This window comes from Hemicordylus capensis, chromosome 5 (genome assembly GCF_027244095.1).
Source record: "Hemicordylus capensis ecotype Gifberg chromosome 5, rHemCap1.1.pri, whole genome shotgun sequence".
Lineage (NCBI taxonomy): Eukaryota > Metazoa > Chordata > Lepidosauria > Squamata > Cordylidae > Hemicordylus > Hemicordylus capensis.
The window spans coordinates 13,120,271-13,363,497 of NC_069661.1; the positions used below are offsets into that span (position 1 = coordinate 13,120,271).

The window sequence follows — 243,227 nt, forward strand, 5'->3', positions numbered from 1 at the left end:
GTTAAATATTTGGGATAAGTACAAGAAAAGGATTAGTCCAGACACGTCACCTTTGGCATCTATCTCAAATAACTTCTTTCATGAAGAAGAAAAATCTAACAAGTATGATCTCTGGAGAGAGAAAGCATATAGTTTGCAAAACTTGACCATTGGGAAAGTAAAACCCAAATCAATTCAAACTCTCATGCGAGAATGGTCTGAGGAACCCCCATGGTTTCAATACTTACAAATCAGCTCGATAGTGCAGAAAGAAATACAAAAACAAGGTGGAAAGCTCAGAGATTTAATGGAATTTGAAGCATTAATAGCCAAAAATGTTGATCATTTATTGGGATTAATATACAAATTGCTGTTAAAATATGACACAGAAACAGAACAAATTAAAGACCTTATGATCAAGCGGATGCAAAACCTTAACAGAACAACAGATTCAAAACTGGGAGCATCGGTGGAAGGTGAATATTAAATATATAGCAAACAATCTTCTAAGAGAAAATTGGTATAAAATATATTTTCACTGGTATATCACCCCTATTACTATTAGTAAGATGGACAGCAGCTATCCAGGAAATTGTTGGAAATGCAAGCACCATTCGGTGACATTTTAGCACATGTGGTGGACTTGCAGTAAAGCACAACAATTCTGGAAAAAATCCACCTTAAGATGCAGCGGGGGGGGGGGGATCTTATTCACCTGAGCTTTTTTCTCTTTTTTTGCACTAAATATGACTAAACCTAGTATACCCATTAAATACACAGAATTATCTTTATACATGATCACCGCTGCTAGGATTCTCTACACCACCAACTGGTGGTCACAGACAGTTCCAACCTTGGATGAATGGCTATTAAAATTATGGGAATATGCTTCAATGGCTAAGGTGACTGCCTATTTGTGGAATATGTCAGTAGAACCATTTGTGTTAATTTGGGGACATTTTATAAGCTTTAATATAGCACAAGGTTTGCACCCACATCCAAGGTTCGGCTTTTCTTAACATTGAGGGTCGACTTGTGTATTATTTATATTCGTCTGCAATTCTTGTTTGTTATGGGGTAAAGGTTGATGGAGGGTGGAAATGGACTGTTTTTGTAATATGCCTTATATAATTATTGGAATCTAGAAGCTCAAGAGATGATGATGTAAGTTTCTTATCTTTCCTTTTCTTATTCTTTCAATAAAAATAAAAAGTATAAGGCAGCTTGCATAAGGCAGCTTCCTATGTTCCTAAATAATCCAGCCAGTCCTTTTAAGCAGACAAACTTACTGCCTGTAAGTCAGCTTTAAACTGCTGCAGAAAATGCAAAGAACGTTTATGGGGTTGGAGAATACGATAGGCAGTTGTCATTGGATGCTACACTTATTTATGCACACAGCAGGTGCAATACGCGCAGGAGGAGAGTGACAGACAGCAGAGAAAACTGCTGAATGAGTTCAAACCCCTTATCCCACACACCCCCGTGCAGGCAGAGTGCATGGAGAGTGTAGGGATAGGGAATCCCCGGCTTGTGCATTTTTGAAAGAATTAAAATCTGCAACCTCGGCACTCAAGCTACAAGGAGCAAAGTAACATTAAACCTAGTAACTGGAAATCCATGAAGACTTTTGACACATGACTGAAGTGGTGCAGAATTGGGACAGTTCCATATTTATTTCAGCCAACAAAAATCTCCAACACACAGGCATTAAGAGTTAGCACAAACATCACAGAACCTTAAAGAAGACAACTACATCTAGACACATACTGTTATTATATACAGACACCTATTTAAAAGACAGGTACGCAGCATCCTGATTAAGTGAATCATGACTAGTCCCACTGAAATTAACAAGACTTGCTTTTTAACAAGACTTAAGTTAGTAACTAACTTTAGATACTTAACTAACTAAAGTTAGATATTCCCCGTGGACTGACATCCTGACTAACAAAGTACCAGTGCAAGAGGAGAAGTACTGGTGTAGCACCAATGTTTCTGAAGAGCTCCAGACCAACGCTTCATTGGTGCTACTGTGTGGGGGGATTTCAGCAACCTCCCATTACATATGAAACTGCCTTATACAGAGTCAGACCATTGGTCCACCTAGCTCAGTACTGGCTACTTGGACTGACAGCGGCTCCTCCAGGGTTGCAGACACGAGTCTTTCTTGGCCCTATCTTGGAGAGGCCAGGGAGGGAACTTGGAACTTCCTGCACGCAAATGCCAGAGCGGCCCCATCCTCTAGTGGGAGTATCTTCCACTAGACATCTAGCCTTCTTCCAGTGCTGACTTCCAGTGCTGACATCTAGCCTCTCATGAAAATGTAAACCAGGGCAGACCCTGCTTAGCAAAGGGGACAATTCATGCTTGCTACCGTAAGACCAATTCTCCACAAAAGCCCTCTGTATGTGAATATATGTTCAAGGACTGCACAACTCTCACTGACATAGGTGTTTCAGAGCACTTCCTGGGGAAGGAGAGGTCACTGAAACTTTCCCCCACTGAGCCAGCAATGGAGCTGAGCTTTTCAGAAGCACTGGTGCTTCTCCCATTGCAATGAGGCTTCGTTAGTCAAGATGCTGGCCACTGATTTCAATGGTGCGTAGTCATGATTAACTAGACTGGATGCTGCCCAATGCTTTGTAATGTTGGGGGGGGGGAACAATTGCAAAAAAAAATAAAAAATTAAAAAATCATTTAAACCATGCTTCCTCCAGAAGATCCCTTCCTTCTTCCTGCTCCAAGTGGCTAGAGAATGAAAGGATATCCCGCCAGAAGTAGGTGAGATAGATACAAAAATATGCTTGCCCATTCTCCCCTCCCATTAAACAGTCCCAACAGGAAAAGTTACATGTTTTTGTTGCTTTTTAAACCAAAACCAAAACCAAACGCGGATCAATTCTGGATCAAGAGGACTATTCTGCAACATGAAAAAAAAAATCAGCAAATGTGAAGCAAGGTAGCAATCAGATGGCAGGAGAGGTTATTTGCTACTTACATGACTTAGCTAGCTTGGTGAACAACCCAACTGGTGATCATGACCCAATTACTGCTGTCCAAGCAGTTTTGCACATAAGATTCAAGCCCAGCAGGCTCAACATCTGACCAATTTAAGGCAGATTTCTTGACAAATGGAAGTAGAGAATGTATAAGCAAATTATGGTTCAGGACAATTCAGGAGCTTCCAAAAACAGTGGTGAATCACTACATGATGCCCATTAACAATATTTCACTTTAAAAAAATCTGGGGGGTGGGTGTGTAGAAAATCTTATCTGGCAGGTACCTGCCCATTTGGTTTTCTGCATGTAGCCCTGTCTTTAATAAAAGAGGGGGGAAAGACTGCAGGATTAAGTGTTCTCCTCAGTGATAAATCATCATAATCTATAGCTAATTTAAAAACTTCTTCATATTGCAGAGAGATGATAAAGCAAGTGCTTACAAACACTTTTTCACTTTACAAAAGCAGGCAATAGCAAGACCTAGAAACCTTTGTCTGGGGGAAAATGCCTTTAAAAAAACCTTATTAAAAGATGGAATATTTGTTTTGCTAATTTGCATATGATTCTCTTAAAATGTATCACAAATGACTTATATAAGCAGCTTGCTCAGGAATAATCTGTAGACCCCCACAGATCCAGTGGGATTGGAGAACTGCCTCCCAATGGTGTGTTTCCACAGCCCTGGGGAGTATGTGAATATTCCAACCAGATTCTGGGTATGCATGGAGTGGGGGCCAAGATTTCATCCTGCTTGACAAGATCAGTTCCAGAAAAGTCAATGATTTTGCTAAATTATTTCAATGATGCTACCAACAAGCAGAACGTAATGTAATTTGCAGGCACCTCTGAATTCTGCTTTGAAATACTGCTTTGAAATACTGGACCTGCCATTCTTGACAAGTGTGTCATCCCAGAAATCTGAAAACAAGATAAATATTATAAAACAATTTCATAACAATATTTGATAATGCAATGATGATAAATCTTGTCTTTGGAAACTTCAAGTAAAACAGAATCAGCAACACAAGCTAACTGATGTAGATGTACGAGGTGTTCAAATTCAGTGCGCTTCCTGGGATGGCTATAAAGTGCTCAAAAATTCTTTGACCTGCAAAGACAGAAGCACAAGAATACTAGTTGTACACTTAGCGGACAAGATAAAAACCTACTACATGATGTTCTAGGAAGGTTTTCAATCGAATTCACATATCTTATGTTAGGGATGAACCAGAGGACACCACTGCATTTAGGGGTCTAGAGGTCCATAAATGCATCCACCATAGTTGACTAGAAATTTAATTTTGCTTTTCAGCAGGGAAACCTCTCAGTATAGCTCTCTACAAGAGTAACACAGTTTTGGAAAGCTCCTAGATAAAGAATTTTCAGTGGATTTTGATTTTCTCAATAAAACTTTGATTAAAGATATATTGTGTTTGTAAAACTTTACGTGCTGTTCTTATATAGCTTCCCATCTAATGAACTGATCAGATTCACACTTGCCTAGCCTCGGCAATGCTCAGGAGTCAAGAAGTGTTGGCTCATATCAGCAGCCAGACATAATATTTTACTTATCATATGGTTCCTCAAGCTATGTTGGTACATTATCAGGATTTTTTTTCACTCACCAGGCATCATTTTTCACTCAACTCAACTAACTGGGCCCAGTTCTGATCACTAGCTGACATCCTGACTAAGGCAGTATCAGCACACTAGGAAGATGCTCCCTCAGTGTGGAGGGCTTTCTTAGCTTCATGGCACAGAGCATGCAGGGGTACATGTGGATTTTTGCCTATCTCCACTTCTGCTGGAAGTGCACTGCAAACGCCAAAAATATGGTTGTGTAACCTTCAGGGACATATTTTTGGAGGGTGCAGGGCATTTCCAGGGAAAGCAGAAATTGGCAAAAATTGCCCCTTCCACCCCATCCCATGCACTCTGTACTTCAGCTCTGGGAACCTTTTGCAAAGTGGGGACATCTTCCTGGCACCCCTTTGTCAGGATGTCAGCAGCTACTTCCTCAGAAAAATCTACATGAGTCTCCAAAAACAAACAAGAGAAAAATGGGCATAGGAACTGAACTGCACTATAGTCTGGTCTATAGAGACCTATAGACATTTCTTTGGAATAAACGACTGAAGATCAGTATTCGCTTTTACAAGGTGCAATGTGATCCTTCTTCTCCTGCTCTTCTAATGAAGTTTTCTATGAAATGTTTAAGATAGACAGGACTGGGGAATAAGGGAGCTGCATGCACACAGCTGCTATGTATTTAGCTCACGAAGCAAAATGCTCCCCCCTAACAAGAAACCATTTCTCTTTATTTCCCGAATGTGCTTAGAAGAAAGAAGCACGGAGGGTCATGTAAGGTCACATTCGATAAAGCAATGCAGAACTATCTAGCACTGCTTGGGAGCATGTGACTGCAGGGAAGTGTGGGCTGTGGCAAGAAAACAGCCGCCTCTCTTCTGGTCAGCTATGCTAAATGTATTTTGCACCAAGTGAAGAGGACAGAGGTTTTATTTATTTATTGTTAAATTTATATACCACCTTTCATTAAAACAATCCCAAGGCGGTTTACAGCAAAATTTAAAAACAAGTTTGTAAAAAAGACAATTAAAATATTAAACTAAAAATATAAAACAAATCTGATTAAAAATTTAAAACACAAGCATAAAAGCAATACGGAGAACAAAGAGCAGCAGCAGAGACAATCATATAAAAACCTGGGTAAAAAATCACGATTTAACATGCTTTCTAAAAACTGTGATGGAGACACAAAAAAGCAGGTTTTCAAACCTGGGTCCCTAGATGTTGTTGGACTTCAGCAACATCTGGGGGCCCAAGTCTGGGAACCCCTGGGATAGGACAATGAGAACTGGATCTTTCGAGTACCTGAATAGCTTAGGAACATATATGCACAAAGAACAGAGAACAAAGAACAATGCCCTATATAGCATATCTTAAAAAACTTTATTAGAAGAGCAGGAGAAGAAGGATCACTTTGCACATTGTAAAAGCGAATACTGATCTTCAGTCGTTCATTCCAAAGAAGTGTGTACTGATTGGGCTGCTAGAGTTAACTGTGTGATGAACTTTCAGATAAATTAAGAGTGTGTCTGTGCATGGGTGCATGCATGCAGCTGATAAAAATTGGAGCGAGTGAAGAGAGATACTCTCAGCAGGCCCCTGCTTCCTCTCTGTGCAGTGCCACGCTCACAGCTGGGACACAATAATACTGATGGGAAAACGACAAATGCCTCTTAATATTCTGACTCCCAACCTAATGGAGTCACAGAATGGACTTTGCAGAAACACAGGGATGCCTATGGTCCCGCAAGCTGTGCATTTCCACAATTCAACAAAAGAGTTGTGAAATGCCAGACAGCATGCCAAAATAAGACAACTAGGCACTGCTTATAGCATAAAGAAAAACCTGTACAGTCGCCCCTCACCAACCGCGCCGGGGTTCCGTTCCGACAAAACCTCGCCGTTGGCAAATTCCAGTTGGCAAGGCATTAAAGTCTATGGGAAACAGGGGGTTAGGGGAACTACAACCACAAAAAGACCTAAAAATAAAAGAAAAACAAAAGATTTTTCTAAAAATAAAAAAAAATCTTGTATTATTGCTAAGAGTCACCAAGAAGAATGAGCAGATAGAACCTCTGGAAATTTTTTGACCCGACCCTCCCTGCAATCTCTCAAAGGCATTTTAAATTGGCAAGGGTCACCAAGAGGAATGAGCAGATCGAACCGCTGAACTCACCCACCCCAATCACTAAGAAAGCTCACCAACCGCAGATACTCAGGTTGCAGTTGGCAAGACCTGTCACACGCCTATTCGCATTTTCTCAAAACCATGGTTGGTAAAAATGTGGTTGGCAAGGAATTACTGTAATATATTGACAACCTATTAGTTTGCCATGGGCTAGGGAAGAAGACTGAATCAGTCCAGAGAACTCCCGAACTTTCAAGGGCTTTTCCATTTATTTTGATGGGTGGGGGCCACTCCACATACACTATCTCTGCATGTGCCGAGTTTCCCCCCTTAACTGAAGTGAATAAAGAAGAATGTTCACATAAGACACATTTAAGTGCACACAGGGTTTTTAATGGTCAACCATGGTCACCCCAGAATGTAAAATTTAGTACCGTCTCATAGGTTTTACCTTTTCAATCATATTTTCATGCTTGTCCTTGTTGCCTTTAAAGTCCTCATTTACATCAAGTGTTAGGACAGGTACCTCTTGCAGGTATTCAAAATCTGTTCTGTAAAGAAAACTGAACGTCTGAATTGGGAAACTAGAGACACGGAGAGGGTGAAGGGTATTTTATTACAAAAATGTAATGCTCTATTGAGACCAAACTGCTAGATAGCTAACAATCTGCTCAGGTTAGGTATCTTTTTTAGCCATATAAATTAGGGTCTCAGATAATTGCAAAAATTGTTTTAAACTCAAATACAAACCAATGACATGGAACCTGACAATATCGACACCTAATCTACATATTAAAAGGGTTATAATCCAACATAGTGCCAAGAACGGTACACTTCAAGAATCAGAGCTATAGAAACATAGGAAGCTGTTTTATACCGAGTCAGATTCTTGGTCCATCTAGCTCAGTACTGTCTACATGGACTGGCAATAGCTTTCCAATAGGGATGTGCATGAAATCTGGCCAAATTAGATTTGGATTTGAATCAAATCGATTCAAATAGGAACCACTGAAGAGAGTGTAGATTCGTTCAAATCTACTCAAATTTGCCCGAACTCGCTTTGAATTTAGGTGATTTTGAATTGATTCAAACGAACCTCCACTCTTTTCCATGGTTCCAAATGGAATTGATTTGAATTTTCTTTGAATTCAAATCCAATTTGGCTGAATTTTGTGCACATTTCTACTTCCCAAGGTTTCAGGCAGGAGTCTTCCCTACCTGGGGATGCCAAAAATTGAACCCAAGATCTTCTGCTTGCAAGCAGATGCTCTGCTACTGAGCAACAGCCCCATCACCAGGGCAATGACTGAAAGTCACTCAACAAGTAGAGCTACTAGGTGAAACACTCTTTATGCAGTTGAGCTAGAGAGAAATGTACTGTTTCCATCCAGAATTTGAAGTCTACAAGATTTGTGCCTTATCAGAAGTTTTATCAGAACACTTGCAGGCACCGTTTCTGGAATCTGACTGCAAAGACAAAATTACCGTAATGTCCTGTGCTGGAGCCAGCTTTCGTGTTTGTAGTGAAGCTTTTCCAGATATTCTATAGGAATGCCTTGTTCTTCATCCCTTCCACGCACATAAATCCTATTCAAACATTTCTACAAGTGAGTGGAGGGGAACAAAAAAAGCGAAACTGAAGTAGAGTTTTGAAATGAAATTGAAACAAAGTACAGTTTCAATTACAACTAAAGGAAAAAAACATGTTGGCTTGCTGCAGAAAAATGTCAACAAAGGGTCCTGTGACACCTTAAAATACTTACAAGAACAAAAGCAAATACGGGGGGGGGGGGGAGAGGACCCAGCATGACATGCAAAACAAAACAAAAAAACCTAACCATACATCACATCTACAAAAATAGGCCTATGAAATCTGGTCCTACAAAAGGTTACTCTTTAATGTACTTCTGGACCCTGTGTCATCAATAACCCCCTAAAACAGGTGTTCTCAAATTGAAGACCTCAGATCTTATTGGACTACAGCTCCCATCATCCCCAGCCACAATGGCCTTCCCAGGTTTTCTTGCCAGAATCAGACACTCTACCGACAAGACCAGAGTGCCTCTTCATCACTCAGTGTATACAAACCAATCCTTAGTGACTTAGGCACCTTCTAAATTTACACTGGCGAGTTCAACATTCCATGATAGCCCCTGCACAAAAAACAAGGTTGGCAAACCTGCTAACAGTTTTATAAGAGTCAGTTCCAGATCCTGAGAGAGCCCATCAAACAATGGATTTGGAGTATAGGTGGACCTCCCTATATACGGACCCAATATCTACAGTTTCACATATCCACGGTTGGGTAATGGACACCCGATCATGGCATACGTCCGGTGGGAGCGGGGGAGGAGGTGGCGGCAGCAAAGGGGGTTCATTCCATGTATCTGCAGGTCGGGAATGGCCAAAAATGACCTCAGAGGTAATTTCCGGCCACCATTTTGTGGAGGAGAGCCATTTTATGGCTCATTTGAAGAAGAAAAACAAAACATGATTTTTCCGCCAGATTTGGGGGACTTTTGGGCTTGTAAGGAGCATTGAAAACTCCTGAAGGCCCATGGAGCACGCTTAGTCATTTTATTTGGCCTGTTTTTGTGTTTGGGGAGCAATTGGGGGGGGGGGGGCTTGAGTCTGGGAACCTAACCCCTGCAGTCCTAGAGACTCAACTTCTAAATTCATTGCTAGGAAATGAGATAAAAATCTAATGAACAAATGAACAGAAGACACAGTGATGGAGTCTGACTTGGGTTCAAAGCCTCACTTGCCCAAGGCCACTCAGCAAGCTTGATAGTCATGGTGCTACCTGTCAGCCTAAACTACCTCAGAGGACTGTTGGGTGGATAAGATGGGACCTGACATAAATCACCTTGAACTCCCCAGAGGAAGGGAGAGAAATAAAGATGTGATAAACAAATAGAAGAGAAGTTCAGTAGATTTGAAACAAATGATCAAAGCAAAGGGCTGAATTCATGTTATCTACACCCTCTTTAGCCACCCAATGGCGCAGCAGGGAAATGCTTGACTAACAAGCAGAAGGTTGCCGGTTCGAATCCCCACCGGTACTATATCGGGCAGCAGTGATATAGGAAGATGCTGAAAGGCATCATCTCATACTGCGTGAGAGGAGGCAATGGTAAACCCCTCCTGTATTCTACCAAAAGAAAACCACAATGCTCTGTGGGTGCCAGGAGTGAAATCAATTTGACAGCAAACGTTACTTTACACCCTCTTTACAAGCCACCTAATGGTGCAGCGAGGAAATGACTTGACTAGCAAGGCAGAGGTTGCTGGATCAAATCCTTGCTGGTATGTTTCCCAGACTATGGGAAACACCTATATCAGGCAGCAGCGATATAGGAAGATGCTGAAAGGCATCATTTCATACTGCGCGGAAGATGGCCATGGTAAACCCCTCCTGTATTCTACCAAAGTCAACCACAGGGCTCTGTGGGCACCAGGAGTCGACATTGACTTGAGGGCACAACTTTACACTTTCTTTTATAACACTTTATGACTGAAGGGGAAGAAGGGGTACAAAGGGTTTCACAAGGCTTAGGAGCTCGGTTGGGGTTGCTTCTTTAGTGTGCACCCAGAGCATCTCCTTTGGAATGCTGTCTCCAGGGAGCATAGGATTGCATATATTTGAAGTTGCTTTCCCAAGAAAGTTATGTGCCCCCTAAGTTAGGGGCTTTAATGACAACCTCCAAAGCAAACCACTTACTCTAGAGCAGTGCTCTTCATTGCAAGGCCTGGTGGCAGCCCCCTGTCAACCCCAAGTCCAGTTCCTTGACCAATTGTTTATTGGGCCTGTGCAAAGCTTTGGCTGGATGCTCTAGGGATTCTCAATGTTGGGTCCCCAGATGTTATTGGACTTGAGCTCCCATAATCCCTAGCCCCAGTGGCCTTTGGTTGGGGATTACAGTAACTGATGTCCAATAACATGCTCGAGTCTACACAGTCCCCCTGACGCCATGTGGAGGTGGCCATTCTCACTGTGCAGTGCTGCACTTTGCCCAGTGTTGTAGGCGGTGCTCCTTTAAGGAAACAGAGCCCTCTGGAGCCCCTGCACCATCTTCCCAGGCACAGAGTGCTGGGAAGCATAACCCTTCCAAGCACTTTCCTCCATTATAACTCTTAAGAGATGGCTCCTTCCAACATGAGAAAAGCACCGTACTGTACAGCACAGAGGAAAATGGCTGTCGTTTTGAAGGGTTTTGTTTCTGTTTCAAGTGGCCTCCACTTGAAAAATCAAAGGAAGGAAGGAAAAGAGAGTGAAGATCGCTGCTCCAGAGCAATCTGGCTAACTTCAATCGATCAGTTCCAGTGTGATCCCTTCCGTATTTCAGGCATATTTTGATGCCTCAGTGCTGGGTAAAAGGATGGGACGCTAGTGCTGAACCTAAAGGAATGAGCTTCTCTTTCCTTATCCAGCTACCTGGACTGGTATAAAGTAAATGGTAGGAGAGAATTCACAGATGTTTAAAATTCAGAACACAGCAAGTTGTACAAATTCAGAAGCTATATGCATACACACTATATGGAGACACAGCTGAGAAGGTGAGCAAGCCTTTCTAAGCATCTAGCCTTTTCTCCCTCAAACAAACTAACAAGAAGAGGAGAGTTTTGCAGGGGCTGTTTCTCTTTAAGGGGTAGGTCTTAGTCTCTCTATCTTTGTGAGTGTTACTTGTTAGGGTTCCTTGCTAGGGTTCCTTGTTAGGGTTAAGATATCAGAGGGCTAGGAGTTCTTAGGGTTCCCTAAAGGCACTGTTTGCTGATTGGTGGGGGTGGAGTCAGCTAGGGCTGGGCGGGGCCCCACATTTCCTTTCCTTTGGCTCTCATCCTGTGTGACAGTTGGAAGGCTACTCTACATATGAGGTGAAGGCCCGAGAGCATAGCGAACAGGTATAGCAAACAGGACGTAGGAGTTTAGCGGGAAGTGTGCGGGGGAGCCTGGAAGGAGCCCCTGAAATCGCGATCGCAATCGCGATCACAAGGAGCCTGGTGGAGAAGAGAACGTAAGTACATATCCCTTCCTCATATCCCTCATATTCTTGGGAAAGGCTGTTTGGACAGTTAAATAGCTGACCATTACAGCTGAGACCTATCCTAACAAAATATCTAATAAACGGACAATAAGCTCCCTAAATACTGTAAAGAGCTAACTAAAACAGTATGAAGATAGAAGGTCAGCAGGGGAAGGGGCACTTCCCAGTATATTGCACAGAGTGCCACATGTACGACTATTTGCCCCATGGGCAGAAGTCGTGGGTGTGTGCTCGGTGCAAGGAGCTCCTGGCTCTCAGGGAACAAATCCGTTCCCTCGAGACCAAGGTGGCGGACCTGGAGAAGCTCAGAGAGACAGAGGGGCATGTGGACGAGACCTTCAGGGATGTGATAGAGGCATCCCACTCCAGGGCTGGTAGCTCCTCTGCTGTCAGGGAGAATGAAGGTCTTGGGCAAGGAGGACATCAGTCTGAGGAAGAGGGAGATGCTCCTTTAGAAGGGACCCCTTCCGTGGATGATGAGCCCATATCCTCTCGCACAGGGGATACTCCTCTGGGGGGTGGGGGCCTCCTTGTAGTTGGTGATTCGATCATTAGGGGGACAGAGAGATGGGTTTGTGACTCGTGTGTTGACCGCACGGTGACTTGCCTGCCTGGTGCGAAGGTTGCGGACATTACACAGCGTCTAGACAGGCTCCTAGACAGTGCTGGGGAGGAGACAACTGTCGTGGCGCACGTCGGCACCAACGATGTGGGGAAATGCAGTCGGGAGGTCCTGGAAGCCAAATTTAGGCTGATAGGTAGCATTTTGAAGTCCAGGACCCCCAAGGTAGCATTCTCAGAAATGCTACCTGTTCCACGCGCAAATACAGAGAGACAGGCAGAGCTGAGGGGTTTCAATGCGTGGATGAGACGTTGGTGCCGGGAGGAGGGGTTTAGATTTGTTAGGCACTGGGACACATTTTGGGGCAAGCAAGGCCTGTACAAAAGGGATGGGCTGCACTTGAACCAAGATGGAACCAGACTGCTGGCGCTTAAAATCAAAAAGGTTGCAGAGCAGCTTTTAAAATGACACTTGGGGAACAGCCGATGGGAGCTGGGCAGTATCCCGTTTGGCAAAAGCCATCCTTTAAAGTGTGAGGCTGCAAAGAATGCAAATAAAACAGAAGGGGATGGAGCAAAACTGCATAAAGAGCAGATGGGAGCCTGTGCCAGCAGGTCAAAGAGTCAAAAGAGTAGCATACATCAGGGGAAAGATTCAGTGTATAGGGGCTTGTATACCAATGCCAGAAGCCTCCGAACCAAGATGGGTGAGCTGGAGTGCTTGGTTGCTAAGGCAGAAATAGACATAGTGGGCATAACAGAAACATGGTGGAACAGTGAGAACCAGTGGGACACCGTTATCCCTGGGTATAAACTCTACAGAAAGGACAGGGAGGGGTGCCTTGGAGGAGGGGTAGCACTGTATGTTAAAGAAGGGATAGAATCTAATAAGCTAGAAAACCTAAGTGGACTGGAGTCCTCCACAGAAACCCTGTGGGTGACTATACAAGGTCGGAAAGGAAACGTGCTACTGGGGACGTGCTATCGCCCTCCAGATCAAAATGATGACAGTGACTGGGAGTTGCAGGAGGAAATCAGGGAGGCGTCAAGGAGAGGCAGGGCTGTAATAATGGGTGATTTCAACTACCCACACATAGACTGGGTAAATTCACATTCAAGTCAGGACAAAGAGGTCAAATTTCTAGATACGCTAAATGACTGTGCCCTAGAACAGTTGGTCATGGAACCAACCAGAGAGAAGGCGACCTTAGATCTAATTCTGAGTGACACCCAGGACCTGGTGCGTGATGTCAGTGTCATCAACCCTTTAGGGAACAGTGACCACAGTGCCATCAAATTCAGCATACATGCGGGGAGAGAATCACCAAGGATGTCTAACACGGACATTTTGAATTTCAGAAGAGGAAACTTCTCCAAAATGAGGAGTATGGTGAAAAAAAAAGCTGAGGGGGAAAATCAGGAGAGTCACTTCGCTCCAGAGTGCATGGAGTTTACTCAAAACCACAATACTAGAAGCCCAGTTAGATTGTATACCCAAAAGGAGGAAAGGTACCACTAAGTCCAGGAGGATGCCAGCATGGCTAACGGGTACCGTCAAGGAAGCCATAAAAGGGAAGAAGACTTTCTTCCGAAATTGGAAGGCCTGTCCAAACGAAGAGAACAGAAAGGAACACAAACTCTGGCAGAAGAAATACAAGGTGACAATAAGGGAGGCAAAAAGAGAGTTTGAGGAACATTTAGCCAAAAGTATCAAGGGGAATAACAAAAACTTCTTTAAGTACATCAGAAGCAGGAAACCTGCCAGGGAGGCGGTTGGGCCATTAGACAATGAGGGAGTGAAAGGGATTATTAAGGAGGATATGGAGGTTGCAGAGAAACTGAATGAGTTCTTTGCATCTGTCTTCACGGCAGAGGATACTGAGCATATACCTGTTCCTGAACCAGGCTTTTTAGGGATGGAGGCTAGAGAGCTGAGTCAGATAAAAGTGACAAGGGATGATGTTCTAAACTGTCTGGAAAAACTGAAAGCTAACAAATCACCAGGGCCGGATGGCATCCATCCAAGAGTCCTCAAAGAACTCAAATGTGAAATTGCCGACCTTCTTGCTAAAATATTTAACTTATCCCTGAAATCGGGCTCTGTACCAGAGAGTGGCAAATGTAACACCGATTTTCAAAAAGGGATCCAGGGGAGATCCGGGAAATTACAGGCCAGTTAGCCTAACATCCGTTCCAGGCAAATTGATGGAAAGCATCCTCAAGGATAAAATTGTAAAGCACCTAGAAGAACAGGCCCTGCTGGGAGTGAGCCAGCATGGCTTCCGCAAAGGTAAATCTTGCCTCACCAACCTTTTGGACTTCTTTGAGAGTGTCAACAAGTGTGTGGATCAAGGTGAACCAGTTGACATAGTCTACCTGGACTTCCAAAAAGCTTTTGACAAAGTTCCTCATCAAAGGCTCCTGAGGAAACTTAGCTGTCATGGGATAAAGGGACAAGTACATGTGTGGATTGCTAACTGGTTGAAAGACAGGAAACAGAGGGTAGGTATAAATGGAGAGTTTTCACAATGGAGGGAAGTAAGAAGTGGGGTCCCCCAGGGATCTGTACTGGGACCGGTGCTTTTTAATGTATTCATAAATGATCTAGAAGCAGGGGTAAGCAGTGACGTGGCCAAATTTGCAGATGATACCAAACTCTTCCGGGTAGTGAAATCTCAAATGGATTGTGAGGAGCTCCAAGAGGATCTCTCCAACCTGGGGGAGTGGGCGACAAAATGGCAAATGCAGTTCAATGTTAGCAATTGTAAAGTGATGCACATTGGGACGAAAAACCCCAACTTCAAGTATATGCTGATGGGATCCGAGCTGTCGGTGACGGACCAGGAGAGGGATCTTGGGGTTGTGGTTGACAGCTCGTTGAAAGTGTCGACTCAATGTGCGGCAGCTGTGAAAAAGGCAAATTCCATGCTAGGGATCATTAGGAAGGGGATTGAAAATAAAACGGCTAACATTATAATGCCCTTATACAAAACTATGGTGCGACCACACTTGGAGTACTGCATACAGTTCTAGACACCACATCTTAAAAAGGACATTGTTGAACTGGAGAAGATACAGAAAAGGGCAACCAAGATGATCAGGGGACTAGAGCACCTTTCCTATGAGGCAAGACTACAACACCTGGGGCTTTTTAGTTTAGAAAAAAGACGACTGCGGGGAGACTTGATAGAGGTCTATAAAATCATGCATGGTGTGGAGAAAGTGGAGAGAGAGAGATTCTTTTCCCTCTCACACAACACTAGAACCAGGGGTCACTCCATGAAATTGATTGCCAGAAGGTCTAGGACCAACAAACGGAAGTACTTTTTCACACAACGCTTGATCCACTTGTGGAACGCTCTGCCTCAGGTTGTGGTGACAGCCAACAACCTGGATGGCTTTAAGAGCGGTTTGGATGACTTCATGGAGCAGAGGTCTATCAATGGCTACTAGTCGGAGGGCTGTAGGCCACCTCCTGCCTCAAGGGCAGGGTGCCTCTGAGTACCAGTTGCAGGGGAGTAATGGCAGGTGAGAGGGCATGCCCTCAACTCCTAACTGTAGGCTCCAATGGCATCTGGTGGGCCACTGTGCGAAACAGGATCCTGGACTAGATGGGCCTTGGGCCTGATCCAGCAGGGCTGTTCTTATGTTCACACCGGTGTTCTGTTGTCATGGATACTAAAATAAAACCACCATGTCTTTATTTGATTCAATTCAGCTAGCCCTAGAGATGACCGCCTACCTACAACCTTTTTATCTATAACCACTTCATTTGTGTTTCAGGATGTTTGCAGATTTTGTAAAGTTAATCCAGTTTAGTGAATCGAAGTTTGCTCTTGCTTCTCAAACATAAGGATTAGTCAAAGAGGTTAATTACAAATTTGAGTTAAAGTAACAATAGATCAAAGCAGCAGCAGCAAACAAGTTTGTACATGTCAATAAGTTTGGCGTTACAAGAGGACTGGAATGCTGACGCGTTTCTCTTAGCTATGGTTTTGTACAGTCATGGGAAATTTCAGGATAAAAGGAGAGATCCAAATCCAGATTCAGGTTGCCTTTGGGCTTCCTCACTTGACTCTTTCCTCACTTTACCGTTTCTAAGTAATGCTCCTTGAAACTAATGCCCTGTGTAATCAATGCTATATTGATTTCTTAAGCACTATGCTATAGTGCCTGTATATATGTTACACCAGAAGCTATATAAGTCAACTACTATTTTCATAGAAGCTTTTTCTCTTGAGTATCTATATCTATATTATTAATTCTCCAAGACAGGCCATGCGTGGGGACGTGGCAGAAAGGAGGCAACTGGCTGGCAGAGGGGGAGGATATGATTGGCTGACAGATGGGAGAGAATTCCGGAGCAGCAGGGAGTTTTGCGGGGCAGCTGGAAAGCAGTTTGACAGTTGGCTGGGGGGCGCTGTGAAGCAGCAGGGAGCTCAGAGGCTGGGGGCAGCTTCTGGAGCTGGACAGTTGGCTCTGGGGGCTGCGGGTGGCAGATGGTTGGCTAAGCTGTGCCGTGAAGCGACAGGGAGCTCATAGGCTGTCAGGCAAGCAGGCGACAGTCCATGGCAGTGGAGGGGGGAAGCAAGGACTGCGAGACAGATAGAAAGACGGACGGGGGGGCTGTGGGGAGGGCGAGTGAGAGGCTTGCGGGGGGCAGAGCATTGTAGGGGGTGGCAAGAGTTGTGGATGTGGCGAGAGCAAGCAAGAGTTGGGGGGCAGCGAGAGCGAGCGAGTGGGGGGGGATGCCACAGGCTCAGTGCACGACTACACAGATGTTCTGTGCAAGGTCAGCTAGTTATCTTTAATTGTGATCATTACAATATCCTCGTGAACATGAACCCACAATGCGGTATAATTTCTAGATTGGAGCCCTGCAAGTAATCGTTCCCCATATAGCTTATAGCTAGTCTAAATAATGGAGTGCAACAGGTTACCTACCAGAGGCATCTGTGACACACTGGTCTCTGGGCAGAGGCAAGGGCCAACATTTCACCAAGCCTAACTTATGCTTTTGTTTCTGATGCAGCCATAAGGTTTCATTTCTTACCTCAGGAGTTGCTCGGAGATAAATAATGCCATCCAGTTTAAGACTTGCGCCAAACTGCTGATTCATCCAGTTGTGCCAGTCTTGGTAAATAGTCCACTCAGTTTCATTCAAGCAGTCAGATTCATATAAATTAGATGCAAAAATGTACCTACCAGGAAAGAGGAAATTCAAGCTCAATGTTTCGTAACCTTCCTGAAATGTATGCATGTTAGCCAGTAGTAGAAGGGGGAGAGAGAACCGATTATCAGAGTTGGTCATAGAATTTAATAGATTAATGCCTGCTGAATTTGTAAGCTGCGTTGAGTATTGTTGTAACAGAAGGGTGGATTAGAAAACAAAATACACACCGCACCCCCATGCACATGTTTAGAACATTAAAGTGTGTACTGATATAGGGGCAGTGAAAACTTTGGGAGTGCAGGGCAGCACTCTGGGAGGAGCACTCACTGGCTCCGCTGCACAAAGATGTGCATGTAATGGAACACAGGGAGCTGTGAAGGTGCAAAGTGACTGTTTATGGGTATGCTTTTTAAACCAGGATGTCAGCTAATATTTTGAAGAGAGTGGAATTCTCTTGTGGAATTCTCTGCCATCAGATGTGGTGACAGCCAACAACCTGGATGGCTTTAAGAGGGGGCTGGATAACTTCATGGAGGAGAGGTCTATCAATGGCTACTAGTCGGAGGCCTAAAGGCCACCGCCAGCCTCAAAGGCAGGATGCCTCTGAGTACCAGCTGCAGGGGAGTAATAGCAGGAGAGAGGGCATGCCCTCAACTCCTGCCTGTGGCTTCCAGCAGCATCTGGTGGGCCACTGTGTGAAACAGGATGCTGGACTAGATGGGCCTTGGGCCTGATCCAGCAGGGCTGTTCTTATGTTCTTATTTATTGTTAGATTTTAGATTTTTATACCGCCTTTCATTAACGTTCTTAGATTGTGTGTGTGGACTTTGACTAAGCTGCTAACAACAACAAGCACCAACTTTGTTAGCCGCCCCGTAACAAATTGTTCTCTGGGCAGCTCACAACAAAGAAGGAGAAGTGATGGGAGGAGAGTTGATGATGTCATCATGAAGTGGCAGGCACACAGGGAAAATTGGGGGTGGGGACAAATGTCCCTAGGCCACGAGAGGTGAGGTGGGCATCCCCTTCGCCCCACTCGATTACCTCCCCTCCGCCATGCACCCTCCCGTCCAGGCCAGCTGCAATGCCTCTCACTGGCCACCCCCTCCCCCAATATCATCATGAAGATGTAGGGGATGTAGCTGGCCATATGCAGAGGGCATGACTGGTGCTGAGGAGAAACAGATGGTGGCCCCCTCACTCTCTCCAGCCCACAAAGCTCTTGCTCCCCAGCACCATTCTTCTCCAGAGCCAGCCATGCCCCTTGTCTCTTTATGATGACATAGGGGAATGAGGGGAGGAGTGTGGCCAGCACAGCGATGGCGCAGAGGAGAGCACCATGGCGGCCTGTCTCTGGGCCACCTCGCAGCTTGCTATGCCCCTGTGAATGGGTGAGGTGATTTTGACCAGAGAGAACCCAGCCTGCCAGGATCCAAAAGATGGCCACCACTGGTGGAAGACCTCTTTGTTGGAACAAGCAAGTGGCTGGGATTAAGCGGGTATTACATCCTAAGTGATGCATTATACAGGTTTTTTTTCTTTTATTCCCCTGCTAACTGGATAAAGAGGCACCTTTTTAACGTGGTGATTCTCTTTATTTAGCAGGGAGAGAGGAATTGGCCCTATCCACCCCCAGCACAGTACCTCCAATGACTGCTTTCTGGTGTCTAATGTTTATTTTTAGATTGTAAGCCCTTTGGGGACAGGGAGCCATCTTGTTTATTTCTCTATGTAAACCACTTTGGAAAATTTTGTTGAAAAGCAGTATATACATATTTGGTGGTGTTATGAGCACTGCAGACAACAAAACTAGAATACTGCTTGTTCTCTAGGGATCAACATTTTAATTTGTAAACTGCCCAGAGATTGTATAATGGGTGGTTATTAGGGATGTGCACGAATAGGTTCACAGGCCACATTAGAAGCCTGAGAACCGGTTCGCTGGTCTGGCAGTCTGACACCGGGGGGGGGTTGTAACCCTTCCCGCTGCTTTCCCCCCTCCAGTGCTCCATTTTTAAGCAAATTATTTGGGGCGGCAGTGGTCCTCCCTGCCCCCCCGTTGCCTGATAAAAGCGGAAGTAACTTCTGCGCACGTCACAGTGACATGTGTGAGGTGTAGCGGGCGCATGCACGTAAGTTACTTCCGCTTTTAGCAGGCAACAAGGGGGCAGGGGCGGCAAGGAGGACCACTGCTGCCCTGAAGAATTTGCTTTAAAATGGAGCGCTGGGGGGGGGAAGCAGCGGGAGGGTAAGTACAACCCCCCCTTAAAACAACACCCCCCCCCGGCGTCGGAACGTGCCTCCATGGTCCGTGCACATCCCTAGTTGTTATATCTTGCCTGTGGGCTCCCCAGAGGCATTTGGTGGACCACTGTGTGAAACAGGATGCTGGACTAGAAAGGCCTTGGGCCTGATCCAGCAGGGCTGTTCTTATGTTCTTAAAAGTTCATACAGCAGTTCACGCAGAATTTTTTTTAAAAAAAAGATATCAGCATATACTGCAAAGCAGCATAGTAGTGCAGAAACTGAGACTACAAACCTCAGCATGGTAGGCCAGGACACATCTGCTTTTGTCTCTCCAAGCCAACTTTTCTAAAAAGGATATAAGATTTTTTTTCCTAGTCCATTCCACTGTCAAGAACTCAGTTCTAATAACCTGAAAGTATTTGACCAGCAAAACGGAGAGGGTCATAAAGAACAGAAGGAAGTGCAGCAAGAAGAATCAGTAAGAAACTCATTCAAAGAATTAGCAAAGAGTTGTAGAGAGAAGATCTAGCAAGAAAGATATCCATACCTATCACTATAAACCGATCTCTCAAAGAAGACGACAGGGTTCTCAGCCTCTTTGAGCTTCCCATCGAGAGATTTGAGTTGGGCCCGGATTCTGCTCAGACAGGCATAGGTCTGGAAAGTGAAAGACCATCTCTCGGGTTTCTCATACATCATCTGGAGCAAGTTGCCACCACTCTTTTGTGAGGCTGTCAGCTCCTGTTTTAAAAGAGAGAAGAACAAGCAAGATACCCTTAATTTAGAGTTAAATTAAAGTGGCGCAGTGGGAAAATGCTTGACTAAGCAGAAGGTTGCCGGTTCGAATCCCTGCTGGTACTATATCAGGCAGCAGTGATATAGGAAGATGCTGAAAGGCATAATCTCATACAGAGTGGGAGGAGGCAATGGTAAGCCCCTCCTGTATTAAGGACAACCACAGGGCGTCATGGGTGCCAGGAGTCAAAAATCAACTTGACGGCACACTTTACTTAGATTAAGCTAAGAACCGCATGCAAAATAGAAAGGACAGATCACAAAAACTGTATAACTTCTACTTGTTCATTCATTGTTTAGTTGCATTCTAGTCTTGATAGCTATAGGCTACCTCCAGATTCAGAGGCAGGATGCCTCTGCATACCAGTTGCAGGGGAGCAATGGCAGGAGAGAGGACATGCCTTCTTCTCCTGGTATGTGGCTTCCCAGAGGTATCTGGTGAGCCACTGTTGGCAACATGATGCTGGACTAAGTAGGCCTTAGTCCTGAATGATCTTTTTGCATCTTCACAGACACACTGAGGGGGTCTGAGCTGTTGGTGACTGACCAGGAGAGAGATCTTGGGGCCGTGGTGGACAGATCATGGAAAGGCAAATTCCATGCTAGGGATCATTAGGAAGGAGAATGAAAATAAAATAATTGTGCGGCCACATTTGTAGTATGTAGTACTGTGTACAGTTCTGGTCAACGTAGTTTAAGGAGGACACTGTAGAACTGGAAAAGGTACAGAAGAGGGTAGCCAAGAAAATCTAGAGTATCTTCCTTATGAGGCAGGGCTACAGCACCTGGAAAAGAGGAGACTACTGGGAGACATGATTGAGGTGTATCAAATTATGCATGGAGTAAAGAGAGTGAACAGAGAGAAATTTTTCTCCCTCTCTCAAAACACTAAAACCAGAAGTCATCATCCCGTGAAACTGAAGGCCAGGAAATTTAGGACCAACAAAAAGAAGTGCTTTTTCACACAGCGCATAATTACTCTATAGAATTCTCTGCCACAGTATGTGGTGATGGCCACTAGCTTGGATGGTTTTAGGAGGGGCTTAGACACATTCATGGAGGACGGGTCTAGCAATGGCTGCTAGTCTGGTGGCTACAGGCCACCTCCAGCCTCAGAGGCAAGATGCCTCTATATACCAGTTGCAGGGGAGCAACAGCAAGAGAGAGGGGATGCCCTCTCAAGAGGGCATCAGAAGCATCTGGTGGGCCACTGTGTGAAACAGAATGCTGGATTTGATAGGCCTTGGGCCCAACCCAACAGTTCTTATGTTCTTATTCAGCAAGGCTCTTCTTATTCGACAGTTCCCCAAATGCCCCAAGAGTCTGAGGATAAGGAAAGCATGAAGGCTACACATATACTGTGTTCAAGCTGTGAGTGAACCTTTCAGCATTACCAGTGAGTACTAGAGATGCAATGCTTCCAGAAATTTTGAAGCCATGGAAAAATAGTAGTCCCCTACCCCGCAGTTACCCCCCACTCCAGAAAAAAATGAAATCTATACAATACTTGTTTTTGTATTATGTTTAAACTTACTTTGCTCTTTGAAAGACATAACCTGAACTACATGTGCTAAGATTTTCTTTTTTGAAAATAAAACTAAAGCATTTATAATTTTAAAAGTATACACTAAACAATAATTACACACATATATATGTAGCAGAAGATCTGACCTGCAAAATGCAGTTTATATATTTCCTCCTATAGGTTTTGGTGTCAAGGTGCAAATAGGCCCAAGGGGAAGTAGATTCCAAGCTGCTCAATTCAAATGTTCAGGTTTCTCCCTTGCTACCACAAGCCTCTTGCAGCACCCCTTGATTTTCTTTCAACTGTCTCCATACAGGTTCCTTGTTTCCCTGTAGGAGGGTGAAACAACTGGGCAGGTTCACATGACCCACCACAAGTTAACAAGCTGGGGAAATGTCAGGGAAAGGTAGGTAACCAGCAGTGCACTCTCTTGGCAGACATGACGTCTGAACCCGCCTAAGTCCAATTCCCACGTTCTGCTTCCAATATTTGCCCCAACTTCAAATCTTGGTGACAGATGTTGGGTGAATGACAGCAACACAGCACAGGTACCGCACTTGGGAAGGTGCAGACACCTCACCCACCAGGAGCATGCACTGCCAGTTACCTACATTCCCTCATTTCCCCAACTTACTGATTGGCAGCTGGTTGTGTGATCCTGCCCACTGTGTCACAGTTCTTTGAGGTGAAAGACTATTTCCAAGATGAACAGGGATGAAATCAGGAGGATAATATATCCCCCACTCCCCTCATCAGAGAGGAAGGCAGGCAACAATTCACAGGACAATCACAGGCCCTTCCTAGGAAGGGCCTAGGTCTGCATTCCTCTTGTAAAGATGTTTCTGTGCAAGGCAAAGGCCAAAATACACCTAGGATTTGAGAGTTACACAGCACTATATTACATAGGATTAGAGTTGTAATTATCTAATATTTGTCATTTTCTTACATAACATCTCCATATCACATTATTTTATTTATTTATTTAAACTATGTACATCCTGCCCTTTCAGTGCACTACAGCTAGGGGGAGCATACAACATGAATAACAGAGATACAATTAAACATAGTTGCCAGACAGCATTTTGAAAGAGCAACAGGCAGGAAGTAATAACAGTAATTTAAAACCACACCTTGTAAATCAGTTTGAGCATCATCCTAAGAGAGAAATTTTTTCAAAATAGGTCCCCCCGCCCCCCCATTTCCAATTTTTCTGCCTCTGGCCTTGGAGAACGCCCCTACCCCTTTCATAGTTCTTTCTCCTAGGTCTTCACATCTCTAGTGAGGATCTCCTCATACATGAAAGAATGCCGAAAGATTCAGCAGCAAGGCAGAGTAATGGCTGACAAAACCATATTAATAGGAAGCTCTGTGTCTGAAAAACTGGTACTGTAGTCACATGAACAGAAGCAAGCAGTATTATATAGAGCTGCTGAAGAGGTTTGGGCAGAAGTTGGCTATTTCTAGATTCTCCGTTCACTCTGGGATGGTGTACACACAGGTGCTAAACCATAGTTTGGCATTACATGAGTGGGTCTTGGGCTCAGGCATTCCCCATGACTGCAGCAAACCACGCTTTCCCATTACACCCAACACAGCAAACTATGGTTTGTGCTTGCCTTCCAAGCCACAATGGGAAGCCATGCTCAAACTCCAGTTTGGCATGACACATGTGCCGAGTCATGATGCTCAGGAATTATTTATGTATTTATTATTTTATTACATTTATATCCCGCTCTTCCTCTGAGGACGAGCTCAGAGCGGTGTACATGCGTATTCTTATCCTCACAACAACCCTGTGAGGTAGGTTAGAATGCGTGTCACAGCCCACAATGTCTTAAGAATCTATTTCAAGAACTTCTCTTTGCATCTCAACATATTTTTAATAATCGTTATTTATAGGTTAGTGGAAGCTCGGCTAAACATCATAATTTTAGCCACTAGGGAGCAGACCTACTTACAGTTTTCAAAAATGGGAACTCCTGCTTAAAGCAGATCTACAAGTTGGTTTTATCTAGAAACAAAAGTTACAGATTTGAAATTGGGCATGATGAGAGGGATATTTTAAGAAAAGTTAAGCACTGCTGAATGCAAATGTTTGTTCCAACACTGGCAGATGTATGTTTTTTAGTGAAGAAATCTAGTCTACAATCAGTAAGCAGGAATACTAATTGGAACTGTTATGCAAATAAAGCAACCCTATTTCCATATTTATCTTTGTAGTTTTACCTCTTGTTTTATTTTATTTGCATTTGTCATAAAGCAGAGCTGGGTCCAGGAGCCCACCAACTGAAGCTTGGTTTAGTAGCCAGCCATTCTGTGTGGCAACCACCAACCCCTTAGCAAGAGCAGGAGAAGGGACTTTTCTCTTATACCAGGCGTTGTGATGGTGGTGAGGGAATAGTGCAAGTTCCTCTCACTGCTTCCTCCCTCTCCAATGCTTGTGGAAAGTGAGATAAAAGGCTGCTACCTACAAGTCAGAGGACTTGTAGGGAGGGGATGGATTTCACTTTGGACTTTTGCAGAAGATAGCAAAAAGTCATGGAAAATGAGCTTGGCCCCTTCCATGGAGGACTAGCATGGTATTTACTGGAGCAGTTTTTAATCACCTGGGGAAAACAAATTAGCCCCAGTTTAAAATGTTATCACTACTTATTTTAATACTGTTCTGCCAAATCCATTGCTATGGATTACGTTTACTGCATATGCAAGGCAAACTGTGATTTTTTAATCAAACAATGCACTCAGATCAAATTCAGTGTCGCGCACATCAAAAAAGCTGACAGTCATTCATACAGGTAGCTAATATACTGAATTGTGTGCCAGAATACATTTTATTGCCGGTAGGGGTGGGAGTGAAGAAAGAGAAAGAAGGTGTTTCTTAAAAAAAAAAAAAATCTCATGACATGCTACATACTATTATTTTTGCTGTCACTTGCAGAAAGCAGAAGTGCATTTATCAAAGCTGACAAGAATTCAGCAGTTCTGGTCTCTCTTTACTCTTTCCACTGCATTTTGCAAAACCTTTCCTTATACGGCCTGCTTATTCACTCACTATTTCCTTTCCACCTAAGAGCTGCTTGTAGTTAGTACTTGGGTGCTGACTATACAAACCCGTATCATTGGACACAGTGTCAAGTATAAAATACACACATATTGCCAACCAAACACAAAACTTTGCCCTAACACATAGCTCTACATGGAATCTGTCAGAACAACCGTGAATTAGGTCAAATGGGCATCAATCTTTGCCCATGCCAAACATTTTTTTTTTTGGCGGGGGGGGGGGATTCATTGTACTTGCTCAATACAATTGCTGGAGTCGCTTCCAGCAAGCCTTAGGGACATTGTGTCTCAAAGCAATCTTGTTTAGTTTATTATGGAACTTAATGTCTGAATCAGTGCAATTCCTTTCTTTGCTCAACAAACTTGCAAACAGCACACTAACTCACACAAGAATTTTCTTTTTGAGGTACCCAAGTGAACAGCAACTTGGGCAGCAACTCCAAGAAGTTTTGCTAGAGACTCATTTTGACAAGGGGAAAAGGAGCAGAGGACCAAATCCCATTGCCTCAGATGCTGATCCTCCAAATCTCTATTTTCCCTCTGCGATTAGCAACTGAAAGGCCACATGGCAATGCAACACAAGGAGGACCAGATATGGCCAGAGACTGTCATTTGGATGTGTTTACAATGCTGTTGGTTTAGGTTTGTATTATTAAAATAAGCACACCATATTATCAGAAACCTATTACTAAACTGCAGAAATTAGACTCTATACATTCAAAATCACACACACACACACACACACACACACACACACACACACACACACACACAGACAAAACCCAGGAAGCAGGGGGAGTATCAAAACACCAGAATTTTGAGTTTAATTCAGGGGAAAGACAAAAGCTTTGCAATAGTTCTAATGGAAATAATCCAGAAATTGAATTTCCTTCCATTGCTAACATTAGACCCATCAAGTATGTTTTTAACCCTAAAATTATTGGTATTTTAACTAGAAATTTTTCCAAGATCTTGGGATAAGATGCATTACAAATCTAGAATATAGGTCACTGGAACAACTGAAACCTTTTACACTACTTCGCCCTTTATGGGCCTTCCCACACACACCCATCAAATGATAATGTAAAATCTTATTTCCACATACCTCACAGTCATCTTGGCAACTCTGAATATTACACCACCTTGCTACAGGCTCTGGAACAACTTCCCACTCTTCTCTGGCTTGTTTGAGAATATTCACAAAGGTAGATTTCCCTGCAGCTGTGAAAGGAATATGATCATCATACAATAAGATTCTGGCAGTATTATTTGCTAGGGGCCAGTTTTAAAGGAGGAGCTATTGATGAGAAAGCAGCTGTAATAAAAAGTGGGGGTGGGGGTGGTTTAATATAAAGAAATAAGAAGATTGTTTTAAGTTCCTAAACGTACATACATTTACTTATATTTGCAGGCCCCTTTTCATTTAAAACAAAGCTTCCATAACAGAAGATAGAGGCAATAATGAGCCCTTATCTCTTTTCTGCAAACTTCTTCCCCAAGAACTATCATAATTGTGCAAAATAAATCTATACAATTTTGCATAAAGCACACAATATCTTCCATATGGTACTTGAAATAAGCATTTTGGGATATGTAAAAGTCTTAAAGCAACAACTGCAGAAGCGTTCCTTGACAAGCTAGAAAATCAGGTCTTTAATTTGGCATCTGTGACAGCATAACAATTATCTAACCATTTATTTTTAAACCAAAAAGCTGATCCTATGCATGTTTAGTCAAATGTAAGTCTTACTGAGTTCAGTTGGACTTGCTTATCTGTCTGAGGGTATAACTGCATAGTAATGCAGCCCAGTCCTATGCACCATTACTCAACGTCAGACCCACTGGAGTGCAAGTCCAATGGAAGGAATGGACTTTTACAGATGAATCTTTGCAGACAGATGGTTTGCTCTCTCAGCTTGAAACTCACTCTTCAGTTCTCATTGCTGCAATCCATTTCAGTTTCTCTACAACCCATTTTGCTTATATACCTAATTTGCTATATTCCCTACACTGGTTCTTGTACCTGTTATCAGACCATGGTTATTTCTTTTTATGTTAAACATCTTCATCCTTTAGCTTCTCATCAATGCACTGATACACTGATGAGAACAATGCACTGTTAATAATACTCTACCACCCTCTCATATGACACCCTCTCCCTCTCTTTCTCTCTCATGCACTGCTGCCCCCATCAACACCACTCCCTTCAAAATGTTTGAACAGCACCAGAAGATGTACTTCTTCTTCTGTTCCTTTAATCTCCATCTCTACTTCCCCTTCTTTTCTTGCAAGCCCTTCCCTTTTCCTCAGGGATTTGCATTTTTTGAGGGTTTTTTAAAGTTGTAAGTCTACTTCGTTATTGTACAGCACTTGGTACTGATATGCTTTAAAACTAATTATTACCCAGTTATTACCAACTATAATATAGCCATCCTCTCCCAACTCTCTACTCCACCCTCTGTCTGTAGAATGTGTCAGTGCAAGAACAAACATGTCCAACTATAATTCACTTATACACAACAGAAAGTGCTCTATAGGTGATGAGGTAACAGTCACCAAAGATGATCTCTGTTTTGAAGATGCAAAGAAGGCCCAAAAGAATAAGAAAAGCGAAGAGCATCCATCTATGAATGAGACCAGGGAGAGGAAGCAAGGTTCAATGAACTTCAGCAAGGCCTTGCAGAGCTGAATCAGTTAGACTGGGGGGATATTAAGATTATGTTAATAAAATTAGTTATTTAAAAATTATTAATACAATTAAAAGTAATGCAACATATTTTTTTCTTTCTATAGGCTGTTTAGCTTCAGAGTCTAACATAGGAGAGCTACATTTAAACATGTACCTACATGTGAAATGTATGCCCTAAACTATTGCATCAACCTCCCATACTCTTCTGCCACCTGTGAGAGTCCCATCCCTAATTCCTACTAGGGTTCCTTGGCCTTTTAACAACTGAATATCAGACAGAACAGAGATAGCTTCTGCACCACCAATACAATGACAGGAAAAAAGATTCACCTGTTGTATTTCTCCCTGTCAGACAGCAATTAACAGCCACAGGGAGTTAAACCAGAGGTGGGGTGGGGTGACAGGATGCAAAAGACAAAAATCACAGCCCCCATCTCGACCCTTAAGCTTCCTCATGCCAGCCTCTCCCCAACCTTTAAGCCAATGTCTACAGAGAAGAGATCTGAACCCACAGAAACTAGCAGACAAGGCGAAAACTTCCCTGTCAATCACACACCTATATAAGATCTATATTGTATATACAGCTATGATTAAGAACATCTTTATACCTTTGAGGTATAAAGGTATAAAGGCAGTTTTTCAACAAACTGCCCTCAAAGCAGTTTACATAAAAATAATCTCACACACACAAAAATGCATGCACAGAAAATGTTGTTTTTATATATTTATTTATTTATTACACACACTGGCTTACATTCCACACAGCCAGGTGCACACCCAAGGAGGATGCGATCTTGCTAGCTGCATGGGAGGCTCCGTGCATCCTAACCGCTGCATTCCAGCAGCTCCGACAGAGTCAAATTCCCATCATCCCCATAACACAGCCTCTATGCACTGTGAATCCCAGGCATTCGAGACAGAATCTCTCTTGGGTGCACAGCTAGCTACCTGATATGCAAACCAGTTTGGATCACATGTACCAGGGGTTCCTAAACGGTGGGCCTCCAGATGTTGCTGGACTACAACTCCCATCATCCCCAGACACAGTAAGCTGTAGCTGGGAGTGATGGGAGTTGTAGTCCAGCAACATCTGGAGGACCACCGGTCGGGAATCCCTGGTACATATATATAATACACGTGTTTATTAATATATACACACACTCTCACCTATGTTGCCTTCTATGGCGATCTTTTTGATTTTGTTCTCTGGCCGACTCCGCTTGGGTGGGGTTGCCATGGAAACCTCAGGGCCCGGTAAGGAAGACGACCGTGTGGGGGCGAAGCACCAAAAGACACGGAGAGCTAAAAGGGCAAAAAAAAAAAAAAGCGCTTCTTAAGCTTCGCGCTCAGCTGCTCCTGGGGTTCCCACTTACGGCCAACTCCCGCGCTCTCTTGCTCTCTGATTAGCTCTTTTGTTCTCTGGCGCGCGCGCCCGCCAATCTCTCTCTCTTCTCAGCCGGTGTTCGAATGTGGCGCGCCGCGCGCGGGTTTACAATTGGCTGCGGCGCGATGTGACGTTAGGGCGAGAGTCCCTCCCCCACGCAGCTGCCTCCCCCTTTCTGCCTCAGGGTGCCCCCCCTTCAGGTCTATTGTGATCCCATCCTTCCCCTCCCCTCCTCATTTTCCCTTCCTTGACCCTACAGGTGCCCAAGAGGGTCATAAACATTAGGTGAGGCACGTTCCGTCAAAGCTTGCCTTGTCTTTGTAAGGCAGAGAATAGAATGAAACCGGCCTCACTTACCTCAAAGGCGCCGATGCCGGCCTGAGTGAAAAAGGGAACGCTAATCACATACCGAGCAACAGATTGCAGTAGGCGGGGATAAAGGGTTGAGCTGCGAATGTATCCATCTGCGCGCGTTCGGCAGGCCGTAAAAAGAGTAGGGTTGCCACGGCAACCGACTGCTTCTAGGCCAAAACTGCATTTTCCCAGTCAGTTGCCAGAAAAAGATATTGTGATTTGTGAAGCCGCCGGGGGCGGATGGAGAGAGAGGTCTGCTATCTTTGGTATTAGTTATTCCTTTAAAATGCCTAGCCTAGGAGTCTTTACAGCCACTGTGAATGGTGGGAAAAGAAGCTGCATAGAGTGGAGAAGGACGTAGGAACAGCCCTGCTGGATCTGGCTTATCCAGTCCAGCATCCTGTTTCACATAGTGGCCCATTAGATGATGCCTCTGAGAAGTCCACAGGCAAGAGGTGAGGGCATGCCCTCTCTTATTGATGGAGGTGGTCTATAGCCACCAGACTAGTAGCCATTGATAGACCTGTCCTCCATGCATTTGTCCAAGCCCCTTTTAAGCAAGACGGAGGTGCTCATTGTGGGGGATCAGAATTTAAGGGATGTGTTAGATCTTCCTGTGCTGGATGAGGTTAAACTCCCCCAGAAGGAGCAGGTACGCAGCTTGGGAGTGCTCTTGGATCCAGACCTCTCCATGGTATCTCCGGTGGAGGCTGTGGCCAGGAGCGCTTTCTATCAGCTACAGTTGATTTGACAGCTGCGTCCATTCCTTGAAGAGAAAGATCTCAAAACAGTGGTGCATCAGCTGGTAACCTCCAGACTCTACTATTGCAATGCGCTCTACGTGGGGCTGCCTTTGTACATAGTTCAGAAACGAGTTAGTTCAAAATGCCTGTCTTAAAACAGCTGCACTGGCTGGCTGCAGATATGTTTCCGGGCGAAAAACAAAATGCTGGTTATTACCTTTAAAGCTCATGGCTTGGGTTCTGGTTACCTTAGAGAGCGCCTTCTCTAACCTTAGTTACCTTAAAGAGATCCCCATCTCTCATTGAGATCATCTGGAGAGGTCCGCCTCCAGTTACCACCAGTACATCTGGTGGCAACTCGGAACCGGGCCTTTTCTGTAGCTGCTTTTCTGTAGCTTCTGTGTATGGAATGCACTCCCGGCAGATATCCACAGTTTAGGCTCGCTGTCGGACTTTAAGAGAGCCCTAAAAACTTATTTGTTTGGCCTGGCCTTCCAAGGCTTGTAAAGTGTTGTTGGTGTTTTTTAAAAAAAGTATTTAAAATGGTTTTAATTGTTTTTGAATTGTTTTTATATTGTTTTTAGTACTGTGTTTTGAATTGTGTGTTTTTATGTCTTTTTAAAAGTTGTTGCACACCACCCAGAGCCTCTGGATGGGGCAGTTTATAAATGTAAGTAAGTAATAAATAAATAAATAAAATGCCATCCATGCTAGTGGCCATCACCATCCCATGGCAAAGAATCTTCTATATATTTAATTCTCTTAGGCTCACCCATCGCTCTGGGGGAGCGCGGGGGGTGGAGAGAGAAGCGGTGGCCCGGCAAATGGCCGGCCATGGGGGGTGGGGCGGGGAGAAGACAGCTGATGGGTGGCCACGAATGGCAGCCACTAATGGCAGGTGGGCCTGGCAGGCAGGCAGCCACGGCCAAGGCGAGGCTGTAACCTCCCACCAGAGCGACTGCAACCGGGGAGCGGCTGGAGTGGCTGCAGAGGCCGTGACCGGGCCCAGTAGATGGGCGGCCACTTCGACCAGAGCAGCAAATGGTGGGCGGCCAAAGCCGGGGGAGCGGGCAGGGAGAAGCAGTGGCCCAGTGAATGACTGGCCGCTGCGGGGGGGCAGGGAGAAGACAGCTGATGGGTAGCTGCGAATGGCAGGTGGGCCTGGCAGGTGTGCAGTCACCACCAATGGGTGGCCAGCCGGAGCGGCACGACTGGGCCCAGCAGGTGGTCGCCATGACCAGAGCAACAAATGGGCGGCCGAAGCAGCTGCAAATGGTTGGTGGGCCCAGCAGGTGGGCAGACGCAGCGGCTGTGGGTGGGGAGAGAAGAGGGGCGTCTGGGAAGGATCAGGGGGGCAAACAAAACAGTGGTCGGGTGCGGCAACTCGGGGTGCATATGCTGTGTGCCGGATCACCTAGTACCATATATTAATTCTAAGAACATAAGAAGATTCTCCCTTTGATGCAACTTATGTTAGGCAAGTATCCATGCGATTTTGAGCTGCATTATCAAGATAAATTTTCTGTCAGAGAAAGGCCCTCTGCCTTTGTTTTTTGCATTTCACTTTTGCCTGCTGTAATTAAGCTAAATAATGGGTAATGAAAATAAACAGTAATAATGTGAAAGGTACACTACACTGCACATAGGCAGAGACACTCAGTTTGAGGTGCCATAATTTTTGAAAACAAAATTGGAAAGGCAGTGGATATTGATCCTGTTGGGCTCGAGCCCAACACCCCCCTTTATTAATATTATTATTATCTATATATTTATTTCTTGTAGACGGGCCATGCGCGGCGATGTGGTAGGAAGGAAGCGATTGGCTGAGTTTGCAAGCAGAAGCATCTGATTGGGCAGCGGGGATTCCATATGCAGATAGGGAGAAGAAGCCTGTGAGAGCAGAAGCACCATGGTGATTGGGCAGTGGGGATTCCCTATGCAGATAAGGAGAAGGGGCCTGTGATGGTTAAGGACAGTTGGAATGCAGCTGTTACTGGTCAGAAGCAGGCGCGTAACAATGATAGGGCAAGGGGAGACAGTTTTCTGGGGGCCCCACTGCCTGGAGGGGCCCCCCAGAGGCACCTCATGTGACTCCCCATTGCCCCCTGCCCAGCCCCATAGCCTCTCAGCCACTTGCCCTCTTCGCCGTCTCTCCTGCTTGTTCTGCTGGCCCGCAATCGAAGCAGCAGGCAAGCTGCAAAGAGCTCCTTTTCTCCCGCCTCTCAGCTGATCGGCGGGTGGGCGGGGCTTCCACAGAGGCCTCCGTGTAGGCCTCCGTGAAGCCTGAACTCGAGTAGGGCCCAAGCCAGCCAGGAAGGAGGAGGCAGCCAGAGTGTTCTCTGCAGCAGAAGACCCCTTGCTGCCCTGCTCAACCCAGACCAGCATTTGCCAGGTAGAGTGTGAACTCCTTTTTGTGGTTACCTTTCCCGCCCCCGCCCCCCATATATAGGGATCTGCTTGCCATAGGGCTTGGATATGGGGGGGGAGGGACCGAGAAGTCTCTGAATATTTATTTTGAAACAGCTTGGAAAATTTGCTGACTTAAAAAAAACTATCTAAAAAGTCCTATAAGTGGCTTGTTTCATGGCAGAAAATTGCAAAAACTTCTGGAACAGTATTTTATTAATTTTATTTATTCATTTATTCATTTATAAATGCACTTATGTTCAAGTTGTTTTGCAACCCAGAAGGTCTGAGTGAGAACTGTGAAGCATGTGTGGTGCTTTTATTTTATTTTTCTTGCGTGTGAACTGCTCCCCAATAACTTGCAGGGACTTCAGGGTAAATCTGGCCAATATGTGAATGCAGCACCTCCATTCCAGAGGAGAGGTGTGTTAAAGGGCTTTAAAAGCCTCCTATGAAAAACCTCCTGCAATCAAACTTGACTGAATTTGTTCAGAATTCTGGGAAAACAAACATAGGTTCACCCTGCATGGTTGAAAGTCTCCTTTGCTAATCTGCAGCGAGGGGGCCATTTTAATCATTCGTCTTTCTAGTGTGTTCTAGGCATTAAAAGTAATACAAATGTATAGTACTCAATGTATATCACTATATATGTGACGTGTGCATGTGTGTATTCAGTGAAATGTATTTCCAGGCAGCATACTTATTTTGAAATATCAGACTTAAATCCTTGGGGGCCTGGGGTGTGCGGAGGCCCTGGACTTTGAGTGGTGGGGGCCCATTTTAAAATCTCGTCTCTGGGCCCACTCCAACCTTGCTACGCCCCTGGTCAGAAGATGTTCTGGATATAAAAGGATAGCAGGCAGCGGTCTGCAAAAAGACCGGTCGTGAGGGAGGAAAGAGCCCCTTCAGGAGAAGGAGGATGCTGTTGTGTGAATGAACAACATCTGTTAACTCAGGGAGGGAGGGAGAAAAAACATGAAGGGAGGGGGAAGGAAGAGTGGAGAAGAGCGAGTGGAGGAGAGAGAGAAAGAAAAAGAAGGGAGGAGGAAGAGAGACGGGCCTGAGCCTGTCAGCAGCCTGAGGGGAATGAGCGGCCATGGCAGCACTAGCAGCAAGGAAGGGTCCAGGCAACCACTACTGCTGTTTGGGGCTACTGAGACCATTGTCAGAGGGAGGCAGGCAGGCAAGGGATGGGCTTGGGCCTGTCAGCGGCCTGAGGGGAACGAGTGGCCATGGTGGTGGTAGCAGCGAGGAACGGCCCTGTCAAGCACTGCTGCTGCTCCTGGGGGGAGGACCTGGAGCGGGGCTCGGGTAGGGAGGTCTCTGGGGACAGGGGGCTGCAGTTTGGCCAATAGGCAGCAGCAATGCTGCAGCCATGACCAAGAAGGGTGAGGGAGATGGAAGCAACTAGATGGAGAAAAATCAGGAGTGCAGCTCAGGTGAGGGTGGGGAGATCTCTGAGGTGAGGGGAGCAATCAAGTACTAACGCGCAGGTGCTCCAGAGCGTGCAAGAGTTCCAGCATTGAAGCAGAGAGAAATAATGGAAGCGGTCAGGATGCAGAGGTGGAGGGCTGGCAGGCAAAGCCCCTCCGGTAGGGGTGTGCAAGGCTCCAAACCAGTCCGGACGGGCATGGGGGGGTTTTTTGTAGCTTTAAGGGCGGGGTGGTTGTACTCCCCCCCCCCGCCGCTCTTCTCCTTCCGGTGCTGTGGTTTTAGACAAAGATTCTGGGGCAGCAGCATTCCTCCCTGCCGCCCCTGGCCCCATCGTTAGCCTGCAAGTGCCGAAGTAAAGATCATGCATGCGCCCGTTCTGCCGCGCACGGCGGTGGCAGGTGCGCACACGCGGCAGAACGGGCGCATGCGTGATCTTTACTTCGGCACTTGCAGGCTAACGATGGGGCCAGGGGCAGCAGAGAGGAATGCTGCCGCCCAAGAATCTTTGTCTAAAACCACAGCGCCGGAGGGGAAAGAGAGGCGGTGGGGGGAAGTACCACCCCCCCACCCTTAAAGCTACAAACCCCCTCCATGCCGATCCGCCAGACCAGCCTGGAACCGGACCGGTTTGGAGGCCTCCGGCATGGCCTCCAAACCGGTTCGGGCACATCCCTATCCTCCGGCCAGAAGAGGTGGGTGGACAGTGGGCGAAGCCCCGCCGGCCAGGAAGAGGAGGCAGTGGCGGGGAGAAATGATGGCAGTGGTGAGGAGGTGGGCAGATGGTGGGCAAAGCCCTACCAGCCGGGAGGAGAAGGTGGGAGACAGTGGTGGGATGGCCTGGCCCTGGCCCGCCCACTGGGGAGAGTTGCGGGGGGGGGAGCGAGCGATCTGCCGGGGGGAGAGCGAGAGAGCAAGCGAGCTGCAGAGGGGGAGAGCGAGCTGCGGGGGATGTCACAGGCTCAGTACACAACTGCACAGATGCTCTGTGAGGGGTCAGCTAGTTATTATTTTACATTTTATATCCCGCTCTTCCTTCAAGGTTCCCAGAGCGATGTACTACTTAGGTTTCTCCTCACAACAACCCTGTGAAGTAGGTTAGCCTGAGAGAGAAGTGACTGGCCCAGAGTCACCCAGCTAGTATCATGGCTGAACGTGGATTTGAACTCGGGTCTCCCCGGTCCTAGTCCAGCACTCTAGCCACTACACCACGCTGGCTCCCCGCTGGCTCTTTATAGAGGTTAAGTACTGCACAGGATTTGAAAAAGCAAATGCTAATGAATGTTTGGTTCCAGAAGGATCTCCTTTAGACAAAGAGCATAGCAAACACCAAATACAATTGGAAGAAAGACTAGTGAAACAAAATGTGTGTAACTAAGCTTGGACAATAGGTTACTATGGCTATGTACCAGGCAACCAGACTGAGAATTAGTGGTGGTATCCAGGAAAACCCCTCCACAGGAGTGTATTTTATTTTAGAAACAAATTGTACAAAAGCTGTCTCACACACCAGTGGAAGTTGGAACAATGAAAGGACAAATTTTGCTACTGTCTATTGTGGGATCAAAAGTGCTTGAGCTATTGAATACACGGATGATGTGTATTCTTTATTACATTTATATTTCATTTTTCTTCCATGGAGTATAAGGTGGATAGTGTGGAGCTCCCAGGCAGTCACACTGCCCAGACCAAACTTGCTTAACTTTTGCAGTATGATGTGCATTTAATTACTTATTTAATTAATGTGCATTTATAAAATTTATTTAAACGATATCTATACTACCCAAAACGTGCATCTCTGGGCATTTAACAATTAAAATAATTTAAGATATCAAATCAATTAACAATAAAAATCATTTAAAACCCAATATTAAAACCATAAATCTACTTAAAAGCCAGGGTGAATAGATGTGTCTTCAGTGCCTCTTTAAAAGTTGCCAGAGATGGGGAGTCTCTTATTTCAACAAGGAGCGCATTTCAAAGTCCAGGGGCTGTAACGGAGAAGGCCCCTTCCCAAGTAGCCACCAAATGAGTTGACAGCAGCCGCAGATGAACCTGTCCAGATGATCTTAACAGATAATTTAATATTTGTACTTTTGTATTATAATTGTGCAGGTTTAATTATATTGTAAACCACTTTGAGATTATTTTAATGAAAAGTGGTATAGAAATTGAATAAATAATAATTAGGGGTTCTTATTCTGGGATCCAAGGAGTAGATGTGGAAAATTCAATATATAATTAAAGGTAGCCCCCAAAGGTGTAATTTATAACCAAATGCAACACATCCTTTACTTTTCTTGAATTATAAATGGGATAATACCCAAGAGTCTGTGGGGTCTGCAACCCCAACACAACAGTCCTTCAATGGGCTGTTGCTGATGTGTACCCTATATATTTTTGAGTGTTGAGAAAGGGTACCATCTTATTTTTCTGTGAAAACCACTTTGAGAACTTACGTTGTAAAGTACCATATAAATATGCCTAGTAGTCGTTGATGCAAAAAATGGTTAAGAACCTGTTTTAGATCATGTCCTCTTATCCTAGAACTCCAAATATACCAACCTTTGAACATGTCAAGCTAATAAATTAGATTTTGTCTACCTTTGGCAGTAACAAGCTCACCTAATACAAGTGATTATGTGATTGTTTAAGAACAGCTTTGCTGGATCAGGCCCAAGGCCTATCTAGTCCAGCATCCTGCTTCTTGCAGTGGCCCACTAGGTGCCAGTTTGTATGAGTCAGTTTCACAGGAAAGGCTGGTCTCCCCAGACAGGAACAGATGTGCCAGGGAAAGCTGGCATCACTATTCCACTCATCCAGAACACATTTTAAGGGATTAGCAACATAACTCTTTGAGTCGATTAATCCTGACAGTATGGCAACCGTATTTCTCTCCCAGGTTTGTTGGTTTTGTTTGTTTTGCTTTTGTAGCTTAAACACAAACGCTTTTGACTGACTTCCCATAAACCTGACTTTTTAGTGTCCTCCAAGAGAAGTCTGTCAAAATCAACTTTTTTTCAAAGATATTGCAAGCCCATTTTGTATGGGGGCTTTTTGTCAACTGCAAGATGCAAATAGATCTTGAGTTTTACTTAGTATTACTTTTATTTTTACTTAAACTTTATATTATGCTGGTGTCTTAGGCCAGAATTAGATGTGACAGTAACAGAGACATGTCCCCAACAGATGTAAAGCAGGGAGAACTTTGAACAAAGGAGTAGGGATGTGCCTGGTATGGAGCAGTCCGGACCGGCACCGAAGGGGGGCCTTTCTTTTAGGGCGGGGAGGGCTTGCTTACCCCTCCCGCCTCTTTGCTCCCTCCAGCGCCCGTATTTCACTGTGTAATTGGGGCGCTGGAAACCAGCCGCCCCTGCCCCCCCCCCGCGAGCAGATTAGGGCCAAAAGTAAGCTACTGCCACCGTCGGCCACCCTCCCTCCCTCCCAGCTGCCTGCCCAAGTCCTCACCGGATGGTGTTCCAAAAAAGAGAGGAGCTCGCAAACAGAGCTCCTCTCTCTGCAAAGTCTCGGCCCCAACTGGGGCCTTGGGCGCGCGCGCGCGCGCGCCACATAGGACACCTGGGAACTTCCGCCGGAGGCCCGGTCTACCCGCCGGCAGGGGACGAGGCCGGGTAGACCGGGCCTCCGGCGATCGGCGGGTAGACCGGGCCTCCGGCGATCGGCGGGTAGACCGGGCCTCCGGCGATCGGCGGGTAGACCGGGCCTCCGGCGATCGGCGGGTAGACCGGGCCTCCGGCGGAAGTTCCCAGGTGTCCTATGCGCCCCAGTTGGGGCTGAGACTTTGCCGAGAGAGGAGCTCTGTTCGCGAGCTCCTCTCTTTTTTGGAACACCATGCCGTGAGGACTTGGGCGGGTGGCTGGGTGGGAGGGAGGGAGGGCGACGGTGGCAGTAGCTTACTTTTGGCCCTAATCCGCTCATGGGGGGGGCGGCGGGGGCGGCTGGCTTCCAGCGCCCCAATTACATAGTGAAATACGGGTGCTGGAGGGAGCAAAGAGGCGGGAGGGGTAAGTAAGCCCTCCCGCCCTTAAAGGAAGACCCCCCCACCCGGACCCACCAGGTCCGAACCGGTCCGGACAGTTCGGAGGCCTTTCAAATGGCCTCCAGACCGGTTCGGACACACCCCTACAAATGAGCAGGGGGTAGAAAGGTACCAATAACTTCTTTGCTCATCCCACCTCTAACCACCCCTCCGCCAGGGCATTTATCTCCAGTTGAGCTTGTTTTCAGTCCAAGGGATCAACCAGAAGTAAAGCGGGGAGGGGTTGCAGAGGTGAAGCAGTAACTAAGAATTCACAGCGCCACCACCACTCTACTTCTGCCTTGCCCATCCCCATGTTTCAGCTGTTTGGTAAAACTCATATATGAAGAAATGGTTCTGCTGTTGAAACATCTTGTTCCACCCTTAATGTAGTATTCATGCATTGATGCAAAACTGGGACCTGTTTAGAATGTGTACATGTAATATTCATGCTTCATCTGGATGTGTTCTTCACATTTCCAGAGTTTTCATATCTCAGTTAACTTGCTTTGTTAAAACTATACTTCAATCCAACCAATGTGCTATTTTCTCCATCCATGTAATGCATAGTTATTTATAAATTGTATAAACAATTCTAATTTCTAAACCACTTTTTAGGAAGACCCTTAAGACACACCTATTTTCTTAGGCTTTTAACCATAATTAGTTTTAAACTGTTTTAATTGTTTTAATCCTATGAAATTGTTTTAAGTTTTTATTCTGTGAGACTGTTTTTGTTTTATATGTTTTAAATTGTGTAGACCGCCTAGAGACACAGATCAGTTGATATATACCTATGATAAATTAATAAATAATGCAATTATGTGATCTTGTGCATGAAGGTTTAAAAGGCCAAGTACATAGTTGAAAGCAAGTTAAATTTCTACAGAATGCTTGGGATTTTGTGCTCCAGCAGACTAGCATACCTACTCTTCCAGAATTTATTCCCAATAATCAAGTTAAATGTTTTTCAGTGAGCCTACTATGGACACATTCAGAGACAAATTTGTCCAAGCCTTCCTAAGTGCATTAGCACTGCTTTCCCTGATGCAACAATATCTAGCTAGTCATATGAATATCTGCTATTATTCTTCCCCAGCAGCAAGAAAAAAGTGAAATGTTTCATCACTTGCAGCCACAGACTGCTGTCTAACTCTGTAGTGGGAGCAGCAGCATGCAGTGGGCACTAGAGAGGACAGAGCCATATCGGAGCTGAATGAGACCAAAGAGGGGCTTTGTGCCTCGCTTGGCAGAACTGACTACAACCTTCTTGTGTAGTCTTGTCTCCTGCATTTTGAGCAGTTATGTCAACATTTCAGGGTCATGAGTTAATGAAATGGAAGGACAGCAGGTTCATTTTATTGCCATCAGATTTGCTTGCAATACAAATAATTCACAAATTCAAGTGAGGTAACTACACAAAGTAATTTGTATGTGGAATGCTCAGATGTGTACAATGTACAGATAGTGAAGTCCATCCAGGAATTAAAAACTGAATTAGGATGAGAAGGAAAAAAAGGCAATCATGGTCAAACATAGCTATTTATTTTTCTTCTTATAAACAGCATTCAGTTCCTTACTTAAAAAGCCTAGAATTTATATATTTTTTCATCCCATCACTTACAACAATCTGTATACATTATTTACATCTCTCCAATACACTGTGTTGCAGAATTTCAGACATTCAACTTTTTTTAAATCAAAAAGCTGTTTTCATTTAAAACAAGTATTGATCAATAATGAGTACAAACTGAAGTAATATTGGCACAGTCCGCTTACAGTACAGGTCTCTGTGTTGCATTTTATATTTTAAGCCTTTTTTTTCCTCCAGCTGCTTTGAAATATTTAAAGAAGCAGATGTGACTATTACAGTGTTGCATCTACAATACCTTTGCTCTGGTAAGCACACCCAGTGCCAAATTTTGGGGGTCTCTGGTAAGCTTATGCAAGAAGGCACATCCCAGACACAGCATAAAAATCAAGCAGGGAGCAAAGAGTTCAGTAAAGCACAAGATAAATTATACAATCAGCAGAATACAGGGGTAAAGCTGATCTTGGGCTGTACCACATCAAACTGCAAGTGGAGAGAGGTTGCATATCTGGATATATGCAAACAGATCAACAAATAAAAGTTAACTTGTCAAGGACATGAATGCAATCTGCTTTTGCAGGAGTTTCCCCAGCCCAGATTCAAACATGCTATACCTCAGAAAATTTAGTTTCAAGCGGTACAATCCAGGAAAATCTTTACTAGCTGATTCTGCTGGCTGTATAAAACTGGTCCTCACTCACACTGGAGACCAGCGGCCATGGCAGATGCACTCTGCATACCGCCCGTTCCTGTGTGCAAACTATGTCAGAAGTCAAGTACAAGCAACAGATCCTAGTGCTTTTCTAGGCTCTCTTCCCCTAAACTGCATTTAAGACCAAGCCAATCCATGGGAATTATGTGGGTCTGTCTGCAGTCCCCAGTGCCAGGACTACCATTAAGGAATACTTAAGCTTTCCCTCCACCGAGCTTCACATCAGTCAAAGGTATTTTATTCTTATGGCAATATTTAGCAACACAACATCTGCGAATAAATGTATCCAAAACATCATGGAACCAAATGACATTTCAAAAGACTTGTGTTCCCAAATGACTTAGTTATACATGTACAAAAATAATGAGTACAGTTTAGTGGCTATAAAAATTAATTTTTCCTAAAAATACAGTAATCTATGAAAAACTATTGAAAGGACAGTGGGGGGCGGGGAGAAGCCAAGCAAACAGAAAAAGAATTTTAAAATCTGAGTGACACTGCAATTTTAGAAGGGAGCTTATTTATTTATTTATTTTTAAAGGAGGAAACTATGTGTACAAATGACAGAAATAAAATAGTAACTAAACTTTTATATAAATGTTTAATATTTCTTCTAAAGTGGCTAGTGGTTCTAGCAATGCAGTCTAGAAAACCCAAATAGAGGTTACCCATTAAAAGAAATGCAATACAAAAAGAAAATTAACGCATTAAGCAATGTGGAAATTTTGCAGTTGAAAAATTGGCAGATCTACCTTCATGTTATGATTCAACAATATTAATATGAAAGCTGGCATTTTACCTATAATATAGTATTCCAGGAAGTAAAATGTTGATTGGTTGAAGAGCTTTCCAAAACAAAACATTTTTATTAAAAACGTCGTATGGCAATCAAAGGCAAGGGCTTAAAGAAGAGAAAGGAAACAATCTGAAAGATAGGAAAAGTCAATAGCAGCAAATAGGCCTTTTGCCTGTGAAGAAGGTTCCAGAGAGATTTCAGTTTCAAAATATTGACAGAGCCTCCATTTCTATCTTAAGGTAACTGCAAATATTCAGAGTTCTACATTGCATAGTAAGCAGTAAAAGAAAATTTAACTATTTGTCCTTTTGAAAGTTGTTCTCTCTAAAGCCATTATATTAACAGCAGAATGTGGGGCTTTTAAATATTTGCACAATTATCATGGATCCCTGACATGAATATGCGAAGTAGACATACATTTTCTGAGGCCAGAAGTTAAAAAAAATTTCCCCAACTATGTAAACCCTCTGTATCAAATTAATCACTAGCCTAAGAAAGCACAACACGACTGGTTTCAATGGATTTGCACCTGTTCTTATGACTGCCATCAGTTTTGCTCAGGCTTATCTAATGGAGGTAGCTTACCTCTTGAAGTTAGCAAAATCAACCAGTATGAGACAGCACACTGGTAGCTGGAATAATGGCAAAACTGTTCAGACTCTTTTGAAGTTCTAAGGCTCTTCCTTCACAGTAGAAGGAAATAGTGTTAATAAATGGCTGGCTGCGACTAGAAAGGTAGCCTGTTCCCAATATTTATACCAGGTTCTGAATATCCAATGTTTAATATCAAAAAGCAATCCAGAATCTAGAAGAATATCCCTTTTAAGATTACAATCCAGATCTATACTGCAACTTTTTTTTTGTTCTCTTGCAGTGTTCAATTTTCAATACCCTTATTCAGCTGAAAAATTCAAGGACTTTTTGGATTAGCATTTTAATACACCCTTCTTAAAACAATAAATTTTGGAGCCTCAAGGCCACTGAAGAAAATACACACTAGGAGTCCCTAATGTAATATTAAAAAAGGGATACCCATTTCTAAACACTGTGCTAATATCTTCAATGTTTTTGACTTCAAGTTTAATGCAATCAACAGGAGGTTAACCAACAGCACTCTCAGGCAGTGATCTCCAAACTTATTATCTGACTTTGGTCAGCAATGAACACAAATCAAAGTTCTTGCTAACTGTTTTTCCCCAATTAACATTTGATGCATAATACATTCTGTTCATATCCATATAAGAGATTTGTCATAGTCCCTAGAAGAATGTGCTCTCAAGACCCAAAATTATTTAATGCAAATATTATGGCCAAAGTACTATCTACAACCCTAACACAAAAGAGTTTATTCAAGAATGTTTCTATGGGTGACTTGGGGGTGGATGGGTGGGGAGTCATGCCCTAGAAGATAATGAAAGAGGGAGGGGAAGTTTTAAGCAGGAACTGTTCTTACAGACTGCTGTCTGTATATCTTGACTTGAGAAATATTGATCCTCAAACATGTATTAGAATTTCCAATTTCAGGATTGTAAACCTGACCTCTAAAAATCAAGTTTGGACAAAACCAGCATATGAAAACAGTGTCACATGCACATTTGAAATATGAGGACTGTACAAGTCAGTAAAGGGTGATTTCCACATTTGGAAATTCCAGCCCATATCACCAGAAGGCATCAGAACATGGGGCAAGTGCCCTGAGCAATGCAGTAGTGGTGGCCCTTTAACTGCCCACCCAGCACTAGTGCGGGGGCAGATGGGTGGCACCGTGAATTTTGGGAACTTCCAGGAGGACAGGCAGGCTGTTGGGAGGACGCATGGGCTTCTGGGTCTGCTAGGTCTGCTCTGAGGCATCAGAACTCAGAAGCCTGTGCATCCTCCCAGCAGCCACGTGGGCTTGCCAGCTCCTAAAACACTATGCACTGCCTAGCTGCCCACGCACCAGTGCTGGGTGGGCAGTTAAAGGAGCCCCACTACTACTGCATTACCCATGGCATTTGCCCCGCATTCTGATGCCTTCTGGTGGTGGGGGCTGGGATTTTTGACATCAGAAATTCCCTTTTACCAACTGCATGGTCCTATTAAATAGCACCCAAATTACTGATGATTAATTTTGCTGTGTCTGCATGCAGAACTGCAATTCTGCATGCACCAGCTTACAGTCATCAAGGGGCTACCAAATTATCAAGGTCAAGAGCATAAATTAAGCAGAGCTAGGTAATGCGATCATGGCATTTATTGCAATTCCTGCCACTTTTTTGACTTATGAGTTACAAATAGCTCAAGACCGCTTCACAAGCTGCAGACTATGATGTACACCTGCTAAAGATGTAATACTTAAAGCATTACCTGTATGTAATCTTATGTGCACTGCAAAAAAACATACTATGAGAAGCTATGGTTTACACCAGATTTTTAAAAAGGTAATGCATGCACCTGAAACATTATGGTATTAATCCCCCGGTCCATCACAGGGGTGTACAATATATGTCTAACATGTAGTCATTAAGACACTGATGTGTGAAATGGTCTTCGGATCAACTTCATCCAAGGATGGACCTTTCCAGCCTACATAGTCCAACTCATGTTTTTCAATCATGTGAAATTCAAGCTGTACAAACTATGATCCAAGAACAGCTGAAAGGTAGGAGATTTCAACAAGAAAAATAGACAACAACATTTTGGGCTCAACACCTAAATACTCAGGAAAGCAGCAAGATTCAGATGTCCAGGAATGATCTGTTTGTATATTGAACTGTGAAAAAAACCTGACACAGATACTTGTATATGGGAATTATGGAGAAGGTTCATAATCTGAATTTCTCAGGATGAAAAGTCCCAAGGTTCTCAACATTCAACCCTGAATGTCTCTGAACAAAGGTTTATAAATTGCTTGGTAATGGTGGCTTAGATGCCTAGTTATACAATACTGGTTCTTTTCCTAATTTAAAAGAGAAGGGAGGGGAGCGTGGAAGCAAGAGGAAGATGACAAAGTTACATAAAAATTAGTGTAACTAAAATTAAACCTACATTTAAATGCACACACAAAAAGTTCCCACTGTACTCTGTTCCATGCAAACAACACTGCTGCATTTAGTCACTGTAGCATGGTACATCTGCGATTGCAAAGGGACTGTGTACTCGCGAGGCATCGAATGGCAAGAAGACCACAGAACAACAGACCTCTGAGGCCGTTTATCCTGTTGAACTGCCAAGGAACCCATGCTCTAAGTGGGCCTCCTACACCTTACATTAAAAAGAAGGATTTTAAGCAAATGGTTCCCTGTTAATAACACTGCTGTTCCCCGTGGCTGACTGTCCCATTTGTTTTCACTTGATCTCCTGCAAGACGGCTGCTTTACTGGGTGGGAAATCTTACAGGATAGCTTGAGCTGCACAGACCATCAAAATAATTATACTACTCGATCTAAATGAAAGCTAACATTTGGAGCACAAATATAAACTGCAAAGAAGAAAGTGGTCAACCCTATCCTTGGTCCTCCCCGATGCAAGACTTACGAGTTGGGCTTGCTGAGCAGGACAAAAGGCAGATCTAAAATGACAGCCTCTCTATTCTCCCCACCCCTGCTCCATAGCCCACATTCATCTCTAAAGGCATTGCTTTGTATTAAAAGCTGGAGATCACCGACAGAAGTTATGGCTTTGCTTTTTTCTTTTCTTTTTTTTTGCGTTTTACATATATTTATATATAACAAGTGTTAATAAATGTCCTGGGTAGCAGTTTGTGTTTTCAGCAATATTCTTTGTATGTGCTTTGTACCTCAGAAGCGAGTCTGCCAAGGCACTTAGAGAATTGTTAAGTCTCTTAAGGACTTTCTGAGAATGGGCTACAACTGGAAATGCAGAACCCATGCAACCAGCAGTGTCACATTTCCCAACAAGCATGTTTTTTTTCCTTTATAAACACTCGACATCAGCTAAAAAAATTACACAATTAACAATAACAAAAAGCCATTTACTGTGTGTGCCTCACTAAAAGACAAAAGTTCCTCTAATTAAAGCACAGAGAATGGATCTAGATTGCCCAAACAAAAAACAGAACAAGTTTTCTTTTGTTTCTAAAAACAGAACAAAGAAATTAAAAGTCTACAGTCCTCCAAACAATTGCTCAGGAGTCAGTCTCATTGATCTCAATGAGTGTGTAGAGGACTGTAGCCCAAATCCTGAACACACCACATGCCTGCTTAAAGAAACAAGTGATTTGCACAAATCCACTTCCGTTTATCTGTCCTTCGAAGTGAGTTTCTCAATCAGTTCTTGAAGTGGAGCAAGTTCTCTTCTGTCTATAAGATTAAATTCCTGTGGGAGGCAGAAATACAACCAAGTCAGTTGCATATTTTGCAGCACATTATTTAAATAAATAACGTTAAAATAATAAAGTTTATTATAATTGAAATTAACTGAAAGCAGAATTGTCCTATAGGCATTCAGAAATGATGGATTAAGGCAGGGATAAAACCAACCAACCTAGCATTTTAGAACGTAAACAAGGGCAATGCCTACCTAACCCAAGACTTAGCTATCCCTCTCTGAGATCAAGTGCACATAAACTCACTGTGGAGAAGATTTCAAACACACCAATGTTCCCTGAGCTGCTGCTGTTGCAGAGGTCAGAAGAGAACTAAGCAAGAAGGCACCCACATTTTGAGAGATGCACAGATGGCTAAGTCTCCTTGTTGGAAGGCAAGGCGATCAGCAGTCTAGAGCTCTAGAATGTTCCTGAAGCTGCACTATATAGTAGGGATGCGCATGAACTTGTTCGGCGTTCTATTCTTAGAACACCGAACTGGTTCGGAACCCCCGCGTTCAAACTGGTTTGAATGTGGGGGTGGGGACTTTAAGGATGGGGGAGGGTGACCTCCTCACCATGTGTCCCCCTCTGGCACTCTGTGGATCTGGCGGGGCAGCAGCATACCTCCTTGCTGCCCCATTGTTTTACTGACCAGAAGTGACTGAACCAGCACATCCCTACTATATAGGTGCAGAACACAAATGCACGACTCCACAGAGACTACAAAGAGTATAACTAATCTTTAATTCTAGATTGGTGGTCCAATGTTAGCAAGCACTACTAACAATGGAAAACTGCCAAGATTTATTACACTCTACATACTGTATATTATGAGACTCATTCCATCTCTTGTAGCACTCAGCATTGTAGAACAGCATTCTAGCATTACCAGAGAGAGAGAGAGGGAGAGAGAAATAGATTACTTGCAAAGAACCTGATTTTGCCTTACTTCCTTATTCTGATAATCATTTTTGCAAGTTCTCCACAATTTCAAGGCAATGTGCACAATGGCTGGTGTTTACACACATTCTCCCTTCAAATATATTAAGCAGAATACATACACAAGGCAAGATAAAGAAGTGCCACAGGAAGTAAAGTCCTAAGAATTTAAGCTTTCATTTCAAAAAAGCAAACCCATGGTTATGGAAAGTTACATGGCAGTGACTAGTTTCATCTATCCCTGCCTCCCTCTCTCCTCATAATGCCACCACTTCTTTGTGGGTGTTTATTTTGGATACATGCACACTTATTATATATTTACCTGATCTATATACCGCCCTTGCAAAAAAGGCTCACTTTCCTTTTTAAAGTGCAATTCTTTGGCATAGAATTTAACTGGAGATCGGGCACAGAATAAATGCCATACTAGCTACATTAAGATCCCAGTGAAAGAGAATTTCAAAGGTTTTGAACTGTTTTAAATTTATAGTTCTATTTATATTACTATATTTAAACTTTCTGAATTTTAATGTGTTTTTATCCATTATGCTTTTTAAGCTTTTTATGAATTTTAAATGTTTTATATTTTATATTATGTTTTGATTCTGTGCATAGCCTAGAGATTTCGATATTGGGCAGTATATATATTCAATAAACAAACAAACCACCTCTTTCATAAAAGCATGTCCCAAATAGATACCCATTTCATTGCTACACGTAGAAGAGTCTTTATTCCATCTTGCAAGGAAATATTAAATCAAAGCATCCCTGTGCTAATTTACCTGAACAAAAAAAATAAAGTGCTTGAAGGATGTGTTGAGATGTGCCTCTTCTTGCAACTGGATAACTGGATCAAAGTGCTGGTGGTAGATGTGAGCATAAACTCTGAAAAGACGCTTTAGGATGGTCTTAGCTACCGACATGAAGTTCTTTGGGAAAGGAACACCTAGAAATAAACAGGCCAAGCCTTCAAGTTGTAATACAGGTAAGCACAGCTATTATGATGTTCAAGGCTCATTCAGAAGGTGGCTTCCCAAGCTCTTGTTTCAGTGCTGCAGTGTGTAAGCAGGAAGGCAAGACACAACCTGCCGAAAGTAGGTGATTTCTGTTGAGGCACCACTACAGTGAGACACAGGAAGCCAGCCACAAGGTCTACAAAGTTTCTGTCTCTGGCAGGGACCAGCACATGGCCCATGGAAGAGCATCTTCTAAGAAGATTTTTTTCTTTACAAACCAAAAAGACAGTCAAAACCACCCAGTAAATTCTATAAGTGCTGGACATAAATTACACATCTCTGAATATCCAGTTCACATTGTCAGTGAGGCTCTGGCAAATTCACTTTTGAATTGGACACCACAATCTAGAAAGGGCACCACAATCTGGAATGAGCCAAACACATAAATGCAAGACAGTGGCAGCCATCTGTGTCATCTTCAACATGGACACTGCCATTGCAAGTAAAAATTTGTTCGTACTGAATGTTATTAAACATGCTCAATAAAAACTATGATAGCAGAAACAGTCTACAGATCTATCAGCCAAACCTTGAGAGTGCTCAAGGCCTCAAGATTAGAGTCTCAAATCTTATAGGAATCCAATCCTGTGCCTAGCAAAATTACAGATTTCTTAATAAAAAAAACATAGAAAAGAAAATCTGTTCATTATTGTCAGAAGGGATATGATACAGTCAGCCAAAGATACCAAGGCTGTCAAGTTATCAAGAAATTGATAAAGCCAAAGCAGACAAGCTTAATTTAACAACCATTTATTTAAACATTACCGAATAGGCAATGTTTTCAAGATTCAAGCTGTTTCTTGGAACAAAAGACTATCTTGCATTTATTTAAAATACGACATGTCAAAAACCATTATTTGAACAAAACAATGACAACAGTGTGTGTACATGAGCAATGATGCAATGCAAAGCCAGTACAGCAATCTCCCCCTAAGGAATACAATGGTTTCTTAACACTTTTTAGCTACTTGACAAGAGAACAGCAGTGATCAGATAAGATGGTATTTGCACTTTCCCTTATTACTACTTTTAAATGATAAATGTTCTGGTCTACACACCGAGTCTTTCTGATGCACAATTAAAATCAGACCTGTAAAAACCACCTGAGTTTAAATAACAGCTGCTTATGGTGGTTCTTTTTCAGAACCTTCTCTGGGTTTGCCTTGAGGTTAAAGCCGTATTTGTTTTTTCCATACCTGTAGAAGCAACACAGAATCATCCAGCCTTAAATACCAAGTCTATATTTTAAAATTACCTATTTTGGATGGAAATAGTGTTTCATCGTCCAGCTGATCCTGAACCCAGGTCATAAGGTAATCAATGTACTTTGGTGCTGAGCACTTGATTGGCTTCTTTATGTTTGTCCCATCTGCCCAGTGGTACTCGTATCTGAAATGAAAGACATCTCTTTAAATAAGCCCGGGTCTGTGTGCTCTAGACAAATGAAATTTTGTTTTCATTATTGTAGTGATAAGTCAGGCTTGAGGGAGGACTAGACCTCAATTAGAGTAACTGCTTTGAATATGGGCTTCTCCAAATAAGGAAGAAAGTCCAGGAGAATCAAATCCCTGTGGCCCAATCTAGAGTGAGGGGCAGGGTTTACTGGACAACAGCCTATAGAGAAGTAGGGGAGGGTGTGTGAAAGTTCAGTTCTTCTCTGAACGCCTATGACGGAGGTCTGATCAGCAACTACTGTAGGACAAAGGGAGTCTAACAACCTTAAGCTGGAAATCAACTGGGAGTTCTTACCTGGAAGTAAGGAGGAAGGATAGGGACAAGTTTAGCTAGACACATCAGGGAATTTATTCTTGTTTAAGTGTTTGGATCTGACTGTATGGTTCTTGCAGTTTCTGGGGAAGGGTTTTTACTTGCATGGTAGCAACAATTGTTGATGCCTCTATAGTCTTCCTTATCCAATTATTATCCTTGTTGTTGTTATTGTTGTTGTTAAAGAGTGTCACTTTTTATTGGGTCCTGCTCTAGTCACACACTCCTGAAGGCCTAAGACTGCTCAAGCCTTTCTTGTAAGGAGAGGTTTTCCACTTTACTCTCCCAGGATATTCCCTTGGAAGGGTGAATCTGCTCAAATTAAAAAAGCGGATGGTGGCAGCATACCCAGGACTCCTCAGAGCTAGGGATTTTATATTCCCACCCCCACTCTTTTGATAGTCACAATTATTCGTCTTTCCAAATCTTTTTATTGCATAGAATTAAAAGAAAACTAAATGACTTGACTTTCTTTATGTATGTATCCACGGTGGCCAGAATGTTTCCTATTATTGATCTTACAGCAGGATTTGATTTGAAATGCAGGTTGAGTAGATTAATGGTTTTTTTCCCCTTTCCTTTTAACTTTAAAGGTTTAAATTTGTGTTTTTTATTATTACTATAATTAGGGTAAACTTTATAGTTGTATTTTCATGAAGAGAGGTGCGCGGGAAGTCAATTTGTGTTTACTATGATTGTTATGGTTATTATTGTTAAAAATTAATAAAAATTGAATTTGCAAAAAAAAAAAAGAATTAAAAGAAAACGAAAAACTACAAATAAAGAGCAGACGTTTCGAAGTACAGACATCAACTTCAGTGTTCCATGTCTCACTGTTTAAAATCCACACTCTTATATCCCAGATACTCTCCCTAAATCTACTCTACCTGTTGGCTATCAGTTACATGCATAATATGGAAAGTAAATGTATCACTCAGGATGTGATCTTATATAAGAGATACATTGATGATATAATTATCATAACCAAACAAACAAGCAGATAAGGTATTTGATAGCATGAACAGGGGAGAGAGTATAAATTTGACGAAAGAAGCACCAGATAGTCAAGGGTGGTTACCCTTTCTGGAAACAGAAATTTGTCTAGGGAAGGATAACCTACATACTAAATGATACAGAAAACCAGCTAAAAACCCAGCTTTGATTATAAATACCAAATCAGCACACCCTTTAACAATCAAAGTCCAAATGGTGAAAAATATAGTTAAAAGAGCTGAAGTTTCATCTCAGTAACATAAGGGACAGACTATAGAAAAAGCTAGGAATCTTGCAGGAAAAAAATGGGTATAAATTCCCCTTAAGAAGAACAGGGGGATCCAAATGTGTGGCAGGTTTACCTGTGCTTAAGATCCCCTTTATTTCTAACAACTTTATTAGGCAGTGTCAGAAAAGTTTAAGAACACATGGATCAAGGCTAATGTAGTATGCACAACCACCAAGACTTTGAAACAGCAGTTAGTAAGATCCAGACTATACGATAAAAAGTGTGAAATTAAAGCCTGCCTAGTCCGCAAAAATGTGGGATGGATTTGCAAGCAAAAAAGAGTCATTTACAAAATCTCCTGTACAGAATGTGGTGAAAATTATATAGGGGAAACAGGATGACATTTGGTTACTAGATTCAAAGGACACCTAGCAGATGCCAAATATATAAATAGGGAAAGACCATAATCAGTTCATATGAAAAACAAACATAATGGAAAAACAATGCCTCTTAAAGTAAGCATCTTGGAGACTGAACAGTGTACTCTCAAAGGAAAAATAAGAGAAGCACTGTATTTAGACAAGTTATCTGGGGATCAATGGTAAGGAAGAATTGAAAGAAATCTTACAAGTATACAGGCTATTAAAGGGTAAGCAGTAATTTAGTTTACAACCCCCCCGCCACCCCCGCCATTTTTCTGTCAGAGTTAGTGTTAAATAGGCACTGTGAGTAATCAATTTCCACTTTCCCCTCCTCCCCCCACCGCCCTTTTTCCATGTGCTAAACAGGTGCCTGATTAGATTTAGGGAGAGTATCTGTGATAGAAGAGTGTGGATTTTAAATAGTGAGACATGGAACACTGAAGTTGATGTCTGTACGTCGAGACGTCTGTTCTTTATTTGTAGTTTTTAGCTTGCTTTTATTCTACGCAATAAAAAGGTCTAGAGAGAAGACTTTGGTGTCGATCCATTATGCATACTGTGTCACCAGTACATCAACTAGTTACAATTGTGTTTTTTTTTAAAATGGCCAGGATACTTTAGATGTACCCCAAGGGCTTGGGTTGCCCAGTGCGACTTCTGGCTTTTTTCCTTTTGAACCACAGACACACCCTTGCCCCACAAACTGCCATATCACAAACAGGTACCTCTAGTGCCTTTAGTTGCTGTCCCCTGAAAACTATTTGCAGCCCAGATCCCCTTCATCTAAGCCTCCCCTCTCAAATGCTACTGCTTACATTCTCATATGCCAGAACAGCTGCCTCTACATCCTGCCAGCCTCAACACCCTTGTTATCTAAACTCTCTTTTCCAGTGACCAAAGGCTACTAATTCTCTGTTCCACACCCTTCCTCCCTTACGTACAAATGCTGGCAAATAGAAAATGCCATACTCCATGATCCCTCTGCTGGCTAATTTAAACTTAACTGGAGAAAGGCTCATCTTGAGACATACAGTAGAAACTCCTGGTAACCATCCTCTTATCTGTTAAGGAGAGCAATTCCTTGCCCTGAAGAGGGTCCATTAATTTGTGTGAAATGTGCTATTGTAGCAGATTACCAGCCTTTGTCTTAGCGCAAGCCCACATGAGGGGAAGAAAAATGCTGAATCATCCCCTCTATTTTTTCCGAACAAAGGCTTCTCCCAAAACTTTCCTGTAATCTTGGTAGAATCTAGGCTGCCACCACCACCCAGTTATTGACAAGAGTTTAAATCTCCCCTGGGCATGGATGGAAATCCCAGGGATTTGCTACTAGAAAAGTAGCACCCACCAGGGATTTTCTAGTAGCAAAATCCCACCAGGGATTTGCTACTAGAAAAGTATACAAAAACCTTTCATGTTCAAACCTACACGTGGTGAGAAGACTGGTAGTTGCTGAATGTATGAGGTGTGTTGCACCAGAGAAAAATCCCCCTTTCCCTGGGTTAAAAATTCACTCAGAAAGGCTTCAAAAATGCAAAGAACAAAAAGAAAAAACTTTATTCAAAATACTACAGACAACTTCTGTCTGAGGCTCTCTCAGTTTTTAGTTACAAGTAAAAGCAATACTCAGCAGGTTACAAGAATGCTTCAAAAAGCACCCCAGATGATGTTGGGGCAGCACACTTTTAAAATAGTGGTTACCCAGTTGCAAAGACATGGATGTAAGAAAATACAAAAGCCCCTTAAAAGCTTACAAGCATCATAGAACAGTATCAGGGATATACAAAGTATGCAAAAGCAATATAAGTCCCTAATGCAATATCTAACTAACCAACTGTTCCCTAGGCTGAATCCCCCTTTCCTTGAGAACTCACCCACCATCTGATGAGAATCAAGCTTCCTGCAATCCTGTCTCTCAAGGATCTGCAGAGGTCCTTCCATGAGAGAAATCTCCAGGCTAGCTTTTGACCATGAGGGAGCAAAACTCCATTGATCCTCACTAAGCCTTTCCACCCATGCTTCCCTCACCTCCAGCCTAGCTTCTTCTAGCAAAGGAACCTTCTCTTCCCTCCTCATGGCTCTCTAGGTCCTACCCACCTGGTGTGCTGGTTGGCTGATCCCTGGAGTTCACCAGCCTGTCAGGACAGGGTTCACTTCCAGTTTACTCTTTAGGGGAGAGGAGGGTCTGGTCAGTGACTGATCACTACAGCTATAGATACTGTGGGTTGCATTGGGGACCCCAAATAGTCTATTCCCCAGCCCTATACCTGACAGCACAATTTCCTTTGTCCCACCATTGCCTCTGGTGAAACAGGTTTTTGAAGCAGCGTATCATGCTAAAAGCCAAATCATACTGAAGTAGACCCATGATTCAATTGTCAGTGTAGCCAGAAATCCAGCATCCAAACTGAAATCACTCTCTGTGGTTCAAAAGCCAAACTCTGTAGTACTTATTGAAATGTATTACATGTCACACAATCGTAGACATTCAAAGCTCCACATCTCTGTGCCTATGTCCTATTTTATGCCTATTTTCAGCATAATGTTTGACTCTTTTTCCTCATTGCAGACATAATGCTTTACCATGGTTAATGCTAACCTGGTTAGGAGTCCAAACATACACTGAAACCATGGTTTAGCTTACAATGCTAAGATCTGCCCCTAAGGTGTGTACAGAGAGACACCGACAAAACATGTTTGTCACTTAGCAAGCAGAAAGGGTTGAGAGACAGGGGAACTTCCTTGAGGTCAGATTCTATACATTTTGGAAATAAATTCCAAATAAAATTTGAGTTCAATGTGGCTTAAGTGTTATAGGGCTGCACCTGAACTATAGTTTACAAACCCATTTCAAACCAGTTTCATATCTTGGTTTGTAGCTTATTAACCACAGTTTATAACAAAATACTTATCCATGGTTCAGAAAGACAACCTATGATCAAGGGTTAGGTCTGCAGTGCACTGGGTCTCTGAATATCTGGCCAAATATAGACAGCTCCTTAATGACAGGTGCAAAATTCTACTGATGCAAAGAGAGGCAGCCACTGACTTGTGGTCTCAGTACCAGAACGGTGAGGTGACATTATTATTCTGCTTTGTAACAACATCTGTGAGGAGGAGTTGTTTTTTTAAAAAAATCCATATAGCTGTAGCCTCCTTAAATTATAATGACAGCATTTTTGTTCTTCAGGGACCTAGAAAAGCCAGTGTTTTGCATCAAGCAAAACGCATCTAAATATTTTGGATTAAACCAATAATCAAGCTATAATTGATAAATCTAACTAGAAAATGGAGATGACAGTAAGCCTGTAGCATGCTTTTGGAAAAACTTCATCAGAATAAAGAGGAAGTGGTAACAGAAAATAAAACCTTGCATCGACATACAGATCTTTTTGTTTAATGTTCCTCTCTTATTGGAATGACCATGCTAAACGAAAGTTCAGTAATTGGAGGGCCCTGGGCCAAATCTAGCCCTCTGGGTGCTATTGCTCTATTTCAACTGCCAGCCCAAAAGAAAAAGGGGGAACAAAAAGGCATTGGCATTTGTAAAAAGACTAATGAGCAAGCTACTTCGGGTGGGTGGAAGTTGGAGGAAAGGGAATTCTTAGGTTTCATTTACTGAAAACATATTTTTTAAAATTTCTAGTTCTCATAGTTGTGGAGATGAGAACCATGTAAGAAATATTTGCAAGAGTCTGGATTCAGGGCCCAGTAAACAGATACCTTTTGCTTCCAATCCTGAAAGCCCAATCCTCATCCATACATTCCCTGTCAAAAATGTCAAATTTCTGCAAAAGCTCAAACTATCAGGTTCAAAACAAAAGCATGCAAGAGAGAGAACTTAATTTTTTTTAGAAGAGCAGAGGATTTCAGGCTTTTCAACTGTATAAGCCAGTAATGAGCATGCTTCCCAAGTGAGATTATTTGTTAAGTTAAAGAAAAAAGAAACTATGCCATGTTTTCTGTCTCAATGAAGCATGTCAAGCATTCTTACTTTGGACCGGCAGACATCACTGGGCAGCTCTCCTCTGTGCAGAAGTCTGTTATAGTCCCATAAAGCATGTTGATCTGGTTGAAGAAGTCCACAGCTGTTAAAAAAAAACGGGGGCGGGGGGGGGGGGAGAACAGTTTATTAACTAACTGCCAAACTGCCAGTGAACTGGAAATGGTGAAATCTATTAAACTGAATATTTAACCTGGATCTAGAAAATCCATCAGCAAAATCATAAGATTTGCATTGTCTTTGGACAAGCCATTCTTTCTTAACCTTGTTTATCTGTCCAGTGATACGATGGATACAAAATAAAGTGTTCTTGCATTCCCACACACCCTCCTCTCTTAACCTGTGCTGAACTGCTAGGTAAAAGAGAGATACAGAAGCCACCTGGCATGTTCCAAATATACCTGGCATGTGGCTGAATCCCTGTAGAAACAGGTGCAAGAAATCCTTCCTGCCTCTGCTGCCCTCACATATACTCCAAGTATTTTTATTTTCTTCTGCTTTCTCACTCTTAAAAGTACAGACCTATTGCAACAGCATTTCACCCTTGTGGATTTTCCATTTATTTTGATGCTTACAAAACCACTCAATGTGCTGCTTCAAAGCCAACTCTCATGGTGCCAATGGTTTACTTGAATATCAAGCCCAACTTGTCCTGAGCATGAGCACTCTTCTCTAGGAGCACTCATAAAGCAAAGCAACCTTTCATATGATCTCAAAGTAATTCTTTCACAGATAATACAGGTGATATTAAACAGATAATACCTCGTTATCTGTGGTCCCGGCACGCACAGTTTCGTGTATCCGTGGTTGAGCCATGTACACTCAGCCTCGTTCTCCACAGTTCCAAAAATAGTGAAAATTTGTCTATCCGTGGTTCCTAGAGGGCTGGAAATGACTTCTGATGTAATTTCCAGCCACCATTTAGCTGAACAGAGCCATTTTGTGGCTCTTCCTTAAAAAACAAAAAACACCCATTGATTTTTGCGGAAAATCAGCGGAATTGAGGAGGATTGCTGGACACTGGGAGAGCTTGGCAGAGTACATTATTGCTCTTATTTCTGCCTCCTCCCCCTTTTTAAAAAAAAACCTCCAGGAACCTAACCCCACAATTCCCATCCATTCGAGGTCTTGTTATCTGTGGTTTCATCATCTGCGGTTTTAGGCGGGAATGGAACCCTCCACGGATAACAAGGTCCACCTGTATGGAAGGCTGCTTTGTTTTACCAGTGCTTCTGAAGAATATCCACTCAAATGCTTTGAGCCTAACAATAAAAGATAATGTACTTTAGAAGTTTCCTGTGCTCTTACTACATCAGTGCCCTCCCTTCTTTCCTTAGTTAGCTTTATACGAACAATAAAGAAGCTACTCCAAAATATGACACAATCAAAGGGAGGATAGTGTTGGAGAAGGGAAAGTAGATCATCATATATTTAGTGTTGTTCCAGACTGTTTAACATTTAACTGTTTTGTTTCCAACTATATTTTAAATTTTATTATTTTTTAATTTTGTATTTCATGAAAGCTTCTATTTCATAAATAACTGTAAGATACTAACAATTTAAACACAATAATAAATGAATTAAATGGCAAGGATGTTCTTTCCTGGAGTTAACAGGTCTATTCTGATGCAGTGTCTGGTATCTCTATGTTAGTTATTTCAAAGTGTCATTTCTAGACTTGAACTTGAATAATGGCCTTTAAAACATGAACGGCTGTACAATAAGTCTTGTTTCTGTTCATCTGCAAACACAAAAGCACCACCACCAAGAGACTTGTGATCTTCCACACACAAGTTATGTTGGTGATATTTGGGAAGCCAAAGTAGACAATTTCAGTGCCACTGTTAAACTACTATTCAAAGGATCTCATTTCAATAAAACTATCATGGTTCTTCCATGTCCTTTAATTCTAGTTAAGAAACATATGAATTAGACATTTCCAAGTTCAGGTTTGTTTATTTCCACCCTGCTGTACTCCCCAAGTTTTCAAAAATAAACTAAATGTTCTGTTCTTCAAAGGATTAACACTTGCAGTGCTGGGATTAACACCCAAATGACATTTTTAAGCACTATAATATTATTCATTCATTCATTCATTCATTCATAGATTTGATATACCACCCAATCCACATGTTTCAGGGTGGTATACAAACAAGAACAGCATCTGAGATTTTAAAAACAAACAAAAAACACCAAAAAACAAATTAAAAGGGCAAATGCCTGGCAGAAAAAAAATTTATTTATTTATTTATTTATTTAATTCGATTTCTATACCGCCCTTCCAAAAATGGCTCAGGGCAGTTTACATAGAGAAATAACAAATAAATAAGATGGAACGCTGTCCCCAAAGGGCTCACAATCTAAAAAGAAACATAAGATAGACACCAGCAACAGTCACTGGAGGTACTGTGCTGGGGGTGGATAGGGCCAGTTACTCTCCCCCTGCTAAATAAAGAGAATCACCACGTTAAAAGGTGCCTCTTTGCCAAGTTAACAGGGGTTACATTGAATGTCTTCAATAAGGTTTTAAATGCTGAAAGGGAGGAAGCAGAATGAAGTGGTGGGGGGCGGGGGGAGAGAGAAGAGAATTCCAAAGTGAAGGGGCAACAACAGAGAAAGCCCTTCCTCAGGCTCTAGTACTATGGACCTCTCTGAGACCAGGGACCAAAAGAAGGGCAACCTGAAAAGATCTCACAGGACGGGACAGGACTGGCCGGGAAAGGCAGTCCTTCAGGTAAGCAGGAGCTAAGCCCTGAAGGGTTTTAAAGTTGAGAACCAGCAGTTTGAATTGGACCCGGAAGCAAATAGGTAACCAGTGCAGCGACCGCAAGAGAGGCATCACGCTATCATATCGCCTAGCATCCATAAGCAGGGAGGCCGCCGCATTCTGGACCAACTGAAATTTCCGGGTCATCTTCAAAAGGCAACCCCAGGCAAAGTGCATTACAGTAATCCAGATGAGAGATGACGAGGGCATGAGTTACCGTTGCCAGGGCCTGCTGGTTGAGACAGGGCCGCAACTGGAGGACCAGCCGAAGGCAGGCAAAGGCACCTCTGGCCACAGCCTTCACCTGCTGCATGAGCAGCAGCTGCGAGTCCATGAGGACCCCCAAGTCGCGGGCCACCTCCTTCAGGGGCAGCACAGACTCAGACTAGGCAACTGGCCAGATCGAGGAGTAAGCAAAAGCAACTCAGTCTTGGAGGGATTAAATCTGAGCTTGTTTTGCCCTATCCAGACCTGACAGCCTCCAGACACTGGGCAAGTACAGAAAATGACTGTGATACCGTAAGTACATGCCCGCATAACTCAAGGGAAATGATTTGTAAGGCTATACAGGAGTAGTCTCCTCTCTGCGGCCATGTTTACATGTCCCCACATTCACACAAACCAAGTTTAACAACAACAAATATTTATACACCGCTTTTCAACAAACATTTCCAAAGTGGTTTACATAGAGAAATAAACAAGATGGATCCCTGTCCCCAAAGGGCTCATAATCTAAAAGGAAACACAAGACAGACACCAGAAAGAGACACTGAAGGCACTGTGCTGGGGATTGATAGAGCCAGTTACTCTCCCCCTGCTAAACAAAGAGAATCACCACATTAAAAAGATGCCTCTTTGCCCAGTTAGCAGGGTTTTTTGTTTTTTTTAACAGATCTTGTAAACCCTTAACAAGATCTAAAAACTATAGATATTCAGTGACAAAGAAAGGAATTACGTGAGGAAGGGTAAGGTTTCTGTGAAAGGGGGAGAGTAACTGGCCCTATCCACACCCAGCACAGTACTTCCAGTGACTGTTGCTGGTGTGTGTCTTATGTTTCTTTTTAGAATGTGAGCCCTTTGGGGACAGGGAGCCATCTTATTTGTTATTTCTCTTTGTAAACCGCCCTGAGCCATTTTTGGAAGGGCGGTATAGAAATTGAATTAATAATAATAATAATAATAATAATAATAATAATAATAATAATAGGCATGTGGATAAAGGTGATCCGGTTGACATAGTATACTTGGAGTTCCGCAATGTTTTTGACCATGTTCCCCACCAAACTTAGCAGTCATGGAATAAGAAGACAGGTTTAATTGTGGATTGGTAACTGGTTGAAGGACAGGAAACAGTGGGTAGGAACAAACAGCAATTTCACATTTGAGTTCCTTCAAAACTCTTGGGTAAATGCCATCTGGCCCTGGTGATTTGTTGATTTTTAGTTTTTCAAGACAGATTAGAAATTCCTCTCGTCACCTCAAATTGGCCCAGTTCTTTAACCTCCAAGCCCGAGATGCTCAGTTCCAGAGCAGATATATGATCAGTATCCTCTGCCATGAAGACAGAGGCAAAGAATTCAGATGCACAGCAACATACAAGAGCAGTGTTCTCTCTATTTTTTTTTTCCAATCTGTATGAGGAATGAATTTTGTTCTGGGTAGCAGTATCAAGACAGTGTGTGCGCATGTGCATTCAGAATGGGGCCTTCCTGATTCAACCTGGGCGGAATCTAAAATTAACTGAGCGGACATCAAAAACGTGAGTGTGCACACATGTGCACGCCTTAGAGGGAACACTGTACAAGAGCAGGGAATAGAAGCAGAGTCTTAAAGCTGCACACCCATATCTTGTAGCATGGACAAAGAACTCACAGGAGGGAGAGGCTGATCAGAAAGTGTAAGGAATCAATGCTGATTTTATTCATTCAAAACATTTTAACTCCGCTTTGGGATTATAAACATTCCCAAGATATCTACATATGAGAAAGGATGGAGGGGAAATCCTGGCAAAGATAACAAGACCCAGGAGATTCAATGAATCTAGAACATAAGCTCCAGGGCTGGTTTCTAGCTCCTGGAAGGTCCATGGTTCATATCCACCTTCAACCACCAGTTCCAATACTTAAAAGACTGGTCCTATAATCTGTACTATATAGCCTGCCACAAACAGAAGAAGGGTGATCTTGGATCTGAAAAACTGCATTGAAATCTCTGTCAGTCAAAGCCATTTGGATGCTCTTGGGTGGCATTATTCCTAAGTTTTAATCCCCCACTTGCAAAACAGGGATATTGCTGGGAGGCTGAAAGTACTAAAAGACTGAAAAGCATTTTTGTGCACTGGAGCGCTATAGAAGGGCTGGTTTTAATAAAATAATCTTGCTGTCTTGACGTTTGCTTTAACTGCCTCATGACAGTCACTGAGATTAAAGGCAACATGTCAGATACTGTAGCAGCTTAATTTGGCAATTTATCCATCATAGAAAACATCATTTGATGGCTAGAGAGCTGAAAGATTATAGTGCCTTCAGAAAACTGAAGGTTATATGAAAGAGGTATTGTTGCCCATCGTCCGTACACTAATGCCACACTTCTAGAAAACAAGTTTTGCAGTTTTTTGTAGTGTCACCATCACCAAAAAAGCTCCCCACTACCTCTGCAGAAATCTGTTTGATCAGAGGCAACAGTAGGAAAAAATAAATGAGTGTGTATACCATGGATAATGAGGCTTCTGCCTTATCACTGTCTTCTCATTTTGAGAACTAGTGTCCAGGCTGAGAGGCAAGACTGCCAGTATTTGGCCCAAGATAATCAGAGCTGATTATATTAAGCTTGCAAATCAAGATAAAAGGGGTGGGAAGGAAGCAACAATATTCATACCAGGAATTTACCAAACCATAAAATGACATTTCTGCACAAAACGAAAGAGGTGCATTTTGAAAAAGCCATTAAAGAAAGAAATCTCAACATTTAATGTCTGAGGGGGAAGGAAACTTTTCACTTATGTGGCAACCGAGTATCTAAAGTGCTCCACATGCATTACCTCATCTTTACAACCTTCCCATATAGTAGCTCAGTATTATAATCCCCATATGGGGATCTGGATTGGGCTGAGAAAGATGGCTTATCTAAGTTCATCTAGCATGTTCATGACTATCCTAAGATGCACAATTTTTAGCAGGGTTGCCACCCAATTAAGACTTAAGTAAATTATTTATATGAATTGACTATTGATTAAATTGTATATGAGTTAAAAAAAAAAAGTCCTGAAGCAAACCTACTTTGCTTTTTTAAAATGGGCACATGGTGGTGCACATAGCAGGCGCTATCTTAGAAGAGGCATTCCCTTCTGCATGGAAGAGAACATAGGAAGCTGCCTTCTACCAAGTCAGACCATTGGTCCATCTAGCTCAGTACTGTCTACACAGACTGGCAGTGGCTTCTCCAAGGCTGCAGGCAGGAATCTCTCTCAGCTCTATCTTGGAGATGCCAAGGAGAGAACTTGGAACCTTCTGCATGGAAGTATACAGATACTCTTCCCACAGTGCCCCCATCCCCTAACAGGAATATCTTACTCACACATGTAGTCTCTCATTCAAATGCAAACCAGGGCAGATCCTGCTTAGCAAAGGGGACAAATAATGTTTGCTACCACAAGACCAGCTCTCCTCCCATAAAGAGGTATTCCCTTCAACGGAAGAAAAGGGGAATTGCCTCTTAAGATGTTGCTTGCCACCTGCAGCTTTTAATAAGCAATATTTTTAAACATTGCTGACTGAGTAATCAGGGTCACCTTTTTAGTAAGGAAATGTTAAAACAAACAAAAAAAGATTAATCTGATTAATGAATTAAATGCAGCAGCCCTAATTTTTAGGTCTCTTTATTCTAAGTATCCCCTCCAGTTTCTTGACAGAATGTTTTTCCATGGAAACAAGAGACTGCTTATTAACAACTGATGTCTTAATTCAGTTGGGGAAGGGCATGTCTGTACAGCCAAACAGCTGTAGCTGAAATCTGAGGGAGTCAAATTTTTCAGCTGTTATCAGCTTTCAATGTTTGGTAAAAGCAGGGATGACATTTTGTTCAAGAAGAACAGCTGAAATTTAAAGAAATTTAAAGAAAAAATCCCCAGAGAAGACAAGTCAGCCTCAAGACACTTTCACTGCTGTGTCTAATAAACGGTGCTGCCAAAACAGCAGTTCTACTTAAAAAATATCGAGAGTTGGTGCTGTATCAGACCTGGTAGCAACTTGTGACTCACCAAGCTGAATGCAGCCCACAACCCACATATTGCGACCCACTAGGTACTTGACATCCCCATTTTTCCAGTCCCAGGCAAGCAGCAAAACCAGAAAGTGTATCAAGCCCCTAGTAGACTACTTTCAGTCCAAGCTGTGTAGGTCTGTGTAGTATTAAGCAGCGGCTGACATCCAGAACAAGGAGCCGCATGCGGATTGAGTACTGTTACACTAACGGAAGAGGACAGCTTAGCTGTCTTTAAAGTGAGGATTGAGCAAGAGCACCATTGTGCAAAAGTTACCATTGAAGTAAGTGAGGTTTGCAGCAACTGCACAATTGTTTCATAACCGCAACATATTTGCACTAGCATAAAACTAATTTGGACCTCCAGCTCCAGACTTAGAACTACTAAATAGCACAAAAGTTTTGAGCTAGTGTAAAATCCTTCTAAGACACTTAATGTTGGAGCACGGAAGTAACTTGCCTAGTGAGCAAGAGGTTGCCGGTTCGAATCCCAGCTAGTATGTTTCCTAGACCGTGGGAAACACCTATATCGAGCAGCAGCAATATACGGAGATGCTGAGAAGCATCCTCTCATACTGCGTGGGAGATGGCAATGGTAAAAGAAGGGGAATCTTAACTCATTTACGTTGGGGTATGGAGAAAGGAGAGGGGAAGCTTTTTGGTTTCGGGTCAAAAGCAACTTCTGGTTTGCCTCGCCAAATTCCAAAGTGAACCTTAGATTATCACTAAGGTTCACCGCCAAGACCTGAGGTTCAGCCACTGAAGCATTACATTTGACTCCAGAAGCAGCCATAACTGCGGCTTCATGCTGATTTTCAAACCACAATCACAGAGGCGGCAGTGCAGACACACCCAAGGATGTGGCTACTCCACGCCTTAGGCACTTCTCGCTGGCAGCCAGTCAGAAAACCAGCCCTCCTGTCAGCTATGTGGCTATGCAGTTACCAGGTAACAGGGACGCCGCAACGGCCCATCCCGGACTTGTCAGCCTGTCAAGCTGCACAGTCGCTCAGGGGCATTCCCTCTTCCCACTCTGTCCCTTGCTTCCCACACTTGGCAAGCGGCAGGGAAAGGGCACAAGATGACAGGACAGGCACTAAGTGCTTTGCTCTGGAGAAGAAGGTGAGGATGTCTGTTCACAAAGACTGCAGGGCACCCCATCAGAGTGCCGGGAGAGGAGCAAATGGCTAGGGGTGGGAGGTACCCGGGGTAGAGTATAAAAAGGCAGACCCAAGCAGGGATTCTTGAGTAGCCAGGTTCCATTTTTTCACAGAAAGCTTGTGGAATGGGGGCCTAGCCCCTTCCACAGGTGGGGATATCTGCTCCCTAGTCTTGCTCATGAGAAGAACAGTCTGTGGGCACTAAATCCCAATGTATGAGGTGGTATTCTCTGTGTTTGAGAATGGCACTCTCCATGCTGGAGTCTTAGCCCATTATCCCATGGATCACTCTCTCATGAGAGCAGCAGACTAGATACCGAGCCAGGATGTTCTATGAAGGAAAGCCACGGGGATGGGTTCTTGGGCGAGTGCTGTCACAGTCTTGGTGACGGCTGCCAGACTGCTGTATAACCCTACACTCTGCCAGCCCACGTGGAGATGTGCACCTTTGCCTGTGGCCACAAAGGGCGGGCCCACTTTCCCGGAACTGCTGGAAACCGTGCCTCTCCTCTCCTAGGAATCCCTGTGCTGGGATATATGCATACGGCGCCATGCTGGCCTGGACCCAGGAATTTTGAATGAGTTTAAAGGTCCATGCCCAACCCCTGTGTCTCCACCGTCCACACAAACTGGTATGCCCTGAAAAATGGCCCCCTTGTGGGTGGGATAGCCAGCATGAGCAGGGCATCCCCTCTCCGGGTGGGGAGCAAATATTGTGGGGGGGGGGGGGCGGCTCCTGTCCAGGTTTAAGAGGCTGCCACAAGAAAGGATTCTGGAGCAGCCAAGCACACAGAGGTTGGGGAAGGGAGCACCAGCCCCTTCTTCCTTTGTAATGCCAATGGGTACAGACCCAGGGCAGGCAGCACCCGCTCAGGAGAGTGTCAGACCACTGGGGCTCTACATAGAGCCAGGTTGCTATGTAGAGGGAAGCCATGGGGAGGGGTACATTGGAGATGGCTTGCCTTGCCTTGGTGACTGCAGCCAAACTGCTGCAAAAACATCCCCCCCCCACCACCCACCCATGTGGAGATGTGTACCCTTGCCTGTGGCCCCGTGAGAGATGCATATGGTGCCACGCCAGGCCTGGGAAATTTGAACAGGTTTAAAGATCAGTTCCTAGAACTCGGTGTCTTCCCCGTCTACGCAAATGGCTTTGTGTGGAGGGGTGTTCTGGGAAGGGTTCAAAAGGCAGTCCCCAGCAGGGATTCCCAAGCAGCCAAATTCTATTCTTTTCACAGAAAGGTTAGGGAAGGGGGGCCCATGGAGGTGGTTCTTGTTCCCCAGGCTTACTCATGTTCAAGGCCAATCACCAGGGTCGGCAGTGGTAAGCTGAACTCTTTCTCCAAAGATATGGCCACCTGACTCAGGGCACACAGCTCAATCATGGGAGTGAAAGGCCATGGGGACGTCCCCACACAATTCATGAGAAGGACTATCAGAGGAAGAGGGGAGAGAATTCCTGGGACCAGTCAGAACAGATGCCAGATGACAAAACATCCCCATTTCTTGCTGTTCACCGCTAAAGGTAGATTTGCAGCTACCTAGATTTAAATGCAACAGTTATTTCAAATGACATATGCCGACAAGCTCTGGAAACAATTCACAGCGCTAAAGATGAAAAACACACACACACACACACACTCTTATCAGCTCATATCAATGTTCAAGAGTATGCAGGAATAAAAGGTCAGCTTACTTACTGTTCACTGCGACCCATTCATTTAGGTCTTCGCCATCCGGCAGCATAACAGCCATCCGCAGGTTGCCGCTTCCAAGAGTGGCCTCTGCATGTTTCAGCAGCTCATACTGGTGGGAGCCTTCAGGAATATTCTTCTTTGGTTTAAATGTTTTAGAAGAGCGGCTACCACTGCAAAAAGGGAGAAAAATATTTTTTCCCCAGAAAATCTTGTGCCTCATAAAATGGCTCCTCTCTCCTGAACTCATCTATATATTTATTTCTCATAGGCGTACCAGTCACTAATCCCATGTGTGGCAGCTCTTGCGAGAGTTCACTAGCAGCTGCTGGACTAGCGATGGGGATGAGGAGAAAACAGCCACCAGGATGAGGAGCCAGAGGCGGGCTGGCCGCCGGGAGCAGGCAGGAGGAGGAGACAGGCCAGCTTGAAAGCCGGCCAGAAACTGCAGCCGGGTCGGGGGGCGAAGCAGGCGGGGTGGGCCAGCAGAGGCGCAGATGCTCTGATCCCAGCCCAGCCCAGCTAGTTTAAATTATTTTCCCTCCACCATCAACATTAGTAATACAAATAAATAAATTTGCTGGTGGGAAGACATTAGTACTTAAAAAATGGGATGGGAAAGAAAGGTTAGAAGAGGCAGAAGATAATGTCCCCTTCACACACAGCCACAGCAGCATGGAAGTCACAGTCCCAGCCAGGATGCTGATTAAGCGGGAAAGATTCACACTGTCAGCCCAAGTCACTTACCTGTGACATTCACATGCAACCCACAGATATGTGGGTTTTTGTCTTGGGGAAGAGACTCCCATGCTGCTAAGGCTACATGTAAAGGAAGCCAAAATTCCAAAATAGAGAAGAGACAATGTTTCCAGGACAGAAAAGTGTGGGAATGCATGCAAAAAATTAGAGAGGGAAGTGGACAAATGGGAAAAGGAGAGAGGACTCCACTACAACACAGCAAACTCAACTAAAGAAAAAGGTAACTAATCTCAGAAGTTCAAAAAATGTCATGTGTAAGCTTCTATGTCTCATGTTTCAAAGATTTCCCTGAAGATATGACTTGAACTGTATTGCCTGTCTGTTTGTCTCTGCCTGTGCTTTTCATTCTGCATACTGAATTCTGGACACCCTACCATCTGAGTGTTCCTGAATAGGACTCTGAATTTTCACTCAGCTATGTGCATTTTTTAAAAATACTGGGAAGAATTTGTTGGACTATCAGGTCAACAACCTGGGGGTAAAAATGCAATTTTGGTTTGCAACTCACCCATCGTTCATGAAACACACACAGTTATATCAAAACAAGAAATGCCATGGTACTTTTAGAAACTAACTGGTTTATGGTTATATGGATTTTAAACCAGTCTGCATCATGCATCTGATAAAACAGGCTGCTTTATTTATTTCACCGATATTCCGTTGGGCAGCTTACGAGTGGCTCCTACTGAGGCAAATTCCCAGACAGGCACTGAAAAAGGATGAGACCAGCTTAGCTTTAATTAGGTAATAACATCATGTGCTTTCAGACCAGATCATCACATGTCTTCATGCTGTTGTTACAAAAGCTTACGTCAGTATTTCTTAAACTTTTTGAATTTGGGTACTCCTTCCAAACTTATTTAGCCATTGGTCCTACGCAGCCAAGTAGCAATAATCTGCTCCACAGGTGAGTGTCCAGAAGTCATGTGTACACAGTCTACTGCTGCAAGCAAGGATATGTGGACTGGGGTAATAATACTACACTGATGTTGGAAGAGGAATAAAACAGGATATCACTAGGTTCCTCCTAAAACTAAGCGAGAGGAAACATCTTGACAGAGCAGAAGCCCTTTCTGAGCCAAGCTTCCTTCTTCCTAAATCACACTGAGATAATGGGCAGTGGAGCTGCCTACAAATCCAATGTGGATCAGTGAGGGTCCTCTGCCAGGTACATTCAACACAACCAGGTTTTGGCTGGTGGGAAGAAGTGGGATACCTGCAAACAACTGCACACATCCATAGAGGGAAGCCCATCCAGAGCTTGAAAACCACTCGCTGAATCCACAATAAACCAATTAACCTAAAGCAGGCCACAACGCATTCTGCTGGCTGGTGTCAATCAAGAGCGCTACTATTCTGGTACAAGGCTTCATGGCACACTAAGAATGTGAGCTTATACTCTGGGTGCTGTCTGCAAGTATCAAAATGGGATCTCATGTCCAAAAGGACTGGGAATCAATTCTTTTTGCCACAAGGAAGGCAGGCTTGCATGCAACACTGCTGCTTTCACATAGATAAAATTACACTGGTTTTGACTTGACCAATACTTTGGTAGAAAACCTTCCAAATTAAGACAAAGCTATTGGTAATTCACAATAGGAAACATTCCCAAAGTCAATCTCCACTACCCTGCTTTTGGCACAAATTCTGGGTATGTGACTGCTTTGGGCAAATGCCCAATTTGTGGGCAGAGGCTAAACTGAGGCGCACTAACTATTCCTTACCATGCCCTGATTACTGGGTAATTGCTTATCAGCTCTAGAGCGTTGAAAGTCACATTTCCACTAGGCATACTAAGCTCTAGAGTTTTTGAGATTTATTCCTTCAGGTACAAGTGTACAGTATTAGAACCAGAGGAGATGGAATATGTCCATCTTAAGATGGAAGATATCCATAACTGTGGTGATTCTCTTTATTTAGCAGGGGGAGAGTCCCTCTCCACCCCCAGCACAGTACTTCCAGTGACTGTTGCTGGTGTCTATCTTATGTTTCTTTTTAGAATGTGAGCCCTTTGGGGATAGGGTTCCATCTTATTTGTTTGTTATTTCTCTGTGTAAACCACTCTGAGCCATTTTTGGAAGGGTGGTATAGAAATCAAACTAACAACAACAGCAACAACAACAGAAGGAATAGAACTGCCCAATGGAAGCAACATCAAGAACCTGGAAGAGAAAGAACATTACAAATACCTGGGCATTCTCCAGGCTGATAACATCGCACACACTGAAGTTAAAAAAAATTGGAAGTGAATACATCAGGAGAGTTAGAAAAATCCTCAAGTCCAAACTCAATGGCGAGAACACCATACAAGCCATAAACACCTGGGCTATACCAGTTATCAGTTACACTGCAGGAATAATAGACTGGACCCAGGCAGAGCTAGAGACGCTAGATCGTAAGACCAGGAAAATAATGGCCATCAATCATGCTCTGCACTCCCGCAGTGATGTAGATAAGCTATATCTCCCTCGTAGCTCAGGTGGAAGAGGAATGCTGCAAGTCCATCAAACAGTAGAGGAGGAGAAAAGAGGCCTTGAAGAATATATCAAGGACAGTGAAGAAGATACACTTCAAATGGTCAATAACGAGAAACTATTCAACACCAATGAAACAAAGCAGGCCTACAAGAAAGAACAAGTCAAGAACCGAGCAGAACAATGGAAAAAGAAGCCCCTGCATGGTCAATATTTGCACAATATAACTGGAAAATCAAACATCACCAAGACCTGACAATGGCTTAAGAATGGCAACTTGAAGAAAGAAACAGAGAGTTTAATATTGGCTGCACAAGAACAGGCATTAAGAACAAATACAATAAGAGCAAAAGTAGAAAAATCAAACACAAACAGCAAGTGCCGCCTTTGTAAAGAAGCAGATGAAACCGTGGACCACCTAATCAGCTGTTGTAAAAAGATCGCACAGACTGATTACAAACAAAGGCATGACAAGGTAGCAGGGATAATACACTGGAACATCTGCAAAAAATACAAGCTACCTGTAGCCAAAAATTTGGTGGGACCATAAAATTGAAAAAGTGATCGAAAATGAAGATGTAAAAATATTATGGGACTTCCAACTACAAACAGACAAACATCTGCCACATAATACACCAGATATAACTGTAGTCGAGAAGAAAGAAAAACAAATTAACATAATCGACATAGCAATACCAGGGGATAGCAGAATAGAAGAAAAAGAAATAGAAAAAACTACAAACTACAAAGATCTACAAATTGAAATGGAAAGGCTATGGCAGAAGAAGACCAAAATAATCCCAGTGGTAATTGGCGCCCTAGGGGCAATTCCAAAACAACTTGAAGAGCACCTCAACACCATAAGGGCCACAGAAATCACCATCAGCCAATTACAAAAAGCAACTTTACTGGGAACAGCTTATATTCTGCGACGATATCTATAATAATAACAGCAACAACAGTGGTAATAAAATTCAGCCATCCCAGGTCCTTGGGAAGGACTCGATGTCTGGATAAAACTAACCAGTCAATAACACCTATTTGACTGTGTAAAAAATAATAATAATAATAATCCAGACACTGGTGGACAGTCACTTGGGATAGTCTGAGATCAAAAGGAAGTAGCCTGGGCCTGTTGCAAAGTTGATTCAATTCTATTTCCATTTTGTTCTGTCCAGCAAAATAGCTTGAAATATACTTTGCATCTTTTGTCCAATAAATATAATTGCATCTACATAGTCCCTCTCATTTTGCGGCATCAAATACAGCTACCATCAGTTTACCTATTTTAAGTTGCAAACTCTCAAGTTAAAATAGGGTGTATCTTATGTTAATTAGGCACCATAAGATACACCCCTGTCCTCCTATAAATTACTTAACTACATTTAGATTGTGCAAGCTTTAGCATTCATTACTTATTACTAGGATACAAAGTAATTAAAAGATTGGGCTATCAACTTGCCAATGAATATATTAATTTCCTGTAGATTTGTACATTTCATTTCCTTTAGAAAGTATACTTCTAGTCACCTCTTTTCTTGGCAACTTGGCAGTAAAGCAGTATGCTAATTGCATCTTCTAACTTCTCTTTATTCGGAGGTGGCAAAAAGCAGGCACAAAATAGCATATATATTTTTTGGCTAGACATGTGAATAGTAATATTTTTCTGCTCTGGTTACATCTCCCCAGACTGTGCATGTAAAAATGGAATTTTGTTTAGTTTTAGTGGCTTCTGAAATAGGAAATTAACTGTTAAAACTAGGCCTTGACAAATTTTCTTTGAATCTAGGAACCAGTCCAAAAAAATTTAGGAGCCAGACAACTGACAAGACAAAATTACCAGACTTCATGACAGAGAGTGTAAGTGGGCTTCTCTTTTCCACCTTTACAAGTAACATTCTTGAACAGAAACAGAGCTGCTTGGGACAAATAAAGATTTGATTAAATAACTATGGTATACCTCTAAATATCCTAATGGAAGCCACGGTTAAATTTCTAGGCACTATCAAATTCTATTTTAAAGAAGTTAATTCTGTCATTTAAAATGGGGGGGGGGAGAAGTATTCCTTTTTCTTGGTAAAGTAGTACAACTAACACAAAGTTATTTAGCAAGTAGAATAGTAACACAATTATGTTGTCAGATCCAGAGCAAGTTTAAAATCTGCCTGATACCTAGAAATGGGTCCCTATAGAACAGGGGTTCCCAACTTGAGGTACTCCAGATGTTGATTAACTCCCGACATCCCCAGCCACAATAAATTGTAGCTGGGGAATGGGGATGATAGGAGTTCAGCAATATCTGGAGTACCACAGGTTGGGAATCCCTGCATAGAATATGACAAACTATAATGATATTTTCATTTGTCGTTAGCAAAGAACATAGCTATTTTTGCCTTCCTTCTACTTGACAAAGTCTTCTGCAACCCAAATGCTTGTATGCACCTTCATTAACAGATGCTGATCCAATTCAAAATAACCCGTCTTTTCCTTTATTCTGTGCCCCTCACTTGCAAAGGCATCCTTCCCAAGGAGTGAAATAAAAACTGCTTCATTCGGCCCAATCAGTGGTTTTCCATCATTTTCTTCGTGATCATTCTGAACAGTGCTATCAATGAAAGGCAAGTTATGCAAACTACTGTGGGAAAGTACTAATCTTTTATTTGTGTCCCTAAAAATACAGAGACAAACTTTAACAAGTCCGCTGGTGGGACTTCAAGATAGGTTATTGTAGGAGCGCAATTTGATACAACTAATCCCCTTAAAACAGCAAACACAACGTATTAAGCAAACTTAGGAGGGGCAGAATGGAAACCAGTCAACCACTGCACCTGAAACATAGGTTGTCTGGCTCAAAAACTATTAGTCAGGATGCATGCTTTTCATCTTCAAAGAGTCTTTTCAACCATATTAACCATATACAAAATATCTTTGGACAGTGCGCTATTATGCCTCATTTCTGTTTATATTAGGAACACGACTGGCAATTTTTGTTGGCATGATTTAATTACTTGAAATCTTCAAGTTATTATTATTTTTTATTATTATTTCTACATTTATATCCCACTCTTCCTCCAAGGAGCCCAGAACAGTGTACTACATACTTGAGTTTCTCTTTCACAACAACCCTGTGAAGTAGGTTAGGCTGAGGGAGAAGTGACTGGCCCAGAGTCACCCAGCTAGTTTCATGGCTGAATGGGGATTTGAACTTAGGTCTCCCCGGTTCTAGTCCAGCACTCTAACACCATGCACACCATGCTGGCTCTCATGTTAACAGTTCTATACCAAGGGGCAAACTATGTTAACCTGCACCTTATGAACAGAGTTATAACTGAAAGAGGATTGCCAGAAGACACTAAATAAATAACCTACTTTAGAGCTGGGCAAGCTCCACAATGATGTTGCGAGTCCCACCACTAACTATCTTGATCTTACCTGCAGTCACCACCAGCCATATCCTGCATCCAGTAGTCTGGGTAGCTACAAATGTCCAAATTTTGCCCCCCATCCCTTTAATTACATGTGCATGTACTCAATATCAATAACTGGTTATTACAGGAATGTTGTAGGGATTACCAAGATACTGTATGCATGTGAAATGCTTTGAACACCTAGGAAAGCCATTATACAAATGCTATGTACTATTACTAGTCAAGTACTAACAACGCATCTTTTAAAATATACTATTTTGAAACCAACAAGACACTTTAACGAAAGAAAACTTTATTTCTTTCTGCTGTTTGAGCAATGGAGAGCACTATCAAGCTCTCCAACCACACGATTATATCATCCAATCCTAATTCTACCGACTCTGGGTCCAGTGCTTTCAAAATCTAGCTACCACCCTACTGCTGCTACTGTATTGTCTCTGTATTCATTTCCCAAGGAATCTGTCAGTAGCTGAAAGGTGAAGGGAAGAGATGCTTTTGTAGCTTTTAAAAGAAGCACAATTTAACACTAGATCAGTTCAAACAGGCTATGTTTAGCTAGAACCAACATGGGCTATATCAATTTACTGCCATTGTCTCCAAACTACTTTCTTTAAAAGTCTAAACTCTCAAACTATACCACCAATATTTATGTTGGTTTTAGAATTTAGATTCTGTACTTCATGATACCACATACAAGGCAGCTCTGCTCCTACAATTATATCATCTCTCTCAGAATCTCTCAACAAAAAGATCTTTTCTTGTATAAAGAAAAATTAAAAATGGGTAAACGTAAAAACATAAGACATTTTGGTATGACACACCATCCTCAGCTAAGTAAAACAAATAAGTACAGATGTAAACCTTGATTCCCTAGCTGTTAAACTCCTTAGATGTGATAACACACAGTTCTATGACTGGCAGAGAGATAATGAAGGGGTGGGGAGAGAGAAGGGGGAAAACCTGAGAAGAATCAGGTGTTCCAAAATGTTTTATGTTTTTATGTTTACCAACTTCTAGGGGTTTTTTTTGTTTGCACAATAAAAGGTCTTTTTGTTGAGAGTTTGGAGTTAATATGTGCATTGCATTGCCACCATATCGACTTATTCATCACAAACTGTTAAAAGTTAGAAGGACCTTGGAAGTCTTCTACATTCAGTGTATGAAACGACAGAATCCCTGACAGATGGCCATCCAGCTTCTGTTTGAAAATATCTAGAGAAGGAAAGGCCACACTGCATGAGGTTGACTGTTCCGCTATTAATCTAAGGCTAAACAGTTCTGAAATCCAACTGAGGTGTTTAGAAAGTGTCTTGGGGAAAACAAGGTATCAACTCCAGTTACTTTCTGGGCATTTAGAGCCCAACACACCTCAGAGACCATCCCACTCTTTTAGATCAGTCAAGAACTTCATTGCATGTAGTCTGAACAGCAGAAAAGACTCCTCTGAATTTGAAATCTTTGTTGAGCTCTGTATGGGACTAGCTGCCAAAAACTGAATGTTTTTCCCTCTTCCACTGCTGAGCACAATGTTTATTATATCTTTGTAAAGAGGCATGAACATCTCACAGTTCCTATATTACAAGCAACCCACAATGACACATTTCCTTCCTTCCTGAAGGCTTCTCTTCCCCTGCTTAGTTAAAATCACCAGATCAAAAGTGGGTTAAAACAAGTATTTAAGGTACCAGAAGCCATCTTCACAAGACCCAGCATCTCTTGGGAGATTGAAAAGCAAGCAAGCAAGCACGGCTTTTGCATCTTGGTCTTTTTACTCCAAAGAATCTGAACTGTGGTAGAGGTAAACACTACCCTCTCCTACGGGATGATGATAACCTACTAGAGGTTAAGTATGATGAAATCTCAGGACCAACTCCAAATGTTTAGAAAAAATCTCTTGCATCTAAATGATCAGTTGCTTAGCTTAAACACTTTTTAAAAATAAACCTTCACCATAACACATAGGAACATAGAAAGCTGCCATACACCATATACAAAGTCAGACCATTGGTCTATCTAGCTCAATATTGTTTTCACAGACAGGCAGCAGCTTCTCCAAGGTTGCAGGCAGGAATCTCTCTCAGCCCTATCTTGGAGATGCTGCCAGGGAGGGAACTTGGAACCTTCTGCTCTTCTCAGAGTGGCTCCATCCCCTGAGGGGAGTATCTTACAGTGCTCACACTTCTAGTCTCCCATTCATATGCAACCAGGGTTTTTAGTTTAGAAAAAAAGACGACTGCGGGGAGACATGATAGAGGTCTATAAAATCATGCATGGCGTGGAGAAAGTGGAGAGAGAGAGATTCTTTTCCCTCTCACACAACACTAGAACCAGGGGTCACTCCATGAAATTGATTGCCAGGAGGTCTAGGACCAACAAACAGAAGTACTTTTTCACACAACACGTGATCCACTTGTGGAACTCTCTGCCACAGGATGTGGTAACGGCCAACAACCTGGATGGCTTTAAGAGGGGTTTGGATGACTTCATGGAGGAGAGGTCTATCAATGGCTACTAGTCGGAGGGCTGTGGGCCACCTCCAGCTTCAAGGGTGTGCCTCTGAGTACCAGTTGCAGGGGAACAATGGCAGGAGAGAGGGCACGCCCTCAACTCCTGCCTGTGGCTTCCAGTGGCATCTGGTGGGCCACTGTGCGAAACAGTATGCTGGACTAGATGGGCCTTGAGCCTGATCCAGCAGGGCTGTTCTTATGTTCTTATGTTACCCTGCTTAGCTAAGGGGACAAGACATGCTTGCTACCACAAGACCAGCTCTCCTCTCAACACATAACACAGCTCTCCTCTCTTAACACATAACACACTTGTATTAAAATACACCAAGGCTTTGCAATTCCCAGGTGCCAGCTCGTTATGGCACCTTCAAATTTAAGTGTGACACCTGAGCCAGGGGATGGACAGACGGATGCAACCAGGACAACAACTGAGAAAGGAACATTGGACTTACTGTGAAGGGTTCTTTTCCCCTATGACTGGAGTTCCTCAGCATGGGTTGTGGACTGAGCATGCTCAAGACAGGGCCGGATTATGCGTTACTAGCTTCCTGGGCCAGGAGGCACCATAGCCCCAGTTTCAGGGCTGTAGTATAGAGTGTGGCATATGTAGAAAGAGAGAGACAGCCTAGGAAGGCAACATGTTAACAAGAGAACATAGAAGTATATACTAACACTGTAATACCCTGAAACCTGTTGCCACCCAAAAACCGGTAGACTTCCCAAACCAGAAAAGCCATATATACATCTGCGGGTGGGCCTGATGAGTCCCAGTCATGGGAAAAAGATGCCTTCACAGTAAGTCCAATGTCCCTTTTAGCCCTGTTCTGGAGCTCATCAGAATGGGACATGGCAAAGCAGTCTGAGGAAGGGGATGGGAAGGATGTATACTCTAGACTACCTGTTGTAAGAGTCAACAGCCAAAGGCTGTTTGGGGTGAGAGAAGGAGGCTATTTTGTAATGCCAAATGAAGCAAGTAACAGGAGACCATGTAGCTGCTTTACAGATATCTATCAGAGGGGTGTGTGCTGAAGAGGCCGCCGAGGTAGCTGAGCTGAGTGGAATACTGTTCCCTTTGAAGCGTGCGCATACTCACAAGTGTTTGGATGTCCGCTCAGTTCATTTTAGATCCCGCTCAGGTTGAATTGGGAAGACCCCATTCTGAATGCACATGCACACACACTCCTTTGATACTGCCGCCCAGAACAAAACTCATTCCACACAGAGATGGAAAAAATTAGAGGGATCACTGGAGTAAATGTGCCATAATTCTGGTAGGGACTGGTAAATGAAGGGTTTCACATGTCAGGAGGATGCACGGCATGATCCATCTAGAGTACCCTTGGAGACCTTGGAGCCTAGTGAAGAGGACTGGAATGAAACAGAGAGTCAGATATGCAGAATTCTCTGGTGAAACGGATAGATTGGCAGAGCCCTGTGGACATTAAGAGTGTGCCATGCCATTTCCCTAGAATGGGATGGTGATAGACAGAAGGAGGGTAGTACTACGTCCTGAGAGAGGTGAAAGAAAGAGCTAAGCTTAGGAATGAAGGTGGGATCAAGCTTAAAGACTATGGAGTCTGGTTGGAAGATGCAGAGCTCTTTCCTAACCAAGAGGGCACCCGGTTCAGATACTCTACAAGCGGACGTGATGGCTACCAGGAACAGGATCTTGTAGGATAGATCCTGAGGCAGAGGACAAGGGTTCACTGGGCGGTTGGGTGAGTGCGTTCAGGACCTTGTTCAGTTTCCTCGATGGGAACCTGTGAACAGGAGGGGGGACAGATTGGATGTCCCCTTGAGGAATCTTGCAACGTGTGGGTGAAATGTGGACAACTCAGGAGACGACAAGTCCAGAACTTACACCAGGGTGGAGGTCTGGTGTTTCTGGGTGCTAAGGCAGAGCTGCAACTCAAGCCCAGACTGGAAGAAAACCAGGACCTTGGGAACTCCCACTAAGATAGGGTCAGTGTGTTTTCTAAGTGTCCATTGAGAGAAGGCTGCCCATGTGGCCTAGTCAATGTGATTGGTGGCCAGGCGACTGGAAGCCAGAATAGTATCTTAGACTTGCGGGGAATAGCCCTGAGTGTTTAGCTTTGCACGCTCAACCTCCAGGCGCAGAGTTGGAGCTCTGGGTCCAGGTAAAGGAAGGAACCTTGTGAGAGGAGGTACCTTCAGAGGTGGGTGGACTGACAAAGACACTAGTTCAGAAAACCAGGCTCTCTGGAGCCAGTGAGGAGATGCAAGGATCAGCTCTGCTTGTTCTATTATGAGATTTCTGAGAAACCTTGGGAGGATGGCTGTTGGAGGAAAGGCATAGAGTAGGTTCTGTGGCCAGGGAGCTGTGAGGGCCTCAGTCGCTTCTGCCAGGAGAGACTGGAACCTGGTTTGTTTGGGATGTGAAGAGGTCCACTTCTGGCTGGCCCAAGTGTGACATCAGTGGGCAGAAGATGTCCAGGTGAAGGCTCCACTCCCCTGGGTCCACTGTGCGCCAGCTGAGCCAGTCAACTTGAAGGATGTCAGCCCCACTGAGGTGTTCTGCTGTGCCTGATGCTAGATGGTTTTCCGCTCACTGGAAGAGATCAGATTCCAGGGGTATCACAGGAGGGATAAGGACTATTGGTTGCATATGTAGGTGCTTGGGTGGAGGTGGTTGGTCCTCAGAGGAGGATGTGTGGCACACCCTCATTTTGCGTCTCGTTTCCCTTCTTGCGAATGGTACAAAAAAGCCCCATTTTGAAGTGGAATGGCCTCCCTCCTGGGGCTGGAGTCAGGAGAGGAGGAAGACATTCGCCCAGCAGTATGTCTGTGTCTGATAGGTGGCCCTGTCGGGAGAGCAGGGGCAATCAGCTGTGGTACCACAGGGCCAGGGAGGGAGGAGTAGCATATCACCTTGCATTCCTTCACAATAAAATCCCTTAACCAGTCAGCAACGTCTGGGGTAAACGGAATCATCGGTCCCCAAGGAAGAACATTGGTACTTACATCAACAACTGCTGTGCTGGCAGATCTCGGGACACTGGAAGGGCGCCCTCTGGCTTCTCCACTGCTTCCTCACAAGATGGGGCACCGCCAGCAGAATCCATAGGAAACGTGGTGCAAATTGTCCCGGGTGGGATAGGGTGCATTTGGTACAGGGAGAATGCCTGGGCCAGCCGGTTCCCCCTCCGCCACAAGAATCACTGAGCTAGCCATTGGCATGGGGGGGGGGGAAATGCACAGGCCAGCCGGTTACCCCTCCGCCACAAGAATCACCAGACTAGCCAGGTTTGAGCCTCCAGATGCGCCCAATGTGTGGTGGTTGGGATCCTGCATTGTTTTGCGGCTGGCAGGAATAGCAGGGAGGAGGAGCGGTTTTTTCTGTTGACAAACTGCCTGAATCAAAACGCACTCGCTGTGCCAAAATGGATGAGGTTGGTTTCTTGCGCCCCTTGGTGGGGGGTGCTTTGCCTGGCTCAGTACAATGTTTGTTTTCTTCTCTGCCTTTTTGTACCATTCAGAATAATAAATTTAGTATTTCTCTATGTAAACCACTTTGGAAACTTTTCTTGAAAAGCAGTATATAAATATTTGTTGTTGGGGGGGGCACGGAGAAGGCTTCCACTGCTCTGGAAGGGGTCACAGCGGGGAGGCCGATCTAGTCTGTGGTTTTTTGTGGGGGGGGGCTTTCCACGCCAGGCTTCTGCCCCTATTGGTTTCGTGGCTTCTGAGAGGTTTCATGCCTTCCGAGAGGGAGCCAAGCAGCAAATTGCCAGCCTGAGATTGCTCCATGTGGAGCAAAGTGGAGCAAATCAAAAGTGAAACTAAACACCAATTAGCTGAATGAGAAATAAAAAATGCAATTTGGGAATGTAACAGATAACTATAAACAGCTCCCTTCCGACCTTTGCACAATCTGGGGAGTAGGAAGAGATAGAAGGAAAATGCAAAGTCAAGAAATAAAAACTAGGCTGCAAAAATCTCAAACGCTCAAGAGCTCTTTCCAAGATCTGTGAACACAAGCAAGACAGGACCAGAACTGGGGCTATGGCATCTCCCGGCGACAGGATCACATGATCCAGGCCTGTCTCGAGCATGCTCAGTCCACAACCCATTCTGATGGGCTCCAGCACAGGCAGGAAAGGTAGGTGTGTGTGTGTGTGTGTGTGTGTGAGCACGCATGAGTTTGTGTCTGCACACGCGCTTCCTCTTCTTTTTGGTTACATCTGTCTGACTCAGGGAGGCAATGGACTGACACAACCAGGAGGAGAAGAGAGCAAACTACTCCCACTTCACTTGCTCCCTCCTCCTTTTGGTCATGTCAGTCCATTGCCTGCCTGAGCCAGCCAGACAACCAGGAGAAGGAAGCAAGTAAGGCAGGGGCAAGAAATGCTGCCCCTCCCATAGAGCATTGTTGGGAACAACTGGTGAATTCCCACCCACCCACTCCCCATGGAGCAGAAGGCAGTCTGGCTCCTAGAGCCAAAGGAAACATTTTGAGGCCTGAGATACACAATAGGGCATGAGAGAGAAACCACATCCCTGTTCTGCAAGGTAAAAGGTTCTTTCCAAGGTCATGTATTGCACCATGTTCTAAAGCTAGTATTGCCCTTCCTGGGCTGTGCCACTCCAAAATGCAAATGAGAGTTCATGTATTTCAATACTTCCCCATGTGGAAAACTCTTCACATTAGAAGATGATAAGTTTAACTCTCCTCTTCGATATATCAGTTTTCGTCATTAATGGCAGGGTTGTCTTTTTATATGTGAGAGAGCATTCAAATGTGATTCTCTACCAGCACTCTGAAGTGGTACAGCCCAGAGAGGACTGAGCCATATGCTATTTTTATGTGCTTGATTCAGTCCTCTCATATTCAAAGATCATTCCAGCTCAGTTTGATGTCTTTGGATTTTAATTTTAAAGCTTCCAATTAAATGCCTTTTGCTAATAAACTACTCTGAGAATATTTTGTTGGAAGTGGTACAGAAATATGTTTTTAAAATAAAATAATTATTGCTATAGCACCTATTCTGACATATTTGAAAGACATAATATCCTTTGAGGCTCTGAGCAACTATATTAAAATGTTAGTCTTGTTTAAAGGAGCAATTAAATAAATTACAGGGCATCCTAGCTGTAAATGTGGTTAAGTTCTACTAGCCATACAGACTGTATTTCCACATCATTAACCTATTCAGAGAGTCAGATCTATAGTCTGGAATACTAATATACAAGGAAGATCTGTTTGTAAAATGTATTTCTTCTGTAATTAATGGCCCCTCCTAGCAGATAACCTTCTCTTATTTGAAGAAGGTGGTTTTGTGAGGTCACAGGTTCTAGCCAATCAGCACTATTTGTTTTTAATAGGCTTAAAGTAAAGGTAAAGTGTGCCATGGAGTCAATTTTGACTCCTGGCGCCCACAGAGCTCTCTGGTTTTCTTTGGTAGAATACAGGAGGGGTTTACCATTGCCTCCTCTCACACAGTCTGAGATGATGCCTTTCAGCATCTTCCTATATCGATGCCTATATAGTACCAGCAGGGATTTGAACCGGCAACCTTCTGCTTGTTAGTCAAGCATTTCCCCGCTGCGCCACTTAAGGGCACTATATTGTGCCCCTAATATGATTATAACAGATATTCTTACCAAACAAGCGTTATCACAGACAGCAGGAACTAAAGCTATCAGTGGCTAGTGACTGATAGGTGTTACTCCAAGTAAATATCAAGTAAATATACATATAAAATATAAAGTAATCCAGGTGCAACTTTATATGTTTGCTATAGTAAACACCAGTGAATGATGGACGTATATATTCTGGGGAATATGTACCAAAGAGGTACAATTGGTCATGGGTCTCAAATGTGGGTCCCTTGGAGAGTATAATTCCCGTTCACATGTTTACATATAACTCTAGAATATAACGTGGCTGCCACAGATAAAGTGTAATGTCTGCCTACGGCTTATGCAAAATGAGCTTACTTCAATGTGGTTAACACAAAATTGCCGTTTCATATTCCTTTTGATCACAAACCTAGCAGAATCACAGAATGCAAGCAAGCCTTGGCTGCAAGGCATGGATTGCCACAATTTTAAATTTCAACTCACTCCTTCCATTATCTGCTACTCTCTTGAAGAGGCCCAAGAGAGTCTGAAAGACACACTTTCAGAACTGTTTGTGTGTCTGCTGGGACTGTCTGCTAAATATACAAAGTCTATTTTGTAAAGTAATTAAGGAACACACAGCATCAATATGCTGTTTTCTCTACAGCTATAAAAGCTTTTTCTTTTTTAAAAGCAGCCTGGATTTTCAACTCTGCTTTACAGAAGCACCTGCAGAACAGCCACGATTGTAGGAAACTTCCTACCCACGAGAGGAGGGAATTCCTGACATGCAAAGGATCCATCTGTGGTTCCCTGCTCAGACATTAACATTAATAAATAATAAATAAATAAAAACAAATGTCTATCAAGTCAGCACACTTCCACATGAGTAAAACACAGCTTATAATTTATATATCAAGGATTGGACTATTAGCAAGTTAAATTACTGCTACACTGGTATCATTTTAGAGCAAGTTATGAACAACTAAAACTGCTTATATTGAGTCAAACCATTGGTCCATTATTGGTTCAGTCTTCTTTGACAGAACTCACCCAGAAGTCTTTTCCAATATCTACTACCCAAGATCCTTTAATTGGAGGATACCTGGGAATTAATGTGGGGCGTTTTACACACAAAGCATGCTAGGGCTCCTCTTCAAATATAAGCCTTTAGCAACCCTGCTAATAACACACAGCAAATCAAACAATGTGAAACCTAAGCGAAAAAATCACATCTCACTGTCAGAGCCCTGTGTTTAGTCAACAACTGCACTTACCACAGGAAACTGCAAGCTTAGGTTTCTTACAGGCATATAACTTTACAGTCTCCAATTAAGCAAGTCTGTTGAATCACACTGTATAATTTGGCCAAGGATGAATTAACTGTACCTAATTCACCAAAAATCTCCAAAAAAAACCCCTACAAGTGAATGTTCAACAAAGCAACCGTTTTATGTTGCTTCTAGACTCAGCACCCCTTCTGTTTCACTTCCTTCTATTTTACATCAAATACTGCTTGAAGGCAGTTCAGAATGCTATTGCCAGACCATAGGAGCATAACAGGCCTCCTAAAATTGCACACTGAGCTAGAGTTTCTATGCAAATAAAATGCCTTGTGATTTGTCTAAACTTTAGTTCACCACATCTCTCACAACATGTACTACCACTTGAAAGCTGTCGCTTTTCCCTGCTTTCTGCGGCTTGTTGCTAGGTAAACACAGTTTTAAAACTTTGTCCTTTCCTCCTCTCAACTCCATTGGCAGAAGTTTTGTTAGTATGTACCCTTCAGTTATCATCATTAAAAAAAAAAATTAAACCTGTGTTAATATAATTGGGAAACACAATGACACGTATAATTGTGCAGAACCACCCCTCACCCCAATTAAAGAGAATAAAACCATTTGAAGAGCAAGCCTGCTTGTTACACGGTCATAGTCTGCCAGGCAGAATGGACAATGGCAACAGGGAAAAGGCAAATAAGGGCACACACCACACATACCAAATCACATTCTGAGTCTGCTTGGCACTTTAACACTAAGACGTCAATATCCTTCAGAAGTAGTAGAAGGGAAATTTAAGTCAACTAGAAATGGGAGGAGAAGGCTCAATCCCAAGGAACTGAGGTTCCTACTAAGCAAAGAACATATATAGTACTTCAAAGGACACAGGATCTTTTGTAGCACTCTTTGCCTGCATTCCAACAGTACCAACCCCAACCACCACTACCCTTCATCTCCTGCTTGTAGGCTGGCCAGAGGCATCTGGTGGGTCACTATGAGAAACAGGGTGCTGGGCTTTCGGCCTGACCCAGCAAGGCTCTTAAGTTCTTATGAGTTAACCCTTTCTTGCTGCACTGTAGTATGGACAGAAATCATGTTCCCGAAGCAGATATTAAGCCCAAGGGGGAAGCTTCTATTGGCACCAATGGAAACTTCCTTTGCAGGGCTAATAGCAGCTACAGTGGTGCAATTCTAATCACGACCACAGCACAAGAACGTTAAATTCCCCTACCATGTGTCACATTCCTAATACTGATCCCCACTCCACCCTGGTGCAGCTGCTATTTAACTAAAATATAAAGGGCCAACTTACATTTAATGTACAATGCAGAATGGCCTCCAAATTAGATTTCAGTTACTCCACTCACAAATTACATGACCACAGGAACACCAGATGAAAGCATTCAGCTGCTTCACATTCATCATGTAATTTCAATGCTTGATGGTCAGGTGGGAGAGGGAGAAACACACACCACAATTCAAGTTTCCTCGAAGCCACCATTTGAAAAGAACTATGTAGCTACTTCCTGGGCTGCAGTCACTTCTAACCTTCAAATGACATACAGTATGTTTTAACAGTGAAAGATTAACTATTTATCTCCACAACTTTGATAAGATATTTCTTCTATAGTTTAAAAAAAAAAAAAAGTGGTCAGTTGCCCACCTAGAACCACAGCCAACATATACCTTCTGCGCTGCAATGATGATGCAAGCTGGACAATTGTACTGCTAAGAAGCACTGCCAATGCTCACTACAGAATAGCGCAGTCGCCAATATAATTGTGGTGTGGTGTCTGCATCGTAGGGCATGGCCCAGCTTTGCACTTGCTCTGAGGGGGTGGAGTGGGAGTGAAGATTTCTTTGCAGCTGTGCCATCTTGTTTTATTATTAGTTATTAGAAACCATCTTTAAACTTAGGGAAAAAAGCCAATTTGGTTTCCATTCACATTGAAATGCTGCTGTGCCGAACACAGAGGTCTTGCCAAGATTTATCTTGAAGCGCTACCTGCAGATGTTACTTGGTGCTTCTCCACATGAATATTAGCAGGAACTGCATCTGCCTGCTACCCACTCTCCCTTCCAAAATTACGCTATCAGAACCATATTTTCCCTTTTGGCTGGCTGCCCAAAACAAAGGTTGAGGAGGGAGCATGTTTAAGCAGTCTACTCTGAACCCTTGGGGTAGATGTATATATTTGGCAACTCTGCATTCCAGTTCCAATCTATTCAGCTTCCAGATACAAAAAGGTTATTCTTTGAATTAACTTAAGCACCAATTATGGAAATGCAAAAACCAAAACAACACACACACTCCCTGTAGTTATATATTTCATATCACACACCCCTTCCTTGTCAATTTTCTTTGTTGACAACCCAGCTTTGCTATATTAGTTCTGTCTCAGATACTGGTGACATTCTTCTGAAAAATATAACTTTTCATAAAGGCCATTTAAACATAACCCAATACTAGGCATAAAGCAGAATACACAATACACTTTCATGCTCTCAAAGAGCAAAAAAAAAGGCAATTATCTCTGATGGTTAAATGTATAAGACTTTTACTCTATATGGACAAAGCTCTCACTAATTACTGAAAATGTTAAACATATTGTTTTATTAAACACTCTTATTCAGATAGTCAGCAAATGCCTGGGGTGCCTTAAAATGTATTTCACCTGTTGTATCAATTATTACACATCATGTTAACTTCAAACAAAAATAAATCAGGAAACATAAGAGAAAATATGAAATGAAATGTTCAAGTGAAAGGAAGACAATCTTAAAGCTATTCTCATTTAGATTACTTAAAACTTCTGAGAGGTTTAATACAATCAAAATATAAGAACACAGAAAAATACACTTCTGGTTGAATCTTTCACAATCTATATATGCAAGAACACACCTGTTTTCTTTATATATCCTGTGCTCATACAGTCCAACCTTCTGACTTCACATGCTCCATTCAATTAGCTAATTCCTGGTTTACTTTTGGCAAACCATAGTTTGGCGCTACATCCAAAATAGCAAACTATAGTTCGAGCTTGCCCTCCAAATAAAGATTGCAAATCCTCTTCAAATTGTGGTATGCAATCCTGGTTTGGAGGGCAAGCTCAAGCCATCCATAGCTTGCTGGTTTTAACAATGTCAAATCAGGAACTAACTAAGCAAAGCACACTGGGGAAGGAAGCAATGCATGAGCACAGGGCACATTCCAATAGCATCAAATCACAGATTGAAGTTACATGTGAAACAACCCAATGTATCTGGATAATATCTGCTTCCAAACCAGAAAGCAAAGAGCAACAGTGAAAAATGGATTATCAGCCTATGTTCATAAAATATATATTAAGTGTATTTCTGCCTGCTTTTCTACAAGTTAGAAGACATCAGAAAAGGCGGAACTGGAATTTCTGAGCAATTATCAAAATGCATTTGTTCAGATTTTATCTCAACCTTGTTCACTAACACCCTAGTCCAGCTGTAGGTAAAGGTAAAGTGTGCCGTCAAGTCAATTTCGGCTCCTGGCACCCACAGAGCCCTGTGGTTGTCTTTGATAGAATACAGGAGGGGGTTACCACTGCCATTTCCCACACAGTATGAGATGATGCCTTTCAGCATCTTCCTATATCACTGCTGCCTGATATAGGTGAAAACATACCAGCGGAGATTCGAACCGGCAACCTTCTGCTTGCTAGTCAAGCATTTCCCCGCTGCACCATTTAAGGTGATGTCTGTAGACTCACTCTTTAAAAGATATTTACATATGACCAACTTTTCCAGAATGTGGATACTCATTGGAAGCCACACACTGGATAAGCATCAGAATATGCCTCAGTTTACAACCATGACACACAGGCTGAAGCCACCTTACACACTTCCGTCTCAGCTATTTGAAGTGCTTGATTTTTAATAACCAGAGGAAAATTTTGAAATGATAGCCTGTTGTAAGCAAATCTTGAATCTATTAACTTTTTGTTCTAAACTAAAAAGCACAAATGCTTTAAATCTTTCTTCACAGAGTAACCAATTCAACTCCTGTATCATTTTGGTTGCCCTGTGCTGTAACTTACCAAATTATATTTAGACACCAGGAAGCCTCCTTTAATAAAGTGGATGCTTTAATCTGCTCATGTTTTCCTAAGTTTCCTTTTAAAATATCCGCAAACTTCCTTCTCTATCCTATCCTCTTTACTAGTTCATCCAAACTCCAAAATCTGCTTTCAAGTAGAGCATCTATGTTCCTATCTCAGTTATATTTTTTATTCACATTCTCACTCAATTTTTTATGAACTTGCCTGGTACCCACTTCTTGATTTGCTATTCAGATCCTAACCTCCAGTGCTGCTAGCGTTAATTTGGTTTCAAACATTTTCTTTTATGCCAGAGAGTAAAATAAGTAATGAGTTGCCACTCTGACAACATGGAGATATTAATTTATTCACAACAAGGTCTCTGCTTATTCTACTGAACAGCTTCCACACATCAGAAGACTTAACTCAGAAAATCAGCAGAACATGCAAATGTTGCAGCAGTTGCTGGGAACCATTCAGCAATGTTTGAATATGCTAAACAAACGACTCAAAGGAAGGTTAAGCTCTAAATCTTTCTGCCTTTTGTGAAGGGTCTCCTTTGGCAAGCACAATCTGGTTTTAGGAATCCAACTGATTACTGCCTTTTTTGTGTATGCGCACTATTCGCTATTACAGGAGCACATTCCAATACAGTTATAACTATCAGACCAAACACGGACCAGATGTATGTGACCCTGTTCACCTAATTAAAACACACACACACACACCCCGCCCCCACAAAAGTATATATGTAGGTGCTGACAAAAACTGAAGTGCTTCAGGAACACACACATTATTCAGCACCTTAAGGGACACAAGGTATCTTCCCTATTCAATGGAACATGCTACTTTGAATAGTCTGATTTTACCATTCAGTTAAGCATAAACAAGAAAACATAAATACTGAAGGAAGGAGCTTGGAAGAAATTTCAATACAAGGATACAATCCTACAGGAAAGGACTGTAAAGAGGAAGGAGACAAGACAGTCAGGAAGAAATAAATAATTGCAAAACTAACGAATGGGAAGAGTTACCGATGAAGATTTCTAAATGCACATTCAAATACAAGACAAGAGGATGTTATCTCAAAGCTGCAGCAACATAGAAATTAAGGAAATACAACAGACAGTCCATTACACCTTACAACATTGATGGGTTTTTTTAAAGATACATGAAGTATGAGATCATGAAATCCAATCCTGACTTTAAAAACAAAGCCCTCAACTTTCTACTAAAGGATGTTGCTTTAGCAGTTTGAGTAGTTCCTTGTTTAAATTCATTTGATCTCATGGTTGTAAATGGAACAGTTAAGAGTTATAATAAGGGTAGGATATGTAGACAATCTTGAATGTTTTCACCTGTAGTTCAGACAATTTTTTCACTGTTGTTAAATTCCAGAATTCACAGAGAGCACGGTGTCTCTAGAACAGAGACAGTAGTCTTTTGATAACGTCAAGTTCAAAAAGATGCACCAAAGAGCAATAAAATAATTAAGAGGAGCAAGCTACAACACAGGATCTTTTGAGACAGCACCACTTTTCCCCCTTAGTGCTATATTTGAGCTAGCCCTGGTCCACGGTTAATCCTCTCTAATAAAACGCTTGGTGTCCGTCCGTGGACGGACACCAAGCGTGTATTCGTGCCTGCCTGTTCTGGGCATGTGCGCAACGCATGCCCAGAACAGAGCAAGGGAGGCACAAACAGCAGGACCCGGCGACCATCTTGGGCGGCCAGAAACGGCCGCCCCGAAGAAGCCGGGAATGCGGGGGAGGGGGAGACTGGCCGAGGCGGCGGCGGAGTCATGGCCGAAGCCTGGCAATTTATTTTTATTTTTTTAGGTGGGGGAATGATACAAGAAGATCAATAGCTGACGTAACACCCCACTGCTGCAGACTTCTAAGGGTGTCACTTTTTGCACTGAAAGATCTTTACCTTTGTCATGTCCACAAATTGAGGTACTACCTAATAAAGATATTTGGACCAGCCAAAATATCACACAATAGTAAGCAGCTTTCGGGTTCTACAAAACTCTTATTTGGCTAGATATTAAATAAAATACAGGAGGGGGTAGAGACAAAGGTGGGAATGATAGAAACACCCCACAAATATGCAGTTTTAAACAGTCTAGAGCACAGGAGATTTTGTGCCGATATCTCTATTATGCCAACTTAATCTCTCCCCTCCCAGTTCTGCTTAATACCCAAGCCTGGAAAATTCTGAAGCTTTCTCACTATTTTGTGACATTTTATTAAAGCTTTACTGTGGCTTTTGATTCTTCCCCCAATAGATCAACAAAACTAACTACTTTTGTGTAATTTTAACTGGTTAATAATGTTCTAGGCCTTCGCTGTTAAAGATTCTCCATTGTTCCCTTAAAGGTCTAAGCTTCTAGTACTGGCATGTTGTATACATTTCCCCATCCTTTTTTATACCAGTCAAAACTTTTATGAAGGTGAAGGCATTATAGTACTGTATGTTTAAACACACACACTCCTCCCAACCCAGGATATCTAAGAGATGTTGGCAACCGAGTTACACTGTGAATATATTACAGCATGTGGAGTGTATCTGGGAGGCTAAGTGTGAAAGAATACTATGTCACCCAGTCCCATTCAAGTAGTACTACAATAAATATAGAACTATATCCAAGGGTGGCCCAAGGAGCTCCATGCTCCTGGTGGGGACTAATCCCATTCAGAACCAATGCTTGCAAACTCTGAAAGTACGAGGGGGGGGGGAGGCTGCCAGCAGCCTCCTCTTCTCTTCTTGTGTTTCTTGCATGATTAGGATGATACGAAGATGAAATGCACATTTTCCACAATTCACCAGCTTTTTTCGAGACCTCGTTAATGCACAAATATGTTATTGTTTTTTTCACTTTAAATTTTTATTGATTTTAACAGTATCTTAACATTCACATCACATTACACAAAATGTTGACTTCCCGCTCACACCTCCTCACGAATCCCCAACTATAGAATTAACCCTTGCTATAAGAATAATTCAAAACATATATCTTAAACCTTACAAACTCGATTTTAATCCACTCAACCTGCTAATATTACTAAATTTCAAACCCTGCTGAAAAATCAATATTAGGAAAATAGTTCTTTAAGTATAATAAGAATGGTTTCCAATCGTCTTTAAAGCATTCCAAATTTTGGTCTCTTATCAGTACTGTAAGTTTTGCCATCTCCACATATTCCAAAATTTTTATCAGTCAATCTTCTTTTGAGGGGAGTTCATTGCTCTTCCATTTCTGCGCATATATTATTCTGGCCGCGGTGGTAGCGTACATAAAGAATGTTAAATTTGTTGTAGAAAACACTCCTTGTGTAATTCCCAGCAGGAAAGATTCTGGCTTCTTGGGAAATGTCATTTTAAAAATTTTCTTTAATAGCAATAGCAATAGCACTTACATTTATATACCGCTCTATAGCCGAAGCTCTCTAAGCGGTTTACAATGATTTAGCATATTGCCCCCAACATTCTGGGTACTCATTTTACCGACCTCGGAAGGATGGAAGGCTGAGTCAACCTTGAGCCCCTGGTCAGGATCGAACTTGTAACCTTCTGGTTACAGGGCGGCAGTTTTTTTACCACTGCGCCACCAGGGGCTCATTAAATCATTATATATCATGTCCCAAAAGGCCTTAGCTTTCCTACAAGACCACCACATATGAAAAAAAGTTCCTTCAGAGTGTCCACATTTCCAACATTTGTTTGGGACATTTTTATACATTAATGCCAGTTTTTTAGGTGTCAAATACCACCTATACATCATTTTATAATAATTTTCTTTTAAAACATAACATGCAGTGAACTCTAAATCAGTTTTCCATAATTTTTCCCAGGCTGCCATTTCTATATTATGCCCCACATCTTGAGCCCATTTTACCATAGTCATTTTAACCACTTCATCTCTTGTCTCCTCCAAAAACAAGAGCTTATACATTTTGGAAACTAATTTTTCATCATTTTCACACAGCTCCTTCTCAAATCTCAACATCTGATCCTCAAATCCAACTTTAAGATCCTTCTTATAAACTTCATTTAACTGATGGTACTGAAATCAATTACTAACCAAATTTTGTACTTCAATTAAACTTTTTAACTTACAGCCCTTTTCTTGAAAACATAACAAATCCCTATAGGTACCCCATTGCGATTGCATATTTATCTCTTTACGTACTAGAGCTTCAATCTGAGATAACCATAACGGAGTTTTAGGTTCCAACCATTTTTTATATGCACAAATATAAGTTAAAAACAAGTGTTCAAGTTAGCAGATGTTACGATGTAAAACGTCAGCTTCAGTGCTATACAAAATTGGCTGAGTTGTGGTCTTAAATACAACTCAATGTCATGATTCAGCAAAAACATATTTAACATATATATTTAACATATTTGTCCATTAAAGAGGTCTCGAAAAAACACTCTTGCAAGATTTGCAAAGAATGTGAGGAGAGATGCTTCTTGCAAAGTTTGCAAGGGTCAGATTGGTCCCATAGCGCTGCTCCAATGGCAATGGTGGGGGGGGCATCTTACTCCTCTGCCAACTCCCCAATAAGAGAGCAGAGCTGGTCTTGTGGGTAGCAAGCATGAACTGTCCCCTTTGCTAAGCAGGGTCTGCCCTCTCTGAAACCAACAGCTCTAAATAGAAAGTAATTTGATTTTGAGTACGAGAGAGAGGAGGGTGTGTGCAAGCCCATGACTCACTCATGTAATAATGCCAAGCCACGATTATGTAATTAACACCAAGCCAGTGTTATATCTGAGCTGCTTCAATGTCACACAGTTCCGCACTAGAGCTACAGAACTTTCTTCATCTCTTAAAGGCAAGTTCAATTAATGAGCATATGGTCATTACAAGCTAATCACAAACTGCTCCCACAAATATTTTTAAGGGAATGTGCCACTTTTTTCCAGTAACCACCAGCTAAGAACTGTCTCTTTACTCACACATTTATCCTCTCCACAGAGGACAATTCTCTGAACAGCTGCAAATATGTTCTTTTATAGAAGTCCTTCTTCCATTATCCCAGCTGCACCATGAAACATATGCTAACGAAACACTAGCCAGTTTCACTCTGGTGCTGCAAAAGGCGCAGATGCAGAGAAAGCTGTGTTGGTTTGGTGTGTGCACACTTTACATCCTAACAAGAATTCCTGGCTCTTAGACCTTAATAGCTGGGATATTTGACATGCATCAAAAATTTTGATCCAAGTCGAATATCCCAGCTAACTTGGCAAAGAGGCACCTTTTAACATGGTGATTCTCTTTATTTAGCAGGGGGAGAGTAACTGGCCCTATCCACCCCCAGCACAGTACCGTGACTGTTGCTGTGTCTATCTTATGTCTCTTTTTAGATTGTGAGCCCTTTGGGGACAGTGATCCATCTTATTTATTATTTCTCTGTGTAAACCGCTCTGAGCCATTTTTAGAAGGGCGGTATAGAAATTGAATAAATGAATGTATAGAAATTGAATGAATGAATGAATTAATTAATTAATGAACAAGCAAGCACAAAATAAATAAAATAGATGACAAAGTGTTAGTGATTACCTTTAAAACCCTAATGGCTTAGGTCCGGGTTACCTGAGAGAGCACCTTTCTCTACAAGATCTCCACCGCTCATTAAGATCATCAGGAGGAGTCCATCTTTGGGTGTCACCAGTTCATCAGGCCTTCTCAATTGTTACCCCTAGATTGTGGAACGCGCTCACTGTAGATATAAGAGGATTATCTTCCTCAGAGGCCTTCAAGAGAGCCTTAAATACCTATCTTTTTAGCCTGGCTTTTAATGATATCAATTGAATTTTAATGAGTTTTAATCTGGTTTAAATGTTTTCTGATTTTAATTGTTTTAATATGTGTGTGTTTTTTAATGTAAACCACCCTGAGCCACTTCAGGAAGGGTGGTATATAATTTGAATCAATCAATCAATCAATCAATCAATCAAATGTGTTTCTTCCTAGCTGAAAAATCAATCAGGGCATATGATGGAGCAGAGAAGAAAACACGCAGTAAGACAAAGTGACAGATTATTTTAATTTTGTATTTTAACTACATATAATTATCAATTTACTTGAGAACCTTTTATTAGGAAAGTACTGTTTAAACAACAGCACACTGGTTCATTTGTAAAACTCATAGCACGTTGGTACTTCCTGCTTTGTATTGCTGCAGAGTAAAGATGGCAAATGTTGAGAGTCTAGAAATTTTCTGACTTTCTAGGAGCCATACATCCACAGCCTACACTAAGGAGCAAGTCTATTCTCCAGCATATGCAAATTTCATAAGAAAATGAGGACAGCCTTAGTAGATCCGAAGATAAATCCATTAAGCGCAGCACTGTCTCCAGCAGTGACTAGCCAGTGGCCACATGCTTAACTTGCAAGCTGCTGAGATGCATGATGGTAACCAAAGCCTTGTCTGTCACCAGTATTTTGTATAGACACACACACAATGTCTGAAGTCAGAGCTCCTTTCTTGGCTATCACAGATAACAGCCGCCACTAAAAAGAACCATTTTTAAAGTTACCTAATCTAATTGCTATCAACACATGCTATAGCAATGAATACCGTAACAGTTTGAATGAAAAGCTTTAAACTGGATGCTGCCAAGTTTACCAATCGGCCATCTAATTCAGTACTGGCAGTCACAATGGTGGTGGTTGGCCTCAAACTCAGCCCTTCAGCACCATCCTCAACTCTGAATGCTAAACAAGAATCCCCTTTAACCCAGACCTAAAACCACAGTTTAGTGTTCTATCCAGATTCTAGTTAACTGGGACCTCTAGTTAGTGTTAACTATGGTTAAAGGAGAGGAGGAATTTGATCCCAAGAAGAGAGGAAGTGGGAGGAGGAAGCATGCATTCCTGATCTCTTAACCCACAGTTAAGAAGGAGCCAACATCATATCTGCACAAACTCTATATGTGACTCACCAACAGTACAACAGGATGAAAATAATTTGAAAGGACATCAGTACTGCATGAACTGCAATAATATTAACCATACTGAAGTTAAAGAATGGAGGGTGGGGAATGGAGGATTTCTATTTCAGTTGTAGTGCTTTATTAGTCTCTATGGTTTCTGACAGCTTTCAAGAAGAGGAACACACAAAAAGTGACTTTGTCAGCCTAGGGCAAATCCTTAAACTTCTAAAGCAGTAGTTAAGCACAGGAGCAGAATGTTAAGAATAGATGTTGAAACAAGCTTCAAATCAGATTAAGCCTGTGAGCAGTGATCTCTAATTATAACATACTTAGTTCTTAAAGCTACTGTGCAGGAATGATGCTGAAACTTAATTATTCTGAAGCACAGTAACAAAATTAATTTATCAAAAGTGTCTAAACACAGTTCTTAGAGGACCCAGACAGCTTTTTGATGGACTGGGAAAGTTCTACCATCCCAAGCTGTTTAGAAAGCTCTTTTAAGCTAGAAGCGACTGAGAAGAAAAAGTTTATCTCAATCCACAAACCATGAATTTAAAGTTTGCAGTAGATGTGTGTATTCTGTGTCTGTCTTTTTCATCATTTGTGTAACTCTTTTGATTATATATTATTAGTGCTTTACTGTCTGTTGGGCCACTTTAATGCTTTCTTAGTGCTTTACTGTCTGTTGGGATGTTTCGGTAAGACAGAAACAACCCAATACCATTTAATCAGCCTGGAGGATCTGTTAGGAAGTATATTTTGGAGTCACCGCTATTATTTAATTGTAGATTATACAGCTTTATAGCTTGTATCCTTATCACTGCTGTTAGATTATTTTGTTCAGTACTGGTAAATAAGATGAACAATTTCTATTATTGATATACATTTGAACAGATGTATATATTTATTAAAATGGGGTGTTTTTCCCTATGTATTAAACTCTTAATGAATGGTTTGATATACAGATGTTAATATTTTTGCTGTGTATTATTGTAATTTGTTGTGAGCTGCCTTGGGCACAATTTTGTGGAATACAGCATAAAAATAAATGTGACCTTACTGCCAAATACCAGGTAAGCAGATCATTACTGTATTTACCTGAATAGAAGAACAACCCAATTTAAGATCCCTTAAAAATAGAGATTAAATACAAATTTCACCTGTCTTTTCTCAAAATGAATAGGGTACTGTATTTAAAATGACTGCCCCCCAGTTCTGTCTCGAGCATGCTCAGTTCATCACCCTTCCTGAGGATCTCCTACTCAGGGGAAAAAACAGTCTTGGATTCAAGTAAATATATGTCATTATTCTGTTTTAAAAGCTGTGGCTGAGTGTTTCTAAAAGGTATCTGGAGGCATGATTTCAAGGTGTATCAAATTGATACACAGAGGTTCAAACACATTCAGGCAGATAGTTCAGGCAGAAATCACAAACCTCTACTTTTCCGATTAGCTTGAGAGAGAAACTTTTGGTACTATTTTTGGTCAAGGATTTCAGTAAGAAAAAGATGAGATGTAGGATTCCTCATGATTACCATCTATTAGAAAAATTAATGCAATGCTTGATCTGTAACCAGTTGTCATAACACAGTTGGTTAGAGATAAGCCAACATCTGAGTTTGCAAGAATCTCTCCACCAACACAGAAAAAACTTCAACACGTTCCATTGGAAAGTCAAGAAAGCAAGAAAATGAACAGGATCTACCACTCTCCAAATTAATCAAACAGAAGTATTTGCTAGGGTCCAGGTGCTGGAGCGTTAGGACAACTCTGGAAGCTGGGAAGCCTATTGATCAAGGTGGTATGGACACATGGTAAATTTCACATACTGACTCAAAATAGTTGGTAGCAACTCCAGTGAGAAATATTTCCTCAAAGAAAAAAATTAAGCAGCAGTGATTTGGAACTCTACTCATTCAGAATTAACAATTTTTTTTAATCCAAGGCTATCTGTATCAGTTCTCAATGACAAGCTAGAAGGGTTTTTTGTCTGATATTCAAGTATAGAAGCAGTACAGCGGGGGAAATAATTGTATTCAAAACAGAACTGGAGAGGGGCTAGCTGAATGATAAGAGCAAATACATTGCATGCAGAAGGTCCCAGGTTCAATCCCTGGCATCTGCAGATAGGGCTGGAAAGATTTCTCTGAAACCCTAGACAGCTGTTGCTGGTCCGTATAGACAATACTGATACCGATAAATCAATGGTCTGATAGCATAATGCAGCTTCATATGTAATTTATGTAACTATATTAGTGTCTAATATGTATCTGTCTTCTCTTCTTAAGGACGCATGATATGGGATAACGTTTGTAGACGGTTGTGAAAAAACGTGCCCCATTAGTTATGAAATGCAGCATAACTACACAGGCAACCATTGAAGAGCATCTCCATACAAGAAAAATATCACGTACAAAACAGTTCTTATTTTGAGCAGTCAGCAAACACATGAGTTCAACTTGATAAACAGACAACCCAAAGGTCAGGACTGGCCTACAAATTACTTTTAGCACATTACAATTTAAGTCAATTCTTATTTTAGATTGTTGATGCTGATATTTGTATGTTTCATTTTTGTGACCAATAAAATAAAGCCACAGAGGAGGATAAGAACAGCCTCCATACTATGGCTTCTCTGCGCCACCACTGTTGCATGACACATCATATTCTTCCACATCCTGTAGAGGCTTTATGGAATGATGATGCAATATCCAGTGCTACATGTTGTGGCAGTAAGTGCAAGATATCACATGGAGACTATTTCCAGTTTCCTCTACATGGCAGAACTAAGTTTTAGACAAGGATGTCAGTGTAGGAGTGTCTGAAAGTTGAAATTGCTGTGATAAATTGTGAAATTGCTTGATAAAATTGCTGATAAAACTGCTTGATACAAATAGTTAGCTATGTATCTTTTAAAAATTAAACACACATACCATAGTGAATTCAAAGAGCTTGTTGTGATTTTCACAACATTGCAAGGACTAGGAGCCAATGGCAGCTATGTGTAGCTCCCTGACTAATTGTTTTATTAGGCCTGTACAAAACTTCAGCTGAAGCCAAATACTCCACACAGCAGCCTTGGCACCATGTAGAGCCAACCACTCCCACCAAGCAGTGCTGTGCTGTTTCCAGTGCTGGTGGGGCTCCTTTAAAGGAAATGGAGCCCAGGCAAGCCCCAGTGCCATCTTGGTAGGAGTGCGCAGAGCACTGGGAAGTGTAGTCTTTTCCAGTGCTTTCCCCGTGGAACCCTACAATGAAAGCACTGGGGATTACTACACTTCCCAGCACTCCAAGCATGCCTTGCAAGATGGCACTTGGACTTTAGGCTCCTTTTTCATTTTTTAAAGGAGTCCCACCAGCCTTGGAAAAAGTACAGCATTGGATGGAGGTCAGAGTAGAAGAAAATGGCTCTTACGCTGAAGTTTTTTGTTTTGCCAAATTGGCCCTGCTTGAAAAACAGTGAAAATCACTTGGTTACACCATTCAAAAGGATTGGACAGGTAACAACAGATTTGAAACCAACTATAAAATACACACTGGCTTGCAAAATGGTGTATACGTGACACAGAGAAAGTCAGAGAAAGCACTCCCAAGGAGCACTAAAGGTAGTTTGAAAAGAGTCAGGTGTATTGATATACACAAACAAAGCAAATTAAGAGCAGACTCAAACAAGAAGTTTTTTTCCAGAACACGGCACTTTTGCAATCACACACACAAACTTGAATTGTTTGAAGGGTGTATAAAACACACTGACCTCTGTTCAGCAAACTGCAAAAAACTGGCAGCTGAACAAAAAACAATACATATCACACACTTTTCAGACAAACCAAGAGTGTCTATAGACCTCCTTTAAACAACCTTAAAGAAAGACATTACAAACAGCAAAAAAAATGAATGCATCTTAACTTTATTATTACAAGTGTTTCTTAAGGCTACTGCAGCTTTGTTTGAGACCTGAAAGAAGCTGTAGAGCCAAAGAAGATTTTAAAAATGTTATTCAGCATTTTAGTTTCCTTATATAAACCTGAATTCACAAACTTTCTGAATAAATGACACAGAAGCAAATGATGTTAATGTAACAATTACAGACAAATTTTACTTCAGTTGAAAAAGCCTTTTAAAATGTTTTAATTAAATGTAATGTAAGCAAATAAGCTTGGTTTTATAGGATTGTGAGCCATCATGCTCTTGCACAGGGACTTGTGTACTTGAAAGGCTATCTTCCCATTCGATAACAAAAGAGTAGGTTATAGAAAAGAGAGCTTAAGCAAAGTGGGTGGTGAAATTTCCCCCCATGAAGTTCTCTTTTGCAGGCAGTTTCAGTAATTCTACAAAGCAATGGTATATTGCCATATGGTACGCCTACCAGATCTGCCTTTAACATCTTCATGGGAATTGCAGACTATGCTTTCTGCAACTCTGCAGTACTCTGTCCTTAAAGAAACACTGCCAAACTGATGAATCTAAAGTCTGCATTTCCAGCTTCCAATGGAAGAGTCTCTACTGTCCAATTCTATGAGCATCAGCACAGCAGCTGAACTCCTGCCAGACACACTATTCTATCCCACCATCCAGAAGCAAAACATACATGCCATGGGCACCCGTTATCTGGGTGGAGCATTTTGCATGCCTGCTAAACAAACACCTCCCTTCTTAGAATTGTGAAGGCCTGAGAACAGGGGAGGGGGTTCCCCTTCTTTTCCCCATGTTTACTATCCAAGGTGGGCATGAACATAAACGCCCAAATCAACCACAAGATAAAAGTGCCTTGACATCTTCTCAGCTTGCAAAATAAAAAAACAATGTGAAAAATGAGTAGGTGACCTCAGCTCCCAAATCTATATTTGGTATGCAGTTTAAAATATCTCTATATATAATTCTCCTGGGTGTGCCTTAGAATGTGCATCCCAGCGCCCAGCTGATTGGCTGGGTGGCAGACGTGCCTGATTGGCTGAGGCGCACCTAGGAGGATTGGTCGACTTGGCGGCAGCGGGCCCAATGAGGAGGCAAGGCCCAGGAGGGGAGAAAGAAAGGAGGGGCAGAAGTGGCTGTGGGGAGGAAAGGCAGATGGGCCCGGAAGCAGATACTGGGGCAGAAGGTGGGGAAGAAGAGGTAACCGCTGGCCCCAAAGAGCGCACAGATGCTCTGTGCGGGGTCGGCTAATTAAGGAGAATTTTCCCCAGAGTGAAGCTGTCAGTTTAGAATGACTTTGGCAAGCAAAATGAACAGTTTATAGGAGTCAGAGAAGTTACTGTGAACTGTAATTAAGTAGAAAGTGGCATCAATTCACAACAGATCATTATTCCAGAATACCAGGATGAGAGAGCATCTTCTCTGTCTGTAGAAAATATATTTTGGTGGTGTTAAGCAAACCATCTACTTGGATATTTGAGGGTGTATTCCAGATACATTAAAACAGAGGAGGGGTCCCAGCAGGTTATAGAACTATGGAAGGGCACTAATAATGATGGGGGCACAGTTTGTGGCATACCAGTGATTCTTGGAAGCATAAGCACTGGCAGCTGCTCCATGCATTTGACAGTTCACACAAAGGTATGTCACTTTGGCAGAAAAATGGGTTTGCTCCTGTGCCTTTGCATTACATTATATGAGCTTTCTGGACCTGAGGAAGCAGGCACCAATCCATGTCAGATATTTTTACTAGTAAGAATATGAGTAGAGCCTTGTGAGGCATAGAATTTAGCAACTACTATGACTAAAAAGGCTGTTAGTTCAAATCCCCACCACTGTGCTTCCCAGACTGTGCCTAGTAAATACATTTGTAGTCACCTATATTGGGCAGCAGAGATATAGAGAGGTGCTGAAAGGCATCATCTCATACTGTGTGGGAGGAGGCACTGGTAAACCACTCCTGTATTCTACCAAGAAAATCACATGGAATGTGATCGCTAGGAGTCGACACCAACTCGACGGCACAATCTTTCCTTTAGGACTAAAGGAGATGAAGATTTGGTTTATCTCAACATCAAGAAGACATTCGTACAGGTCCTTGTGCATGCATGTACAAGCATGTTTTATAGGATCAGGACTAAAGTAGGGCTTCTATAATGAAGTGATGTGCCTTTATTGTTAAAGTCCCCCACACCCCCTTTCCCAGGAACACACTTTGTTTTACTTTGCAAGTCACTTAACCGGTTTATGTCAATTGTCATAATTACCTTTGCTCCACTCCTAGCAGGAGAGAGTTAAGATTATTTGGTTGTGCTTTTGGACTAGGAATCCAAACAACAGAACCAAGGGCCCTAAACATTATTGATGTGTCACTTAGAACTGTTTCTGCTTTTACAGCATACAACTGTTTCCACAGTATAAATATCTGTAGCAGTCTTAAACCTTTCCCGTATCTGGGAATACTATAAAAACATCAAACAGAAGTCAGTCAGTGCTAAAGCAATTAATGTTTAGTATTGTAGATGACAGAACAGGCATCAATCCCACAAGTTAAAATACTTTGCACTAATACAGGCCATAGTCTGTACTTTGTAAAGCCAAATACAGGCCATAAACATCAAAAAGTGTTTATCTTTGTATGGTTTTAATACAAGCTGATTCCAAGCATGCTTAATCAGAAGTTAAGTCTGCCTGAGTTCATTAAGACTTGTAGAGTAAGCATATACTGTATAGGATTGCAGCCTGTATTAAATTTCCATAAACATCTTATATTGTTTTCCAAAGTTTAACATTGGGGGGGGGGGGGCGGGGGAAAGAGAATATCTCCTTTCCCAGTTATACAGAAGGCTCCCCTTCCTTCCAGACTTGGACTTTCTTCCCCTCAGCATAAGGCTCTCCATAAACAGCCACCTACACATCTGTAAGCCACCAAATGGCACAGCGGTGAAATTACTTGACTAGCAAGCCAGAGGTTGCTGGTCTGAATCCCTGTTGGTATGTTTCCCAGACTATGGGAACACCTATATCAGGCAGCAACAATACAGAAGCTGAAAGGCATCATCTCATACTGTGCGGGAGGAGGCAATGGTAAACCCCTCCCGTAGTCTACCAAAGCCAACCACAGGGCTCTGTGGTCACCAGGAGTCAACACCGACTCAATGGCACACTTTAACCGTCTGTAAGCTGCAGGACCAAAATGCAAGCTTATTTTCTACTACAAAACAATGTGTGTCCTCTACATGCCCTAGGGCCTAGAGGGACTTATAAGGCTGTCAAGTACTATGCAATCAACTTCTAAATTTAGATACATAGCATTTTAAAGTCTTGTTTTTAAAATCAAATCACAAGTTTGCTCCCACCACAGCATTTTTTTTAAAGTATCAAGAAAAACAAGAATAATGCAACTTCACGGCTGGGGTCAATGGCAAGATTACAAAAGGAGGAAAGGAATTTCTCAGAGATATTATCCAAGATGTCTAGTCCCCTACATAACACAGCCAGCTGCATCCACAGATAGCCTGCATGGGGGGGGGGAGAGTTGGATACTTTTGTGGCTGAAAAAACCCCATGTTATTTAATCACAAGCACCACTTGAGAGAGAGATCTGATGTCTTTTGAAAGGAACGGGTTTTTAAGAGATGGAAGAGCCTACTATGGAGAAGGGGTGATTGATGGCAGGACTCCTGTATTGCTGGGGAAGGAGCAAGCCCAGGGATGCAATTTCATTCCAAGGCTACAAAAAGAAGCCACTAGGGAGTCTCCAAGCGGCTGTCTAAGCAAAACAAAAACAGGGTCGCATATAGGTCCCCAGCAAAATCACAACGCCCCTTCATTTTTATTAAATGGATCGCCTCAGGGGGCTTAAACAATGCAACCCTCGTCGGTTTCAGTTTAGAGGCAATTCAGATAATGCTGCCCAGCAACAACAACACCCCCCCCCCCATGCTCCTCTTTGGTCCTGGAATAGAACACAAGATTTAAAGCGAAGACGGTCCTGGAGCACAACACTTTAAGCTAAGAGGTAGTTTATAGGCAGGCAACCCACCCTTTTCTCATTTCAGCAGGAGGGAAAAACACATCAGATGAATCCTGCAAAAAACAACACCACCCAAAAACTATGCTTTCCCCACTGAGACCCAGAAAGGGGTCTCGAGGCTCCCCACCCTGTCACCACCACCATTTTACCACGGAGATCCCTCAAGGGGAAACAGCAGTGTAAGAGGACGGTGCATTTAGGCGAAGCCAGCAAGCTAAGACACAAAAACATCAAAACCGCTTCCTCTATTTTAGCTGGGGGGGAGGGGGGAGTGGAAGAAGAAGACACCCCATAAGGAAGTGATCTGAGGAGGAAGAGGGGGGGAAATGTACGTGCAAGAGGGAAAGCGAAGGAGAGAGAGAGAAACGGGAGAGAGGTCAAGGGTAAGGAAGGCGAGAAGGGAAAGGGAGGCGAGGGGGGAAGAAGGCAGGCAGGCAGGCAGGCAGGGGGAAGGTGCCGGGCGGAAGGTCGGCCATGAAAGGAGACGGCGGAGGAGGAGGATGGCGGGGAGGAGGCACAAAGGAGGATGCCAGGCGGGGAGAGACTGGAGCCGCCGGGCTTGCTCCGAAGGCAATAAGCCCGGTCGCAGATCCCTCCGCGGGGGCAGCGTCTTTCCTCCGGGCCTCGGCCAGGGGAGCACCTGAGGCGGAGGGCGAGGGGGCCCGCCCGGCAGGGGCTTCCGGTGCTCGCCAGCCAGGGCCCGGCACGGCCGGCTGCCGGAGGAGACTGGCTGGGTGTCAGCCAGCCACTGCTGGGCAACCCGAGCCGCCAGGCGGGAACTGGGCCGCGGCGGCGGCAGGAGCCGCCACGCGGAGGAGCCCACCCCCGCGCAGCCCGCACTTACAACAAGAAGCTCATGGCGGCGACGTCGGAGCGGGACCAGCAGCGGCTGCCTCAGCACGGCTCGCTCCCAATGGCAGGCAGGCGGCCCCGGCAGCAGCAGAGCAGCAGGAGGAAGGAGGGAGAGCAGCAGACGGGGCGCCGCGGGGCGGGGACTGAGGGAGCCAGCAGCAGCAGCGGCCGCCAGTCTCCTCCTCGGCGGCGCGTTTCCCGCCTCCCCGCGCGCTGGGGTTCCGCGGCTCCTCCTCGGGCCTCCTCAAGCCTGTCCCGACGACGCCCGCCCCCGAAACCGACCGGCAGGATTGTTCTTCTTCAATAACGCTTAAAAATGGGAGGAAATGGGGCGGGCGAGGTGATCGTGGGAGGCAGTCTCAGTGCGGGCTGGGGGGTGGGACGTGCCGCGCGTTTTGTATGGGGGGCAGGAGGAAGGCCGGCCCCAGAAAACAAAGGTGTCAGGGAAACGAAACGGGCCAAGCACAAACAAGGGAGCCCGCCAATATCTCCAAAGCAAGGTAAAGAAACAACAACATGTCGCTGACCTGAAGAGAGAATTTCTATTTGGGATAAGATTCTCATTCACATCAATGGGATTGTTTCCGGCCCAAGGGGACAGGCCTTGCCCGGTTGAGTCTGTCAGCGACACAACACGTTAAAATAGAAGCAGCAAAAAATACGACTTGGATGTATTTTTCCATGATTTTTTTTTAAATTCAGACCGTAGCGTGTCGTTGACAAATCTTTTGTCTTTTTTCCATACTCATCTACTACTCCCCTTTGCGCAGTTCTTGAAGATTGTCTCATCATCTCCTTTTCATTTTGAAGTTGGCCTAAGTAAATGCTAAATGCAAAGAAGATTAAACTAATGACAATGGGTACAGCAACCAGCCTCATATTTATTTATTTATTTGACACATTTTTATACTGCCCAAGTTCTCTGGGCGGTTTACAGCAAAACAATAAAAAGATTATAACATTTCAACAATTAAAATTTAAAATGTTAAAACTATTAAAACAATTAAAACAATATCTAATTAAAAGCATGAATAACGAAGACATTGAAGTGGTGGATAGCTTCTGCCTTTTAGGATCAACCCATCAACAGTAAAGGATCCAGCAGTCAAGAAATATGCCGCAGACTAGCACTTGATAGGGTTGCAATGAGGGCTTTGGAAAGGATGTTTAAATGTGTGTCTACACAAATATTAGAATCGTTCGGACAATGGTTTTTCCCATGACACACTATGGATGTGAAAGCTAGACTTTGAAGAAGCAAGATAGAACAAGTATTGACACTTTTGAACTTTGGTGCTGGAGAAGAATTTTGAAGATACCATGGACAGCCAGGAAAACAAACAAATTGATCCTAGAACAAATCAGTCCAGAACTTTCACTCAAGGCACAAATCACCAGCCTCAAACTATCATACTTTGGACACATTATGCAAAGATCCAGCTCCCTTGAGAAGTCCACAATGCTGGGAAGAGTTGAAGGAAAGAGAAGAGATCGACCAGCAGCGAGGTGGATGGACTCGATCACGACAGCAATGAATGCATCACTGAGAGATCTGAAAGGCCAAATTGAAGACAAATCATCCTAGAGAGAATCTATGTGGTCGCTAAGAGTCAACACCTACTTGATGGCACTTAATCAATCAATCAATCAATCAAGAGCTTTTGGCTGATATGGAGCACAATAATTGACACATGAGAGGAAAACATCAAGGAGAGAAGTAACACAAACAAAAGGGTCCATATTGGCGGTAGAAGGGCATTTCATAAGGTGTAAGAATCAAGAAGCAATGTTTAGAGAGCAGCAGCCACCCCATATTAGTGTAAAGGATGAGATGAAAGAAGCTATGAGATATATTGGTCACTGAAAAGGTTAATAGGTTTGCCTGTTTTCTTCCCTCTCTTTTCATTTGTTTCTACTTGCAGTTTGGCTGCTGTATTTAAGGCTTGAAGTTTTACCAGCTGGTATGCCGAAAGGAGCCCTGGTGATGGTGTTTTACACCAAAACGTTTGCTTTGCTTACATATCTATAAGTTTATTTTAAAATCCTGGTTTTGTGCATTAAATAGGTTTTGTAACATAAGGTATTGCCCTCAGCATCAACCACCTGCCCAAAAGCCCCGTCTTTATTCGGTATTTCATCTTGTCTAGCAGAAAGTAAAGGTCACCCCCTTCGATAAATATTTTATCCTATATATAATAAAAGGCTACGGCGTGATCCCGTGCGCCCGTGTCTTTTTGGCCTGTTCTGGGCATGCGCAGAGCGCATGCCCAGATCGGGACAAAAAGATACGGCCGCCCAGACACGGGCGGCCATGTTGGGGCCCAGAAGCGGCGGCCTCAGAAAAGCGTCCGCCGCCAACGGGAATAGAGTGCTGGCAAGGCGGCGGCGGCCGCGGCGGGGCAACTGGCCTCGATGGCGGCGGCTGCCACCCTACGGGAAGTGCGGGTGAGGCAGCGGCGGGCTGAGTGGCCCTGATGGCCGCGGCCGCGGAAGTACGGGTGAGGCGGCGGCGCTCTGGCCCCGTCAGGCCCCTTTTTTGGCTCGCTGCGGCCGGGGGTGAGTGAATGGGCCAATTTGGCCCTTAAACGTGGGGGATGGGTGGAAAAAAGCAGCTGGGAGGGAGGGCGGCCGGACGGGCGGCGAAGAGGGGAATGGCGGCGGGGGGGGGGGCAGGAGCGCCATAACTAGAGCCCATATTTAAAACGGGCTTTAACATACTAGTAATAAAATAATAAAATTAATTATTTTCAGTCAGAGTTTCTATTCTTCCTGGGCCTTCATCTTATGCATAGCAGAAACCCAGCATGTACTGCTTCTCACCCACGCCCCCCCCCCACGCACTTCGGTGCATCTCCATGTCAAAAAAATCTGCAGCTTTTGAATTTCTGTCATTGCATCCTGCTGGCAGGGCTCCTGAAAGAGGGGGAAGGATTATTTTGTTTGCCAACGCCTCCTTCATCCATCAAGATTTGTGTCCACACCTACTCATTTGAATGGACCCAGTTCCCATCTGTGTTTCCTGTCTTTTTGTAATCATCTTCCAGTTTGTTTCCTGTCCCAATTAATCCCAATAGGATGAATCCTATTTCTCCAGACATATTTCCACTTCATTTTACACTTACATGTAGCACTGCTGTAAAGCCCATTTGATAGACACCAAATATGTCATAGGCTATCCCCTTTTATTGTTGTTATTTTATTGTTATTTTATTATAGTTATTAGCACCGAAGGGGGTGCTAATGGTGCTTAACAAATACCTGCAGTTAAGACATCAGCAACCACAGCTGTTGTGAGGGCTGCAGTATTTTGACTCTGCCATTTACAAATTTTGGTTATTTCCTTGTTTGTTCAGGACTTGGCATGAATTGAAATTCCTCTGACTTCAAAGTTAGATGCTTAAGACTGCTCACACTTTTTCCCCCTTGTATTTGCTATCTGTGTTCACATTCACTGCCAGATTTAGGCATAAACTAAGTAAGCTACAGCTTGGGACCTCACATTATGAAGGGCCTCTGAATACTAAAACTTTTTGAGTTTTACATAATTGGTTGAAAAATAAAAAGGAGGGGAGGGAGGCTCTGAAACAGACATCATCATTCTGAAAGGGCAAAAATATAATCATATGGCTACACAATTATTTATCATATTGAGTTTATAAATCTGAGCAGAAATAACTAAGTTATATCGACATTTTATTAGGGCAGGGCCTGGTTTAGACTAATGTCCACCATCATGGTTACAGGCAGTGTTTGCCTCTTCAGATGAACACTGCTGTAACCGTGAGCAGTATGGGGAGCGGGAGCAGAGCTACCGGTGTTCAAGGGTGTCCCCCTTGAACACTTCAACAGTGTCCCTTGAACATGGACCCCTCCACCCTCTGGGCACCTGGCTGCTCCTGCTGACACCTCTGCTGCCTGCCTGTCTCTGCTTCCATCCACTTGCTTGCTGCCACCTCTCGTTCCCATGTCAGCCTCATCCTTTTCTCTCTCCTCTTCTGCCCCATGTGCCTCCTTTCCCCCTCTTCTCCTTTTCCTCTGTGCCACGTGCACTGTTTGCAAATGCTTCCTGCTCCCACTGTTTGCAAACAGTGCGCATCGGGCAGAGGAGAAGATAGAAAGGGAAAGAGGCAGCAGAGGTGTGTGGGCGCAGGGCTCAGGAAATCCACTAGTCTGTGATGAGTGAAAAATGCCTGATGAGCGGAAAAAATCCTGCCGAGTAATGTACCAACATAGTTCGATAAATAAATTTGTTTCATCTGGCTGGTGAACAGAACCAACATTTCTTGACCCTTGGGGCCTATGAACTAGGGTGCAAACACAAGCCTCCCATGCTCCAGCTACGCCAGTGATGGCGAGGGGTGGTGATGTAATGTACTGGGATGGGACTGCCAACCCATTTTGTCATGCTATGGGGCCCGCCTTTTAAGCCTGACAATAGCTTAGGGCCTCAGCATGTCATAATCTGGCCCTGTTCACATTTCCTTGATATGACCAATTAACCTTGCCCCACCCCTCCCAATAGATGCCTAAGCTTGGGAGTTTGAGAACTGAAAGGAAATTTCATTCGGGGAATCAGAATTTTCATTTGGGGAGACAATGCCCCTATTTGCCTCCTTGTCACTATACTCTTGCCACCCAAGTTCAGTTCCTGTATTGGCTTTCCAACATCCTGGCAACAGTGACTCATGCCTTTGTTACCTCTCGCCTCGATTACTGTAACACGCTCTACCTAGGGTTGCTTTTGAAAACTATTCAGAAGCTTCAACTAGTCCAGAATGCAGCGGCCCACCTCCTCATGGGCGGCCGTAGATTAGATAGTGTTACACCTTTTGTATGGTCGCTGCACTGGTTGTTTGTTGACGTCCAGGTCCAATTTAAAGTGCTGGTTCTCACCAAAACCCTTGTGGGCTTAGCACCAATATATCTCAGGGATTGCCTCTCTCTCAGCCACTTGTATCCTGTCCTGTGAAGTCTTCTCAGTTGGCCCTCCTTAGTGTCCCTGGCAATGGTGTAGTGTATGGTGCCTAAGCCCCTAGGAAGGCCTTCTCTGTGGTCACCCCTCCTCTTTGGAACACACTTCCCCCCTGGATTCATTCAGCCCCCTCCTTAGTGGCTTTTAAGGCCCTCCTTAAGACACAGGAACGCAGGAAGCTGCCATATACTGAGTCAGACCATTGGTCTATCTAGCTCAGTATTGTCTTCACAGACCGGCAGCAGCTTCTCCAAGGTTGCAGGCAGGAATCTCTCTCAGCCCTATCTTGGAGATGATGCCAGGGAGGGAATTTGGAGCCTAGATGCTCTTCCCAGAGCAGCTCCATCCCAAGGGGAATACCTTACAGTGCTCACACTTCTAGTCTCCCTTCAATATGCAACCAGGGCAGACCCTGCTTAGCTAAGGGGACAAATCATGCTTGCTGCCACAAGACCAGCTCTCCTCTCCTACCTTTTCCACCAGGCTTTTGCGTGCTCTCTCTCTCTCTCTAGTTATTGTTCACCACCTAGAGTCTTTGGAGGACGTGGTATACAATAAATTTTAATAAATAGATGAATTCTCCCAAAAATCCAAGTGCTCTCTTCTATTTTGTAGGGATAGCAAGTCCCCCTCTTCATCTCAGCATAGCATCTCTGATACTCACCTGCTGGTGTCTCCCTTGTGCTTCTTTTTAGATTGCGAGCCCCTTTGGGACAAGGAACCATCTTCTCATTTCTCCTGCTATGTAGACTGCTCTGAGAACATTTTTGTTGGAAAGCAGTATATAAATATTCTTAATGGGCAACATCCAAATGTTTGCACAGCATCATGTCATCAGCAAAAACTCCTTACATGAATGGAAGGACAGATGTACTTCCACAAGGAAGGAATCCTTGCACAAGTGGAATTCTCCTTCCATTTACCATGCACCACTGTGCCAAAAATTTGGATACCACCCAGTAATAATATTATTATTATCAGAAGAATGGAGATAGCCAGCTAAGCACAGAGTAGTTCTTCCAGAGTTAAACTTGCTGTTCTGCATTTGCCCGGAATTGATTGGCTCTCTTCATGCTCCTGGATTAGGCACTTGCTCAAAAGAGCTTCAGTCCTGACAATAAGGATATGGAGAAACGAACGAGGTAAGAAAACCAAATCTCTACACACTGGGAAGACTCTCTTTTGTGCTCATCATTTTATATATGGATCTGGTGCTTGGGTCAAAAGCAGTCCCTTGTACATGTTGCTGTTGGATAACAGCCCTAACTATTCCCCAATAAATAACAATTCCCCAATAAAAAGACACCCACAACTAAAAAGACACAAAGGAAACCCATACATGTACTCTGTATATAGTCAAGGAGGCATCTTAACTCTCCCCGTTAAGAAAAAAATGTTTTGGGGGAAAACAAAAACTGACATAGTACAAGTAATGTACAAATATGGCAAGAAACCAATGACAGAAAAAAGGTCTATTTGGGGGGGGGGGGAATACAGTTAATACAATCCTGATGGTAAAAGAATTGATACAATCCTTTTCTCCTTAAGGTCTCACCAAGAACAATAGGGGAAAAAATCGTTCAAGACAAAGAATGAAGATGCTGGCCCATACTAGGTTATAAGGTTTTTCTTTCACGTTGTTTTCGGAGTGAGGGAGTGGGCAAGTTTTAGATTTTTTAATTTTTATTTTGGGTTTATAGGCTGTAACTGACCCATATAATGACAGATCATTCTACTGTTGTTTTGTAGATGAATAATCCGCATGTTACCCATAACATCTATAAACAGAAATAATGTGTATCAGTGCAGAGATATGAAGAATGAAAAATCCCTGATTTGGCAACCTGTCTCATAAGGACATTACAATTTTTGGCCTTATGCTACACTCCTAAACATACTGGCTGACATCCTGACAAAATTACTTGATGGATGTTCCACTGAAATTAATAGAACAATGTAATTAGGCCTATTAATTTCAATGTGACATCCATCAAGTCATTTAGTCAGGATGTCAGACCCTTTCTTGAAATTATTTCCCAGTTAAAGAATCTCCAAATAAGTGTGCTTAGGGATGGAATGTACACTTAAGAGGGGAAAGTACATAAAATGAGTCAACAGGAATCACAGGGGAAATGTGGGTGCTTGGGGCAGTTCCTCTTCATTCCATTCACCTGCTTAGAATATTTTGCATTTCAGTTATGAGCTATATCTAATTTGTATACTGCCTCAAACTAGCGGGAGGCAGAAAGGGTGGCGCAGCCTCCTTCTCTGGCCCGCCTGCCAGCCAAAAGGCAGGAACTCCGGCGGGGGCGAGAAGCTATGGGGGGCGGTGGAGAGGGCAGCACAGCCTCCCTCTCTGGCCCACCTGCTGGCCACAAGGCAGGAGCACCGGTTGGGCGAGGGGAACGACAGGGGCAGGGGGATGGGGGAGAACTAGAGGCACAGATGCTCTGCGCCCAGCCCAGCTAGTATAACTTTAATTATATTCATTATATTTTGTTCCTATTGCTGTAATATTGTGTTATTTAAAAGGACTATAGGTCACTTAAGGTGCTTACTCTAGGCTTGCCATGCATTATGTTATATAACTCCAAACTGTTAAGACATGTAAATTAGATCTGTCAGTTGTGGTTATTAACTCTACTAATAAAGGCACTTTGGAATGGTCATGAAGCTGAAAGTTTACAAAACTTGGGGTATCATCTTAATTTTCTTTTCAGGCTTTGTGGAGCAATTAAGTTTAAATTGTTTAAGCAAACTCATATGAGGTGGGGGGAGGTCAACATGTAATAACGGATTTGGGACATACTCTCCCACTCTGAAAAGAAGGAAATAATATCTGGTTAAAGGAAAACCGCATATGCAACCAATATAGATGCTACAGAAATGCACCACATGCTTGGAAACTTTTTTCCAAGACTTGGGATGAAAGTTATTGTAATACTGTATGTAGTTTTCCTTTTTAGCAGCCATAGCAGTGAACTTTGTTTAAAAATTTGTATCTGTGACACCTAGATCAGGGATGTTCTCAAACATTTCCTAGAATGACTCACAAAGCAATGTTGCCTTGATTTGAGATAGTTTTGACATGGGACATTAAAAAACACCTTGGACCATCTTTTTGCCATGAGTGAACGGTAGTAATGTGGAGGATAATATGGAAATGTATGTACTAATCCAACAATGATCAGACAGAGTCCATTGACCTATGTATACCACCACCACCCATTCACACACACACAGCAGCTAACCAGGAAGCCACTTGGCCAGAGGAGAAATATTCAAGTAATTTTAGTCAGGGAACAATGCTGGCTGCCAGGCAAAATTTCCAACCTGGATAGCTGCCCCAGAGGCTTCTGTGAGAAAGCATGCATAGGGTACTCATGCTATGATCAAAGAATGCTGGGAAATGGAGAAGCTGCTGTCAAAGGAATAGAAAAGGTCCTAGACTTACACCCACAGCATTTCCAAAATCCACTAAGTTAGTAACCTGATCACAAAAAAAGAAAAGATTAATCTGGCAGGACTGTAGTAAGTATGCCACCCGGCAATAAAATAATAGATAGATATGAGGTCATGCATATTAATATTAAAGCATGTTAATGACATGTAATATTAAAGACTGTTCATGAAAGCCATTTTTTCCTCAGGGAAATGTCTGATAATGCACGATGAAGTTTTGTTACTGAAGGCCTGACCTTATGAGCACTGAGCACTGTAAGAAAGCTGCTCCAATAATGGAATCCTATACATATCTACCACAAGTAAGTCTTATTGAGTTCAATAGGTGTGTATAGGATTGCAGCCTAAGAGTGTAATAAATAAAAGAGAGATTGCAGACAGACAACAGTGTTATTGGCGCAGACATTCATGTCTATACAACCACCATCTCTGGTCAAACAGGCCCTGCATTTTGTAAATCTCTGCAAACACCTGCAAAATACAGAGATGAAAGCTGAACGGATTTTATTGGGCATTATGTTGTTTTGCAATTATTGACCTTATTGAGTGTTAAAAATCTGTTGAGAACAACAGTTACAATAACACTATTCAGGATTTCTGCTTTAAAAAAAACCCACCCAAAATTAATCGAACATTTCCCCAGCAATTTCAGGGCAAAAAGAGGTGCCTTCGGCTCATGCAAAAGTTGGTATAGGTAGGTAATCGGGAAGTATGACATTCACAATTGATTAAAAAAAACGACCCCCCCCCCAATCATTTCAGTAAATTCCATTGCCAAATTTCAGGAGGCAGGAGGCTTGTGTATGCAGAACTTAGAAGGCCATCGCGAAGTATGACTTTTTCCCCACACACAAACATTCATATACATATATAATTATTATTTATTCGATCTCTACACCGCCTTTCTAAAAATGGCTCGGGGCGGTTTACACAGAGAAATAACGAATAAATAAGATGGCTCCCTGTCCCCAAAGGGCTCACAATCTAAAAAGAAACACAAGCTGGACACCAGCAACAGCCACTGGAGGGTTGCTGTGCTGGGGCTGGATAGGGCCAGTTGCTCTCCCCCTGCTCAATAAAGAGAGAATCACTGGGCGCTTCTTTGCCCAGTTAGCAGGGGCAACAGAGTCTCGTTGTTGTTGTTGGGCAGCTGCTTCCCGCCGCAGCGGCCTCTCCAGCAGGCGGCCAGAGCGGGGCCTCCTTCCGCCCCGCAGCCCTCGGCCTCACGTGAGGGGCGGGTCGGACTCGGAAGAACGCGAGAGCCCGAGGAGGAGCGCGTCTCTGGGAGGCCTCCTCCTCTTCCTCCTGACGCAGCAGCAGCTCCTCCTCCCTGCCCGCCGTGGCTCCGCAGCAGGCCGCCGCCGCGCATGTGCCTGAGGCCCTCCTCGCTCGGTCGTCGGTAGCGGCTGAAGTGACGACGGCGACGACCACGACGGCGACGGGGCCTCCTCCGTCTCCCATGGCCGGGACGCGCTGGGTGCTGGGCGCGCTGCTCCGGGGCTGCGGCTGTAGCTGTAGCAGCTGCCGCCAGACAGGCGCGGCCTGCCTCCCGCCGCTGCGCCCCGCCATCTCCGCCGCCTCCGCCGCGCGCTCCAACGCCTTCGGCCTCTCCGGCCGCCGCCGCCTCTTGCTGCTACTCGGGGCAGCCACGCAGAGCCGGGGGTTCGCCAGCTCCGCCGGGCCGGTGCCTGGCTTCGGCTCCTTGCGGGGCTCGCTGCTGTCGCCGGCCCTCGCGGGGAGATGCTACAGCCAGGTGGGACTCGGGCCGGGGGGGGGGCGAGGAGCCTCCCCCCCACGCCCCATATATCAGAAGTCTCTGGGGTGCCTTTCTTGACCCCTTTCTAGAGCTGCACCTAACTGCACCCCATCCCTAACCCTTTCCCCACAAATGAACCGGGGGGGGGGAGTATTCTCTCTTTACTTGTTCAATCTCTGAGGTGTCCTGCATTTGTTGTTGGTTTTTCTAAGGAGGGAGGGATATATTTGTATGTGGCTCACTAATTTATGTTACATTTGTATTCTTCTGGGACAGCATATAAGGCATGGTGCACTTTCATTTGCATCACAACCCAGTGAGGTAGGCTACCTGGGAGGGTGAGTGGCTAACCCACCGAGCTTGGTGGTGGAGAGGGGATTCGAATCCAGATCTCTCCCATTCTTATATGCCGCTAACTCTTCTTTTCCCTTTCCAGCTTAAATTGATGAAGAAGGCTCCCTTCATTGAAGGGGCTTAGAGTGGGAATGCCTTGTACAGTTCTTCAGGAGAGAGTGTTGTGATTCTTCCAGAGTTTTCCTCTTCCACCAGCTCTTACATGGATATTTATTTTTTCCAGCTACTCTTGCTTCTCCTAGAATCTCTGCAGAAGCTCATCTTATCCATGACTGACCAAGCTGTATTTCAGAAGAAACTTCTTGCTTCAATACAGTGTTCCCTCTAACAGGGATTCCCAGATGTTGTTAACTACAACTCCTATAATCCCCAAGCAAAAGCCATTGCAGCTGGGGATTCTGGGGATTATAGTCAACAACATCTGGGAATCCCTGTTAGAGGGAACACTGGATGACCAACTTCTTCAGTCAGGGGAGAGGGCTGATATCCTGCTAGATAAACCGCTCAGTGGCCCGGTGCTCCTGGCTGTGCTGTTACTTCTTTCTTTAACCCAACTCACCTTGACTGAAGTGTGCTAATTTAATAATGCTGTGACTTTGGGGCAACTTCTTGGCACTGGGAGGGAGCCTGAGTGCTGTGTAGCCTTCTGCCTGGTTGGCACTGGTCTTGGGCTTCTGTCTCGGTTCCCCGTTCTGCCCCTGCTACTTCCCCTTATTGGGTTCAACAAAGAGTTGCACCTGTGGCACAACAAGAAGACATGCCAGAAGCAGTGTTACTTGTAATGGGGATTCCCTGATGTTGTTGACTACAGCTCCTGCAATCCCCAACCAAAGGGCATTGCAGCTGGGGATGCTGGGAGTTATAGTCGGCAACATCTGGAAATTACTGTACAGGAAACACCTCTCAGAAACATCTGCAATATCATGGAAGACTTTCAGGCATTCCCTTATCTGTGTGCAACAATCTGCTGGATGAAAAGTGGTGATTTGCTTGATGCATAGGATGATATTTTTTGCCTAACAGGCACCCTGTGCAAAATGAAGGTGCTTGGAGGAAAACCTCAGAAATGTAGTGATCTGATACGGGGGTATCAGGTTATTAAGTCTAAGGGTAGTACTGGTGAGTGCATTGCTGCCCTTTTGCCTGAAGTGTCCATCCCAGCTCTTCCCACCTCCCTAGGTTGGATGCACTCTACAGATTGTTTGCTGTTCCTCCTTTAATATAGCCCAACACTTTGTCCACATATTCAGTACTTCAAAGAAACCTCCTCTTATACTCCTCTTTCCCTCAGTTCTTTTGGTGTGAAATCTTTAGCACTAATCAACCTATTCCAGGAATGGGTTGCAATACTCTTTCTCTAATACCCAGGGCATCTCTTGTGCTTTTTCTTGACTAACCTTAGGCCTTGGTTGCAAACATTCGGGTACCCACTTAATGTGGTACTGATAGTCAAATTTGTTCTTCCCCTTCAGTGTATGCTTATGGGTGAAGCATGAATTCTGATCCACTTTGGTGATTGTGAATATGGAACATAGAAATGCTAGTTATGCCAGATTAAAGCACAAGACTGTTATACTCGATGTGAGTGTGAAGGAGCCTTCGGTCTCTTCCTGCCATGATCATTCTGATAATAATAACTTGACCAGGGGAGGCGGGAGACTTCTGGTCCTATTGCCCTTAGATGTGTAGGAGGCCCTGAGATCTAAGTGAAGGCGATCGATTGTTTCCTTTTCCCCCTTGACATTTAGAGGACTGGAAGATCTCTCCAGACTCAGTGAATGCATGTCGAAGTCTTTAGGAAAAAACAATGTATTGGTCATACTGCTTTTGCCAGCTGACCTTGTCCTCTCCAGGAGAACCTTTAAACTAAACTCTCTTGAGGTCTTCAACCAAGCTATTCCTTCCTTCTAAAAATCTATTTGCTCTCAACTCTAAGGATTTGAACTGTTTTCTGCCTGCTGTGTCTCGTCTCTTCTTGCTGTGGGTCACCTTGTAAAAGAAATGGCAACAAGGTCGATAAGGACAGATGTTCTCTTTCCTGTATCTGAAGTTGAATCTTGTTAATAATATTGGGATGTGATTATGATGTGGAATCCCAGTATGCTTACAATCCTTCATTCTGTTCAAAAACCTGCTTTAAAAAACAACTACTGTGTGGTTCTGAGATAAGGTTGACAATGTTACCTATTTGTGTTACTGGGTCAGACAAAGCAAGAGAGAAGAAGCTTCTGAATGTGGCTGAATGGAATCCAAGTTCCATTATATGAGGCAGGTTTAATGTGAAGATTATTGCCGAATAGATACTCCATGTGTTGACCACATGCAAAGTATGTAGCTAAAACAGACTCCTTTTGTTTTCCCAGTTAGGTTAGGTTTACAGCCTGATCTGATAGGTTTTCACCTTTTGTGCTAAAATAGGTTTTCACCTTTTGTGCTAAAAAAACCCAAGGTAAAAACTAGTGACACTTAGGACTACCTTAGTCTCTAAGGGCTACCTTAGAGAGCACCTTCTTCTGCATGATCCCCATTGCACGTTGCGGTCATCTGGAGAAGTCCATCTCCAGTTACCACCGGTACATCTGGTGGCAGCTAGCAGCTGGGTCTTCTCTGTTGCTGCTCCTGGCCTATGGAATGTCTTCCCAGCAGATAGCTGTAATTTAGGCTCGTTGTTGGCCTTTAAGTGCCCTAAAAGCTTACTTGTTTGGCTTGGCCTTTCAAGGGTTTTTAATTTAAGTATTTTAATTGGTTTTAAATGGCTCTGAATTTTTTAAAAATTGTTTTTATATTATTTTAGGCAGTGTGTTTTTAAATGGTTTTTATTTTTTATTTTAAAAAAAAAATTGTTGTGCACTGCCCAGAGCCTTTGGATGGGGCAGTCTAGAAATGCAATTAAATAAATAAAGTTCCTCAGGGCCTTATCAGAGGATCAGGTGTGCACTCTGATTCCTGAAGGGTACATACACAGGGCACCTCGGCCCATTCTGGTGCCTGTCTTGTCCACATTGCTAATAGGGACTGTTGTGAGATCAGCAAGGATTGTGATTACTGGCTTTCTGTATTGCATGTAGGTTTCCCAGAGAAATGCCTTTTCCAGGTATACTTTCTATGGTCCTAGCTGTGCACTCCAATGGGGCATTTTTTCATGTGTCAAGCAGTTACAGACAGGTGTGTTTGGTTACAGTTATAACAGTGAAGCTTTTTTTTTTTCTTTGAAGGAACCCAGTACTCCATTTCCAGATGAGTATCCTCCTCTCTCAGAATATGAGCCATCTCCAGCCAAGTCAACCGAGGAAGATGATGTATATCTTATTCGTGCCCAAGGTCTGCCTTACTCCTGTACTGAGGAAGATGTTCTCAACTTCTTTGCAGGTAACTATTTCTGGGATTTGCCTGCTTGGATGTTTCTAAAGCTGCAACCCTAAGCATGTTTATCTAGAAGCAAGTCTCATTGAAATCAGAAGGACTTGCTTCTAAGTAAAGATAGGTCAGATCAGGCTGTAAAATTCTGGGCATAGGTATTCATTTAGATGAACGGAAGTGATGTTTCTCTAGGGCTGATTATACTGACTTGGAGCACTTATGCTGAATTGGATTGTTCAGAAGTTTTGGCTAACGAAAGCATAGCTCAGCTCTGAATTTCCATCCTGAGATAATGACAGGGTGTATGCATGTACATAAGTGAACCTGTTTGGGATGGTATTGATTACTGCATTTTTGTGGAACTATTTATTTTCTTGTTTACAGCCTATAAAAGTCTATTTAACATTGGGTCATACTTTGCCTATAGACATTCACTAGCTAAAACAATTAATCATGGTTGAATAATGCTTTATAAATATAGTGCATATATTAAATAATTCAGTGTACCTTGGAAGAGCATCTTTAAAAGCAATAGTTGTAAACAGGTTTGCCAACGAGTTGAATTCCTAATTCTGCAGCTGGATGGATTTGTTGAATTCTTGAAGTTCTAACATTGGAGGTTGTTGGCTGATCAACCAGATGGCCTCATTCTGGACTTGACCCTTTGGAGCAGCGGGACTTTGAAGCATCTCGGTAGTGCCCAGGTTGAAAAGAGGAGCTGTGAAAATAATCTTTCACCTGAGAAGAAGCAAGGATGTTAAATATAGGAAAGCAAAGCTGGTATAAACACCATGAAGAATATTTTAGCTATATATAAGGGCAGTTCAGACCTGCAAAAGTGCTTAGGGAACATAGGAAGTTGCCATATACTGAGTCAGACCATTGGTCCATCTAGCTCAGTATTGTCCTCTACACAGACTGGCAGTAGCTTCTCCAAGATTGCAGGCAGGAGTCTCTCAGCCCTGCCTTGAAGATGTCAGGGGGGGAACGTGGAATCTTCTGCATCCAAGCAGAAGCCGGACACAAAAGTTGTAGGCAGCCATGTCGATCCATTGTGTGTTGTTAAAAAAATCTATATGCCAAACTAAGGCCATACCTTTGTTGTGACCAACATAAAAGTAGTGAGCACTAAGCTTTTGGGTTCTCCAGGACCCTTCTTTAGGCTGGATGTTCAGCAGAACAATAGGGTTGCAGCAACGTGGGCATGCTGGATTCTGGTTTATAATCTTAAAATGGGATAAAGGAAGTTAAAAGCAGACTTCGGGGAAGCTGTAGAATCCTGTGTCTTGGAGGCTTTCAGCAAAAGGTACAATAGGAATCTGTTGGGGATCCTCTTTGTAAATTTGGAACCCAGCCACTGCCTGTTTGCTGTCAGGAAACACCCTGCAGGAACAAGGCTAACTGGAAATCAGGATCCCATTAGGATGAGGCACGGAGCATGCAGTGCTCAGCTCAGGATCAGGTCGTTATGTTCAGCCTTATGGTACAGCAAGAAGCTTCAGATTTCTGGGAGAACAACAGAAGTACAGGCTTGCAAAAAGTCATATTGATATAGTTGCTGACAATAAAACAGACACTGCACAATGACATTCTGAACTGGATCATCCTGATTTATTCAAGTGGCTGCTGTAGAGCAGTTTGTCAAAGGTTTAGATCTTGGTGGAACAGATGACCTTGCTTAGGGAGGTGTTAGAAGGCTTTGATGGTTTCCTCCCAGGAAGGGCTATGCTTAGAAGCATCCTCAGTTCTAAACACTTAAGGCCAATTGAGGATGAGTTATAGCAGCAGCCTCAAGGAAACAGCTGCTTATGCACTGCCAGAGAGATTTGGAGGCTCAAATCAAAATGGAACCACGAGGCCCATTTTCCTAAACTACAGACCATATTCCTCAACTACAGATGTGCACGAACTGATTGGGGAGGCCCTTTTATGGGCCTCTGAATTGGTTTGAACCCTGGCCGGCTTGAAGATTCAACAGCGGGGGGGGGTGGCTTTAAGGGAGGGGGAGGATGCACTCCCCCCCCCGCCACATTTCCCCCGCTGGTGTATGATTCCCTAAAAGCCCGTCAGGGCAGCGGCGTACCTCCCTGCTGCCCCGTTCCGACGTTTACTGGATGTAACTGAAAGTAGTAGCTCCGACTGTGCGCTACACGCACAGTCACAGCTACTGCTGCTGGTTGCATCCGGTAAATGTTGGAACAGGGTAGCAGGGAGGTACGCTGCTGCCCCGACAGGCTTTTAAAGAATCGTGCACCAGTGTGCATCCTCCCCCACCTTTAAAGCCATCTCCCTCCCACTCCGCCGGTTCCATGGACATCCCTAGCACACAGGCCAGCACTACTGAATGCTGTCTTGGTCACAACACTTCCCTTTATGACTCAGTGGGCCCTTTCCAACTCATCCTGTGAGCCTTCCTTTTGTCTGTGTGCTTCTGTTTGATTTTATAAGAGGGCTTGCTTTTCCTTTGCAGAAACTTCTTTCATTTAGGAAATTGCCTGATCTCAATTTTCAGAGCTCAGGCAGAGCTATACAATCACATATACTGTATATATTTTACTGCACGTTGCTGCATTGGGGATTGACCTCTCGGCATATGAGCACACGGTAAAATACATGTGTTTAACTGCCACATATAATGAACTATGTATGAGTTTCACCAAAGTGCCTTCCACATATTTGATGTCTGGGCCAGCATGGCTGCATCCAGTAGCCTTTAGCTCTCAGTAAGTTTGCTCGATCTAGTACTGAAAATAATAAAGACACCCACACAGATGTGGGGCAAAAACCCTAATTCTGTTTTTGGCATCCCTGTATTAGTTATTAATCTGAGGTGTTCAAAGCAGGGGTCCACAAGTCTTGGTAGCCAACAAAAATGTGTGGTTGCCATGACCTTGTCCTTCCTCCCTTGAGGTGGGGTGGTGTCTTGTCTCTGAAGTTATACTGAACTGCAGTGTTGGATAAGGCTTGAGAGGATTGTCCCCACAGCTGTGCTAGGTTCCCAAGACAAGCTTGATTACAGTAAAGTAGGGGTACCAAGGAGGACTGGGGTCTGCAGCTTTACAGATAAGGTACATTTAGAGGAGGGATTTGAAGGAAGTCAGAGAGCATCACACAGGTGTCAGGTGCTTCCTATAAAATGGCAGCTGAAAGAGTGAACTAGTTGATACCTTGCCGCACTCATGAGTTCCTGAGTGCCCTTAGGTAAGCCTCTCTTGCTCAGCCTCTGCTCTCCCATCTACAATATGGAGATGATGGTACTGAGCTCCCTTACTGAGTTGTGGGAATTAATGAGGTAATTTGTGGAAAGTGCTTTGAATACACTAAAAGTGCTACGTAAATGCTAATTATAAAGATTGTTATTACTGCCATCTTTTATCACAGAAGTAACTCACTTGTAGGAACTAATATTAAGCTTCTGGTAAGTCTTCATTGTATGACGATCCAACATGTTGATTTTTCACTGCATGTCATGCATATGTATATATGGTGGTTACACATTACAAACTGTAATTTTATTTATTTTATTAGTTAGAAAATGCCTAATATAAAATCTCTCTAGACAGTTTGACATAAAATTAAATTTAAAAAAAACTAAAGTAGTTAATATATAGAAAAATTTCTAACTAAAAGCCTGAAGAAACAAGTGTATCTTGAGAGCTTTCTTAAATTTATGTATTTAGATACCGCCTAGAGCCTTTGGATGGGGCGGTTTATAAATGTAATAAATAAATAAAGGCAGCCAGAGATGGGGAAGTTCTTATTCTGACCGGGATCGCGTTCCAAGGTCCTGGGCCAACCGTAGAGAAGGCCCAGTTCTGTGTTACCACTAAGCGAGCCAGTGGCAACTGTAAACGGACCTCTCCTGATTATCTCAGTAGGGCTCATGACAAAAGAGGTGCTTTTTTAAATACCATGGGCCCAGGCTGTTAAGGACTTTATAGGTAATAACCAGCACTTTCTATTTCACCCAGAAACATATCTGTAGTCAGTGAAGTTCTTTTAGAATAGGAGTAATATGGTCTCTTTGGGTTTCCCCAGAGACCAACCTGGCTACTGTATTCTGCACCAGTTATAGTTTCCAGACCGCATTCAAAGGCAGCCCAACATAGAGCGCATTACAGTAGTCAAGCCTGGAGGTTAGCAACACCATTACTTTAAGGTTGCTTATCTCAAATGGACCTAGCTGGTGTATCAGTTGAAGCTGATAAAAAGCACTTCTGGCCACAGCCTCAACCTGACACACCAGGGAGAGGTTTGGATCCAGAAATACTCCCAAACTACATTTTCACATTAATTCCTGCACTGAACCAATTGGTCTTGGTAATGGAATTATTGGGGGCACTGCCAGAATATTGGCTTTGGGAGGTCCTCTCACAAGCAAGTTTACATTGCTTTACTAAAATATTATGAAATGTCAACATGTCCTTTTGCAGCTGATCTACAATGGCATAATTGGAAAGGCAGGTGTATGATGTTCCTCATCTCTGTTTTGTGCTTGATAACTATCTAGGCAGCAAGATTCGAAATGGAGTGAACGGCATACACTTCCTCTTAAACCGAGATGGCAAACGAAGAGGAGACGCTTTGGTCGAATTGGAGTCTGAACAGGATGTGCAGAATGCCTTGGAGAAGCACCGGAGATATTTGGGCCAGCGGTATGTGGAAGGTATGTTCAGATTTCACCTGATTTTTAGAACCTGCCCTTCTTCATAGTGCCACAAGCAAAGAAGCTTCTAAAAATACAGAAAGCATACAAATGACAGGGAGTGGAACAAAAGAAGGTGAAATTTCAGGATGAGATAATTTTACTTGCACTAGGAAAAAGTCCTCTCTCCATTTGATCGTCTCTGCTAGCCATGGTGTGTCTTGCATTTCCAATGCCATTAGTTCTTAGGTTAATTGGTTAGTGTAGCAGGGAATACTGCACTGTAGTTACAACATTTATGTCAATGAAATGTGAACTGCTCTTGCTTATTGCGCTTATTATTTCTTTCAGTTTTTGAAATTCATAATGAGGATGTTGATGCCATCATGAAGAGCCTGCAGTCCAGCTCAACTTCTGTCACAAATGACGGAGTGGTACGGCTGAGAGGCCTTCCCTACAGTTGCACTGAAATGGATATTTCTGAGTTCTTCTCAGGTGACTGTGTGTGGAGTGGTGATGCTGTGAGCTAGTGATTGTGAGCACAGGATGAAGGTGTAGGGGTGTGTGTGAGGGAGAGAGAGATGGAACCAAGTAGCCTAATTTGGGGGTATATGCATGTCAGCTGGGGATTCTTAGTTGGGCAGGAAGAATTTGCTTCAACGAGACAGCACTGAAACACATTTAGGTAGGATTGGTGAAAAATAGTGGAGGTGTTACAATGTGATATATAATCAATAACAACATATTTAAACAGAAAGGTTGTAGTGTTTCAAAGAATAGTAGTAATAATATCCACAGAAGAAAATGCGGAAACTCTCCATCTCACTCGCCGGGTAGGTAACCCTGTTCTCTGCTTCTGGTTGAGGACATCTTGTATGGGTTATCTTTACCACATGCTCCAGAGGCAGGACTTATGAAAATAAGCTGAAAGCTATAAGAGGCTGGGAAGGATGGCCTGACCCAGTTCTTTCTAGTCCTGCATCTCGCTCCAGAGACAGCCCCTCTCTTCCAATTCGAGCCTTTTCTCTATAGCTGTTGATTGCCTTTTCCCCTCCCACCTCCCTCTCTGTGTATTTACACTTTTTTCTTTTATGTTTTACCTTACTTATTTACTTAACACATTTTTTCATCTTCTTTTTAAAAAAGCTTTTGATCTCTATCCAGTGTTCAGTCTAAGATGGATTCCCAGATGTTGTTGACTACAACTCCCAGAATCCCCAGCTGCGATGAATTTCGCTTAGGGATTGTGGGAGTTGTAGTCAACAACATCTGGGAATCCCTCTTAGAGGGAGCACTGTCTCAATCCCGTCTTCCCTCCTTTGCAGCCTCTATCCCCCCATTTCTCTTTTCGGGGCTGAGATGCAATCCTCTGGGAAGCAGATCAGGCATATCCTTGTCCCTAAAGGAAAAACAGCATTTCACAGCGTGCCTTACAAGCCGCTTGGGGGAAACGGTGAACAGCCGGGTCCATCTCGGAGCACACCGAATGCCACTAGGCCCTTACCACTGTCCCCCACCCCACCCCCTCAGCCAACAAAACTTTCCAGGGGGACTTCTAGCAGCAGGCCCCAGTCGCCAGCTTACAACCTCAGCCTGTGAAAGAGCCCTGCAGTGCCTCGCTAGGCATTTATGGCCCAGCCCACTATCTTGGCGCTCCAGACGCCATGTCTTCTTCCTGGACCTCAAGTGCAGGCAGTTCTCAGTGGGTCTAGCCACCCCTGCCAAAATCAGCCACTCCACTCGTTGTCTCACTCTCCTATCAAACGCTCGGGCCTTCTGGCAGCCATCCAACATCTCTTGATTGATTGCAGAATCTCTTCACTACATGGACCTCATGGCATCCATAGATCTCATGGTGGCCTACCTTCATGTGCCAATCCAAACCACTAGCTGCTCCAGACTATGCTTTAAATGTTCAGACAAACATTATCAGAACAGAGCCCTTCCATTCAGCCTCTCCTTGGTACCAAGGATCTTCATGAAGGTCCTAGCACCCCTAATAGCCCGCCTATGCGGAATATACATCTTCATTTACTTGAATGATCTCCTGGTGAAGTAATCGAATCTCCAGGCAGCACACGAGGACTTGGAGTTCACATTGCAGACCCTGGACAATCACAGCTTCCTAGTAAAGGCAAAGAGTCATCTTTGTCCAACCTTGCAGCTTCTCCACCTCGGGGTCATCATCAGATACCTCTCTGGACTGCCTCTTCCTACCTCAGAAATGCGAAATGTGATTCATTCACTCCAACATCGAAAATTTAATCTCCTTGTATCCCTAGCGCATTTACTGGATCTGATGGTAGCATCATTGGACTCCATTCTTTGGGCCAGACTACATCTAAGGTCCCTGGAATTAGGGATGTGCCGGAATTGTTTTGGTGCCTCATTACACTGAAATGATTCAAGCTGCCACAGCCAAATCATTTTGGTGGGGGGCGAGCGGTGGCTTTAAAGGGCACGCAGGTCTTACCTGCTCATCTGCCACCGACCCACTGTGGTGCTGTCCATTCTAAAAAGCTGCACGGCTGCAGTGTGCACAGCATTAACACCCACATGACCACCAGGAACACCATGCTGAGTGACCACACCAATGGTGTGGCGGCCATGTGCTTGCTGACATGGTCAGCCGTGTGGCACAGCTTTTTAGAACCGACAGCGCTGTGGTGGGGTGGTGAAGGAGCAGGTAAGACCTGCTTCCTTTTAAAGCTACTTCTCTCCCCAACCCTGCAGCTGAACAAAGCGCTTTGTGCATGTCCCAACCGGCAATGGTTTCTCCTCCTTTACCATTTGGAGAGAGTTTGGAGGAGTTCCATGAAGGTCCAGCTAATGGCCCAAGTTCTTCAGTCCCTTTTATGGTGAACTCACCTCTCCAAGGGAAAGCCATTTCTGACAACAGATCATTCTGACATCCTGACAACGGATGCCAGCCTTACTGGCTGGGGGCCCCATTGTCACCATCTCACAATGCAAGGCAGGTGGTTCTCCTGAAAATAACAGCACAGTATCAACTGGTTGGAGTTCAGAGCCATCTGCTTAGCACTGCTGACCTTTCGAAACATTCTCCTACACCAACATATTATCCTCGTGTGTACCAACAATACCAGGGTGAAGGGGCACATGAATTGCCAGGGCGTGACCCAATCCAAGTCACTTCACTGAGAAGCAGTGATTCTCCTACAGTGGGCAGAGAACAACCTGGCATCACTGACAGCACACCATGTCAGCAGAGCACTGAGTGCCTCAGCGAACTGTTTGAGCCTCAGAGAGCTGCACCTGGGCAAATGGGGCTTAAAGGTACAAGTCTTCAACCTGCTTACACAGAGAGTGGGTTGCCCTCAAGTCAATCTATTCAAGGCACCCCACAATGCCAAACTTTCCACTTTCTTTACCAAATTGCTGTGCCCTGGTATAGAAGCAGTAGACACCCTTTCCTCGTTCTGGACTCCTGTATGCCTTCCTGCTGGTACCACTAGTCACTCGCTTACTCCGCAAAGTCCTACTATACAAGGCAGTATACTCATACAGGTAGTGCACTATTGGCCGAGGAGACACTGGTTCGTAGAAATTCTCAATCTAGCAGCATCAAAACCATGGTTCCTCCCTCTGTCCCCAGACCTTCTCCACCAAAGTCCTGTCTACCACAGCAACCCAGCCTGGTTAAAGCTAGCTGCCTGGAGACTGAGTGGAACCTCTTGAGTCAGCTCTCCTCTTGGGAGAGGAGTGCTGGTCTGAGAGAGGAGAGCTAGTCTTGTAGTAGCAAGCATGACTTGTCCCCTTAGCTAAGCAGGGACTGCCCTGGTTGCCTATGAATGGGAGACTTGATGTGTGAGCACTGTAAGAGATTCCCCTCGGGATGGAGCCACTCTGGGAAGAGCATCTAGGTTCCAGGTTCCGAGATAGGGCTGAGGAGACCTCTGCCTACAACCTTGGAGAAGCCACTGCCAGTCTGTGTAGACAATACTGAGCTAGATGGACCTATGTTCTGACTCAGTATAGGGCAGCTTCCTGTGTTCCTAACTGGGTTACGCTACCAAGGTCCTTAACACTGTGCAGATACATGTGCATCCAGATACTTGCCCACCAACTCGATATACCAGTGTACCTGGAGATAGTTTCTACATTGGTGCCATCTCCATTACATCTCTAAGGGCTCAACTGAAATTAAGGACTTGCTATTATTCTTTCAAGACAGCCTTGACAAAGGATTGAAGGCCAGAATTCTTAAATGTCAAACAGAATCTCTAGTGGGTCTCACTCGGGTATTTCCGAAAAAACATCTTGCCCACCATTCACATCTTAAACACTTTTTCTCGGAGCCACTCTACAATAGCCGCCGACGGTGCACTGCTTTCTCTCTTAGAAACGTCACACAGTCTTGCATGTACTTCACACTGCTCCATTTGATCCTATCTGGGCCTCTTCACTTTGACGACTTTGCTTCATAATTGCTTTTCTCATAGCCATAGCCTCGGAAAGATGCATTTCTGAACTTCAAGCACTGTCAGTGAATAAAAACCTCTATATCTTCTCACAGGACTTTGCCTGCCTCATTCCTGACGCCACATTTCGGCCTAAGGTTTGCTCAGTTTTCTATCAGTCACAGGATGTTGTCCTTCCATCCTTCTGTCCACATCCTGTCCACCTGGCCAAAAACGTATGGCACAAATTAGACCTCCATAGATGCCTCAAGGTTTATATTCAACGTACTGTGCCCCACCATCTGTCAGAGGTGTTGTGTCCTACTTCTAAGAGACAAAAAGTTTCTGCTCCAGCCATAGCTAGATGAATTAAGGTGTGCATTTCCCTAGCCTATGAGAGACAAAATCTTGGACCTCTTACTCGTATTATGGCTCATTCCACTAGATCTGCAGCCATGTCTGCTGCGTTTTCCACCAACGTTCCTCTCTATGAAATCTGCAGAGCGGCCACTTGGAAATGCCCCTCTGCGTTCACCAAACATTACCAGCTAGACTCCTGCTTGTTGGCACAGGCAGCATTTGGCATACAAGTAGTTCCACGGGTACTTCCCCTTCAGTAGGCACAGGCTTCCCACCTGGGATAGTTGGCTTTGGCATATCCCACACAAGATGTCCTCATCCAGCAGCAGAGAAAGGAACATTGGTTCCTTACTGTGAAGGCTGTTCCTTGCTGCTGGGTTTGAGGACATGGGACCATTTTTAACTGGCTTCTCTGTCTCTACCCAGAACTGGGTGGGCTCATCCTTCCCAGCGTCTTATAGCTTTCAACTAATTTACATAAGTCCTGCCTCTGGAGCACATGGGAAGGATAACCCACACAAGATGTCCTCAAATCAAGCAGCAAGAAGAAGCCTTCATGGTAAGAAACCAATGCTCCTTTCGGTTTCTGAAGGGGAAACAGTATGACACAGTTAATCTCTTGGTGTTATGAAGTATTGCCCTCCCAGGTGCCAGTGGGTGGTTTTTAGGGAATTTCCTCACAACTCCCCAGCTTTGTGGGAGCACTCTAAAGGTTCAGATGATGATGATGACTATTATTATTATTATCATCATCATCATTATTGTTCAATTTCTATACTGCCCTTCCAAAAATGGCTCAGGGCGGTTTACACAGAGCAATAACAAACAAATAAGATGGAACCCTGTCCCCGAAGGGCTCACAATCTAAAAAGAAACATAAGATAGACACCAGCAACAGGTACTGTGCTGGGGCTGGATAGGGCCAATTACTCTCCCCTTGCTAAATAAAGGGAATCACCACATTCAAAGGTGCCTCTTTGCCAAGTTGGCAGGGGTCACTGAGGCATAACAGAGGAAATGTGCCTTCGCACATTCTGTAGCAGTTACACAAAATTGCAGGTCCCTGCTTCTTTACCTTAGCTCTTGAAGCTTTAGGGCTGGGTGAAAAGGAGGTGGAACTGAGCACCAGCGCTTCCCCCACAAAACACACGTGCACACGCGCGCACGCGCGCACACACACACACACACACACACACACAGAGCACATGTTAGAGGCACTAGTGCTGCCCCCCAAGTTAAATGAGGGACTCTTGTCCTCGTTGCTAACTTTTGTTTTGTCCCCCTAGTCAGCCTCATGCGCCCCAGGGATATAGTGCTACATTTTATTTTGGGTCCATACTTGTGTCTTATCTACTCGTGCTCTGTATGCACAGTGGAGGATTACAGGGCAGCTCAAAAGAGAAGAATGTTGAATAAGAGTAGGTTAGATGGAGGGCAGGTGTGTAGGAGAGACTTTCATTTCATCCATGTTTTACCCTGGACAACTAACTTCAGACTCTGCTATAAACATGACTTTTCTGCATTAATTTGTACATGTAATAGGAGGTAAAAGCTGAAGTGTTTGAACTGCTTTTTGAAGGCAACTTGGTGTTCCATTGGATTAGGAAAGATATATTCATCTTTTTTTACAATAAAGGGAAAAGTATACCTTGCTGCTACTAAGAAAAGTGTATCTTTGTGCTATTAAAATAATTTCTCTGACAGGTTTGAGTATAGTTGATGTAACATTTGTCATGGATCAGAGAGGAAGAAGGAAAACGGGAGAAGCATTTGTGCAGTTTTCTACACCTGAAATGGCTAATCAAGCCTTGTTGAAGCATAAGGAGGAAATCGGGAATCGGTATGTGGCTGTAAGGAAATGGCTAGTCAGGGCTGATGGCTGTATTCATTGTTGTCACTCTTGAAGCCCCCCAAAAGGCTGCCATTTTTAAAACACATGGCTGTTAGATGAATGTATGCTTCCCCTTGCTGTGCTACCTCCTGCTACCCAAATATGATGCTAGATCCTGTGTAGGAGGGGAGCAAATACTTGACTTTGAAGAGGGATGCAGCAGGGCTATTCAGCCTTACTTTGTGGTCACATAGGTATCTGTGTACGTCTTTTCATGTTAATGACTGTATACAACAGTCATACACTGCACACAATTTACATGTTAAACATGAATAAGGCCTTTACTGCATACATTCTGTAATTTTTGTATTCAAGTAGACCTTCAACACAGACTTGAGAAGTCTGTGTTCAGCTGACTCTGATTTAGTCATAGATTCCTTAGATGAATTTGAGCCATTTGCTCCGTTTCAGTTCTCTGTTTTGTTAATGGGGGAAAATATTTACCTACCTCATAGGTTTGTTGAGAAAATGAATACAGGGAAGGTGCTCTGGCTGAATTAATACAGCATGCCAAACCATGGTTTGAGATGCCAAATGTACAATTATCACAAGCCATGGTGTACAAATCTGCTTGAGATTATGACTTCCATTTCACCAGCCAAGTGGACATCACACCTATTCATAATTAGCCACAGTTCCTTATCAGTGGTTTGGTTTCATATCCTCATAAATACTAATTATGATCTAACTCCCTCTTTACTCCTCAAACTATAGATACATAGAAATATTCCCAAGCCAGAGAAGTGAAATTCGAACACACAATGGCTTTTTCCGAGGGAAGAAGATGACTGGTTATCCCACTATGAAACAAGAAGCTGAATCCGTTTTTGAGGAAAGTGAGTTGTGTGATGCCTTAAGACCTGCTGCAGTTTATGAGAGCGATAAAGAAAATGGTAGGTCCATGCAGTATTTATCCTCTTAGGATGCTGTGCGTGCTGGAGAGAAACAGGCATACAAATGTTAGTTTTGCCCTCGTTTGTTCTGCAGATGTTTTTAAGCAAGCATTCGAAAAGCCTCGGGAGGTGTTGGAATCTGGGAGTTTCTCCTCGCTTCACTTTGTTCACTTGAGGGGTCTGCCTTTCCAGGCAACTGCCCAAGATATTATAAATGTAAGTATGTAGGGGTAAGATCACCCTCAACAAGTTGACTAGGAAACGTTTCCCAACCTTCAGCAGGAGAATTTGAGCCTGTGCTGTCAGGCATTGTAACTTCTAAGAGGAGGAATCTGAACAGTTTGCTAAAAGCTCCCCCACTGCCCAGCCCATTTCTCTCCTTCTGTCTATCTTGACTACACTTCTCTCCCAAGGGCTGCCACCTGTTTCTTCCCTCCTGGCAAGTGACTGCCACAGGCAGAGACAGAGTGCTTGTGGGCGCCAATGCAGTTGTCCATCTGCTAAGGTTTGGAGAGGTCTGGGACAGTGAGCTAACACTGCAACACTTACATTAAATGTCCCAAGGTCTGGGTTTCTGGAGTCTTGACTTGGCCTGTAATTCACGCTCTGTACTCTTTTGATTTCTTCTTTCAGTTGCAACCTGGCATTAAAGTAAGAGATAGGATTTGCTGAATTAGATATCAAGTTGCACATGCCCAAGTGGCCTTTGGGCTTGTTTCTCTCAACAGCAGGCCCCTAGCCCAAATGGCAACCCACTTCTAAGTTGAGGGGACTTGCAAAGCAGTTTCTGATACAGCATAGTGGTCTGCTCTTTAAAGCAGATGATGTCAAAACTCTCACTAGGGATCTCCAAGTCATTGCTGGGCATGCCTAAGTTGCTTTTTGAATCACAGACTCCGTCTGTAAACCAGGTTTGTTTATGTATTTATTTATTACATTTATATCCCGCTCTTCCTCTAGGTAGCCCAGAGCGGTGTACATAGTTATAGTTTCCCTCGCAACAACCCCGTGAGGCAGGTTAGGCTGAGAGATACATGACTGGCCCAGAGTCACCCAGTGAGTTTCAAGGCTGAACGGGGATTTGAACTCGGGTCTCCCCAGTCCATGTTCAACACTAACCACTACACCACATTGGCTAAGGTTAGGATTTTGAACTACAAATAATGTGGTTTATGGTATCCTAGACAGCAAGTGAAACACTTAAAACTTTTGAACACATCATTGGTGCTTACAAACGTATGATAGACAAGTAATTTCTCAGATCCTGCTATTGAGAGACAATAGTCAATGAACTACAAACCTCACTGCTCACCCCTTGCTGAGTTTGTGTGTTCATTCTCTCTCTAGTTTTTTGCTCCCCTGAAACCAGTGAGGATCACCATGGAATATAATTCAAGCGGGAAAGCAACCGGAGAAGCAGATGTGCACTTTGAGACACACGAGGATGCAATTGCAGCCATGGCCAAGAACAGGTCCAACGTGCGTAAGTACTGCTTGTACGTGTTCTCTGCGGGGCAGTGGTGTCCTGGCGAATGTGGAAATGCAGGAGTTTGGCAGGACCGTTCTCCTAGCTCCCACGAAGACTACGGGACACAACATGATGCACCCATCTTTCCCCAACTCTTTAGCCTTGAAGCAGCTCTCTGAGGTAGGTTTTGCTGAGAAGTGGTCACCCAGTAAGCTTTGTGGCTGGACAGGGGTTTAATCTGGGTCTCTCTGGTCTTAGACTGACCCTGATCACCAGACTGCACACCCCACTTTTTAATAAAGTAAAATAAAGTTGTGCCATCGAGTCAGTGTCCTGGCAACCACAGAGCCCCATGGTTGTCTTTGTTAGAATAAGGAGGGGGTTACCATTGTCTCCTCCCGCGTAGTATGAAATGATGCCTTTCAGCATCTTCCTATATTGCTGCTGCCTGATATAGGCGTTTCCCATAGTCTGGGGGACATAGCAGTGGGTATTTGAACCAGCAACCTCTTGCTCCCTAGGCAAGTTACTTCCCCGCTGCACCATTAAGAGGCTAGAGCCCCTTTTTAATAGAGGAGCTTAATTATCCAGAATTCTATTGCTTGACTTAACGGCCTGACACAGCTTACACACAGATAACATACAGCATGGTTAATGTAACCCGTTGCAATAATCTCAGCATTCCCTTTTCTGTAAGCTTTAAAGAAGGCAGCTGCTGCATTGTGTGAGCCATACACTGGATCGACCTGCCTGTATTGGTACAACTTTGCATCTGTGTTACTGTGATGTTAGAGTCTAACATCAGACCTTAAAAGGCTGCTCAATGACCTGGTCACAGTGATTAGATTTCTTGCATTGTTTGTGTTTCATGCAAAGAGTTGGACTTGTGATTAAATTTAGAGCCAAAACAAAAGTCTTACATATCAGGCCAAAGCATTACCTGCTTATAATGTAGTGTTTGCAACAATGAGATACATAGAATATTTTGAAAATTAGGATCCAGGATTGCTGCTCTTACAATTCAGATGTTCTCCTGGGATGAATAGCTGTAGAAAAAGAGGAGTTGCAATGGCAGAAGCCTCCATCATAGAACCCGGTTCTGAAATCAGAGATGTGAATGCTTGCTCTGTTAATCATATCTGCAAAACCTGTGTTTTGAAGTACTAAAACAGGAATGGGTAGTTTGTGCACCTACAGCCATTATCTTAACCATGGCCATTAAGGTACATCCAGCAGTTCCACAGTGCTAAGGTTGTAGTCGGGTCTAGTTAAGGTAGTAGTAGTTGTGATGTCACACTTGTAGCCTGTCCACTGTAGGTAGTGATGTGTACCAAAAAGAGAACCTGTTGACAAACTTAAGGACATCAAGGATTTCAGGGGCAAATGCTGGCATACGATGGGCAAACAGCACAGGGTGTGTGCGCATGTGTGCTCACAATGTATATTGCCTATTGCTAAACTTTAGAGCATTAATTTTCCACAAGCTGTTCTCTTTTTCTTTCTTTCTACAGAGCATAGATACATTGAATTATTCCTGAATTCATCACCAAGCAGGAAAAATGGCTGCCAGTGACAATGGCATAATTCCCAAAGTTTAGGTGAGTGCTATGACTAACTTTGCCATGAGGAAGCTGGGCTTTCTTTGTACTATGGCTTTTTTGATCATGAGCCCTCAAATTTTGACTGGCTGACTCTGTCCCCTTCTGCACCATGTGATACATGTTGGTTTAGAAGTAAATCTGATGATGTTCAGTGTGCTTGCTCCTAGGTAAGTGTGCATACATGCTTATCTGTATTAAGCATGTTTGCACACCACCTGGTTAAAGTTGAACTGACAAACACAACCCATCTCGGCAGGGGTGAAGGACCTATTAGGATGGTCTGCCTGAGAAGGTTATTGGATCCAATAGGATTCCAAGAAACCTTGGATGGTTTTAAGGTTGGTTCTGCCAGTGATCCTGTCCACACCCTGGTTCAGATTTGGAATAATGAACTAACTCCAGTAGTAGACATGATTGCTCCCAAGTGCTCCTCCCGACCCACTTCTAAATTAGCCACTTGGTGAAAGAACAACTACAGGGCCTGAGGTAGAAAGGCAGGCGGTGAAAGACGGGACTTGAATCCGACAGATTACAGCACAGAGCCCATATGAGGATCTGTGTTCAGGCAATGCATGCAACAAAGCATTCCTTTTTGTGTGCATTACATCTGCAAGCTCAAGTACAGCTGAGTTGCCCAGGATTGTGAGGGGACCAGTATGTGCCACTTCTCTCTCGAATCAGAATTTAGAACCATTGGTGACTCACTGTGACACCTTTTAATGAGTTTTTAAATCTCTCTGATTTGAGCTGAACTGGATTCCATGGTTGGTCCTCTTAGATCTCTCGGTGGCTTTCAATACCATCAACCATGGTATCCTTCTGGACCACCTGAGGGGGTTGGGGATGGGAGGCACTGGTTTGCAGTGGTTCCACTCCTACCTCTCAGGTAGATTCCAGATGGTGTCACTTGGAGATTGTTGCCCTTCAAAGTGAGAGCTACTGTATGGAGTCGCACAGGGCTCCATTCTGTATCCAGTGTTTTTATACATCTACATGAAACCACTAGGAGAGATAATTAGATTTGGTGCTGGGTGCTATCAATATACTGATGACACCCAGATCTATTTCTCCATATCAGCTTCATCAAGAGATGGCTTAACCTCTCTAAATGCTTGCTTGGAATTGGTAATGGGTTGGATGAGGGAGAACAAACTAAAGTTGAATCCAAACAAGAGAGAGGTCAGAATGTAGGAAGTAGTTTAGATCTGCCTGCCCTAGATGAGGTTACACTCCCCCTGAAAGATCAGGTACATAGCTTGGGAGTACTTCCAGACCCAAACCTCTCCCTGATATCTCAGGTTGAGGCAGTGGCCAGGAGTGCTTTTTATCAGCTTCGGCTGATAGGCCAGCTACGTCCCTTTCTCATAACAAATGACCTGTGGTCATCCAGGCCTGACTACTGCAGCGTACTCAACATTGGACTGCTTTTGAACATAGTTGCAGCTTCTGAACTGGTGCAGGATGTGGCAACCAGCTTGGTCTCCAAGGTCACCATAGAGACTACATTACTCCATTTAAAAAGTGCTGGTTATTACCTAATAAAGCCCTCAACAGCTTGGACCCAGGGTATTTAAGAGAGCACAGCCTTCTTCATGAACCATGCTGTCTATTAAGAGCATCAGGGGAGGTCCAGTTGCATTTGCCACTGGCTCACTTGGTGGTGACCCAAAACCAGGCCTTCTCTAGTGTTGCCCCGAGGCTCTGGAACACACTCCCAAATGAAATCAGAATCTCTCTTATCTCTGGTTGTTTTTGAACAACTTTTGAAAACACACCTGTTTTTATCAGGCTTTTAGTTTTATGATGATTTGACATTTTATTTATGGTAATTTTATTATTATGGTAATTTTAATCTGTTTATATGATTTTTAGGTTTTGGTGGTTGTTTGATTGGAATGTAAACTACCCTGAGATTTTATATAGGGGTGGCATACTAATGCAGTCCAATCAGTCAGTACTTGAGAGTAAATCCCATTCAACTCAATGGGACTTGCTTCACAGTATATATGCCTATGCATATGAGCTTGTGTTGTGCCTTCACATGAAGTCAGAGACAATCCTCTGGATTGCAGGATTCCCCCTGCAGTTAGGCTGGGTTTCAGAGAGCCTCTGGAGCCCCAGGCAATTGCAGGAGTGATCTTCCTATCCCCCAGCTGTGAGACAGGGCCTTTGGTGCTGGACTGGAAATGACTCTGCAGCCCAGTGACAAACTGGCCAGCCCTAGCCTTCCTCACTGGAGAGGAGGACTGGAGCCTTCGGGCTAGATTGGTGAGTCACTTGGAGCACTTTCAGTGCCCAGCACCCAAACAGCAAGACCTAGCATCTGTCTCCATCTTCGAGCCGGGGGTGAGGATCCTCCCCATAATTGCACTGTCTTCTCCTCACTCCAAGAGGCTGGCACTTTCCTTGCCAGAGGACAGGAGAACACTGGCCATGGCAAGCAGAAATGTGGAACCCTGCTGGCATACTTTAGCTGTAGGGAGTGAAGACCTCCCCTGCCTTCAAACAAGGGCCAACACATTCAGCCAAGGGCATCTGCAATTTGGAAGCCAATCTCTCTTGCCAAAATGTGATGCATAGTGGCCAGTTGCAGGAAGTCAGCTAAATGCTTGGAACATCTTTGCGCAAGGTACAAATTCTACTTCCATGAAAATGTATTTATTTAATTAAAGGGAATTGTTCAGGGCCTTTAAGTGCACGCTGTTAAGAGGTGGTCCAGTGGTGAGTGGGGAATTGTCCATAGAGGATTTCTTTGAGGTAAGCATGTGTGTACAGGGCTTAAGAGCCAGCGTGTGTTCATCTGACTTCATTCTCAAACTGCCACTTCACTCAGCTTTGTGCAGAAGCGGAGGTGGAAGGATAGGGAAGCTCTTTTCTGGGGCAGTCAGCCATTCTATTTGTGTCAAGAGGCTCAATTTTACAACCCATGTACACTTCAAGGAAACTTGCATATGCCTTCTATAATTCTAATAATTGTGGAGAGGAGCAAGGAGATTTGGATCATGATCCGTTGGTTTCCCTAAGGATGGGGCCTGTGCAGGATCCTCGTGGGTAGAATGCCGCAGCTCCTACAGGCATCCACCCCCACAGCTACCACACAGTTGATATTTAAGGCCAGCCGGATTCCCCTCCTACCACAGTAGAAATGTTCCTGAGCCCTTCTTCAAGCACCGAGATGTCATCAGACATGGCTCACCATCTTTCAAACCTAAAAAGCTTGAAAAAATGACAAGAAAGTGTCTTCAAGACAGCCAAGATTTCCAGGAAGCGGAACTGCTGCACCTACTAGTGCCACTTCCTGCATGATGCTGTGCTCTTACAGAATATCCACATCATGCTGATAGAGTTAGACCTGAAAACTAAAGAAAAACGAGGGCTTTAGACCTCCATCATTTGTATTCCTATTTAATCCAGTGTGTGTGTTTCTTCCTCAACAGGATAAATCAAGATGCATTTCATTTGCACACTTTCCTCGAGCTGGACTACAGGAGTTCCTGTAACTAGCAAGGATGACTTCTAAAGGACACTTTTTTCCTAAATTGCCTTTCAAAGAAAACCCAGCATCTGTACCTGAAACCCCACAAATTGTTTGTGCAGGATCTGTCTTATGTAAAACCAAAATTAAAAGTTGAGCTGTCCATAAGCATACTTCTTCCTACAGTACGTGTCCTGGTAGAGTGGCGGCCAAGCGGTGCCATACGGGTGTAGCCCAGGCCGTCACCTTGTTTCTAAATGTGAAGGATGCTGTTGTAATGCTGCCAGTTGCATAGTCATGGTTACGTAGTTGGAAATAGGCTGCAGTTGGGGAGTTCTGGTTAACATTAGTGCTGACTCAGCAGTTAAGTGGGGTTAGGCCAAGCTGGAGAGGTGAGGACTTGCATTGTACAAGGGAGCATCTGCATCATCCTGCAACCAGCCTCTGATTGCTTTAATCATGGTAAAGCAGTTGGCAGAGTTGCCTCTGCCCTAGGCCATTGCAAGGAACTTCATACCAGAAAGACTGACCCAGGAATGGGTGTTGTTGTCGTCCATCATGATGGTGAAATGGGGAAGGCCTTGGGGAGGTAGTGGGAGCAGCTTCTCCTAGGCAAAGCAATGTGTGTGCAGCTGTCCCTTACACTGAATGGGAGAGCGGAAGCTGACTCCTCCTGTGTCTCTAGTGGAATACCTGGGGTGGTTGCTTGGGTTTCAAGACTGGGATGTGTGAGAACCATTAGGCTGTTGTGTACTGGCTGAAAATAAAGTCCTTTAGAAAAGCTGTCGAAGGAAATTCTTAACACACATTAAGACTTGAGCGGTGTGGACATGTAATTCAGCCTGTCTGAGGTGAAAACATGTTGACAACTGGTTTCATGCTAGGGAGACTTCTAAGCAAGCAATTTCCCATAAGGAAGCTGTACCAAATTGGGTAGTCTTTACCACCTGACTGTTTTAAATCAACTGTCACCTTAGTGCATAGATGCTGCAAGCATTGCACATGTGCCGCCAACTCCCAGCTGGATTTGAATGTGTATTTGGCATAGGCAGGAATACTAGCTTAGCACTAACTGGCCAGGAAAGGGGAGACTATTCAGACTAGTGAAACTTGCTGGGCAGTCTTGGCCCTTCACAACTTCCCTACCATACCTATTTTACAACCCTGAATAAGCAACCCGGTTTAATGTGGCTTGCTGTTTGTGTGACAAGTGGCCAGTTCTGTATTCTCATAGTTAGTAGGGGCTAATGTATTCCATAGGTGAAGCTGTGACCAACACCTCAGGCTCCAGCTGCTGCCACTGCCAGGTACTACAAGAAGTAAGTGTAAAGCATTGCTCTTTAGTTTTGCCTGTCTGTCCATCAAGTCCATGTATTCCTCTTAATAAAGTGAGTTTTTTCTTAATGCAGCCAGTATGCTTCAGGGTCCTTTATCCTGTTTTGTAGCAGAGCGAAGCCCATTACTCCAGATCATCTTCAAATATACAAACTACTTTTAATACAAGTAAGTAGAGGTGTTGGTCAGTCTTTTAGAACAGTAACGGTTCTGTAACTAGTGTTGTTCCCGCCCTTTAAGGCAGGGCTCCTGTATCTTTAACAGCCAAATGAGAAGTAGGAAGTTCCACTGGCATAGCTTTCTCCATCATCCTGCTATGCAAGTTACTCCCGTGGAATTTAATAGCAATCATGCAGTTAAGTGCAGGAATCCTGTGTTAGCTTAAGCTATCTACTTTCCAAGGTGTCCACTAGTCATGGAAAAGGTTCACATACAGAAATATTCAAGAAGGGCATGTTTAAATGAAACTTGTTTTAAACTATCTCTACTCTAAAGGCAGAATAGTCAACTGCATTGCAAATTAAACAGGTCTTCATTATACAGTTCGTCCCTTCAGCTGTTTGTGCCAAGCCTCTTGTACTTGGTGGCTGGTGCTTCCTGCCTTCTGAGATCTGATCAGTAGTTCTTGCATAGGCTAGGCCCTCGCAGCTGTAGAACTTACTTAATGGAAGATATGCACTGTAACAGATCTCTTCCGTGTGTACATTCTTGCATTTTGGTGGTATTTTATATTGTGTTCTACTTAATTAATACACCCAGGAAGAGTCTGCTGCAGCTGGGCTAGCATATCATGAGCCAGGAGCTGGTGCTCTTGCTTGCAACATCTATTTTTGTGTAGGACAAGGTTTTCTGAAAGAGAGCTTGCCCTACCACTACTCGTGTTCCTGTGTGGGGCACAGCTACAGAAACATTCAGTATATTTGATGGCACACTCTTCATGCAGTCAGGCCCAAAGGAATGGATGGTGTTCTGTTCTGCCATGCCAGCTGCACTAGAAAGCATTTCCCTCAAGGTGGAAAGCCATTTTTTATTCAGGCTTTTGGCCAATGAGCTGTCCCTTGCTTCTAAGATTGACTTCCTTGGTTTCTACTCACACCATTGTTCAGAATCCCCACTTTTGTACATAAGCACAAGTTGAAAGTGAAAATAGAACCGATACCTTACCCAATCTATTTAATCACAACAGAATGCTTAAGTGCCAGTTAACTGGACTGAATGAACTTGAACATATACTCCAGAACACTAAACAGCAGGAAGTTATTTCCAGTTCCCATGCTGTACTGGTCTGTTCTTTAAATGATTCCAGCTTTTAGTGGAAGATGAGTTAAAATAAGCCATATTTTACTTCCTTAAATAGATTGTCTGCACAACACAAATACATCAGTTTGCTAGCAATCCAAACACATTCTGCAGTCTTATTTAGTTTCCAGTATAAACAGCTTTCTTCCCACAAACCACATTATTGGAAATGATATGTATTGTCCAAGAGAGAGCAAAGGACTTTTGAACTGCATGAGTAGTCTGTTCATTACATTTCAGAGTATATTATCTAACACATTGTCCAGCTTCTTAATCTTACTACCGTTGCATAAATATTACCTGCACAATTGTATTGTGCCACTCATGTCTAAAACTTACAGAACTATATATTCAGGTTGTAAGCAATCACTTAAGTTGAGAACTCAAGATCCTCACTCAAGGCATTTACAAGCAGTTGCTTTCCTTCGGGACAGTCTACAAAAACAAATGTCAGAACTCCAGAAGGAAGTTGAGATATGCCAAAGACCACCTTCTCTGAACTTTCAGTAGTGCAAATTTTCAGCCAACTACACAGAGTGCATGAAAGAACATGTGTATATATGTATATAGGCAAAAATGAACCTGTTCTTGACATTCTTCTCTTTGACCAGACAGTAGTTACTTGTATTCTTTCACTCATCACCTCATTCACTCCCAGAGCCTCTTGAGGGGTCCATTCATATGCTGTATTTTGCAGACACAAAGTATAAACTTGGACAGGTCTGTTGCTCATTGGTGACACTAATGGGGGGAACCACGAGCTCTTCAGTGCAGGGTAGTGATAGAAGTAAGGTAGGAATAACACTTCCAAATGAGGGGAACATTGCACAACTACCATGTATAGTAGTTTTAGTCCCTCCTGTTCTTCTACATGAGAAACAGAACAGGGGCAGAAATGTTTTCCCCAAGTTAAAGCAATGAGCAATCTGTCACCACTGTGTCAGACTATAAAGAATGATCATCTCCAGCTACATTGGGACTGCTAGTGATTCCCCCTCCCCTCATTAAATTCCTACACCCAGAAAGCTTCTATTTTTATTCTTTGCATTTTGTTTGATTAGGGGTTTTGTTTTGTTTTTTGCTTTAGTTGGTAACAGACACCTCCAAGTTGCACAATTCAGAGCTAGTTCTAGAATTCCGAATTGCACAGGTCTACAGGCAAGGCAGGGTTCATACACATCGCTCACTCGTGGCAGCTTGGGTACATGGTGGGTCCAGTGTCAATGCTACATATGGCTAGGTCATATGGCTGACAGAGACCAGTGTGCACCAAGACCTCTGCACAGCTGGCTTCTTTGGAGCAGGGAAGGAATATCCTGGAGGGAAAAATCCCTGTTCTCTCTCAGGAACACCCCTGCTCTTAGGGTGTGCTACTCCCAGACTGGGAGCACTGTTAGCTGACGGCTAGATACATCTCCAGATTAATATACAATCAATGTACACTCACTCACTCATATTTCACTCTTAGAGTACTGCATTTGCTTCTAAGGTAACAGCAAGGAACTCCACAGCTCAACACCAGGGGAAATTCCAAGCAACAGTTCACTCAGGACCCTCAAGTGTTTACAGTTAAGACTGACTGTCACTGCAATTATAAATGTGGCCCTGACACTGATCCTGCAGGATGTCAGCTTGAAGGTTCTCCATGCAGCTCCAGAGATGTCCAGAGGCCACAGTGTTTCAAAGATGGACTCAGCTGGTGCAAATAGTTTGGCAGAAATGTTGTCCGTTATCACCAAGTCCTATGAAGGACTTGCAGAATATTGCTGCATCAAGTGCTTGTGACATAGGTTGCAGACACACTCCGGGTTGATGCTGGAGGGAAGGGGCAGTTCATTTGCTGAACAGTCCTCACAAAAGACTCCTCCACAGTTCTTGCAAATGTTCTGAACAGGGAAGAAAGAAAAATGAAAGTTACTCTGAATCTGTGTAATTCAGTGTGTGTGTGAACACTGTGGCTGTGTGTTCAGCCACAAAAGCTTATTCCACTGCACTGGAATGGTGGAGATGAGGAAACACAAGACCATTAACTGGTTAATGTTTCAACTACATGTAAACTTTAGGGAAACTTTTTTGTTTGGCCCTCTTCTGCTTCTACAACCTAAGAGCCAGCATACGCTACATTTTCAGCAGATCGACACTTACTGTTGCCTGAACAGAATTTGCACAACAAGTAAATACTCTTCTCTGTAATTGTTTTGCTCCTGGAAATTAAACCAGAATGACACATCTTTACCACATTGACAAAGCAGAGGAAAACATCTCAGAATGCAGATACAAACCCAAAGCCTTGAGCAAGTTTACAGCCTGCATAGTGTCTAAGGCTCAGGTTGGATAGTTACCATCTCACATCCTCTTTCCAATCCCCACATGAGTCAGATCATGCAAATTTGCTCAAGCAACAGTTCAAAAGTGAATCTGCTATTCCTGCTGAAAATGCAATGTACAAATGGCTCTTGGCCAATTAGCCTGCAGACCAGGAGCAAAAAATGTTTTCCCCAAGTTAAACAAAATGCAACATTTATAGTTCTAGTGTGACACCAGGACCAGAAAGATTGGGCTCCCCACTCTGCCATGAAGCTCACTGGATGACGGACCAGTCACTCTCCCTCAGCCTAGCCTATCTCACAGGATAAAATGTGGATGGCAGGGGAGCAAGAAAGAGTTCTCTATATGCTGCACTGTACTCCTTGGAGAAGGGTTTGATAAACACACACGAAAGACGCACTCTGTGGTTCAAGTTTACCTTTGTTTTGCTTCGAGTGCTTTCTTCTTGGCACAACTGGCACAGCTGTGATGTTCCCGGGGCAGGAGGCTTCTCCTTAATTGTAAGAAAAAGTACTAATTTATGGCCAACCTTTGGATGTCGTGTATGAATGACTAGGCTTAAAGCCCCTCCCACTTTCTCCATAAGAACTTGGGGATATACTATTTCAAAAGTGCAAAACAAAGGGCAAAAGAGCCAAATGCTCTCCCTCCTCACTATCCTGATTCTTGATTATTAACATTCATACAGGCAAGTTAGACCTAAGGGACATCTCATGTTGTGTCACCAATTCCAACCAAGGCCTACATCTTAACATACAAGCAGCTCTGGAATCCATGGAAATAGATGAAACCCATTCATTTCATCAGCCTCCCAATATTACAAAAATCAAGGTATTTTTATGAAATTAAACTATTTCATGAAGAACCTCAGCATCAGGAATGCTTACAGCCCATGCTACTCAAACTCCTTAGCAGTTCATTGTTTTAACCGAAAAAGGTTTCTACATATTAAATTGCCGACCTCCTTGCTAAAATATTTAACTTATCCCTGAAATCGGGCTCTGTACCAGAGGACTGGAGAGTAGCAAATGTAACACCGATTTTCAAAAAGGGATCCACGGGCGATCTGGGAAATTACAGGCTAGTTAGCCTAACATCCGTTCCAGGCAAATTGATGGAAAGCATCCTCAAGGATAAAATTGTAAAGCACCTAGAAGAACAGGCCCTGCTGGGAGTGAGCCAGCATGGCTTCCGCAAAGGTAAATCTTGCCTCACCAACCTTTTGGACTTCTTTGAGAGTGTCAACGAGTGTGTGGATCAAGGTGATCCAGTTGACATAGTCTACCTGGACTTCCAAAAAGCTTTTGACAAAGTTCCTCATCAAAGACTCCTGAGGAAACTTAGCGGTCATGGGATAAGGGGACAAGTACATGTGTGGATTGCTAACTTGTTGAAAGACAGGAAACGGAGGGTAGGGATAAAGTGAGAGTTTTCACAATGGAGGGAAGTAAGAAGTGGGGTCCCCCAGGGATCTGTACTGGGACCGGTGCTTTTTAATTTATTCATAAATGATCTAGAAGCAGGGGTAAGCAGCGATATGGCCAAATTTGCAGATGACACCAAACTCTTCCGGGTAGTGAAATCCAAAACGGATTGTGAGGAGCTCCAAAAGGATCTCTCTAAACTGGGGGAGTGGGCGACAAAATGGCAAATGCGGTTCAGTGTTAGCAAGTGTAAAGTGATGCACATTGGGACAAAAAACCCCAACTTCAAGTATATGCTGATGGGATCCGAGCTGTCGGTGACGGACCAGGAGAGGGATCTTGGGGTTGTGGTGGACAGCTCATTGAAAGTGTCAACTCAATGTGCGGCAGCTGTGAAAAGGCCAATTCCATGCTAGGGATCATTAGAAAGGGGATTGAAAATAAAACGGCCAACATGATAATGCCCTTATACAAAACTATGGTGCGACCATACTTGGAGTACTGCGTACAATTCTGGTCACCACATCTTAAAAAGGACATTGTTGAACTGGAGAAGGTACAGAAGAGGGCAACCAAGATGATCAGGGGCCTAGAGCACCTTTCTTATGAGGCAAGACTACAACACCTGGGGCTTTTTAGTTTAGAAAAAAGACGATGATTGCGGGGAGACATGATAGAGGTTTATAAGGTCATGCATGGTGTGGAGAAAGTGGAGAGAGAGAGATTCTTTTCCCTCTCACACAACACTAGAACCAGGGGTCACTCCATGAAATTGATTGCCAGGAGGTCTAGGACCAACAAACGGAAGTACTTTTTCACACAACACGTGATCCACTTGTGGAACTCTCTGCCACAGGATGTGGTGACAGCCAACAACCTGGATGGCTTTAAGAGGGGTTTGGATGACTTCATGGAGGAGAGGTCTATCAATGGCTACTAGTCAGAGGGCTGTGGGCCACCTCCAACCTCAAGGGCAGGTTGCCTCTGAGTACCAGTTGCATGGGAGTAATGGCAGGAGAGAGGGCACGCCCTCAACTCCTGTCTGTGGCTTCCAGCAGCATCTGGTGGGCCACTGTGCGAAACAGGATGGGCCTTGGGCCTGATCCAGCAGGGCTGTTCTTATGTTCTTAAAGATCCCAGCTCTATTAAACACACAAACTAAATTACTTACATGCTCTTCTTGTATGCCAGAAGGTACCCTGCAACAGAAACAAGATATTAACTTAGGCCTCTCCCTGCCGCCATCCACATCCACAGAGCTGAAGTTCATAAAACAATAGATTTGTGACAGTGGAGCATGTAGGCCAATATCCTTGCAAAATATGTTTAAGAGGGGTGATTTTCAGATGCTTGTTGCCCTAAGGTAACCACCAGTAATACCTGTGAAACATCTTGAAAGACAGAAGAAGAAGATTCAACAATTTCCCCATTGGTCAACTGCTCTTCTGGTTACAAAGTACTTCCTATGCCTACCTTCTGCAGTTTAAATTCACTGCTTGCTGCCTAAACCCAAATGGCATAATCATAGCTATTCTGTTCTTCGCATACTCCAGCACACACAGGCAATAAACCCAGCAGTAGGCAAGAAAGTATTAACAAAGAGCCCAGACTCTGGAATTGTATGTGATGAATATGCTCTATTAGAATCCTGGGACTTAATCAAAGCTAATGGTAGAGGACAAATTTATTTATTTTAGTAATCTAGAAACAGTCTTAGGGTTGGCTGACCCTACTCTACACCAATCTTTCATCAAAGCCAAATTGCAACACAGTTCTCACCTGCTTGCCACCCTACAAGCTCTCTCAAAACCCCCAGGCAAAACCTAGCGCAGCGCCTACTTCAGGAATAGGCAATCTTGGGTCTCCAGCTGTTCCTGAACAAGGCCCGTCACCCCCAGCTGCAATTTACTGTGGCTGAGAGAATGACGAGAGTTCAGTAACGGCTGGAGACCCACTGCAGCTTGCCTACCCCCAGCCTCAGTGGGGCTCTTTGGACCCGACTTACAGTCCAAAGTCCGGTCCCCCACCGGAGGGGGCTCCAAATGGCCCCCCAAGATGTCCCTCCCTGGTGGCACGCAGCACTGCTGCAAACAGTGGGCAGCCATGTGCTGGCCCCCGGCAGCAAGGCAAGAGCTGCAGGGGCCGCTCCAAATGTCCCCTGGCCAGAGACCAGCCCTGATCTCTCTTCACGCAGGGCACACGGTGCAGTCAGGGGGCAGCTGCATGGTCCCAAACACGGCAGGCAGCGACCAGGCACCTCAGCTGCTCCCAGCTGGGGCATGTTGTGCGCAGAATCACTCCAGTCTCACATGATCAGAGGAAAGAGTGAGAGCGAGTGACGTCGCCACGCAACAAACAGTGCTGAAAAACACACAGGAGGCAAGCAGCAGCAGCGAGCGAGGGGGAGTGGTTAGCTGCCTGGCTCTGGCTGGAGTGGAGGCTGCTGGCTGCATGCTGACTACGGAGGAGGAATGGGGAAGGAGGGCAGGCAGGCAGACCCCCAAAGTAAGCAATAGTGCAATCGGGGGGAGCTAGGTATGAAACAGTGAATGGAGGAGAGGGAAGGATGGAGAAGGAATTAGCAAGTAGAGAGAGATCCAGCCAGGCACAACAAGAAGCGGGCGGGTGGGGGGGGGGGAGGATGACATGACCAAGGCAGGCAGCAGTTCAGTGGGGTGGGGTGGGGATGTTAAACACTGGGATCTTGCAGGCTGAGTAATCCATTCAGTGAGGCACTAAAGCTGCTGAATAAATGATTTTAAAAAAAGATTTGCATCAAAATAAGACTGTGAAAATCAGTTGAGGGGATTTTTTTTTTAAAGCTATCTTTCTCTCCTGCAGTGTTCCCTTGAGGTTTTTGCATCTCTGTGCGGAGATGAGTTTTCACTCTGGGTGGCAGTATCAAGGCAGTGTGCGTGCACGTGCATTCAGAGTGGGGCCTTCCCGATTCAACCGGGGCGGGATAGCTGAGTGGAAACTTGTGTGCATGCGCACATGCTAAAGCCTTAGAGGGAACACTGCTCTGCTGCCCTTTAAATGCTTACCTACTATTCAATTCTAAGAAACTGGGATGACTCTGTGTATGCCGTTCTGTTGTCTGGTTTGAAATCAAACTAGTGGGTATATATTATCTAAACATATTCATTCTCTCATATATATATATATATATATATATATATATATATATACACACACACACATACACACACGTTTCCATAAACATACTTGTTTTATTACATTCTTGTGAGTGTAGTTGCTGTTTGTGCCCTCAAGAATTCACAGTTAAAAATATGGTGTGTGTCATGGTGAGTGAGAGAAAGAGAGAGAGTGAGAGTGTATATAGGGGGATGATGCTTCACGTTGGGGGCGGGGGCTGGGGCTCCAGCTGTGGAAGGGCTTCAAAGGCCTTTAGGTCCAGGCTCCAAAATTACCCAGGTGCACCCCTGCCTAGCCTACTTGGTAAGTACTAGCTTACCAAGGATATTCATTCCAGTTATCCATCTCTTCATGTGACCCAGAAAGATTTGCTTTCCTACAAATGTCTGAACTAAGACAATAAACTCTGCTGATGAACATTACATGGAAAGCTTGTTTTGGGAGTTTCAGCTCTAAACCAGGATTTGAGGAGCTATTGTACTGCATCTGTGCCATCTGATCAGACTCCACAATTTCCCCTGCCTTTGTTTGGGCAGGTGGAGATCATCGCAACAGCCATGCATCTTTGTGGAAATGTGACACCCTGAGCCAGAGCATCCAAAACTTGTAAATTCCCTGGGCAAATATTGCCCTGGATGCATCACTTTCAACATAATGGAGAATGGGAAGATATCTAGAGCAACTCCCTAGCTGGGATATATATTTTTAAGGGGCATGCAAATAGGCCATCAACAGAACTTATTTGGGGGCAATCCCTAGAACCATAACTCTCTCTCAGTCCAATCATGGCTGGTGAGAATGCTCCACATGAAACCTTTACCCATGTCTGCTACGAATGCAGCCATAGGAATAATTGCAGGTGCCATCTAAAGGCTGCGAAACTGACCCCTAAATTATAGCTTCTAATATTTGTTAGATTTATTATAAGAGCACAAGAGAAATGCAAGAGAGAGAGGTTAGATCATACTTGCTAGGAAGAACGGAGTTCTCCTCCTTTGATATTCTCCGTCGAGGATCTCCTTCCAGAAGTTTGCTTCCTGCATCCTGTCCAAATGCAAAAAGATACTGAGAAAACAAAGCAGGACACCAAAATCCTGGTTCTGTACTCTGTGCCTGCTTCTATACATTTGTAGTGCCCCTCCCCCCCACACCAATTCCTTTTCTCCCAACAGCAGTACTGCAAGGCATCCTGCTAACAGTTATGACCCAGGGTGCTCTTCTGCACTTTTATTTCTGTGAAGCCTACCATGACAACAAGAAGGACCAGGGAGCTGTTAACAGAACATCATGAGTTGGGATTACTGCGATTGTCACGTGCATGTATGACATTGCATGAGGGCACTTGAAAAAGGCTAATCCAATGGTTTTAATAGCAATGACAGAGAATGCACAAATTAATTAAAAAACAAAAATAAAATATGGTTCCGTTTGCCACTGAAGTGAAGTATGAACTCTCTGGCATGGCCACCTCACAAAGCTCTGCCAGGAAGAGGAATGCAACATAACTGCTTCACAGAATAAATCTCTAAACTTCAATCTCTTTGATAAAAGGCTCCTCCACACGTTTTGCCTATGTAGCTACCAACCAAACAGAAACAACCACCACCTATGTGAGGTCTGATGAAACCAACCAAGCTACTCCATCAGTGCAGTTCTCCCACTGAGGGGCATGTCGTATGTGGCACATTTCTATTATTACATATACTGATTTTCAACAAAAAGGTTCTCAAAGTGGGTTTACATACCACCTCACAATCTAAAAGACAGAAAGGCAGACACCAGCAGCAGTCATTGGAGGAATGCTGTAGTGGGGTTGAATGAGTTTACTCTTCCCCTGAGAGTAACTCTGGGGCTAGTTACTTTCCCCTCACAGTTACTCTTCTATGAGAGAAGAGGCACACAAGTCACATGTATGCCACCACATGGGACAAGTGTGCACGTGTATGCGCATGCATGCAGGTGCACAAGAAAACTGCAGTCACTCACATACATGCAGTAAAACAGACATATGCAGTTGTCATACAATAATCTACATGTGGTTTGCATCCTGCTTTTTCTTATTTGGAACACCTAGCCATATAGGTAATTCATCATGTCTGAATCGGCCCTGAAGCTGCTACAGTTCAGTTCAGCTGCACCCAGCCTTCCATACGATTGACAGAAGCTTCTGCAATAAGTAAAATCCCCAACAATCTGGGTTAAAAAGACAGCTAAAGGTAAATCACATTTCATCACAAGGAAGAAGTAAAAGACAATTACCATTTTGGAGCCAGTCTTCAGAAACCCCTTGCTCTGGTTGTGAAAGCTTTTATTTTCTTGGATTCCATGATGGAAATATAACCATCGGTCTCGTTCCCGTTTCAATTCCAGTTCAAGTTGGCCTCTGAAGTAACAGTATGGAGAGAAAATGTGTGAATGGAAGCTCATTTGACCGATTAACCTCCGTTTTTAACACAGCCAACCAACCAGCAAGAAGAGGATTAACAATTGTATCTACTTTAAAAGAATCTCCAGAACGAGTACAGTATTTCAGAAATGACAGCTCTGAACAACAAGAGACTCACTGAATTCTCTTCCCTGCAGTAAGACCATATTCTAAAACAGCCTTTACTGGATATAGTTTTACTCAAGTGGGATCGGTTCCATAGGATACAAACACACAGATTAGAAGTAATAGATCAGACCTAATGGGCCATCTAGTACCACTCATTTTCTGCAACTGGGACATTTGAATGCTTTCCAATGCTTTAAAAGCACATACAGAAATAAGCTAGACTACTCCATTCTCTACCATTCATTCCTGTATCTGGATTAAATAAATCAGAAAACAGGACACCCTGTTCATTGAGAAGGTTTACCATTAGCATCCCACCCTATAGCTAGTTGTAACTGTAGACATAATGAGTTGGTCTACTTTTTAAAAAAATGGCTGTTAGGTTGTTGATAAATAGTGGCTGACATACAGAGCAAGGATGCACTGGTACAAATATGCAAATTTTACAGATGTAAAAAAATTGCATCTTCCCTGCTACACTGGTGCAGTTAGTTGGACATTTCTGTTAGGCTGCTCTCTCACTGCACGCGAGCATCCTTGCTCTGTATGACAGTCACTAGTCCTAGTGAGACAACCCAGGAGTTCTGTATGCAAAGAAAAATATTTAATATTATGCCTGTATGTTCATTTCATAGGTTGCCCCTTAGGTGCAGTAGTGTGTGAAAGGGTAGGCAACTGCTTCCTCTTCTCTTTCTCTCACATTTACTTTTGAAGGATGCAGAATCCCCTTCTGGGATCGGGAAAGTCAGCCCTGACAGAATGTGTGTGGGCATGTTTGCCTCCAGTTGCCAAACCTCACTTATGACCTCCCCCATGTACATCTTCAAACAGCTCTGAGGATGCAATGGAAAGAGCTTCTGTTGAAGAGAAGTCTTTACTGCCCATCAAAGAATCCACACAGAGAAACCCTAATGATGCTCAGTGTGTGGAAAGGGCTTCAGTTCCAGATCAAACCTAACTTAACATCACATGTGGCAGAAGAACTAAAAGGAATAAAAATCAGACAAAAAGAATATAAAGTTTGACTTTATGCAGATGGTGTCTATCACTTTAAGGCCCAATTAATTAATCTGTAAATGTCTTAAAGATATTAGACAAAAGCGTCATGTAGCCTAGCCTGAAGTAAATAAAACAGTTACTTGGATTACTCATTTCAGAAAAAGTTACAAAAGATATTAAACAAAAATATAAGTTGAAATTTATTAACTCCAGTCCAATATTTAGAAATATATCTCTGCAAATGTTGGAAGAGCTTTTAAAGAATAATTTTAATTTAATGTGGACTCATAGTTCTCAGATTTTAGCTTTTTATTAATAACTTTCAATTTGAAACTTTTAAAAAATCTAATTTAAATGTGGTTTTGATCTTTTAACTTGATCAACTTTATTAATATTTTACATTGTATCTATTTTATTAATGTTGTGAGCCGCCCCAAGACGTATGTATACTGGGGGGCGGAGTAGAAATATTTTAAATCAACAAACAGGCATACAAGTGGGATAATCCTCCCGACCCTCTCAATCCTGTTTTTGGCTACTTCACACATTACAGCCTCATCCTATACATGCAAGCATACAGGTAGTCTACTGCATGTACCACACAGGTGTGTGAGCCAGGACTGGTCAGAGCTTTCTACCGCACAATCAACAGCACTCTCCCCCTGTAGATTCACAGGCTGTGAGCCCAGCCTACAATTTCCCATGTCTTCTGCCTGTTTACAGGGTAAACAGACAGAACATTCACATCAGCCATGCATGGACCAAGGGCGCTGGCCAACATTCAGACTGATGCTGCACCAATGCACCAGGTTTTTCAGTTGCATGAGGGAGAAGAGGGATGATTTTTGTTGATTATGTACTCCTCTTCTCTGCAGTTGTTTGTCGCTCAGGGCTGGAGGATCCTCAAGAACACAGGTTCAGGAGGCACAAAGGGAGAATGCCAAAAGGCATAATGCTTCTCTCTCCTCACGTGACAGAAATCCCTGGTACAGCATTAATCTGGCTGTTGGCCATTAGATGTGCTGAATGGACATTAATACTTCTATCTACAGTTCTACTAAAGCAATCCTCAGACTCACATCAGTCAGGCAAGGTGGGAGAGGAATCCTCAGACTCACACATCCTACTAAAGGTGGGAGAAGACAACTTTTGCAGACACTACTTTCTAGAGCGTTTTCCATTTACTGATCTGCCCACTTGCCTCCAATATGTCCAAGTGAACATGGAAGAAGAACTGACACTTCGGAAAGCTCAAAACTGCTCCCCCTCTACTTGGAAAGGCTCACTATGACAGCTTTTGGAGGAACCCTGCCTTAGTACACACCACAGGCAAAATGCTACATCAATCACAGAAAACCCCACCCAAAGACACCTCTCTCCACAAATTAAAATGTATTTTCACCGCTGCTTGGTGAGCTGTTCCACCTCCACCTGAAGGCTGTTAATCTTGTCCCCAAACTCCTGCTTGAAGAGTCGATTGTCCTCCTCCAGAGACTGACTCTCTCTCTCTGCCTGTTGCAATCTGGATTTGAGCCACATGAACTTGTGATAAAAACAAAAGTCATGGTGGGGAGGAAGACTGAGTTTAAACAATAAATTAAAAACAAAACAAAACCAAGCCCAATGAAAGATGGGGGTGGGTGGGAGCTGTATAGGAACAGAAAGTGAGAAGGGACAAAAAGGTATTCTAAAGAAAAAACCCAAATGTAGGTGAACCAGGCAGAAGAAACGTTGGTTTTCATTTTTTTTTTATTCTATTACTACAGTTTACAGTCATTAGATGATAAACATAAATCACCACTTTTATCCATAGTCAAAGCAAACCTCAAGTACACAGTATTGTCTTTTTAAAAAAAATTACGTTACATTGCAGCTGTATACATGTAACTGGAACTTGCATCATGGAATACCTACTATATTAAGAAATTAGTGCATTTGTCTGGTCTCTTTCACAACTGTTACATCAGGTTAAGCACACAGGGCTTCAAATCAAACAGAAGTGTCATGGGTAAGTAGCTAGGCCTCCAGCCTACTGAGGCATGGCTATGATGGGGGAAAGAGTGGACTTTCACAATATGGGGGTTGACTTCAGGCTGCATATATCTACCAGCCATGCAGCAAATGCAGAATGGCTTAACTGGAGGGCAGATGAGCAATTGCTCAACAAAAAGATGTAGCTATCATCTGTGGATGAAAATGCCATCTTGAAGGAGATTCCATAAGCATGCAAGTGGCATAGTTCTCCACATACAATTTCAAAATGCACATGTGAAAATCCCTTGTTTGAAAGCACCTCCATGTCAAAGTCTTTCAACATGTGAAAAGCATGGAGGACAGCACCATGTGCCCATATGAACATTCAAACCAGCCCATCCTTCGTGTGTGGTTGGCAGGAGTTTAATAGTTTAAGTCGAGGATTGGGAAGGAGAGGGACAGGGTGCTGACCAGCTGCTAAAGCCCCAATCCAGGCCCATTACATTTCTAAAGTGGCTTCCTTTCCCCCAGCCAGAACCAAGCCCACTCTCAGAGAGTGACCACTTGACAATAGTGATCCTGAGATTTTCTGTTCTCCACTCAAACTGGGGTCCTACTTCTCAGAGCTGGTAACAATGTACTCCCTAGGTCAAAACTTAAAGGAAGGTGTTTGGTTTTTGAAGCAGCCCATTTGGAAAGGACCAATTCTACGACCACAGGAGATCAAGAACAGCTGCAGAAAAGCTCCCAAATGAAAGACAGCTGCAGAATGAGAGTGTTCCAAACACATTTCAGAAGTGCATGTTTCTTGGGGGAAATTTCCAAGTAGTTGGAGAGTACTACAGAGTATAAATACATTTTCACCCTTGATCAAGAAAATGCTGTCAAAATGCTTTGGGAACACTACCAAACTAAGCAACTGCGTTGTTTTTTGAGAAGACAATTCTCCTCATAATTCTAACAGTGAAGTTCCCCCCCAACCACTCTTTTATTTCACTCTGATGGTCAATCAGGCATGATGTCAGCCAGGTGGGCCAGTCCTTCACTGAGCAAGCCAAGTGGATTTGGGTCTTGTAAAAGCTCAAATTCTAATCTGAGAAGGAATTAAGTGAAAGAGTTCTCATACTCCACAGAGGATTTATAATTAGGTACCCATTTAGATGTTTTGATGAAAACATGTTTACTTTGTGATAGAATTCAAAATGGCATCTCAACGGACTTCCCTCCAAATTCACTGGGTACCTTTTTAAACATACTACACCAAAGTGCAATTTTTCAAGAGTTCTTAGTTCTTAAAGAACAAATCTGCTGCTCTGCCAAAGGTGCTCTCTCTTTCTCTGCATGAGAGAGCAGGATGCAGCTTTATAGATTTTAAAAATCAGTCAACAATCTTCTTTTCAACTTTATTACAGATCCCCCATTCTGCTTGAAAATGAGAAGATTTACATAAGAGGGAATTAAAAACAAAACCCAAACAGACCATTTAAACTCAGAAAAGCCAAATTTGGCTATCTCAAGAAGTATTGATAGAGACTATCTACACACTAAAACCAACCTGCTTAGAGATCAGTACGGTGAACTCTTGCAACCACAGGAAAGAGACCCCTAATTTCATTCTAAATACAAAAACTTAAGATTTTATTTTGAGCTGCAGCAAGATGTCATCTTATGCTACTTTTAGCTGGTCTTTCATTAGTTTGCCAGAACTCTCAGTAAATCCCCTATTTGAATCAAATACTTAGAAACATTAACAAGAGTCAAAGGCAACTTTAAACAAAATTATTGTAAGCTGTAGCTACTCTGAGTTAATGACTGACCAGCAGTAATTCACTACCAGTTTCATTCATCCCTCTTAAACAAGATAAAAACTAGAATTATTACAATATGTCTTTCCTAAAAGAGGGAGAGAGAGTCACACACACCTATCATGAGAGTTGGAATGCTTGTTTGTTTAGGAAAATGAGGGCAGAGGTAGAAGGCAATGCAGAGTTAAGGAGGATGTAGCATTTTGAAACACAGCTAGTCACTAGTTTTGCATCCATGTTGCTTAAAAATGAAAACAGAGAATAAATGATTTCTGCCTTACACAAAAGGGCTAGAAACTGCCTTGGCTTGTCCCTGCACTGCAAAATCTCAGTTACGGCTTGGTGCAATTTGATTTGCATAATCTGCTTTATATTCACTTTGTATCATCTCTGCCTTCCTCTGCATATTTCCTTATGTCCATGCTCAGTGGGTTATATCAAAATCATGTGGTGTCCATCAGATGAATAGGTAAGTGGGGGCGGGGGCAGGGGCTGGGGTGGAGACTCCTGAAAGATACACTCCTCCATGCTCATGGAGATAGTGGAATAATGCAATTTAACCCCAATACAAGAGAGAGCAGGGGAAAAGGCAGGAGCCGAGCAAGGCTGGGCAGAAAACTAAAGGTGGCTCTGCTATAAAGTGAAGGGTCTGATCCTTCTTTAGTTGGGATGTTTTTAAGTGTGGCATCCAAGAATCAGTGCATTCTTTGAATGGTATGCTGTGCAGAAACACTTTCTATGCACATAAAATTAGTGATAAATGCACAGGGGGAAACACGTGCAGTGCAGACAAGCCTTTGGTTAACAAGGACTAGAACTTCATAATGACAAAGTATTAATTTGGAATGCACACGTGTCCTGGTCCGGAGATCAAATGGAACATCAAAAGCTAGGGGACCATGACTTGCAGCAGAACACTCAACTACTTCTCAACTTCCACTGATGTATTTTCTTCATCTACTTCACAACAGAGAGAAAACCATCTCTGCTTCCCTTAAATCTGATGTTGCTGGGGAAAAGCTTCACAACTTCCATTAACAGTAAAATGCTTGGGCTGTACACTTTTTGTACCAACAATATGTATAGAGCCACAGATCCCATTTCACTGACGACTTTCTGGAGTATGTACCAGTCAAATTGTTTAAAGTTTAGTAAAAAGTTTTAAGCAACAAATAATTGAGGGCAGAAAGATTATATGCTAACTTTTCTACTTCCAAAAGATAACCAGTTTTTTTAAAAAATCCACCAAATTCCAAGTCAACTTTAGGTAATAACATTTAAGTCTGACTTCTAAATTCTTGATCTCCTTTTGCTTTCCCCCCATAACCAAGTTGAGATGTCAGAGTTGTGAGGTGACCAGCTGCAAAAAGAAAATAATGCCTAGTGGGGCTTCGGAATCAGTTTGTTTGCTACACTATTTAAGGTTTTTGCCTGTTTCACCAAATCCTTTTCACTATATGAAAAAAGGTCATAAAGATGATATGGAGGGAGTTGGTGTGGGGAGAGGAGAGAAGAAGAAATAAACAGCAAAAGAGAACACCAGTTAATTCAACAAACTGTTGATTACAATGTTTTTTACAGCAACAATCATATATAAAATATTAATTTATATATCTATAATACACACACACTACTTGATCTTCATTTAAGAAGAAAACTGGTAGAAAATATTTTAAATAGCTGCATCTATTTTATTTACAAGGTTCATTATCTATAAGAACTGGTACTTTTCATAGGATGCTCCACATCTTTTGAGGTTTCCCACAAGTGCTGAAATCTCCTCTTAGCCAAATTCTGACTTAGACAAATTTGACTTTGATCAAATGCCAGAAAATGATTCCTTATCATCTAAACTCTCACTGAACACAAAAGGAGATATAGAAAAATACTGGTACTCATTTCTTCAGGATAACTATACGCGTATCTCTGGGTAATTCTGCCATGTTTCCTCAGGAATGACCACTGCCCTGTCTTTAAATGAGGAACATTTGCCTTTAGCTATCACTATTAGATTAGAATAGGTCTAGAGTAGTTTAGTTGGGCTGACTGTGTGAGGTATGAAAGTGATCACTGGTGTCTGGGTACTAATTGGAGTATGACTGATTTAGGTTAGAACTGCTCAATTTTAGGTGGGAACACAAAAGGCAATGGATATTAACAGATTAGGATCAGGCCCAGGGGTTCCCCATCTGTGCTGAACTAATGGGAGTTGCTGAACTACAACTCCCATTATCCCCAGCCACAATAAAACTGTAGCTCGGTATGATGGGAGTTGCAGTTCAGTAATGTCTGGAGTACCCCAGGTTGGGAACCCCTGCTCTATAAAACTGCTGTTTCGGAATTCCACGTGAAACATTGGTAGAGTGGCTCTAGGCAAACTGCTATCTTTCAGACCTAGTTCCTCATCTATAAAAGGGGAATAAGAGGGAAAGAGTTTTGTAAGCAAGCATACAAGAAGATTGTAAAGTGCCTCTAAGCAGAACAACTGCATTGACCAAAATGTAGTATTTAATACTTGCAACTACTAAACCTTAATTGTGAGTATTACATTCTACATTTTGATCACTGCTGCTTCTCTGTACAGTAAAGTTTCTAGACAGACTTAAACCACAAGAAGCCATGTGATGGAGGAATGCAACAAAGAATCCGAACTGTTAACATGACATAAGCTTGCAACATAGATTCACTCCTCTCTAAGAGGGTCTGTGACAGAATTTCTTTTTTCACATATAGGTATAATATTGGACATGCATATGATAACTGATAGATGTGGGTAACTACCATTAATTCCTGAGTGGTTTGCATGTTATAGAATGGTGAGGGGCTCAACACTCCCTGGTCTCAATGTGGTGGGCTAATTCTAAGAAAGTGGACCTTGTACCATTTCAAATGCTTGACCTCTGTTGCTGAATATACTAAAAATATTTTCATGAGGAGCAGCTGGAAAAAAACCCCAAACAAGTCAACAGATGGTCACAAGTGTACTTAGCATAACAAATAATTTTCAATTTTACCTTTGTTCAAGCTGTTTAATGGTAGCAGCCATCTGATTGGTCTTCTCCTCCAAGCGGCTGTTTAGTTCACTCTTCTGTTTCACTCCCAGGTCTGAACTCTAGAAAAGAAGAGAATTGCATCACTATCTTGAGGGGTCACTGGTAATTAGAGAGGATGGTTGGTGGGGGACGGGGGAGATCAGATAGTGAGACTAGTAGAACTGGTAGTAGGAAAATATTTTTAAAGTGCAGTTGCTAAGTTTAACAAGGAAAAGTCAGGCTTTTGCCATGTTTGGGCGAGTACATTTTACCATGTGGGATCAACATGCATGTATTTCAGGAAGTTAGAATTTCATTGATAGTGTTTGTTTATGCTGGTATCATTACCAGTCAATAATAAATTCAAAAGGTGCCAGACTGATAGGAACGGGCACTGGCACAGGACACTGGCTATGATTTTAAAGTGAAGACCTGGAATGGCCTAGAGACAGAGATAATGCCAAACCAGAGGTAAATGTGCCAGAGGGCTGGAGTTTCTGGAGTGATTGTCCGAATAGGTGAAGTTGAAGTTCCGTCACCCAACCACGGCTGTTTTCTCTTCCAAATCTGAATTTGAACCCTCGGTTTGTAGTGAGTTTCACTGCTGAGAGCTGAAGTTAGAAGGCACCATTGTGTCATCTGAATTCTGCTGCTGTTGTAACCTGGAGTTTGTGCGCAACCTCCTTCCACAACCAGAGATATTGGCTCAGAGCAGGCCAGAAAAGCGTCAATGCTAGGGTGGCCGCATTCCTCGCTAGCCACCTCTCAGAGGCCCTCTTGCTAGTGCTTGGTAACAGGGAATGCTGTGTCCCTAGAGTTCATGCATTTAAAGGGACAGAACCACATTGGAACAAGCCTGCTTTTCCTCAAGTTTTGGTCCTCATGTAAACTACATGCATAAATCCCCCTTCTCTTTAAGTTTGGATGCTTAGGTCATACGTCCTGACCAAAAGGTGGTGGTCACATGGCTTCACCAGGCACTGCCTTCCAGGCAGGTAATAGCTCCCAGGAACACCAGCCACAATGCATTTGCATGAGATCCACTTTAGGCTCTGAGAGCAGCCGTGCGGATACGACACAGTGTCATCTTTTCTGGTGCACCATCCCTTCTCCCACTCAACAGCCTACCGTCCCAATTTCTCAGTTGTTGTTCTGCATCTCTCCCTCAAGATTGTTACAAAGAGAGCCTGTTTGGGGGCTCCACCTAGGAGCATCCCTTCATGTTGAATTTGGAACTACAAGCCTGTAGTTACCTCTGTTTGCACTCTGAATCTCACGGAACCATGAGATCTCCATGCTGGTTAGCATAAGCTAACTCATAGAGCATGTCACTTTGGCACACAGCCTGGGATGATAGCTCTCAGGTCAAGTTTAATTTCTGGACTACAGGTGTGTCTCCCTGAGCTCACCTCCTTGATTGCTTGCAGGAGAGGAATGCCAGAGTAGACATGATTGAATCAGCGTGATTCTTTTCAAGAATCAGCCAAGTATTCTCCCTATGCTGGCACAGCAGATCAGGTCAAGATAGCACCTCCTCAGGAAGGAGCGATAAAAAAGCAATAGGTTGTCTCCTTTGCTAACAAGTATGCTAATAGTTGGCTCAAGGCGCCGGAAGCCAGCTTGTTTACATTTTAGTTACTCCCAGATATTCTAGAAGATATGAGAGATAAACTTTGACATATCCATTTCGTTTCTCTCTACATGGGTCTTTTAGACCTTTCTCAGCCTTTGTGCAAGAAGAGGTCCATTCATCACAACTGGAAAATGCCTTGTCCTGTCTTTTGTCCCTATTGTCCACCATTTCAAGGTGCAATCAGCATAATGCCTTCAGGAAAGAATTTTCCTATAAGAGATCAAGATACAATCAATCGGTGTTTCTCCTGGATAACTAGTGTCTCTTGGGTCATTTGCAGCTCTATCCCAGATTCACCTGGTGTTTCTTCTTTGGATCCACCAGCCTTTTCCCACAACTTGGCACAGGCACCCAGCTTGCCATACCTTGACTCTTCCTCCTGCTTCACCTTTCACCTCTAGACCAGCCTCTCTCCTAACCCAGTCTGCATAGCACTCCTGGCTGCGAGATTCTGGTTCATTTTGGGATTTTGCCTGGCTCCTGGACCACTGCTGGGTGCCTGGGTTCCCGCTCCCGCCTTTCTGCCTTCCTGCCTGACTTGAGGAAAGAAGCCTCTCGGTAACAACTGAGCTGCAAGGGTTCACAGCACTCCTCTCGGAAGGATCAAGGTAGTATATAACCCCTGCTCTCAAACCTCTTATTCCTTTTCCTCCTACTCCTTCTAAAATCCAAAACTGTCCGTTTCTCTTTTGTCAGCCTTGAGTGAACTTAATTCGGAAAATTGCCTCCTTGTGAGCTGGTAACATAGTCTTTTACTCTCTTAGCCTTGTTAGTTCAATATTGTTGCTCATCAATCATTATTTTCTCTTCCTGTACCCCAAAAACACTCTTCAATAAACCTCATTTTATTTTTGAAATGTAACCTTTTTGTTCAGTTCTTTCATTGAGCAAAGCTTTGAACAAATTTATTCTGAAGGTGGGACTGCTCCATTTCAAGCTAGCTAATCCCCCACCACAAACCTAAAACATAGCTCGGTCCCCCCGCCAATTCCCCAGGAGCTGTTCCATTAACAAGTCCCCATTGCCATCTGGAAGTGTCCCTTGCCATCCTGTGGTATTAATCATTTTGCTTGTGCATGACCGTGTAGCTTGGGAGTTCTTGCAAAGGCAGTGAAGCAAGTGGTGTGGGGGAAAGTTTAAAATGTCTTTGCCCTGCCAAAGCCAAGTGATCAATTCCGAAAAAGGCGCAATCACAGTGAACACACCTCCTCTAACATCATAGCCAATAGCTGCTGCTTTACTGACGTGCTGATGCCTTGCCCACAGTCTGGTGACACAAGTGGAATGGAGCTTGCTGAGATGCAGCCTGAGCAGACCAGGAAGAGGGAGGGGTTCCTCTGCCCAGCAGCCAGAGGTTGCCAAACCACAGCTGATTCAGTATGATTCTCAGATTCACATATTAATAACCACTTCGTCTACCCATGGTTTCATGCTATGTCCAAAAGGAGCCAGAAAACTGTCCTTGTTTCTAGTGGAGCAGATAAATAGCAAAAATAAGCCGAATCATGCACTCTGATCTAGGGCTGTGCATGGGACCGGCTGGTTCGAGATTGAACCGGACCTGTACCAGACCAGGTCAGTTCGGTCCGGCACCCCCTTGACCCCGCCAGTTTGGTTCAGTGGGGGTTGCAAACTTTAAAAAAAAATTGTAATTTTTTTTTAAACTTATCCCCCTCTGGGAGTGTTCTCTGAGGCAGTGGGGGCAGGGGTGTCCATGGAGGTTCCCCCTCCCCCTGCCAGCCTCCTTTCTGTTCAAAACTGGCCCTCCCCCCGACAGTGCAGTGGCCATTTTAGAGGCTGCTGTACCTGTGCAATGGGCCTCTGAGTGGGCTCCCCACCACCACCTTGGAGAATACCCCTGGAGGCGTTAAGTTTTTTAAAATTTTAATTTAAAACAAAACACAAAACAAAACAAAACACCTCGTGAAGCCCCTGAACAGGCAAGCAGGGTTCAGTCCGGGGTCAGTCCAAACGGGGTGGTTTAGTTTGACCACAAACTGTCGTTCAATATTGAACCTGTTTGCACATCCCTACTTTGGTCTACAAAGCATATTGATTTGGCAGAAATGTCAGGTGTGTGCGATTTTAGAAAGTATAGGTGGGCACCTCCACCCCCAAATCCAATATGGCAGCTAAAAATCAAAAATTCAATATGGTGTCACAATATTATATGTTTAAGCACACTGTAATAATTTAAATAGTGATAAAGGCCTAAGAGTTGGCAGACAAATTGTCAGATGTGTGGTTTTAGAAAATAAAGGTGGCAACCCCATAAATGCAATATGGCAGCTAAAATTCAATATTGTGTCACAGGATTAAATGTTTAAGCTCACCAGAATCAATCCCATTATAAAGGTCTGAGACTTGGTAGTCATCAGTGTTCCCTCTAAAGTGCGTACATGCTCACACATTTTTTTGATGTCAACTCAGTTAATTTTAGATCCCGCTCAGGTTTAATCAAGAAGGTGAATGTATGTGTGCATACACTGCCTTGATTCTGCCGCCCAGAACTAAACTTGTTCTGCACACAGTTGAAAAAAAATTAGAGAGAACACTGGAAGACATGTCAGATATGTGTGGTTTTAGAAAGCAATGTTTAGCACCCCAAAATGCAACATTGCAGTTGAAAATAAATATGGCATTGCCATATTAACAAGGCCACATTAAGAACACACACATTTTCCTTCTGCTTTGCACATTTGAATGCACTAGGACTAGACAGAGGAGCTGGTCTTGTGGTAGCAAGCATGACTTGTCCCCTTAGCTAAGCAGGGTCCACCCCTGGTTGCATATGAATGGGAGATTAGAACTGTGAGCACTGTAAGACACTCCCCTCAGGGGATGGAGCCGCTCTGGGAAGAGCAGAAGGTTCCAAGTTCCCTCCCTGGCTTCTCCAAGATAGGGCTGAGAGAGATTCATGCCTGCAACCTTGGAGAAGCCGCTGCCAGTCTGTGTAAACAATGCTGAGCTAGATGGACCAATGGTCTGACTCAGTATATGGCAGCTTCCTATGTTCTTATGACAACTGTATTCAAAGTATTTCAATCAGCCCTCATGTAACAAATGTTTAAATTCTTTTTTCTAACTTTTGTCCTATGCTCTGGAACTACTTTCCCCCCAATGGTACACTTCAAATTTAGCAATAGTGTGCTAGACAAACCAATGGTTTTGACACATACAAGGCAGTTCCAGATGTTCCTAACATCAAAAAGTACTATATAGGATTAACAAAGAAGTAACAATGGTAAACTTTAGAAAATAAAAAAGCTTAGTTTTGGACCTTTGATCTCACATGCATTCATGCAGAACCAACAGTGGCCATCTCATAACTACAGCTAGACTAAGTAGAGGCTATAAGACCTATTTCATATGCTGGATTCAGGAACATCTGAAGATTCGCCTCAGTAAAGGCATAACATGGAAACATGGTTAAAGGTGGGGGAGCAGTAATTCACACGCAGGGAGTACACAATTCCACAATCCATTCCCAATCTCTTATCTATGCCTAAGGCTCAGCTACTATTGCCTGTATAGCAGCAGGAAGGTTAAAGTGGGGAAACTGTGGAAGGGCAAGACAGGTGCATACAGAAGAAGTGTTTTGCTCCTCTCTTTAGAAAGCAGGGCCCAAGCTGGCTGGGATCCTGCTTTATAGCACTCTTATCTATGTATCTTTCTTTCTTGTTATGTTCCAAGAATTCAAAGCAGGTATTAAATCTTTAGTCATGTCAGGCAGATGAGGGTGAGATAAAGTGGCACTCCTAGACTCTTCATGGCTGAACTAGCATTTGTATATTGGTCTCTCATACCCAGTACTCCCCACAAGAAGAAACTGACTTCCCCTCGTAGCCTCAGTTATCCCGGCCCTGCATGCTTACCTGCAGCTTGAAGGAAAGCTCATGTTTTAGGGCCCTGAGATCATCAAGTTGCTGCCTGAGTGCCACCAGTGCATCTTGCTTCTCACAAACATCTTTTTCCAGCATTTTCATGGCCAGTTCCATCTCTTGTCTCATTCCAATCTGCACCTCAAGTTCTTTTTCCACATCCTAAACCACACACATGAAATCAGAAAGTTATGAAAAACTCAACTGAACCACTGAACAGGGGGAAGTATTCTGCCATTCATTACTCCAGCACACAGTGCTGGACCTTCTATACAAATTCAAAAAAGCAGCAGCATTTGCTTATCACAGGGCTGCACAACTCCGGCCTTCCTGCAGATGCTGGACTACAACTCCCATCATCCCCAAACACAGTGGCCAATGATCAGGGGTGATGTGAGTTGTAGTCCAACATCTGCATGAGGGCCAAAGGTGCCAAGAAACAGAGTCCTTTGACACATTAAACACTGCAAAATCTATTGTGTCATGAACTTATGTAGGTTATATTGGGGATGAGCAAAAGGTATCTCAGGATTGACTTGCAGATCTCTGGGTAATTTGTGCTAGAGCAGCTAGAATTTGACTCCCAACTGTTTAGTAATAGCAACAAAGAGGCCACAGTCTTATGCATATAAATTGCCCGTAGCCCACCCCAGGCTACAACCTACTTCATCAGATGGATGCTACTTGCATCTGATAACACAGGATCTAGTCTAGAAAAAGCACATGCCACAGTACATTTGGTACTCTTAAGGCATCACAGGGCTTCCATTGTTTCCTCCAATAAAAAGATAATCTGATATTACATCAAAAGAGGAGTCCAAGAAGTCCCAGTTTACTTAGGGATAAGATTAAGGCTTGTTTAGCACAATTACTACTCTTTCTATGCCTCATAGAATACAATGGGTATTCCATATTTAAGACCACTACACAGAGTTCCACAGAATAGGCATCCAACTCCATTATGCCTTATTTTAACTGAACTGGTAGTTTTAGATAAGATAAATATCCCATCAGCCAATAATGGGGTCTAGAAAGATTATGAAACATACTTTGTATTAACTGACTCCTTTGATGTCCCTAAAATATCCCTTTCCTAGACATGCTACTTGAAGGTCTATCTAATACAGCAGCACTTTATGTTAAGAAAAGGCCTAGAATAGAAGATTAGAGTCTGAAAAATGTGACAGAAAAACAGTTGCTTACCTGCAACTCTTGATCTGGAAGTGTTCCGTTGTAGTCATAAGAAATGGGTTCTGCCCCTGCGCAGGGAACTTGCAGGCTGACTAAGTAGCTCCTCATGACGCCCCACCCCGCCTGCATGTGCTGTGCTGAGTTCGTTAACTGTGGCAGTTGGGGCGTCTTCTCCTCAGTTTCTTGCAGACCGCCAGTGTAGATGATCTGTGTAGGATCCGCCGCATTTTAATGCTGTTCTTCCAGCTTTCTACTGCAGTGGGGATGGTACGGGCAGATCTTATGACTACAATGGATCACTTCCAGATCAAGAGTTACAGGTAAGCAACCTGTTTATCTGGATCGTGATCCATTGTAATCAGTCATAAGAAATTGGTGATTAGCCAGCTTTTCCTCTTGGAGGTGGGTGCAGTAGACCCTGAGCTTATCACAACACCCTCTTCAGGACTTTTCTTCCAAAATTTGCTTCCCGTGCTATTCGCAAGTCTATGGCATAATGTTTAATTAACGGCTGTTGAGAAGACCATGTGGCCACCATGCAGATATCTGCCATTATGATGCCTGAGAGATGGGCTGCCGACGTTGCGTATGCCCTGGTAGAATGTGTGCGCACTGTTTTGGGGGTTGCGACGCCTTGATGTTTGTATGCCATTAAAACCAATTCCACGAGCCAATGCACCAGGCGTTGACGGGATATAGGGTGACCTTTGCTCTTTCCTCTGTATCCTACGAAAAGCTTCCTGGATTTTCTGAACCCCCCGAGTCTTCTGCAGGTAAAACAAGAGGACTTCGCACACATCCGAAGAATGAAGTGCCATTTCTAAGGCCGTTTGCGGCTCTTGGAAAAAGGTAGGCAAGATTATTTCTTGGTTTAAATGAAATTCTGATATTATCTTAGGCCGGAAGTGCAGGTCCAGTCGCAAGACCAGCTTATGTAGGTAGAACTGGGTATAAGGCTTGTCCACGAGGAGAGCTGTTAACTCACTCGCTTTGCTGAAGTGATTTCAACCAGGAACGCAGCCTTGAGAGTGAGTAGACGGATGGGCACTGTGGCCAACAGCTCAAAGGGATGCTCAGTCAGAGCCAATAGCACCAAATACAAGCTCCATTGCTTGATTGGTTTTCTTACGGGCAGATACAAATTATTTAGTCCCTTCATATATCTTTTACACTCAGGATGAGAAAACACCATAGTCCCATCCCATCCTCTGTGCCCCGAGGAAATGGCAGCTAAATGCACCTTGATAGAAACATTCGCCAAGCCCGCCAATTTCAAGGCAGTCAAATATAGCAGTACTTGCTTTACTGTGGCACACAGGGGCCAGAACCCCTTGTCGCAAGCATAGGCAGTAAAATGCTTCCACTTGCTGTTGTAATTCTGCCTTGTGGAAAGGTGCCTATTGTTCAGCAGAACGCTCTTCAGAACCCGATTCTCCACAACGTCATTTGGAGCATCCATACATCGGGATGCAGAACCTTTCCCCCTTCCCTTTGGAGCAGATCCGGTGCGAGAGGAAATCTGTGGAAACGGCCCTTCGACAGCTGTAGAAGTGGAGCAAACCATGGCTGGCGTGGCCACCATGGAGTCAGAATACAGGTTGCCCTGTCACTTACTCGCTTTGAGTAACGCAAATCGACTCACTTACTCGCTTTGCTGAAGTGATTTCAATTTGCACTAGCACTCGTCCTATTATCAGCAACGGTGGGGTGGGGGGAGAGATAGAGGAAGCCCGCACTTCAGTTGTTCTGGAATGCGTCGTCTATTGATCCGCTTCCTATGCCTGCACAAGAGCAGTATTTGACTCACGTCTTGTTGACATCTGTGGCAAACAAGTCCACTGATGGGACACCCCAGTTATTGAAGAGGCTCCTGAGGCAAGAGTCCTTGATCCCCCACTTGTGCCTTTGATCGTAATAGGAGACTCGTCTGAGACTGTCGGCCAGGTGATTGTCCACACCCCGGATGTGTATTACCATTGGGAAAATGGCATGCACAATACACCATCCCCAAATCCTTTGGGACAGAGTACACAGCGACAAAGAGACCGTGCCTCTATCTGTTGAGGTAGGCAGTTGCTGATGTATTGTCCAGCTTTACTTGCACCACCATCCCCCTGAGCATTGGCTTGAATGCTCTGAGTGCCAGAAACACAGACATCAACTCCAAGTATGTTGTTGGGCCTGGGGTTTCGTCCAATTCCCCAGGATGCAGTGGGCTCCACAATGAGCCCCCCAGCCCATCAGAGAAGCATCCGTTGTCACCCACTGTGTCGGGGTTAATGCTGCAAATGGCACTCCTTGGGATAGATTGTGCTCTGCCAACCACCAATGGAAGCTCTTCAAAACAGGTTGTGGGATTCTCATGTGCAACCTCTGGCTATCCACATTGGGCTGGAAGTTGCGCAGGGACCAATGTTGCTAAGTTCGCATGCGAAGCCGCGTGTACCTGACTGTCGTAGTACAGGAGTCTATCAGACCTAGCAGTCTTTGTATTCATTCCGCTGGCTGAATTGAATTGCACATAAACTCTCGAATAAGTTGGTGGATCTGCTGGATGCGGTCTAGAGGTAAATACGCTCTTTTCTGTTCCTGCTTATGCGCCTTCTTAGACACCTCCTTAGGTTTCTTGAAGATAATGTCTCCCGATCTAGGTTTAGACTGCTGTTGCGCAGACCCGTGATCGCCCGATCCGGTTTTAGATGCTGGTGTGCAGTTCCATGATTGCTCGGCTTCATGGTAGATGTCAACTGGGCACTCGATGTCAATGGCGAACCCGGCATAGGCATAGGCGGGTGGAGCGCCTCATTGTATAATGCCGCCCTCAGACGTAGCGCCCTATTAATTCTAGTTTGTTTTGAAAAGGAGCAGCAAACCTTACACGCTGCTGTATTGTGCTCTTCCCCAAGACACATCAAACAAGTGTCATGGTAATCTGTCAACGGGAGCTCAGCCCGACATTTTACACAGTGCTGAAAGGTCTTTTTCACCTCCATTTTTGGCAGTAAACAGGTCCGGTTTTGTTCTTTAGCCAAATCGTCCAGCAAAATCAAGTCTGGTTTTTTCCGTTCTGAAGGTCCAATATGATTTGTATTAGTCCATTAAGCCAGTAAACCAGTCCAAATAGTAATCCAAGCTCAAAGTCCATTTTTCCTACTAAAGTGTCTAACAAAAATTTCTGTTTATCCGAGGAGCTATTACTATGAGGTATGAACGCTTAGGTGGTCAAACAGAAACTGAGGAGGAGACGCCCCAACCGCCATGATTAACTAACTCACCACAGCATGTGCAGGCGGGGTGGGGTGTCATGAGGAACTACTAAGTCAGCCCGCAAGGTCCCTGCGCAGGCACAGAACCCATTTATTATTATTACAACGGATCACGATCCAGATCAATCTGGATTCAGGTTTCTCCATTTTATTAAATGCCTGCTGAAGAACATCAAATGCTCATCTAAGAAGGGGCCTGTGCGTTAGAGGCCTTCTACACAAAAGATATTTAAAACCTGAGAGTTAGGCTGTCCGGCTTACCAGTCGTAGCTGTGTCTCCTCCTTCAACTGTTTCCGTGCTTCAGTGAGGGCGTGTCCGTCTGCTGTTCTGTCTTGCTTAGTTGCCTGCGGTTAAGTAATAGACCAGAGAAGCGAGTCAAGTAGAGTTCTTTGGTACTCAACACATATTGCAATGATTAAGTAATTCTATTAGTGTCTGTGCTCAATGCTACACCAATGCAGAGTATAATTGTATCTGTGTGTGCTTACTAGGAAACTTGAGACCACACAAGTTATTAACCATCAGTGTATGTGTCTTCATAATGAATAATGCATGTCTCTTCATAATGAATAATAAGCCAGGTTTGAAAGTATTTACATTAAAGAAAGAAGATAGGCTATAAGTGAAAGTTTCTAAGTAGAGTTCAAGAGTTCAGATGAACAAACCATTAATAGATTTTTGTTTTCTCATGTGCACACACTAAAAAGCCACTTTCTAGACAGGTCTCATTTCAAAGACAAAGGGATTCTCATTGTTTTAATTAGACACATTGCTGCAAATACTTGACATGTCATTAGAGAAAGATTTTTAGATAAAGAATAAACTGACAGGTCCATGATTTAGAGGCAATAATATATGAACTAAGGGAACAGCAGGCTCACAGGCTCCCCACCCCATTAATGTGAGGAAGAGAATGAAAGAACTCACTTTCACTTTAGAACAAACTACAAGTAGTAGTTTCTTTTTGGTCACTGACCAGCAAAACACAGAGAAACAGATACATAAGATTCATAAAAACATTTTTTTTTAAATCAACCAAGTTTATAATAATTGTCTTCAGTAGATAGTAATACTTGACTATTCAACTACATAACATGGTCTTACGAAATCTATTAGCAATTGGGCAGAACTTGACAACTACATAAGAAATGTTATCATGATCTGATAAAAGATAATATATATAAAAATCATCAGAAAAGCTTGAAAGATATAATATAGGGTAATATACACAGTGCAAATGTCCCTGTAAAAGCTTCAATATAACAACACATACGCTGTTGTTTCAATGGTTCCCAATTTTCAGGGGGAGAATTGCTCAGCGAATTGGACTTCGTTAAATCTACCTTCGAGCACTGCAGTATACAGAACGTTTATTTATTACTTATTTATTCGATTTCTATACCGCCCTTCCAAAAATGGCTCAGTGCAGTTTACACAGAGAAATAATAAATAAAAAAGATGGATCCCTGTCCCCAAAGGGCTCATAAACTAAAAAGAAACATAAGATAGACACCAGCAACAGTCACTGGAAGTACTGTGCTGTGGGTGAATAGGGCCAGTTACTCTCTCCCTGCTAAATAAAAGAGAATCACCACGTTTACCCAGGCATGGTTCAACACTGAACCATTCCTGGGTAAACAGCCTGCAATACTTGACTATCATGATCTGGTTAAGGTATCTGACAAGGCAACTAGTGTTCAAGATTTGATTTCAAGATTTGTGTTTTGTGTTCAAGATTTGTTTTCCCAACACTGCTCCCCTTGGGATAAGGCTTTGATCAGTCTGCCATTTTACATCTGAGACGCTTTGGCAGAGCACCAACTTGGCCTGATCAAAGGTAATAATTAGAGCTTGTGGTGATAGGCCATAAGTATGTAACTTCTGCTTACGTAAACATTCCCATTTAGAAGTTGTGGTGACCGAGCCCCACCAGACCCAAGAGAGTTAACAGGAAGTAAACCCCTGTCTTGACTGACAGGCTGGGGATCCCCAGGTCTTGACCAATCAGTCCACCAGGTGGGTGGGACATGAGGGCTGCTGCTGGGGCTTCTGGGATGAAGAAGGAGGAAGTTGAGGAGTATGCAGAGAGGCAGGGAATCCAGCATGGAGTTTGCTCTCGTAGCATAACTTTGCAGATCCTTGAAAGACAGGATTGCACGAGGCTTGGTTCTCCATCAGGAGTTTTGGTGATTTTTCAAGGAAAAGGAAGCCGGGGCTTTTTGGCTTTGGGAATCTAGCATAAGGAAAAGTTTGTTTAGTCAGACTTTGCGTTAGGCATTTATTTTGCTTTCTGTGTGTGCTTTGCATAGTCCTAAATATCTGTTCTTTATAACTGAGCAACTTTTATTCATTACGTAATGCCTAAGAAAGATCTGGGGGCTTTGAAGCATTCTTGTAAGCAGCCTAAGTGATTTTTAAGTGCATCTAAAAAGCTAGAGACTCAGACGAACCAGTCTGTAGTCCTGGATAAATTGTTTTTGTTCTTTTCTTTTTACAAGCCTCTCAGAGTTGGTTACTAACTCAGAAGAAGGCTGAGGGGAGCCTACTAGTGCACAGAGTCTCAGCGCTCAGCTCAGCTCCCTTGTTTTCCACCACGTGTAGGCATACATGTGGAAGGTTTTTATATTTGCCCAATAGCAAGATAAAGAGAAAAGTCTAGGCTGTGGTACTCCAGCCCAGGCTGTCCAGTCTCTGATAGCAGCATTTCAATCTACCCAAGGTCTAAAGTAAAATTTTTAAAAGGGAAGCCCACTCAAGCAGCTCAGCAGGGGTGACAACACTTTTTCTCCTCATGTGAACTGGCTCTGAGTCAAAGACATAATTCCTTACAGAAGTGAATTTGTCCATCAGCATCAACGATGTCAGCCCCAGGGGATAAAGATTTAAATTAAGCCAGAATGTAAATATAGGAAGCCAAATCTTGGGAATCTTAATATAGAATAGAATAGAATAGAATAGAATAGAATAGAATAGAATAGAATAGAATAGAATAGAATATATAGGAAGCCAAATCTTCCCTTAGGAGTCCAGCCTCTAGCCAAAAGACTGCACTGGGGACACCATGAGCTGTTGCAAATAGCTTCCTAAGGAATTTAGATTGTACCACTTTTAATACTGAAAGAAACTGGAATATGGACCAAGTTGGGCACCATATAGCAGTTGAGTCAGGGCTTTGGATTCAAATAGCCATATTGCAACAGGAATGAAACAGGCCCCTCTAGAGTAGAAAAAAGCCAAAATGGCTGGTGTGGACTTCTGTGCATTTTGTAACACATACTCAAAGTGGGCTTTAAGGCTGCCAGAAGATTGAGAGACTATACCTAAATACTTGAAGTAACTGACTTGCTCAATCCTGCATCCATCCAAACTACCATGTTATGCTTGAACTCAGGAAAGTGTATTTCGTGAGGTAACTATAGATAGAATTCTCCCCACTCTTATACACAGTAGGGGAGCCCATAGATCCCTCATGCTCATTCAAAGTGAGCCAAAACAGGCTTAAACATTATGTCTTAACTGCATCAACGTCTGTACCAGTATCTCAGCCAAATGTTAAGCTAATATCATTGACTGGTTCAAAGTGAACAGAACAGCTCAGAACTCTGAGACTAGAGGATTTTTTTGGGGGGGAGGGGGTGGGAAATAGGTGTGTGTGTCAAGAAAACTGCTTGCTTAGAGACATGGCTGTAAAAATGTCTCTGTAATTGCCTAATTGCCTCTGAGCTATCAGGCCAGCTTCTCCAATATAATAATAATAATAATAATGATAATAATAATAATAATGATAATAATAATAATAATAATAATACAATTTCTATACCACCCTTCCAAAAATGGCTCAGGGCGGTTTACAAAGAAATAATAAATAAATAAGATGGATCCCTGTCCCCAAAAGGCTCACAATCTAAAAGAAACATAAGATAGACACCAGCAACAGTCACTGGAGGTACTGTGCTGGGGGTGGATAGGGCCAGTTACTCTCCCCCTGCTAAATAAAGAGAATCACCACGGTAAAAGGTGCCTCTTTTGCCCAGTTAGCAGGGGTTTATTGTTTATTGCTCTTAAAATGTGTATCAGAATAGCCTGGGCCAAGCTCCATCCTTCACTTAGAATTCACACCCTCCCTTTTTCTTCTTGCCTGCCTCCCCCTGCCCTCGTTCTGATTAACTACAAAAGACCACACTGAGGAGATAGCTTTTGCTGCTCAAGGACAGTGGTTTTTGAGGGGGGGCGGTATGCTGGAGCTAACAGAGGGAAGGCCTCTGTGGGATGATGGACTTTGATATACAACATAGAAGAGGGGTACAAAAAACAGGAGAGGGCTGGAAAGTAGAGGACCAGAGAGACTAAACCCCCAGGAATGAAGCAAAGGGTAAGCTGAGCCTCCTCACTTTTCCAAGCTGCAGGCTCCAGAGGACCCTCCCCCTTCCCACCACTCATTTTTGAAAGCTGCGTACCCAAAGCACCAACAACCATGCAGTTGCCCTGGCAGGATATGTGAAATGGACTCTGTTTTAATCTATCCTCACCCTTCTCTCACCACCACTTTTTAATTCTTCCCATCCTGGTTCTGGGTAGTTGGACTGTGAGCTGGCTAATTATAATCATCATCATAATTGCTTTTTATTATACACTTTTCTCTATTTCTCCTAAATAAATGCATAAAGGAATTTGGTGTGCATTTCTCTCCACAATAGCCAACACAAATATGGAATCCCAAGAGAGACAGCGCCAGACTCCTAGTGCTTATGCAGAGAATGTGCAGACTGCTCTAGGAGTGCCTGGAGCACAACACTAACTCTAGAATCAAGATAGAGGACCAATGACATCAGGGATAGCATCATTAGGAATTCATTCCACAGAGCTGCTGCCTTTGAGGTTGGTTTTGACAACCATAGAATCAGTCAGTAGGTTGGGAGAGAACAAATGGCCATTGGCAAGAGGTAATATTTATTTCCTGCTTTTCTGTGTTTTAAAAATGTCCAAAGCAGCTTACAACAATGCAAATGAAATAATAATAATAATAATAATAATAATAATAATAATAATAATAATAGTAATACTGACTACAAACAAAGGCATGACAAGGTAGCAGGGATGATACACTGGAACATGTGCAAAAAATACAAGCTACCTGTAGCCAAAAATTGGTGGGACCATAAAATTGAAAAAGTGGTAGAAAATGAAGATGCAAAAATATATTATGGGACTTCCGACTACAAACAGACAAACATCTGTCACACCAGATATAACTGTAGTCGAGAAGAAAGAAAAACAAGTCAAAATAATTGACATAGCAATGCCAGGTGATAACAGAATAGAAGAAAAAGAAATAGAAAAAACAAAATACAAAGAGCTACAAATTGAAATTGAAAGGCTGTGGCAGAAGAAGACCAAAATAATCCCAGTAGTAATTGGCGCCCTAGGCGCAATTCCAAAACACTTTGAAGAGCACCTCAAAACCACAGGGGCCACAGAAATCACCATCAGCCAATTACAAAAAGCAACTTTACTGGGAACAGCCTATATTTTGCGACGATATCTATAACAACAACAACAATAGTGATAATAAAATTCAGCCATCCCAGGTCCTTGGGAAGGACTCGATGTCTGAATAAAACAAATGAGTCAATAACACCTGTCTGACTGTGTAAACAATAAATAAATAAACAATCATAATGCAATTAACAATAGATAAACATGCAAACTGCTTAGATAACATTTAAGTTTGAAAGTTATAAATAATCAACGTTGGTGTTTTATGAACCTGCCTGGGAAGAAAGTGTGACAAAAACAGGTCTTCGCTACTGAAAAGGCCCTCCTTCCCAGTTGTCACCCACCTAACCTTGATGGTGGGGGGGGGGGGGTGGGCACCTGCAGGAGGGTCTCAAAATAAAGATTGGGAAGGTTTCTATGAAAGAAGGCAATTCTACAGGTATAAGACAGCCACTCTGACCTTTCTGTTGGATTCCAAAATGTATGAACTTTCTTCTTTGACTCGTTCCATCTCTTCTTGAAGTGTTATAATTCTGTTGTTTGCAACAGCAAGCTGCATGCACCAACAAACACAATGGAAGAGGTTAAAAAAAACAACCCACCATCTAGATCAGGGATTCTCAACGTTGGGTCCTCAGATGTTATTGGACTTCAATTCCCATAATCCTCAACCAAAGGCCACTGGGGCTGGGGATTATGGGAGTTGAAGTCCAACAACATCTGGGGACCCAACGTTGAGAATCCCTGATCTAGATAGTGGGATAAAACATTAAGAGCCAATATAATGTTATTGATAGAAAGCTGGACTTGGACCAGAGACTCAACAGCTCACACTACATTCTAACTATATGTTAATCTTTCATGAATTTACAACTACAGAAATTTCACCAACAGAGAACATCTACAATAGGCTCCTCAGTTTTGCAACCTGAAACTCCAAGACCCTTTTTGTCAGCTGCCCCAGCCTTATATAGGGATGCACAAGATATGCATACTGCACATGTTCACCCATCTTGCATTATCACAATCAAACCAGATCACTTGCAACTTGATAATATTGGATTGATGCAGTCTACAGTCATTTACTCTGCAGAGACCCTACCTATGTATGTCTTCATTTGTGTGAGCTTCAGGATTTCATAACAGTTGAGGCATAATGAGCCTGTGCTTGGTGAGTGGAGCATGCACTCAAAGACATTAGGTGGTCTTCCAGTAGACTGCAGTCTACCTTCTATACACACACTGCCCCCACCCCGGGACTAGTCTTACCAATGAATCTCTCAAATATATTATTGTTTCAACACTGCCCAATATAAAAATGCCAGTCAGTTGTATCAGGCACAGTGAAGCTAGGCCTAACAAATATCAATTCGATCAAAATACATTTGTTGAACCCACACCACTTTATTTACACCTTCAATTAAAACTCTTGTAACCCAGCAAGATTACAAGATCATGAGTCAAACAATTTCTTTAAATTGTAACAGCTGTTCTGTGAATCACTTAATTCTAGTTTCAGGGGCTAAATTACTGAATACTGTAGTAATTCTAGTTATTCTAAAAGTCTGCTAAATTTCAATAAGATTCCTCTAATAAATTAGGCAAAGTATCAGCTAATGACAATATTACAAAAACCTTGAAATCACATTAGATGACCTGTTTTTAACAGTAATTAAAACTCCATTTCCCTATAATTAAATTCAGGCTTTTCCAAACAGAAGCATAAATAATCTCTCTTTAAATTCTACTTACCTCCTCAGTAAGTTTAGTGTTGGATTTTTCTAAAGCATCAACCTTTGCCTGAAGATTGTTGACTGTGGCACTGTCAAATTAAGAGACTCACACTGATTATACCGAAATAAAGCATTCAGCATTAGCCAACCAAAAATTTTACAGATTACAATCAAATAGGAAAGCACTCTTTACCTTAAATGTCTATTGAGCTCTTCTACATAATTTTTCTGGTCCAGAATTGCAGTAATTTGACCATCTCTGGAAGTGGACACAATGAATACAAAGCAATCATGGCTAAGCAAAAATTTAATATCCCATCCCATCTGACAAAAGAGATGCTGACTTAATTCAGACATCACACAAAACCAAAACTAAGCATCTTGCTATTTATGCAACTGTTTGGTCCAAGCCATGACTCAGAAGTAAAAAACCCCAAGACAGCAGCTATGCTAACATTACTACTAGCATTTGAAGTCTCCAAGTCCTCCTTTCTTCATGAAGAGTTTCCATTTTAAGTGCTGGTTTATAGTCCGCCAGAAACCTAAATAAGGTTGTATTCAGCCTGTCACAGGAGGATTATAATTAGAGGAATGTACAAATTGCTAAATTTCAAATAGTTCTGTGAATATGTATTAAAATACATCCTCACAGAACTATCTGAGCCACTAATCCAAGTATTTTTTCAAAAGCACTTACCCCTCACTGCCCTTACTGCTGCTCCCATCCTTTAAGTACATTGAAAAATCAATAACTCCAACCTACAACAGAAGATAGTAATACTTGATGTCAAAAGCACATTTCTTTCCCTTTTTTTACAATGTCAATATCCAATGTGATAGTTTATAAGGCTTGTTGAAAAGGCAAATAATTTTTAAAATTCAAAATGTTCCATGTTATAACAGTCATTATAACAAAAAGGTGGAGGTTTGAGACAAAAACAGAAGCGGGGGGGGGGGAGTGGGGGGAAGCAGGGGTGAAGGGGTTAAGACAATTATTGATTTGAAATTATGCAACTAACTAAACATAGTCCTTCCAAATCTTGGTATGGGAGTCTTCTTTCAGCATGACAGTAAATTGTCAGTTTAAAAATAGCCGATTAGAGAGGTCTTCAGTCCACTGATAAATAGAGAGGCTGAAATGGTCTTTCCAACACTGTAAAATTATTATTGGCTTGGTGACAAGTAGTACACAGGAAAGTCATGATCTGCTACCCCAGGAGAAGTTCCAGACATGGTAAATAACCAAGAGGACTTGTTCTGTCACAAAATTTAAAATGGGAATTAAGTGCTGTATTTAAAATATGGGCAAAGAATCAAGCAGATGAGCCATTTCTTTGTGTTTGGGTCTTTCTAGTCATTTCTTCTTCAGCAGCTATCTCACCCCAACAAATGGCTTTTTAAATGCAAAACATTTTGCTATTTGGCAGAGAAAGCTGTTGGAAAAGAGAACATATGGGGAAACCTTGGTGTGCACACACTATTCCTTGCAAGTAAGCTATTCATCTTGCTGGATCATGGGCAAAATATTTTAAAGACATCAACACATTACTAAAAATAAAATCCCATTACCTATGACAAGACAGAAACTAAGTTCGTATTCAACAGATAAGCATACTTTCCTTTAGTGAGCATCTGAGACATAGGGAAGGACACCAGATCCTGTCCTACAAATTTCTCCTAAACGACAACCAAGCATATAGGAATAGAAAATGGAAAGTAATACTTCCACTTTGGTTCCATTGTATACAGTTTCATTCATCCTCTACAATTCTGTGTCCATAATCTGGAAGCTAGCAAAGCATCTAAATTGCTAGGAGTATCCATTTACTTTGTTAAACATGCAAGTTTTTTAGATCCCCATTATGGCAGAAGTTTACAAGAAGCTGGGGAGACAACTTCACAGTAACTGATCATATGATCTACCTATACATTCTTACCGTCCTTCTGTGTTATGTGCCAGCTGGTGCAGCCTGAATCAGTATCTGAAACTAGCAGGCCAAAATAGCAAGTTGGCTACCTGTAAGTGAACTTTAGGAGGATCCATGGTCACTCAAAACTGGGTTGTGTGCATGCACAGAAGCCTTTGTGGAAGAACTGCAAGCTCCTCAAGGCTTGAGCAAGCACAAGGCTCACTGTATTGTGCTCGTGGTATAACATTATTTTAAGCAGGAGAGCACCTATTCCTCTCAGTTCCTGAGTGGCCAATGGATAGAGCGGAGATGGATCGCGAGTGTAGTTCAGGTGAACTATCAATGAGTCCTATGATGTGAAAAGCCAGTCATCCAAATAAGGATAGTCTGATACCCCCCAGGTTCTCAGGTAAGCTATGATGGTGCTCATGCATTTGGTAAAAAAACCCGGGGGGGGGGAGGGCAGTCGAGAGGCCTAAGGTAAGTAACTTGAATGGAAAGTCTTGAGAGTCCAGAGTAAAAATGAAGGTACTTTCTGTGAGCAGGACAAATTCTGATATGAAAGTATGCATCCTTTAAGTCCAGGGTCGCAAACCACTTGTCTTGTGTGATGGGAGAAAGGACATGTTGTAAAGAAAGCATCCAGAACTACTTAGGTTTTATAAGTTTGTTCAGGAATCTCAAGTCCATGACAGGCTGGAGGCCTCTGTCCTCATTGGGAACCTTGAAATACCTTGAATAACCACCCCTCCGTTGGTCTTCCAGTGACACAGATTCTATAGGCTGTGGAACGTGTGCCCTGCTGAAATAAGAGCCTCCCCATCTCTTACAACTTTTTAAGAGGTAGTCAAGACACATTTGTTCACCCAGGCTTTTAATTAGATACTGTTTTAATAGTTTGATGGTTTTTAATAGTTTTGTTGTTTTAAATTTCAAATTGTTGTAATGTTTTAACCTTTTAACTTGTTTTTATTGTTTTGTTGTAAACCACCCAGACACTTGCATTTTGGGCAGTATACAAATATGTTAAAACCAACAAGTTATTCTAGTAAGAACTAATCAACCTACTTTCCTTTCACTGTCTCTACAACTGGACTAAATTTGTTTCAAATCGAGGTTCACAAGTTAGATCTCTTGCACCTCAAATGTTCATGCATCCACCATCTTGGATCGGGGTGGATGACATTATTACAAAAACTATACCACTGAGGTGCCCGCATGTGTCACTCACAACTGTACCAAATTTGGTTCAAATTGTTATACAGTCCTCAAGTTAATGCACTTGTGCCTCAAATGTTTACACGTCCACCATCTTGGATCGGGGGGGATGACATCATCACCAACTACACCATTGGGACATCTCTATGTGTCCATACAGTTGAAGCAAATTTGGTTCATATCAGTTATACAGTCCAAGTTAGTGCACTTGCGCCTCAAATGTTTATGGGTCCACCATCTTGAATTGGGTTGGAGGACATTGTCACAATCTACGCCGTTGAAGTGTCCCTACAGATGTAGCAAATTCAGCTCAAATCAGTTAAGCGGTTCACAAATTAGCCCACTTGTCCCTCAAACGTTTATGCGTCCACCATCCTGAATCAGTATGGATGAAATCATCACAAAACTACACCGTTGAGGTGTTCCTGTGTGTCACTCACTGCGACTGTACCTAATTTGGTTTAAATCAGATAGCAGTCCACAAATTAGCCCACTTGTGCCTCAGATGTTCACGCGGCCACCATCCTGAATTGGAGTGGATGACATCATCACACGAATTGGAACGGTTGCCTATGGTGCGGCCTGAAATGCTGAGAGTAAGGCTGTTGGATGCATGCAGATGTAAATGTTTTCACCGAGTAATAAGATTCTCATTTTCTCCATAGTCCCATCTGTGAGCTTACTGAAGAGGCTTTCACCCTCAAAAGGTAAGTTTTCAATTTTTTCCTTCATTTCTGGATAGAGGGGTGTTGAGCGCAGCTAAGATGGCACAAGAGCTTAGTCAAGGACCTGTAACCTATGAGACTTAGTTTCCCGGGCAGGAGAGCTGGAAGGAGTATTGGCAACACTTTCATCTGGAGTTGTCCCAGATGGTTGATCTGTTGGTACAGAGTCCCCCTGAGAGGGGGAGGGGGAGGAAACTCCATCAGAACTATCATCATGGTGCAAAGATGATTATCTGGGCTAAGTTGGATGCGAAGTTGCCTGGTCAGGTGGACAAGGAGGCAGCAGATGTTCCACAGGAGCTTGTGGTGTGGCAGGTGCTTCAGGCGTTTTAAATGGAGCAGAAAGTCTAGCAGGTATGATGCCTGGATCTCTGGGGGCAAGAGCTGCCAAGTCCCTTCTGAACTTCTTTGCCTTCCATAGGTGATATTCTTTGAAATCATAGGGGGAAACTGGAGAAAGCAGTTAAGGTGGCAGAAACCCCTAATGTAACTAGGATCCAAAGCACCAGGAGGACACCAGTAATCTAAAGGTCAATCAGTGGATGCAGAGTGGTGATCTCTCTCACGCCAAGGTGCATATGGAGTATGCCTTGCCATGGTCTGTCTAGAAGAGCCAGATGGGGTTTTTGGAACTGGCAGAGGATTGAGGTCCTCATCCATATACAGGCCCATCAGAGGGAATCCCTTGAAAGTAGATCCTAAAGGGGTAGTGGTAGAAGACTCCAACAGAGATTCTAAAGAATTAGAAAGGCGGTCCTGGGTGACGGGGGAACCAGCTTTTGGAAGAGTGTCCACCCTTGCTGGATTCTGAGTGGATGGTGTGCACTGGCGAAGCTGCAGGTGACAAGTCCAGTCAAACAGGTGATGCTTTCAGTTTCCCCAATATCGGTGGAGGGCACAGAAGCTGTCAAGTAGTTGGGATTGACAATGTCGAAGCTGGAGCTGTTGAGACCGGTGAATGGCAAGGTGTAGTTGGAGCCTTCAGAGTAGACACTGGAGCCATCAACATCAAAGCTGAGGTCATCGGCATCGGAGAAGTAGTGGAAGGCTTCAGTAACATTGACAAGGTTGATGGTGAAAGGGAAATGCTGTGTAATGTGTAATAGTCCCGTTGTGCCACCGAAGGAGATGGCGTATACAGTAAAGTCTTTGATGTCGATCCTGACGAAGCGGTCAGCGGTGACACTTTGCAAAGTTTAGCCAAGGTTAAAGGGCTAGGCGGATGATGTTTGCGCTTCTTGTGCCAATGATGGGAATCGGCTTTAGAAGGTGCTGCAGGAGTCTTCAAGGTAGCATCAGAGTGGTCCCCATCCCAAGATGAAGCAAGGGGTGCAGTTGCAAATTTCAAAGCAGATGTCGAGCCTGAGCTCGAGTGGTAGCAGTCCATCAACACAGACAACCTTCAACAGAGTTGGCAATCTCGGCATTGGTGTAGACAGGCACAGCATGTTTCATATAGGGCTGCCCACAACTGGAGTTCCCTGCTCTTCGAGTCTTCATAGAGAAAGCTAGACAAATTTTGCAGGAGCGGATGTTATGGCTTTCACCCAAACAAATTAACCACTAGTCATGCTGGTCCAAAGAGGGTGAAGTCCTCCTACAGGAGGTACACCTCTTAAAAGTTCTTTTTAGGTCCATAAAGGCCAAGAAGCGGTGGGCAAAGAGAAGTAAAGGTAAAACAGACTGTGGTCGAAGCTGGAAAATCACAGGAGAGACAAAGCCAAAAAAACCCCAAATGCTAAACACCAAAACACACAGCCAAACACAGTCTAGAGAACAAAAAAAAAAAATCTCTTTCTCCACAGGAACGAGGAGCGAAACAAGCAAACCGAATGAACTGAGAGGAATAGGTGCTCTCCTGCCTAAAACAACACGCCACAAATGAGACAGGACTAAGAGCACCTCAAGGAGCTTGTCATTCTTCCACAGAGGCTTCTGTGCATGCACACAACCTAGTTGTGAGAGACCATGGTTCCCCTTAAAGATCCTAAAATGGCCACGATACCTCCTCATGCAGCAAGAAATTCTTTGGTCAAGGGAATACTGAACTCTGTATAAAGTTTCTAAATTCTGGGTACTAACAATCAAATGGAATTTGTTTGTAGTCACTCTGTAATAGTGTTTTATTACTGCAACTCTTTAAGGATGTATGCCTTTAGTAAAGTTATCCCTCGCCAACTGCGAGGGCTTCATTCCTGGAAAACCCTGTGATTGGTAAATTTGTGGTTCGCGGGGCATTAAAACCAATGGGAAATAGGTGGTTATGGGAATTCTGAATGCGAAAATATCTAAAAAAAGATTTTCCCCCCCTCTTTACCCTTGCCATTCATGGCTAATAAAAGCTGCCAGGGAGGATACAGGTAGATGGTTGGAGTTGATTATTAATGCTTTATTAAGGGAGGGCAGGATGCCATCGTGCCTTAAGGAAGCGGTGGTAAGACCATTATTAAAAAAGCCCTCCCTTGATCCCTCCAACCTGGACAACTATAGACCGGTCTCTAACCTTCCCTTCACGGGCAAGGTGATAAGAGTATGTGGTGGTGTCCCAGCTGCAGAGGGTCTTGGATGACACGGATTATCTGGACCCTTCTCAATCTGGTTTCTGCCCCGGATATGGGACTGAAACTGCCTTGGTTGCTCTAGTGGATGACCTATGCCAGGAACTAGACAGGAGGAGTGCATCCCTGTTGGTTCTGCTGGACCTCTTGGCGGCGTTCGATACCATCGGCCATGGTAGCCTTCTGGACCGCCTCTCAAGTATGAGAATCGGAGGTACTGTGCTGGAGTGGTTCCGATCCTTTCTTGATGGGAGAGTCCAGAGGTGGTGCTGGGGGACTACTGCTCGGCCCTGTTGCCATTGGCCTGTGGGGTCCTGCAGGGTTCGGTATTGTCCCCCATGCTGTTTAACATCCACATGAAACCGCTGGGAGAGGTCATCCGGGGACTTGGACTGAGTTGCCAGCAATATGTGGATGACACTAAGCTCTATCTCTCCTTATCACCTGATCCTAAGGAGGCAGTGGGTGTCCTGAATCAGGGGCTGGAGGCTGTGATGGGTTGGATGTGGGTTAATAAACAAATTGAATCTGGACAAGACTGAGGTAATGTTGGTCAGTAGGAGAGCCAATCGGGATAAGGGGATTTTATCGGTTCTGGATGGGGTTGTATTCCCCTTGAAGGAGCAAGTACGCAGCTTGGGGGTATTACTGGCTCTGCTTTTGGAAGCTCAGGTGGAGGCGGTGGCCAGGGGTGCCTTTGTACGGCTTCAGCTAGTGCGCCAGCTGCGTCCCTTTCTTGAGAAGGCAGATCTAGCCACAGTTACCCATGCCTTAGTCACATCACGGCTGGATTACTGTAACACGCTCGACGTGCAGCTGCCCTTGAAGAATATCCAGAAACTGCAGCTAGTGCAAAATGCGGCAGCTAGGGTTTTCTCTGGAGCTGCCCAGTGGGAGCACATCACACCCATTTTGTAAGAGCTGCACTGGCTGCCAGTTTGTTTCCAGGTCCAATTCAAGGTACTGGTTTTGACCTTTAAAGCCCTTAACGGTTTGGGCCTGGGATACCTGAGGGATCGCCTGCTCCCAAGGGTTGCTGCCCACTTGAGAAGGTCATCTGAGGGGTCATCTGCTCCGGGTGCCGACAATGAGAGAGGCTCAGTTGTTGTGCACACGGGACAGGGCCTTCTCTGTTGTTGCCCCCAGACTCTGGAATGCTCTCCCAGTGGCTATCCGCTCCTCGGTCTCCAACACAGCTTTTAGAAAGCATGTTAAATCTTGGCTTTTTACTCAGGCTTTTATATGATTGTCTCTGCTGCTGCTTCTTTTTATTTTGTACTGTTTTTATGCTTGTGGTTTAAATTTTTTAATCAGATTTGTTTTATATTTTTAACAATATTTTAATTGTGTCATTTTTATAATTTTGTTCTTAATTTTGTGTAAACTGCCTTGGGATTGCTTTAATGAAAGGCGGTATATAAATTTAACAATAAATAAAAAATAAACATAAAGCAAGAATCCCTTAAAATCGCCAAGAGTCAGCAAGAGGAGTGAGTAGACTGAACTCCCCAAAATAGCTAAAAGGCATTTTTGAACTCTCAAAAATCTCTCAAAGGCAATTTAAATTGTGAGGAGTCAGCACAGTCAGCAAGCGGAATGAGCAGATTGAACCTCTGAACCAACAAAAATCATGGAAACACTGCCTCTCCGCCCATCACTAAAAGATCACGCCAACTGCGGATACTCAGGTCATGGTTGGTAAGACCGGTCACAATTTCCGTTGCAGATATTTAAAACCACAGTTGGCGAGGGATGACTGTAGCTGCCTTGTCTGCCTATATTTCTTTATGAGAGTAAAAGTAAGGAGTGCCATCGAGTTGGTTTTGATTCCTGGTGTCCCCAGAGCCCTGTAGTTTCTTTTGGTAGAATACAGGAGGGGTTTACCATTGCCATCTTCCGCGCAGTATGAGATGATGCCTTTCAGCACCTTCCTATATCGCTGCTGCCAGATATAGATGTTTCCCATAGTCTGGGGAAAATACCAGCAGAGATTAGAACTGACAACCTCTGGCTTGATAATCAAGTCATTTCCTTGCTGTGCTATAAGGAGAGTACATCCTTCATTATGCTTATCTTGTAAGCAAGCACCTTAAAGCTGGTGAGATATATGTTAAAATATTTTATCATGCTGAAGTACCCCCAATCTCCCTTTTCCCATCTTCACACCTTTTCTCCCTTCTTTGAGTTATTTGGGGTGCTCTGCAATTGAAACTGCAATTAACAGACATAACAGTTTTGGCTAGCATGTTTTGCATTTACCAGGACTCTCTTGGGAACTCACAGAGACATTCAAGTTGATAAGAACTTGCTAACATAAACACTGGCATGTATCATCTTTGAGTGTGAGGAACTTTTGAGGACTCAGAACAAATACCCCCTCCTGTCTGTCCAACGTGCTCCGGACCTGTGTTTAGAGATCCATCTGCTCTGCAGCCAATGCTCTTATCAAACTCCAGCCACGTACACAAGCTACTTCCAAGTCATTGCCAAGCCCCTTCAAGAACACAGTAATATGGGCACCTCCTTTCTTTGCCTCCCTTCTCCTCTCTCCCCTCCCCTCCCCAGAATGTTAGATGTTGCTAGAAATTGTTAGACTATTTAGTTATCTCACACACACACCAGCTCACGTTATCTCTATAATACCTTTATTAGTCTAAGTAAACATTTTTAAATACAGTTGTCTGTGCTTTTTGCATCCTCTGCCAGAAACTGCTGTGGCTTGCATAGGAACTTGAGAGTCCCTAGAGGGCAGTGTTGCCCAACTCCCCCGACTATAGTGTAGCTCCGGAGCATACACAAAGCACAAGGTGACTTGTTGCACAATATCTGCCATTGCACATCGATTTGCCCCAAAGTAAGAACAGCATGCAAACTGAGTAAGTTAATTTTTTAAAAGCAAATCTGCATAATAGTTCTGCTTAGAAGACTTGTGTTTCCTCTATGTATAGGGGTTTTCTTAAAGCACAAAGTATGGACACTTTCACTTCTCTTGAACATGCTCTCACTCACGGCCAAGACCCGAAGTTCCTTTTTTCTGCTTTCACATACTGTTTCACTTCAAAGCAGAAGGAAGAACAACTATAGGGATATTTTTGTTAAAACAACTAAAAAAAGAACAAAAGATGGTAGAAATGCTGTTCTACACAGGAAATAACTGTTTATAGCAGAGGCAGGAGAAATAGTTAAAAGAACAACTGTATGTGTGTGTTTCAAATGGAAACAAAACATTCAGCAAATGAAGCATCTCCCTTTACTAACAAATGCCAAGAAAAATACCTGCATCATGATCCTGGATTCTACAAGTCAAGGAAAATCTTTTTCAAAACAGAAAACAAATATGTAATTTAGTGCCCAGTGCAGTTAAGTTTAACTTTGTCAGTAGCCACTAATCAGCCAAATGCAATATATAATTAGATTTTTAAAATGTTTTTATATAATCCAAACCAACATGAATAAAGAGTGTATAACTCAGCCCGCAATTAAATATTGACTAAATATTCAGCACCTGAGAGTCCAAGTCTTCACCCTTCATGCAGAAATTTGCATCAATGACATTCAGGCCTACTAGAAGGCCAGCAATTATGGCGCCTTCTTCCTCCATCATGAGTGCATTAGGTTCATAAAATTCACTACAACACAAAATTGAAACAACTTGTTAAGTCACCAAACCCTTAAAAGCAAAAATGTACCTATTAGAACAGGCCTGCACAACTTTGGCCTGCCAGCTGCTGCTTGACTACAACTCCCATCACCCCAAGCCACAGTGACCAGTAGTCAGGGATGATGGGACTTGTAGTCCAACATCTGCAGAAGGACCAAAGTTGTGCAGCCCTGCATTAGAGCAATGGTTGTGGAGGAGTTTATTTAGAGCTGTGTCTAGTGCAGGGCTGTGCTCAACTTTGGCCCTCTGCAGATGTCGGCCTACAATTCCCATAATCCCTGGTGACTGGCCACTGTGGCTGGGGATTATGGAATTTGCAGTCCAAATGAAGCTGGGAAGCCTAAGTTGAGTAGGCCTGGTCTACTGCCATACTAGCCTTTGGGTTAAACCTAGGGCAAGCCTCATGAAGCGAAATGGGCTTTTGTGTTTGCATAAACTCAATGGGCCCAGGAACAGGGGACTTGCTTTTACTAAACAGCAACTTCTCAGCAGCTGTTTTCATATGCAAGAAAGCTTACAGAGCAACTTGCAATGTGCTGCAGAAAGTTGTTGCTTGGCAAAAGCAAACAAGAGCCTCACAACACATGTGGATTTACCCTCTCATGCTTGTCTGAATCAAGGCTACAGTGAGCAAAATAACATGAAGCAGAAGCAGATAACATATGAAATTTGCTACGTTTTAAATGTTTAAACTTTTGTTGTTGTTGAAAGACTGCTTACTGGCCCTGAACCATCATAGGCCTTAACTCAAAAGTGGACAAATGCCTCTGTCCTCTGAATTCTTGAATACCACTAACACATTTAAGTGCAGATGAAAATGAAAACCCACTCATACAGCCAGTCCTTGGACTGAAAAGACAAATGACAGAACTTTAATCTCATCTAGCAACCATCTGTGTGTTCTTAGGAGGAATGCCCAGTTAATTTTTGAAATGCTGAAATATTCCAACATAATTTTACTTTTTTTTTTGATGCTACTATAAAGCAGCCACTTTGCAAAGAATTAGAAGGTTCACTTTCTAACTTAGTCTCCATTACCCAAATAAAAACCATTTCATAATGATAATTTCCCATACACAAACTCCATGCAAGTAGAAGCATATCTAATGGTATGTGTGAAGTAAACTGCACCAGAAGATTCTGATTTATTGTGAGTATAGAGATAGGGGAGCCACTGTGCATGTCATCTGCCTGCACCAATCTCCTCACTGGTAGTAGAAACTTATCTGAGTAAACTGCCAGCCTTTTTCTTACAAGCAGCTCTCTTTGTACTACACTTTCAGATAATGCCTTTGCACTGCCTCGAATGCAATAATTCCCACTGAACAATGGCTATGTATCTGTGGGACCAAAGCAATGGGAACTGCTTGTCATTATGTCCCACTATACAAAACTAAACTAGAAACAACTACATGATTACCTTGCTTTGGGACAGAAATCCATTTTCACATATATTTTGCTATGAGAAACCACTGATAATCTCTTTGTTGAAAAGCGGCATAAAAATATTTTAAACAACAGCTCATAGATTTGTCCATTTAGATGTTTCTGTAAAACTAGTTTTGCTTTTATCTAACTGGAAGAAGTATGCTACCCACAGAGTAGCCGAATTTGTTGTGGCTAGCTAGATTGCCAAGAAAATCTCACAGGCCAAACAGGCTTTTTACATTCCACCCATGCTGTTGTCTAAAACCCTGCAGAAGTGCCAAAGCAGCCATGATTCCAGTGAAACAGAAGTGTCTAGATACACATGCTATATGTATATGTAAGTATATGCATTTGAATTATGTGCTCCCTTCTGCTCATCCCATTTGGCATTTTATTTTACAACCTTTTGGTTAACTAATAAACTTGACTTCAACTATATACTGGCAGCAAAATAAAGTCTCACTGCACTTCATATGGGAAGTAAGCCCACAGACAGGGACCTGATCATTTTGTTTCTGAACAGCAGCTAGCATATCTGAGGTGCTTTTATAAACAATGCTGATACTCAGCTGTGACAATGTACACAATTTTTCCCTACATCTCAACTTGGAGAAGGAGTCATGTCCACAGAAGTTGCTTCCAAGTTTCTCAGTCCTGGACAGCAAGTATCCGAGGACAAGGTGACAATTTAGCAAGTCAAACAAGCTTTTTACAGTCCACCCACATTGCAGTCTAAAAACCTTGTGCAAGTGCCAAAGCGGTCATGATTCCAATGACAGATACAAACACACATAAAAAAAGATGCCTACAGAGAACAATTGGCTTATATTACAAATGCCCATTTATTGAAACAAAGACTTCAGTGTCAAGAAAGTAGAAAGTACTCACCTGAGAATTTCTCTTCTATTTATCAAGGCTTTCATGTACTCTGAAAGCTTCTTCTGCATTAGTGCTAGACGAAGCCAGGCTCTTCCTCTACCCACAGGGGTCCTAAGTCCGAGGGGGGAAAGTATACAAAGACCTATGATCTGATGACTGTATTCAAAATAAACATTAGCCAAATTTGTTTATTGTTACTAGTGTAAATTAGACTCCACCTAGTTGCTTTTCTCCAGCTCTATTAAGTTCTTTTTCAGAACCACATACAATATTCTAGATGTGGCTACATAATCCTTATGACATGGCTATACTTGCAGATTCATTTCACAGTGGTTTACAAAAAATAAAAACCACCAAAAATTAAAAATATTAAAATACATAAAATCCAAATTAAAAGCAACAAATCAGTAAAATCCAACCAAAAGTCTGGCTGAAGAGATGTATGTTAAAAGCCATCAGGAATGGAACAGCTCTAATCTCAACAAGGAGCATGTTCCACAACTCCAGAGCAAATGCAGAGAAGGCTAATCTTATTATACTAAAACTTATCACAATTCTGTTGTCCAGTCATTCAGTCTGGAGAGATCATTTTGGAGCTCTAAAAACTGCATAGGAGTTCACCATCCTGAATATATGAATGTTCCTACCTGGCTTTACCTGTATCATATATGAATAATTTAAATGCTTCCAATCCCAATAAAGATTCTTGGAGGAGTCTTTCTTCTTTCTATTCTGAAGGGGGGAAATTCTATGCACTGTTTCTTGTCCCCTTTAATGCCCCCTAATATCCTTTTATCCCATAATGGCTAGGGTTCTTTAGGAGCCTTTGGGGAAGTATGTTGACAAGGAGAAATAAGAGAAAATTTAATGTCCACAGAACCATCCCAATCTATGTGTTTGCTAAAACCATAAAATAATTCAAAAAGGTTTAGAGAAATGGCAGCTAAGGAAACATAGAAAGCTGCCTTAAATGGAGTCAGATCATTGGTCCATCTTGCTCAGTATCATCTACATTGACAGGCAGCAGCTCTCCAAAGTTTCAAGCAGGAGACTTTTCCAACTCTGCCTGGAGATGCCAAGGAGTGAATCTGGGGCTTTCTGCATGCTGCAAAGCAGATGCTCCACTACTGAGCAATGGTCATTACCATAATGGGAGAGGACATGATAGAGGTTTACAAAACAATGCATGATGTGGAGAGAATGGATAAAGAAGGATAGAAAGAAATTTTTCTTCTTCTCTCACTCAGCCCTGGAACTAAGGGTCATCCAATGAAACTGACTAGCAGGAAATTTAGAACAGATAAGCATACTTAAAACCTCTGCACATAACTAGTCTATGGAATTTGCTGATTCAGTGCAGTGATAGCTCCTAGCTTGGATAGCTTTAAAAGGGGATTAACCAAATTCGTAGAGGACAAATCTCTCAAAGGCTATTTGTCTTGATGGCTATATGCTACTTCGAGGCTCAGGGATAGAATGACTCTGAATATCAGTTGCTGGGGAGTAATACCATGAGAGGGGGAAATTTGTCTTCATCCCCTGCTTATGGGCTTTCATCTTCACATCAAGCCAATTACAGACACTTCGCCAATTTCTTTAGAAGAAGCTAATCTGCTTTTTAACCAACACAATATCTATATAGCACTTTCAAATGTTCCAGATATGTCTTATACCTTTTCTTGTTGGGTTCTATTCAAAGGCACCTTTCTGCCAACAAAAAGGAGTCTCAAGAAGAAAAGATAAACAGGCTGCTCACCTGTAACTCATGATCTGGAAGTGATCTGTTGTATTCATAATGAATGGGGTTCTGCAAATGTGCAGGGACCTGCCCCAACCTACCCTGCACATGGTCAGTGCTTGTGTTATTTTCAGCAGTTTTTGCTATTCAGTTTCTTGCAGACAGCCACTAGTTGACGATCTTTCTCTTTTTATTATTTTTATTTTACTGTTGTTGGGAGGCTAGGACGGGTCTTATGAATACAATCAATTTCCAGATCATGAGTTACCGGTGAGCAACCTGTTTATCTGGATCATGATCCGTTGCATTCATGGGTGATAAGCCAGCTTCTTATTTGGTGGTTGGCACAGTAGACCCGGAAGCTATGGCAACACCCGCTTTAACACACTCCTCCCAAAACCTGCTTCCTTTGCTAATTGCAGGTCTATAGCATAATGCTTTATGAATGGTTGCTGTGAAGACCATGTTGCAGCCTTGTAGATCTCATCCATTAGCATTCCAGACAAATGAGCAGCTTCGGAAGCATATGATCTTGTGAAATGTGCCCGAATAGCACTGGGGGGGGGTTGTCTTTCCCCTTTATGCCTGTTTAGTTAGCTGTGCTACCTACTGGGGAAGCCTCTGTCTTGATATCAGTTGCCCCTTTGCCTTTCCTTTGTATGCAATAAATAATCTCTTTGTTTTTCTTATGTCCTTTGTGGCCTCTAGATAATACAGCAATGTGCGCTGCTCATCTAAAGAATGCAAAGCCACCCCTAGAGCAGTTTCTGGCTTTGGGGGAAAGGTAGGTAATGCTATGTCTTCATTTAAATAGAATTCTGTAAATACCTTAGGCTGGAATTGTGGATCCATGCATATTATCACCTTATGTGGATAAAATTGCATGCATGGACTATCAGCCCACAGTGCTGCTAACTCACTCACTCATCTTGCCATAATGATTGAAATCAAGAAGACTGTTTTCATGCTCTTCAATTTCAAATTTGCCTCACCCATTTGTTCAAACGGGTGTTCTGTTAATGCAGACAAAGCCAATGACAAGTTTCACTGCTCCACTGGCCTTCTTATTGGTGGGTACAAATGGTTTAAACCTTTTAAAAATTTCTTGAACTGGGAGAAAACTGTCTTGCCATCCCATCCCTTGTGCTCTGCCAAAAGAGCTCCAAATTTACTCTTACAGACACATTTCCCAATCTTTTCACTTTCAAGGTCATCAAATAAAGCAAGACCTGTCTAACTTTCTTGGGGAAAATCCCTATTTTGCATGGAACTTGAACCTTTTCCATTTGTTATAGTAATTCTTCCTTGTAGATTGCCTTATTATTATTTAAAAGATTTATACCTTGCCCCTCCAGTACACTACTGCTCAGGGCGTTCACAACAATAAAATAGATACAATATACAATAAAAGTAATAAAATTAACCAAATTGAGTGAACAAGTTAAAAAGTCAGGTTAAAAACCACAATCAGTATTAAATTCAAATTAAAAGTTGTTTTAAAAGCTAAAAACTAAGAATTATAAAAACTTCTATTGTTGAATATTATCTTATCTAATAGCCGATTCTCCACGCTGTTATCCTTAGTGTTTTTATTTGTGGATGCTGGACAGCATCCTTGTCCCGTACTAGTAAGTCTGGTCAGAGTGGGAATCTCTGTTAAAGTCCCCCTGATAGCCTGTGTAGTGTTGCAGACCACGGCTGTCTGGGCCACCAAGGTGTTACCAGTATTCCTGTGCTTTTGTCCTTGAACATTTGTGCCAGTACCTGATTTATCAATGGTTGTGGAGGGAATAAGTATGCCACCATGGCTGCCATTACCAGCCATGGTATCGGAGAGGAGAGCTGGTCTTGTGGTAGCAAGCATGACGTGTCCCCTTAGCTAAGCAGGGTCCGCCCTGGTTGCATATGAATGGGAGACGTGATGTGTGCACTCTGTAAGATATCCCCCTCAGGGGATGAAGCCACTCTGGGAAGAGCAGAAGTTTTCAAGTTCCCTCCCTGGCTTCTCCAAGATAGGGCTGAGAGAGATTCCTGCCTGCAACCTTGGAGATGCCGCTGCCAGTCTGTGAAGACAATACTGAGCTAGATAGACCAATGGTCTGACTCAGTATATGGCAGTTTCCTATGTTCCTATGTACCTTGGTGAACACCCATGGTGCAGTTGACAATCCAAAGGGCAGGACAGTATATTGGTACACTGCATCACCCACTGTGTATCTTAAATATTTGTGATGGCTCTCCCATATTCCTACTTGGAAATAAGCATCCTTCAAGTCTAGAATTGCTGCCCCCTCCTCTTCGCAAAGGAGATGTAGTATTCTCTGCAGCGCCATCATTCTGAACTTGTGGGCCCACACATACACACTGAGTTCTCTCAAGTCCATATGGCTTGTATGCCCCCATCCCTCTTGGGGATCTGGAAATATCGGGACTAGAAACCGAACATTCTTTCCATCCACCATACTGGCACAATTGCCTGCTTCTGTAATAACACAAAAATTTCTTCCAACATCACTGGCGTCTGTCTTGTGTGCCTTATACTTGAAAATGGCGGCAAAGCTTTGAACTCAATTGCGTAACCAGACTTTATAATCTTTAGCACCCAGTGGTCTGATGTTACGCAGTGCTATGCTCGGGCATGGCTTGCCAGCTTGATGGTGGCACTGACAACCACAAAGCTAATGCTGTGTGCTTTGAGAGTTGGTACTAGTGCTTTCAGTGTGTTCTGCAGTGGATGGCTCTGGCCAACAAAAAGTCTGTTTATTTTGGTCCTTGTTCTGTTTAGTGCTTTGGCCCTTTTGTCTTTGTCCAAATGCCCTATTCTTTTAATAGGAGCAGTACTGGCTCCTGAAATCCTTCCTTTCTTGTTGCCTGAATGTAGTGTGGTGGTGTTGTCTACCGTATGCTCAGGAATGGGTTGCAGGTGCATCTGAGGATGTTGATGCCATAAATGTTTTTGCTGTATACTTTGGTTTCCCCCAACAACACCATTGTTGAGTCAGTGGTTTCAGTGAATAGTTCTTTTCCATCATATGGTAAATGCTCCACTCTTTCTTTAATATCTTGCTGTAAGTTAGTGGAGCTTAACCACGCATGCTGTCATAATGTGTCTGCCATGGTCATGACTCTACACTCAGTCTCTGCTAGATTCTTAAAAGTGCTGAGTAGTTGCCTCGTTACTCTTTTAAATATCTTGGGTCTAAGCTATTAAGCCATTATTGGCTTTATAGGCAATAACCAGCACTTTGTATTTTGCCTGGAAATCTATTGGCAGCCAGTGTAGTTCTTTTACAACTGAAGTAATATGCAGGGGCGTATCTAGTGTGCGGCAGGCAGGGCACTTGCCCTGGGCGCCACTTGAAGGGGGTGCCATTTTTAAAAAATTTAAAAATGGCTGCCAAAAACAAAATGGCCACCGTGCATGCTCAAATAGCCTCTGCGATGCCCTAGACCATGCCAGGCCTTGCAGAGGCCATTTGAGCCTGTGTGGTGCCCATTTTGTTTTCAGTGGCCATTTAAAAAATATATATACATTTTTACAAATGGCCACCATACATGCTTAAATGGTCCCTGCGAGGCCCTAGAAGCCAGTGGGGGAGGGGGAACCTTTGCAGACCACCCCACGGCCTTTAGGAAGCCCCCCAAAGGCGCTACAGGTAAAAAACTATTAATTAATATAATATAAGTTACTGTCCACATATTCAGATTGGCACTATGTACAGAGAATTAGGGCTTGTGAATACTGAGCTGAAGCTTATGAGCTAGGATTGTATTCATTTGCTATTACTTTGCTTCTTGTAATGTGATGTCTTAATAACATGGCTATTAATGGTGAGTTTGTCTTTGAATCAGTGTGAGGCCCACTGGGAGTTTCTTGCTCTCTTTCTCTCATTTTAACTGTCTTTCTGAAATACTAGAATATATTCCAAGCAGTGACACAGTTTACTCTGCTTATCCTTTAATTATTTTCAGCGTATCGGGGAAAAGTCAAATTCTCCATTTATTTTAAAAACTTATGTAATAGTGATGCTACAATGCATAGTAGAGAATTAAACAGGCACTTCTGTTTAGTTTCCCAAGTACACCTCCACATAGTATTTGGGTATTTCATGAGCCCCAGCATACAGAAATTTGTAGTTTTCCAGCATTTTTTGGTCTGATTATGTCCACTGCTAAATAGTTTTTGAAATATTAAAAGATTCATGAGCTTGACTTGTATTTTTCAGCGGATATTATGGTAAAGTTATCTGAAAGATGGGTGTTGGATGTTTGGACAGGGGGCGCAATTTCAGTGCTTGCCCTAGGCGCTATTTTCCCTAAATACGCCTCTGGTAATATGGTCTCTTCGGGACGTCCCGGAGACCAATCTGGCAGCAGCATTCTACACCAATTGCAATTTCCGGACTACATACAAAGGCAGCCCCATGTAGTCAAGCCTGGAGGTTACCAGTAGTCAAGCCTGGAGGTTACCAGCATGCGCACCACTGTCTTAAGGTCACTCACTTCCAGGAGAAGGCGCAGTCAGCAAACCAGCCGAAGCTAATAGAAAGCACTCCTGGCCATCACCTCTACCTGAAGTATCAGAGAGGGATGAGTCCAGAAGTACTTCCAAACTGTGGACCTGTTCCTTCCTGGGAAGAGTAACCCCATACAGAACTGGCAGTCTATCCCATTTCCCTAACTGCAGCTTCCGACAATGAGCACCACCATCTTATTTGGATTCAGTCTCAGTTTGTTATCACTCATCCAGCCCATTACTGCCTCGAGCCAAGCATTTAGGGAAGTTATGCCATCACCTGATGAAGCTGACATGGAGAAATAGATTTCGGTGTCATCAGCGTATTGAGAACACCCTGCACCAAATCCCCTGATGTCTCTCAGTGGTTTTATGCAGTGGTCCCTCTAATTTTTCTCATCTCTGCAGAATGGGTTTTGTTCTGGGCGGCAGTATCAAGGCACTGTGTGCAGACCTGCATTCAGAGTGTGGCCTTCCTAATTAAACCAGAGCGGGATCTAAAATTAACTGAGTAGACATCAGGAAACTTGTGAGCACGCACACGTGCACATGCCTCAGAGCAGGGCTGCTCAACTTCGGCCCTCCAGTCGATGTTGGCCTACAACTCCCATAATCCCTGGCTATTGGCCACTGTGGCTGGGAATTGTGGGAGCTGTAGTCCAAAAACAGCTGGGGGGCCTAAGTTGAGCAGGCCTGCCTTAGAGGGAACAGTGGTTTTATGTAGATGTTTAAAAGCATTGGAGACCTGAGGGAGACTATACAAAAGCTCTCTCTTCATACAGCAACAGTCTCCAATTAACACCTTCTGGAATCTGAACAAGAGGTATGAGCGGAATCACTGCAAAGCAGTGTCCCTTATGCCCAATCCCCCTAGGCGATCCAGAAGGATACCACAGTTAATGGTATCGAAAGCCGCTGGGAGATCCAAAAGGACCAACAGAGTCACACTCCCTCTATCAATTCCCCTGTAGAGATCATCCATCAGGCCAACCAAGCCAGTCTCCACCTCAAAGCCAACCAGAAAACCCATTTGAAATGGGTATAGATAATCTGTTTCATCCAAGCCTGCCTGGAGTTGAGAAGCCAACACCTTCTCAATCACCATGGCCAACCACTGGAGATTGGAAACAGGCCTATAATTGCTGAACTCTGAGGGATCAAGCGTAGGCTTCTTCAAGAGAGATCTAATAATTGCCTTCTTTAAACAAGGAGAATGTTTAATTAATTAATAAATACTTCACAGAAGCATTTATGATCTCAACCAGGCCCTCTCCAACAATCTCCCTGCATGATAATATAAGCCATATTGGACAAGGGTCAAGAGAGCAGGTGGTAGGACACACAGTTCCAAGCAACTTGTTCATGTCTTCAGGAGTCACAAACTGAAACTGATCTAGTTTAACCGCACAAGAGGAGTTACTGGATACCCCCGCTAAAGACTCTGCACCAGTAGTGGAATCCAGGTTGGCTCGAATACAAGAGATATTTTCCTGCTCTTCTCTCACTCACTTCTCTTCTCTCACTACATGGTGGTGAGAAATGAAGACGACGTAATACCTAAACACAATCCAGTACTTACAGTGTTGCTTCTGGAACACACACAAGCAACAACACACACCCTCCAGTTTAATCCTCTCACTCTCCCAGAATACTTTCCTTCTGTTTCAGTTTTATGATCCCCGTGTGCTTTATGGGTCTATAGTCTCTGAGCACTGCCCTACAACATCCCCAACACATGCCTGCGAAGTCAATTGTCGAAAGCGTAAACAAATACTTCACTTACTTCAGCCCCGGCAGATCTTTAACACTTGCTGTGATTTCTCCAGCTTCAGGGACAAACTTCTCTACCAGTTCCAGAGGTCCCCAAAATGACTTGTTTTGGCCCAGAAAAGTCTTCTTGGCTAGACAAAAAATATTGTTATTCCTTATATCTGAATCAATAACTTCAAATAACTTTGGGCAGTATGGATTATATGAAAGGTCCAAATAATATAGTTCAAAAGATAGTAGCGCACTCAGTGCATGCATATTGTTCCCTCATGCTCCACTGTACTCCATACTCCTTTTCCTGTAAGCAGTGAAATTATTTTGGACAAGGAATCATGCACATAGGCATGACTGATTGCTTTGCAGGATTATAAGCACAACAATCCTTGGTACTAGAAGTAGCAAACATACTGGCTTCAGTATTTATATACAGACCATTTTCTACACCGCCCAGAGACTCAGGTTTTGGGCGGCATATAAATATGTTAAATAAATAAATAAAAATACTGGAAGCATAACAGCTTAGCATCCAAATATTAAGATTCACTGCAGAATAACCAAGTCATCCTGTGCCACCTGCCCTATCCACGGCTGCTGGAAATACAATTTATACAACAATGCCAAAACACAGCATTTATTATAGAGTGTGGCAGTGCCTGTAAAATGTTGACATGAAAACAGGTGTCAGGCTTCAGACAATCTGTACCCATGTAACAGAAGGATATTTTATTTTCTTGTATGCTACCACAGTTACAGAGTTATTTCAGATCAACACGGGTGCTTAAACAACTGTGATACATTTGCAACTTACTCTTATAACTGAAAGGAAAAAGCTGTTCGTTTTCCTCTTCTGCTGATCTCTGCTTTCAGACTTTAAAATGCATTTCTATCTCACTCAGCAAATACAGGAAAATGCATTATATAAGGAATGTTTACCAATACATTTAATAATTTTACAAGTATCGACTAGCAGAGACATGAAGCCCTATAAAAATAAACAGGGAAGTCTTCTCTGCAATATGTATCCCTGAGCAACTAATTTCTACTTTCAGAAGTGAAGGCGTTGTTCTGGGTCACCATCCTAGCCTCCACCCCCATAAAGTGGCCTACTAGTAAGCTCGGTTGGCCACTAGAGAGAGGTACAACTTTTTCACACCTCTTTTTCCTCTAGGCTGCAACTGGATGACTTCAGGGACTAAATTTTGCCTTGAGGCCTCCATTTGCTGGCTCCTGGTTTTATATATCTGCAGGCAGCGATTTGTACAGGACAAACAGTAACCAACCACAATGAGCAGTAAGTACAGCAGAATTTCAGTGTAACATTTTACAGGCATAATCCTCAGAGTGAGGCCTATGATATCATACCCACCTTTTAGGCCATGTTTAAGGCAGTGTTCCATCACTACAAAAAACTGCTGAAGAGGTGCATAGTCGGAGTCCAACGTTCTCCCAAGATTAAGAGCAGATTCAATCAAGCCCTTTATACTCAATTTAGCCATATTCATCAGGTTCATGCGTTCATTAGCCATGAGATAGTTGGGATCTGCAACAACACATACAAGGTTTGGTAAGAAAAATAAAATATTATCTCAATCTCCTATATCTTTATTGAAGTTTTTTTTTAATTGCAATTTTTAGGCAAAATATTTTGCCTAAGAGATGCTATGGGGGCTGGTCTGGAACTGAAAGATGGACCAAGAATCTGTCCCCTTTGCCCGGTTATAAAGAGGCACCTTTCAAAAAGTGCTGGTTCTCTTTATATTAGGCAGGGGAAGAGCGACTGGCCCTATTTAACCCTGCCACAGCATCCCTCCAGAAACTATTGCTGGTGTCTTCCTTTTAGATTGTGAGCCCTTTGGGGACAGGAAACCATTATTCTTTTTAAAACGTAAACCAATTTGAGAACTTTGGGCTTGAAGAGTGCTGTCTAAATGCCAAGCAAAGCTTTAGGTTTGAAGAGGAGAGTAAATATAGAAGAAGATTAGACAGAGCCAAGACAGACAGGCAGACATTCAGGTGAATCTACCTAAATATCTAGAATGAGTAAGCACTGGAAAAATTGAGAGTCTCGGAGGATTGGGGAGACTTCCCATATTTCTTTTCTCATATTCTCTGATGAGCTGCCCAACCTGACAAATGAAGAATTTAGACATAGGTGAACCCTGTACAAATCATGATACTTTTTAAAAGTTAAGGGTGAAAGAAGGAAAGAGACATGGATTGTAGAACAGGAATGGCAAACATGTATTTTGGGAGGTATACTCTATTCTTCAGACAGGGGGCTAGGGAGTGAAGTAGATTTTGCTTTACTAAACTTAACAAGTGGTGCCATTTAACAGTAAGAGCTTCACAGAGCACATGCACTAAGGCTAACTGTGCCATTTACATACAAAATCCAATAGATGCACACCACACTAAAGTCTTACAATTAGGTAACATTTTCTTCCTTTATTAATGAAGCTGTAAGTAAGTTTTACACCATCTCTTTGTTAATGATTGGCAAGGACTGAATTTTGCCTTGGAGTCACCAACTGGCTGTCCCCAATATATGGTACATTCCCCCACCCTAATTTACAGGCTGAACAGATTTGTGATCAGCAGTTTCCCTCATGTGCTTATTCTCACTAGCATCTGTGCTTATTCTTACTAGATACTAGTAGCTGCTCTCCACACTATAGCTACCAAAGTTTGCTTCAATTTCACTTGCTCACATGACCATTTCAATAAACTAGAGCTACAGCTCTGTGCCTTTTAGGGGGAATCTCTGGCAGCTTGTGGAGTCATACTACCACCTACTTTCCTGCACTTAAAAAAATATTTTTTATTCTTCTTGAACCAACCCTATGTAACTCCAGAAAGTGCCTGAAATATTACACACAACCTAGAATATTAATTACCAATGAGTTGGAGAAAAGTCTAGTCACAATTTCTACATGAACAACTGAATTAATAAAGTACATGTACGACACACACCGGGGGGGATCATGATTTGATACTGTGAATGTATACAATATATACAGCGGCAGAAGCAACCAGGTGGATGTCTGATAAGTAACTTCCAAAGAGAGCCAAGTTCAATGCAATGAGAATCAGTGATCCACAGCAACTCCTGGAGTAACACTGACTTCTGTTAAAACATTTTTGATATCTTATCTATAAAACATTTTATGGATATCTTTCACCATCTTTCTAGTCTTATATCAAACGTATGTGGCTATATTGCTGTCTCGGTTAACCATATCTCCTGTCCCAAAGTGGAGACTAAGCATAATTTCATTCACCTCACTAGCAGACATATCCTCCTTCACCATTTCTATCTCTGCTGTAAAATTTCTTTGCAGCCAATTGCTATAGATCACAGGATTTAAGAGCAAGATCAGCATCAATCTTGGAAAAGAATGGTTTTATCCACTACTTAGCTCATGGGATCTATTTTTTAAAAGGAAAGAAGTCTTAATACAAAGGAGAAATAATATTCGTAGCCGTGTCCTGAGGACACATTCAAATATAAATGCATACATGCGAAACCCTGTCAGAATATAACTCTGCAGCAGCAAAAGTTTCCTAGTTTGCAAACAAGCCCAACCCAGTCTCTTGGTACTTCTGTTATTTTGTTACAAACCCATTTGCAAGTACAATGTGTTGCTGTCACTGTCAGGACAAAGAGGATTCTTGAATGGAAACAACAAGCAATAATACAATGTAACTTCATAACATGAATGCAATTGTCTAAAAAATGAGCTAACACAGAAGGCATTTTTAAAAAACGGTTATTTTAAAGCAAATGATATAGAAGTAATCTTTGGAAAGCTACTGTATTCAAATTGCAGGATACTTTGTTAGCATTCTGAGCAGGTGACACTAGTTTATTCTCATTTAACACAGCCTCTGTTGATTAGGATGCTGTACCTGTGTTGGTTCTATTGACTGAGGCACACAGAACAGGCTTGCATAACAAAACATGCTGTTAATAGAAGTGTTATTGGTCAGGATCCCAACTAAATCCCATTTGAAATTATGACTAACTGGTCTCATTTATTTCAATGGTACTTAACTGTCGCTAACTTAAGTCTGGATTCTGCCCACTGTATTTATTTTGCAACCAATTCTTAAAAGCTTGTGATCAGACTGCAAAGCCATCTCTTTTGGCTACAAGCAGGGGGCATAGAGACCACTGGATAAGAGGTGCATTTTCACCCAGGCCCAGAGGGTCAAGGGGCCCCAGAAGGCTCTACAGACCTATGGCCAGGGTGTAACACTGCCCCCCAAACATTTCTCTTCTCCAGCTACGTGACTCTCAATCACGGCCAGCGAGCTGTTTCTCTTTTTTTCAGGCAGGACGGCCACAACTGCTAAGAAAGGAAAGGGTTAAACCAGCCCAGGGATTGGTCCTCCTGCCTTGAGTTGTGCTTCTCCCCCACTCAGCAATTCAATGCAGAGTTGGCAAGGGAGCAGGAAGGAAGCATGATGGCCACAAGGAGAGCTGGAAAGGAAAGTCAAGCCCATCTCTGTCTTTTCTGTGAATGTGATTTCTTCCCTCAGAAGCCAATGTATGTTTTTCTCTTTCCCACATTCATGGGGCTAAGGAGGGAGGGAGGGAGGGAGAGATCCCATCTCCAACTGAAAGCTTTCTTTGGTGTGTCTCTTCCCTATCACCAAGCCCTTGTTTGTGCTTGTGAGATTAAAAAAAGATTTAACTTTTAAAAAACCAATTTAAAATGATTTGAGTTCTTCCCAATAAGTCCTGACACATGTGATCTTCCCCTCGGAACCTGCAATGAGTTGTTTTTCTTTCCGTGGAAAAGAAAGCAGAAAGTAAGAGAGCATGCAAGGGGGGTGGAGATTATTGGCTGGTCAGTTCTCAAACAAGTTCTCAAAATAGTATACATAGCAGAGATTGATTTTTGAACGTTAATTTTTTTCCCCAAAGGAGCACAAGGTGCCAAATGTAAGCCAAAACTATTTTAATACAAACTTGTAATAAACCCTCCCCACTCCAATAGTATACCTTCTTGTGAAGAAATTAGTCACTACAAGAAGTATTAAAAGCTTTAAAAATAATGAGGGATGAAAAATGCTCTAACATAGGTCTTTTTTCTGTTTTCCCTTGCCTTTTGGTTTATTAAGTGTTCGTTGTTGGGCTTGAAGACTGCTTGTAGCCTTAATCTGGGGTGGGTTAGTGAGTGTAGGAGAGAGTGCGCAAACAAATGGGCAAGTAGGGATAGGAACATTGCTAGGGGTTGTATGCATGCATGTATCAGGTCACAGTAGTAGGCATATGTTAAAAATGTTTCTGAGCTAGAGGAATATGTGTGCACAAGTATGTGTGTGAAAGTGTATGCATATATGGAGAGGGTGTAATATTATATGCATAGAAGGGAAAGAAAGGGCATGCTAAAAATCTTGTTTTCATCATGTCCTTACAGTTTTCTTGCAAATATATATATGGAATAGGGGGGGAAACAAAGAAGATGGCGGGCAAGGGGCCCATCTTCACCTTTTGTCCCTAGGCCCACTCCAACCTTGCTACACCCCTGGCTATAAAGATTACATCCGGATCAGCATCTCACCTTTCCTAGCTTCCTTTCTTAGCACAGTATCTTCATAAAACATGATAACAGAGGCAAAACCATTTACCTCTCCTCGCTTCCCCTGCAGGCAGAGCAAAGATGCGCCTTTTAATGTGGAGAGCAACTAGCCGTCTCCAGTCCCTGGCAGCACAGTGTTTTTCCTATGGCTGGGCACTTTCCAGATGAGACCCTGCAATGGGGTCACAACATATCTCCGAAGTGTACTTCCACACTTCCTGTGTTGCGACACCGCAGTCCCTACACTGAAAGCAGAAGCTGTTCACATTTCCGAGGCCTTGTTTCAGATTTAATCACTGTGATTTATTGCTGTAACGTATGTCCAGTTGTATGTCTGGCATAAAAAGGTTGCTGTATTTTTCAGCTGTTAGCATTCGCGAGATTGCTCTTCCTGCTATTTACATTTTGAATGCGATTTGCCTGAACCAAAGCATTTTGCTGCTGTTGAGCAGGTAATCTGGAAAGCGCCCTGGTGCTGGTATCTACCTTGTGTTTCTTTTAGATTGGGAGCCCTTTGGGGACAGAGAACCAGCTTACTTATTCATTGTTTATTTTTATATGTAAACCACTTTGAGAATTTTTTTTTGAAAAGCAGATTATAAATATTTATATTTATAATGTAGTCATAGTAAAAAATTACATTCCAAAATCCATGATAGATGTCTGAGCCAGTACAAGAATACAGACCTACTCCAGCACTAGACTACCAGACCTCACACAAAGAGTGTTCCCTACCCAATGCTGAATATGTGTGTGCTCAGCTGCACAGAAGACTGATGCAGCAGTCTTTGTGATGAATTCAATTCCATTGCAATGGAGTAAGCTTTGGTTTTTTACTAGGTTACAAATGACAAGTTCTATGGGTTGCTGTGCAGTGACTCCTAGGATTCAGAGCCCAGGTCAATATAAAGAGAGTATAATTTATGTACCCCCAGTTTTCTCCCATGCTTGTTTATAGGACATGTAATGTGAGCACACACTCAAAATAATGATGGGGTAGACAAGCATGGGAGTTTGCTCTGTAAGAATCTGGGGTCTTTTGTGAAGCATATTATATAGAGTATAGTAGCATTTCAAACACACAAACATAAGTAACTGATCTACAGAAGGCAAAGTTCAACTAAACCAGCATGTTAAACAGTTACTATTCAGTCTTGTTAACCTGTATAATATGATACCCAACTACTAAACTGTTTGAAGAGTCATAGAATTTATTTTCACTAAGCAGTATTCAACATTTTCACTTTGAAGTAAATTCCACTGACTGATGTGATTTATTCCCACATAAGTATGCATATATGATTGCCTTAGATTGATTACTGCCTTGGACAGATCTGTATAACAGATTTCTGTTTATATCTGTGAGACAAAAATACAAAACAATTATGTAGAACGGATAAATGTGAAATTGCAGTTATAGCTAGAATTGCCTTAAACAACATTTAGGAAAGTTAGGAGGTCTTTATTACAGCTTGGGAGCTAAAAACAAAAAACAGGCAATATCCAGATTAGTCAATCATGACTAAGCACCACTGAATCAATGATAGAAGATACTCATGACTAATGTAAGCCACATTAATTGCAATGGGACTTAGTCTGGATGTTGCCCAGTATGCCTGCAGATTTTCTATATATGTTATTTTCAGATAAGACTTGGCAAGCATTTTGTTTTGCTCTGGAGTGTATACCATCTGAATTAACAAGAAATTTATTTATTTATTTATTTATTAACTGCCCTTCCAAAAATGGCTCAGGGCACATCCAAACAAGCACTCATGTTCCATGCAAAATTTGTACCATACTGCCCGATACTCATTTTTGTCCACTCCGCATATGTTGCACTCTCTTCACAGCATTTTGACCTACAGTACTGAAGTTGCATGACTGTACATTTGCACTTAGTGAACCTATTCATACTCCAAAAAATATGAGGAAGTGTGCCAGACAAAACAAAAAAATGAACAGGGGTACCTTGAGATGGGATCATGAAGCAGTCATGTTTAGCTTCTGCTAAAGAAATTAGCAGAGTAAAGCCATAAGTCTGTGCTGAGCTGGTTTACTGGTACAGAGGCACATATTTACCAACACTTTTAAAGTGTATAATAATAGAGGAGGTACAGAACAATGACTGAAGCAGGACAGTGAAAGAGTTTTATCCAGATCAATTGTGGAACATTTTGTACCTCTTTAATTAGATGCAGTCTTTTGTGCATACACAAAAAATGACCAAATATTTCAGAAGTTGAGCATTAAACAGCAACAAATCATGGGATGTGGTGTAGATTGTGCCACCTCCTATCAACAGATGATCACATACACAGAAAAAAGTTTAGAAGTGACAGCATGGATGGATACACTTTGAGAAAGTGATGTTTGTGAAAGTAAAATTCATGTTTTAAAATCAAAGAAAAGTCAGCATTATGGTCAGACATACATATGATCCACAGTTACTACTACTGGAGAGCTGAGCAACTGGAGATCCAACTCAAAGGAGGACAATAGCAGCCAGGTGAAAATGAAATGGAAATAAAAGCTGAAAGATGTTGGTGTGGCACGCACCTTCTGTATCATCGCGCAATTGCTCCACCAAATCTGTCAAATCCTCCCAAGAGTCTTTGCAAACAGCAAAAAAGGAAAAGAAAGAAAAATGTCATGCAAGCTATGATCCAAAGAAAAGACTGAGAAATCAAGAAAAGGAACAGAAAGGGAGCTTGTACAAAATACATATTGAAGTGATTAGACATTTAAAACTCAAAGCAGTTTTGCATAAAGCAACATAGCAAAATTTAGTAGAGGAAAGAATTTTTTTAGCCTTCAAAAACCACAAAGAAACTTTTATTTTTAAGTCAAATGAAAAAAATTAGATCTAAGAATATGTTTAAACTGGATTTATAACTTATCTGGCTGAAAAAAAATATTCTGGAATGTTACATACTACTCTTTATAATCACTTTCCACAACTCAATCTCTCAAAAAGGAAAGTATCTGTTCCAGTGTTTTGAATCAAAGTATGAGTGAGGTATAAAGTTAGCAAAGTATTAATTTATCATTTGTGCTTAATTCATGTAGAGTATAACAGCATGTTGTGATCACTGCATACTACTGTTCAGTAAAGTTGTTAGGTAGGGAAGACAGACGTCCTAAGATAACAGTGTGCCTCAGCATGAAACAATGCTCACCTTGGCAAGAATAATAAATTCAAACATTATTCTGGGTTCATACTTACATTTTCTTTCTTCCTGGTTATGGTTAGGCCTAATTCAGACTCAGTAAGGAGGCAAAGCCCAAACACCGAGTGAAGGTATGTATCCCTTCCTAATACAGGCAGTGCTTTAGCAAATCACTGGAGCAGCAAGCAGAAGACACACCCCATTGTGGCTCCCCTCCACAAGAAAGCTATAATCTTGCCCTCACTCATGTGTTGACTTGTGAATAGCAGAGAAGCATTCATTTAAAGTGAAGTGAGCTTTTTGAAAGCAAACAACAATACAATGCACACAAACTTCTTTCCCTAATTGATTTCCTCCTTCCTGCTTTCATATTCTACAAGTCTATTACACCCAGTAACTCACCTAGTAGTACTGTAAATCTAGACATAATGTTGAAGACCCAGTATCATTACTTCATGCCTATGAAGAGGAGTATTGAGATAAACTCACAGGCAGCCTGAATTCATCCTTCACTTTGACTGCTGTGAAAGAAACGTTTGTGCCATAATATCACTCACTACAAAAACAGTTAGTATTTAAATAGCTTGAACTAACTGCTTGAAGTACTACCCAGCATACTGCAGTCAGAGAGACCAGGGTGCAGGGTTGATATGGAAAAGCCGTGAATAACCTGCTTGAGAGCTATGAGCACAGTGACTGATATCCAGACTAGTTTACTGAATAGTACTACTCAGGGAGTAGCCCAAAGGACTACTTAAATTAGGTTACTATTCAGGAATAACTTAGCCCGGATGTCAGGCACTATGCTAAAAAATGTTGTGCCAGAGTGATTCAAGTTCTACAACCTGTATAGATCTTGCAAGTGTTTATGATTGTTTTCTTATTTTGCATAATCTGTTCATGGGGAAGGACAAGGAGCTGCACAAGGTCTTAGTCAGCCTTAGAGCACCAAGAAGATCCAGACCATTTAGTCCCATCAAAATTAATGGGGCTTAAATTAGTCATGACAAGATTGTCTCACCTATTATATTAATTCTCGTAGATGTGCCTCTGTGGGGATGCGTCCCGGCAACCCAGCGGATCGGCTGGGCAGTGGAAGCACTGGATTGGCTGGGTGGCGGGAGCTGTTGGGATTGGCAGAGTGAGCACAGCAGGAGGCCGTTGAGTTGAGCTGCAGCTGTGGAGGGAAATGGCGGCGGCTGTGGTGAGGAGGCGGCCACTGCCGCCCCAGCTGTAGTGAGGCGGTGGTGGTGGCCACTGTCGGCCGCTACGAGGAGGCGGCGGCCGCAGCCCTAGCTCACCCGTTGCAGCCGCGGCCTGAGCTGAGAGGAGGTGGGAGGCAGCGGGACAGACTGGCCCTGGCAGCGCCTGCAGTGGTGAGTGGGGAACGGGCAGTGGGGCGCAGAACGGGCGGGAAGGAATCGGCAGTGGGGCTTCCCTGTTTGCCATCAGAGAGGAGGAACGGTGGAGGCAGGGCCCTTTTGGGCCGCCTGCAGCCCAGTGAGGCTCTGTGTGGGAGAAGGGGGGAGGAACGAGAGGGAGGGCAAGAGAGTGTGGGCCTGGAGGGAGCGGGAGGAGAGGAGAGACCAGGGCAGGAGGGAGTGGAAAACAGCCGGCCCCAAAGCGCACAGATGCTCTGTGAGGGTCGGCTAGTTTACTTAAATTAGTTATGATTTAGTCTGGATTCTGCCCCATGTACTCATATTGTGACTTGATACTGGAGACCAGAGACTGGCAAGTCACCACAAGTATTATATTCATTTTCCATTGGTGATATGTTATGCCTAGTAATGACCTGATCCCTCCAACCTGGAGCAAGGGAGCAAAGTATAGTATCACGTGGATTACAAGCAACACAAACAAGCCAGTATCACTAACAGCAATACACCAACATCTGCCACCAATTGTATTAGTTTTGAATGAATGATGTTTAAATAAAGTTTGGTGTTTCATTTTAATTAAATCTGTATGTATTAGTATTGGTTAATGTCTTCATCACCATCATCCACCCTGCTAACTGAGCAAAGAGGCGCCTTTCTAAAAGGCATGGTTCTCTTTATTTAGCAGGGGGAGAGCATCTGGCCTTATCCATCCTCAGCACAGCATTCCTCCAGTGGCTGTTGCTGGTGTCTATCTTATGTTCCTTTCCAAGATTGTGAGCCCTTTGTGGACAGGGAGACATTTTATTTATTTATATCTATGTAAACTGCTTTGGGAACTTTTGTTGAAGAGCAGTATATAAATATTCATAGTCATGGTCACTCACATGCACTGGCTACAATCCAGACTAACAACGTGTTGGTGCACAAGAGTGTGTGTGATTTCCAACCATCCCCTTTCCTCTGCAGCCCTCTCTGACTGCCCCCCACAAAAAGGGCTTTCTAAATTTTTGAAAAATATATCCAGCCCTGAGGGACATATTTTCAGGAGGCACAGGCACTCAAAAATGCTGATGTGCTAGTGAAATATTAATCTAGATATCAGCTACTATTTTTAAACATACCAGCAATAGCATTCATGACTATACATATGACTATTTCATACTATATTATATTTTTATTTTCTATTAACCGAAGATTCTGTAACCTTCCAAGACAAAGAGGCAAGATGATTGGGTTCTTTGCATCTATACATACCCATGCAGCTTTCTGAGCATACGATATAATCTGGAATGGGCACATACATTTTATATTCCACTTAAGTCTCAACATCATTGCCATATTACATTTAAGAAGGCCATACACATCCAAACAACCCAAATCCAGCAAATCTAATTCACTTGTAAGTTGTGAATATAGAAAATATTGATTTCCCCTCCTGATAATTAACGTATTATAATTATTATATATTGCTTTTCAACAAAAGCTCTCAAAGTGATTGAGAATTTGCCACAGCTTCCATACCAGACTGCCTGGAATACTGTCAATAAAGAAAACCACCATGTAAAAATATGATGAAAAGCAGGATATAAATCCAGGAAATAAAGGTCTGATTTATTTATAATGATTAAATCTGGTTTTTAAATATAGTTTTGCTCAATGTAGAAGGAAAATCTTAAAACTCCTATAATTTTATAAATCTTAAGTATTTGGTGATTGGTTATTAAAGTCAGTGTAGCGAATAGTGGATTTAAGCACAGCCTTTGTCTCAGAGCAAGTCCACTTGGGAAAGAAAAATGCTGATTCATTCCCTCCATGTTTGCTCAACAAAGGCTATTCCTTTAAAACTTAGCCATTTCTTGGTAATTGCTGCCACCACACCTTCACAGGGAGTTTAATCCCTCCCTGGTGTGGGTGAAATTCCAGCGGAAATCTCCTTTGTTTACCGATCAAAAAATACAGAAAACCTTCCATGTGCAATCAACACGTGAAGAGCAAACTTGGTAGGTCGCTGAACAATTAACATTGAGTCATGTTTGCACCAGAGTAAAACCTCTTTCTCCTGAGATAAAAATCCACTCAGAGGCAGGTGAAATATAAAGAACAAAAAGATAAAAATTTGTTCAAAATACTACAGACTGCTTCAATCTGAGGCTCTCTCAGCCTTGAGTTACAGGTAAAAAGAAATACTCAGTATTTTACAAAATTACTTCCAAAGAATACCCCAGCTGTTATTTGGAGTGGCACGCTTTAAAAATCGTGGTTACCTAGTTGCAAGGAAAATTCAAAAAAGCTCCCCCAGTTGCAAGGAACCTTTAAAAGCACCTTTACAGGGTACAGAGACTTCTACAGCCCCCTGGTTGGATAGAAAAGGGCTCAGGTTAGAGTTTCCTAGAAGGTTACGTTACAAAATAAAACACAATAGACCAGGTGTAAGGATTTGCAAAACACAAAAGGAAAGTAAATCTTCTAACACAGGCTAGCTGTCACACTATTCCCTGTCTAAGTCTTTCCGAAGCCAAAAGCCCTTGGCTTCCTTTCTCCATGAACTCACCCCAAACTCCAGGAGAGAATTCAAGCTTCCTGCAATCCTGTCTCTCAAGGATCTGCAAATGTCCTTCTATGAGAGGAGTCTCCAGGCTGGCTGTCGGCCAAGAGGCAGCAAGACTTCATTTCTGGTCTCGCGGAGCCTATTCCCCATCTTCTCTCATTATCCTCCTGGCTCCTTCTGAAAACAAAGACCCCCTTAACTTCCTGCCACCAGGCCCTCTAGGTCCTGGTCACCATGTGCTGAGTGGATGATTCCCAGACGTCAATGCCTGACAGACAAGACAGGGTTTTCTTCTGGTTCACTAGGGTAAGGGAGGGGCCAACTGCTACAGTCAGGAAATGGCACATCTTCCCTAAATGCCTGCCTGGAGGTGGTAATGGGCTGGATAAGGGATAACAAACTGACATTGAATCCAAATAAGACAGAGGTACTGACTGTTGGGGATCGGGACCTGAGAGATGGTTTAGATCTGCCTGTTCTGGATGGGGTTATACTCCCCCTGAAAGATCAGGTACATAGCTTAGGAGTACTCCTGGACACAAAGTTCTCCCTGATTTTCTCAGGTTGTGGCAGTGGCCAGGAGCGCTTTTGATCAGCTTCAGCTGATATTTGTTTGTTTATTTGTTTGTTGGTTTAAAATGTTTTTATACCACCCCAAACTTACGTCTCTGGGTGGTTTACAACAAGATAAAAAGAAAAGTAAAGCATTAATTAAAAACAAAATCAATAAATTTAATAACAAGAAATTTAAAACACAATTTAAAATTTTAAAACAATATTCTAAAAACATTAAAACTATCAAAACAATATCAGTTAAAAGCCTGGGTGAACAGATGCATCTTTAAAGACTTTTTAAAAGTTGTCAGAGATGGGGAGGCTCTTATTTCACTAGGGAGCGTATTCCAAAGCCTCGGGGCAGCAACGGAGAAGGCCCGTTCCTGAGCAGCCACCAGACGAGCCGGTGGCAAATGCAGACGGACCTCTCCTGATGATCTCAATGGGCGGTGGGGTTCATGATATGTCAGCCACATGCAGGAAAATGACCTCAAAACAGTGGTACATATGCTGGTAACCGCCAGGCTTGACTACTGTAATGTACTCTATGTGGGGCTGCCTTTGTATGTAGTGCAGAAAACACAACTGGTACAGAATGTGGCAACCAGAATGGTCTCCAGGACAACACAAAGGGACCACATAACACCGATTTTAAAAGAACTGCACTGGCTGCCGATATGTTTCTGGGCAAAATACAAAGTGTTGGTTATTACGTATAAAGCCCTTAACGGCTTGGGCCCAGGGTTTTTAATTGAGTGCTTTCTTTGTCATGAACTCTACTGCTTGTTAAGATCTTCTGGAGAAATCCAGTTATGGTTGCTGCTGGCTCATCTGGCGGCGACCTGGAACCGGGCTTTCTCTGTGGCTTTGTAATATGCTCCCTGCTGAGATAGAAGCACATCCTTCTCTGTTTTCAGGAAGACCCTCAAGACCAGTGTTCTCTCTAATTTTTTTCATCTATGTGCGGAATGAGTTTTTTCTGGGAGGCAGTATCAAGGCAGTGTGTGCGCACATGCATTCAGAGTGGGGCCTTCATAATTCAACCTGAGCATGATCTAAAATTAACTGAGCAGACATCAGAAAATGTGTGAGCATATGCACGCCTTAGATGGAAGAGTGCTCAAGACTCACCTATTCTCTTAATTGTAATAATCTGGTTTAATAACAGCTTTATGTGATTGTTTTTATTGTGTTTCATGGTTTTTAATCAGTGGCTGTTTATATAAATTGTTTCAAACTTTGTACACCGCCTAGGGATGTACATATCAGGCGGTCTAAAAATGAGATAAACTAGCTGATTTAGCATCTGCGCCCCAGTTCTCCCTCTCTCTCCCCTCATCTTCATTTCATCTTCAGCCCTAGTCCATTCTCCCCCACCACCCTTCAGCCCCAGTCTGCTTTCCCTCAATGCCCGCCTGCCAGCGCTCTCCCTCCCCTCCAGAAAGCTTTGCCACGGCTTTCCCTCCCCGCCAGCCAGCATGGCCATCGTCCGCCTGTCCCTGCTGCTATCCAGCAGCTGCCTGCACACTCTTGTGAGAGCTGCCACACATGGGATTGGCAATGTGTATGCCAGAGAGAGCAAGCGCGCCTGCGCACGCTAACCATGTTCAGATGGTGAGAAAACTGGAATGTAACTGTACAGTTTATATTTGATCTTGGTTGGATCCAAAGTTGCCTAGCATGAGCTGAAAAACACTTGCACTCAAGTAAGCTGCCTCCCTTTCCTGCCACTTCCTCCTCCTCACACAATCTTTCCAGGACCCATCACAAGCCATTCCAGAAGGGCCCCAGATCTCATTTTCAGAGGATGGACATGTCTGCAGTGAGACAGGAGAAAGCCTCATTCTCTGGATCCACCCAATGTATCTGCCACTGTTGGTGACTACTATTTATGAGTAAACACTAATGCAAATCTAACGTTATCACTATTTGTGAAGAGCTTTAGAGGGCATATGGAAGACAGAACTGCAAATCATTAACCAATCTGACAGCACTTTTCAGCACTGATCAAGACACATTTGTCTTCTGGCTTCAGTATTTTTATGATACCATGTCAGAATTCTCCCCTCCCCACCCAAAAAAAGAGCCTTGATTTTTAAAGAAATATTAAGGCAGACATTTAAACATTCTAATGTCATATGTACCTCTGTTACATACATCAGGGGTTACCTCCACTGGATGGCTAAGGGCCAGAACTTAAAACTATATGCACAAGCAGAAGGTACTTCCACACACAAGGGCCTCCCAATTCCCCCAAGCTGCATCCCGCCACCATGCTGTACTGCAAGCTGCTCTGGAGTCCACCACCAACCCTCAGGAGTGGTTTTTCAGGGAGTGAGAAGGTCTGCAGCACAAAGCAGAGGCCAAAAAAGTCACAGTTTGCATGCAGAGCTCCAAATAGCTGTGCCTGGATCTCAGTACCTTGGGGGCTAGGAGAAAGATAAGAGGTATTTTGTCCCTCAGTCAGAATTATAAATCTTTATCTGGAACACTCTGCTTTAATGTTGTAAGTTATCTTCTTTCCCTGCTTTTATTTATTTTTATTTTTTTTATTTTTGCATTTATATAGCGGTATACAGTGTGACACTCCAGCAGTAGAAACCAACAATCAACACCACACCTCACTTCAAAGTATTTGCTAAGAACAGAATAAATCATACGAAGTCTAACCAAATTCTAAGTAGGTTAGAGTAGTAAAATAATTACCAAACCCATTCTACTGCTTTTTTGCTTAGAACTGTTTGCCAAACATGCAAAAGTTACATATGTGAAATAACTATAATTCTTGCCAATGGCTGGGATCCAAAGAGCTTCTTAGACACACCCAAGGGCTTGTGAGGGCCTACTAAGGTTTGTTTTAACTGCTTTTTCTCTGAAGAGCAAGATCACAAACTGCTTTTCAAACCTTCAGTTTCAAATTAAGTTTGCTATGTCGCACAGTAGGTTGCTTTGAGAAAATGGAATCTAAAAACACCTTGAGTGCATAGAACTAATTGAGTGTTTCTTTGGATCACATTAAAACTGCCTGATACAGAGTGAAACCATTGGTTCATCTACCTGTTTTGTCTACACTGACTGGCAGCAACTTGCTAGTTTTCAGATAGGAATTTTCCAGCCCTACTTGGGAGATGCCTAGGATTGAACCTCACACATTCTGCATGCAAAACATGTGTTTTATTACTGAGCTATGCCCACCCCTCCCCACATGGCCAGTGCCTGTAGAGTTTTGGCTTCCTCTGCTGTTTCAAATAACATCTTGCTGGTTTGGTTCTACATGTTGAAAATTCTGGTATGCGACACAGATGGCTGGAATCCACTTCTAAGTCCCACCCCCACCATTCCCACTTCACCCCTCAAAAGCTACCAAAGGTAAAAGGGACCTTTTGGAGCATGATGGAGTGCAAGGCACTTTAGCTAAAAGGAGAAGTTGATAACCCTTCTTTCTATACATGCACAAAAGTGCTTTAGGTCTGTACAAAGGCCTCTTTGGATTTTTGGAGAGGTGTGCTGGGCTGCTATCATCAAAAACAAAAAACATAAAATCTTTTATTGCTAAATATCAGATTCACATTTCAAATGTGCTGAATGTGACAGTATCATCTCAATAGTAAAATATAGTAGAAGCTTCCTGTCAAACTGAGATTAACTGGACCTTGAAATGGATATCTCATTACCTGCTCCAACCCTTACAGTATAGCTTTTAGGTGTATATTTGGCAAAAACTTTCCACATTTTAGAAGGAGAGTGTGATTTGGTTCAAAGGAACAGTTTTCCCAACCTGATCAGAACAGGATATAAGGATGACAGACATCTGACATTATTTGGCAATTGTTGCCATTTTTTAAACTGGCCACTTGGGCGATGAGTGGATTTCTATTTGTGATCAAAATTACCAAAGGGGGGATTGGAGAGAGAAATCCTGCTATAATGTCAGCTTTAACAGCTGTAATAAGATATTGAGCACACGTGCACTTTTGAAATATTATTGTATTTTGTATGAGTGTACTAGATACCATAATTTCATCAGCAATATTTATGCATACATGAACACAGACAAGTATATTGCAATGCATTATTTGGACAGGAACAGATTCCAGACTATTATTATTACATTTATATCTCGCTCTTCCTCCAAGGAGTTTTGTGTGTGGTTTTGTTGTATTGAGTGGCCGTTGGCTGTAATAAACTACTACTACTACTACTACCTCCAAGGAGCCCAGAGCGGTGTACTACATACTTGAGTTTCTTTTTCACAACAACCCTGTGAAGTAGGTTAGGCTGAGAGAGAAGTGACTGGCCCAGAGTCACCCAGCTAGTTTCATGGCTGAATGGGGATTTGAACTCGGGTCTCCCCAGTCCTAATCCAGCACTGTTACCACTACACCACTAGGCTATCTTGCATTCACTGTGAATCAGTACATGACAAGAATCCTGAATTTGTGTAAGAGTAGTCCAGTTAGGTTGTCATCCTGTGTTATTCTGATTCTAGTCGCATGCTAACAGAGGTAGAAGGAGGTTTCTTCATATGCGAGGACCATCACTGGTCACCCCAGTAGAAGATACACAATAGGCTGTTGCAAAACATCTGTCCTTGGGAGATTTTGTTCAGTTGGTCTATCTTACAAGAATATCATCTCTTCATTCACAGATAATCACACACTACTGTTGTGATCATACATCAGTATGGCATACTGTTTGATGCTTAAGACACTGCTTGAGCACCCTGCTCTCAACACTGAAAGTGAGTTGTACAAAGCCTAGGAAAACTGAAGTGTCCTAAGTGATGATTTCCCCAGCAAATGAATGCACAAAACAGCAGCAAGGTCTTGTTCTTTCTGTTATTTAATGGATTTATATTCCACCTTTCCTGAAATATCACTTCAAGCCAGCTTACAATGTATACAAAATCCACACATATCCCCATAAAACAAAAACCACTAAAAATATTTAAATGGTTAAGACATTAAAAAAATAATGATCTTGATGGTATAACACATTTAGAGGCCAAACAATAAAAATAGCTTCAACTTCAGTTTAAAACTGGAAGAAAAAAGGAGCAGTAAATCTCTCTAGGGAAAGCACTCCCTAGCCCTGGAACCATCACTGAATAGGTCCTGTCCTTTGAGCCCACCGAGTGGATCTCACTCAGAGATGAGCCCACAAGGCATCACAAGACCCAGGCAAGTTCAAACTGGAGCTAACAATCCCCAAGGTAAACTGGCCCCAGACTATTTAGGGCATTAAAGGCCAGAGCCTGAATGTTACTTGGCAGTCAGTGCAGTTGATATAGAAAAGGTTTTATATGAGCCACTGGCTCCCCCACCCCACCAGTTGCAGTTTCTGGATTATCTTCAAAGACAGCTGTGTGTAGAGTGCATTGCAATAGTCTAGTCTGGATGAATCAAAAAGCAAGAGTTACTGAAGCCAGGACCACCTTGTCCAGGTAGGGCTTCAGTTGCCACATCAGGAAAAAGTGGGTTAAGCACTCTGGACTACAATTCTTCAATGAATTTCACAGCAATATCATGAAGAACAATTTATCCAAAGTTTTTCCCAGTAGCAAAGCCTACCCACAGTTATTCAACGGATATCTGAAAAGAACAAAATGATGATTACAACATCAGAATAATTGGTTATGCTGTGCTGAGGGAGACATTTTACGGCTCAAACCTGTGTCCCCTTCTCTCACATACTTTTCTTCAGGTTGTCTTTGTGTTACACATCCTGGACACCATCACTTTGCTCAATTGCTGGAGCCTGTTCGGTATATATGGCAGGAAAACCAGTTCAGAATGCTGCTGCAATGTTTGAATAGTACCAGTGTTTAGCATATTAATTAAAGTAGAACTGTCAACTACATTGTCAGAAAGCCACAGGCCACAGTCCATCACTACTACACCAATGTATAACCAGGTTTAAATTTGTTATTGATATTTATACTGGTATAAAGAAATCATCTATTCAAATATCTATGGTGCTTTTGACATCAGAGGCAACAGAGGTATTTAACTCCAGGTTCGATTAAACAGAAAAGAGTATGTTTCTTTAAATACCAGTAGCTTGGCTGAGCTACAGCTACCACACAGACCTCATTAGAATAGCCTTGCTAAATAAAACTGAAGGTCTAGCATCCCGTTTCCCATAGAGGCCAACCAAGGAAATCCAGAAACAGGGTATGGAAGGCAACATCTCTCCCCAGGAGTTTCCTTAGAAAAAATTCTTGGCTCTAAATTCAGTTTTTCACACTATCCCTTGAGGGAATTTGAATGCAATTCAGAGGGTGTTGAAAAGAAGGATTTTCCTCATTAAATACTGTGAGCATTACTCTCTAATTAGAGAATGACTGGAGATGAACCATTAAGGTCCAATTTTAATTTAACTTTTCCCATAGCCAGTCCTACCTTTTAAAGCCCCAAAGTTCTCACAGCATTTTCACCTTATTTGGTGCTACGTCTGCCACCAAGCAAAGTAGTGGCATGTGCCCCAATGTGTAATAAAAATGCTCAGACACAAACTATCAAAATGCAGCATTCCGAGGAGTACATTTCATTCACTTCTGTGTTTAAAGCTGAATTAACCAGTCAATAACAAAATACTATTTAGAGTGGGGGGGAACTACCACAACACATTTAACTCAGCTGTCTTACCATTTACTACAGCCTTGTTTAGCATTTTTGCCTAGAACAAGTAAACCAGGTAGCAAAGCTTTTGCAACCTGAAATACAATAAATACTTTTTTCCCTCTTTTAGGTTGCCAAGGTACAACAATTGATCTCCATTGGCAGACCAAATAGTAAATGTGTGTGGATTAGTAACCCGTGGACTAGTTCACGAGGCTACCTCTTTAGGAAAGCATTTTTGCTCCATTTCTACAGGGAGGGGCTGGCTTCTCATATCTCTAGTTCTGAGTTTGAATGCTATGAGGAACACACAACACTTTTTAAAATGAGCAATGATTCATGACATCACCATTGCTGAAAGATCTATTAACAGAGTCTTAGGAATCAAAGGGATCAGAAGGTCATGAATTCTTATCCTAGCGGGATCTAAAAAGATGCACAACATCAAGGTGCCTCCAGAGCAGAAGAGTGCAAGTGATTTACCCAGTGACTAGGCCACATGCAACAGAAGGTAAGCTTCATCTAGGGGAAAAACCTCTCTATGGCCCCCAATATGACACTATATATCACTTTGAGCAATTAATGCAGTTAATTGCTGGTAGTGATCAGAAAAGCGCTTATGTATGGGGCTCCTATTTGAAAAATATACCATAGTAGTTATCATCACTGTGAGGTATGGGAGAGAACGTAATCAACTCTAGTGCTCTATAGTTTCTATAACAATAGAAAAATATATATGCAAGTAATATCTACTGATACAGCACTCCTCCCACTAGCTTTAATTCCATTACAGGAACAATTTTCTAATTACTGCCAGTGGTAATTTTAGTACTTTTACGTGAAATAACTTCCCTGATTTTCAGAACCAGTAAACAAACATACTGCCAGTGGTATCAACTTCTGTACTAAAGCCTTACTCCTACATCACAAATATTAACGAGAGTCTCATGACTACTGATACCAGGAATTAAATTACATAGATCTTGTAAGACAGTTGAGTAGTGGGGAAGTAATCAGGAACCAAGATTTAGTGCCTCTTCCCTAGCATGAGAGAAACTGAAAATAGTAAACACACGTTTTCAAACTTAGATGGGATGCCCCTTCATCATGGGAGAGCAAGAAGTCATCTTTCACTACATGACTGGCAATGATTTCAAAAAGAGGAAGAACAAAAAGTAGACCAGACGACGCACGAAGGATCTGATGTGCCACCAGATGTTCCAGTTTCTTAGATTGCATTGTCAAGGCCCTCTGTGGAATACACAGCAAAAGATATGGGTTCATTTTAAATACAAGGCATTTTTACACAGTAATAATGCTAAGATTGCTATCTCTAGATATTTTCCCCAAATTCAGGCTCCTCACTTTGGGCTCATTCACATGGACTGCAAATCTTAGGTGTCTTGAAACCCTATCCTAATCATTAGGACTTTGAATCAATTCAATACTTATCAACTAAGGTAAAGTTGTGCCCTCGAGCCAGTGTCGATTCCTGGCAACCACAGAGCCATGTGGTTTTCTTTGGTAGAATACAGAAGGGTAGAATACATTACCATTGCCTCCTCCCACAAAAGTGAGATGATGTCTTTCAGAACCTTCCTATACTGCTGCCGCCCGATATAGGTGTTTCCCATAGTCTGGGAAACATACCAGTGGAGATTCGAACCAGCAACCTCTTGCTCACTAGGCAAGTCATTTCCCTACTGCACCTAATGCCATTAGTTGGCTCTTACTATCAACTACTTGAATGTAATTTTACCCATATGAGGCACTGACCATGGTGCTATATATACCAATATGCCTAGAGGCCAAGAAAAAAAAAATGTTGATCATAACAAATGCCCATCCTCACTTCTGAACTGCTCCAGATTGAATTTATACCTCTATTATAGAAACAAGATCACAGCTGAAGTAAAATGAGGACTTATCTCAAAGCAATTGTTTTTTACTGTACACCGCCCAGAGGCGCATGTTTTGGGTGGTATAAAAATATGTTAAATAAATAAATAAATGGGAGAGTGCCGGGGTGGGTGGGTGTGGAACCAAGGTATCAGAATAGAGATTTGGGTTAAACAGGAAATGACATGTTTCAGGTCATCCCTTCTACGCTGTTGTTCTTTACACACTCACTCTTAAGAAAGAGTAAGGCTATGATACTGAAGTGAAGGAATTCATCATTTAATTATACCTCACTCCCAACTGAAACAAAGCCCAAGCACATGTAACTTCATTGCCTCATTTTATCCCCTTAGACGTGTCTCTCACCACAACCCCCAACAGTCTCCTCCTCAGGCAAATCTTTGACTGTCATTGCCTCATGGGAGAGACCTGTTTTTAAAAAAACTTACATTGTGAAGTGCCACTAATACCGATGATGCTATATATATTACAACAAAGCAGCAATAATTTAAATCCTCCTTCTGTCACTGTAGAAGAAGGGAGGTATATATGTATAAATACAAAAGAACACTATACAAGACAGGATACCAACTTCCTATTTTGAAACCTGTTATCTACTGCCAGTTACACAAATGGTGAGCCAGAACCAAAAGGGCAAGTTTCAGAACCTTGTTGAGACATTGCCATGGACTACTGGCAATTGATTATAGTGACAATGAAGCATAAAAGATTGCTGTGTTTCACTTCCGGGTCAGAACTGGAAACCAACATGTAAACAAATAAAAATAAATGCAATAGCAAGTCCCGCAGTGAAATGCTTAGGAAGAACCAGCATCAGTTAAGCTTGTGCACAAACAAGTCTCACCTTGGAAATTACTTGATGTAGTAAAAGGCTGATGACAGTGACAATGTCAAATGGTAGCAGATTTTCATCAAAGTTAGGAACATAGGAAGCTGCCATATACTGAGTCAGACCATTGGTCTATCTAGCTCAGTATTGTCTTCACAGACTGGCAGTGGCTTCTCCAAGGTTGCAGGTAGGAATCTCTCTCAGCCCTATCTTGGAGAAGCCAGGGAGGGAACTTGGAGCCTAGATGCTCTTCCCAGAGCAGCTCCATCCCCTGAGGGGAATATCTTACAGTGCTCACACTTCTAGTCTCCCTTTCAAATGCAACCAGGGCAGACCCTGCTTAGCTAAGGGGACAAACTGGTGCCTTACTACAAAATGGTGTATGTTCTCACCTTTAGTTCACAGCAACCATTCCACTCAACATCCTAGAGGATGTTAGTGACAGCTAGATCTCCCAGCTCAGCTATTCCAGATGCTTCGTTGTTTTGAAAGAAAGAGCAGCAAAACTGAACTACTAGACCTTGATATCATTCCATTTTCTGTCTTCACTATTTTCTCCCAGCTGTCTCCCACTATTTTCTTTCCACAGCAAGCCTCAGGCCTATAAGATAGGATCTGAACTTCCAAAAGAGTAAGGTATATTCTTGCTGGCATTTTAAATAGTGATTTTCATGCAAATTGGCTTTATTTTTTTTAAGAATCACCTGCTACAAGAGCTAACTGCAAAAGCCTTGGATATTCCCTATCGTATCATCCTCTGTTTGATAGATGTTACTATTTATGTAACAAGTTCTTTTTAAAGGCAATGTTTAAAGAGGGAAACAGAGACTGAAATGCCATACTAAGATACCAAGGACAATTATCTTCCAGGTACTGAAAATAATACACAACATAATCTCATTTTGGTATATCTGATCTCCAAATAATCAGCTTTATTTTTAGGAATGAACTGATTCTTCTTAAAAATGCAAGTCCACCAGCTGCTCTAAACCAGATTACATTATTTAGCACTGAAATTATTTAAATGCATAAGCTTTCCATAAAGCTCTTGAATTGTGAAAACTGACACCCACCTTCCCAAACCCTTTAAGCTGAAGGGAAAACAAAACACACAACCAAGGCTGAAGGCCTCCCTAACAGAATGCAACCATACCTTCATGGGTAGGTTCAGGATCGGGTGTAAGAGAGATGTCATCCAGCTCTCTCAAGCAAAGCCATTCTCCATCCATGGACACTCGGAATTTGCAAAGATAGATGGTCTCCATGGCAGCCTGTGTGATCTTGTCTGTGGTGGGGGTTGGCATATCACTTTGAGGCGACAGAGCAGACATGATGACTCAGCTGGTACAACAATAAAAGGAAAAAAACTAAAAAGGAAAAGCTTTCTGATGAAGAAGGGGGGGGGAATAAAACACCTTGCTAGCTCAGAAAAGATTTGCTCAAGATCTCACCCGCTGTACTAGTTTTAGAGAAAGGCAAAGCAGAGGGCAAGGGGTGGGGGAAGATACCCCTTCTCCGTAGTCTGTTCCTCCGTTTTCTTCTGCAACACACACTCTTTGCTTCAATTTGACTACAAGCTAAATTACCACAGCAAACTGCATCAGAAAAAATAGCTCTTTGCTGGTCCCAAAAAGGCTTTTTTTTAAATCCAAGAATGATAAAATATATAGGAGAAAAGATATCCAGAATTGCTGAAATATACAAGCCCCACTCTCTGTCTCTCCCGCAGATAAGCCAAGGTACAGTGTACTAATAGGATTGGTTGTGCGCAGTAAGCAGGGTGTTGACCAAAATGGCTGACTAATGAACTGAACTGAAAATTCAGACTCATGTGACCAGCTTGCTCTGAGCGTAGGGCAGGCAATTCCCAGGATGCTTTATAAATGCTGCTGCTGATGCAGGAAGAGCAATTAAGCTGATCTTGCTCTCAGCATCCACAATCTCTTTTCAGACTATGCTAGTCAACTGCGATCACAGGCATAATACAATGCATACTTTTCTCCTCTGCCTGTCTCATGGTACAAGCCGACTATAAAGCATGCTCAAGACCAGTGCAAATTGAGAAATGTACATGTTTGGCATACATGAGATTTCTATACAAGTTAAGTACAACTTGGACTATTTAGCAGAGATGTAAGTGCACTCAACTTAAACCTCTTGTTAAGTGTATTTATCTTTTTATTTTACATTCAAGGGACTAATGCAGAGGAAAGAATAGAGAAAAGAGTGTGCAGCTATTAAGCACTCAGCTCTTTTCAGACATAAATGTTTATAACTTAAATACAAACATGATGCACAAGCCAGATGACTATTTGAAATCCTCCACTGGAGTGCTGGTGAGGCTTAGAATGAGCTACCACAGGTTTCTAGAACTGATCATTTAAAGAGTTATAACAGAAGAATTAATGTTAACTGAAATCTTAATCTTATATATAAATCACCAAAGTAATTACTTATCAGTTCTCCTGTGGAATGATTTTAAAGAGATTATGTATGTGTTTTATGAATAAGACCTGGTTAATAATGGTGTAAGAAGGCTACAGTCACCCACTACTAAACTATCACTACAGTATAACCCAGTATGGCTAGGTCACTAATTTATTCATTAAACCACAATTATTATTTTTTAACAGGGTACTTATATGAACAGGGACTCTTTTTTCATTCTTTAGATACGCCCCATCTGCTTTTACTTATGGATACCATCATCACATGATGCCTAGACTGGAATGCATCTTTAAAACTTGGTGCTCTTACACTTATGGCCCAAGAGGGAATCATTAGGTAAATATATAATGATTGAAACATACTCCATATTGAGAAGGATACTAATTAACCAACTGACATCCAATAGATGACAGGAAAGCAGACCAGGCTTTGCAAGTGCCAGTCCTGGCTCCTGTTTAAAAATTTCATGAAGAATTTGCACAAAGGAGTGGATAAATGTATTGCATATTTATCAGATTTTTTTTTTAAGACTACAAACTGTGAACATTTAAAACTACAGGCAAAATTTTAGAAGGACCTGAATGAAAAGCTGGGCCAGTAACAATAAAATCAAATGCATTAAGGACTAACATATGTGGCACATAACGAAAGAACTCAATTTACAAGTAACAGGTAAGGGGTATATGGCAAATGTAAGGAAAATATTTAGGCTGATGGATGAATTGAGAATCCACTAACTTCAAGAACAGAGGATGCCAATAGCTTCAACTGCAATCCACTTGTCAATCCAGAATTTGAGGTGGAGGAGTTGGCAAATACAACTGAAAGCAATCAGTGCAGATACAGGACATATTCAAGAATGACTCTGGATGTGGATGCTCATGACAATCAAGCCTTAAGAGAGATAAGCCTTGAGAACTTAGAGAAAGACATCTGAAATATTTCTAGAAGACAAAAGAAGAATAGCGATCCTTCACCATTGCTGTGTAAAAATAAAGAAGAGTGTTCAGATTTACAACAATCCCCACACATGTACTAGCAGACTGCCAGGCTTACAGCTGGCTATAACACATTAAGAAACATTTGTTGGAACCAGTGCTTTTACAGGGGCATGTATGTGCAGCTATGTAATTATTCTGCTTCCCCTGTGAGACTGCAGCCTGCTGTCTCTGGGTAACATCTGTGGGAAGTGTGTGCAGGACTGGGGCCAGGGGTGGGTGACTCAGCAGTTCCTAGGGTCATCTGCCCAGCTCTAGGCCGTTAGAGAAACGCTGTTTGTCTCTCAGTCCCGTAGAAGCCCAGCAGAGAAGAGGAAAAGCCCATCTGCTTCCCCTTCAGTGCTGCTCAGGGTGGGAGACCGAGTGTGTGCTGTTGGCTCCTTCTGATACTACCTGCCTGTTTCTGCTTCCCCTGTGAGACTGTAGCCTGCTGCCTCTGGGTAACACCTGTGGGAAGTGTGTGCAGGACTGGGGCCAGGGGTGGGTGACTCCCTTGCCAGGATCCCTGTTCAAGTTTCTGACCATACTGAATGTGTAACTAAGTTTGGGGACCAGGGATAGATTGGGACTTCTGTTGGTATATCGATCACCCCGCTGCCCAATGGAATCCCTAACTGAGCTGACGGATTTGGTCTTGGGCTTGGCATTGGAGTCTCACGACCACGTCCCACCTCCTCAGGGGCAGGGGGCTCATTAGGATGGTCTGCCCAAAAGGGTTATTGGATCCAGTAGGATTCCAAGAAACCTTGGAGGGATTTAGCGCTGGCTCTGCTGGTGACCCTGTTGACACTCTGGTGAAGAATTGGAATAATCAACTCACCAGGGCAGTGGACACAATCGCGCCTAAATGTCCTCTCCGCCATGCTTCGAAACTGGCCCCTTGGTATACAGAAGAATTACGGGGGCTGAAGCAGTGAGGTAGATGACTAGAACACAAGTGGAGAAAGACTCAACTCAGATCTGACAGATTACTACATAGAGCACATTTGAAGATCTATGCTCAGGCAATATGTGAAGCAAAGAAGCGATTCTTTCCCTCCCATATCGCGTCCACAAGTTCACGTCCAGCCGAGTTGTTCAGGGTTATGAAGGGGCTAATGTGCACCCCTTCCCCCTTGAATCAGTACCTAGAACCAACAATTACTTGCTGTGGCGTTTTAAATTAGCTTTTTGTGGACAAGATCTCTCGTATTCGGGCCAACTTAAGATTCAAGCTCCACAATTGTTAGTCTGATACTGAGGTGTCCAGCAGCAACTCTTATGTGATGATCCTGGATCAGTTTCGGTTTATGACTCCTGAGGATGTGGACAAGTTGCTCAGAATGGTGCAGCCTATCACCTGTCAGGAGGACAGGTTGACCCTTGTTCAACCTGGCTTATACTATCTGGCAGGGAGGCTGTTGTAAAGGGCCTAGTATAGATTATAAATGTTTCTCTGAAGGAGGGCAGGATGCCTCCTTGTCTTAAGGAGGCAATCATTAGACCGCTTCTGAAGAAGCCCGCCTTGGATCCCTCAGAGTTAAGCAGCTACAGGCCTGTCTCCAACCTTCCATGGCTTGGCAAGGTGATTGAGAAGGTGGTGGCCTCCCAGTTGGATCGATGTTTTTGAACAAATCAGCATCTCTAAGCACTGGCCCCACTCAGAATCATTGCAAAGATAACTCTATACAGTACGTATAAAACTGCTTGGGCCTCACTCACCAACATGAAACTCCTAGACCAAACCACACAAGATAGAAACATGCATCTTTCACAGGTAGGTTCCAGACCTTGCCCAGACTACCAGAAAAATAAAAAATCTCAGGAAAAAATGATTAATTTGCCAGAAAATGCAAAAAACCTCCCCATATGAATGACACCTTCTGACCAACTTTGGTAGTTTTCTCAGGTACTTTTCAAGACAGAAAGCTAGACTTATGAAGCAATGAACAAGCTATAATTTTTCAGTTCACTGCATTCCAAACCATGTCAGCTTTCCACAAAACTTGCTTAAGAAATAAAAAAAAATGAAAAAGCATAAGTGCTGCCGGTATACAAACATTTTTTCTAAACACAAACCTTTCTGGACATCAACTAGCAATGAGTGAAGAGAGAGTGCATGGTCATTTTGTGGTACAGCAAGAAAGCTTGCAAACTGCAAGACCAGTTTACGAGTACGTTATAAAGCATTTGGACACTGAAACAGATAATCCATCTTATGGTCTTGTTCATTTTGAAGAAAAAGGGTGGACAACATCTTTTAGCTTCCTGGTCTCTTCCCTTTCACATGTCCCTGGGTCATGTAAGCATGCGCACAGAGAAGTTCAGCAAGCCCCACTCTACACAGAATCATACCACAGACAGGATTGGTTCAGACAACTGAATAAACCATAGATCAGGCTCAATTGCTGAGCCATTACAACATCACATCAATATGACCATTTGGTCAAGGCATTTTTCCATGGTTTATCTGAACCTGGAGCTGTACTTTAACCATGGTTTACAAACTACAGATAAGCCATCACTTGAAACTGAAGATCAGTCTTGATTCAAATACTGCTTTAATAATGATCTGTAAATCATAGTTAAAGTGCAGCTCCAGCTTTGGACAAGCCATAGAGCTGTTTAACAAGCCAGGATTAACAAACCAGTAATAAGAGGAAGGAATGTTTGGGCTGAAATTGTGTTCATAGCCGAATACATAAGCCATGGTTTAACCCAGTAGTCTGAATCCACGCACAGTGTTCCTAAGCCACACAGAATACATTTGATCACAAAAATAGTCACAGCAGTCTGAATATAGTTGACATACCGTAGGTTGTTCACACTTGAGGAAGCTCTATTTTCTTAAAATAGGCTCAGTGAAGGTGTGAAACTTATATGGGATCCCCTGCAAGTAAAACAATCTTAAAATGCAAGTTCTTCAAGACTAAATAATTTGTATTACAAATTTTCTATGCTAATTCTCTTTAGAACGGAAATTCCAAACAGAATACTAAAACTTGATTTATTTTATATTTATACTCACATTTCAGCTAAAATTGGCTCTCAAATCAGCTAACAATTAAAATCCGTAGAATAATGCAATATAATCAGGGCTATATGGGGGTGGGGGGGTGTCTCTACTACCGAGGCTTTTGGCAACACTCCAGTTGAAGGCTCTGTCCTCCAAATATAAGGCGCAGAAGGAACTACAAACAGATTCAATGGATGGTTGGTGATAAAGAAAGTTACAAAAGTAGTTTTGATCTGATATTTAAATATTTTATCTCATATTTTATCCATACAGAACCTAGACCTGAATATGAATAAGAAATAAAAGCGATTGGACTTACTGACATCTAGACTAATGCCACAGTGCAAAAATATTTCCCACTGCATGGTAGGAAGCTTTTTCAGTGACATCCCCCCCACAATTCTCTGTGCCTCCCCAAAAGGAGTCACATGAGGATTGGGGCATTGGTTTGGATGTCTGCCACTAACAAATACTTCCTTTGATCATCCCAGAACACAGAATTCTAGGAATTCACTCAAGTTATTGAAAGCACTTTTTCACTCAAGATATTGAGAGCACTTGCCATATTGGATTTAGTGGTCTTCTGTCATGGAACAATAGATAGCTTTCTCAGCTTCCTAAATTTTTTGGGTTTTAATCTCTGCTTTATTTTTAAATTGGTTTTTTTGTATATGTTTTAACTGGTTTTATGCTATTGTAAACCACCCAGAGACGAAACTTTGGGGCACTGTACAAATTTGATAAATAAATAAAATAAAATAAAGATCATGTTCAGTCAAAAATGTAATGTATGGACACTGATTGTAGTTTATAAATGTTGCTTTGTGTTTTATGAAGATATAAGTTCGTAATAGTAATAGCAAGATTGTAAATCTTACTATTGTAAGATTTACAAGGGAAAAGGACACAGCTAAACAACATTAAATTAAATACTTTAAAAAGTAAAGATATTTTACTGTATATGGAACATAGGAAGCTGCCTTATAGCAAGTCAGACCATTGGTTCATCTAGCTTCATATTGTCTACATAGACTAGCAGCGGCTTCTCCAAAGTTTCAGGCAGGAGTCTCTCTCAACCCTACCTGGAAATGCCAAGGAGTAAGCTTGGGACTTTCTGCATGCCAGCAAGTACTCTACCACTGAGCTACAGTCCCATCCCCTAAGGGGAATGTCTTGCAGCAGACAGGGCACACATAGTCACTCATCCAAATGCAAACCAGGGCAGACCCTGCTTAGCAAAAGAAACAATTCATGCTCATTACCACAACTCCAACTCTATGGTTGATCATAATCCCAAAAATTGACATTAGAAAAATAAGCAATATGCATATTTCTACAGCTTTGTTTGTTGATATTATTTCTTTTGATCATCTATAGCATGTACATTTTGTCATCAATGTTATTCTCCAGATTTGAGAACACCAGTCCAACATAGGGGAGTAGGCAGGACATTTCCCAGAGTTATACAGATCCTAGCTGCAGTTAGCAAACTTGTTATCAATTCAAAATCTTCCTCCTAAGCTAATTTTACAAATATCCAAGCATCATCATTTTGAATTATAGCTAACAATATCTTAATATTTTATCCAAAATGTTTTTCCAAAAGTCTAATTTTCAGATATGACCAAACCATATGCACCATTCCTTCAACAGGAGCTCAACATCTCTAGGAGAGATCTCCTTGACAATTATAAAACCTCTTTCAATGTGAGGTACCACCTAGATTACAATTTATAACAACTTTCTGTACCTTTGATGTATCTATTAAATCATGCAGACCACACAGATCGATAAAAACAATATTGTATACAGCAACAATAAAGAAATGGAAAGGGAAAAAAACCTAGAAAGACTGAATATTTGAAGCAACTATGAGAAATTACTTTTCTATTTTATTTTCACACGTATATACTGCTTTTCCTCCAAGGAGCCCAAAGCTGTAATACATAGTTATGTTTACTCTGTGAGGTAGGTTAGGCTGAGCTAGTGAAAATGACAACATAGTTAAAGTCAGGAAAGACCACAGTGGTATTTTGGAACATGGAAAACTGTTCGTGGATTATTTAAAATATATTTGAAAGATTAAAGGGTCAGGGATTGAATGATGAAGTTAGTCTGATAATTATCAAATGTCTAGGGGAAAACTAAAGGTATTGTGTTATAGCAAACACAGAGCTTTTTGTATTTCTCATAGGAATGGATTACCTTTTATACGAGTAGGAAAAATATTTTATATGAGTAGGTTTTATATGAGTAGGAAAAAGGGATAAATGGTTTTATCCATTGGAGTAACCAGATATGGGATTAGAATGAAACTCAGGGGTTAAGATATAGATAGATAGATAAGGCAGATTTCATCAAATTATATCTGTGTTTGAGTACATATACATATTTATTGCAGTAAGTGCATACTGTATTACCAAATATAAATTACATATATAACACTATCCACAAATGTTGCCTTTAAAGCTTTATAAATGTGGATTAATAGGACAACATTCATACTAGTTAGTCATGATTAAGTACTACTGAAATAAATGAGAAGTCAGTGCTGGTTATCTAAAGTTTCATTAATTTCAATGGGACTTGGTAATAACTAACTTAGTCTGGATATTGCTTAGTATACCAAGGCCAATTTAAGATTCTGGAATATAAAATTGTTTTCTTTTGCACAACGGTAATTTTATTCTGTGTTTGTAACAACAACCTCCAGTTTGAAAATGTTTTGGAGTTGGGAGATATTTATCAATACTTCAGCAATGAAAATGTCCTGATGTTTACACTATTTCCTAGTGAAAATACAATTGAAAAGGAGTCAATTTCAGGAATAATTCCTTTTGCAGAATGGCAAACCCCGTTTCCCCAAACAGAATTCTCCAGCTATCTGGTAACTTGCAGCTCAGTGGCTTCCCATCTTATGTGCTCAAAATCTCAAGTCAGCACTCCAGAAACAGGAAAATGAGAACACATTGGGATTCCTTTAATTTGCTTTTTAAAAAAGATCTGAGCCTTTCAAAAGGTAAACTACTGCCATGTTTAAGACACTTGCTTTGCAAGTCTAAAAGCTAGGAGTTTCTTTTTTTCTGAGGTTTCTGACAAAAGTCAGTGAGTCTTATAGAAGTCCTTCAGTCACCATGTTGTGACCACTAATAATAATATTATTATTTAGTACTACTACTAGTAGTAGTATACTGTATGTAATATAATAATCTATATAATTAATTCTCTTGGGACCATGCATGCCCAGGATTTGGCAGCAGAACTCTAGCAACATGCTGTGAGAGTTCAAGACTGAGGGAAATGTCAGTTGGGGGTTGGAGGAGCCCGGAGGAGGAGGCCGAGGGGGTGCTGCTCCAGCGGCTGGCGAGGGGCGGCGAGAGGAGAAGAGGTGATGGCCGCCGAGAGGAGCCCGGCTGGGCGGGCAGTGGTGGGCTCCCGAAAATAGCCGGGCGCAGGCTGGTGCAACTGGGGCTGGGAGGGGGGAGAACGGTGGAGGAGGAGGCGGGCCCTGGCAAAGGAGGCGGCCAGCGGGCGGAAATGACTGGGAATAGATTGGGGCAGAAGGGAAGGGGGGAAGTGGCGAGGTGAGACTAGCAGCGCAGATGCTGTGTGCCGGTTAAGCTAGTAATTACTAATTATCTATAATAAGTGAAACTACATACACTTCCAACAGCAGCTTCTTAGAATATGGAGGGCTTTTCCCCTCAAGACCACAAAGCCATAAAAAGACCACAATCCTAAAAAGTATTATTTCCCGAATACTTTTAGATTGTATATCACTTTGGGACAGGTCTAGATTTTGCAAGACCCAGTTCAGCACTCCAACAACTGAGCAATAAGGCTGCAATCCTATGTACACCTATCTGAAAGTAAGTCCCTTAACTCTGTGGGTCTTGCTGCCAGGTAAGCATGTATCCTCCTTGAACCAGTATGATTCTATATGTTCTTTATTCAGTCATTGACCAGAAAAAACAAACATCAAAATATCTTTTTTAAAAATGCCATCAAACATAACAAATTATATCCAATTACAGAGAGGATAAGAGGCTGTAGCAGATATCGTAACTAGCCTAATCCTATAAGCAGTCAGAAGAAATTTGGCCACATTGTATGTAACCTCAGCATCTCAATCCGACTGTAAATAACTAATACGGAATTCATCTGAACAGCCAGAACAATTATTATTATTATTATTATTAATCATATATTATTTTATTTATCATATTTTTATACCACCTGATATATACATCTCTAGGCAGTGTACAAAATTTAAAAATATAGAAGTCACAGATTAAAATCCACAAAAAACATTATTTTTAAAATATGGAGCAATAAGAGGAACCCAAAAATCATTATAAAGTTTACAATATAGTAATATATATATACTAGCTGATCCAGCACAGAGTATCTGAGCTCCTAGTTCTCCCTGTCTCTCCTCCCCATCTTCATTCTGCCCTCCCTTTAGCCCCAGTCCGTTCTCCACCCCCCCTTCAACTCCAGTCTGTTCTGCCCCTCCCAGTCCGCTTTCCCTCCCCGCTTGTTGGTGGAGCTTTCCCTTGCCGGCTGGCCTGGCGGGTGCTTTCCCTCCCCACCCACCGCCAGGGCTTTCCCTCGCTGGCCAGCCAGTGCCATTTTCTCCCCCATCCCTATCCAGACAGCTGCTCGCAAATTATTGTGAGAGCTGCCACACATGGGATTAGCAACAGGTACACCTTGGAGAGATATCTTCTATATATTTAATTCTCTAAAGTATACCTGTGGCTAGTCCCATGTATGGCAGCTCTCGCGAGAGTTCAGAGAGCTGCTGAATAGGCTAGCCACAGGACAGGTGGGAGAGGGAAAAATGGCAGTGACAACAGCGGCCAAAGAAAACTGTGGCGGGTAGCCAGCCAGCCACAAGACAAGCAGGAGGACAAATGGCAGCAGGGAGAGAAAACAACGACAACAGGGGAAACGGCGGGGGGAGGCAGTGGCGGAGCAGGCAACTAGAGGCTCAGATGCTCTGCACCCAGCCCATCTAGTATAAAGATAATACACTAAGGTTGTATGTGGCAAGCTCCACCCACACAGTGCTTTACCAATTGGAGGTAACAGAGCAGAAGCACCATGGTGATTGGGCAATGGGGATTCCATATGCAGATAGGGAAGAGGAGCGGGGAGGGGGAGAGTGGGCGGGTGGCGGGGAGCGACTGACACTGAACAATAAAGCAAGGGCTCTGACGGGGGGGCAAGGAGAGCAACTAAGTCCTAGTGCAGAGATGTTCTGTACAGGTTCAGCTAGTATGAGTAATTAGTCTTTTTCATAATGACCCCCACCACACTGAGATTATCAGGAGAGGTTAGTCTGCAGTTGCCAGCACCTTGCCTGGTGGCTACTCAAGAATGGGCCTTCTCCCTTGCTGCCCCAAGGCTCTGGAATGTGCTCCCTGCCAAAATAAGAGCCTCCCCATCTCTGGCAACTTTAAAAAAGGCAGTCAGGACACATCTGTTCACCCAGGCTTTTAACTGGATATATACTGTTTTTAACAGTTTTTAACATTCTTTTAAATTTTAAATTATTGTCGTCTTAGCCTTTTTATTTTGTTGTAATTTGTATTTTATTGTGAGTCGCACAGAGATATAAGTTTTGGGTTGGATATAAATATGTCAAGTAAATAAATAAATGACTAAACCACTTTATCATGACATGGACAAAGATACTCTGAATAAGGGACTTTTTTGTACCTGCCCTCCAATACCACAGAAGGGAGTGCACTGAAGCGAGCTAAAGAGAATATTCTCTGATATTTATATCTACAAGCAAATTTAAATATCTGGCAGGCAAAACCTCAAATAATTGCAGACCATAAGTAGATCTATCAGACAAATGAATATGTTCTTTTTGATAAGCCACATCCAGTATTCTCCGCTTAAGAGCAAGCTTAGCTTGCTCGTAGCCCCAATCTAGCAACAGGACAGGAGAAAAACCAAAACGACAGACAGAGGATCTCCAACAATACTGGAAGCTATCTGATAATAACAGAGGGATTAAGCCTTTAGGAAAGAAGAAGTCTAAACCAAAAACTGCAGATTTAGATGCAAGATCTAACTTCCACCCTGTGCATACCTGACTCCAAACGTATAACAGCAGCATTAGATACACACCAGAACAAACCTGGAACAAACTTCTCAAACATTTTGACTGAATAACTTTGAGAGATGCCAAGTCCTGATGATGGGAGTAGGGTCTTAATTCCATAGAGCAACTGAGCAAGAGCCTTAGTTTCATATAGTCTAACTGCAGCAGGGATACATTTAGATCTATAAAAAGCCAAGATGGCCGAGGAACATCTTCCTTTGAACTAGTATAATATGGATACTGATGTCAGTTTTCTGACAGGTAAGAAAATTTATAGATATAGATATATAATTTTTAGCTTAATATTTTTATTGTCATTTTATTGTATGGTTTTTTAAAACTTTTGTAAACCGCCTTGAGATTGTTTTTAATGAAAGGCGGTATATAAATTCAACAACAAAATAAAATAAATAAACAGGTTTTCTGCTTCAAGATGACTTCAGTCAGGAAAGGCAGGATATAGATCTTAAATAAAAAAAAAATTTCTATAAACATGACAGGTTAGGAGAGTGGTTATCCAATGTTTACTGATTTCACACTAGCGATCTAGGAGCAATTTTAAAACATGATGTAAAGATACTCATAGCAGAAAAGGAGGCAACAAATGTGTTACCAAGTTCTAATACAAGTTCTGGCTCCCTCTATGGCCTCAGACAGAGCAAATGAGCCTTCTGCCTCAGTTTCTTCCTCTGCTTAACAGATAAATGGTCTGACTCACAAAGGCATGGTATGAATTAGCACAAGGTTTTATTAACTCCTTAAGAATTTGTAAACAACAAGGTGTGCACATGACTGGCAGGTTAAACTAGTACTTCAGCACTAGAGTCAACCTTTGCTATCATCTTACGTACAGAGAGCGCTCACCATTAATGAGTCCCTGTTCTTCCAATTCATTGACACACACATCGTCTAGAACATTTCACACATCTGAGAATCTGGCTTCTTTTCCTGAACTGCTTTGCCAGTGTAGATAGCAGAATTACAATTAGAAAGCTGTGAAAGGGGGGGGGGGTACAACCGACTTCCACATCTGAGCTATATACAGCTTTACTGATTAATGCCTGCTAAACGGAAGAGAAGGTTAAAATGGGACTGACTAAGTTTCATCAGGGCAAGAAACAATTTTTTTTTTTGCTTGCAGTACTAAAACACACTACATACATGAATAGCACTGCATCAGTAATACTAGCAATAGTAATAATGCTCTGAGTTCACATACAGAACTGCTATATGTTCAAGCTACTGGAATCTTAACTCTATGCCATTACTAATCAATCTCAACAAGGCAATATAAGAGACCCCTTATTTTAACACTGTATTCAGACTTTTCCAGAGTTCATTCCTTGCCTGAATATCATGCAAGAGAAAAGTAAAACACAAAAGGAACTCTTTAAATAACAAAGTAAGTCTCTAGTTCTTTTAATTCATCATGTGTTTTGCCCCATGCTTCAAATCACTGCAGTTCAGACAATGCGTTCTGCAGTCAAAACAATCACCAGTTTCATATGTGGATTTTTAAAAGAGACAAAGCATGAGCCACACAATACAAATGTGCCATAAAGCAAAGTCAATCCTCTCAGGAGATTTATTATTAGTGAGGAGAGAGAGAGGATATATATATTTAAGAACAAAACCTGATAAAGCAGCAACATTCTAGAGAGAAGGTGGCGTCAAGACCTCTGGCACTATCACTGATGAAAGTGAGGGTTTCTTGTGTGAGGCTTTCAATAGGAAGGAAAGATGGGAAGTACATGTGGATCCAGAGGAAGAGAACAAGAAAAATAAAATTACAGTGACAAACCTACGTATGCATACTTGGGATACTTCCGAGTAAGCATGCCAAGAACAGGGTTGTGTGTATGGAGGGATGGATTTCTTTCCTATAAGACTGCATGCTTTTTTTATTTGTAGTGATTGTACATAACCTTAGGTGCATTTTTAGGCACAGAAGCGATTAACAGATTGTATAACTAAGGTTACAGAGGAGAGGGTGGAGGATGGGTGACAGTGACCTGAATTAAGGGGGAGAACGGGGATTCAGAAGGAGGCAAAGGGCTGATGGACCCCACCCCCACCTGCTCTGGAGAAGGGGGGGATTCTGAGAGAGAGAGAGAGAGAAGGCAAGGCCCTAAAAGTAGCGAGGGAGGAATTCTGTTCCCTTTTAGGTTCCATATTACTGTAAAAAGGGGGAAATGAGGACAGCAGGTACCTCCCACTTTAATATTATACATGCACAGTATACACACACATATATAGTGTATGTGTCTATTCAAATATATAGTGTGAGTGTACACTACACAAACAGATCTATAAAAGGTGTGTGCATCACACACACACTCTCTCTCACTCACACACACACACACACACACACACACACAGAGGGTGGGGTTCATTGGGAGAGAAATGAGGGCAGCCGGAAGAGGAAAGCGAGAGAAGGCAACCGGCGTGCGACTTACGGGCGCTGCCGGTGCGGTGCTGTCCCGGTTCTGGCCCGATGTAACTGAGCAAGACAGGCAGAGGGACGCCACAAGGGCCCGGCGGGGCGGCTCTCCAGGCGCTCTGGGGCTGGAAGCCGGGCGCGGCGGCGCCTCCCCGGCCCGGGTAGAGGAGGAAGAAAGGGGGCGAGTCAGGGGGCGCCTCCTCCTCCTCCTCCTCCTCCTCTCCTTCTCCCTCCTCCCCGCCTTGCTCCTGCTCCGCTTCTCCGCCAGCCTCCCCCTCGCCATCCCCCTCTTGCTTCTTCCCCGGGGCTGACAGGCTGCTCCGCTCCATGCTGTGGGGACAGCGGCGGCTCCCTCTCGCTCTCTCCCTCCGCCGCCGCCTCCTCCTTCTTCTTCCTCCTTTTTCTTTAGCAGCACAGCGGCGGCGGCGAGAGCGAGCGGGCAACTTTTTCCACAGGGCGGGACGGGGAGGAAGAGGCGGCGCCGGCGACAGCAGCCTCCTCCTCCTCGTCGGTGTCGTCTTCGCCCTGGTCGCCGCCCTAGGCCAGCCCCCTCATCAGCCGTGCGTGCTGCTGGGGGCGCCCAGGCGGGCTGGCCGGAGGTTGAGTGGTTGGACCCGGCCTCCCTGCACGGAGCTGAATTCACATCACCGCCACCGGCCGGGAACCGGCTTCGGGCGGGGGCGGGTGCTTGCCCTTCGGCCAAGTCGCGCGAGCGACAACCGCCGCAAAGTCTGTCCCTGCACCTGAGGAAATAGTCTTTGAGGGAGGGGGCGGTCATTCTGGGGTGGGGCGCTGCTGAGGGATTAATTTATCCCACCCCCGGAGGAAGCTGCATTTCTTGCCCCTCCGCGCCCGAGAGGAACTTCTCTCCCTCCTCCCCTGAAGGCTTCTTTCTTACTCCTCCCTGCATAAAAGGGGGGGCTGCGAAGGGATTGATTTCTGCCCCCCCCCGTGAAGGGTTAATAATCGCGCGCCCCCCTCCCCAACCTGGAAGGCCGTGAAGGATTTATTCTTGCCCCAAGGGGGTGGGGCTGCTGAGGGGTCACGTTCTACCCCCTCGTGAGCGGTCATTACCCCCTCCCCACCTGGAGGTCCAGTGGGTTAATTCTTGCCTCTTTGCCTGAAAAGGCGGGGTGGGCGCTGCTGAAGGGTCGCTTTCTAGCCCCTCATAAGGGGGTTATTACTCTCCCCAGCTGGGGATCCAGTGGGTTAATTCTTGCCTGTCTTCTTGAAGGGGGGGGGTTGCTGAGGGATTAACTCTACCCCTCGCTTCCTCTTTCCCCTTATAAAAGCAGCCTCCCCCCCCCTCCAATTGCCACAGCTTCTAAGGAGTTCTGGCAGTCGCAGTTCCTCAAACTAACCCCCCCCCCGCTTCCCCTTACGCAAAATAACCTGCATGCTACTAGGACTTAAAAACCTTTAGGAAAGGGGATTATTGTGAGGGGAGCACTTAGCCTGGTTTAGCCCCGAATCATCTTCTCCCCCACCCCAACACACACACACCCATCTAGCCCAAGCAGCATGTGAAGAGATGACAAAGAAAATTAGTCTCGTTGAACACCTGCAGAAGACACTTAACTCTGCCACTAGAGGCAGTTTTGCTCGTTTTTTTATTTTTTTAGAGGGTGCAAAACAGCTTTTGTGTGCTTGCTAAGGGCTGGTTCACTCATGTATGTACCTCACTTGATTTCTCCACACTTGATGCCTAGATCTCTTGCATTTGGAATATTAGAATTTTATCTGTGGCAGCAGATCTAGCAAGTCAACACTTGATAGTAACAGTTGCCATGTAATGAACACACCTGTGTACAGAAGTCCTAGAACAAAATTCAAAATTGATATTCCTTTGTCTTCAACTCTGTGTGCACTGCAGAACCATACTGTGGAGCATATCAATTGGGCCTAGAATGTTATATGAGGTGCACACTGCCTTGGGTGGGGAGGAAGTGTACACATTTCAGATCTTAGGACAGGAATCTTCAACATGTGTCTATTAAAATTATAATACAGTGGTCCCTCTACTTACGAAATTAATCCGTTCCGAATGCACATTTGTAAGTCGAAAAATTCGTAAGTCGAAAAGCGGTTTCCCATAGGAATGCATTGGGAACGGATTAATGCGTTCCGGAGCCTAGAAAAAAGACCGAGACCCCCAGTAAGGCTTGCAAACTGCACAGGAACATTTCTTTTCAAGAATAAACAGGCAGTAAACAGGCAGGCAAGTCAAGGAAACCGCATGTAAAATTGGTAAGTCGAGGAAACCCCATCTAAAAATTTGTAAGTCGAGGAAACCCCATCTAAAAATTTGTAAGTCGAAAAAACCGCATCTAAAACCGGATCTAAAACTGCCGTTTGTAACTCGAAAAATACTTATGTCGAGTAGTTTGTAAGTCGAGGGACCACTGTATAGCCATGGGGAACACTTCAAACATTACAAAATTACAATATATTTCCATGTAAGAATAGGCATGCAACCAGCTTATAATCATCTGTAGCTGATTGAATAAGCCTACCTCTGGCTGTGTATATCAGCTGTGGTGGTGCAGTGGGGAAGCAGCTTGCCTAGGGAGCAAGAGGCTGTTAGTTCGAATCCCCACCAGTGTGCAATGGTAAACCACTCCTGTATTCTACCAAGAAAACCACATGGCTCTGTGGTCGCCAGGAGTTGAGACAGACTCAACTGCACAATCTTTCCTTTCCTTGCTGTGTACCACACATGCTAGTGATCCAAGCATGGGCATATACTAATTTCTGCATGCAAGTGAAGTGCTTTCCATATAGAAATGTTGTAATGTTTGGACCTCTAATGAAAGGTACCACTAAGTCCAGGAGGATGCCAACATGGCTAACAGGTACCGTCAAGGAAGCCATAAAAGGGAAGAAGATGTCCTTCTGAAATTGGAAGGCCTGTCCAAATGAAGAGAACAGAAAGGATTGTTCCAATTCTGGAACACAAACTCTGGCAAAAGAAATGTAAGGTGACAACAAGGGAGGCAAAAAGAGAATTTGAGGAACATTTAGCTAAAAGCATCAAGGGGAATAACAAAAGCTTCTTTAAATACATTAGAAGCAGGAAACCTGCCAGGAAGGCAATTGGACCTTTAGACAATGAGGGAGTGAAAGAGATTATTAAGGAAGATATGGAGGTTTCAGAGAAGCTAAATGAGTTCTTTGCATCTGTTTTCACGGAAGAGAATACTGAGCATATATCTGTTCCTGAACCAGGCTTTTCAGGGATGGAGGCTAAAGAACTGAGTCAGAAGTGACAAGAGATAATGTACTAAACTATCTGGAAAAACTAAAAATTAACAAATCACTAGGGCTGGATGGCATCCATCCAAGAGTCCTTAAAGAACTCAAATGTGAAATTGCCGACCTTCTTGCTAAAATATATAACTTATTCCTGCAATTGGGGTCTGTACCAGGGGACTGGAAGATAGCCAATGTAACACCAATTTCAGGGGTGATCTGGGAAATTGCAGGCCAGTTAGCTTAATGTCCGTTCCAGGCCAATTGATAGAAAGCATCCTCAAGAATAAAATTGTAAAGCACATAGAAGAACAGGCCCTGCTGGGAGAGAACCAGCATGGCTTCTGCAAAGGTAAATCTTGCCTCACTAACCTTTTGCAGTTCTTTGAGAGTGTCAACAAGTGTGTGGCTCAAAAGTGATCCAGTTGACATAGTATACCTGTACTTCCAAAAAGCATTCGACAAAGTTCCTCATCAAAGACTCCTGAGAAAACTTAGCGGTCATGGGATAAGGGGACAAGTACATGTATGGATTACTAACTGGTTGAAAGACAGGAAACAGAGGGTAGGTATAAATGGAGAATTTTCACAATGGAGGGAAATAAGAAGTGGGGTCCCCCAGGGATCTGTACTGGGACCGGTGCTTTTTAATTTATTCATAAATAATCTAGAAGCAGGGGTAAGCAGCAAGGTGGCCAAATTTGCAGATGATACCAAACTCTTCCAGGTAGTGAAATCAAAAACGGACTGTGAGCAGCTCCAAAACGATGTCTCCAAACTGGGTGAGTGGGTTACGAAGTGGCAAATGCGGTTCAATGTTGGCAAGTGTAAAGTGATGCACATTGGGACGAAAAACCCCAGCTTCAAGTATACGCTGATGGGATCTGAGCTGTCGATGACTGACCAGGAGAGGGATCTTGGTGTCATGGTGGACAGCTCGTTGAAAGTGTCAACTCAATGTGTGGCAGCTATGAAAAAGACCAATTCCATGCTATGGATCATTAGGAAGGAGATTGAAAATAAAACTGCTAATATTGTAATGCCCTTATACAAAACTATGGTGCAGCCACACCTGGAGCACTGCGTACAATTCTGGTCACCACATAAAAACACGGACATTGTAGAACTTATGAGGCAAGGCTACAACACCTGGGTCTATTTAATTTAGAAAGAAGACAACTGCAGGGAGATGTGATAGAGGTCTATAAAATCATGTATGATGTGGAGAAAGTGGACAGAGAAATTCTTCTCCCTCTCACATAACACTAGAGCCAGGGGTCATCTCATGAAATTGATTGCCAGGAAATCTAGGACCAACAAACAGAAGTACTTTTTCACACAACACATAATCAGCTTGTGGAATTCTCTGCCACAAGATGTGGTGACAGCCAACAACCTGGATGGCTTTAAGAGTGGTTTCGATAACTTCATGGAGGAGAGGTCTATCATGGGCTACTAGTTGGAGGGCTACAGGTCCCCTCCAGCCTCAAAGGCAGGATGCCTGTGAGTACCAGTTGCAGGGGAGTAAGAACAGGAGAGAGGGCATGCACATACCTCTTGCCTGTGGGCTCCCCAGAGGCATCTGGTGGGCCACTGTGTGAAACAGGATGCTGGACTAGATGGGCCTTGGGTCTGATTCAGCCGGGCTGTTCTTATATTGGAGCAGCTCTGACTCACTATCGCCAACTCCATTCATATTTGGGACTGGGGAAAGGCAGAACGTTTTCTTTCCCCAGATAATTGGCAGGCTACTGCTCCATGAACAGTTCTTTTCCCCTTCCCCAAGTCTCTAAAACCAAATCTCAAAACCACCACCTCTCTCAATTGCTCCCGATCCACCTGGAAATATCCACCAACCTACTCATCACCATCTACAGAGCATAGGGAAAACTTCATTTCCCCACAATATGTAACCTCCCTTATTAGAACACCACCTCAAGATGATGGCTTGCTTCTAGAAGGGCTGACCTTGCCGCCACCAAAATACCTGCTTTCCCCAAAGGCATTTCAAATCACCAATACATATCCCACAGTCGTTAATGACAACACTGCCAGTCATGCATAACATCACACTCTATGGTTAGCATATTCAGGGGTTATCACAGGATCCTTTATTGGTGGTTGGATGTGTAACTTTCTGGTCCTTTTCTAATATTGTGATTCTATGGAAGTGCCATTAGTTCCCTGTATCTTAGCAAAATAATGGGTAATTTTGTTCACTGTAAGCCTACTTTAATCCTAGCAGGGGCAGTTAAAAGAATAGCTTTAGCATCTGTTCACCATTATGAACATATGCAGACAAGCTGTTAAAAAGCAGAGCTATCATATTACACAAAATAAAGCTGAGAATAAGGATAGGTTATTTTTTTAAAAGCAATTACTATTCCAATCAAATTTGACACTATAAAATCTGAGAATTGGTTTTGAAAACTCCAACTTTTACTGTATGAAATTTTAAAATGAAGTCACAATAGCAAATAGAACAAGGTATCATTGCTTAAATGATACTTGGATGTTCTGCAGCACAGCCCTGTTGACCTTTGTGTGAATTAGCAAACAGGACTGACTCACTATGACAGAGTCTGAGTATAGTCCTAAACTTTATATATATAATTCTGAGTTGTGCATGTTAAAATAAATAAGCCTTGCATTTGTTTTCCCAAAAAAGAAGATTTATTGAACTCACATTCACTGCTTTCAGCATGGGGGAAAAATGCAAAAATAATCATTTAAGTTTAACACTCTTCTTAACTCCAGCACGGATGCCAGACAGTTCGCCTCCGTATCTCTGTTCTTCTCTTCGGACCTCACGAACCTGGCCCTTCCGGCGAATCTTGGCTCGTCTGAATTTTTCACGATGCTTGACTCTGGGATTACGATCAATCTTCTTCCTTTTGGGCATGAGGCCTTTATTCTTGACAATCTGATATGTTGCACCTCTCTTTTGATCTGGTACTTCCTCTCCCATAATTGATTCTTCCACAGCTTCCATTTCATCTTGTTTCCTCTTTTTCTTTAGTTTTATCTTTTCTTCCATCTCTCTATAATAATTCAGGGCAGCCTCCTCATCGAAATCTGAATCATCAGTAGGTTCTTCAGCAGTTTTACTGTTAGCAGTCTTATGAACTGTTTTAGGCTTGCTTTTATTGACAGGCTTTCTGACAAATACCATGGGCTGCTTTCTACCTTTCAGCCTTTCACTGTCATTATTATGGAATTCTTTAAGAAGCAGACGAACTTCTGGGGACAATTTTTGGTCCAGAATTCCCAATTCATTAATTATGTTTCTGTATGTCACAAGTCTTTCGATGACAGGATGGCCATGGACTGGAATTCTTTTTGCCTTCAGCACCAAATAAAAGCTGATGTTGCAACAATAATTTAAGTAGAGATGGTATTTGTTCTGCAAGTATTGGCTACCTTTCCCCTGTGGGATGACCCCATCTCTTATCATTTGCATGAGGGGCTCCAATTCATCTCTGAGCTCAGTTAACTTGGCTTCAAAGTCCTGAATCAGCTCCAGCAGCTCAGGGGATTCCTTTTTTAACAGCCTCAGCTGCTCCTTTTTAGAAAGAGAGTGTAAATCTTTGGCAATTTTCCATCCTGAGTCTTTTTCACTTGGTTGCTCAGTTGCTGTGGCGTAGGCTTGCAGCAGATCCAAGCCATAGTCATCCTCACCCAGATTCTGTGCAAGCCGTTTCTGGATGGCCTGGGCTTCCTCTTCTTCCTCCTGCTCCTCAGCTTCAGCTTCCTCCTGACTCTGCTTGGCTGCTTTGGAACGAGTGGCAGCCTTGCCATAGTCAGTGCCATAATACAACTGCTTCCGCTGACCCCAAGCAAATTCATGAGGGAGACCAGAGCCCCTATTACCGCCACCCTGCTGCTCTTCCAAGTCACTGTCCATGTCCAGCGGCTCGTCGTCTTCTTCAACATCATCATCTTCTTCTGCTTCTTCTTCCGTCTCGCTGTTCTCGGACAGCTGCAGACCCAGCACCTCCTCCACCTCCTCCTCACTGTCTTTCTCCTCCTCGCTGCCCAGGGCCGCCAACACCGCTTCCTCCAGCCGCTGCTCATGGAAATCGTCCGCCTCCTCGGTGACATTCAGCGCTCCCGGCTCCGGTTCCTCAATCTTTTCCTCCTGTGGCTCTGAAGCCCGCAGGCCCGGGGCGATCCGCCGCCGTGGCTTCCCCATGATGCTGACGGAACGAGTAGGCCGGAAACCTCCGTTTGAAAGCGTGCGCCAGCTCCGCGCAAGCAGCAGTGCTCTTTCCTATTTCCGGGTCGAAGGTCAGTACAAACCACCAACTTGCTCCCTACTTCCGCTTTCAAAAAACGGGTGAGCCCTACTCCCTAATGCCCACCTTTTGTTATTCCGAGCGGTAATCGATCATTAAATCCGCCCCTTATTGCTCCGAGCCCCTTTTAACGTAATTTCCAAATTATACACTGTACCGCTTCCGTCACGATTTCCCCCTCGGATTGGGAGGGCTACTGAAGCGTTTCCCATAAACTTCCGGTCCCTGAAAGTTGAATGAGCAACGCATTATTCTTTCCGCCCTACTTCCGCTCTGATTTTTTTAATAGCTAGAGAAAAGAGGGGGCTGTGTGTGAGGGTTAGGCTGCCTGTAGGAGGAGTGCTTGGATGATCAAGTGCGCATGTGCAGACCATATGCTATGTTTCTCAACCACCGGTCCCTGGACCGCTGCCGGTCCCCAAAGGGTTGAGTGCCGGTCCCTGACTGGGAGTCAACCCCCCCCCCAACTGAAATCAAGGCACTCACTTCCTCAATTTTGCACATGGCATGGAAGAGGAAGAGTATCACGGAGGCATGGGACCCTTCTTGTGCCTTGCCTCCACGTGCTGCTGAGATCTTCCTACAGCTATCTTATTCCCTATCTTTACAGCTTCAAACTGTATGCGGTGCGGGGGCATGGAGGAAAAAGTATGGCAGTGGGCGCCACTTCAAGGGCTACTGGTTCTTGCATGCTCATTGTTTGCAGCCAAAGGTTGGTTGATTGAAACCCAGCTGCCTGTTGTGGTTGAGGCGTCTTGAGAGGGAACGCTGTTTCCCTCTTGCATCGGTGGGGCTTGCTTGTATGTTGTTTTCATTGGCCCCATGTAGCTTTTGAATTTTTCTAATGGCCCAACATCCCCTCTCCATTGAGTAATCACAAGCACCTCCACTCCAGACATACTGGAGACAAATTTGTTCACCCAGGCTTTTAAATTCAGGGGTTCTCAACCTTGGGTACCCAGACGTTGGTGGACTTCTACTCCCATAATCCCCAGCCATAATGGCCAAATGCCATTGTTGTTGGGGGTTATGGGAGTTTAACTGAGGGACCCAAGGTTAAGAACCCCTAATATTCCATGTTTGCAAAAGATTCCAAATTTAATTATTTCAATGCTTATATTATTTTCATTCTAAACTGCCCAGAGATGCAAGTTTTGGGCAGTATAGAAGTCTGATAGATAGATAGACAGACAGACTTGAAACCCCTTTACTAACTGCTGGTCCGGGAAACTGCGCATGAAGAATGTAGCGGTCCTTGAAACTCTGCACGAAGAATTTAGCGGTCCTTGACTCCAAAAAGTTTGAGAAACACTGTATATAGTGGTTCTTCATCATTATCATCGTCAGATTTATTATCAGTTTTACTGGAGGATTATAGAAGCCACTTTAAAAGCAGTTATCAGAACAATCATTTATACTGCTTGATAGTACAATTATTAATATAAGGCGGTCCCTACTTATGTATTCTTCCTTCAATCCATCGTCCCGACAAGACATACGTTTGTGTTAAGAAATACTTGTTACACATGTGCTAAATCTTATTAAGGTTGCACCCTGGCAACATTATATTTGCTCTCACCAAAGAAAATCTCTGCTACAACGTTGATGTGATTTTGGTCTTAGACAAAGACTTTTCCATTTGCCTAGGGCATGCAGTTGCAATAAATAAATTTATTATTAATATACTGCTGCTCAGTAATAAAAAAATTGGAAAGCAGTTTACATAGCATAAAAGGAGTGAGGAAAAGAATGAGAAAATGACCCAAAGTGGCTGACATTCTAAAAAAACACAGTGGAGATCCCATCAGTCCCTTGGAAAGGATGCTGTGCTGGCTTAATGGAGACAGTTGCTCTCCCCCTTTTGAATAACCTATTAAGTAACCATCTTGAGACATTTGTATGAGGTGGTATATAACAGCCACCCCTTTAAAAGGGACTTCTTAGTGTCTAGTTCTTAACTGTTATTTTTATGTTGATGTTATCACCTGAGGAGGCCACTGTCTCTATCATACAATGATATTTAGGAACATAGGAAACTGCCATATACTGAGTCAGACCATTGGTCTATCTAGCTCAGTATTGTCTTCACAGACTGGCAGCGGCTTCAGGAATCTCTCTCAGCCCTATCTTGGAGACGCCAGGGAGGGAACTTGAAACCTTCTGCTCTTCCCAGAGTGGCTTCATCCCCTGAGGGGAATACCTTGCAGTGCTCACACATCATGTCTCCCATTCAGATGCAACCAGGGCAGACCCTGCTTAGCTAAGGGGACAAGTCATGCTTGCTACCACAAGACCAGCTCTCCTCTCCTGTGAGGATTTATTGTGAGGTTTTATTGCACTCCATTTTTTTACTTTTAGCTTTTACTGTATGCAGCCCTTAGAGCCTTATGCTGGAGAGCAGCATTATTTGTAATAAAACTTGTAAGTGTTTTAAATAATTTGCTGTATAAATCAAAATATTTGAAGCAGTGGTAAAGCATACAGAATGAGGGATATATGCACGTGTTGCCATTGTCAGTGATCAACTGCTGATTGATTTCAGGATGTATTAAACCAGTATTTGTTTGTTTGTTTGTTTAGTCATTATTATTAATATTTTTTTAGCTTGTAGTGCTTTACAAATAATGAGAGGACAGGTTCCTATCCCCAGGGGTTTACAGTCCAGATATTGACACAAGGGAGATTTCAGAGGAAGGGGAAGGAAATGGAGGCCAGATAAGTGTGGGATAAGGTTTGTCTGCTCTTCAGAAGTGAAGGCTGCTCCAAATCCTAACAGGCATCACTGAGAGCCAGTGTTGTGTAGTGGTTAGAGTATTGGACAAGGCCAAGGTAACCCATTCAGCCATGAATCTCTCTGGGTGCCTCCGGCCTGACTTACCTCACAGGGTTCTTGTGAGGATAACCAGAAGCATGTGAACCAGCGTGGTGTAGTGGTTAGCATGCTGGACTAGGACCGGGGAGACCTGAGTTCAAATCCCATTCAGCCATGATACTTGCTGGGTGACTCTGGGCCAGTCACTTCTCTCTCAGCCTAACCTACTTCACAGGGTTGTTGTGAAAGAGAAACTCAAGTATGTAGTACACCATTCTGGGCTCCTTGGAGGAAGAGCGGGATATACATGTAAAATTAATAATAATAATAATAATAATGATGATGATGATGATGATGATTCTGCGATGATATCTATAACCATTGACAATAAAATTCAGCCATCCCAGGTCCTTGGGAAGGACTCGATGTCTGGATAAAACAAACCAGTCAATAACACCTGTCTAACTGTGTAAACAAGAAATAATAATAATTAATAATTAATAATGTATACTGGTCTGGACTTCTTGGAAGAAGAATGGGATATAAATGTAGTAAATAAATAAATACTTAAATATTCCTATGCTAGCAAAGTATCATCTGTTGAACTCCTGCCTGACAAAAGCTTAGGAGACTTTCCTTGCCTTAGGGGTTTATATCCTGGGGCCTGTGTGAATTCTCAGTGAAAGGTGGAAGTGTAATCAATAGTCCATATTCTCTCTACCATAATATATTTTCCATAGGAACATAGGAAGCTGCCTTATACTGAGTCAGACCACTGGTCCATCCGACTCTCCAAGGCTTCAAGAAGGAGTCTTTCTCAGCCCTACCTGGAGATACTGCCAGGGATTGAACCCGGGACCTTCTACATGCAAAGCAGATGCTGTACCACTGAGTTACATTCAATCCAGGGACTGTTTGGAGTATCTTTTTTATGTCTTCTTCTTTTCTTTTAAGATTGTGAGCTCCTTTGGAACAGGTAACCATTTTTTTAAACTTTGTGACCTTTAGCTGAAAAGCAATATATAATATTTTAAATAAATAAATTACATCACAGAATCTTGTGGTACTTTAGGGACTATCAATTTTATCATAATCCTGCACCTGATGAAATGCATTGCAATCCCCAAGAGGTTATGTTACAATACATTTGTTAGTTGTTAAGGTGCCACAAGTCTCTTGGTTTTTGCTGCAAAAGATTTAACACAACCACCCCTCTGGTCCTCATTACATGTAATTAACTATGGTACCACAAGATGGAGACGGTTCCTAACAGCTTCAAAATCTATGAAGCTACTCTGCTGAGTCAAACCGTCAGTAACATCTACCATAACTGGCAGCAGCATTCCGTTTCAGCCAGGGGTTGTAAACCTGGACTAGGCTGACCCAGGGGGCTCAGTGGGGAAGATGAAAAACCCAAAAGAAACATCTTCTGTTGTAATCTCCACTCCCCATTGGCTTGGATGTCAATGAATGGACTGCACAAGAGGACTCAAGATTCTAGCTACACTATCATTCCTCAGGTTCAGCTTACCTGGGGCTAATGGGAGGGGTTCAGATAAAGCCCTGCTCCCATGCACTTACTGAGATACTGGGCTATGCTGGTCTGAGGGGGAAGAGGAGGAGGAGGAGACAATGGCATTGCTTAATTACTGAGAGTATATGATTTATTATTTATTTATTTGTTACATTTATATCTCGCTCTTCTTGAAAGGCTCAGAGCTGCTCACAGCATTCTTTAGAATTAATCTGGGGGTGCTTCTGGATACAAACTGCTCCTTGGTGTCCCAGGTTGAGGCGGTGGCCAGAGGTGCTTTCTATCAGCTTCGGCTAATACGTGAGCTGTGTTCATTTCCTGAGATAAACGACCTCGGAACAATGGTACATATGCTGGTAACCTCCAGAGTGGATTACTGCAACATGCTCTGTGTGGGGCTGCCTTTGTACATAGTCCAGAAACTGCAGTTGATACAGAATGCGGCAGCCAGGTTGGTCTCTGGGTCATCTTGTAGAGACCATATTAGTATACTATAATTTAACCATATTATTCCTATGTCAAAAGAACTACACTGGCTACCAAAAGGTTTCTGGGCAAAATAGAAGGTGCTAGTTATAACCTATAAAGTCCTAAACAGCTTAGGCCCAGGGTGCTTAAGAGAATAGGGTGTTTAAGAGATGGGGCACTATGAGATGGGCCACTACTCAATGGCCCCATCGCCCATTGAGATCATCTGGAGCGGTTCATCTGCAGTTGCCACCAGCTCGACTAGTGGCTACACAAATATGGGCCCCGAGACTCTGGAATGAGCTTCCCGCTGAAATAAGAGTTTCCCCATCTCTGACAACTTTCAAAAAGTCTCTAAAGACACATTTATTCACCAAAGCTTTTTAACTAGTCTTGTGGTTTTAAATCGTTTCAGGGTTTTCATTTTATATCTGTTTTATGTTGTTGTAAACTTCCCAGAGAGAGAAGTTTGGGATGGTCTACAAATCTGAAAAATAAATAGACAACTAGCAGACCCGGCGCACAGCATCTGCGCTACTAGTTTGTCGCTGCGCTTTCCTTCCCTGCCAGACGGGCACGGCGTGGCTCCGCCGCCCACCTCCTCTCACCTTTCCCTCCCCACCCACTTGCAGTGCTTTTCTTCTCCTCCGGGGGCAGCACGGCTCTGCCTCCTGCCCAGCTGGGCTCCTCTCAGCGGTGCAGCTCTACCTTTCTGGTGGGCCGGCTGGCTGGCCCACTTCCTCTCCCCCCACACCCCACGCTTTCTGGCTTGTAGGCCAGCTGGAAAGCTAGCCTGCCCCCTCCTCCCACCCCCTCCTCCCGGTGGCCGGGCCAGGCCAGCCCATCACCTCCTCCCCTCGGCGGGTGGCAGGGGTGGCCTGCCACCAGCTCCTCCGATCGCTTGCTGCTGGCACCTCCTCCAATTGGCCGGCACAGCTCTGCCTACTGCCAAGCCGTCTCCTCACACAGTGATTTCCACCACGCATCCCCACGCATCTAGCTTAGAGAATTAAGTATATAGATCCTGTCCCAAAAGGGCTCACAATCTTAAAAGAAAAAGAAGAAAAAATCAAATCAAACAAAAGTTAAAAATTGGGGTGGGGTGGGGTGGAAGTAGTCAGAGGGGAGGTCCAGAAGATAGGGTTGCAAAGAAGCCTATACCCCACTGCAGGGAGGACTGCCCTGCCTCTAAATAAAGCCATCATTGAGGCTCCAACGGTTGTGGAAGAATGTGTCTGTGGGGGCTAAGGATCTGGGCAGGCTGGAGCCAAATGATTGTATCTCATTAAAGCACTCTGGTTTTGTGCATACCCATACCGCAGTCAGACTCCTTTCTTGCCGTGTGAAGCCCAAGCACTTCCCCAGACCTTTTGATGTGCATGAAGCAACCCCCTTACACAGGAGGAGGTGCCCACAAAGGTCTTCCCCAGCCCTACCTAGTAATGGCAGGGATCAAACCTCATGCAAAGCAGATGCTCTGCCACCCATTTAATCATGGAGCTAGTCTGTGGAGAGGAGAGCTGGTCTTGTGGTAGCAAGCATGACTTGTCCCTTTAGCTAAGCAGAGTCTTCCCTGGTTGCATATGAATGGGAGATTTGATGTGTGAGCACTGTAAGATCTTCCCCTTAGGACAGGCCTGCTCAGCTTAGCCCCCCCCCCAGCTGTTTTTGGACTACGGTTCCCATAATCCCCAGTCACAATGGCTGATAGCCAGGGGTTATGGGAGTTGTAGGCCAACATTCGCAGGAGGGCTAAAGTTGAGCAGCCCTGCCTTAGGGGATGGAGCCGCTCTGGGAAGAGTAGAGAGTTCCAAGTCCCCTCCCTGGCAGCATCTCCAATATAGGGCTGGGAGAGATGCCTGCCCGCAGCCTTGGAGAAGCTGCTGCTGCCAGTCTGTGTGGACAATACTGAGCTAGATGGACCTATGGTCTGACTCAGTAGATGGCAGCTTCCTATGTTCCTATTAATAATGGACCGTTATGATTCAATTGAGCCTCCAAGTCCAAAGATATATTTCTGAGTAGCAGATCCTGGCAACAAGGAAAGGCCTTCACTTTCATGTCCTGCTTGGAGGCTTCACAGCAGCATCTGGCTGGAAAAAAATGCTGGACTAGAATGGCCTTGGACTGACTGACTGAAGCAATTCTTAGCAATGAATCAATGCCTTTAGAACTGCCACTCAGTTAATGGAATCTATCTAAGACAGTAATTGAATACATTTTAATTCATTAAGTCAGGGCTTCTCAAACTTGGATCCCTAGATGTTAGACTACAACTCCCATTATCCCCATCCACAATGGCTAAAGGCCATTGTGGCTGAAGATGATGGGAGTTGTAGTCCAACAGCATATGGAGAAAGGGTGTTGTGGCTGAGGTTGATGGAAGTTGTAATCCAACAACATCTGGGGACCCAAGGTTGAGAGTTCCTGCATCAGTATAAATTTGC

At 43.0% G+C, this 243,227-nt stretch overlaps 5 protein-coding genes and 2 long non-coding RNA genes across 23 annotated transcripts; 3 read left to right on the top strand and 4 right to left on the bottom strand.

Annotated features, from left to right (window-relative positions):
- Window positions 1-269: 269 nt before the first annotated feature.
- DCK (deoxycytidine kinase) lies at window positions 270-29,602 on the bottom strand. Of its 3 annotated transcripts, XM_053258429.1 has the most exons (8): window positions 29,534-29,602; window positions 28,960-29,094; window positions 26,209-26,324; window positions 20,268-20,461; window positions 17,354-17,501; window positions 8,180-8,295; window positions 7,146-7,245; window positions 270-4,087 (listed from the first exon to the last, which is right to left on the bottom strand). In XM_053258429.1, the coding sequence occupies exons 2-8, from the start codon at window positions 29,027-29,029 to the stop codon at window positions 4,061-4,063; spliced, it is 771 nt and encodes a 256-aa protein (XP_053114404.1). In that variant the 5' UTR covers window positions 29,030-29,094; window positions 29,534-29,602; the 3' UTR covers window positions 270-4,060. The 3 variants fall into 3 exon arrangements, 2 of the variants coding, with proteins under 2 accessions (XP_053114404.1, XP_053114403.1); XM_053258428.1 differs by lacking the exon at window positions 29,534-29,602 and having other exon boundaries at window positions 28,960-29,314; XR_008309219.1 differs by lacking the exon at window positions 29,534-29,602 and having other exon boundaries at window positions 4,041-4,087; window positions 7,146-7,240; window positions 28,960-29,319.
- Window positions 29,603-39,486: 9,884 nt separating this feature from the next.
- On the bottom strand, window positions 39,487-100,923 carry MOB1B (MOB kinase activator 1B). 2 transcript variants are annotated; one of them, XM_053252177.1, is made up of 6 exons: window positions 100,639-100,923; window positions 64,814-64,980; window positions 54,918-55,011; window positions 48,768-48,901; window positions 47,279-47,442; window positions 39,487-45,565 (listed from the first exon to the last, which is right to left on the bottom strand). In XM_053252177.1, exons 1-6 carry the CDS (start codon window positions 100,650-100,652, stop codon window positions 45,488-45,490), a joined length of 651 nt encoding a protein of 216 aa, XP_053108152.1. In that variant the 5' UTR covers window positions 100,653-100,923; the 3' UTR covers window positions 39,487-45,487. The 2 variants fall into 2 exon arrangements, with proteins under 2 accessions (XP_053108152.1, XP_053108153.1); XM_053252178.1 differs by lacking the exon at window positions 100,639-100,923 and adding an exon at window positions 99,804-99,930.
- On the top strand, window positions 86,702-94,410 carry LOC128326082 (uncharacterized). The gene is made up of 3 exons (XR_008307840.1): window positions 86,702-86,860; window positions 90,886-90,933; window positions 94,135-94,410. It is a non-coding gene; the product is annotated as an uncharacterized LOC128326082 (long non-coding RNA).
- GRSF1 (G-rich RNA sequence binding factor 1) lies at window positions 100,106-134,712 on the top strand. Of its 3 annotated transcripts, none has more exons than XM_053252176.1 (10): window positions 100,106-100,177; window positions 114,406-114,559; window positions 119,061-119,216; window positions 119,547-119,690; window positions 125,681-125,816; window positions 126,582-126,760; window positions 126,855-126,976; window positions 128,108-128,243; window positions 129,740-129,826; window positions 133,267-134,712. In XM_053252176.1, the coding sequence occupies exons 1-9, from the start codon at window positions 100,121-100,123 to the stop codon at window positions 129,799-129,801; spliced, it is 1,146 nt and encodes a 381-aa protein (XP_053108151.1). In that variant the 5' UTR covers window positions 100,106-100,120; the 3' UTR covers window positions 129,802-129,826; window positions 133,267-134,712. The 3 variants fall into 3 exon arrangements, with proteins under 3 accessions (XP_053108151.1, XP_053108149.1, XP_053108148.1); XM_053252174.1 differs by lacking the exon at window positions 100,106-100,177 and adding an exon at window positions 109,269-109,382; XM_053252173.1 differs by lacking the exon at window positions 100,106-100,177 and adding an exon at window positions 110,224-110,833.
- On the top strand, window positions 100,950-108,736 carry LOC128326081 (uncharacterized). Its single transcript, XR_008307839.1, has 2 exons — window positions 100,950-102,514; window positions 107,167-108,736. It is a non-coding gene; the product is annotated as an uncharacterized LOC128326081 (long non-coding RNA).
- A 1,247-nt stretch (window positions 134,713-135,959) lies between the features above and the next one.
- RUFY3 (RUN and FYVE domain containing 3) lies at window positions 135,960-229,415 on the bottom strand. Of its 12 annotated transcripts, none has more exons than XM_053252162.1 (19): window positions 228,439-229,413; window positions 198,959-199,012; window positions 192,181-192,354; window positions 190,828-190,945; window positions 182,800-182,907; window positions 180,328-180,451; window positions 171,109-171,170; window positions 170,605-170,670; window positions 170,431-170,500; window positions 169,139-169,231; window positions 163,443-163,526; window positions 158,719-158,886; window positions 153,193-153,290; window positions 147,802-147,921; window positions 145,106-145,229; window positions 143,814-143,890; window positions 140,862-140,889; window positions 138,685-138,759; window positions 135,960-137,824 (listed from the first exon to the last, which is right to left on the bottom strand). In XM_053252162.1, exons 1-19 carry the CDS (start codon window positions 228,749-228,751, stop codon window positions 137,681-137,683), a joined length of 2,100 nt encoding a protein of 699 aa, XP_053108137.1. In that variant the 5' UTR covers window positions 228,752-229,413; the 3' UTR covers window positions 135,960-137,680. The 12 variants fall into 12 exon arrangements, 11 of the variants coding, with proteins under 11 accessions (XP_053108137.1, XP_053108138.1, XP_053108141.1 ...); XM_053252163.1 differs by having other exon boundaries at window positions 182,800-182,901; window positions 228,439-229,410; XM_053252166.1 differs by lacking the exon at window positions 228,439-229,413 and adding an exon at window positions 214,577-215,236.
- Window positions 229,416-234,321: 4,906 nt separating this feature from the next.
- Window positions 234,322-236,177, bottom strand: UTP3 (UTP3 small subunit processome component). Its single transcript, XM_053258065.1, has one exon. It carries the CDS (start codon window positions 235,861-235,863, stop codon window positions 234,397-234,399), a length of 1,467 nt encoding a protein of 488 aa, XP_053114040.1. The 5' UTR covers window positions 235,864-236,177; the 3' UTR covers window positions 234,322-234,396.
- Between the last annotated feature and the right edge of the window lie 7,050 nt (window positions 236,178-243,227).

Excerpts from the sequence above, each read along its gene's own strand:
- GRSF1 (XM_053252173.1), top strand. The coding sequence starts at position 110,540 with ATGGCCGGGACGCGCTGGGTGCTGGGCGCGCTGCTCCGGGGCTGCGGC. Across the intron at positions 119,691-125,680 it reads TATTTCTGAGTTCTTCTCAG|GTTTGAGTATAGTTGATGTA; the intron begins GTGACTGTGTGT and ends TTTCTCTGACAG. Across the intron at positions 126,977-128,107 it reads CTGCCCAAGATATTATAAAT|TTTTTTGCTCCCCTGAAACC; the intron begins GTAAGTATGTAG and ends TTCTCTCTCTAG.
- UTP3 (XM_053258065.1), bottom strand. The coding sequence starts at position 235,863 with ATGGGGAAGCCACGGCGGCGGATCGCCCCGGGCCTGCGGGCTTCAGAG.
- MOB1B (XM_053252177.1), bottom strand. Across the intron at positions 55,012-64,813 it reads TGAATGGGTCGCAGTGAACA|CTGTGGACTTCTTCAACCAG; the intron begins GTAAGTAAGCTG and ends TTTTTTTAACAG. Across the intron at positions 48,902-54,917 it reads GTGATGTCTGCCGGTCCAAA|ATACGAGTACCACTGGGCAG; the intron begins GTAAGAATGCTT and ends CTTTCATTTCAG.
- DCK (XM_053258429.1), bottom strand. The coding sequence starts at position 29,029 with ATGGCAACCCCACCCAAGCGGAGTCGGCCAGAGAACAAAATCAAAAAG. Across the intron at positions 20,462-26,208 it reads GTTGCCAAGATGACTGTGAG|GAGCTGACAGCCTCACAAAA; the intron begins GTATGTGGAAAT and ends CTTTTAAAACAG. Across the intron at positions 7,246-8,179 it reads CTCCAGCACAGGACATTACG|AACAGATTTTGAATACCTGC; the intron begins GTAATTTTGTCT and ends TTTTCTTTACAG.
- RUFY3 (XM_053252162.1), bottom strand. The coding sequence starts at position 228,751 with ATGGAGCGGAGCAGCCTGTCAGCCCCGGGGAAGAAGCAAGAGGGGGAT. Across the intron at positions 170,671-171,108 it reads AGCAGTAAGGGCAGTGAGGG|AGATGGTCAAATTACTGCAA; the intron begins GTAAGTGCTTTT and ends GTCCACTTCCAG. Across the intron at positions 169,232-170,430 it reads ACACTAAACTTACTGAGGAG|CTTGCTGTTGCAAACAACAG; the intron begins GTAAGTAGAATT and ends TGGTGCATGCAG.